Here is a 204,392-nt window from a genome sequence, read left to right on the forward strand (position 1 = left end):
CCACTGTTTTCTGCCAATTCTGAGCTGATGGCACTGCTGGACATCTTCTGATTGTGAAGGGTGTCTTTCATCTGCTGCAGTAAGTTTCCTTGGCCAACCATTGCATCTACGGTCCTCAACATTGCCTGTTTCTTTGTGCTTCTTCAAAAGAGCTTAGACAGCACATCTGGAAACCCCTGTCTGTCTTGAAATGTCTGCCTGGGACAGACCTTGCTGATGCAGTATAACTACCTTGTGTCTTGTTGCTGTGCTCTTGCCATGGTGTATGACTTTTGACAGTAAACTGTCTTAATCAATCGTACCTTGTTAACTGAGTTTGGCTGTTCCTCACCCAGTTGTATTCCTCCTACACAGCTGTTTCTGTTTCAGTTAATGATTATGTTTCAACCTACATATTGAATTGATGATCATTAGCACCTGTTTAGTATAATTGTTTAATCATATACCTGACTATATGCCTACAAAATCCCTGACTTTGTGCAAGTGTACCTGGAAGAATTGATGCTGTTTTGAAGGCAAAGTGTGGTCACACCAAATATGGATTTGATGTAGATTTTCCTTCTGTTCACTCACTTTGCATTTAGTTAATTGATAAATATAATCTAATAACATGTCTGTTTTTGAAAGCATTCTTATATTATAGCATTTTTTCACACCTGCCTAAATTTTTTGCACAGTACTGTATATAAACACACACACTTCATTTTATTTATGTATTTATTATTTAATTTATTTTTTAAACACCACTATGACTTGGATTTCCCTACTAGCAACCAAATCTTGGAGGAAATCTTGGCAGACCACACACAAAAATAGACAAGTAGCACATAACTTTTAATGTTTTTAGATTGATGGGTGACATGTTAAAGAATAGTTGTAGGTTATTTTCATATTTGCCATTTGAGATAATTACTAAGTCACCCTAAACCCTACATCTAACATTAAGATACAATTACAGCAGAGCAGAAATGGCTCAGTAAGCTACTTCACAAATTAATTAATCACCTAATAATTGTATGCTACAATCTATCAATAGCAGTACACAGCCATCAAAACTCCAAGGGAAGATTTTAGGATACCCTCCTGACTTTAAAGCAATGTAATACAGATTTCCACTTCAATTTATATATCTATACTACTGTTTTGCTATCTATAAACGCAGTTGCTCCTCTCTTCCTGTAGTGATGTAACCTTTCAAAGCATGTCAGAATATAAGGACATCATTAGACCATCAGATCTTATTTTTGAGGTTCGAAGAATAACTAATAACTAAAATGATCCATGTCATAATTCCAGTATGCATTTTTTACAAGGTATTTTACAAAACTGTTTAATATTTTTAAATATCTCATGTGGTAGTAATTACTGTATTATTTTTTATTGGTTTAAAGACTCCTTTCATGCTCCCATGTATATATATGTACCCTACATAGAAGGATAGATAGATAGATTGATAGATCGATATTTGTATTCTTTTTGCCAAAGGTATGCAATACAATTCCAGTAAAATGTGCCAAAAAAGACTGACTTTGTCAGCATATATAACAAATTCACTGCAAAACTCATTACAATGCATTTTCATACTGAGAAGTATTGTATTTAATTTGTTATGTTTTCATGGGTCTCTACTATGTCCCTACAAGTTGCACATCACTGTAGTTGTGTAACTGTGTGCAATGTAACTTAAAGAACAAAATAATTGTTTCGTTTTCTTAATTTCAGTATTGCTAGATGTATGAAGCTCTGCTTTTTGACATGGTTGAAAACAAGAAATCACATTTAACTTTCCATTAAGTGCCCAATCCATATAATCCTAATGAAAGACAACCCTGCTAAAAGTCTGGTGCCCTCATGCAGGCAAGTATTTAAATTTTCAAGTATAGAGGAGTGGCATCACAGTAATAGCCTCATTTACACAATGAGCTCTGTACAGCACAGAGTTCATCAATTAATGCGGACAGTTTAATTCATGTGGGTGGTTTATTAATTTGTGCATAGTTTATTCTGGTGTGATAATTTTCTTTAGTAATGTAATATGTTTGTACATACAAATTAACAATGCCAATACATAAACTGATCAATTGAATAAGATATATAATTCTTTTTTTAACCATACTGTGTGTGGAACTCCAGGCCTATATGTCAACTTGCTCTGATAAAATGTTGGCAAATGAGAGGATCTAATCTAGTAACTGTGGGATAATCTTTTGTATGTACTGTCAATGTGTAGTATAGTCTTGCTTTCTTGTTATTTTTATTTCACATAGCTGTTTTTCTTTGAAAGCTTGGAATTTGGAATGTTTCTATGAATGTGTTGGTGAGACAAAAAGGCCAATATGATAAACATTATGTATATTATACACATATTCTAAAAGTTACATCAAATAACTTTATATAAATATATGAACCTGTTGTACACAGGCACAGAGACAGAAGCAAGAAAGCATTTCTTACGACCACATAATTAAGCCTTGATGGGCCTAAATATATAATTTAACATAAAACAAGAAACTAACTTAAACTTGAACTTAACAAATAGCGTTGCTTGGGGAGATGCAGAAAATGTATATAAGGCAACACATTAGATTGTGTACACTTAAAGCAAGGCAATCAAAGTGTAAGGGTTCGCACCCAGAAAGATTGTGAATGGAAACATATGACTGCACTGAAAGCATTAGGCCATCGCTGACTTACCCAGGAGTATGAATGAGTTTTCATATATTAATTTCCTTTTAAAGAAGAATAAATAAATGTTTGCTTTGAAACACTGAGGGTTATTCGGTTTCAGTAAATAAAACAAGGTGCAATTACATTTGAAAAGTATTGTGAGTTTTGATTGGGAAATAGGAGATCAACAGCAAAGAAAAAAGCACACTCCATTACCATTTCAGGTAAGTTTTTTTTTTTTTTTTTAAACTGCATTGGGAATTCTCTCTCTGTATATAGCCCTTTATAAGGCCAGACCCTTTTCCTGTCCATTTCAATGCCATTCTTGGATATTAACGTTTAATAAGGGAGGACTCTACATAATGTAGACTCTATATGTCAGACTTCTTCAATATTTTTCTTTTCTTTTTTTTTAGGGGGATGGGGGGTTATTACAATGCAAAAAGTATCCTCAATAAATACATTTTCTCACTTATTGTAATTAGAACACTGCATCCAAGTCATTTAAAGGTTAACTGTGATTAGTGGGGAAAAGGAATGAGAAGGAATGAACTCCATCATTATTGTCAAATAAATGTAAGACTACTATTTTAAAAATACTTTAATGTGTAATTCAGGACTACATTAAAAATAAGGCAAAAAGCCTTCTATCTTGCTGCTCTGATTTTATTTAATAATTTTATAAAAATGTTATGTCCAAACTATCTTTAAAATGGTACAACACCATTATATCATGTCAGTGCAGTCTTATAATATAAAAAAATACTTGTCTTGATGTCTTCATATAATGTACTGATATAGGCAATGGAACAGAAATGACACTCCCTTAAGCTGTGTACCACACTCATTATACTTTCCATACTGTGACAGTGTGGGGGGGGTTGTCCTCACTGCCGGGGATCTAAAGGTGGGGCTGAGGAAACAATAGACGGGAGTGTGGGAGACGGGTGAGGCACTGTAACACAGATGATCAACAAAAAAATACAAAAACTTCAAATCAAATGAAAACATATACAATGACAAACAAAAACTAGACAAACAGCAGCCAAGTCAGTCCGTAGTCCATAATCCAAGTCAAAATCTGAAAGCAATCTTTGTTACTGTATTTCTTTCTCTCCGTCACTCTATTTCTTTCTCTCCGTAACTCTTTCTCCCCAACTCACTATTCTCTCTTTCCAAAACACCCTCCTCATTTTTCTCATATGGTTCTTTGGAATTAACTCTATAAGAAGAGCGGTCTCCACGGGCAATTGGCCTCAGCTGCTGGTAAGGCTTCAGGCGGACAGTCCTGGGGCTGTACGGATGTCGTGGGAGATGAGTTGTGTTCGGCCAGGGATACTGGAGAAGACATCTGTATTCCGGTCTATTAGCTTGAGGGTTGCCTGTTTCTGTGAAGGAGAGAGAGCTGGTCTGATATACACTTCTTCCCAGGGGTTCTCCAATACGTCTCAGGTTGCTATGTTTCCAAAGAGGTTCTCTTTTTCTATCAATTTCTTTAATAAGTTAATGTGATAGAGTTGCACTGGTTTTCTTCTATCTGGCTGCTGCACTGCTGCTGTAATTAACTTATTTGATAGGGTCCTCTCCAGCTGGCTACAAATGTATTCTTAACCATAGGAATCAATACTATCACTTTATCCCCCAGATGAAATATGCATGGTTGTGCATTCTGTTATACTGTACATGTGTTATGTGCCCTTGTTGGACTTGTATCATGTGTTCTCTTACTGGTCTCTTTTGCCAAGTCCCATAAGCCCCAGTGTCGGCGTCCATGTAACAGCTCAAAGGGGAAAATTCTGTGGATGCTTGGGGAACTTGGAAAACATTAGATACAGCAGTAGCTGATCACAGTCTTTCCCGTCCTTTTTCTACAGCATACTTTTCAGTGTTTTGTTAAAACGGTTTACTAATCCGTCATTTGGGAATGATAGACTGATAACCATAGTTTTTTAATTTGCAACAGTCAACAGAGATCCTTCATCACACCGGACATAAAAGGAGCGACCTTGTACATCATGATTCCTTGGTGATGCCAACATGGGAAAACATAAGGAAGAATTATTTCCTAATTTGATGTGCATAAAGGAATAGCCTCCAGGTAGCAGGTGGCATAATCCATGACATCCAGTATACAGTGAGGGAAAAAAGTATTTGATCCCCTGCTGATTTTGTACGTTTGCCCACTGAAAAATAAATGATCAGTCTATAATTTTAATGGTAGGTGTATTTTAACAGTGAGAGACAGAATAACAACAAAAAAGTATTTCAAAAAAGTTATAAATTGATTTGCATGTTAATGAGGAAAATAAGTATTTGATCCCCTATCAATCAGCAAGATTTCTGGCTCCCAGGTGTCTTTTATACAGGTAACGAGCTGAGATTAGGAGCACTCTCTTAAAGGGAGTGCTCCTAATCTCAGCTCGTTACCTGTATAAAAGACACCTGTCCACAGAAGCAATCAATCAGATTCCAAACTCTCCACCATGGCCAAGACCAAAGAGCTGTCCAAGGATGTCAGGGACAAGATTGTAGACCTACACAAGGCTGGAATGGGCTACAAGACCATCGCCGAGCAGCTTGGTGACAAGGTGACAACAGTTGGTGCGATTATTCGCAAATGGAAGAAACACAAAATAACTGTCAGTCTCCCTAGATCTGGGGGGCTCCATGCAAGATCTCACCTTGTGGAGTTTCAATGATCATGAGAACGGTGAGGAATCAGCCCAGAACTACACGGGAGGATCTTGTTAATGATCTCAAGGCAGCTGGGACCATAGTCACCAAGAAAACAATTGGTAACACACTACGCCGTGAAGGACTGAAATCCTGCAGCGCCCGCAAGGTCCCCCTGCTCAAGAAAACACATGTACAGGCCTGTCTGAAGTTTGCCAATGAACATCTGAATGATTCAGAGGAGAACTGGGTGAAAGTGTTGTGGTCAGATGAGACCAAAATCGAGCTCTTTGGCATCAACTCAACTCGCCGTGTTTGGAGGAGGAGGAATGACCCCAAGAACACCATCCCCACCGTCAAACATGGAGGTGGAAACATTATGCTTTGGGGGTGTTTTTCTGCTAAGGGGACAGGACAACTGCACCGCATCAAAGGGACGATAGACGGGGCCATGTACCATCAAATCTTGGGTGAGAACCTCCTTCCCTCGGCCAGGGCATTGAAAATGGGTCGTGGATGGGTATTCCAGCATGACAATGACCCAAAACACACAGCCAAGGCAACAAAGCAGTGGCTCAGGAAGAAGCACTTTAAGGTCCTGGAGTGGCCTAGCCAGTCTCCAGACCTTAATCCCATAGAAAATTTGTGGAGGGAGCTGAAGGTTCGAGTTGCCTCGAAACCTTAATGACTTGGAGAGGATCTGCAAAGAGGAGTGGGACAAAATCCCTCCTGAGATGTGTGCAAACCTGGTGGCCAACTACAAGAAACATCTGACCTCTGTGATTGCCAACAAGGGTTTTGCCACCAAGTACTAAGTCGAAGGGGTCAAATACTTATTTCCCTTATTAACATGCCAATCAATTGATAACTTTTTTGAAATGCGTTTTTCTGGATTTTTTTGTTGTTATTCTGTCTCTCACTGTTAAAATACACCTACCATTAAAATTATAGACTGATCATTTCCTTGTCAGTGGGCAAACGCACAAAATCAGAAGGGGATCAAATACTTTTTTCTCTCACTGTAGATAGCTGGATAATGCCTGCCTCTGTGAAAGGCTTCTGTCAGAGAGTCTGCCTCACTCTGTCAGACGCGGCGGTGTGTCTGTTCTCTCCCCATTATTGACATATGTCACATTTTGCTTCATTGCTGTTTATTGGAGTGAAATGACTTCAAACGATGCTTCGTTTTCTTCCGGCCATGAAAGCAGAGCAGCACTGGTAACCGTGTTCACTCTCATTTATAAGACTGAGTGACTGCGTGGCTGCGACCCAAATCGCACACTTGCTCCCTACACCCTTCGACAAGTGTACACTTTGCGTGACATTGTGCTTACGTCACAGAGTGTGCACTTGAGTGAAGAGGGTGTAGGGTGAAACTAAAAGCGCTCAATGGGACACACTCAGCATTCAGTGTCTTTGCCTTTGTCTGAAAAAGTACCTATGCAGTCTTTTCTTGTATTTGTATTTATTTAAAATAATAATAATAATAATAATAATAATAATAATAATAATAATAATAATAATAATAATAATAATAATAATTTTGAAATAAACTGTTCGTTAATATCACCGCCTAGTTTTATAGGATACTACTTCAGTAATTAATTAAATGATAGTTTTCAAAAAAAAATTTGGTTTAACTTTCTAATTGTATATTTAAATCATGATTATATAATAATTTTATTTTATCTATCTATGTATTATTTCCTTGATACATAATTTGCTAATTTCTACAACTGTCTAGCTAACATTACATTTATATGCACCCGCCACTGCTATTTTATCCCAGTTGACTTGTCTCCGCCTTTAACGCACAGAGTTCTGGGACTTCAGCGCTAAAACTCTTCCGCATAAGTGCGCGCTTTTGTACACTCCGCTGAAGGGAGCGTTGAGGGACGCAAACTGCTCGATTAGGCTCCTTCACTTGTTCCCTAAGGGTTTGGGACAGCGCTTAAGATGGCCACCGGAGTACTTCCGCCCCGCAAGGGAAGGGAACGAGGGAACAAGTGTGCGATTTGGCCCGTGTGTCTCGGCGGGCCTGTGCACGGGCTATATGAGGAGCGGAGGCAGAGGGCGGAAGGAGAAGTAGTTCCTATCCTAAACAACAAGTTGCTACATTTAATTTTATTTTCAATGTTCAATATCTGACACACATTTCGTTTAATAATAATAATAATAATAATAATAATAATAATAATAATAATAATAATAATAATAATAATAATAAATCACTGGCTAAAGAAAGCACCTGGTATCGATATTTTTATGTGAGGATCAATTTCAAAAATGAAACGTCAGGATCGGAAATATCGATACTTTGGATCGATACACCCATTTCGGAAACTATACCAGCAACATGAGTCTCCTACCAGTTCGCAGGTCCTGATATTTCAGATTTAATTCTGTGATGCGAGATTCTCTCCTGCGACTCTCCCGCAACTTTTCACGTTCACATCATTTTTATTTAATCGGGCCCCAGGCCTAAGTCTTAATGTGTGCTCATGAATATTCATGACACCTGCAACTAGTGACAGCTCTTCAAAGATAAAGCGTTCTTGTTATGCCATGTGAAAACTTTGTTTGTTGAAATAATAACATATATTTTAAGGAGGAGTGTCTCTAATACAATCCAAGTCAATTTTGTTAAAAAAGCAATTGTTTTTAAAACAGAAGACTTGGAATATGAAATGAGGCAGGTTTTCCAATATATACATAGGGAGAAAAGCACCACCGGAATTCCTTGCAATCCGATAATGCATCTCAAAGACAAATTAATCAAGACTACTGTATACATATATATTTATGCATGAACATTTTTACAAGCCTTCCTGTTGTTCACTTTTGGTGAGGAGAAATGTTTGCGGATGGTGCAGAGGATAATAAAATTCAAATGTTCAGTGCTTATGTATGATAAGTGCCAATGCCTAATTCCACACTGGCTAACCCTGATTATATGCTGCCATGGTTGGTGCAGACCTGGGTATCAGGTATCTGATTTAAAAAATGCTAACTGCAGTATAACATAAAAACAAATAATTAGCACAGCACAATCCAAATGTTTAAGCACATAATTATACAAAATAATTAATGCACAGAATAAAAATAAAGTACCGGGTCAACTCAATAGTATTTTATTACTGTAGTATTTACCTACGGCTAACTCGAATCCCCCCTCCAGTCCCCTCCATCATCTCCTCCAAGATCGCTGTGGCTCCCTGGGCTTCGGGAGGACCTCACCCTGTCTGGCGAGTCTCCGCTATCTTCTCATTTGCTACAGAAAAACAACTAGGTTAATTACAAATATTGTCAAATCATAAACTTTACCAAACAATGTATTAAAGTCTGAGATAAAAACAATACTTACATCTTTGTTTCAAGTTTTTAAGTTCGGTCTTCATCTCATTCATTGATACATTGGAAGATCGGTATCGAATTATTCAATTGAATAAATAGGCTACACATGTAAACACTTTCTGTATAATGAACAGACAATAAAATATACAAATGTACATAAAATATTCACAACAATTAAAAGACCAGCTTTTCTACACATTAGATACATTAGATCATAATAGAAATAAACATCCAGGCTACCTATTTACTGAGCTTAATATCTCCTCCCACATGTTGCGTTTTAATTTTGTGGTCAGTACTTGGCTAATTTTGCCCCCAAGAACTGACTCCCTTTCTCTATAAGCAATAGCAAGTGCCGGTGTATGATACAATAGTAACCAGTCCCATTTCCAAAAAGACAATACAGATTGAAGAAAGTAGGACAGACGGCTGCAGGGCAGGGATCGTGGAGAGAGACGGAGACACAGCAGCTGGCAAGGGACGATTTGTCATACTTGAGTGTCTGGGTCAGTCATTGAATTCGGCAGCAGTGGGTGGCATTACAGAGCGGTGGTGCAGAGAGAAGTACCTACTTTTCTAACTCCGTGTTTATTTCAAATTAATGACATCATACACACGACTAATGTCATTACTTTGAGTAGTGTTTTTCTCTAAACCTGTAGTATAATACAGGAGCTGCCTTGTGTACAACCTTAATGTTTGAGATTACAGCAGTTCTTTATATAGCTACATGTTAGCATGGGTTTAATTAATTTAAATTATTAAATAACCTACATTTAAACTCCACTCTTTTCAACACTATTTTGTTGCTTAATTGAATGTATTTATTTGTTAATGCATTTTCTGTCATATTGCACTGTTAAAAATAAAAATGTTGCTAACTTAACCATAAGAAGACGCACCATGCAGAATGACTAGGGCTGCTGTGAGGAGTAACGGTTATGAAAGTTGTGGGCAAAATTGTGTACCCTTGAGCAAGATACTTTACCTAGATTGCTCCAGTAAATACCCAGCTGTATAAATAGGTAATATTATTAAAAATATAATCTTGATATAGTGTGAGAATTGTAAGTTATCCTTGATAAAGGTGTCTGCTTACAAATATAATAACAAATTAGTTTATTTTGTTTTTGTATTTATTTGATCATGTATAATGAATTATATATTGCTACAGGTTAAAAACACAGAACAGATGCACTACATACAGGGTTTCTAGCCAAAGCTAATTTGCAACCCCTGTCCATGGTCAGGCTTTAATAATAAATACAAAGTGAATCCGTACAAAAACACAGAATTTACACAGTAGTTTGATTTTACAATCTAAAATTTTCAAAGAATGTATACAGTGAATCAATTTGCAATATTTTCTAATATATATCTCTTGCATATATATATATATATAAAATCTCCATATGCATCAATAATTACACTTCTGATTCTCTTTAAACCATATTTTTATATTTGTGTTACATGTACAATACAAATATATTTCATGTTGTTTATATTTGTATCTGTTAAATAGACTCCAGCACTGTAAAGAGAAACATCAGGACTGGCCAATTAGAAAGTGAAGCAGTGCTGTGTGTCCAATCTGCAGAGGAAGTGTCTGAGCTGCATCCTGTCCATTTCAAACAGGAGAGAACTGAACTAATTGAAGAGTAGGTGAGGGATCTGATTTTACAGGAAATTACACATCACATTAAGATGAGGAACAGGTTTGCAAAATTCCTTTGAATTTTGACAACACTAGATCTCCACAGGCAGTTCTGGGAATTTCTTTGGATTATTGAGAATTTTCTAAATTAATTGGGAACTCTGCAATTTATTGTATTATTATTATTATTTTTTTATTATTTCTTGGCAGACGCCCTTATCCAGGGCGACTTACAACATAAGATACTAAAACATAATACTGAAACAGATGATGTTTTTGGATAAGGTCATTTTGGATCAGTAGTAGGATGCTTGGAAAAGTATTACATTAATTTACTTTTGAATTTAAGTGAGTACTACTGCAACATATAGGACAAATATCCAATATATTTGAAATAAAATAAGTTTTGTTTACTAGTGCTACAAGTACTGTTCAGAAATATGCACAAGATGAGAACACTTTTATTCAAACATCAAACTCTACTTGATGTCAATCATAAAGAAACAAGGGACTACACCAAGTCAAAGCATTGAGCAACACATGGATGCTATCATAGTTTGATTTATTTTCACAATCTACTCTCTATTGTTGTAAATGCTAATAACTATGTAGAAATGTGGCTTTTTTAAATTTGACTGTGATTACATGCACATTGCAAGTCTTGCCAAATCATGTGCTTGAAGTCCATACCATTCTAGATGGTCTAGGTGGTCTTTGTTTAGGGATTGCATTTCTATTCAAGCTTGCATGTGGTGTGTGAGTTCATCTAAACAGCAATAGATTGTGCTTCAGGCAGTGAAATTACATGAAGAAACATACATTCTTGGATACAAAAGGAAACAGAACACACATTTTCCATGTTTCCAGTTATTGTGGAAGTAGGCGATGTTTAAAACAGGTCAGACTTGAGATTCATGGTACAACTATATAAAACAGTCCCACTGCTCCCATTTTGCACTGAATGTTAGCCATTCCCTGTTTTCACAAGATTACTCTTGAGCTGAAGACATACTGAATGTAAAACTGAAGGTGGTATTTACTGCACTCCAGCTGCAGTCTGAAAGCAGCAGTGTGCTCCTGATGCTGCCGGTCCTAATTGGGTTCCAGTCAGAGTAAACCTCACGTTCCTCTGTTCCAGTCTGCAGCCATGGAAGTACTCTGGCCTGAACCAATTTTTTACTATTGAGGGGAGAACTGAAAAGGACCTGCAGGGAGTGCTGGGGGTCAGAGAGAGAGGTGCGTGTGGACGGTAAACACTTTCCATTGAGTCTCTTCCATATCTTTTATGTTCATGTTGTTAGTTGGAATCCCTAATTATTTTACGATTTCATTTCCCAATTTTGGATTTGCCAGTTGCCACTCAACTTGTGTGTGTCTGTGGGAACTGCTGCTCATCAGTTAACCTGAGCATGTCTTTGATTTAGCGGTCTATAGTTATGAAGCTGTCTTCTGACACAGCTGTCTGCAAGTGTCTTTTCCTTCAAGCATGTAAATACCTGTGAGAGAGGTATGCCCCTGTGTTTTTCACTAATGAATCACTGGAGCTGCTGACAGTAATGTTGCTTTCCCCCAGGAGCTGTGGGAGCCAGTGATCCCTATGATGATGGGGAATTTAATCCCACTGAGCCACCACACTTGTGAATGGGAGCGGGGCTCCAGCCTGAGGCAGGATAGAGAGCCTTTAGCTGCTGAAAGCACTTTAAATCCCGACTTTAAAAGGAGCATTTGAAATGTGGAGGTTCTGTGCCGAAAATACCAACATGTTTACTTTGTCCTGCTTTAACAATGATCGCATCGGGCCATACAGGCCATACTGCTGCTCCCAGTGGGGGAAAAGTTACTTCTGGGCATATGAACATAAAACTCACCAGTGAATTCACACATCAGATTATCGCATTGACAGAACAACTCTCCATCACAGAAGTAATCAGTGGTTCCCAAGGGGATGGTGGAAACATTGGCACACCTGGAAGAGTAATAAATGTAGAAGGCTCAGGAACTCCAGCCTGCCATGCTTCCACCCCACCCTGGTCAGCATTTGCAGTGAAGTACAGCCTACACTGTGTAGCCCTTCCTTGCAAAGCCACATTCTGGACTGAGAGGGAGCAAGTTGTTAACTTTAGACACTAGGGCTGCTGTACAGCTGCATTAATAGGCATGAAATCCCTGTAGAACACAATCCACTTCATACGTTAAGCATCAAGGGCAATATGCACCATTTCAAAATGAAATGCTGAGGCAAGCATTCATATCCCCCACTAATGCATATACAGAAATGAATCACACCATGTGCACTATAGCTAGACAGTGGCCAGAGATGGACTTACCCCCTTCATCAGCACACAGTCCAATGATCTCCACCAGCAGGGCAACACAGACCAATTTCAAAATCATTCTGAAAGAAAGTATAAATTAAAAAAATGTCAAGCACAAACTGCCACCCGAATACCTGCCAGTTAGATGTTTGATACACTACCACTTTCAATCAAGCCTTTCAACACCACAATTTCTTCATAAATCAAGTCTGCCTATGAGAAGGAACAGTGGTGTCATGCCATTGGGGCACGTGCCCCCCTGAAGAAACCCTCTTAAATTGACGAAAATGGCAGCACAGGAGTTGTGTTGCAAATGGAAAAGAAGTCTTTTATTCAGGCTGGCCCGGAAGAACAGAGCGAATTCGTGTTCAAACTGCTTTCTTACAGATCTCTTCCGGGTTTTACATTTTATACAGTAGTAAACAAAAGGTGAATAATGTCCAATCATCAGAGGGCTGTGTCCTGGATGTGCATGTGGATTGGCTCAGCCCTCGCTTCTCTACTTCCTCTTCCTCCTTTGGAGTGTAGGGTTACCACTCACCGGGGATGACGTCACTGTTTCCTCCACAAAGCATTCTGGGATGCGCAAAGGACTGTGGGGGAGAGAGTGGTTCGACGTGTTTTGCACATGGAACCAGACAGAGAAAAGTCGCTGCAGGGGGAGGGTAGAGTTGTTCCATGTGTTTTAGAAAAGTGGGTGTGCAGGGGGAGAGAGACAGAACTATACAACATTTTGCATATTCCATTCAAAGAAATATATATAATTATATATATATATATATATATATATATATATATATATATATATATACACACACTTAAATATTTATGCAGAGCTGATGTCATTTATTGGATTTAAATTTGACAAGACCTCAGGTTTTTCACCCCCCAAATTATTCCCATTGTTCATATTTATGTCAAACCTATTGTAACCATAGGAAACTGACCTGTGTCATGACGCACACAGATTCTCTTCTACCTGGCAATTGTCGACTATGCCACTTTAGGAATTGCACCCAAAGAAGTACTTAAAACTAAAGACCAATTGCCCAATGCAGGCCCCCCCAAAACAAATAAGAGTAAATAGAGACGTGCAAATAAAAGACAATAACAGTTTATTTTGTATATAATAGGACTAGTTAAAAGTATTAAAAACCGATTACAATACATATAGGTACAATCGAACAATCACCACCAGGGGGCGACCAACACTCGCTTCAGCCTAACCAAAAATAATACATGACAAGTCAAATTACATTAATCATAAACCCAGAACCAGTGTATAAATGTATATATATGAAGTATAAGAAAATCACTGCACACATACTTAAAAAAAACAACCAATTATAAAGTGAAAGAAAATAAATAAAATCAGAAAAATATATAAAAACAAACCATAACCAATCACTTGTCCACTGTAACAAATTAAAGCTGATTACCTTCTATCGCCCCTCCCACTTACATACAAACAACCACAAAACAAAGTTACATAAATTAAAAGAAAATACGTAGAAAACAGCAGCTGACTCTCTCCTTCTCACGGTACCGCAACGTCCTGTGTCACAAAAGAACCTCTAAGCAAATCGAAACCAACTCAAGCCCCTGGCATAAGGGAAGGTAGAGACTTGCTACCCACACTAGGAAGCTAATTTATATATCCCATACCCGTGGAACCCATTAACGAAGTTACCTGCACCAGCTGCATTTAATAATGGGGACCAATTAACCTCACCAGTTACAATATGTAGAAACATTTCAGTAAATATGATTTATTTTAGATGATCCCTTGCTACTTCAGCTACAGTATGCAATTTAGCGAAAGCCCCTTAATCAGTGCATGCGCATCATCAAGTGTGTACCTGCGGACGCTGGTGTTTCTGTTGTAAGTTGTGTGCAAGACGGCATGTTACAGTATATCAAAATCACACACTGAACTACACTGATTACTACAACAGGTTCTTCAAAACTACATTTGTTTGGGCATTTTTGTATATCTTGCTTATTCAGTGGCAGTTTTAAGAATATATAGTGCCGTCTTTGTTTTGTTAAAGTTATGTAGCCTATAAAAGTTAGTTTAACCTGAAATATTCATATTTTTGTGGTATTTTATTTTATTTAAGTGTTCAGGTGTTATCCTTTTTTCCTTTCCTAACTTCAGGTACAGTTGCCTCCATAATTATTCACATCCTTCTACAGTGTTTTTTAGCAACATAAATGCAAGTGTACATTCAGTATTTGTTGCATAAATGAATAACAACATTACTATTGTCAGACATTCAGTATTGGACTTAGCAAAAATATATTTGTCCAGCATATCTGCATATTTGTTCAAAAAACGAGTTTCAAAATTATTTAAAAAAAAAATACAAAAAACTGTACTGAATTTTATTTTTTTACGATATCTTACACTGACCATCTTTTTCTGTGTTTTATATTTTATATTTGTGTGAGTGTGTCCACTGCACTTCTCAACATTCCCTATTTCTTGTCATAAATTCATCTTGGCAAAGTTTAACTCCTGTTTTCTTTGCCAACTTCTCTTGGCTTACTTCCAACTCACCCTCCTTAACTGTTTAGGGTTCCTCCACTTTTCTGCCTTCTGTCACAACTTTGCAATACAAATCACCTCACCTTTCTCTAACAGTTTCTTTGTTTTCTGTTCTTTCCACCATCTCTCCTACTCTTCCTTGTTGCTTTCTGGATCCCACTTCCTCTCTCTCACGTTCTCATAAATCCTACTTACATACTCTTTCATGGCTTCTTATTTTTCTCTTGCCATTTTTACTCTGTTGAGAGTGTCCCTCTCTCTCTGCTGAGAGAGTTCCTAGTTAGGTCTACCAGCTCCCCTAGTCCCCGGTCATTGCTTTGATAATGACTGGATAACTCTGCATAACTGTGCTATCACCCTCACGTAAGCATGCTGATCAAAACTGAAGAAGTAAACAGGGTTAGAAGAGATGAGACCCTTATTATCCTGTTTGTGATGCCAGGTTGTAGAGGTGAAAATCAGCAAAGAATCAACAAGAGGCCAGGGGACTTCAGTTGAGCTGGTTTATTCCATCCAGAGCGCCCTGGAGCCAGCAGACTAACTCCAGAGGGTAAAGCTTCATCATATATATTTTACAGACTTCATGTAACATTCTACGTTGATGTTTTTCAACCTATAATATTCCCCAGCCACTGTCCCACCTCAATCCTAAAAAAAAAAGGGTGAAGGTTCCTTTTTCTGTTTGCGAGGCCCACATTCCATGTTGTCAGAAGAGATCAATGTCCAGTATTGATGCTGTGTTCCATTTTTCTGTTTTGTGAGGATCTATCTTCATGCTGCAATATTTGACTTTGACAAATATAAAACATTTTTGTTGTTACCGTTATCAATTCTTTGCTAATTTTCATACCCTTCAGTAAGGACCTCCGAAACATACTTACATGGAATGATAACGCTGCGTTGCTGATTGATAATGTAGAAATCAATGTTAAAAGCACCCCACTGCCCACCCCTCAATAATTTTTTCCAATTAATTTAAAACATAAAAATAATATAAGGCACTTTTTCGAACAGCAGGGGGCTGTGGGGGATTTGACCTTGAGTTGACCTTGAATTTGAGATGGCCCCTTTCTGGTGATCGTGTTCTGGGTACTCCATCACACTGCAAACCAGGTGTGCATTCTGAAGGTGTGTTTCTGGGGCACTAAAGGCGTGTACATTCTGAAGGGGTGTGTTCTGGCGCACTTTAGTTGTTGCTGAATTTGACTGACCTCATGGCAGGACTGGCAGGGAAAATACTGACCTGTGTAAATTCTGTTTTTCAACCCCCCACCCTCTAAAAGAGCTCTATTTAAGCTCTCCTGATTCTTTAGTGAAATAGCTATTTTCTCTTTGTGAGTGAAGCAAGCCTACCTCTTCACAATCTTCAACGGTATCTACAAGAAAACCCCTGAGAGGAAGTTCTGTTCTAGGTTGCTGGATCTGGGAGCTGGCGGATGATACAAGATGGGGCTACTGCTTTAAATTGTACAAGGGGTATGTGGGTGTGGAGCTTTTCAAGCTAAGAAAAGATGAAGATATGTTTTTGCCTTTTGTAACCAGAATTTAGTCAACTTATGAGGACTGGATGCATGTAAATGTATGGAGAAGCATAAGCAATGTAGTAAGCAATGAAGATGGCGTCTTTTCAATTTTGGATGCTGGGGTTAAAAATCAGTGGACTTTCATGTTACAGGATGAATATTATGAAGAATTTGAAAAATTAACACAAAAGATAAACTAAAAGTTCTCTGGAGAGTCACCCTCTGTCAAATTACATTACAGTTCTATTAAAAATAAAGTTTATATGGAGGTTGCACCAACCATATTAAAACCCAGGGTAACCTAGACCAGATTTTAGGTCTTAATGCCAACAAAGAGGAGGACTTTACAGGCAAAATAGCCCCATTCCCGGCAGATATCCGTGCTTAGTTGAGGCTCCCCCTAGCAGACGTGGCCCTGGACAGTCTTTGAAGAACCCAGTCTTGATGCACAGATGATAACATTTATTAATTTAACATGCCAGCAGAGACTATCACTGAATAACAGAAGTGGACAGCTTTTATACATTGCATGACATGTGGGTCTGTGGGCAGGGACATTCACTGGTTTCCCAGAGTGTTATCTTGAGGTCAGATTTCTGACCCTTGTAATGTTCATGGTAGTCTTCTCAGGAGAGGTGTGGGATCCAAAGAACAGATGTCTTCCTTTGATATACTGGGAAAGGTCCGATCCCACAAATCTTGTTTTAACAACTGTCATTAACAAAGACAGTTCCTGCCAGTCTGGGGAAGCAATTTAAGTCCACAAACAGACTTTTAACAAACAGCTGTGGGCCCTCTTGCTCTCTGCAGTTTGATCCTTTTATTATTGACAGGAATGTCTAGAGGGTATGCCCTGAACAGCTTGCAAAGTGGTTGTTGCTAGCTTAATACATTTACTTTGCTTGGTCTGCATATTATTATTAATATAAAACATAATACAGTTTATATTAAACGTTAATAACAGCCCTTCAGTCTTCCTTACCAGTTCACTGCCCTCCTCCCTTGTGACGGATTGGGTATACTGTAACCCCTCCCCTTTTAGGCAACCCCTTGGTTATCTGAGAAAGGAAGCACTGCCCAAGGGTTGCAAGGTCGCTGGGGAGGAAAAGAGGAAGTTCCTGTGTGTGCGTCATGTTATATACAAACAGGAAATAGGAAGGGGACTGTTTGAGTGACACACACAGAGGCCTATAGGCGTCTTTGTTAGAAGAATGTTATCAACAGGTATCCATGGTGACTGGTGTAGCCCCTCCCCCTTTGGGCAGTACTTGCTTTCTCAGATAACTGGTTGCATTTGCAACCTACCGTTCTGTTTATGTAGTTTGCTAAGGCATTTCAATGTAGTTTGACCGTCTACTACCTGTCTTTGGTTATTCCACACTATACGTAGCCACTCAAGCAGGTCCATAACTGAACCTGTACATCGATAGCAGCCTGTAAGGTTGTAGTTACCTCTTCACTCTAACTGGTCAGACTGTCTGAATCTCTGTCTGAAACAGATTCCCTTGAGCCTGAAACACACGAGAACTGATATACTTAGTTTCCCCAGTAAAATCTTATACAGACAAACAAACAAAAAAGATAAAAAGGATCATTCCCACCATGCTAACGCACTAAGATTCTATATTTAAAGTGCCCCTTTAAAATCAGTATAATGTTTTAACATTAGAGTGCATTTCTTTAATTAATAAGAATGTTACAGATGAATAAGATTCATAGTTTATGTATATAATTTAAATGAATCATTATAGTCATTAATAAAATAATCCATTATAAAACAAATAATCGTTAAGAATATTATAGACAACCAAGAGACTAAGTTCAACCAAGAGAGATAATATAATAACTGAGCTTATGTGTATTTACATGATTATTGTAAATAAAATAGACAAAATTAAAATGTATTGATTAAAATTAAATTACTAGAATGACAGATCGCTATAATGAGCTTTTTCAGACTCACACAGCATTAAACACACTGGTAAAACAAGCACAAGCAAGAGAGAGAGGTCCCTCCTGTTCGCTTAGCACAGATTCCCACAATTCTCAGCAGATCTGAAGAATCCCACCGATCCCATTGGTCTAGTGTCGCAAACCTGTGCAGAACTGCGGACATTTGCACTACACAAATGCGACCAAAGATACCGATACCGATACCTTTGCAGGGACAAAGTGTAATTCAGCACATTGCACAAAGCAAAACAAAAGCACGAAACTAAATGAAACAAACACATGCACACAAAAACTGAGCTTCTAAAATTAGGTATTTGTTTAACTCCAACAAAACAAAAAAAATCGGCCAAGCAGCTTCTCCGGAAGAGTCAACAGAATCTGAGAAACGGACGCCAACTGCGCAGAGCGATAAGTGTCATATTAATATTGTTGTGTCTTCTGCTCTCTGTCCACTTTGTGGTGACATATTAAGAGTCATAGGGCTGTCCTAAAATGTATCGAAATTAATGAAAGCTTATGGTATCACTAATTTAACTAAACATTTATATTTTCATGTACAATTACAGTACTCAGCCTATATGTAAACTCTAAGAAGTGAAGGTTGTAATAAGAACCTTTTTGGATTCCCAGGGTTGACTGTGGAGGATCCTTAAGGTTCTTATTAAAACCTTTTACCAAGGTTCCCTGCAAACAAGGATCCTACAGAATGTTGAATGTATGTTAAATCAATCGCGATCATGAGGAAAATGGTTCTTAAATGCTCTCTTGTGTTTACCACGGACCTCACGGTTCTTAAACAAACCCTTTAACTCACGAACAACCCAAAGGTTCGATAGAACCGTTGAAGAATCTTAAATTTTTAGAGTGAGTATGTACTCGGTTGGTGTTTTTTTCTGTTACAGTTATTAATTTACTGTAGAAGCTTTATTTTCTGTTAACTGTATTTGAAAGATTTTACGTTTAAAAAGTAAAGTAGTCCTGATCCAATGTAAATTAAAATGTCTGGTCACGCATAAGTGGGGCAGGCTAATTTGAGAGCAATTCCAAAAGATAGACTAACACTCATTGATAATAATAATAATAATAATAATAATAATAATAATAATAAAATATGTTACTGTTTATATCAATTAAATATACTTTTCTGTGTAAATGGGTTAATGTGTGTGTGTATATATATATATATATATACACTCACCTAAAGGATTATTAGGAACACCATACTAATACTGTGTTTGACCCCCTTTCGCCTTCAGAACTGCCTTAATTCTACGTGGCATTGATTCAACAAGGTGCTGAAAGCATTCTTTAGAAATGTTGGCCCATATTGATAGGATAGCATCTTGCAGTTGATGGAGATTTGTGGGATGCACATCCAGGGCACGAAGCTCCCGTTCCACCACATCCCAAAGATGCTCTATTGGGTTGAGATCTGGTGACTGTGGGGGCCAGTTTAGTACAGTGAACTCATTGTCATGTTCAAGAAACCAATTTGAAATGATTCGACCTTTGTGACATGGTGCATTATCCTGCTGGAAGTAGCCATCAGAGGATGGGTACATGGTGGTCATAAAGGGATGGACATGGTCAGAAACAATGCTCAGGTAGGCCGTGGCATTTAAACGATGCCCAATTGGCACTAAGGGGCCTAAAGTGTGCCAAGAAAACATCCCCCACACCATTACACCACCACCACCAGCCTGCACAGTGGTAACAAGGCATGATGGATCCATGTTCTCATTCTGTTTACGCCAAATTCTGACTCTACCATCTGAATGTCTCAACAGAAATCGAGACTCATCAGACCAGGCAACATTTTTCCAGTTTTCAACTGTCCAATTTTGGTGAGCTTGTGCAAATTGTAGCCTCTTTTTCCTATTTGTAGTGGAGATGAGTGGTACCCGGTGGGGTCTTCTGCTGTTGTAGCCCATCCGCCTCAAGGTTGTACGTGTTGTGGCTTCACAAATGCTTTGCTGCATACCTCGGTTGTAACGAGTAGTTATTTCAGTCAAAGTTGCTCTTCTATCAGCTTGAATCAGTCGGCCCATTCTCCTCTGACCTCTAGCATCAACAAGGCATTTTCGCCCACAGGACTGCCGCATACTGGATGTTTTTCCCTTTTCACACCATTCTTTGTAAACCCTAGAAATGGTTGTGCGTGAAAATCCCAGTAACTGAGCAGATTGTGAAATACTCAGACCGGCCCGTCTGGCACCAACAACCATGCCACGCTCAAAATTGCTTAAATCACCTTTCTTTCCCATTCAGACATTCAGTTTGGAGTTCAGGAGATTGTCTTGACCAGGACCACACCCCTAAATGCATTGAAGCAACTGCCATGTGATTGGTTGATTAGATAATTGCATTAATGAGAAATTGAACAGGTGTTCTTAATAATCCTTTAGGTGAGTGTATATATAGTTTGCTTTATAATATATATTGTGGACAATACAACAAAGGTTAAGGTTCCCAACAGGTTTTGTACAGAACACTACAGACAGTACATGGTTTTAAAGCAGAGAAGTACATTCAGTATAAAACACATGTAGAATTAAGATAAGTTAGAGAGACAATGCAAAAGTCCTTAATAAAATTAAAATCCATCCATTTTCGAAGCCGCTTATCCTGGTCAGGGTCGCGGGGAAGCCGGGGCCGATCCTGGCCGGCATGGGGGATCGGCAGGAATACAGCCAGGACGGGACGCCAACCCATTGCTGGGTAAATTAGCTTTGCCGATCAACCTGGCGGATGGTGGGAAGAAGCGGGAGACCCGGGAAACCGTGCAGACAGGCACCCGAGCCAAGACCCGAACCAGCGCCACCGTGCTGCCCCTAAAATAAAAATACTATTTTATATTAATGTGTTGTTTATTATTGTTTCTTAGTTTTTTGGAGTTATTCATATTTGTTAAAGCCGTCTCTCTAATTTTGCATTTCGCAAATTAGCTCATGCTCTTGTCTATTAAATCAGTAAACGGCTCCTTCTGATGGAATTGTTAACAGATGTTTAAGAATAATAATAAAAATAAAGCACTATCACACTGCCTTAAGTACAGTTGTTAATTTAGTAAATATAGCTACTTTTAACCTCATTCTGTCTCCTACCTAAGCTTTCATTAATTTCAAATACATTTTAGGACAGCCCTATAACTCTTAATATGTCACCACAAAGTGGACAGAGAGCAGAAGATCACAACAATATTAATATGATACATTGACCCATCCCTGTTGAACATTTCCGCATTCATGGAAGTTAGTCAACCCAACCTTGAGATGAAACTGCCAGACATAATAAAGAATTATGAGTGTCCAAGTTAAAAAGCCTGACAACTGAGCTCGAAGATCTCACCCACCAGAAGGCCACTCTCGCTCAAAACCACAAATGAAGCGACATCGAAAACCTCCCAAAACCAGACCAACTTGTCTTTGAAACATGGAATGCTATTCCCGAAAATTATGGCAACATGAAAAAGTATGCATTTGGAGTCCTGTCCATCTTTGGATCAACATACTCGTGCAAGCAGGTTTTCTCAAGCATGAACTATATAAAATCCAATCATCACTCCCGCCTCACAGATGAGAGCCTGAAGTCTTGTGTGAAGATCAAAGTAGCCTCTTACAGCCCTGATATCCAGAAGATCTGCAGTGAAGTTCAGAAACAGAAATCGCATTAAACTGGTGAGAAGGCTATTCTTTAATATTTTTTAGACTACAGTATATTTTATAAGCTATAATGTATTGTAAATTGCAACAAAGGCTGTGTTTTAGCCAATTGTTATTTAGCATATTTACTAGGCAATAAAATGTTTTCGTCATTAATTGAGCTGATATCGTTGTGTTTTATTCTCACTGGTCCCAGACGGTTGATTGCTGTACATGGCTGCGACAAGGGAAAAGGATTATACCACTTAACTTTGTTCAAAATTAATCCAGCGGTACCCCTTCTTCCTGAAACTGAAACAAACCAGTTGATTTCTATAGTTAGCCTATGATTGAAATTATAAGTTATTATCATAACCCCCGGTTCCCTGAAAAAGAAAGACAGCCATGACCTAATGGGAAGAGCCTTCAGACCTGCCAATCATTGAAAGCATGTACCAAAGCTGCCCAATAGGGGCCCTGCTGGCAGGAGGAAGACCCGCCCCTGGTGTCTGTGAAAAGTCTCCTCCTGACTGTAGCTTCCTGACATTTCTTCGTCTGGCTGAGCAACCCCTGAAGAATAATGGTTGTCTTTATTTTTCAGGGAACCGGGATTATGATAATAACCTATTGTTCCCTTTCAAATCAAAAGACAGCCATTACCGAATGGGAAGACTATACCAGAGCTGTCGCAAGTCTGGACACCTTACTAAGCCTAAACCCACAATGACAAGGATAGCAGAGCCTCATAGCACCTGAGGGATAGCAGTTTGAAGTACCTGGGAGCCCAAGCATGGGTGCAGCCGGTCCACCATGTTGAGGTGGTAGAACCTTGTGAAGGTCTGTTGACCGGACCAGGTCGCAGCATTGCACAGTTCTTGCAGTGTGGCACCGTGAAAGAGAGCCCACGACGTGGCTTGTTTCCTCGTAGAGTGCACTGAGATGTGTTCAGGCATGGGAACATTAGCAATCTAGTAGGTGAGCCGGATCGCATCCACCACCCAGTGCGCCAGTCGCTGTTTTGAAACCACCCTCCCTCAGGTGGTGGAACCGTAGCAGACAAACAGCTGGTCAGATTTGCGACTCTGAGCAGTCCTCCGCATATAGCACCTCAAAGCCCGGTCAGGTCAAAGTGTGTGTAGTCTGCGGTCCTCATCCGATTCATCTGGAGGGGGGTGGAAAGACTCCAGGACAACAGGTTGGTTTATATGGAATGCCTACATGACCTTGGGCAGAAAGGTCCAGATCCGATATGTCCGAGTGCGACGCCACCTAGGACAGCACTTCTTCCCAGTGAGGGTGGCAATGGTCGTGACAGCTGAGGGAGACAGTGAACATCATCTTCCGCCAGAAGTCGCGCCACCATAGAGTGCAGCATCTGTTGCTGGGAGTCCAGCCTGTGCGACAGTTCCACCACTGTTTTAATCAGAGACACGATCCCGTCCGCTTCCTGTCTCCTGTGACGTGGAGGAGTTCACGAAGCGGAGCGTCTAGCAGATCTGGAGCGGGAGCGTCTCGCTCTCAGGGGAGTTCCTGGCCCTCTTACGGCGCGTGGCCTCCGTAAATGCTGCAGAGTGAATGCAGCCCCCATCTCCCGTCAGTGCATTCTGGGCATGCTTTTCACCCAGACAGCGCACGCATAAGTTATGTCCATTGTCCTAGGGCAGCTTGCCCTGGTACCCGGAACAATGGTGGAAAGCCCCCTTTGGCTTCATCCCAGTTATCAAATCTGTCTCCAAGTCGTCCACTTCTAGACCCTCCAAGTAAATTGACAGCTCTTGTGGCAGATGGACTTTGTCAAATTCCTCAGCCCTGATTGTGTGCCCCTCAATGTCAAGGTTGTCGACATCGAGGTCCGAGAGGTTGAAAGAAGGTTGTGATGTTGTTGAGAGGTCGATGGAGCACGAAGGTCGACGGATGTGGTCGAGCAGTCGACAAGGTCGGTCGAGGTCGACATTGGGATGGACACAAGGAGGAATTCCACGGTCGATATCGACAGTAAGGTCGAGGGATCGACAGGGATGGTCGATATCGACAGAAGAGTAGAGGGATCGACAGTTGGTTGAGGTTGACAGGTTTTTGTCGAGCGTTACTCCGGACGTATCGAGCGATTTAAAATCTGCCGACAGGTCGAGAGAATCCGGAGGATAGAGCGGGGCGGTCGCCAGCCATGGGGAGGCTGCTCCAGTGGAGTAGTCTCTGTCTCTGTCCTGTCTTACACTACTCGAATCTATAAGAAAGAATAATGGTACAAGAAGGATAAACTGTGCAGTAGATCTCCGTGGAGGGACCGAGACCATCTCCGATCGAGACTCCTACCACACACCTACCTCTGAAGAGAAGCAATAATAATAATAATAATAATAATAATAATAATAATAATAATAATAATAATAATAAGGAAAGACCATAGTCCGAGCTCCAAAGAGACAAGAAAAATTAGAAATATACTCCGAAGAGGACAGCAAAAAATTCAAACCGCACTCGGAAGAGTAGGTGAGCACACTTCTCAAAGCTTTAAGGCAATCGCAAAGCGAATAGCAATAAAGCACATTCACGGCAGGTGAAAGAAGAAATGTCAGGGAGCTGCGGTCAGGAGAAGACTTTTCACAGACGCTGGGGGCGGGTCTTCCTCCTGCCAGCAGGGCCCCTACTGGGCAGCTTTGGTACATGCTTTCAATGATTGGCAGGTCAGAAGGCTCTTCCCATTAGGTAATGGCTGTCTTTCGATTTGAAAGGGAATAGGATGGTTCTTGATACTGCATTCTACAGAAATGTAAAGGTAAACGTATTAAAGTAATTGTTCGTTTACTATAGTTACAAGTTATGTCAACTGAACTATCAAAATAGGTCATAAATGCCACCCAACGAACGAACGTACTGGCGGCTAGGCTTACAAAGCATAGCCTACTAAAAACTTGGTTCACTTATTTGCTTTTTTTATTTTTTAAATCTATGTTTTATTTTGCCTATTATCAAAGTAGGCTTATTTTGATGTCATGGTCTGACACTTATTCAATCCATTTCACATGTAGTGCAGCCACCTTGTGGTAAACATATGAACAACAGCTCATTTAGGCAATCTGTAGCGGTGGTGGGCTAATATTGGCTAAATAAGCTGTGTTACCCACATTAAAGGGTTCAAATATTTTTTGCAGCTCCAGGAAAATTATTTTATTTATTTTTTTGGTCAAAAATGGCTTCCAGTAGTAAAGATTGCCGACGCCTGATCTACCTGTTACTGTTACTGTTCAGTATTTGGATAAAAACAAGATCAATGGTTATTCTGTGCCTTTGGCTAATACGTTTTTGTTTCTTGTCTTTATTATTATTATTTTTTTTGTTGTGGTATCGTTTTGGTATCGAGTATCATTTTGGTATCAAATATTGTGATACTAAACCTAGTATTGATATCAAAGTCAAAATTGTGGTATCATGACAGACAATCAGCATGACAGACAAGCAGCTGGTCAGTCTGCCAGATGGTGCGCATCCTATCAATATAACAGTGCAATGCCCATACTGGGCAAAGCAAATGTAGGTGGCGCTTCTCCTCTGAAGAGAAGGGGGGAGGATGACAATGCATAAACTCCACCAGCCTGTTGACTTGGGATGGGGATAAAACTTTAGGAAGAAAAGTGGGTCTGGAACCATCCCCTGCGAAACATAAACAGGAAGGATGCAACTCCCCCACCTGCTTAGCTGAAACAATAGCCAACAAAATGTCTTGAAAGTCAAAAACCTGCGGCTCAAAGGGGTCTTGGAAAGTGCCTCCAGCACTACATCAAGGCACCACGATGGAAGTGTGTGATACACAGGGGGGCAAATCCGCAACACACCTCAAAAATTGAGAGGCCAGGAAGTGATATCCCACCAAATCACCATCGATGCAATCATGGCAAGCGGAAATCACTGCCAGATATACCTTGAGTGTGTACACCGATTTCCCTTCATCCAGCAACTCTTGTAAAAAATGCAAAAATGACCACTATAGAACAATAAATAGGGTCATGGCCACAGCACACACTCCAAGATTGAAACACCTGCCATACACCTGGTAGGTGTACTGAGACCTAGCGCTCTGCACGGTGGAGACCACAGCATCAGACAGCCCTAGTGCTGAGAGCCTGTCCCTTTCAGGGGCCAGACCCATAACTGGAGCACAGCCAAAGAACAGTTTATTCACACAATAGAATACAATTCATATATAGGTTAGATAAAAGGAGCAGACAATAAAATTAAAAACAGTTTAACACCAGAACCACCATGCTTTTTGTGTGGCTTTTGCAATTCAAAAGTAAATATCTCTGCATATGTGAACCACTCCAGACCACATTCTCTCTCCAAGAACTCAAGCAGGCCTCTGAACAGGATCCAGTGCTCTCCCAGTTAGGCACCTTCATCAGGAATGACTGGCCATGAAAAGTGCCAGAGGAACTGTCCGCATTCACCAGAGTTAAGGATGAGCTCTCCTGTTGGAATGAGTCATGTGTGGCATGTGGCCCCAAGTGTCCTTCGTGCCCATGTTTTGTCAATGGCGCACGAGGGCCACTTGGGCATAGTGAAGCTCAAACAGAGATGCCAAGACCTGGTGTGGTGGCCAGGCATCGATCGGGAAATTGAAGCGCCGGTCAGGGACTGTACAGCTTGCCTCGTGAGTGGCAAGACTGGCCACCAGGCTCTTCCCCCCATGCAACCCCTTGCATGGCCAGCTGAGCCCTGGGAGCACCTCCAATTGGATATCTGTGGGGAGATTCACGGAGTTCCCCACCACCAAAGGTTTCTGGTTGTGGCTTACGACCTACACTCTAAATGGCCAGAGGTCATTGCAGTGGGCTCCGTCACCTCTCGAGTCATTATAGACTTTCTAGAGTCCCTCTTTTCCCGCTGGGGTTAAGCAAAGACCATCACCACAGACAATAGGCCACAACTAATTTCTCATGAACTTACCTCTTACCTGGAGAGTAAAGGGATCCAACACATCCGCACAGCACTCTACCACCCACAAACCAACGGCGGTGTGAAGCGCTTCAATCAGTCATTGAAGAATGGCCTGAGAGCACACCTAGCCCAGGGGTATACGTTAGGAAAGGCTCTACCCCAGATGCAGTTGCACTACAGAGCAACACAACACTCCACCACAGGGGTCTCGCCTGCATGCCTCATGTTGGGCCGCGAGCTCAAGCTGCCTCTTGACAGGATCCGCCCCACCAAGCCTCAGGCCCCAACCCAAACACCTCATGTCATTTGTTTTTTATTTTTACTTTTTAATTGTTTCTTTAATTTGTTTAATGCATTTTCAGTTATTTTCAATGTATTTGACTCTTTTTTTGGTGTGCAGTTTTTGCTTTTATCACGTTTTGTTTATTTGATTTGAGCACGTTTATTTAAAGTTAATTGTTTTAGTTTTGTTAAAAATCACAAAGATTTTAAAATTTTTTAAGTGATTTTAAGGACTGATATTTTAAATGATTTTAATCATAAGCATTAAAAATTGAATTGTTTTTATTTAAGTAAAATGTAAAATACTCAACCCAATAAACAGTATTTTACCTCATGTCAAAGCCTCGGTCACTAGACAGCAGCAGCAGATGAAACAGTGTTTCGACCAATCAAGACGGGCTAGGGCACCCACCATCATTGTCTCAGATTGGGTCAGAGTTCGCAGGCCGCACCGCAACAACAAAATGGCTTCATTCTGGTCCTCGCCCCTTCAAATCCCAAATAGTGCCTTTAGTGCACCAGAACACACCCCTTCAGAATGTACATGCCTTTAGTGCACCAGAACACGCAACTAGAAAGGGGCCCTCTCAAGTTCAACTCAAGGTTAAATTCCCCCGCAGCCCCTCGCCTTTTGAAAAAGTGCCCTATATTGCTACTAATATACAATAATTCTCTAGAAGAGATCCCTTAATACAGCGCTTTTACACATAGAAACAAAGACAAACACACATCTTGTTTGCAAACAAGTCTCTGGCCTCAGTGTACAGAGTAAATTCTAGTTAGGTCAAATTTTCAGCAACACCAGTTGGGAGCAACACCAGTCCAGCAGACAGCGACAGTCCAGCACCAGACCAGCACAGTCATAAGAACTTAAGAACATAAGAATTTCCAAATTTTCAGATTCAACCACATTGCTGGGGAGTTTGTTCCAGATTGTGACAACTCTCTGTGTGAAGAAGTGTCTCTTGTTTTCCGTTTTGAATGCCTTGAGGCCCAATTTCCATTTGTGTCTACGGGTGCGTGTGTCCCTGCTGATCTGGAAAAGCTCCTCTGGTTTGATGTGTTCGATGCCTTTCATGATTTTGAAGACTTTAATGAAGTCCCCACGTAGTCTCCTCCATTCCAGGGTGAAAAGGTTCAGTTCCCTCAGTCTCTCAGTAGGACATTCCTTTCAAACCTGGAATAAGTCTGGTTTCTCTCCTCTGAACTGCCTTTAGAGCAACGATATCTTTCTTGAAGTGTGGTGCCCAGAACTGTACACTGTATCCAGATGAAGTCTAACTAGTGCATTGTACAGTCTTAACATTACTGCCCTTCTTTTAAAATCTACACATTTGACAATATAACCTAACATTCTGTTTGCCTTTTTTATTGCTTCCTCACATTGTTTGGATGGAGAAAGTGAGGAGTCCACATAGACTCCTAGGTCTTTCTCATGCGTTACTTCATCTAGTTCTGTTCCTCCCATAGTGTAATTATAGTGGACATTTTTGTTACCTGCATCCCCACTGTGAAGCATGGTGGTGGCTCACTGAAGTTCTGGGTGTGTGTGAGCTCTAAAGGCACAGGGAATCTTGTGAAAAATGATGGCAAGATGAATGCAGCATGTTATCATAAAATACTGGCAGAAAATTTGCATTCTTCTGCACGAAAGCTGTGCATGGGACGCTCTTGGACTTTCCAGCACAACAATGACCCTAAGCACAAGGCCAATTTGACCCTCCAGTGGTTACAGCAGAAAAAGTCTCCTGACCTTAATATCATTGAGACACTCTGGGGAGATCTCAAACATGCAGTTCATGCAAGACGACCAAAGACCTTGCATGACCTGGAGGCATTTTGCCAAGACAAATGGGCAGCTGTACCACCTGCAAGAATCTGGGGCCTCATAGACAACTATTACAAAAGACTGAACGCTGTCATTGATGCTAATGGGGGCAATACACAGTATTAAGAACTAAGGGTATACAGACTTTTGAACAGGGGTCATTTAATTTTTTTCTTTGTTGCCATATTTTGTTTTATGATTGTGCCATTCCGTTATAACCTACAGTTGAATATGAATCCCATAAGAAATAAAAGAACTGTGTTTTGCCTGCTCACTCATGTTTTCTTTAAAAATGGTACATATATTACCAATTCTCCAAGGGTATGCAAACTTTTGAACACAACTGTACAATATATATATATATATATTTTCCCCAGAAGTTAAACGGTATCAGAGCATGATGAACAATTATAAAGCGATTCATAAGGCTTTTACACAGTTTCTCTTAATTAGAATCGCATTTCAATAACGGTTCAGGGAATGTGAACTAGTAGCAAATGGAAGACAAAGAAAGGCATTGATAATCGAATTCAGCCAAACTAATAGTAAGAAATCAAAAACAAGAAATTGTTATTAATAATAATAAATATAGGACATCTAACTATAAACTGAATTAAATATCAATGCTTAAATTGTCACAATCTGGAACAAATATCTACATTGATAGATATTAAATATCTACACAGAGAGTTGTTACAATCTGGTACAAACTCCGCAGCGATGTGGCTGAAGCTGAAAATTTGGGAACATTTAAAAATAGACTGGATAGTATCCTTGCATCACTTAGTTATTAATGGACACCAAACAAGCACAATGAGTCGAATGGCCTCCTCTCGTTTGTAAACTTTCATATGTTCTTATAATAACCACATCAGAACAGTGGAAAATAAGTGCTTGTAATATTTTAGATAATAGACAAGGGGAACAATAGTTTATTTGTCTTATTTTATTCACAGTGAAAACACAGATATTATGGACTTAACAGTCTGAAGCGCAACTACAGGAATCGTCAATTTTCGCTCTTCTGTTGGCAGCAGGAAGGAGTGCTCTCTAATCTCTCACCAGATTCACAAGCTTCGCCAATAGATGGTGGTGTTTCACAACTCGATGGCAGAATCTGTTTCAGTATCTTGTTAATTTTATTTTCTTTGTATTTGTCTTGGCAGATGCCCTTTTTCTGTAATTTATAAGTATTTATTAACCCGATCTTGACTGTTTGGATTGTACATGATTTATTTTCTTGTTGGCTATTTATTAGATAGTGAAGCATTAAGTTTCTATAATAGTAGTAATAATAATAACAGTTGTTGTGATTATTATGACATTTAGAAGGTGCCTGAAGGTAAAGTCTGTTTTACTTTAACAATTATCCAGTAACTAGTGTTTTACACACTAAATAACATTACAAGAGCAACGTCACTGTAACAATCATAATCACATTACAATACATACCAGTATATGAAGAGAAGATCACAACGGTCTACAGGTGTATTGTAAACAGATGTGTCTAAAGGAGGGCACCACAAAGGTGCACTCTTGATGCTCCTGGGCAGCTCCTTCTAGCAAGGGCTATCTTTCAATTGAGACATTGAACTAAGATCTTGACTGTTTTTTGCTCAGTCAGAAATACCACGGCACTGTTCTATTCACAGCAGCAGAGGCTAACCCTGGGGTCCTGGCTACATCCCAGTCTAGACTCAGACTAGCTATATAAATACCCCCTCTAGTGAATCACCTCAGAACTTATCACTGTATTTGCTGAGACAGTTGATTGACTGCACAGAAGGTCCTGCATGTCAGTGGGTATATGGGATCCTTGATGATGAACAGTACTGTGTAAATGCAAAATATAAAGTAGGATAAATAGTGCAGTGGTAGCAGTAAATAACACACTACAGTCATTTACTATCGAAGCGCGTTAGACAAGTCACAATGACTACAGGATTAAATCTGTCACTTACAATTGTGTTATTAATTATTTGCATTGTTACAATTAAATCAAAATTTAAGGAAAAACAAGGGGGCACCCGGATTTGAACCGGGGACCTCTTGATCTGCAGTCAAATGCTCTACCACTGAGCTATACCCCCATACGTTTCCGGTGCTTGGAAATACAAACTAAACTCTGACACATCCGGGTTTTTTCGCGATAAATCGGATGTTTTTATTTTTTGCAACTTCATAATTTGTTTGAAGAACATGGCAACAATTTGTAAATGCTGTTTCGCATCTTAATATATCATCCATTGTGCTGTAGATCAATACATTATTTCATATATACATATATGTGGAAATGAGTGTTATCTGAACCCAAATCTCAAATAACGCTTAAAAATAAACATGTATTTATACATATAAAATGTGATTTCTATGTATTTGTAATTATCACACGCAACGTACACTGAGAATCAAGCCTGCAGAGCTAAAATGTTATATGTATTACCGCTAGATGTCAATATAACCTAAGTATTGATGCTATGGATAAGGAGGAGATCATGGTTATACAGTGACTTTATATTTGGTACACTAAAAATAAAACTATTCTCAGGTCTAAATTAAAAGATACCAATAAATATATATGATGGGCAGTTTATGCTTGCTATTTGTCATGCGATTTACATTTTAGTGTTAGTTGCAATGGAGCCGATTTCAGTTAATTGCAATTGACCCGTTGGTGTTTGTTTGTTATCTACTGTTGTTGTTTACCCAAGACGTCAGGCGGTCGAATTGATTAAAATATTGTTTATAATCTTGATCCCGCTTAATGAATTGGCCTCTGACCTGTTTATTATGAGGACATTTTGGGCCAATATTGCGGACCAATTATAAATTAAACGCATATTTTGACATACATGTTGACTGGTTGTATGGATGATGTTATTAATATTAAATGAAGATGCTTTTTCATAGTAAAAAGTGTTCTTCAGTTAAAGGGTGAGGAACCAATATAACCGTTTTTTGTTTCAGATCATGGAGTTTGAGGTGAAATACCTAACCCGGATCCCAAAGATGCAAAGTTTTTCAGTTGACAACTTCTTACATAATATTCCTGATCACCTATTGTACAATTAATTGGGTTTCTGTTCACTGTTAACAGATCAAAAGATACTGATTTGTTTTCCCCTTAAAATTGTGCCTTTTATTAATATACAGACAGGCAGACATATAAAAAGAAAAACATGTAGGATGTATATATATACAGTAGGCCTATATATAACATTGATGTATGTGTAACATACAAATATAAGAACTCTCTTTAATATACATTATCCCAGTATTTACAGTTGATTTACAAATTAAATAAAGGTTGATTAGGTGGGTGGGGTCTTTCTTCATGCTGATGGAATTTGACATTTCCAGCTCTCTGCTTCAGGGCGGTAAACAAACTCTTTCCTTTCAAAAGAAGAAAAAAAAGGAATATATATATATATATATATATATATATATATATATATATATATATATATATATATATATATATATATATATATATATATTAGCTTGTGGATTGTAATGTCATTTTCACCACTCAAAATTAAAATTACATATTAGTGTAACAGTATGAAATTAATTATTATCTTGGGGATTACTTATATACAATGATATTACAAAACTATAAACATCCTAATTTTAATTTCTGTGTTTAAAGCTCTAGCCTGTTGCAAAGATTGTGGTGGCTAAGATTTCTGATTTTTTTTTAATTGATCCTAATCCAAGATCAAAGCAAATTTGTCAAGTACAATAAAAACATTATAATCAGCTAGCAGCTGCGTCCACCAATTGCAGTACCAATTAATTCAGAAAAACTGTAAAAGATCCAAAATAGGAAGGTGAGTTGGATATTTATCACGTTCATGTTTTTATCAAATTAAAAATCCAACTGGCAAGCTTTGACATGTATTCTTTTCCATTTATATTAAACATTAAGTTTTATTAGGGTATCAGGAAATGTGTATAGTTCAGAGAGAGACCTTATACTGTATTACTAAGAACATATCTTGACATAGATATCCAGCTGACCAGATACTGGGCATTCACTGCACTATAAATATAATTGGTTTTGTTTACAAACCATTATTTCATAGCTATCCTGAGATTAATCAAATCTCTGTGGGTGGAGGAGGAGGCTGGAGACAACAGATGCATGCACATAATCTTAAATACCACTTCTAAAAGGCAAGCTAATGCGTTTGTTGCTAAGACTGGTGTATTTGTGCACAGTGTAACAGTACTCACTCTCTCCGGGATCTTTCGGCCCCATTGCGGCACAACAGTCCCTCGTCACACGGGCAGATCTGGTTGATGCTGAATGCCAGGCCACCGTCTGGTACAAAGCAGCTATCTCCAAGCATCAGGCGCCGTTTGCAGATCATCTCTCCATGGTGCCGTGCGCAGCACATCGAACCACCGCAGTCCCGGTCTACCTTACACCGAGCACCTATACAAGGGGAACACAGTATCTCAGTAATATTCCTAAATGCCCACTCCATAGCTATCTCCCTTACTAGACAATATGCCAAAAATTAATAGTGATCAGTTAGACAGTAAGAGAGTTCCTCATATAGATCTGTTTTGTTACTCCCTTGTTTATGTTTGAATTCACCAGTTTTATTGATTTGTCATTGCCAATAGCCTTGTCACCTAAGCAAGACAGTATTGTGTCAGTTTTTTTAATTGTGTCAATAGCATTATTAATGAAAAAATAAATACCAAAAACAAAACAACAACACACACAACAGGGTTATAACTGGAATTTTCTCTCCTCAAGCACAGTTCCAAAGAAAATAAGTAAGGAGTAAATTTTTTGGTGTGTCCCTCTGAGTAACTCCAGTTTCTCACTGCCTTTAATAAGAACAGTTTGGACATTTGTTTTTTTTCTATACAACACAGAGAAAGACTTATCAGTACTTTAAAACTACTGCTACATTGTATTTTTGTCTCTCCTACGAAGGTGGCTACTAGCTTGTCTGTGAGATTTCTTTCAGAGTCTCATGTCAAGGTGAAGAGGGCTGCAATGAAGTAAGCTTAAGTGGTTACCTTCATGGCCCTCAGGAATGCTGCGATGGCACTTCCCAAACATACAGCTCAGGCCGCGCACACACTGGGCATCCCTCCTGCAGTACTGGCCTGCGTGCTTCAGTGGGACACACAGGCCAAAGTGGCGATCACAAGAAAACCCCCTCCCACAGGTCCGGTCATGATCACATACCATCTAAAAGAAACACGTTTGCCTGGTCAATTCACAGCACCAAAAATAATAATTTGATATAGGTGGTTGACAATGTAATTGTCAAAACGATTTAGAAACAAAACACCTCCTTAGTGTAGAAAACAAAGAACAGTCGCATACAAAACTGTCAGTGATGCAATGAAGCTTGAAGCATTGCAGCAAATAAACCATTTAACTGAGAGCCATCAAAAAGGCATAATAGGAAAGGATGCTGGCCATCGGGACCATGCTGGCAAATAAACCATTAAGCTCAGAAGCACCAAATCTGTGCTGTTATGCTAATGCATGATGCTTATGGTTGGCAGACTAATTTGGAGCATACTAGTACAGATAACCTTAACTTCCTTTGGCATACAGAGGAGTATTTGTAGCTGCTATGCTTCAATTTGCCTCAAGACAAAACAAATAACATTGTTAATTGGTTACTCCCTGGGTGAGTAGGATATACAAACAGCCTCTTGCACTTCACCAAACATCAACATTTCACTGCCATCAACAGGCTGTTTGTATTTTGTAATGTTTGTAGGAGTGATATATACATTTATATACATTCAGAAGAGCCTCTTTTAAAAATGCTTCTTAAGATGCTTTTTAAACAGGAATATTCAAGAGCTTTGAAAGTAAATCTTTAAAGTAGGTGCATATCAGTGCATGTACTGTTACTGTTGGTCTAAACATGAAGTAAGCTTTGATAGAAAATCAGACTCAATCAGGTATAAGGCAGTTGACACAATACATCTATGATAAGCTGAAAGGCTACATATTTAGGCAAAATAAAATGGCCAATGAAAGGCAGACAGACTCACCATAGAGCTCCTGGCACCCGTGGGGGGAGTTGTGTCCCGTGGGACGAGGGGTCCTTCTCCTGGGGGACTGTATGGGATTGACAGCATCCAGGCCCAGATGTGGCCCGTAACACATGGCAAAGACAGGCAGAGAGCTGCCAGGTAGATGGGCCTCCTTGAAACTCCGCTCATTTCCAAACCTTGGAAGCAAATCTTCAGCAGGATGAGGAGAGAAAAAGAGAGAGCGAGAGAGGGGGTGGCACTGATGGACTACTATCTACTATGAGAAAGTGAAAGGAAGAATGGCAGAGCAAATGTATGTGGCTGTCTAAAAGAAAGAGACAGTCGATCGAGAGAGAGAGAGAGATTGAAAGTAGGGGGAGAGCAAAGGGCAGATTCAGAATGCAGTCCTGTCTTGAGCTGAAGGAAGATGGCCTCCTCTCACACAGCACAGCAGTTTTTGTCTGGCAGACTCTGCAGCCCTATTTTATATAGACAGTGCTGTCCTTGCTCTATCCCATTACAGTGTTTGTCTAAGCCATGGGGTAGGAGGAGACAATTAGTAGTTAATGGATTAGCTTAATTGCCTGCACCACCTCCTGGAATTGATGAGCTAAATTATCAGCAGGGGCCAGGTTGTGTGTGTTTATGGGGGGGTCGGCAACATGCGGACAACTGGGCACACAATGGGCAGACATGGACCACATGGGTTTATCCCAATGGGGCTGCTGGTAAACAAACAGGGTTAAGTAATAGTTTGGACAAAGCAGACAACAGTTGCCTCCTTATGTCTGCCAGACCATGGTCTGTGCTGTTGACCCTGGCCCCTCCAAAAAATAAACAACCTAAGACCTCAAGCTGGGAGCAATTTGCAAAAGTGCCCTTCTTCAGGCTTGCATTTTCATTAAATGCAATTAACAGTGATAGTAATTAGTTTCCTGTGAATGCATGAGAGCAATGCCGTCCTGGGGCTTGTCCGTGTAGTGAAAGCAGACAAATTCAAACCTTGGGATTTGTTCTTTCAGACGAAGAAGTTAGACGAACAATGGATATTTGTGACAGTTCTCCCCCACATACCTTTTTGTCTGAATTGATTCTGTTTAGTTAAAAGAAACAAATGTGTTATTTTTCTTTCTGTTAATTTCTCCCTTTAACATTTATAATTTGGCAGTGGTTTATGTTTTTAATAACAAATCAAATTTCAACTCCTATCTGTATAAAAATTTATATGAAATGAGTTTATTAAAATGCATGAATGAACATGCAAATGTTTAGAAGATTATATGTAGTATATATATATATGTGTGTGTGTGTGTGTGTGTGTGTGTGTGTGTGTGTGTATAGTGTACATGTATATGTAGTGTCCCAAAAATGTATACACTCTTTATTCACTTATATATTGAATCATAATGCATGAATGAGGGCAAATTAATACAGTACACAGTTTAAGGGCTGAAATGTCCACCAGCAGCATCAATGCCCACAATTGGGCACATGTTTTATAAATGTTCAAAGTGCATCACTCTTGTGATATATATTTGTATGAATGATTGTGTGCATACTTCCTTAGCTTTGGAAATATAGGTAATTTCAGTTGCATTCCATTGAAATTGACACAGAAAATATATACATCAGTTGTTTTATTTAGATGTGCACCAGTCTCTAGGGAGTGGGGGTGAAAGATTACAGCAGCAGCATAGAAACGATGTCCTCCATTGAGGAGGCTCCTGGCTTTGTCAGCACTGTTCTTATCTTTTCTCCTATCAGCCTTCTGTCAGCTCTCCTGTGATACTTACTCACCTCACCCTGCTCTTGTTTAATTAAAACAAAATAGTGCTCAAAGGACAAGAGAATCGTGGGCAGTAAAACACCAGGCCTGTGTCAGAGGCAAGGCTTCTTCTATTACTGTTATCTGAAAACATTTTCATCTCACATTACTTTGAACGTTAGTGACAGGCAAGTGCAACATGAGGTAATTTGGAGTCTCTGAATTAGGAGGCTCTGGTTTCCCCGTGTGCAGGAGCTACATTTGATAGAGCAAACACACTAAATAACAGAGTGTCAATATAATAGCACCTTTTTATGAAGTTAGATGAACCCCAGTCATCTGTAAATACTTCAGGGCCTGTTCTCTTGTGAATTATACATGCTAATACACCGCTTACTGCTTACATTCAGTGTCAAATAACTATTATTGTAACATTTCCTGTTTTATGTTTTTGAAATAATCTTCTATTTTTAAATTAACTAACCAGTTTAGCAACAATAACTTCTGAAGAGACCTCAAAAGAGATGTAACCAATTTGGGAGCACAGTGGCAAAAGATGTGAAAAGTAAATAAGTAAAGTGTTTAGTAAGTACAGGCTACACGAAAAGGACCACACCTAAGTATATTTTTACATATCAAGATTCTTACTTTCTGCAAAATAGTTATATATTGATTGAACAACACCCATGAATAAGCACCACACTCACATAGCAGATTAAAATAGACACCAAAATATAAGAAACGCCAACCTCAATAAAGACTTGTTCATTTTTGTTCCCCACCAAAGCTCAGATAAAGGTAACGTGAATTTAACCTACATGTACTTTGTTTAAAATAGTTACAAACTGACATATAATATCAACTCCAAGCTCTCAAGCAACAGGTTTACTATAATAAAGATAGTGCCTGTCATTGCACATACAAACAGTAGTAGATACTGTTTCACTTTTTTACTTTACTTTTACTTCACTTTTTGATCTTGTGACTTTTAAAAACCATTATACTTATAATTTATAACACTAATATATGTTTGATTACTTGTTTACATATATGACAGACACATGAGAACTTAAGATGCAAATCAGCTGTAAATATTTAAATACCTTAAAATAATAAATCGTAATCTGTATGTGTGTCTAGTTTAATAGATTTTTTCCACTTCTTTCTCATCCAGTCCAAATGTGCTGTTATGCACATGCTATACCAGACACATGACATACATTTAATGAACATTTGTTCTTGAAATATACAATTTGTGTTGTATATAGAATTGCTGCTTTTTGTTTTCAGAATTGCAATAAGTGAAAAGCCAGAACAGGATCAACCTGGAATCCAAAATACACAGCCTTGTTAATTTCTAATGAAGAACTGGCCAGTATAGTTAATGTTCTCGTGTATAATACTTTTAATTTGATAAAATGCAGAAACAAAGTTGTTGCTGAACCAGACTGCAGCAGGTGTTCCTCGACACCCTTAATGAAAAAATTTGACTGACTTTTGTTTTGCTGGTAAAGTACATATAGTACGTGCAATTAAAAAGCAGGAACAAATACAAAAAAAACAGGAAGAAATTGGTTGATTCCCACAGCCAGTTTTAGGGTGTTCAAATTTATTTCACCTTTAAATTCCCATAAAACTACACAGGGGGTCCATTTTACTGTTGCCCAATGTTGTTCAGCCAAAAAGAATGCACTCTGAGTTATGAAATACAGGACGCTTCATGGTAATTTCCTCTTCTACAGTGCTGCAAAACAATTAGATTTTATTAGGTATTTATTTACATATTATTTTTTATTTTTATTAGGAACACTTTGAAACCGTGGTAAAATAATAAATTGAAGCTGCTTTGTTTTTCGTAACTGCGGAATGAGGGGGGTGTTAGAAGACTGAAAGAAATTAGATATTGGCATAAAATTTACTCTGTAACCTTTTTTATTTGTTTTAAAGTTTCATTACTTGACATATTTATATTTATTGATATTCCTTGAGGACTTATCAAGCTGTCTACTCATCCTTTATCTCCCCCACATCAGCCTCATCCAAGCCAGGGTTCCAGATATGGACGTCAGAAACAGAAGCAACAGCCAGCAGTCTTAATTCTTGTGAGTAATCTCTTTCTTAGACATGGTAACATTTTTCGCCTATTGGCAGAGACCAATGGATTTCAATTCTAATTAGACTGTAATGTTTAGTGTTTTTTTTTTACTTTTTGCAGGAGGTATTAACATAAGGCTATGGTACTTCAGATTGGCTCATGAAATAGACCTTCTTTACGAGGTGAGCAAAATATTGCTTTATCCAGAAAATAAGGTATAGGCTTAATTTCACAGACTTGTAACCTGGCTTTCGAAAGCTGGATCAGTTAAAGAGTGAGGATGTTCTTTAAATTTATAAGAAAACTGAAGCCCAAACTCATTAAATCAATCAGTACATTCACTAAAATGAACATCTTCATCTGAAAGAACCTGCATGACATAATTATCTGCAATATGAGCACATTTACTCAAACCTGGTCTTGCTCATAAGTAAACATTGTACAAAACTTTGGAAAATTGTACCCCTAATTGCTTGGTTTTTGTTTTGCATGGTACAAATCAAGCCAACACTAACAATAGCCCAATGCTGAGAATTGTCAGCTACAGGATGTCTATTTCTGTCATATTACACCAAATGAGAAGCGTCCGACAATGGAAATGGTAACAAGAAATATTTGAATACCACAGTGTTTCTAAGGGATTTTTATTGCTTACTATGAGTTGTTCTGTAACAATGCCAAACATAAATTCTTCACTTTGGCTACATATGTGCATCCCTTCCATTACTGAATAAAATGAAAACAGCCTCAGTGATAAAAAAGAGACTTAAAAAATAGAGACTAAGTAGAATGCTTAGAGACTTAGTGTTGTGGAACAAAACAACATTCATTTTAGCATGTTATACTAAAGATGTAATGTGAATCGAGGAAGTAAAACCAGCCGCAAAGTTTGCAAGCGTATTTCTGATGATCAGTTGAAATTGAACCTAGTAGTAAACAGTAAATGCAGTATTCAAGTTCATTTGAAAAATAATATTTCTGTAAAAATAAACAAATTCATATATTTTTTTATATACAGTATGAATGTGTTATGTTAAAGGTTTATAAAATGTGGTTGGTTGGTTGGTGGATGGTGTGTATTGTGAGTATCCCTGATATCCTTGTAAATGAGGTGATAGGTCCTCAGGGCTTGTCCTAAGATGAAGGTTATATGAATAAATAAAGAGACATTTGAATAAGCAGATGAATGGGGTGTCAGTGTGAGTAAGGCTGAACAGTGTCTGGAACTGACAGGGTAGCTTACCTTGGCAGCACCCACTACCGCAGAGTGGAGCTGACACCTAGGCACAATGCACATTTGCAACCAGCTCTCGGTGTGCTTAGCCCTGCAGATGCAGTAAGGATGTCTCAATATGTTTGTTGAGGTTTGCATTTATAAGGGAGGACACTGACACAAGCTGAGATCTTCTTCATGCAGTAGCTGGTATGTTATTGATCCTAAAACCTCATTAGGCCCTTTTCTTGAAGTGAATTGATCTCCACACAGCAGAGCAAAGCAGAACAGTTGGAAAAAGTTGTGTTTTATGTGTGTACTACAGATAATCCAAAAACAATTATGTAATATGCTGTGAGCAAAGAAATAACATTTTGCTTAGCTGTTCCCATTAAATTAAAATTAAAAAAAGTAGCTCATTGCTCTCCATTGAGAAGGTGACAATCTTAATGAGGACCCTTTATGCCCATGTTTGTTAATTAGGCTCAATGCAATTAAACTGGAGTGGATAACATCTCTAAATCCCCTCCTCAACCATTCACTGCTGAGTGCGTGTTGTGTGTGCGCTGCTAATGCAAGGCCTGTCGAATATTGTTCTCAGAGTATAAGCAAGCAGCTCTGCCATTGTCTGCTTGGCCTCTACCTGGCTTCATTTGAGATTCAATTAAACCTTTTATCAATTAAGATCACACTGCAGATAACAAGTGACAAAGATAGAGAAAGAAAGAGATTGAAATGTTCTGGTCGGCTGATAGAAGCCCCCCACCCTCCCCAACACACACACCCCACATGATGGCTCCTGTTCTGATTTCCTTATTAAAGCAGTGTCCCAGAAAATAGGTTATTTGGGACTTCAAATTTCAAATTACACGCCCTGAGACCATGTTTTTCACCCTGTCGTTATAGCCAGGCTCTGAGGTGCTCATCATAAAGGTTGTCCTTGTGCATGTTAGTGTTCCACTGCCTTACTGTCCTCTCTGATTGCACCGCCGCTAGGGAACATTAATTTATAATTGGAAAATAACATATGTGGCATTATATCTTCATGAATGAGTCATTAATTTCTTTTTTTTCCCCAGAAACACATCTAAATACACAGCACCACCCATTCTGTCTTGTTAAGTGTTATACAACTTGGCATTAATGCTCATGTTCATTTAATAGAAGTACAGTGCACCAGCATTTTCGTAGAGTTAGGCCTGATCAGATTGCTATACTGATGGCTATACTGAGGCCCACTGTTCTGCTTTTCTACCACAAACTGTAGGGCTGTCTCTATCCATCTGCCTAGCTGCCTGGCATTGTCTTTTCTGTGTCGGCCTATCTGGATCTGTGTATCCCTGTATCTGCTCTTGAGTTCCAGCAGTCCTGGATAGAGGTGGACGAAAGACTAAATGTCCAGGTGAAGAGCTGCACAACATCAAATCATTTGAAATGAAGATGGTACACTGCCTGGTGCTGAAGATGTGTTTGCTTTTGTTGGTCAGTGTTCTGGGGAATTGGAGGAGGCACTGCGAGTGTATTCTGAATGTGTTTGCTATGTTGTTCCCAGTGCCAGTCTCCCCAGTCTCTGGCTGTGGCCTGTAATGAGCTGCAAATGGACGGTTGTTTGCAGAAAGGTTCTCACAGATGTTATCAGGCATTGGGACTGCAGGCACACAAAGGAATTACAACCCGTTTGACAACTGCCTCATGCCTATTACCACAGCTCTCTCCACTCAATCCCATTAGAGAGTCAGGGCCCATGCTGCTTGGGTTAATCAGTGTTAAGAGTGCTTCTTAATGAGTTTGTCTTTAAATGAGTGGTTTTGGTTTTATGAAGGCAGGCACTGGGGAGTTGTAGAAGCAATCAGAACCTAAATTAATAACAGTGAAAAGTAGATCAGTTACCGAATGAGTGCTTGGAATGGTTCGGCTGGTCAAATAAATTGGGTGTTTTTATGTAGTGTGTAAGCTATATATTTCACCAGTATATATGACATCATTCATATTTAAGCATTTGTTGTTCTTTTTTATTCATTACATATTTTGATTGGTATTATATTTAAAATGTAAGTTATACACTACACAGAAATCTGCCATTTCAAATCAAACAGAAACCACTTCTTGGCCCAGCTTTGTGTACATAAAGCTGAGTGTGTCAGTTGCTGTTTAGCTAAAGAATGGAGTCTCAAGCTTTTTCATTTTCATTACTGCTCACACTGAGTTCAGACAATGATGGTCCCCTGTGGCCTCAGTGATGTTACCTCTTTACACTATATAACCTGGGGTGAATTAAAGTAGATTTCCTTTCTTTTATGACAGATCTTGGGTGAGTTTTACCTGCACAGCATCTAGTATTCCTAAACACTTTGATGAAGTTCATTCCACCTGTGAAAATGAAAACAGAAGGTGGGCCACTGCCAGGGATTCTCTATGAACTGCTCAACACCATCTGTTGGCGTTGAATTAAACGTTGGTGATCTGCATCAATGGTAATGAAACAAACAAAGGCAAGAGTCTTCATTGAGAGTGAGTGAGAAGTAGGGAAGTAGTTTGATTTACCTGAATTAATTCAGTTTGCTTGATCTATCTATCAATATCTTATTTAGGTGTATCTGTATGCCCATCATTTTGCCTGTGTGTCTATAATCTTTGTATAAGAATGCACACTAAAAATATGCACGTCTTATTTCAAATTCACTTCCAGTATCATTGACGAAATCCAGTTTTTGAAGAGTTCCCCTTGTTCTCTGCAGTGGTTATTAACTGTGTGCAGATCTAACTGCGTCGTTAATTTATTTTGTTTACAGTTTAAAATAAAATCAAATTCAATTAAACAAAAACTTTTGAGGGGGCACCCGGATTTGAACCAGGGACCTCTTGATCTGCAGTCAAATGCTCTACCCCTGAGCTATACCCCCATTTGTGCAAAGGTTCTCCCTCCCAGCTCTTCTCATTGTATTGTGTTCACAGCTGGTCTATGCTGTTGTCAATGGATGCCCCTCCCAGGCCAGTCCCTATTGACCCATAGGACTGTTTGTCTTCTGCTCAGAGAAGGAAAACACTGGCGGCTCTGACAGTTTGATGAAGTATAATTAGAAAAGCTTATGAGGAAGAGCCTGGCTCGGTGAAGGGAAACCAGTCCCAGAAAGTGCAGTCTTTTTCCCCTCAAGCTGAATTGCAGGCCCAGCCCAGACCGGGGTAGCTGAATTCCTGCCAGAGCTACGCTTCCTTTACAAACATTGTCTCCTTGGTTGGATCTTCTTCCTGCCTGACTGACATTCGCTGCACTTCTATATGAGGGTTTTAAATGTGAATTAAATCAGTCATTTGCAGTTGTGTCAAATTCTTGTGTTAAAATAAAATGTGCTGCTATTTTGTGTTTGCATTTTCGTGAGGTAGCTTCTCTGTCACAGAACCTAAGGAAGAGTTTGGGCAACTATAGAGGGGATGAGAGAGAAGTTTAATTTGTCAGAGAGAGAGAGAGAGAGAGACAGAGAGACAGAGAGAGAGAGAGAGAGAGAGAGAGAGAGAGAGAATCAAGGCTCTTGTGGAGAGTTGCAGGTTTAAGGGAGGGTAAAAGAGGTGCGATGTACTAATGAGGAATGCACTGATACAGAGAGGAAATAAAATGTGGTGCTGTAACAGAGGGGAGACTGGTCTCTGAGACTGAGGACAAGTGTGGGTTTGATGAAAATTTGTTGCAAATTTGAAGAGAATGAGTTGAAGGCCAGTTTGGGCTTATACCCTTCCTTTGCAGGATGATAATATTGATTTAATTTAGTCCCAACCGGATTGGAAAATCAGGGTCAAAGCTAATAGAATCTAATAGTATCTCACAACCCGCTGAGCAGTTACAGATGGGATTTTCCTATTAAGACGTATTGTAATGATAATAGTAGCAATAAAAGGAATAATAATAGTGGAGCGAGAGGTTAGTTACACTGGATCTGAGTCAATATTTATCCAGCTGTGCTCTTGGTTAAGTGTTTGGAAAGCAGCATTGTCTTTTTCTGCAGCAGGGAGTTGCTTTATTATGTCAGAGAGAGGGGTCTGTTTAGGGAGTGTGGGTGGATCAGTGTGTCCACTCTCTTCATGCTCTGATGCTTTACTTCCACAGATAGCAATACAAAAACCTGACTTGTAAAACTTTTCCAGCAATGGGTCTCTGCTTTTCCTGACAGAAACGTGCAGTTGTTTCTGTTTGTCACTGCACCCAGTTGAATACATTTTCCAATAAACCCAATTGGATAGACTTTCAGCAAACTTTGGAAATATATAGTTGATCAATCACGTAAGTATAGTTTAATAGACAATCTCTATAAAACTAAACGAATCACTGTGTGTCTGTACCTAATGTGTTTATACCTAATGCCATATGTAAAAAAATATTTTTAACTAATTTACTGTTGTTGACTAAGCAGTCTGATTGTTTTATGTGACACTTCCCCATTTAAGAAAAACAGGTGGTAACTTAGCTTAAGCTTAACTCAGTACACTTTTCAATTTTAATGTGGCTCTTACATGTGTGTCATAATAGTTTAATTTTGGGAAAGTCAAGTAACAATTACATCAAAAACAACAGATGAGAATTATGAATACCATGCATAATAACTATGAAACAAATAAGGAATGCAAGATGAAAGAACAGATGAGGCCCGCACCAGTGATGCATAGCTCCTGTAACTCAATACAGGTTTTAAAGGTTGAGGGGATGGCAAATTGATTTTAATGTTTAATGTTGCTGCACAAAACAACGCTATATATTGGTTAATCAATAATTAGTAGATTATTTAAATTATCACTGATAATTGTTCATTTGGGCCTGGTGGGTCTCCCAAAATAGCTGAAAAAAAAAGTTATGCAGTTATGCCCAGCTGGTAATTTATAATATTAGGCCTAGGCCAAAACTAAAGTTTGTTATTGCAATTTATAAATTTGAACCCTACTGCATTTTCATTTACAGGTAGTAGAAAGTGGATTCTAACAACAAATTAAATTATGATATGGTACAGGCTTGTACTATACAATTTGCAGTTAGGCCAAAGTTTTGATTTGGTCTAGGCCTTGGTCTGTTTAAATTGCTAGGACCAAAAGTAAGAATGTTCCTCTGGACTCCTATAGTGCATCTGTAACTCCACTAGGGGGCAGGAGGGGAATCTGGCAGAGTTGTGACACAGATGCAGAGAGGAGAGCTCTGAAATTGAGGTCACCTGATATTTCGAGTTTCAAAATAGTTCAGTACATCCCTGGGGAAAGATAGGTTAGTTTTGCTTGTTATCTGTGTTAAATCTGTAACAGGGAGTTTGAGAGGGACAGTAAAGAGCTTAGTGTGCATAAGTGTTGCCACTGCTATAACTTACAAAAATTGTCACATTTTACAAGAATGGGCACCAATTCTTAATGGATTGATATATGATTACCACAGGAATAACACATTAATTCCATATGCACATCCAAATTCTGCCGTTAATCACATACATAACAGGGTTAGAGACAGGGTTAAGGCTTATACATGTGATCAACATCAGAACTCAGTGGAAGAGCATGAGGCATTCATAAGTAATTCCTGAGGGATTTGTACATGCTCGACATGCCTGACAATGGATAAAAAAGCTTTCTGGGAAAAATAAACTCTGCTAAATTAACGTTAGCTAAGGTAACGTGCCTTGACAGTGAGATGATGAGGCCTTGGAGTTAATTGTGGGTTTCAGCTGTGTAGCTATAACCAATGAAAACCAAGAACTGACTTTTGTTTGGTAAATAAGTAGTTTTTGCTCATTTATGGGCATGCAAGCTATTCTCTGGGTTGCATAATAGTTAATACATGTATATGTATAAATGTAATGTTAAGAGGGATGCTGAACTTAGAATTAGGGAGCCAACAATAAACAGGACATATATTTCCCGGGACAGTAGCCTTAAAAAAAGAGAGAACAATCCTGGCCAACTCAGTATGGGTGGCAAAGCTATGTGCAGATGAAGGACAACTTATTCTTCATTATAAATTGTTCTGTAGGTTATATCTGGGTGTCTTCCAGGTCTCTTGTTTTCTTCAAAACTTTCCTGTGGCAGATCTGACTGAGTTTGTCACAATTAATGTACCAGGGGAATTGCAATCAGTGTGTGGAAGTTAGGTCTCCTTTACAACAGACGTTTTAATACATGTGCTGATAATTTTTTTATTTGCCTGTCAACATACTTAAACTTTTCCATTTGGACTATGCATGCTGTTTATTTCTGGTCGCTATTTTTATTCCGTGAAATACTCCAAAATGCAGTGAACAGCTGTGCTTTCCCCCCATGTAATTGTGTGCATCCTGGTTTGGCATTTGCATTTACTCTCCAGAGCACCCTAAATTGTTGGAGTAAATGGGGCGAGGAGCCTTTCCTTCATTGGTCTTTGTCAATCATATTTGGCCAGGCAATGCAGTTTGTGAAAAGTGTACAGAAACACCAATCCCCTGTGCTTTCCTTTGCCCACTTAGTAACTTATATTGACTCTACTATGGCTCTTCCTCGTCTAAGACAAGGAAAAGGGGTTGTGTTGTTGTTGTCCCCTTTACTGCTTTCATGTGTGAGATGCATAATTTGGGACAGAAATCTATATAGATAGCAAAAAACAGGGGACGGGGATTACTTACCCTAATTGTGAGGGCCACACATCCCTCTTTCCCAGTTCGACTCCAGAGGCCACTATCTACCGAATTCTGAACAGCATCCCAGACATTCCATTCCTCACCACCATGTGCAAATGTTCCAGCATCCCCTGTCTCTCATTGGCCCAGCCATTCCAGCCATTTACAACTGCCTTCCTCTGATCCTTATATATATCCCTTTGCTCTGCTACCCATTGTGAAGTCTTATTTTGCCTGTATTGACCTCATTGAGCATTTGGCCTTGTACTGATGCACTGTGTTCCTGACCATTGCTAGTCCCTTTCATTACTGACCTTTGGATTTCCTTTGTAAGCCTTGATTGCACTTTACCCTTTTAGTCTGGTTCCTGGACAAGGATTATTGGACTGCCCCTCTATATTTATTTGCTTTCTCACCCTGCACTTGGATTCATCACTCCTGACTGCAGAGCCACCTTACACTAAATGGGTGTAGGATTAACTATAATTTATATTGTATATTCATAGAGTTCATGAAACCAGAGAAAGGTAAAACAATTACAGTAATCTGAGCCTGACTGGGGTGTTAAACAATATGCTTTGGGCCTACTGTCTGAGAATACACTTAGTCATCTTTACCTAATACACCTAATTTGCCAGTTCACAGCCACATTTGACTAGACAGCCAGAGTGGACGTGAAACTGCAATCTCTAGCTTGCAGCACTCCTCCTACAGTCACTGTGGGACAGATAAGCGCTTGGGTTTTATAGTTGTAATTGTTTCCTTAAAGGTGAACTCAGGTGGCGGTCCAGAGAAACGGATTCCCCATTCCTTCTTTAGCCACAAACTGGGTAACATTGTCCACTCGGGGCAAAGGTGAAGAACCCACAATGTCCGAGGATACCTGCTGATCCTCAGCCTTCTCTAGGTTCATAGCACTGAAGAAGGTAAGGACACCTTTTCTAATGGGGGTTAAAGAATGATCAGTGTGCTGCTTTCTGATGCTTAGATCACTTTCACCCCAGTTATTGAATGATGTTACATGATTTTGTCAAAGGCTGAAACCAGATGTAGAATCTCGATTATCCAGCCCAACATTTATTTAAAGGAATAAAAAGAAAATTAAAAAGAAGCAGCAGCACAGATGTTTTCTGGCCCGAGATGGGGGGTGGGGGGTGGGTGTTGTGTACTGCTACACTGTCAGGTTCCATCTTAAGACAGCTCTTCAAATTTTTTTATTTTTTTATTTTCCTTTTTTTCTGTTTTGGCTTGGCTCCTACCATTCCACATGGCTTGAATAAACTTTGTCTCCTAAACAAATCTGCCTGTCAGAGGTCTTGCCGTCATGTTTCATCAGAAAACATGGCATAGTGTTCCTGATGTTAACAAAAAATACTAATACAAAAAATATCTACAATTTCTTTAAGGACTTTGGAACAAAACGTGCAGTTTATTTAGATGAAGAAGTATTCTAGGTGAATCAATACCCAGGTATTCAGAGGAAACATGCCTAGAATTAGGTCGCTGCTTCAGCTCTCTCAGTCAACCATGTCTCAATCTAGTGCAACATCGTGATGCCAGGCAGTGTGTTTGGGTTGACAGGTAATTCCAGGGGGAGACTGGGATGAAAAAACGGCCCTGGCCTCAGTCTGGGTACCAACAAAGTGTGGTCCGGGGGACGGAGTGTTGGCGATGTGTGGTCCGGGAATCCACACGAGGCAACCGGCCCACATGGGAATCGACTGGCCCACCGAACTAAAAAATGGAATGGACCTATTTGCCTATGGGTAATTCTCTTGTCAGCCTGCTTGAACTGCCTGAAGCGATCTGTCCCACTATTTGTTACAATCCGCTGACACCCTATTAGCTGCTTTATTTTCTTTGTCATGAGACAGTTGAGAAAGCTGTACTGTTTTAATAATCTCTCGTCTCCCCCTGTCACTTCCCAGGGATCAAGTTCACTGAACCATCACTGCACTTGGGAGTTGGTAGGAAGGTGCCTAAACTGCCTCACAGCATTTCTTGCTCTCTCTTTTGTACTTTAATGTTTGCATCCTTAATCCTACTCAGATCCTTTTCACACACTTGTCATGAAGTTTCTATGTCACTGTCACAATCCCTTGGCCATGCTGCAGAAGGGGCAGCAGCAGCTGAGATTTTTTTGGACAGATGTGACCAAACAATAATGTGTTGTACAACAGAAGAGAAGATGACACACCATTGGGTCTATCAAGCTCCTTTCAGCTTTTCTGAGCAGTCTTGTGATATCAGCACAGTTCGGTGATTTTCTCCATTCACCCTTTACTCTGTGTGAAGACATGTATCCTATTCTATCCATCATTTGCTTATGTTTCAGGTGCTTTAGTTGAAATGCAGAAAGGAATTTTGATTGGCAAGCAGTTTTCTCCACGTGGGGAATTTCCCTACATTCAGCTTATCACACATTACTTACTCATACATCCTAGGAATGCTCCTCAGGAACAGATCCCTTGCAATCAAGCACACATTTTACACAAGAACATTAATCAAAGCACAGGTACCAAAAAAGGCCTCTCCGTTACAGGGCATTGGAAGAAGTCCACACATTTTCAGAGTTACTCTTAAATCTGACAGCCTGCTATAGAACAGACCTCTTTCACTGGTATTGTGTTTGGGCTTGAAGTAAGAGAGCAATAAACACCATGCTGAAGTCAGTTTCCTTCAAACTTGAGTAGAGGTCTAACATAAAGCTGATGTAATTGAGTCCTTCCCAGCTGACCCCATTTTTGAAAAACATGCAGTTAAAGGGAGATAGTTAAGAACAAGACATGCACTTAGTGACTTACCCACGCGTTTAACACGCAAACACACACGCACATGTTCCATAATCTTCTTCCCGGATACCACAGCTCAGTTGCCAATACAAACGTCACCTTCGCCCTTTCTTCTTATTTTTATGTCTTTGTTTCTTTCCTTGTTTTTTTAATTGGAAGTGCTCAGATGTTTAGTTTTTCTGTTAAAGATTTAGCCGCACTGTGCCTAAACATGTTTTCAATCGGAGCGAGTGAGTCAAGCAAGATCTCAGAGACTGTGGTGAAAGCTGTAATGGGAAGCAGCCCCATTGTTTCTTTGCCAGGTTAATGTGAGGCTTGAGTGTGGGAAGTAATGCAGGGCCAGGATAGCACACCTGTTACCTTGCTCTTTTCATTACAAAAATAAATTAAAAAACAAAAAAACTGCAACCCCTGACACATTCTTATACTGTCTACCAAAACTATATCATATATTATATGCTTTAAAGACTGAATAGGGACAGTCAGGCTGAAATTATTGAAAGCAGCAAGCTACAAAACCAAGACAAGGAAAACAGTGATAGCTCGTTAAAATCACTGATCAGCTTTTAACACTTCAGTTTGGTTTTCTTTTGAGTCATCAAAAAAAAGAACTGACAAAAACTGGGCGTGCAAAGCTTTGTCTCAGTTTTAATGTGTGTAAATATTGAATGGATCTTAGTTTTTCAATCTCGTTTTCATGCCAAGTAATAATATTTTGAGCAGTTTCAAAAATCAAATCAAAAGATGTACCTATTTATTTACAGTGTCTAATCAAATATTTTTTTCTGCATACATTTCTGCATTATTATATCTATGCATGGATATTTTGTACAATTCAGAAACTTATTTTTCAAAATCCATTCTCTTTCACTTACATTAATTGGAGGCAAAAAGCAGTGGATTCCTGTGACTTTTGATGTGGAAGATACAGCTGTACCAGCTGTTTTGCAAAGAACCCCGAGAGATCCATGGCTGGCTTGTTTGTTCCTTCACATCTCCTTCTGTAACAGAAGGCCCTCTTATCTTTATTCCTGTGCTTAATTTAGTCTTGTGTTCTCTGATCCTGGTTTCATTGTTTAATTTTAAGCAGTTTGTGTAGAAGCATATTTATAAGCTTTTTATTCTTATATTAGTTGTATCAACTGGATTGTGTAGAATCAGTAGTTCCCAAACACCACTGCATTACCATATTTCATCCTGCAAGCTCTCAAATCCGCGTACAAGAAAATCCATTAAAATATAGAAAATAATTGAAAATACCTCAAGTGTTTTTTATTGGAATGGATTTTTTATTGGTAATTACATTTTTCTTCCTTTGTATGAATGTATGTGTGTGTGTTTTATATGCAGACAAGTACTGTATTGTTCATATTATGGCGGACCACAATACTAATACCACAAAGAGTCAATCTACAGTGTGACAAAATGTGTGAACCACCGGTCTATACCAGGACAAATCAATATAAATACCTAAATCCTTTTCAGAACTTGATTCTCTGCATGCAGTTCATATTTATAAGGACATTAATTTAGTACTTTAAAGTCTGATTGTTTTTGTAAATCCCGAGTTACATTTTGCACACCAACTTGTATAAGGCCTGGTATGGTGATTTAAGAAAATACTGTCATCTCTGTCTTCCTTAACAGTTAACAATGAAAAACAAAAGTAAGAGAGTTTCATAATTATTATTAAAAAAACAACTTAATTTAATGGAGTTTTAAAACAGACTAGAATGATTTTCAGGGGTGACGGGTGTTAAGCTAGTAGCATTATTAGAAGTTATGCAAATTAAACCATCTGTTACTCCAAACTGCATTTCTACTGAGATGACCCAGTGTCCAAGTAAGAATTGAAACAGTTTCATAGTTTAAAGAGACACACGACTGATCCATTGCATAGGGTGCTCCTCTGCTACAAGGCCATTTTCATTTTGTGCTCACTTTCCTTTTCTTTAGGTAAAGTGCCAAAAGATAAAAGTGAAACTGACTAAATACACCAATGAGTAAAATTAGTTTACTTTAGTCTTCAGTCCAGCTGGGTTGCCTACTGGCACAGGAGGAGTTGGGAGATGTACTGAAAAAATTGAGTCGGATTTGTAAATTGAAGTCCAAACTTTGGTTTCTAGTGGAAAAAAAAAACACTCAATGTAAAGTGAAAGGCATTAGTAACACTTGAAGACATCTAGGAAGGAGATTGCATCTGATCTATTGTTCTGCTGATGGGGGGGCTGTTTGTGGAAAAATCTAAGCTTCTGGGGATTTTAAAAGGTCACAAATAACTGCATCAGATTTCATCAAGTACGTCTTTGGTTTTACAAACAGCCACAATGGCATTGCCTTTGTGCTGTGCATGCTTGTATGCGTGTGTGTGTGTGTGTGAGAGAGAGAGAGAGAGAGAGAGAGAGAGTGTTTGTGTGTGTGAGAGAGAGAGTGCATGTGTTTATGTGTGTGTTATGGAATCGTTGTACTGCCTATGTTAAAATGTTTCATGATTTTAATACAGGTATGGGTATACTTTGAGAAAGGCATTTTTGTATTTTCCAAATTTTCTAAGACTATTTAAGATCCTGGATTCATACAGAAATAATTCTGCATGTTAATAATAATTCTGCAGATTATGATCATAAACAATAGCACAGCCCTATCTTCCACACCCTCCCAGCTGCCAGAATCTTCGGCTTCAGTTCCTCTGCTATCTTTAATTGGACAGATTTGATTGCTTTTTTTTTCTCCCATATTCTCTGTTGTCAGAAATCCTCTGCAGAGGCTTTTTTGAGCATCGTGCATTACTTGTCAAATCGACCATCTGCCCAAAGCTTCCTTTGGTTCTTTCCTTATAGTTTTTAGTTTATTTTGTATTTTTTGTGTAGTATGCATTTGTTTTTGTGTGTGTGAATGTGCATGTGTCCGCGTGGGTGTGTTGCTTGATCATAAACAACAGCTGTTCAGGGTTTTCTTTCAAAACCTGTCCCATTTTTACAATGTGCCAGCAGGGCTGAGTCAGGCAGTCTCGAACCTGTCACTCTGGTCTTTGACACGGATATGTGTGCGTGTGTGCGGTGTGTTGGTGCACTCTTACTCTGTATGGTGGTACATCCGTGTGCATCATCAGGATGTGGGTGTGTCTGTGTGTTTGTGTAGAAATCCAGTGGCTTTGGCCTGAAAGCTACAAATTGCTTAGAATGTTTCCCACAGGGTCATGATATCCTGTCCAAAGAACAAACTCAGCCATTGTGGAACAATGAACCCAAACAGAAGGGTAAAAGCTCAACAGCCAGAAAGTGGGGCTTTAATATTGACTCCAGATACATAATACAGTTTTAGATACATCTTATTTCTGATATTTTTAATTTGATGCTCAGTGCTTTATCGGTCGTCCGCCCCCCTCCCATCCTGATCATTCAGCTATAATTAGATGTGTAGTTATTTAATTCTATGTTGTGTGTATATAATATATATATATATATACATACACACAGTGGGGGAAAAAAGTATTTGATCCCCTGCTGATTTTGTATGTTTGCCCACTGACAAAGAAATGATCAGTCTATAATTTTAATGGTAGGTGTATTTTAACAGTGAGAGACAGAATAACAACAAAAAAATCCAGAAAAACGTTAATGAGGGAAATAAGTATTTGACCCCTTTGACTTAGTACTCGGTGGTAAAACCCTTGTTGGCAATCACAGAGGTCAGACGTTTCTTGTAGTTGGCCACCAGGTTTGCACACATCTCAGGAGGGATTTTGTCCCACTCCTCTTTGCAGATCCTCTCCAAGTCACTAAGGTTGGCCCTGTTCATTGTCCCTTTGATGCGGTGCAGTTGTCCTGTCCCCTTAGCAGAAAGACAACCCCAAAGCATAATGTTTCCACCTCCATGTTTGACGGTGGGGATGGTGTTCTTGGGGTCATTCCTCCTCCTCCAAACACGGCGAGTTGAGTTGATGCCAAAGAGCTCGATTTTGGTCTTATCTGACCACAACACTTTCACCCAGTTCTCCTCTAAATCATTCAGATGTTCATTGGAAAACTTCAGATGGGCCTGTACATGTGCTTTCTTGAGCAGGGGGACCTTGCGGACACTGCAGGATTTCAGTCCTTCACGGTGTAGTGTGTTACCAATTGTTTTCTTGGTTACTATGGTCCAAGCTGCCTTGAGATCATTAACAAGATCCTCCCGTGTAGTTCTGGGCTGATTCCTCACCATTCTCATGATCGTTGAAACTCCACGAGGTGAGATCTTGCATGGAGCCCCAGACCGAGGGAGACTGACAGTTATTTTGTGTTTCTTCCATTTGCGAATAATCGCACCAACTGTTGTCAGCTTCTCACCAAGCTGCTTGGCGATGGTCTTGTAGCCCATTCCAGTCTTGTGTAGGTCTACAATCTTGTCCCTGACATCCTTGGACAGCTCTTTGGTCTTGGCCATGGTGGAGAGTTTGGAATCTGATTGATTGATTGCTTCTGTGGACAGGTGTCTTTTATACAGGTAACGAGCTGAGATTAGGAGCACTCCCTTTAAGAGAGTGCTCCTAATCTCAGCTCGTTACCTGTATAAAAGACACCTGGGAGCCAGAAATCTTGCTGATTGATAGGGGATCAAATACTTATTTCCTTCATTAACATGCAAATCAATTTATAACTTTTTTGAAATGCGTTTTTCTGGATTGTTTTGTTGTTATTCTGTGTCTCACTGTTAAAATACACCTACCATTAAAATGATAGACTAATCATTTCTTTGTCAGTGGGCAAACTTACAAAATTAGCAGGGGATCAAATACTTTTTTCCCTCACTGTATATATATATATATATATATATAGGGTATGTGTGTGTGCAAACAGTCCTGGGACAGTCAAACACACATTTTGAATCCAATTATATTTTCTGTACTTGGCCACAAGGAGGCATCAGATGCCTGTCCTTGTTCTGGACTCTTGTCATCCTTTTTATTTATTTATGTATTTATAATAGAACCCAAAATATATAAATATATCTATATGGGGTTGTCTCTGCCCTGCTTTGATTACAGAATAGTTTACAGGCACCAGAGTGGAGAGAGGGAAGGCAGAGGAGGGAGGTACAAAAATAGAAAAAAGAAAAATGAAAGAGGGAGGGAGACACTTTCGTCTCCTAACTGCAACGCCTCATCAGTTGCTCTTTGAGTCCTACATTGCCATGGCAACAACCGAACAGCATTGAGAGAGAGAGGGAGGGAGAGAGAGAAAGATCCTGACAGGAGCCCCTTTAAAGTCAGAAGGAAAGAGAGAAGAGGATAGAGAGATAGGAGGAGAGAGAGAGTGAGGGATTTTGAAATGGGTTTGTGTGCTGTGCTTCTGATCTGTCTCTCCCAGGCTGAGTTGATGAGAGTTTGGGCACAGGAGCAAACAGGTAAGGGACCTTTAATAGCCTGGATGAACACTGAAACACTGTGCAAACGTTTTCCAATTTGCCACCTTGCTGACATGTTGATTAACAGGACTGATTTTGCTTCTGATTTAGGTGCTTTTCAGAGTGTATTCCTCATGAATCATGCTTGACCTTTACCTTATCTACACAAACTATTTGAAGAATGGGACTGTCATTTAATGCATTTTTCCTTACAATGACCTGTTATGTTTCTCAATTCTGTATGTTTATGATTTTGTTTGGAAGGGAATCTTGTTTCAACCATTAGTTGATTTTTTAAAGTAAATTGCTGATTTAATTACAGGACATCAACAAGGTGACTTTTCCAATGTACTCTGGGTCATATGAAGGCTGTGGTAGTTTGAGGCAAATAAAGTTTCCCCAGAAGATCAGTGAATTTATGCACCTCGGCATCATGATTTTGAGGCGATAGCCTCTGGTGTTGCAGTTGACAGCTTGTGTTTCTTTCCTTTGTTGCATCTGCTGCTTTTATTGTGCTGGTTTTCAGTCTTGACCTCTGACTGGGACATCGGACAAAGGTGGTAATACTGCAATGTATACCTGAGATATACCAGGCTTGTAGGTGCAAGGTGTTTTATATTTTTATATTTTATATTTCTATAAGTTCACTGCAGATTTAAAAAGACTTACTGTATCAGTGTGCCTATGTATCTATTTTTGTTCCAATGTGTAATTGTCTGGTTTATTATTACTTTTAAGGCTGTCTTGCAGTGTTAAATTGTTTTGTGCAACAGCATCTGACATTTATTCAGACATTGATACTTAAGCTTCTGCCTCTCTTTAGAACTCTCAGAAATGGTCATTATTATATGAATTATTGCATTATTTTAAGTATTTAATAATGAAATTAATACTAATAATAATTCCACCGATACTGAGATTTGTGTAGTAGAAAGCAGTAGCCAAAATCAGCAGGGTTACAAACATGTTCTGCACTTGTACAATAAAACTGCGGTGTTCTCTCCAGATGAAAAGGTGCGATAGTTTACTTTTTTGTGTAATTCCATTTGTGTATTATTCATTTTTTAGAATTGAGAATTACTTCCCCCTTTTTAATCAAAACTTGCAAAACAATTTATTTCCAAAGCACTTTACTACTGCTGCAACCCCAGATAGATCTAGGACATTGGTTTTCAGCCAACAATTTGTTTCAATTATATAAATGAGCTTGTCTGTAATGAAAACCCTCTGGCTCTCCAGAATCCATCTTGGAATCCCCTGGCCTCGCAGAAGTCATGTCAGGTATTTTATAGTATGATCTTGAATTTACAAATGTGGTGCTTGTCTTATTGTAAGTAGTTCTTACAAAGCAAGCTGATGACCCTCAGCATTCTTCTGTTGCTAACCTGACCAGGGTACATTTGGTGAGTAGCACAACTTTGATTTTGAACCCACCAGTGCTTTCAGACTACATCCTGACTGGAGGGCACTGGATGAGCCATCAAAGAGTACAGGCTAAATGTCTATTGAAGTGATTTCAACAGTCCTGCTTCTCGGTCCTGCTATGTTAAAAAGTTGTGATTTTGATAATAGCTGTCAAACTCCTCTGCTCAGATTGCCAATTGATCCCATACTCCAGACAGGGACAGCAAGGAAAAACTGGGCTGTATCAGTACTGTGACTTGCAGTTGGGTGAATTAGGTTGGGGACTGCAAATAGGGTATGCAGATTTGATTTGCTATACGGCTCCACTGCTCTATATTTTGATCGTAGAAAAGAATGTTGGATTATGTCATTTGTAATTCAGATCTCGCCAAATTGCATCACTGTAGCACTCTAGCAGGACATTTGTTACAGTATTTTTTTCAGCCCTCTTTTCCTGTAGTCTCCTTTTAAATTACACAGGATGGCTTGATCATGACGCTGCTATGGTTCAGTTTACGTATATATTATGTATGATAAAATCTAATAAGAGGTCATAAAATAAGAGTCTAGAGAGCAATTGTTAAGTCTACTAATATTGTGTTGCTGATAACCTAGATTATCTTGTCACACATTGTTGTTTTTTGTTTTTTCTAGTGACCTAATTACCTTATGCATAATACTTTTATGACTCAGAGAGATGGCCCTGCAGGATTTAATCTAATGCTGTTTTGTTCTGAAGATTGCCCAGGCACTGCCAATCTTAAGCACAGGAAGAAGCTGCTGCACTAACTTACTGTCCCCTGTGCTCTGTCTGTTTTGTAAAGAGCTGTTTGTTTTCCTCAGGAGTGAGCACCAGCCTAACATAATTGTTTAGTGATTTAGCTGAGTAAACAGAACGCAGTGAGTGTGTTGATTGTTGTTGTTATTGACACTTATTTTGCATTTCTAATGGGCATGGAGGTTCTTAGTCATTCTATTAAATTGATTATAGTAATAATACTATTATTATAATAATAATCATAATATCCTGCAGTTATATAGTGCCTTTCATTCCACTGGATCCCAAAGAGCTTTACTGAAGTGCAGAACCCACGTTTGGTGGCACTAGTAGCTCCATTGCACTGCAGATGAAACAGAAACAGAAGTGAGACACTGCTTATACAACCAGCATGTATTTCTCTCATTCTGCCTCTTTCGTTTAGACTGTTTAGACTCTGCACTGTTTCTTAAATGAGTATTCTCATATAACCAGCCAAGTTTCTGTCTTAGAAAACTACAGTATGTGACTTCATGTTTAAATGAAGTCATATATTTTATGAAGTATATTTTGCTATGGATGTTGTGACTCCTAATGTTCTGTATATGTAGTAAATTGTGTGCCACCTTAATAATACTTTGAAATCACATTAGATAAAAGTGTCTGCTAAATTATGTAATAATAATAATAATAATAATAATAATAATAATAATAATAATAATAATAATAATAATAATAATGGAGAAGTAGCAAGGGCAGTGCTTTCACGTGTAATGTGAGAGAACCTGTACAGTGTATGGGGTTGATTTGGATTTTATGGTCTGCAAAGTTATATTATTGTCTGTCAGACTCAACTCTTACCTCAGCTCAACTCTGACCAACCTAAATTAAAATGTTTAATGTGCAGTAATTGGGGATAAAGAACCTAATGACTGATAATTAATTTGCACCTGTATAAAATGTGTGATCAACAGAGCAAATGATTGGACTGATTCTTTAACTGCAGCGCTGTGATCAGTGAGCTTTCGTCCACCAGGGCTGAGGTCTTCATGGAAATTACAGGAAAAGAGGAGCCGAGAAATATTTTTTTCTAGGTCATTAAAAAAACCGAAAAAACATCAAAATAGATCTTGGTTTGACCTTCCTGAAAGGTTTCAGTAACAATTGTGTGAAATGCCAACCCACACAGCCGTTAGGTCTGTCACACCAGTCCTCTGCTTCTCATGTACCCTGCAAAGCCAATTACTGTATTCATCTGTCATTAACTCAAACTAATGCATGTTCAGAAAACACCTGCAATCTAAAAAGGATTATAATGGATTTCCAACAGTGACCTAAAATCTAAAAGCTTCTTGATACAGGCTCATAGCATAAATCATTTGGGAGCATGGTTAAGAGTTTAAGTAAATCAAAGAAGCTTCTTCTAAAGGCTAGTTCTCCTGTTACTTAGCCTACTTTTAGCGTCTGTGCTTTATTCATAACAGGTACTTAGCAAAGGAGCCCTTCTTGCATTTCGTCTCACAAGCCATCTGCGGTGCCGAGTCATATCATGAATTTCAAACTTAGTTGAACTATTTTTATAATTAGAAACATACATATACACTACCCATTTTCTCAGTTTTTTATTGAAATGTAAACAGTTCAAGTCCAGTGAATAACCTGAAATGGTACAAAAGTAAGCAGTAAACTGCCATAGGTTAAAAAAAAAGTTTAGGTTACCAAAAACTGAAAAATAATGTACATTTCAGAGTTATATAGTGTTACTACACCCTGTTAAGCATTATTTGGCAGTGTTACACACAGCTCCTGTGCATAGAAGTTACACTGTATTCCTACAATGCGCACATCATTTGAAAGCTTATTCTCTTGGCTACCAGCGCGTTTCATTGTCAAACACATCCGATTTACAGTTTCCTTGTTGCCCGCTGTCATTCAGAGCCCGGGGGGTAAACGTGCAGTCTGCTCGGGGGGGGTCTCATTTAGACCATCACAGATCACTCAGTTACGTTGCGAATTGGCTTGTTTTGTTCAGAGCAATCTATCAATGAATCCAGTATATATTAATTAATGTTCATTCAAACACAGAGAAGTTCAGATCCAATTATGTAAAATCGTTGTGTATTACCCCCATCCCCCCCAGAGCTATACTCTGGTGCAGATCTGTTCAAGAAGGAGAGAGTGGTGTTATAATGAGGGGTTTAAAAATAGTTATATATATATATATATATATATATATATATATATATATATATATATATATATATATATATATATATATATATATACATACACTCACCTAAAGGATTATTAGGAACACCATACTAATACTGTGTTTGACCACCTTTCGCCTTCAGAACTGCCTTAATTCTACGTGGCATTGATTCAACAAGGTGCTGAAAGCATTCTTTAGAAATGTTGGCCCATATTGATAGGATAGCATCTTGCAGTTGATGGAGATTTGTGGGATGCACATCCAGGGCACGAAGCTGCCGTTCCACCACATCCCAAAGATGCTCTATTGGGTTGAGATCTGGTGACTGTGGGGGCCAGTTTAGTACAGTGAACTCATTGTCATGTTCAAGAAACCAATTTGAAATGATTCGACCTTTGTGACATGGTGCATTATCCTGTTGGAAGTAGCCATCAGAGGATGGGTACATGGTGGTCATAAAGGGATGGACATGGTCAGAAACAATGCTCAGGTAGGCCGTGGCATTTAAACGATGCCCAATTGGCACTAAGGGGCCTAAAGTGTGCCAAGAAAACATCCCCCACACCATTACACCACCACCACCAGCCTGCACAGTGGTAACAAGGCATGATGGATCCATGTTCTCATTCTGTTTACGCCAAATTCTGACTCTACCATCTGAATGTCTCAACAGAAATCGAGACTCATCAGACCAGGCAACATTTTTCCAGTCTTCAACTGTCCAATTTTGGTGAGCTTGTGCAAATTGTAGCCTCTTTTTCCTATTTGTAGTGGAGATGAGTGGTACCCGGTGGGGTCTTCTGCTGTTGTAGCCCATCCGCCTCAAGGTTGTACGTGTTGTGGCTTCACAAATGCTTTGCTGCATACCTCGGTTGTAACGAGTGATTATTTCAGTCAAAGTTGCTCTTCTATCAGCTTGAATCAGTCGGTCCATTCTCCTCTGACCTCTAGAATCAACAAGGCATTTTCGCCCACAGGACTGCCGCATACTGGATGTTTTTCCCTTTTCACACCATTCTTTGTAAACCCTAGAAATGGTTGTGCGTGAAAATCCCAGTAACTGAGCAGATTGTGAAATACTCAGACCGGCCCGTCTGGCACCAACAACCATGCCACGCTCAAAATTGCTTAAATCACCTTTCTTTCCCATTCAGACATTCAGTTTGGAGTTCAGGAGATTGTCTTGACCAGGACCACACCCCTAAATGCATTGAAGCAACTGCCATGTGATTGGTTGGTTAGATAATTGCATTAATGAGAAATTGAACAGGTGTTCCTAATAATCCTTTAGGCGAGTGTATACTGCCTGTACGAGAAAAAAAAAAGAACAGTTTGGACCCTGTGTTTATCTGTCTGTGGAAATAAATATCACTTGTCACCTTTCTTTTGTTTGAAGGACTTAAAAAATATCTGTAATACTATGACAGATCCAAACCAGAACCTGCTGCAGGCAATCCTTTTAATGATGTAATTAAACAAATTAACAATTTTCTAGAACATATGTTCATGTGATTTGTACTCTGTGAGGGGAAGTGAGAGAGTCCCTGAGATGTGCTGTAGCTCTAGGGGTTAATATCCTTATCTCTCTGGGTGCGTGGCTATTAAAGTGAAAACGTGCAGCTGCTGGGTTTCCTGTGTGTCCCAAAAAACAGATCTAATTTTGGCAGAAAGTCCTTGGCTTTTTTTGGAGCTGGCATGCAACATCTTGACATTCTCCTATCTCCTGAGAAAAGCATGGCTGGTTCAATATAGAGCCATTTAAAGACCTTCTCAGACTGAGGAATAACTTGTGGTTAACCATTTCCACATCAGAAATCTGTGCAGAGAAGTGTTCTCTAGTTTACCAGGTAAGCTTAGTTTAAAAAAAATGTTTAGACCCCATCGTAAGAATTGTTTCTTGTTGCTCACTGCTGCAACCCAGCACCATCACAGGATGAATTACATCCAGGAATCACCCCCATCAGATATTTGCTTTAAGGCTGATTGATCCCTTTCCCACTGAAAACTCTAATCCTAACTTTTCAGGTTGAAGATGGATACAGATTGAACAATTTCCACTTGTCGTGTGCTCAGATGTCACTATTTATTGTACAGCGCTCTGTGCACATAAAATGATACAAAAAACCCAGCTCCTCTCAAGCCTAATTAAACTTTATCTACTGCATCTACACATGCAACAATAAACAGGCACACATAAGAGATTTCCTTCAGGAAGAAATAAAGAATCAAATTTTGCTCCTTGTGGGTGCTTTGCCATTATTTAGTTTTTTATTGGTAGAGATGGAGCAGGAAGCGCAAGCCGAAGCAGCTGCTCTTCACTTTCTTAGTGTCAATTCAGCATCTTTAACTTCAAATGAGAAAATCATAACACAGATCTTTAAATTGTTGCTGTAGTCCTCTGCCTGTGATCATTATGTGTTATTGAAAAGAAAATGATATGAAGGCAGTGATGGGACCTGCTCATTGTTTTCAGGCTACAAGCAGTGCTGAATTACACTTTCAAGGTCGATCTCGGGGGCTCTAGGACACAGAGACAGTTCCATCTTTTATTTTTACTGATGATTTGTTGTACTGTGCTGTTTCACATTTGGATCGATCCAATATGTCAGGAGCATTCTTTATATTGTAAGTGAGAGTACCATAATACCTGCAGAATTGCAATTAACAAAATACTGCAGTGTCAGCAAAGCACCTGAACTGATCCACACTAGTTTTTTTTGGTTTATTTGTTGTTGAACTAGAGGCCAGCAGTTGCTTTACAGTAGTTCCCAGTCTCTTGCATCACAAATTGCATCCCGTCATTTTAAATAAACTTAAATAGACTTTTCTGCTTTCTCTCAATATTATACTTAAAAATAAAAAAAACTCAATAATTTTCTCATTCAAATTTTATTTCATTATAATTATTTTATTTTTATTTTTTGTCAGAAATTGCACATATGAATAGTTTTTTAGTACTGTTAAGGAGTGTACTTATACACTCTTATACAATAGTGTTCCCAGGCAAACACCGAAGCTAAATTGAAACACTAGCAAATCCAGGTATGTGCTCAACATATTTTCCTTTTTAAATTTCTGTTTTTATTTTGAGAGCATATGCAATTTGGATTTTCGTCTGGTGCTTCATCTTATCCCTTGTCTATTTGCCAAAATCCGCAACATGTTTGTTTGAAAACTGCATGGATATGTGTGATCCTATCATAAGGCTAAAGAAGGTAATCCTGCATTATATTTATAAACTCAGCAGGGCTTTGTAATACACTGGCATGGCATTTTAAAGTACACATTTACAGCAGTGTCGATTTCTGAAATGACTATGCACACTGTATCGATGGAGCCAAGTAACCATTGTATGTATCCTGGTCTGGAGTTGTCCATAGTTTAAATAAATAAATAAATAAATACATCAGATATTATTTTTATAGTTTTGTCCCAATTGCAGCATGGCACTATTTCATTTTGCTGGATGCATTTACAAGCACCATAATTACAAAACCCCTCTGGCATTGAATTTACTCCTGAGTGAATACAAAGGGAGATGAAATAGAGACATGCAGATCAGTGTTTTTTGTCTTTGACAGTTACAATACGTTCTTGGTCTCTAGTCTGATGTTTTGCCCTTTCTCTGTGTGACATCTGACCCAGACATTCTTCCTGCTATGATGTAGACAGGTAGTTATTAAAATGTAAAGGCTCCTATGATTTTGCTGTAGCACACCATGTTCTAGATGCAACCGCAAGTGATAAATGAGATGCTTTCTGGGGTATATTGGTGTTTCCCTTACTCTGTGTCGCTATAGATCACACACCTCATATCTCAGACTTGATCTCCTTCACAAATCTGTAGTGAAAGGGTGGTGGGGCTCCCTATATTCACAGCTTCTTCCAAATACTCTGACAGTTCTGTCCGTGCCTCCCTGCTGTTGCGCTCGATCCACCCATAGCCAGTGTCATGCCCTGATGCTGAGCCGCTGCTGAGCTGACAGTATTGACTGCTTTATAATCCACTCGTCTCAATCTCTTTCGCACGGATCAGCACCTCTGGAATGGGTGGCCAAGGCTGAGGAGTAACAGTGCTCTGTCCTCTGCTGTCTCCCAGTGATTTTTAGTGAACCACTCAGATTTACACCTCCTGTCAGACCTGTCACTAAGACAGCAGTCCTGCTATTGTATCAGCAGGGCAGACCAGCACACCACCTTTTGCGTCATTGTGCGCTAGAATAAGGAGACGGCACTGGCAATTGTACCGCAGATTACCCCCGGTGTGGAAGTTAAGCAGTGCTGGCTTTTGTATGTTTATTTGTGTGATCAGTCCTGGCACCCAGAACAGAAAAAAGGACTGTATCTTGTCTGTAGTATTGTTTCACACTCTCTTTTAAATATATTGGACACAGAAATTGCAATTGAGACTAATCGAAAGAGAGCATCTTGAGTGAACAGTGCATATCCCCCTGCTCCCCCTGCATATGTATGTGTCATTAAGAGTTTCTGAGCTGCCTTTTTTTCCCCTTCATTGGTTTTCCAGACATGCTGCCTCTAACTACCCCAAGATGAAACGTCTGTGCACAAATAGCTCTTGATTTTGAATATGAGTGAGTGTAAGTTCAGAACCCTATCATATTAAAATGAGCAGCACTGAAAAGGAAATTATACAGTGGTGACTAAATCCTAAATACAATATGGGGCAGCCAAAAAGACATCTGTGTTTGATAGATTGGCATAAACTGCTCCAAGGAGTGTTTTCGGGGTCAGTTTTTTCAATCATAAAATAAATGTAGGATAAATAGCAACCTATAGAGAATCAACTGCAGAATTTAACTGAGACCAAGCATCTGAAATGTGTCTTATTTTATTACCTGCTAATTTAAGCACAGGTTGGGGATGCAATGTTTTGAGTTAAAATCTTCTCTCGTGATCTTGTCATGATTTTTATCTTTTATGACTTTTAAGTAGCCTATTAGCAGTGACAATAATGCAAGCAAACCCAAAAGAAATACAGAAAGGGGTCAAGTCCCTGGGAAACAACCTATGTTAGAGAAACTGAAAGTAATTGAGATGGATCTTAAAGCATGCAGAATCATTTACAACTGAATTAGTCCTTCAGAACTTTTGTTATTGTTTTTAAACTCTTTTTAGCTCATGTTCATTGGTAGTACTGTTAGTAGTTAGTAATCCCTCAGTGAAAGAACCCCACCTGGCACCAGTACAAGTTTGTGTTCAAGAGAAGGTTTATATCTGGGGGAGGAGGGTTGGGGTGAGGTACAAAACTGTCTGTACATCTGACAGAAAGGAAGAAAGGGCAACAAGAGATGTATTTCGTAGCTGAAGACATCTACAGAACTAATAGGATGCTACACCCGGGCAAGCAAACACTGTTGGACCTAAAATTGTAAGACACAACTCTGTGTTAAAGACACAGCACAGATTCTGAAGGTGCCAGTGAAGGACTGGCAAAGTTTTTTGTTGTAACTTCACAGAAAAGCAAGCAATGAAGATTTCAGAAAGCTTGCAGCGGTCCGCAATGGTTTCAAAATGTGTTAGTCCCCATGCCAACAATATGATGAACATTCAAAAACACCTCGATTTCTGGCGAGGGTGCCATTATTGCATTCCTGACAAAGGCAGCTGGGGCTGGGATGCATCAGGGTTTTAGAATTTAAGAGCTATTTTGTCTCATTTGGAGAGTTGCTTTTTATTTGGTTTGTTTTTTTCACTTTCAAAACAGGGGAGTTGTAGCTATTGCTCTCTCTGTGTGTCTGTGGGGCACGCCTAAGCAGCTGTTTATAAAAAGGCAATTTGATTTAAAAAGGCGTTTTACACCCTGGTGTTCCACAACCTCCATTCCAGCCCTCTAATCTACGCCCTCGCCCCTCCTTTGATTTGGATGCAAACAAACACATAAACACCACCTAGAGCCAGGCTAAAGCCCCTACATCAGACCCTGAATCACTCCTACTGATGGGTGGGCCTGGGACAAAAGCCAAAACCAGATTGTCCTACCTGAAATAGAGCATTACTTTTTTCTCTTGGCTTATTCCCTTTGCTCTGCTCGGATTTCCCCCCATGTTATGTTTTAATTTCCTTTTTTCTTCAATTTTGAATGGACAACTGCTAATTAACTCAGTGGCATGACTCGAGTCCTTAAACACAAGAGGGAGGTAGGCCATTTTGCATTCTCAGAATTCTCACACAGTGAGCCTCACAGCAAAAACAGGGAGCATCATAACTGACCAGCTCCGATTGTGAGCACCCAGAGAGCCGACTGAGCTCAATTTAAATCACTTAACGCTCTGCTAGGCGAGAGCTCTGAACTGACTGTTAAAATGGGGACTAATAATTCTAAGCTTTTTGCTATTTCAGAGGTTATAGTTGATGAAATGTTTCAATATGAGGGTCTCATTCGTATTCAAGAATGTAAACCTAGATGACGACCTTGACAATACTTTTGCAGCAGGCTTGTCTCAGTGTTTTGTAGCAGCGACAAGCGGTGATGTTGTAAAAAGTTTTGTCCTTCTTAGTCTGTTCACACTGTTCACAGATGAAAAATGCTGAGGGACTCACAAAGTACAGAACTGCACACGTCCTTCTGATCTGAGCTACCCAGTTACATAACTCACTGATAACACTGCAGAGCTCACAGGCACTGTTGGGCGAAATGACCTGACCTGGCTGCCAACTGCACCCCACCTGGCTAACATTCAACTATCACATAGTCCAGACGGGAAGCAGTCACTCTGTAAGGGCAGTCCCAGTTAACATAGCAAAAAAGTGAACACAGAAAAATTTGTTGACTGCAGTGGGTGTTGTCAAAACATAAAAAAAAATGTTATAAAGTGATAATATTAATATTATTATTATTGTTTATTTCTTAGCAGATGCCCTTATCCAGGGCGACTTACAACATAAGTGCAATACAAAGTGTAAGAATACAGTTAAGTACAAGGCATCAAACATCACAAATTCAAATTAACATTAAACAGAGCAATTCAAAATATAATACATTTTACAACTTCCAATTTACACAGATAAGTACAGTAAGTGAGGTCATACATCCTAGAAAGTAAAGCTAAGGGCTGTCAAGATGTAAGGTCACAGTCAAGGGCTACTGGAAAGGGAGCAAGGAGGAAATCAATCAATAATACAAGTATTAGTAACGGAAGAAGCATGATAAAATGCTGTGAAATGCTATCTAACGGGGATTAAAAGGACTAATATTACAAGTACTGTCTGAAAAGATGTGTCTTGAGTAAGTGCTGGAATGAGGTCAAGGACTCTGCTGTTTTGACTTCAGTGGGAAGGTCGTTCCACTATTTAGGGGCCAGGGATGAGAAGGAGCGGCTCTGGAGGAAGGAGAGTGGAGAGGAGGTAGAGTTAGTCTTCTGGCACCGGAAGAGTGCAGTGGTCTGGAGGGGATGTATGGGGAGACGAGTGTCTGAAGGTAGCTTGGTGCAGTGTGGTCGAGACAGCGGTAGGCGAGGGTCAATGTCTTGAACTGAATGCGTGCCGGTATTGGGAGCCAGTGGAGGGAGCGGAGCAGTGGAGTAGCGTGTGTGAATCAGGGCAGAGAGAATGCCAGACGAGCCGCAGAGTTCTGGATGAGATGGAACGGGCAGGTAGTAGTTGCAGGCAGGCCGGCCAGGAGAGAGTTGCAATAGTCCAGGCGGGAGAGGACCAGTGACTGGACGAGCAGCTGAGTCGAGTAGTTGGTGAGGAAGGGACGGATTTGTGTATGTTGCTCAGGAAGAATCTACAGGTGTGTGTCAGCGTGGTGATGTGCTGGGTGTAGGAGAGTGCAGGATCGAGGGTGACTCCTAGATTTTTAGTGGAAGACGAAGGAGAGAGTGTGGTGGATTCCAAGGGGATCGAGTTGGAGAGATCAGCAGAGAAGGTTTGGAAGAGTGGGGGAAAAACAGGAGATCCGATTTGGAGAGGTTGAGCTTGAGGTGGTGCGAGTGCATCCAGGTGGAGATAGCAGACAAACAGGAAGAGATGCGAGAGGGGATGAGGAGTCAGAAGAGGGAAAAGACAAGAACATCTGGGCATCATCAGCATAGAAGTGGTAGGAGAAACCATGGGATGCGATGAGGGGGCCCAGGGAGCGAGTGTAGAAAGAGAACAGGAGGGGGCCCAGGGCAGAGCCTTGGGGTACGCCTGTGAGGAGTGGTTGGGGGGTGGATGAGGAACCTCGCCATGTCACTTTGTAGGACCGGTCACTGAGGTAGGAGAACCAGGTGAGAGCAGTCCCAGAGATTCCAAGGTCAACAAGGCAGGAGAGGAGGATGTGATCGACAGTGTCAAATGCTGCGGAGAGATCAAGGAGGATGAGGATGGAGGAGAGGGAGTCAGTGACTGCCAGGAGAGCAGTCTCAGTGGAGTGAGCTGTGCAGAAGCCAGATTGCAGAGGATCAAGGAGTGAGTGATGGGACAGAAATGTAGAGAGCTGGCGGAGGACATCACGCTCGAGAGTCTTTGAGAGGAAGGGGAGTACAGAGACAGGGCGGTAGTTCTGAGGAGAGGTGTGGTCAAGGGTTGGTTTCTTGAGGAGTGGGATGATAGCAGCTTGTTTAAATGCAGAGGGGAAACAGCCAGAGAGGAGTGAGGAGTTGAGGAGGGAGGAGATGAAGGGGAGAAGATCAGGAGTGGTTGCTTGGAGGAGGCGAAAAGGGAGAGGGTCCAGGGCCCAGTTGTAGGTTTGTGACATAGGAGGAGAGCGGAAACCTCAGAGTCCGAGAGAGGTGAGAATGAAGAAAAGGAAGCTTGGTCGGTGGGAGGTTTGGGTGTGATGGGAGAGGAGGGGGGACTGTTGAAGAGCTTGAGGATGTCTGCAATCTTGGAGGAGAAGGAGGAGGCGAAATCATCAGCAGTGAGAGATGAGGGAGGAGGAGGGGGAGGGGGGCAAAGAGGGAGGAGAAGGTGGAGTAGAGTTTGCAGGGGTTGTTGACAGTGGATTCAAAGAGTGATTGGAAGTAAGATTTCTTGGCTGAGGTGAGTGAGGAGGAGAATGTAGACAGTAGAGAGCAGTAGAGTTCCAGGGCAGCTGGGAGTTTGGACCTTCTCCACTTCTGTTTGGCGGCATGCAGACTAGTTTGTGTTGAGCGGAGAACAGCAGAGATCCAAGGCTGAGGAGGGGAGGGACAGGCAGGACGAGATGTGAGAGGACAGAGAGAGTCAAGGGAGGAGGTGAGGGAGGAGAACAAAGAGGAGGTAGCACAGCTGACAGATAGATGGGAAAAACAGTCAATGGAAGGTAAGAGGGTGAGAGCAGTGGAAGCAAGGGTGGAGGGGGAGACGGAGCGGAGATTACGGCGGAAGGTGTACAGAACTATGCAGAACTATATACAGAACATATACAGAACACAGAAGATATACAGAACTATATTGAAGAGAAAAAATATTCCCAAAATGGCCATCAAAATACATAGAATAAACAACATAAAATGAAAAAGTAATCTAACAAAACATACTGTATAAGTTGTATGAGAAATGATACAGTTGTGCTTGCTACATATGGTTCCAGAGAGGGACCAATAATATCTGCAGACAATGCTATTGTGCAACAAACAGAACATTCAAGATCAGGATAACATTGCCAGAGCGAAATGTATTAGCTGGGCTGAGCCCTGTAGTCCACACGTCACTGGTTCACTGTGTCTTAGCTGAGAGTAGCCACAGTTCCCCAGTGGAAGCATGGTCTTGGGTGGATGGGATTGAGACGGCCTATTTATTCTCTGCTTGCCGCCGCACAGCAGTGCCTCCTGTGGCTTCCTGGGCTTCACTGTGCTAAACACAGTGGTTGGGCTCGCTCTGATTTACACATCGGCAAGCTTTTGTTTACACACTGCAGTAAGTTACAATGACAGAAAACAGCCATCATGCCAGGGCCACTTTGCTCCTGCTCTGAGCCGAGATGTTTTACCGATCTTAATTACAGTGATATACTGACACTATACTCTCTCATCGCTGTACTTTTTAGTACAGCGCTGCACCTTCATGTCCCAGGCTTTAACAATAAATAACACATTAGTCTGCAGATAGTGCTTTACAGCTTTGGCAGTGCATAGAGTGACTGTTGTGGTTTATATCTTCTGACAATGTTTCATCTCAAAATACCTATTTTATGTTTTTGTTTTTTTATTATTATTATTTTACTGTGACCTGTACTGCTGTGTAATGTGTGTGTGTGCATGTGTGTTGTATCCCCACATGCACTGCAGTATGTGGGTATGAACTGGACTGTGAAGCCAGACAGACTGCTGCGCCAGCACTCTCATCATCTCTTCAGGAAGGGCTGGGTTTTTACACTTTTATTGACTGCTGTTAAAAATAAAACATACATGGAAATACACTCTTATGGGCTTTAGGGCAATTTATGCTGACCACATGGTTAGGGTTTTTCTGAGGTGCCAACTCTTAAAAAACATTAATATTTTAAAATTATTTTTTTAGACTCTCCTTTTATTTAATTCTTTAGTATTTTATATTCATTCTTTCTTTCATTTTTTTGACACGCATGTTTTATGCATTATACATCTCGGTAACACTTTAGATTGCATGTCCTTCTATTTAACTTTAATTATCAAGTAGTTGAATGTAAATAGATTATTATTGAATATCTATTAAATATTACATTGGGCCACACAATCTAAAGCGCTTCAAAAATATCTTGCCTTCCACAATCATAACTCCCCTTCTCTCTCCTCCCACTCACCTTCACGTATTTATCTTCGCTCTGTAGTCAGCCTGTCTGTTATTCCTTTCATCATCTGGTACCTACCAGGGCTATATATGTGCAGTAGATTCTGGAGTTGGGGCAAAGGGGATGGGGTGAGGGAAGAGAGTAAATATTTTAGGCAAGGTTAAAGGCCTTTTCTTAATAAAAAAGGGAGGGAAGAGATAGAGAAAGACATTTAATACATTGCACACATTCATGATTGGAAAAAGGAGAAAGGTAATTAGTTTTATTTTTAGACTCAGTTCATTGCTCACTTCAATTTGAAATGCCCCTGTGTTGCCACCATCACTTCCTGCAAATGCAGTACGAGAACGCAGCTGAGAGTTTCAATCCAGTTCTCAGGACCAGCTGAGTGGCAGGCAGCTCTGCCCTGCCATATGAGGGTGGCTATTAAAAGAGTACAGCATGGGGGTTTCTCTAATGCAAAAAAGCATGGTATACCTGTTCCCATATTATTATTACATTGGCTTCACAGCATCCTTTCAATAAGTAACTTATATAATGGCTCTCTGAACTTCAACAGAAAATATGACTTGTGAATCTTTACCCCTCCTTTTGACTAACTACAGAACATCTTTTGGCAGTTCTGTGTATGAGTTCTTAGGCAGGGTTACTAATGGTTTATAAAGTTTGAAGCATCATATACCAAGACCCATAATACAGACCTTTAACCTAAGCATCTCTGAATTGTCTGTTTTGATACGAATTGGAGAGCATGTTATTGTAACCAACCCCAAACAGTAAAGCTATGTGATTCAATAAATACATACTGTCCAGACTTGACAGCAATATATATTTTTAAAACCTTTCTTGAACTAAACATTACTGTCCAATGTCAGTAACCAACAGGCTGAGCTAAGTTTGCTGCACAGTGCAGCTGTCTTTCTGAAAGTAATCATTGGGACAGTGTAGAAGTGTATGTGGCTCCTGGGTCTGACTGATCACTACTGGTGTGGATTACAGAGATATAAACATTATTGATCCAAGATGCTTTCCATCAGGAGAATATAGGACCCTAAGCAGCAAGGATGTAATGGAGACACTGACTTCAGGAGATCTTCCTGTTTTTGGTAAATCTGCGTTTTTATGGTTCTTCCATAAATCTCCCCACCTCCTCATCCATCTCTCCTTTCTGCACATCCCTCTTTCTCATCAGGGATGGAGCTGAATTAATCCAATTAACTGCCTGTAATTATGTCGCTGCAGAATTAGCCCTGCTTGGTGCAACAGAGATAAAAGAGGAACACAATTAGAGCTGAAAGCAGCTCAGTTCTCTCTGTGACACCTCTGCTCCCACCTTTTTCCACAGCATCTCTATATGAACCTGAAATACTTTATTTGAACCAATCCTGTTCCTCCCTAAAAAAGATGTATGTTATTCCTTTTTTGCACATCTTTGCATGTCTTTGTTTGACACTTCTTTGATGCTAAAAAAGGCTTTTAACCTTGCCTTCTTCTACTGCACGTCCCTCTTCTCTTACTTTCTGACACCATCTGTGTCTCTCTCTGCAGTTCATTCAATAGGTGCCCTCATTCAGGCTGAATTGGAGGAATAACTGCATTCTTAATCAATTAATTTGTTGTCAAAGACAGGGCCGGCCCTGAACAATTTGGTGCCCTAGGCAAGATTTTAGCTGGTGCCCCTTGCATCGCAGCCAATTCCACCACCGATCATTGTGTTCATACACTGACACAGAAACTGCATAGCTGTATGTCTTTGAGATTTTCTTTATTTTAGAAACAATAAACCCCACAAAATAAACAGTATTAAAGAAACAAGTGACATAAAACAAATTATAAATACAATATAAATAAGAGTATTGCATGAAAAAACTATATTATAGAATTAGTGCAATATGCATAATGTAGCATTGTTCTACAGCCTTACTCACCTTGCCTTTCTTGCAGCAAACAAGTGACATAAAACTAATTATAAATAAGTGGATGGTCCGTGCAGCACACTTGAAAGAAAAAGTGTATTTCTCAAAACTATGCCATAGGTTAAGTTATTCCCCAAACAGCTGAATAGTCTTTCCAACATTCCCTAATGAATTTAAGGTAAAAGTAACTGACATTGACTCTAGCTAGCTCTTTAAATGAGCGAACGTAACTAGTATCATCCAAAGAAAGCGGGCTAGTAGTAACACTGCTCCAACGGTAACTATGCAATTAGATCAACTATTCATTCATCACATCACATTACCTCTGTCCTTATCCCGTTTTTCCTCCTCTTTTCTTCTTCTTTTTCTTCCCTGGGCACCAGAGGGCCTTTGGTCTTTTTGACTTGGTTTGAAGTGGCTACTGATGGTAATTAATCATGTTTCGTGTTCAGCGTCACTCACTGCTTCAGATAACTGCACTCGCCCCCCCCAACAATCAGGTCAGTCAAACTATGAGGGGGGAGGGGGATTGATGCGCTAGGCCGGGATGACGCTGCGGGCAACACAGAAAATATGGCCTAATAAGCTCTGTAGTTATGTTGTTGTGGGGGCTTTCCCTTTTTGGTAATATTTCCAATTAATATAATTAAAACAGTATTAGTAAAAAATAGTAAAAGTAAAAAAAAAAAAAAAAATCTTCACTCATTTGGGCGCCCCTATGGATGGACAGCACCCCTAGCATTTGCCTATTCCACCTAAGCCACGGGCCGTCCCCTGGTCAAAGACTTGGGTGATTTACTTGCCTTGACTGTTTAAATTAGACTCTTGAAAAGAGCTGTTGCTCTTCTGTTTACAGTTTTTTCTTAATTTCAGATTGGTCTTTATTTGATGTAGCACCCTTCAAAAATGTTTAACCACAGAGCACCTTTCATAAGCAAGGAATACATGAAGTACAGATGTGTGATTGATTGGTTAAAGTAATATTATTAACCTTGCAATAATGCATGTTATACGTGGAAGGACAACACTTGGAGAACCATGTAAAGGTTACTTTAATATCCATTAATCAGTCACTTAATCAGTTCACTCAAGGGAACTTTGATCCTTGAGGGTAGAAGGATGTTCAGTGGTTTATTTATGGAATCATCTTAATGATGGAATTTATTCCTGCTTAACTTATCCAGATTAAATGTTTCCAAGTAAATAAATTGGTGATATATGGGTGACTTCAAAACATGCTTAGATTGGGGCTCTGAGCGATTTCCTATTTGTAATAGGCTAAGATGAGAAAAAGAAACATGAAAATTACTTCTCTTATCTGTCTGTAGCTGATTGCACTTCAACTGTCGGCGTTTGTTATAGCAGGCTAGTCAAGCAGCCAGGTGTATAATTGTTTTAGGGGAATCATCACCTGAACATTGTGTATAATCCCCATTGATCCCACCAGTATCGAAGGTCTTCTCTGAAAAAGATCCAATGTATTTTCATAGGTGTTCGCTGCAGGGACTACACTAAGGTATTCAGATTTTGTTTTCCAAGAGGTGTACAGTTTGACATTGACTGTGTTCTCCCATACTTCCCATGGAATAAGTGTGTAATGACCGTCCACACTCTGGGAAGAAATTACAGGTACTGACACCTGGTGAGAAAGGTGAAGAATTCATCCCATGAATTTCAGGACTCATCTGGTTCTCTCACCTGTTCAACCCTTTTCAGTATTGTTCTCACACAATACTCATTAAATAATACATTCTCTTGTAGCTGTTTTTTTATTTTATTTTAAGAGTCCATTACCTCAGTTAGTATCATTCATACAGTATGCCTCGCTCAGAAAACATTATGTGAACAGTCAAGTAACCGCAATACTACCAAAGCTATACCTCATAGAGCACACAAGCTCTGCACTTGATCCACAGTAACACAGAATGTTACTATGTTATTATATATATAATAGAAATGAAAATCAATAAATTAATTTGAGATTGGAAAGAAAATTTGCCCTATGATGGACTGGTGTCCTGTCCTGGATGTATTCCTGCCTTGCGCCCTATGCCTGCTGGGATCGGTCCAGCTTCCCCGCAGCTCTCGCCAGGATAAGCGGTTCCAAAAATGTATGGATGGATGGATTGGAAAGAAAATAATATTAGAGGAGCTGTGAGTGAGCCACGAGACACATTGGCCTTCCACTCTGCTGTCCATCTCTTCTGTTGTATGCTGTAAAACTTTATAAGCTGGTTTTATGATTGTGTGAGTCAGAATAAGGAGAATGTACCGAATCTGATGAATCACAGAGAACTGGAAATTCAGCAAACCCTAAACCCTTTCCCGCCAAGGCAGCTGAACAATACCAGATCCTTGCATAACAAGCCTTTGCAAAGTCCTCATCTTCAGCATGAAAAAGCTATCTCCCAAGCACCACTTCTGGTAAAGGCCTCTGTTTTTAAGAATGCATCAGCCTGCCTACAACCTGCCCATGCCAGGTTGTTGCACAGAGCCAGATGAACAAGCAATTGTAGATTCCAGATTGGTAGAATTGAAAATTGGTGATTAAGATTTTATTTTTAATTTAAAAAAATAATCCCAAAACCCAAACCAATAAGAAACCTGCCAATCACATAGCAGAATTATCAAACATTCCTATATCTCTCATCTTGTGTGTAAATGTCATCCCATGATCAGTTTTATGTTCAGTTACCAACAATGTTTTTGGACAGGGGGGCCAGTTTCACTGGATGTACATTTGTTTTTAATAAATAGTTTTGTTGCATTTAACAAGAATGAAAACACAACACAGATTGGCTACTGTAGATCAGTTACAGATCCTGGATCAAAACATTTTTCACTTTAAAGATATTTGTGTGTCTAATCCTTACATGTGTGATTCATAATAAGTTAATACATCTTGGGGGAGGTGTCTCAAGTATTTTTTGGTTTGGGCTCGGAGAACTGCACGAGACAACTCTTCTACAATAAGAGACACCCTTCACACATTGTATTAAGTAATGAAATCATTAATCCAATTAAACATGTTAATCCTCCAGGTCCAAAGTTGGGAACCACTGCTGTAGAGTCACCAGTGCCACTCAGAGTTTAAAGACCAATGTCTCCAATTGGGTGTGCCACAAGAAACCCACATATTGCCGCTGACACGCATGCTTGTTATTCCATTATCTACATGCACTGTAGTGGTACGAATCCCTCCTAACTTGCCTGTATAGTATTATTAACAGAGTCAGTATGTTTTACATGAAGTCAGGTTTTCCAAAAAATGAATTGGAACATTTTGTTTTCTACAAACAAGACATTTCTGTACTGAAATGACTTTGATGAGATAATCTCATTACATTTTGATATAATTCACTGTACACATGGATTTTACGGTTCTAAAAATAAATAACAATAACATTTACCACTTGCATAATTCACAATGATGAGACAGAAACAGAGAGACTTCAATGGGTACTCTTCAGGTAATTGCTTGGTGCCAGTTACTATAGTATTAGAAGACACATTTGCATTTCATTGTGCTAAAATGAAGCAAAGCAATCACTTCATTAGTGCAAATCACATCCACTGTTTGGGTTTCAGTATCAAGTACATTGTTGCAGTTGTCATTGACAAAACCCGTTCTGCCAGAATTTAAAGGTAGTGACAATCGTTCACATATGTAGGAGATTTGGAGCCGTTTAAGATCAAATGGAAATAGGATAGCCTAGTTTAGTACATGTTGTCAGTGTAATAACAAGTGCCGAAGTAAACAGAGATTTCAAGTTAAATTAACACAGGGGCTAAAGAGTAGTTGCAACTTGAATACTTTGTCAGTTTCATTAAAGTTACAAGATAAAAAAACATATATTTGACACTGTGTATTGTATCTTAGAAAACCATTGATAACGAAATGTATTAATCACTGTAACCGTTTCCCCAGTAACTAGTTCCCAGTCCATTCCTGGCAACATCATCTGAAAGTGAATAAAGCTTTATCTAACTAGTCAGGGTCTGTCTGAAGTGATCAGTGACTGAAATCTGATATTCATATTCTTTTTTGCTATGAATCCTAACAGAAGATCAAGCTTTTGATTAAGTGACACACTTTGGTAAAGGAATGAAAGCCAAGCTTTGTACATGTGGAGTGCACTCCCAAGACATGTGGTTGGAAAAAATGTTCTTCACATGGCATAAAATACACTGTATCAACAAAAGTGATAGGACAAGCTTCACTGGTTATAGAGTGCACCGAAGGTCGTTTGCTATGTAGGCGTTGTTATTTTTTTCCTCTGAAGGGAACCATGACAGTACTATGATTCTTGGACAATAGTGTACTGCCAGCATTGATTGAATCCTTACTTTGTGAGGCCCCTTGTATCTTTCAACATGATAATGTGTCACAGAGCCGAGAGGTGCAAGGGAAAAAACATTGTGGCTTACTCAGAATTCTCATTTCAGTGTCTGGATGGAAAATGGTAGCATTACCATTTGACTCCATTATGCCAGGGACATTTTTGAAATATACCATTCAAACAGGATAAAATGGAAGTGTAAATTAAGCATTTACATTAGCGCTTCTCAATACCTTTATCTCCAGTTAATGAATAATAAATTGTCTTACTTTGCATCGACTCTCCCAATCAAATCAGTAACACATCAATGTTACTCTGGGCATCATTAAAATTAAAAAATATAAAATATTTTAACTTAGAGTTACATGTCTGCTGGGCATAGTAATTTGGCAACAATAGGTATTTTAGCAGAGGTGTCATGGTTACTTTACTCACTCATTTTGTTTCGAAATGTGTAGTTAAATTTAAAATCCCATCTCACAGGGATTGTGGACTCGAATGGTCTAGAAACTAAAAATTGCAATGTGGGAGGAAAGGGTACAGTACCTTCCAGCCATTTATCTAAAGCAATACAGTAGGCTAGGCCACAGGTGGGCCTACACCCTATAATATACATTGTGAAAATCTGCCTTTTATATTATTTCTGTTTTGCCACTGTTATTTAGGAAGGAACCAGTATGTTAGTTTTGGGAGTGCTAGCATACATTTGTAGGTGGTGTTATCCAAAGACATATTTTGGGAAATCTCTTGTTTACTTAGAAATAGTTTTTGGACATCTCTTGCTCATGTACTGTCTCCTTCCTGTTGAGCAGCTGACACCCACACTTTTTGAATTATGGCTTTAGAACACATGTAGTTTGTTTCCAGTAAATTGAGTCTGGTTCACTTGGATATGTGATTGTTTGTTGGTTTGTTTTATAAAAGGGAAAATAACTCCTTCTCTTTTGTATTTACATGCACAACACAGTGCAAAATATTTAAATCGAAAGGGGTCTCAGTTCTTTGCTGTTGCACTTTTGCGAACCCAGTTCCTGTTGTATTCCCATTGCTCTTTTGGACAGGGGCCTATGAACTCACATGACAACATGCAATGTATCTTGGGATGTCTGAACATTATTTATTTTCCCTTTTCAATGCTTAATCCTCTAGTTTCTTCTTGGATCCAAACAACCACAACTTGTTTTCATTTTGCTTTTAATGCAAAAGCAATATTTCATCTTTTCATTTCCCCACCTGTTCTTCATGGTGAAAGGTCATAAAACTGCTAAGTTATCGTGTCTTAATACTTTCACGCTGCATACAATATATATTTAGAAGGAAATCAATTTGTCTGATTGTAAAAGTAGTATGATTTTTCTCATCTAACTAGAAGCCTGGGTATAGAATAGCATTTTTACATTAACTTACTTAGATGTATTACCTTTCTTAAAGGATTGAGTATTTATTTCTGTTTGTATTTTACCAGGAAAACAAACTCTGCTATTGGAAATATTGTTTTGAGAGGGTGGCAAAATTTTAAAGGGAGATCATTTTGTTTATTATTTTTATTATTTTTAACCATTGGCAATATCTCCCCTGAAATAACACAGCACTGTACTAAGTTTATGTACATTTCTTTCAGTTTTTAAGACCCTGATTTTTTGCAGCATGTTAATCCCCCACACCATGGCTGCACTGTATTCACTTGATGATGTTTGATGTTGGCCAGAGGACGGGTTTGGAACACTCCTGCTCTTTCTACTACATTGTTTTTACAGGGAAACAGATACACCTCCCCTTTCCTAGCAATGTGATCTGTATCAGGTCTGATGAACTGCAGGCTCTTATATAAACCAACATCATGTGCAATACATTTCAAGTTTGATACATTACTTGGAGTACCAAAGCGTATCAAGATTGTAATTCTTTGTACATTCTTATTAAGCAAACCAAGAATAGCTTTTAAAAGAACCTTACAAAGCTGGTTGCTGTGAAGAGCAAGTAGTAGGTATACAATAACTGTATTGTAGCGGGCTGAAAATAAATAAATGAAATAAAGTAACATACAGATGATAGTGCCATTAATCCTCATCATCAAATTATTTTATGTCTATTGGCCTCATTATTCAGTTTCTTATAGTGCAGTAGATTTCAGATTTTGGAAATGAGAAAAACTAATAAAGGGAAACAAATATCTGAAGGGGTGTATTTTTATAGTGGGTTTTGTTTGATGGAAAACAAAATATTCATGATTTCAGCAGCAGGATTTCTGAAAATGCATTTTGGAAAAGCTTATGGAGTTGGTTGTGCACTGAAACACTAAAATGTTCTTATTTTTTCTCTTTTTTTGTACTTCCATTTGGTTCTGGTGAAATTATCCAATTTGTGAAACTAAAGCTGAGGTCACTGTGTTTAGAGAACTGTGCATTTATATTTGTACAAACATTTTCTTTAGATTTTGTAGTTTTTGGATCTGCCTGAAAATATCCCTGATTCTGCCAGATTACTGACTCAGCCTGCATGTGCCCTTTACCCTTAGCAATGCTAATTAGAATTGATGGAGGGCAATTTCCCCTGGCTTGTACAAAGAGTTGTTTTTGGACCCCCCACAACACCCAATAAAGTCAAGGTTGGCCAAGCTGTAGGAAGGGCAGAGATCATCCCTGACTCCACTGCAGCTATTTGATTTTTAAAATGCTAATTTTGGAGACATTTTGAGGGTCCACGATGGCTGTGGCCAAGCTAATTATAGAGCTGGGGATATTTAGACAAGCCAACGCGTGCATTCCAAAGGAGACAGTAAATGGAAGCAGTCTTTAAACATTAAGGGAAAAAAATGCTTTCCCATATTTCAGAAGCCTTTCATTGACCTCAATAACAGGTTTGAACATCCATCATTTTCAGTGGCTGTTTTCTAATATAGGCAGATGTGGACTAAATCCATTTGATGTCCAACTGATGTTTGAGTTTGTGGAAGCATTAACCGTTCTAAATGGAGTTTGTTTTTAGGCAATATAGTAACATACCTTGTTCAATAAATATAAGTTTAATCGCACAGGCTTCAGGAAATGACAGCCTTTTACATATTTTCATCAGTTTGCTTGAGCTTGTTCTGACAGAGACAGCGAAGTTAAGGCCCAGTAGTTTAAAATTCCATTGAAGATAAAACTCTATATTAGTTCTGCTGTCTTTCCTCCAGAAGACTCTTTGAGTATATGACAGGCATCCACATGCATTGTTTCTTCTTGACAGAGTTAACAGGCCTTGAATTGAATGCAGTATCACTGTAGATCTGAGGCGTCTGTGAAGCTTGAATTACACTCGAAACTTTCCCATCAAAACTGAGAGCAAAACAAAGAGTAAGCACAATGTTTCAGTGAGGGAAATTTGTGATTTAATAATATGTTTTATTTATGTGAAAGCCAGGCACACTGCCCTGGAACTTCTCCCACACTCCACACCCTCTCGTTTTTCTCTGTCTCTGTCTTTCTCTCTTGTCCTGTTCCTCTCCCTTCTTCCTCACTCTCTGCCCATTTTCTTTTTTCTGTCCCGTGACCCCACCATTGAGGATAAATTGTATCTGATACAACATCAAATCTAAAAACAGCTTCTCATGTGTGACTTTGAACACATATGTGTGTCTTCATCTCTTCTCCCCTTTGGGATGTTTTCTGTTCCCTCTATTCTGCCTTATACAACTTTCTCTCTGTCCCCCTGTGACATCTGCTGATCCCATGAAAACATTTTCCAATAAAAATACAAAGAAATCAAACCTAACACAGCACAGTCGATTTGGTGTTGAGTCTTCCCTGGCATTCAGCGCAACCCTTTCCTGAGCCCCCAGTGTTTGAAGTGTTTATCACCATGTTTTGAAAGCTGTCCCCTAGGGGGCAGTGTTCTCACCAGCCAAGTGACTGACGGCTGCTGCGGCCAGCTTCTTGGGACTTGTCCATGTCTGTGGTCTTTATCTTTCCTTCCTAATCCCAAGGTATTGTAAAAGGAAACGTCTCTCCCAGGCTCTCACTGTGCCATACCACATTTAAAGGAGTAGCTTAGTTCCACTGAGCTGATTCTTCCACTTGTTTGTTTCCCTGCATGTTGTGTATACTGTTATTACTAAAAGGATATACAAAAACTCCAAAACAAAACCTAGCTCATCTTGAGCCTAAACTACAAATATCACACAGGTCCCTCTCTAAACAGATAACTAATAATAAACACAAACACACATAGCAAACCCTCCAGACCATCACTCAGTGCTTTTACTCTTCTTCACTCTGTTCTCTTGCTCACACAATCCCAGGCTCTCCTCTTGCCTTCCCACATGAGGAAGCCTGGCACGTCCCTGTGTTATAAAAGCGGAAAGCCAGTCATGGTAGGAACAGCAGATCAGCTGTTCTGCCGGTAATTTTCTGCCTGCGGGGTCCAGAGAGGTGCAGGGCATTTCAGGGCAGATCCCCAACATGCCCTCCAGCACGGCATCACTATATATATACAGACAAGTGATACATTAAAGGAAAAACCAACATATATGTCTCGGTAAGTTGTTGAGCACCACGAGCCACCAGAACAGCTTCAATGCTCTTGGCACAGATTCTACGAGTCTCTGGACTCTACTGGAGGGATGAACACCATTCTTCCAAAAGATAATCCCTCATTTGGTGTTTTGATGATGGTGGTGGATAGCGCTGTCTAATATATAATATATATAGCGCTGTCCAAAATCTCCCAGATCTGGTGACTGTGAAAGCCATAACATATGATTCACATCATTTTCATACTCATCAAACCATCAGTGAGCCCTCATGCCCTGTGGATGGGGCATTGTCATCCTGGAAGAGACCACGCCCATCAGGATAGAAATGTTTCACCATAGGATAAAGGTGATCACTCAGAATAACTTTGTAATGATTTGCAGTGACACTTACCTCTAAGGGGACAAGTGGACCCAAACAATGCCAGGAAAATGCCCTCCACAGCATAAGAGCGTCTGGACACCCTCACTGTAGGGGTCAAGCAGTCAGGCCTGTGCCATTCTCTTGTTGTCGCCACACATGCATTTGTTGAGAATATGGTGAAGGATGACTCATCTGACCATATCACTTTTTCCCACATCTCTGTAGACCAGTGCCTATGGTTTTTGCACCACTGAAGTCTCAAATGTGCATTTGTCTTTGTAATGAGGGGTTTATGCACTGCCATCGTGATCCAAAATTGAGGTCAACTGGGCCTGCTCAGCATTTTTAATCATGCCACAGAGCATGATATGATGTTAATTGCTTAATTGTACCATGCAGTACACCTGTTTGGAGGCATCTGCATTCATTATGTTCCTCCACTGATTTATTCAGGTTTTTCCTTTAATTTGTCACCCGTCTGTATGTATATATATATACATACATCTTTGAATTGTATATATACATACATACATATATACACTCACCTAAAGGATTATTAGGAACACCATACTAATACTGTGTTTGACCCCCTTTCGCCTTCAGAACTGCCTTAATTCTACGTGGCATTGATTCAACAAGGTGCTGAAAGCATTCTTTAGAAATGTTGGCCCATATTGATAGGATAGCATCCTGCAGTTGATGGAGATTTGTGGGATGCACATCCAGGGCACGAAGCTCCCGTTCCACCACATCCCAAAGATGCTCTGTTGGGTTGAGATCTGGTGACTGTGGGGGCCAGTTTAGTACAGTGATCTCATTGTCATGTTCAAGAAACCAATTTGAAATGATTCGACCTTTGTGACATGGTGCATTATCCTGCTGGAAGTAGCCATCAGAGGATGGGTACATGGTGGTCATAAAGGGATGGACATGGTCAGAAACAATGCTCAGGTAGGCCGTGGCATTTAAACGATGCCCAATTGGCACTAAGGGGCCTAAAGTGTGCCAAGAAAACATCCCCCACACCATTACACCACCACCACCAGCCTGCACAGTGGTAACAAGGCATGATGGATCCATGTTCTCATTCTGTTTACGCCAAATTCTGACTCTACCATCTGAATGTCTCAACAGAAATCGAGACTCATCAGACCAGGCAACATTTTTCCAGTCTTCAACTGTCCAATTTTGGTGAGCTTGTGCAAATTGTAGCCTCTTTTTCCTATTTGTAGTGGAGATGAGTGGTACCCAGTGGGGTCTTCTGCTGTTGTAGCCCATCCGCCTCAAGGTTGTACGTGTTGTGGCTTCAAAAATGCTTTGCTGCATACCTCGGTTGTAACGAGTGGTTATTTCAGTCAAAGTTGCTCTTCTATCAGCTTGAATCAGTCGGCCCATTCTCCTCTGACCTCTAGCATCAACAAGGCATTTTCGCCCACAGGACTGCCGCATACTGGATGTTTTTCCCTTTTCACACCATTCTTTGTAAACCCTAGAAATGGTTGTGCGTGAAAATCCCAGTAACTGAGCAGATTGTGAAATACTCAGACCGGCCCGTCTGGCACCAACAACCATGCCACGCTCAAAATTGCTTAAATCACCTTTCTTTCCCATTCAGACATTCAGTTTGGAGTTCAGGAGATTGTCTTGACCAGGACCACACCCCTAAATGCATTGAAGCAACTGCCATGTGATTGGTTGATTAGATAATTGCATTAATGAGAAATTGAACAGGTGTTCCTAATAATCCTTTAGGTGAGTGTATATATATATATTCATAATTGAATTGAAACAAAATCTGGAAGAAGACCATATAAATTATGTGAAGATTAAATAATATACTAATAATAATATGCTGCTGATACGGTTACATTAACCACAACACAGTGATTAATATTTTTTTATAGTTTAATAGATATACAGTCACCAGGAAGTGTGCTGTGGGGGAAATTGAGCACAGATATCCAAAATTAGGTGTTCTGTTTTCTCACGGTTTTGTTTATGTTGTTTTTTCTACTCTGGTCCTCCATCCAGCTATTTGTGTGACTCAGTGTTTCCTGTGAAACAATTATTGCATAATTTATACCCCCTGGTTTTCTTACAGTTGTGGGAATCAAAATTAGGCAGATTTGTTGCTTTTGTTTTTATAATTTTTGTCCCATTCTGTGGTGTATTCCATTGTTTTTCTGAACAAAATGCTACGGGCACAGGACTTGTGAAAGACAAAACCAGCTGCCCCACAGGAAACACTCTGGTTGATGCCTCACTTTATCCAGCTCCTTTTGCAGGCTTAAATTAAGCAAAGAAAAGAAAACAAAATATAATAACAAAATATAATAATAAAAAAAAGAGAATTCAACTGAGCTAGTCCCTGAAGTATTTCACATTAGCAAGCTATAGGTAATTCTGAGTGGGTTGAAGGTTGTGCAATAAAACAAAACAACACAGAAAAACAGCACTCACTTCTGGTAAAGCTTATTTGCTTAAGTTGTTAAATTGTACAAATTAAAAGAGGCTGGGTGGTCCATCCAGGCTTGTGCATCACATTTTCTCTGGGGAGGAATAGGGTAATTGCCAAAAAGATAACTTGTGAAGGTAGGGTGGGGCGTGGCTCCTAAGTATCTATTTAGTAAAGACTTCTGCTCAGAATACAGTGTGTCCTATAGCCTTCATCCAGCTGATATTCTCCAATCCCAGCTATGCTATTGCCAGCTTGTGTGCTTATGTGCTTTATATGGTTGGGTGTTTGTCGGGGGCCAGATGGACAGAAACCGTCTCAGGGTCTCCTAAAGAGGACAAGTGGCAATTATTAATTTTGTGGCTTCTTATACAATATAGTTTGCATAGAGTGGATTTAATGGTTGTGTGTAAACCAGATGCATAAAGACAGGCTTCCCTTTCCTGACCTGCATCTGAACTTTTCTGTGGTCTTGTTTTATCTTCTGTTCAAACAATGAGGCTTCCCCTTTATGTGTTTTTATCTGCTTTCAAAATAAATGTTGTAGCCAAGCCATTTTTGTTGTCAGCGTTTGGTTGGGGTGCTTTCTTGGTAGACTGAGATCCCATTACCTGAACTGTACCCAACACAGTGTTGTATCGGGTCCATACATCGATTTGCCTGTACTGTGGTAGACCCTGTGGTAAACTCTCTGTGAATGCCTAGACTTCTATTCCAAAATCAGTAATATCCTGTGTATATTCTTTATAAGTCAGGGAAAGAAAAGAGCCTGATGCGGAATATTTTGACAGCATTAATGATTCCCAAGCCAGCACCACCTCCAGTTTTCCTCTCTGCTCATTTTTGTTTCCAGTTTGTATTCTTCACAGCACAGAAGAGAAACAAACACTTCTTCCATTCCCTGACAGTAATCTGTTTCTTTCCATGTCACACAGGGACCCCTCTCTGAAAGTTGGCAGCCTCTGAAGCAAACCCTCCTCCTCTCCCCTAATCCCCTTCCCAACCTGACCACAAACTGCATCTCAGAAACAATTAGTGTAATAATTCACTGGGCTGTTCGTGTTGTCTGGCACTGCCTGTGTTGACAGCTCAAGGGCTCCAAGCAGGAGGGGTGTGCACGAGATTGCATACGTTCCTCTTCAGAAGAGGTCTGGATGTTATGATTTCCGCATCTCCCCTTTAATTGCAGTTGATACAACAATTGGGAAACAGCTTGTCCACTTTTCTTTGGGGGGCGCTTGTGTCTTTTGGGGCCATTCACGATCAATGCCAATTGACCTTGGAAGAAAGCATTTCTCCATTCTGAGAAATTAGTTTGAAGACGGATCACATTCCAGCAATTCTATCTCAGTAGTCCAACATAAATATAAACGACTTTATCTGTGTGATGCCGGAAAAGCTCTTTCATATGGTCAGTTGAAGGTTTTGCGTGACTAGTGCATACCCTTTGGAAATGTAAAGGGGATTTGGTTTAATTGATGAAGAATGTGACTATCGGATGAAACCTCCATAATTCTGAGCCCCTCAAGTAAAAGCCCCTGCTTTGATTTTTTGAGTCTTATAGTCCTGGCATTGCTGCATTGAATTTGGATGATGCTGTAGCCGATGGTGACCAGGATTCCCTATCCCCTATCCCCTATTCCCGATTGACGAATAACTGGTGGAGTTGGGTGGGAATGAGTCAGCTTTATCACTTGTCTACTGCCATTAGGGTGACAGGACTTTGTCAATAACCTTGACTTTACATATTTATAGGGGTAATTCAAAATACCACAACCATAGTCCAAGAAAGATTAGATGAGTATTTTTTTATTGTAGAAGCTTCTTGAGAGAGAAGTAAAAATGTTCACAAGGGAAACATGCTTTCAAACTCATCTCTGAAGCACAAGTGAGACTCTAAATACTCTAAATATATGTATGTCAAGTGATTGAACTATCTATTGCCAATTGTAAAATACCCTCCATAACAGGATTTATCCAGAGAACAAGACATTTTCCAGGTCAAATAGGTAAATCTACAGATTTTGCACGTAAGTGTAGCAAAGTATTTTTCTGACCTATGCCTTTGTTATATGCAGAATTTCCTATACATACTCCATAGTCGTTGACATTTGAGTTCAAATGTTCTGAAGTTTGACCTTGCTAGACAGTCAACATTATAGTACTGATCCACCCTAATTGATCCAACCAGACTCTTTTTTCCCTTCGCTTTTATGATCGGCGCTGCTGTTGTATTCTTTATGCATTAAGAACATGTATCCAATGTTTGTACTCATACTTGACTTTGCAAATAGGTATTTTCTGAAGACGAACACTAGCACATTCTCAATGTAGTCTCTCTAGATTACTCTCAAGGTTAAATTAATCAAGTTTCCAAGTAGAAAACAGCACTCTTGACAGGAATAAAATATAGTATCATGTTTAATTCATTTTACAGTATTTTCACATCAGTCTCGCGCAGCCAGACTTAAGTAGACTAATTGGTTTTTAAATGTAAATTAATTTCCCTCTTGTAATTCCCATTTGATGAATGAATTTGGAATGAATCTATTTTATGTGCTGTATAGGTTTCATGTTATGGGTGATGCTATTGACAGGGGCCTTTTTCCCCCCGCAGAAACCATGTACTTATGTTACAGAACATGACAGAAGACAAAGCTGGAAATGCACTTATTCAAGCATAAATGGAGTTGCAGCAGATCTACCAATTGGGACTCCACATCTCTGGTAATTACTTAGATTGTGATGTTTTTCTAAGCTAATTGCAAACACATGCATATGTACATAGTTTGTGCAGTCAACATTTCTTAGCATGTGTCTAAACTAAGGTGACTCTTCACTGATTCTTTAAAGTAATAATAATGAAAACACTATATTTTATAAAGCACCTATAAAACAAGATTCTCAAAGCAGATGAAGCAAAACATCCTAAATAAATGACAGAACCCAAGACGAAGGAAGCTCATGTAATAGCTGTTATAATATGTTTCTAAACAAGATTTTAAAGTGCTCGATGTAACAGCGTTCCTTAATTTAGGTTTGTAGTACCATAACCAACCAGCTTAACTTGGCAATAGGGAAACAAAGGATACCAGAGTCCATAGTAAAATAAAGAAATGCAAAGTTAACTTAGAGACTAATAGAAGGTCTCGGTAAGTTGATAACAGTTAGTTAAGAATAATTAAAGTAAGAGTCAGTCACGGTGTGTCTTTTTCAACAGCATCAACAGCTGTTTTTCTTTTACAACCTTCAAATCGCCATTTGTTAATCAGTAAGAATCCAGTTTTATGCCACAGCTCTAATAATACAGGAGAAATGTAGACAGACACATCATAAAAAGGCTGCCTCTGTTTCTTTCTCTTTTAATGTTTTAATTTTGAAAAAATGGTAATTAAAAAAAATCAGAGCAACATTTATAGCGGAGTGTGATGCTTTTCTTTCAGGAAACATGGGAGGCCTGCAGAATGGTGATGCATAGTTATTGAATGTATTGACTCGGCACACAGCCTGCATATTAAGTTACATATTCTAGATTGGCAAACTGTTAGCAATCCCACATATTGTTGCATAACTGAGCGTATATGACTTAGTTAATTCGTTAAGGGGTTCTGTCATGTATCAAAGTTATATGATTGACACCCTTTTGTACCCTTGAGCAATGTACTGTACATAGACTGCTCCAGTATAAACCCAGCTGTATAAATGGGTCACTGTATGTAAAAATAATGTGTGATGTATTGTAACTGTAATTGTAAGTCTCCCTGGATAAGGGCGCCTGCTAAGAAATGTAATAATAATAACAAATAATATGGATTGCATCTAGCCCTGATTCCAGTAATGAAAACAAAAAAAAAGTTGAAAATAAAGTATGAAAGCTTTGGTTGTCTGGGCCAGTGTAGTCAGCTTTGGTATTCAGAAAGAAAAAGATGGGATGAGATTGTTGTGCTGCTTGCAGTGACTTATTTTATACTCGGGTGATACAATATTGAACCTTAGTGCTCAGGTACCTAACTGGCTTCTTAAAGCTGCTGTAGCTATTTGATCTCAGCAAGGTTATAAAACAGATTCTGTCTAATAAGCTAGTCATGAAAAATGACAGGGCTGTCAAAGAGTTGCCTAGCCCCGAATGTAAATTTCGATGGAAGAGAACAGAAATATAACCTCTCCTACAATTGATGAGCAAGTCTGCTCCGTCCTTGGCAGGCACAAATAAATATCTCATCCCCTGGCCCAGCCCGCTCCTACCTTTTCCTGCCTGCATTGATTGTGGTGTGTCGGCAGTGTTCAAACACATGTTCAGAAATCGTGGAGAATGAATCTGTCCACCTCCTGCTTCCTCTTAGCTCTCTGGGTCTTGTGGAATTCACAGTTGTCCATTTCTAATACATATTTGAAATAGATCCTAAGATAAAATAGACTTTGCAGTCATTATCAGCTACGTGCTGTGATCATTCTCTAACCAACACGTGAAGTATGACAATCAGAAGCTTGCATGAGTTCACTCATACCTGAATAAGGTCAAACAAGGTTAAAGTCTTTTCCTTCAGTAATTTGAATTATTGAAAGAGGATTCGTAGAAATCAGAGCACATAAAACATTGCATTACTGCCATACCTGCTCTACTGAAACCTGCCTTCTTTCACACTGCAGTCCAGCACCTTGCTACTCAGATCCACAGGACTGCTACGTGTTCCCCTGGCCTGGCTTTCACAAGGCTCGTATTAAGACTTTGCCAAATTCTTAATTCTTTAAGGAATGTTCTCTTCAAATACTTTTTTCCTGTTTGTTTTTAATACTGTTTTGATGATCTAAATAAAGCTGGGTAATCCTAAAACTATCCAAGACCATAGATAATTACCTCATTACCAGTGTACAGACAGTAATTGGGACTGATTTGTATTAAAGTATTCCCCAAAACTTTGCAGAGATCATATATGTCAGGGTCATTGTCTGTTGGATGTCTCTCGTCATCAGGTCTCACTGTTTCAAGTGTACCTCAGCCTCACTCCACACATCTGCGGGATCTCCTTTTGCACATTACATAATTTCCTGTGGGGGCTTGTGGGGCGCCACACTAAAGCTGTTTCCTTTTAATTTCTGCATTTTACCATTTTAGACATACTTTTATTATTATTATTTTAACATTGAAATCCACACATCACTCTGAATTTGGGGTGGGTTAATTAATTTCATTGGCCTTGTTTTAATGTTCTTGTTTATGGAGGAACCAGTTGGATAGTATTTTTTTCTGGCTGCAACTGTGAAAGGGAAGGCCGGCTTTGAACAGGATGAGCACAGCTGTTGTGAAGGATTGCAGTGCTGTGGCAGGGTGGCTGTTTTCTAACGCAATGTAAACAAAAGCTTGTCGATGTGTGAAGCGGAGCATTGTTTAGTTCTGGAGTGTTCACAAGCTCAGCGCTAGTGGATTGTGTAGACAAAGCCAGAGCTGAAGAGTCAGTGTTGACCTGTGACCTTGTGCCCCAGTTCAAGCCACTCAGAAGCTAAGCTGGATCAAGTTTGGAATTTAAGAGGTAGACTTCTCAAGGAAAGTCCACTGGCAGGAAATGTTATAGATATTTGGTATAGCAGTCAGCAGTCACTCTTCCCTCTGGAGCACAGTAACCTAGCCAGCATCCCATGGCAGTAACTTTTTCTAGGAGATGATTTTTGTACAATAAAATTAAAACAAGGTCCTAGGACAAATATGGCCTTTCTAAACTCTTCCATTTATAATCTGGATCCAATATTGTTGCTCTACTTTGCAGCAGGTGGAGTGGTCTATCTGTAGTAAAAATAGGCTAGCTCACTATTTTCTCTGCTCTTGTTTCTTCAGATAGATGCCTTCATTGTAAAGCACTTTGAGATCCTCGGCTGTGATGAAAAGTGCTCTATAAATGTAAATCTCTGGCATTGTTGGTAAATCCCCAGTCTTCAGTTACGTCCAGAATCTTCCTATTGTGTGTGTTAGATTTATGTCCAAGTAGAGCAGAGATATGAGGTTTTATTTTTACTGCTATTGAGGTAGTAACTGGTAGTGGGTAGATTTATGACAATGTTATTGTGAACGGAAAAAAAAAACAACACAAGAAATATAGTCCTTTTCTCAGTCAAACTCGGGCGCATCCATAACTTCAACCACTTGCACATAAAATCGTTTTTTCACTTTTTGTCTTCTTTTCCTTGCAGTTTGGTTTCTCTAAATGAACAGGATCAGCATATGTGTGAGAAGCTTTATGTCAATGTTTTGCCACAGTTTCATTTGCTACTATTTTGTAGTTCTGATAATGGTAATTATCTGTTTGTGGTGTGGTGTTCTTAGATTGTTATTGGCTAAACTAATTAACTGATGTAAAAAAAAAAAGCTACTATTTAAATCCTGTTGCCAGTTAGTCATTTGGCACAGATAAATAATGCTGCTCTGTTTTGCCCTTTGTGAGAATGTTTGTGGTGCAGTGATTATTTACTTCCCCACATAATTTCCTTCTGTCACAGAAAATAATTAGAGAATTATGAATGCTGGAATAATTGGTTTGGATACCAAACAACTAGGACTATATACAATTCCTTGGGAAAACCAAGTGATCAACTTGCTTGGTTTCTGATTAAAAACATTTATTTTAGAGCTGCATCAAGCAATGCATAAAGCAAAGGGAAAGATGGACTGAATGGTCTGGTATTGCCCTTCAAGGCTCTCAGAAGCTGACAGTCCTCCAGAGGGCTGGGGAGGTCCTGCACAGCTCCCCCTCTCTATAATGGCACCCATGTTGTTGAAACTGTGTGACTGGATTCTGACTGCTCTACTGTTGTTGTGCAGGTTTCGGCTATGCTGTGTCCACCGATCTGGGAGGGGCATCGGAGCTGCGGAGGACAAGGAGGGAGCAGCATCTCTTAGCCGAGATGGACAGGACCAGAGCGGTCAGGGAGTCCCTTGGGGGCGGCCTGGCCATAGACACCCTGCCTGATAACATGACGCAAGTTGTGGTAAGGAGACAGTGGCTGTGAAACAAACTATGTGGGTGTAGGTGTGGGTGTGTGGGTGGGTTTGTATGTGTGTCATGGACTCTTGTCTGCACAGAGAGTCTAAGACTGGAGGACCTTTGTCACTCTGTCTGCCTATCCTGATTACGCACTCCTCTGTCAGTGCTGTAGAGGTCTGTCTGTCTGATGTGTGTCTGTCTCAGCTGTTGAAAAGGACAGTCTGACTGTCTGTCTGTCTGATTGTTTTTAAGATCTCTCTGTGTGAACAGGAAATTAGGAGTGTCTGAGTCAGTGAGGGAAGAGGGCTGTCACTGTGTCAGTGTGTTGGGACTGGAGTCTTTTGCTGCTTGTTCAGAACGGGCAAGTTGTCTGTCTGATTGGATCTGTTTCAATATGATTATGATTTTTTTTTGTCCAGTAACAATCCAAATGTGCCGAGTCCACCTGTAATAGTTCAGTTAAATGACAGACAAAGCACAGCAAACGCGAGGGAAGTGTCAGAGTTGTAAAGATACTCTGCACTCTGATGTGAAAGGAATTAAGAATATGTATCTCAGCGGGGGGTATGATACAATAAAAACAAAAAACACACCCAGATAACAGTTAGGAAAACAGCTTAATTATGACAGCATGCATGTATTTACCAGCTTTAATTATAGACAAGACTAAATGCAAAACAGGTGGCTTCAGAGACCAAAACAATGTGCAGTGTGCCAGCTCCTCACCCTTGCTTGAACACTGCAGATTCACCTTGCCATGCTCCAAGCATGCACTTGCTAATTAGGCTCACATCACTCTCTGCAAATTACCAGGATTTTATTATTTAATTAGATGCTTTAATCAGGTGCATCATGTGCTTCTTGCCCAGTGCAGTGAGCATGGAGATTTGGCTGTAAATTCTTAGAGAGACAGGTGGCTTCCAGAGATTCAGGCTCCTGGTCTGGGTGCTCATATAAAGCTTTTCTCATGTTAAGTGGTATCAATCTGAACGGTGTCTTTCTCCATGGTTCCATGTTGTTTCAGATGACCATAGACCCACATGCTTGTGAGTGAAACACAAGTAATTAGCAGGACCATAGCAGGTGAGCGAGAGGCTCAGAAACTTTAAATGCTTCAAATGTCTAAGCTGTGGGTAACTAATTGCCCAGTTGTAGGAGTACAATCTTAGTTGGATGAACTTTCCCTGCTTGCCACACAACAACCTCCTGTGTCTCACTGGGCTTCTCACAGCTCAATTGTTGTCAGTGAGAGCTGAATGTATCCTCCCTATGGTGCTAAAGCTCTGCCCTTCACATTGTAGAAAAGCAGTGGATGACTTGACAGCACACATTCTGGAGGATTGGCCAATTCCAAATAAGGAGGATATAATAAAAATTAGCTTATGCTTCCATAGCCTTCAGTATTTTGGAAAAGATTTTGCTTCAGCGCTAAGTTACAATTAGGTAATACTGTATAGTTTAATATATGTTGTGTGTGGTTCTTTACACGCATAGAGCAAAGTGAAGTTCAATTAGTTTAAAAAGATAAGGATCTGAACATTTTTGTGGAAGGTATGTAAGACACAGTAAATGGCCTTCTTTGGTCAAGCTTCAGGATTCCAACTAATTCCTGGCAGCTTACATAACAGAAACAGGTCCTCAGTGGGCAATTCCAGTCAAAATGAGCTAAGTGTACTCTAACCACCATCCTGCTTTTGACTTGGTTAGGATTCCCTGGATATTTCCTATTGCAGTGTCAAAAGAAAACCAACATTGTTGTTTGCAGCTCTCTGTTGGCCTAGACAACAATGGTGAAAGCATTGTATGTGACCATAGTAATCCATTGCAAATGAGTACCTTGGCCATCTTGCTTGTGTTGAAATCCTCTGATTGATGAGTGAGTGGAGTAAAGAAATGTTTCCACACATCAGCTCCCAGTATGTGTGACTGGCAGGTCCGGTGCCTCAGCCAAGGCCCAGCAGGGCTCTGATTTAATCCCTCCCTCTGATATCAATTACCGAGGAGAGGAAAACAAAACTGGGCCCGTGGACTGGAGTCAATCTGTAGCTTTGATAACCGACACTGCACTCAGCTCTCTGACTCACCCTGCCTGGCTCCCTGCCTATATTAATCACCACACTGAGGCACGCTTGGACTAAATCGCACATGCACACCAACACACACACACACAACATTAATATAGGAACATAAGATAAGGTCCCAAATGAAGGGAGGTCACTTGGCCCATCTTGCTTACTTGGTTGGTAGTAGCTAATCGATCCCAGCATCTCATCCAGACTTAAAGGAAACCAGAGAGTCAATTTGGCTGGGTAGCTTCTTTCAGATTCCCATAACTCTTTGTATATATTGTGGTGAAGTGCAAGGAGGGTCACAAAATTGCCTTGTGGGAGAAATCCATTTAGGGGACTCCTTCATAAAAGCAGGCAGCCATGTGTGTGAGTGTGTGTGAGTGTATACTGTAGGAGCTATTGAGCGATAGAGAAACAAAAAGAGGAAACTGGTAATCGACCCTTGATTACGACTGTGGTTTAGGATTTAGATTTGAACTATTTGCTAAATGTGTGTGTTTCTATTTTTTAGTGGTGTATGTTGACAGAGAGAGCAGGAAGAAATGGAGGCACCATATCGCTGCCTGTGTGTGACTGTATCCCTATACCCTGCCTAGTCATGGAGCCTAGCACCATTGATATATATAGTGCCTATAGAAATTCTAAATCCCTTTTCAAAATGTTCACATTTTGTATGCCTTATAGGCTGTAATACTGTAAAATGTATATTTTTTTCATTTATCTACACATCCTATTCCAAAACTTATTCTAGAAAAGTGCAGAACCGAAATAGCTTGATTGGATAAGTGTCCACACCCTTTTTAATAGCAATCTTAAATTAGCTCAGGTATAACCAATCACTTTCCGAAATCACACACCAAGTTAGGTTTCCCTCACTTGTGTTAAATTGTAGTTATTCACATGATTTCAGGATATAGTCAGCAGTTCCTGTAGGTTCCCTCCACTGGGTAGTGCATTTCAAAGCAATGACTCAACCATGAGTACCAAGGTTCAAAAGAACTCCAAGATAAAGTTGTTCAAAGGCACAGATCAGGGGATTGGTATAAAAAATACAGGCAGGCATTGAGTTTCTCGTGGAGCATGGTCAAGACAGTTATTTAGAAGTGGAAGGTGTATGTCACCACCAAGGCCAGCCTGTCCAAACTGAATGACAGAGTGAGAAGGAGACTGACCAGAGAGTCTACCAAGAGGCCAATGGCAACTTTGCAAGAGCTTGGCTTTTATGGCCAAGACTGGTCAAATAGTGCATGTGACAACAATATCCCATGCACTCCACAAATATGGCCTGTATGTTACACAAGAAAGGTTTTTGGTCTGACACAACTAAAATTGAATTGGTCAAACCCAACACAGCGCATCACCCAAAGACCACCATCACTACTGTGCAGCATGGTGGTGGCAGCGTCATGTTATGGGGATGTTTCTCAGCAGCAGGGACTGGGACTCTTTTCAGGATAGAAGGGAAAATTAGTGGAGCAAAGTACAAAAAAGTCTGCTGCTCTCTGCAAGAAAGCTAAAACAAAACTTCACCATTCAGCATAACATCAACCCAAAGCACACAACCAAAACTACTCTGGAGTGGCTAAGGAACAAAAGGTAAATGTACTTGAGTGGCCCAGTCAGAGCCCCAACCTAGGTCTAATTGAAAATATATTGCATTATTTGAAAATTGCTGTCCAGCTTGAAAACAGTTTTGTAAATAAGAATGGTAAAATTATGCCAAAATTGTGTTCAAAGTTGGTAGAGACCTATCCTAACAGACTGACAGCTGTAATTGCTGAAAAAGATGCTTCCATCAAGTATTGACTTATCAAATTGTCATATTTAAATTTTTGACAAAGATGTTAAAAAATACTTTTGTTTTAGTCTGGTTCATTTTTAGTCCAGTTTTTGTGCTTGTACCTGAGAGCTCTTGAAATTGAAGCTGCAGGTTTTCAGATGTTTTTGCAAAGATGATGATGTCACGGACAAATCGTAAGTCTTTCAAATAAACTCTGTTTAATTACCTTTTTATTCCCAGTCCAAAGTCTTGAACACTTCTTCAAGAGTTGACATGAAGAGTTGTGGAGAGTTTGTGTCTCCTTGACATACTCCTTTACAAATCTTGATCTGATCAGTGTCTTGGAGGATGTAGCATTGTTGTATATATTTAATAAGAGGTATATAGGTTTCCTCAATGTTTTGATTTCTTAGATCTCTGATGACTGAGTTTGTATTGAATCAGATGTTTTCTCGTAGTCAACATCCAGGCACAGAGGAAGCTCATGTTCTATGCATCTTTCCATTACTTCTCATAGAACTTGTATGATCCATCACGTTATATTCACTTCTGAATCTTGCTTGTTTTCATCATGTTGTTGTTCAATTTATGCATTGAAGTCTCTCATGGTGATTTTAACATGTGCTCTCCCTTTTTCATATAGTTGTCCTATTTCTTCATTAAAATTTTCTATTTTCTCTTCAGAGTGGCTTGACGTAGGTGCATAGTCTTGGACAATCTGGAGTTGATTTCTCTGTGTTAGCTGGACAACTATTCTTGCTGCTCTGTCAGAAATGCTGTCAAATTCGATTATGTTATTCTTCAGTCTCCTGTATGTAATGAATCCAACACAACTTGAGCGACCATTTTATGTGCCATGATAAAATAAAATAAGTCAACTCTTCAGTTCAATTAATTATTTTTCCTTTTCTTCTAATGTCACTAAGTTTTGCTACATATCAACCTATTGAAATAATATGAAATACCTAAGCTTACTTGTCAGGACCCCTAAATTATTAAATACAAGTTTTCCCCATTGAGGGCAGTTTTAAATGATTTACAGAAGTAAATGTACACCAGTAATTTCACTATCGAAACCTGCTGTGTCCTGTGAGCATCTGGGAAGCACTTTGTGGCAACAGAAATTTGATTGGTTGATAGATTGTGGGTAGTGACCTAGTGACCAACCATTAAGCCCCTAATGGAAATATACATTCTCAGTTATTATATTAATATTTAAGTGCAGCTGCTCGTATTGTTGTATTCTGCTTGTTGTCATGTTGGCTAATCCTATCATTACCTGACTTCAATCAAACTATTGAAGAATAAATTATTTAAGTTTCTGGAGTATAATGACATTTCCATGGGAACAGAACTGATTCTGGACAATCTTCTTCAAACCCTTTAAGAGCTGCAATGTCAGTGTTATAATGTGTTCCTAACAATACATTGTATAATTTGTAAACCTTGCTTCCTTTGATTTAAATTGCATGCTTTTACATGGATATGCACACATCTTTTTAGCTGATTGTATTGCTTGTCTACATCAGGTCTTCAGCTCAGGCCTTGGAAAGCTACATTGTGTTCAGTTCTCTTTTCTATCTGGGCTGTAAATTGCATGGCTGAAGTAATTACTGGCTATAGTCAAGATTATCGTGATCTTTAGCCACTGATTGAAGACACTTCTATATCCTGAAGAATTGGGACTCTCCAGGACCAGGACTGTAAACAACTAAATCCTTTTTATAAGTCGCTGAAAGCTCCTTGGAATAACCAGTTTGTTCCTTTTTAAAGCTACAGTAGATGCTCTTGTGCTGCAAGGCCGTGTAAAGAATTTGGAAAACGTTTGCCCTGGGAACATTACCCTTGCAGCGAACTGTCCTATTCCTAAAAGCAACACAGCCAGAGAAGAACAGCAACAGTTGTAAAGTTGTGACATCACATACTCCCCTTTGATATGATCATTATTTTGGCAAAAGCAGACAAAATACCAAGATGTCAACATCTAAACAGAAATAACAGATTATCCAACAGTGTCAAGTTCTGGGGTCTAATCAAAACCAAGATGCAATCAAATGGGAGTTGTACAGGGTTATTATAAAATAAATATACAATTTCAAAAATAATAATGTCAATGGAAACTGTTGTTGTTGTTCAATTCAAGCTCCATGTGTAAGCCTGGCAACTATGCAGGTATCAGAAATAGGTAATTTGATCTTTTTATGAGATTGTATACTCCTTTTATAATAACCTAATTTGCAGAATCTGACTTGATGAAACTATGATTTTTAATTAGGTTGATGTGGGTGATATAGGTCAGTGTGTAATTGTATTTTTAATCAAGTTTATTCAGTTAGTTTTTTTCCTATTTGTAATGGTTTTCCATACTGTGTTGTTTTGCATTTATTTTTGTTAAGTGTAGGATGTATTTTAGCTGTAGGAATATACATTTCTTGACTGAGTGTGGCCTTTGTGCAATGACAATTCCCTTTTGAAAGCACCAGTAATTGAGAATAACAAAGAAAGAAAATGAAAAAGCAAAGAAAAAGCAGGATTGCATTTGGTAAGGGAGGGATACCTCTTACATCCCCTCAGGAGATATATACTAATCTACTAATCGATGTAATGTGACTAATCTATGTAATGTATTGAAGATGTTAAAATGGCAATGGGCTGGACACATTGTGAGAAGAACAAATCAGAGACAGACAAAATAAGCTAAAATGTGCATCCCAAGAGATGAAAGAGAGACCAAGCATAGATGATGGGAAGATGAAATTAGAATCTTTAGCATAGCGGGGAAAAGAGATGCTGTGCATCGAAATGAGTGGGAATATCCTGAGGCCTTCATCCTGCAGTGAGCGGTGCATTGACAAAGTCTGGTGATGATGCTGTAATATGAGAGACATTAATTATTATAACAAACTCGCCAAACCATGGGAAGTTTCTGTAGATGGGTGGAAGGAATGTACTGCCATTGATCGTAAATGAATTCCATCCATTTTATAGCAAATGTACAACATAAAAAGCAGCAGCAGCATTTAAATTAGGCAGGGAAATGTCTTGCCCCCACCCCCTCAATTCTATTGTGTAATGCCATTCGATTCAAATCTCTCTTAAAAAAATACGGTGGCCCTGAAGTGCAAAACACAAGCAAAATATTTTGAGGACACAAAAAATTAATTCCACAACACACAACAATTCTCACAACGGAAATGACATCACTCATGAGACGGCAGTCTGGAGCAGGAGGAGCGGAAGAGAAACGGCTGGAGTTGGTTTTTAATGTGAAATGCGCTTATTAGTGTAACATGTCACTCGACACACGCTGTCCAGCAGGACCGGCAGCCTTTAGACACGGAGGGACAGCGCGTCTCATCACGGTGCTTCCCGGTGTGTATTTGATATGAATGGAGGCGGCTCCTCTCGCCGGGCTGCGGCCGTGATCACCCCACGCGTACAGGGTGCCGAGCCCCGCTGTGCGGCTGCGCAGTGAGAGAAATGCGCTGATACAGCTCTGGCTTTAGGGGTCGCTTTCCAACAGCAGTGTGACGACACTGGAGTAGTAGGACACGTGTATTAATTAAGTTACATTACATTATGTGCATAACTGTATCAAAGGAACAATAACAACATGAACGTAAATGGTCAACCGAAAATAAACATAAAAAGGATTTGAAATATACAGTTCAGGTATGCTTTTACTTTAAAACTCTGTCCTAAACGAAGTAATCGATGGCATTTCTGTTTGGAAGTCAATATATATATATATATATATATATATATATATATATATATATATATATATATTAATCTGTTTGCGAGGTGCATGTTTGTTAAACCTTTTATTTAAATAAATAATGGAAAGAATGGGGATTCATGCTTATCAGTAAGGTGTTTGTTTCTAAACGTCTCCATGGATTATTCACATTAAGGAATCAGTGAAGGCAATACATTTGTTCCGCTTGCATTACAAATATTGGAATTCTAAATAGGAAAGTTTATGTAGTATTTACCGTGTTAGTTGTTTAATCCAAAACAGTAGACTGTAGACACTTACTGTAAGGAGCAGTATGAAATCAGTACATTTACCTGATTATTCAAATATCTACAAAGTTTTCAATATAGCTTAGTATATTTCTCTAAACATGCTATAATTTTTTAATGACTTGTTTTTACTGTTCATGGCTGTATTGTAAAACATTTGTAGAGAATGTGAATTGGATTTAAATATATTTGTTGTCAGTGTTTAATTTTGTAAAACCCATGGTTTTGATGATAAGTTGTTGGTATATATATTTTTTGCCAGTATTTAAGATTTATTTTGTATGTTTTCAGGTTAATGTTGGGATCATGACCGAGTGTGATGGCATTTTGAAAAAGGAGAGATGAAAAACCCTGCTTCTTTGTATTTCTCCTGAAGCTTCTGAAGGAAAAGAAAAGATTCTCAAGGGATCACATACATACACAAGTTTTATTTGTTATATTGCAATGCAAAAAACATGAGTAATTACAGTACAAAGTACAACAAAGGCATCCTTATTATTGAAAGTAAACTAAAAGCAAGCATTAACATTTTTCACTGGTCAATGGAATAGACATGTTCACATTAAAGACCAAATGGCAATACCATATAAAAGGATTTATGCATCTAAGTTTTCCATCTTTGTTATAATACTGGGTTTTGGCAGTGAGGTGGAAAAGGTAATTGATTCAAGGGAATCAGATAGAAAAGTATACAAAACAGAAGAACAATACATATACAGGATGTAGTTGGACAGGTAAATTAAGCAGATGCAAATTATGTTCATGTCATACTTTACATTTAGTTACATTTCATTAATATTTGTGTACTGCAAAGTTGTCACATTTACAGGTGAGTTTGGCAATTGTTAGAAGTTTGATTAAGTCTCACCTTGATTAAGTTACAGACTTGGGCTGGGACCTAATGAAATCTCACGTCACCTGTCCATCACACTTTAATAATTGTTTTAAACATATTGTGTGAACGGTATTTGAATTTTAATAAATTATATGCAAAGTTTATTTTAAAAGTACAAAAACAAGGAAAGGGTAATCTACAGTACCAAAGTTCATATAAATGCATTTATGCATTTTAATAATCGTTTGCACGACTACTGCACAATGTAATCATATTTATCTCTTAAATATACAACAAAATGGATACATGTGTTGGCTATAACTTTACCGCTGTATTCTAAAATTTGACAACCAGGATTATATATTTAAACGTGACTTGAAAAGTGGTCAGTGTGCTTTGGATTGTATGGGACAACAGTTTAATCATAAAATCTTTATCGAAAATCCGTCCAAGCATCCACTTACCCATAAGGTTTTAATTTAATTGCATCTACGTGACAAACATAATGTGGCCCAATGATATCTGATCTACAGAACCGTCTCCTCTGCTGACAGATGTGCAGGACGTACTCATGTCAGATACAGCTTCATTACATCACGTCTCCTCACACGCAACTGGTGTTTGTGCTGTAACACCTGAAACTCCGTCCTGTATTATATTTGGACGTCCTTTGTTATAATATAATAAAGATTATATTTGCTTTACTTCTCAGTGACTTCTCCACTTCATTAAAGAAAGGTTCTTCATCCTCCATGATGTGCTTTTAGAAAATCAACATTACATCATAGCATCATAGCTGTGTCTTTTCTGGAATACTCCCTTATCATATCCAATTGAGCCAGCCCATCTCCGGTCATACCTAAAATCGTACAAATGAATAATTAACACATACGGTAATGATCACAATTGGTAGACATGCTATTATCTAAGTTATATCCAAAAAGTATTGGTCACATCCTGAATATGAGCTAGACAGTGAAGCCTGGCCTGCGCTGCCCGCTCACTGCACTGCGGGACTCAGAGCCCAGAGATCCGCCCCAGCGGCACCATGTCTCAGGTCATGCTAGTGGAGGACCAGCCGACCTGGACAGAACATGACCTGCGTTGAGAAACGTAACTTAATTTATTCTATGTCCTTGTTTCCAAATAAAAACAATAATGGCGCATTAATAAAACACTATTATACACATAGTGTAAATTAATACACCGGGAAGCACCGTGATGAGACGCGCTGTCCCTCCGTGTCTAAAGGCTGTCGAGTGACATGTTACACTAATAAGCGCATTTCACATTAAAAACCAACTCCAGCCGTTTCTCTTCCGCTCCTCCTGCTCCAGACTGCCGTCTCATGAGTGATGTCATTTCCGTTGTGAGAATTGTTGTGTGTTGTGGGATTAATTTTTTGTGTCCTCAAAATATTTTTCTTGTGTTTTGCACTTCAGGGCCACCGTAAAAAATGCATGAGCAACACTCCTGTGAAAAATCAGTAACATTTTATATTACAGTGTCATTAATTAATGATTGGTAAATAGTTTATAAAACAATTAGAAACCACTCAGTTAAGTAAACCCTGGGACCTATGAAAATATTTGTGTGTGTTTACTTTTTCTCTCTAATTTTGAGTTTCGGAATCTGAAGTGGCCTCCAACCCTGAGGGCTTGTTGGGGGGTGGGGTGGGGTGGGGTGGGGGGTGTAGCAATCTTCTCAGCTGTTCCTTGGCTATTTTGTGAGTGTTTAATGGTGAGCTTTTCTTGTTGATTTGTTAATAGGAAGGCCTAATATTTTTTGTTTGAGAGTCTTCGGATTCAATCACCCGTACCTCGCCCTCTTTCTCTCCCCCTTAATAGTACCTCAGTGTTATTCTGAAATACAGCAACAGATCTTTCTACTAGTCCAGGTTGCCACCAAATCTCTGTTTCAGTGTAAAACCCCAGGCACCACCCATTAATTTACCAGCACTTCAACTGTATTTTTTTTTTCCCTCACACTGTGCCCACCCAGTCTCTGAAATGCATTAAGACTTCTCCCTATATTCTGCTAGGCTCTGTAATCATCACATACAGCCTCTCTGTGCTTATTGCAATGCTGGGAAGAAAAGAGAAAAGTGCATTTTAAATTAAAGCCTACAGTTGGTCTAAAATTGAATTAGCCCAACTACCGTGTCATTCCAAGAGGTTATAGAAATTGATTCTGTCTCAATTCAAGTATGTGTATTTAAGCATATCCCCTTTCTGGTACGCAGGTCATTATTAAAAATGGATTACGTTACATTCATCTTGTTCTTGAACCTTAGGAATTGGAAACAGATTTGCAGGGCCTTTGTCCTCTAAAAGTGGGGATTGGGGGGAATTGTTTCTTAAGTGGCCTGCTTATGTGCAGGTAAAGTGTTTTGGGAGCAGTCATCCAAACATACTTTCCTTTAAACCATCTTGGTTGGTTGTGGGTAATATAGACACCCATGGTATCGCCTCCTATCACTCAGTGTGATTGCTCATGTAGAGCACAAATAAGAAGCTAAAATTGTCTTTGCTCTACAGGCGTTTCCCAGCCAAGCCAGTAATGTGGTACATTGAAGTGATGTGACCCAATTACATACGAGCACACTACACAGCAGCTTGTAAAACAGGAAAATGGCTTTGAAAGGGGAAAGGAGACAGGGTGCGCTCTTATAACAGTATTATATAGCCTATAACTCTCTGAAATTCCCATAACCATGTGGTTAGCCTATTCCCATTGCCGATAATAATAAACTGTGCTGGTAGACACTCAGATGAATCTCTCTGCCTTGCAACAAAAAAATTACTATGTATTTCTTAGCAGATACTCCTTACTCAGGGTGACTTACAGTTTTCACAAGAAACATTTCCGAAGCATTACACAAGTTCAATCAATACAAGAGTGCAAAAAATTCAGTACAAATAAAGTGCAAACTACAACTACATACATCCTGCAAACGTAATATAGTTCTGTGCCTGGTGTTTACCAAGGGGTGGGTATGCAGGAGTAGTTACAGTAAAATGATAAGTGTTAAAAAAAAGTAATCAATACTGTCAGAAACACCTCTGTGCTGCTAAATTACAACACAGGTTGCTCAGATTACAGTCCAAACAACTTTGTTTGATTATTTTTTTCTGCATGCCCTCTATAGTATATTGTATTCATACTATATTCTTATATACTGTATTCCTCTCACTTTGTTTGCTTTATTAGCTCCATTTTGTACTGCATGTTGCTCTATGTATGTTTTTCATAAATTAAAGTAATCTTATTTATTTTTCCTTTCATTCCTATTTATTTTTCCTTTCATTCCACTAGACCATATGTAACCCGTCAACTGTAAACCTATTTACAGTTACTTGCTGAATTCAAATCACCTTTTACAAAGCTGGCAGGCACAATCCTAAGTCATAATCATTGACTTCAAATTAAAATTGTTGGAATCTCTTTAAAACCACAGCTTTCAAATGTATTCAGTGAGCTTCACTTAGAATCTGTGTCACATATAGAAAATAAGTGCACTTAAACTCTCCTAACTATAATAAACTGCTCCACTTAATAGAGCAGCCGCCTTAAAAACATTCTTCACTGTCACCTTGATCTAAAGAAGACATTAATAATGCATTTTGTTTCTCTGGCACCTTTTAGGTTAGCAATCTGATGTGCCATACATTCAGGAACAAGCCTAAAATAACACCAGATCATATGTGTGTGTGTGTGTGTGTGTGTGTGTGTGTGTTTCTCTCTCAGCAGCAGTGGGATTTTAGTCTGCATTTAATTGGTTTTTGTCATGTCACCACAGAACATGACACTGTTGTTGAGTTGTAGACGTGCCTCTGTGTGTGAGCCATTCCTATTGTCCAGTCTTCTGAAACACCCCAGTGCTGTAGACAGGCATGCTAGTTCAAAGATATTGTTTATATTCCCATGATTCCTCAGTTCACAGTTTTCTAACACTGGAATTTTGTCTTGCATCCTTTTGTATTCTTTGTTGATGTAGTGGGATGTTCTGCTTTACAAGGTTTTGTTCACTATATAAAGAAAGTGGACTTGAGAGATACTGCAGGGTAAACTAACACCGCTCTGCCTGTTAATAATAACATTGGAAAGGTCATAAATGAGAGCAGATTTCATTTGTTGCTTAATGATCCACAAATCTCCTGCAGATGTTGCTTAAAGGATCCCTAAGAGTTCCCTTCGCCTTCATCAAACTGGTTAGGAGAGTTTATTCTAGTACTGCTACCAATGTAGGTTGTGTGGGTTTGTGTGTCATAGTCTGCCTGTTGTAGGGAGATGGGTGTGTTTTGTCATTTGTGGTGATTAACAGAAGATTCATGCTGCTGTACCTTGGTAGGATCAGTAAGTGTTCATTCTTTGCATTTGATTTTGTCTCAGTCTTGCACTTCTGAACCTTAATAAGAAGTGATTATTTGTGGGTGCTCTTTTTCTTACTCTGGCTGCCTATCTGTCTCTCTGTGCTAGGAGGATTCCCAGCGCTACTACTCCTGGCGCAGTTTTGACCTAGGTGACCCCCGCACTGCAGACCGGTGGATTGACCTCACCTCCCTGGAGCACGGCCAAGTCCGAATTCATGGCATCCTGTCCAACACACACCGACAGGCAGCGGTGAGAGCCAACAGCACATGACACACAGCATATACACCGGCCATGCAGCATGCAACCACATACTGATCACCAAAACACACGCACATATACCACACATGCAACATACACACATCATTAAACATGGCAAGCATAACATACAGGAAAATAATACTATTATATTTATTTATTTTTTACAGAAACTACATTTTTCAATATAAGTATTATCACAGATTGCAGTGTGTATTCGCATAGTAAATATGAATATGCATAGAACAGCCTTCAATGTAGTTTTGAATACAATAACACCTCGATTAAGGAAGTAGATGTGTTCCGTGATGTAATTTATTTATCAGAAACTTTGTTACCAGAGGTAGAAATAACAGGAGGTGTAGGTATGCGTTCCAGGACTTCAGAGCAGAGATGAGGGGTAGGGGTGCAGTAGAAACATATTAAAAACAAACCAAAAATAGTCAAATGAGTCTGGAAACATTAAATATGTCATAGCCGTAAGGTAGCTTGCTGCATCAAAGCCTGCACTTGTCTGTTTGGAATGAGAAACTTTTATTGATCTGCATTTTCGATTCTAAAGAGATAGATTTACACTGCACTTTTTGCCCAGTAAGGCCACCAGCATTAGATGGTCATTTTGATGAAATAACGGTGGTAGTTAAATTATTTTATCACTGCTCAAGAAACAATAAATGTTCCATTACAAGGATATTGAGCAATGACAAATGGAAAGAAAAGGCAGACTGGTGACGTGCTCATTGGGCCAGGTGAGGGACACTCATGAACCTCTTCACAGATTGAAATTAAATAATGTCAAGCAATATCTCTCAGTTGCAATTGAACAAACAAAAAACTCTCCAAATCTGACTTTGTCATAAAAGAGTTTCATTCACAGAGGATATATTAGCCGAGGTATTACTGTATTATCAACACAGGTGACAAATTCACTGCAGTTTTAACAGAAACACTAATATTAGGCCTACTATTTTTGCTGTAACTGTGACCTTGTACTGGATGAAGCAGTTATTGATAAAGGATGGGTGAATGGATATTTTTGCTGTAGTCATTGGAAGATTAATTATAGACAAAATTTGTGTTTTAGTGGGATTTTTACCGTTTGGTAACCAAGTTAATTTCAACTTTTCATTGTAGGGAAAAGCCACAAAAATACTAGAGACTATAGTTTTTGGACTATACTAACATACAATAGTGTTATTTCAGTAATTAGGGTTATAGTTCAATCTCACTGTACACACAAGGCAATAGTAGGAAAATCAACTATTACAGCATATTTAAAGTATATGAAAATAAGGTAATGTAAGTCCAAAAGCGAAGTATACACATTTTGCATTTTAATCCAACACTTTGGGTTGTAAATAATATAGTACTGACAAGACTACAGGAAAACATGTGCCCGTAGTTTATATCACAGCAAACTCCAATACAAAAGTAGTACAAATTCCCATAAACACAGATGGAGTTACCCTAACCTATTAACCTATTACTAAAAACATTAAAAGTGCAACTATTATTGGCCCTGTTGTATGTACATTGTTTTACAGGGTGTTACTTATAAACAGTTTTTATATACAGCTTATTTTTTTAGTATTTAGAACACATCTCCTGAACACATCCTCATTGCTCCTCTAATCTGTCTATCTCTTTATCTCTCTCTTTCTCTGAAATGTTTTTGCAGCGGGTGGCCCTGTCCTTTGATTTCCCCTTCTATGGACATGATCTGAGGCAGATCACTATAGCAACTGGAGGTGAGACACTGGGCAGAGATGTGCAGACAAGTACAATTACAGTCACACTGTGGCATTCGCTGGCAGTGTGAGGTAAAGCATTTTGCCTTAGACTCCTACTGGTTTGTGATTAAGAATGGGGACTCAGACTATACCCAAGATATTTCTATCAGCATCTTCAGTTTTGTTTCATTTGAAAAGACAATACTTGTTTTCTTGGTTCCTCTTCTGGTAAATCCTTTGTGGGTTTAGTGTAGTTTTTGCCAGGCTAATTCGTGCCACATTTATCTCACATCATCTTTGTCAAAACCAAAACACAACCAAACCTACAAAGTTGCCAGAGCGAATTCTGTTAGCTGGGTTGTTCATTCATCTATTTGGTAATCATGCATAGCAAACACCTGCTTTTCTTCAGCCCTTTAGGACCTTAACTGTACAATCACTTTAATCAATACCTAACATGTATTCCCAGGCTTAGGAAATTGTTACCCTATAACATGAACATGGTGTGGGTGGATCTCCATGAGCAGGTCTGGAGAGTTACCAGCCTAGTCTATCCTATGACACTGCAGAGAAAAAAAGAAAAATACTTGTTTCCACTTCTGTTGCTGATGGAAACTACACAACGATTAATCATCCCAAACTTTTCTCTGTGGCGTGCGTGCCTGAGTAGGCCTGTGCTTTCAGAATACTAGCTGAGGTTATTTTAGTTTTGTTTTCCTTTTTCATGGCTAATTGTGTTCCATAATTGTTTGCATCTATCTGTGGAGTAATGGAATCCAGAGTCATTCTCCTATTGGATTAATTGATTTTGATTATTAGTATTTATTTTTCAGTCCCATCCCCCGTCCCCCGCCCCCAACCTGTCCAGCTGTCCCAGCCACCCTCACATTATCAGCTGATTATGTCTAATGGTAATGAACACCCAATAGAATTAATTACAAGAGCCAGAGTTTGGCTTCAGCTTTGTTTCCCCTTTATATTTATATTTGCGCCATCAAGGCTATATAAACACAAGAGCTGATTATCTGCTTTTATCTGAAGCTGAGTCCGTAATGAGACTGGAAGGCTCCCGCACGGATGAAACACCCTCCTCACAGCTGCTGCCAAGTTAATTGCACAGCTTCCCCCAGTTACTGACAGGATGCTGGCGGACACACAGCACCAATATTTTTCCCATGACACTGTAGTACGTCCACCAGGTGTGGGACTCCTTTTGTTGAAAGATCAAAATGCTGGGTATAGTGACACGATTCTGGGCCGATTCAGAATCCAGAATCCAGAATCTCTTCCAATGATGATCACGTTCTTCTTTGTTCTCCTGTAAAGACCTTCCATATTACCCCCCCATCCCATGAAATTATACCTGGATAGATTTTGGGGCATCGGTCCATATAGAAGGTTTTGATTTCTGCTAGAAGAAGAAAAGAAGAAAACAAAATGCATCTTAAATGTACTTTATTGTAATTTATTTATTAATTTGTTTATGTGTTTATTCTCTGCTTTTCCCTTAATTAAATTATGAATTGACTGATTTGATATTGTATAGTTCACTAACCACATTATAACTGCTCTTTATGCCACATATATAGATACGTGCATGTATGTTTGTATTTGTGTATTTCAGGTATCTGCCCACTGTAATCTAATTTTTATGATATATTGTCAACATAATTAACCTTTTTGTTATATGAATTAATTTTCCCTGGTAATATTAAATATGATATACAGTATATTTATAATATCCTATACTTTTGTTGTGGGTTTGGGTTAGGGTAGATATTTGAGTTCATTTATTCCTTTGTGTTCATCTTCAGGACATAATACTGGTGAGGTACAGTTTATGAGGAGGGTGCAGATATTCACAGATATTAGATTCAAAAGGCTACAAGGTGGAAGTGCCTTTCATAGCTATTTCTCCAGAAGCTGTGAGAGACGATTTGGTACATGCCTTATTTTTAATTTCTTGTTATCTCAATAACATACAGGCAATACTTAGCCCACAGATATATTTATTTTTGCTCCTTGTTGATTACTTGACTGATTAATAAAAAGTAAAAAAACTTAATCCATGGCAACATCTCAATTGCATTACAGGTATATTGGCTAAATCTGTTATACTGGATAATATAATTAGTGTAGAACATATAATGTTAATATTTAAATATGTACTGTTTTTGTAAATCTAAAACAAATGTGTGTAAGAGACATTTAAAACAGTGAATAAATTAAATATGCAAATGTCTTGTAAAGAGAGACAGAAGCTCAATATTCACCTGACCTGTATAGCAGAATAACAGATACTTGTAGTATTTACATAAAAAAAATTACATTCCCAAAAGCAAAATTAGAAAACCTCTTCAATGATGTGTGTTTACACTGTATACGTTTTCAATAGCAAAAGCCATCACGTCTTGTCACAATGCAAGGGTTCTTCCCATTGATTCATTCATGTAGTGCAACCATCTTCCTTAGCAGACAGTGTAATGTGCTTAATTCAGAAAGAGTGGCATGTGCATAAAAAACATAGTGATCATTCACAGCATTTGAATGGGCGTACTCCCTTTTGAAGTCCATCAATTGCAAAAAGTAGTTCTGCCTTATGACAACTATCATGAGGTATGAATTCCTTTGTGGTTAAGTGTGGTTTTGTGAGGCACCGCTTCACAGGGAGTACATGTGGGTGTTACAGAGGGAGGCTAGTGTTGGCTGACTGGTCCTCAGAGAGAGAAGCACAAATGCTGGTCTGGGAGGCCCACGGTCCAACAGGTTTCATAGTTAGGGACTGTTCTATAGATGTGAGTTGTTAGATCAGTTCAGTCAAGCCAGCAATGAGTTCAATAAGGTCAGGCGGGATGAAAATCTGAAGACATCGTGGAACCCCCAGGTTTAGCATTGTGTACCCCCTGGAGTACTGGTTGAGTCTGACCTCTTACTGTTTTTAATCTAATTTCTTACCCTTAGGGTTTATCTTCACCGGGGAGATCACGCACCGCATGCTGACAGCCACCCAGTACATCGCCCCCCTCATGGCCAACTTTGACCCCAGCTACTCGAAAAACTCCACTGTGCAGTACTGCGACAATGGTGAGGGTCCCAGTCAAGGTTGCAAGTGGTTCTCTTGGGTCTCCAAGTATTAGAGGTGTCGCAGGTGCCTTCAAATAACTTGCTGTTTTAAATCCAACATATCTCTGAGTGTGACTTGTCATGTCACTTCCTACTAGTGGTGTACGCTGATGTATGTGTTCTTTCTCATTTTCCATTCTTTGTTGGCTTAGATGGCTATTTACCGGTCATATCTGGGGCAAGCAAAGATTCCTAATAACAGAATGTGATAGAAATGAGAGGCTTCAGGCACAGTGTGATTTCTGCAGTCTTCTCTTCACCACCTACTTTTTGGAGCAATCCACGTAGCTCTAGGCTGCAAAGTCCTTTGTGAGTCTCTTTTGATTGGTTTTCTGCAAAGACAAAGGGCTCTCTAATCACTTATCAGGTAAATGTATTAACAGGCCCCTATGTTTGAATTTATATATGAAAGATGGTCTCCCAAGCTTCGGACTTTTTGTAGTTTTTTCGAATGGCCACAATGTTTGTTTTGAATTCGATTATTTGGAGTACCGAGGTGTTGATAATGTAACCCCTCCAATGGTCCAGGTTCATGACATACAATCCTAGATGCTTCTATGTCACTTTGTGTAATAAGTAGGTGACGTACTCACATGGAGATCTACAACAGATCCTTTATATCAGAGAGCAGACTAGTAGAACCAAAATAATGTCAAAGAGCTTTATGTCTATGAACCTATCAAAGGCACAAATAAGCTTTTTCTGAAAAGCTTTTTCCCCATGCCGTACTGGAAACACTCAAGAGGATCTACAATGCCTTCTTAAACCCTGTGGTTTCAAACTGCTTTGTATTAATTTGCTTGAACAACCAGTGTCCCTGAAGCTTGTGTACCAGTTGGAAGGGTGACACTGTCTTGTCCTGTAAGAGTTATTGGTGCCTGGCAAATGGATGCCCAGCCTGTACTCTCTGCAGTCTGGGGACATTAAAGTGACTGTGTTGTGTACCCTCTCGCAGGGGAGGTGTTTGTGGTGCAATGGGACCATGTGCGTCTCCAGGGCCGAGAGGCGGAGGGAGCCTTCACCTTTCAGGCAGCTCTGCACAGATCAGGCGCAATCACCTTCAGCTACAGAGATGTGAGTCAATTTCTATCCTTCACTGAGATACCCGCACAGATGCATGCTTAACTGAGAGGCGTGTGGGGCAGCGTTTCCTGGCTCCATTATCTCAGCCTGACTGCCAGAGTGTGACTGACAGCCTCCTGCTTTCTCACTTTATCTGTCTCCCTCATCGCTCTCATTACATCTCTTTCACTCTCTCTCTCTCTCCCTCACCCTCGCACTCTGTTCATTTCTTCTCTATCTCTCTCTCATCCAATAGCTCTATTCTCTCCCACTCCCTCCTTTTCTCTCTCTCTCTCTCCCACTCTGCTCTTTTCTTCTCCCTCTTTTCCTCTTTCTTTCTCATCCTATTCCTCTGTTCGCTCCTACAGTGACGAGTTACTGTAGAGTGTCAGGAACACAATGTCTTTTTTAGCCAGGGAAATATATCATGGATGCACATGCTCTGCAGTGTCTTGAGGTTTGCCTTGCACCTGAGACCTCTGTTATCTTATTATTGGCTTGACTGGACTCATTGTACGAGTTCCCCCATTGTGGAGGTGCTGATGATTCAGTGAAACCTAGAAAAGCCACTGAACAGCAGCCCTCCGGGAGCAGTGTTTTCCACCACTGTACTAAATTCCTCCTTTCCCCAACTGACACCTCTCCCCCTCCCCAGGTGCCGATGGCTGTGGCGGAGATCAGTTCAACCAAGCACCCAGTCAAGGTTGGACTATCTGATGCCTACATGACCTATCACAACTCACCCCATGTTCCAGGTAAATCCCTCGGGTGTGCTGTTTCACTGCTCGAACACAGTTCAGAGAGGCCCAAAGCAATCTCAAACAGCTGGGTAGGCAATTAGGATCTCCTGAAGATACAAACATTGGTGGCTTTTTTTCTCATCCACAAGCTCCTAAAAAACATATGCTCCCAGTTGCTGCTGTCACACAGTTCTGGCTGGGTGTAATAGCTGGGCTGTGGGTCATTCTGGGTAGTAAGTAAGTAAGTAGTAGTCTAAAGTGACTCACTAGGGATTCCTAAGTGTGGGGAAGCAGGGGGGAACTGATTGTAGACTCCAAAGTAATATAGAGATAAGTAGTTAAAAATGTCTGTGCCATGGGTATGAGCCTGCCTGCCATGACCTGTTGTGCTTTCATTAGAGGCCCGCCGCCAGACCATATATGAGTATCACCGTGTGGAAGTGGACACCTCCAAAATCACCAACCACTCCATCATCGAGTTCACACCCCTGCCCAGTAAGTACACTATGGTTCCATAGCCTTTCCACCAGTCGCCATAGTTAAACATGTACTCCACCATTATTATTTATTTATTTATTTATTTATTTATTGGCAGACGCCCTTATCCAGGGCAACTTACAAAACATAAGCGCAATACAAAGTGCAAAAATACAGTTCAGTACAAGGCATCAGACATTACAAATTCATAATACATTTTACAAATTCCTATTTACACAAGTGAATACAATAAATGAGGTCTTACATCCTGTATAGTAACAGTCTCGCCCCCCGCAAAACGTCCTGCTGGTTGCACACCTCAATGGCATATCGGTTAATTCACCATACCACCAGTCCAGTTCAGATAATGACACTCACTGCCACTTCTGAACAAATCAGGTATGAACGCTGCTCGTGTGGTTCACTGTGTTTTAACGACTCTATTCTTGGCCTCTGTCCCTAGCCTGCCTGCAGCATGATAGTTGCGAGTCCTGCCTCTCGTCCGACCTCACATCGGGCTGCAGCTGGTGTAACACCATTCAGAGGTAAGGCCATAGAGGGGAGCACGTCTGTGTCAGTCGAAGGCTTTCTGGTGGATGTTTGATGTGACTTGACACAGAGCATTCACAGCTTAAAGGGTTCATATAAACCCATAGTATTAATATTAAATCCATACTTGGCAGGATCCCCAAAATGATTGAATATGTTTTAGTAATTTTCCAAAAAGTTGCAGTCTGGAGGGCAACTTTGAAATGATTTGTGAATGTAAACTTTTATGACTGGAAACATTTATGAATGTAAATATCCACCTGTCATTTCAGAGGCCTGTTCTTGTGACCTTTAAATGCAATGGTTTAGAGTAGAATATCCAATATCCAATTTCTTTCAGTTTCAGTAATAATAATAATAATAATAATAATAATAATAATAATAATAATAACAATGATAATAATAATACACATTTTTATAGATTCGTATTTTAAAATTGATTTGGTTTCATATTATGCTTTTGTGGTTTATGCCTCAGGGTGTTTTATGTGATGACTGTTTTATATATGTTTGTCTTAACTAATGTTGTTATCTTTATGTGGATTTTATTCATCCCTTTTTATAATTTAATTCAATTTTTTAATGTGAAACGTAAATTCTCTGTTAAAGAGCTTTGAGTTGCCTTTGGCAGTATAACAATACATTCATAAAATAAGTGAGGATGTATGCTTTCTTAAGGGGCTGTATAATTAGAATGCTTGCATCTGCACTCGAGGTCAAAAGGTCATGCTCTGTGGAAAGAGCATAGCCAAATGAGGGGTGGATATTTACATTCATAAAACATTTCAAATTGTCCTCCACGATGCACCTTTTTGGAAACCGATCCAGTCATATTCAGTCATTTGGGGATCCTGACTTTTAGAACCAGCTTCACTCAATATTATTGTATATTTACTTGTGTCACTATATATTTATTTGTGAATGTGCACATCTGGGTGTAGGAGTCTTCCTGTGCTTTGCTATGTTTGTTATTTATGTACATTTGCTTGTCTGTCGTAATGTGAATGTGTTTGTATTGGTGTGTACACCTGTGACCTTGTTTGATATATACATAACAAATGGGATTAAATATCATCTAGTACTTTATTATCAAAAGGTTTGGGTTCTGGAGCTGAGCTTGGCACTGGGACAGTGTCAGGGAATGGCAGGAGAGAGATTAAGAGAGGGATTTAATAAATGAGAAACAACTTGGGGTGAGTAAGGCTGCAGATTTCAAGGCCATAGCTTTAAACAGAGGTGTTGTTGTTGTTCAACTGCAAAAATAATTACCTCAGGGTTGATTCTGCCTTCTCTGCACAGCAGTGTGTACTGAGATGCACACACCATTCAACAAACAGTTCAGCAGGATGTCCCACGGCCACTGTTCATCCGCAGAGAAAACTTGGATGGGAATGAAAAGTATATTCCCACCATTTCTTTTTACTGTTGAATTCTTCCAAAAAAGACCATGGCCAGCAATTCCTAATGAGTTCCAAGAGACTGTCAGGACAATATCAAGTTATCATCTCTTACACGTTTAGTTTTTGTTGTCTCAAGTGAGTTAAGTTGTGAAGACGCAAGACACAAGTAGCCCCTGACTCACCCAGAGTGCTGTAACCTCTATTCTGCACTGATCAGTGCTCTTGTTACATATGGTATATCTTTGTATGTAAGTCTTGCCTTTTTTATCTTTCTCTACAGTCCCAAGCCAAACTAAATGATTAATTCTGTTTGCAGACCCCGACAGTGATGTAACCCTATATGTATGTGCAAGGCTGACTTTTTTTATGCAGCAAAAAAATATATATTTTGACTGAAAAATTAGGATGAATCATCATCTTCTCATTTAACTTCTGATTGTTTTATTTGGGGAAGGAAACAGAGCTCTCTAACATTGGAATGCATTTTGATTTAGATACAAAGTTTCATAATGTATTAAATTGAAGCATTATGTGATTTAACCTATATCTGCTATTCCAGTTCTTACATGCTGCTGTTATAAACGGTGCTCAGAAAGCCTTGCAGTTGCCTCTGAGATATCTCTGTAACCATGTGTCCAATTGGCATGAAGTCCGCAGGGTACACAGATGGGATCGTGGGCATGCGGTGGCCCATGGGGGAACATTTCAGCCATGGTGGTGCCACACTACTTAACATAACCGTTCAATATGAGTTGCATCTTGCTTATAAAGTGGTATAGAACAACACTGACTAAGGTCATTGACAACTGAAAAAGAGCTGTAAGAGGTGGTGTTGATGCGTCAGCTCTGTGGGAAGAAATGGGGGAATTGAATCCAGCAGGCGATCGAGGAGAGGAGTTCTTCACACAGCCACCTCTTCAGGGGTATATCTGGCTCTTGCCAGGCAAGTCTGAACATTGTGTATGCAAAACCAGACGGCACCCAAAAGAGAATCATATAGAACTAGTAATAATGAGACTTGTCAATGAGAAATAAATCAAGTGCAGGGTGCAGATGTCACAAGCTAGTTTTAAATCATGTGGTATGGATGATCCAGCCAGTTAGCATGGCCACTAATGTAAAAGGCAAATTTTCATGTACTGTGGGAATTTGGGACAGGTTATAGAAGTAAGACGCCAATGTACAAACTCCTGCCAAAGGCCCTAGATTTAAAAGTGATTTTGTGGTGACAGAGATTTGTAGACTCCATTATAAATGTACATATATAATTACATTGAAGAGACAAAAATATCCACAACTGACAAAATAGAAATACAATGTTTAAATACACAGTTTAAGTTAAAAATATGTATATACTGTACCTATGCATGCAAAATGTGGTCCCAGGGAGGGACCCATGACAGGTGTAGATAACATTATTAAGCACAAATCAGAGAACATGATTGACTCAGTGTGGTCAGGGTAACATTTCTGGAGCATCAGTTACCAAATAAACCTCATACAAAGTTGCCAGACTGAAATGTGTTATCTGGGCAGTGACTGTTCCTTTCTCTCCTTGCACCCTCTCCCCTTTGTCCTTCTATCCCCTTTCTGCCTCTCTGACCCTTCCTTCAATCTTTGTCTCCCTCTCCTTCTTATTTTATTTCTCCAACCATGCCTTGGTTATAAATGTTTTGCCAAGGCACCGACAGTTAGGAGCTAGGTTAGCCAGTTAGGGCTAGGCCATGAACACTTTAACATGCTTGAAGAATGAGGGCTTCCTTTGATATTTGTCTTGTGTGCGTTGGGATGGAAATGGAGGTTAGCAGTGTCAAGAAGAAAGCTTGACCCAATATACACTCTGGTTCAGTCCCTGGTTATAATTAGGTATAACTGAACTCAACAACTCCCGATACACTGCGGTATGTTGTGTGTTTTTAATCTAACACAGTAAACGGCAAACGGATAGCCACACACATCTGTCACATCAACAAACCATCACATCAGAACCATGGGAACATCTGGAAGGGCTGGCGCATTTTTACTCAGACCACTGCAGGCTTTCCTCGACCTGATTGTTTGTACATAGGAAGAACTGCAAACAAAGCAATCTGCATCTGTAATGTTTTTTTGACGTCACGGCTTAGTTTTCCATCCCTTTTGGTGGTGGCATTGTTGTTTTGGTTTGTTTTTTTCTGTTGTCTTTCATCACCGAGACATTAACCCACAAATCTTGAAAGAGAGAGCCCTGGAGTGTACCAAGCAGCCGTCATTGGCCCATTCAGAAATGTTTGTGCTTGTCGCGGTACATTAGCAAACTTTCTCCCTGAAGGAAAGCAACAGCAAGGGTTGCAAAGACTGTAACTGTTTAATCGTGTGAACCCTGTGTTATTTGTTCCATATGCAGCAGAGGTTTATCTTAGTAAATGTTCCAAGGGAGTTTGACTTTACCCTAAAGCTAGGCCGTGTATGTCTTTGGTTTTCTGTATTTCTAGTGTTTTTTGTTTTCTACTAAGGTTTTACAATATGTTGATTTGTTTTGTATGTTTTGGTTTGGAACTGTTTGTTTTGAATGCCTAGTCTTCACATGACTGAAAAGTGTTTCTTCAGGGTAGTTTCACATGCTTTCCAATGTGTGCTTGGCTGTTTCACACTGGTGGACAACCTCTACCAGTGTGACCTCCAAACTGAAGACTTTGTCACTACACTGCTCACATTATACTGTCTGCTTTGACCTACAGTTTAGCTATGGCAGAATGCACTCTAAACTAGACAAATAATCCAATAATATAAAGTAGGGCCATAGGCACATTACCAGCGGTGGGGAGAGTTTGAGGAGTTTGAGGGGAGGACTAGGAGAGCAAAAAGTGAAGTTTCTGGATATATAAAGTATAAGTTAATACATCTTGTGAAAGGTGTATCTTATTTTAAAAGAATAGGCACAAAATATATATTTAAAGTGGCTAAAAAGTAATTTTCATTAAATATGACAATTCTCCCTGCCTAAAAATGTTTTGGTTCAGATATAAGAGGTATAGGAATGTTTGGAAATGCTGCTCTGTGATTGGATGGTTTCTCATTTGTGATTTATAATAATCAGAATATCTCATAGTCGTAGCAAACTGTGAGCAGGACTCTGACAAGTCAGGTACAGCTTCCATCCAGGGCTTATGGTGTTCAGTGAGCACTGCAATGGTCCTCCCTAAAATTATTGCTTTTCTATGCACTTTTCAGAAGTACACTTCAACAGTGTTAGTTAAGCGAATTACATATCTTTTTAACTTTTATTTGTTTACTTTGGAAATGGCCATACATTTTTCTTTCTATATTCTGTCACCTTGGAATTGGCAAATGTTCATTTCTTTGGCTCACTGCCTCCACTCACAAGGTGCAATTGTACGTAATGAGTACAATGAAGGCATACCTTGTGTATCTGTTACATAGTTTGTTGATTCTCTGCTAGCTAATATAATCTGTTGGATTTGCCTATTAATTTATTACCAAATCAGAATCTTATTGATTGATCATTATGCCCGATGGATTCCTTATATAAGGGTCATGATGAGGACACATGCAGCTCTCACCGATAACACTGAGGGTTCAGTGGAGCCATTTATACTACAGGGGCAGTGTTGTCTGACAAGCCAAAGAAATCAAAGCCTGTGCTGAACTCTTGTGCTCAACCTCCAAACTGAGGACTTCATAGCAGTGGTGGGGAACCCTGGCCACAATGACTTGTACTGTTTCAAATCAGCTCTCAGTGACATAGCTGGACCATTTATTTCATACTGAAACAATTAAGCATTGTTTCCAGGTTTTGAACAGGCAAGAATTCAAAGAGACCCATAAAACCTGCAGGACTGCTGAGCTCCTAGACCACTGTCCCTTTGCTTCAGTCAGCCTATTAGATTTACACTTGGAGATTCCTAAGTGCCGAGGTATTCATGAAAAAATAAACACTTTAAAAACATGAGCATTTGTCTCCACCGTTGTATCCGCTCCATGATCTAAGGAAAGGGCTTTTAGTGTTAGCAGCCAAATAATAGGAGTGAGCTTCAGAACTCTCTTTTTGTTTAGCTGATTGTAGTAACAAAAAAAGCAAACTTTTGAAAAAAAAAAATCTTCCTGTTCTCTCACTGAGATTTTTTTTTCTTCACTCTCTGGGAATCATCTTTGAAGCAAACTGTTTACACTGCTTTTTATGACATAACTCTCATGTGTGGCAGTTGAAAAGAGAATTGCAGTGTTCTTGTTCGCTTGGTGTTTTAAATCCAATTAATTTTTCTTTGTTGTGCATGCTTGAGAAAAATGTATGTTCGTTATTATAAATTGTTCATTATTATTATTATTTTGTAGCATCTTAGAAAATATATTTCCATTTAGCCTTAAAGTCTTTTTTTAAAACCTTTCTCTGCAGCAGGATTATGCAGTTTTTATGATGTTTGCGAATACACAATACAAATCGAAGAAAAATGTAGTGGGAGTAGAGGAGGGAGGAGCAGGGGGGTAGTGAGAGTAGTAAACAGTCCTATGAGCTTTATGCTAAAGGTACTTTCACTGTATTGCAATTCAAAAGTAATTTTCCACAAATGTCTTGTGGACAGTGGCATGGTTTCCCAACACGCAAACCACGCAATTGCGTGCGGACCCAAGGGACTAGTGGGCCCCCCTGATGCCTAGTACCAGTGTTATATCACAAGCTGAATTGTAACTTGCAACAAATAACTTATTTTTTCATATTTTTAATATCGCCTTTTATTTTTAATGTAGCAGTGCTGAAGCCTCTCTGTTTGGTGCTGCAGTGAGGTCTCTGCACTGTGGTGTGGGAGAGCCGGGTTCAAATCCCACTGTGCAGTGCTGTGAGAATAAAGTTTAATTTTAATTTAGAATCCTCATAGCCTATTTATACCAGAAAATACATTAGGGCATTTTTTCATTTATTTTTTATCATCATGGGCAATTTTTGTTTCAGTATTTAATATTGTTATGCTAAGAAGTGTGTTTGTGTTCATAGCTCTGAAGTCACACTAATCAGACGAAAGTCTGATCATTGACTAAATGGTCTGATTCCTTTTGCAGAATGACAAAAGTCTGCACAACGTTAATGCAGCCCATGGGAACAAGCCAACAGATTGATGCATGTAGTTCTATAATTTCTATAGGAAGCCTGATTAGGTACAACTATGTAGCCGGAGTTATCGATGAAAAGGGGTGAGATTGAACAGTTGAAAAGACTACAACTGCCGTGGCTATAACTGTAGGATTTAATTAAAGGCTGTTTTGGAATCGTAGGACATTTAGAAGTATTCGATCTAAATAAATCAAGACAGTAAGTGATTGGGTTTTATTTATGCAGCTACTTAATTGAATATGTACTTTATCTGTTATTTATGATTTATTATAGCGCTATTTGTTTTTAGCACAGCTTAAGTATTTCCAGTATGATTTCCAAAAGATAACTTGTTGATGACAATGTTTTGTCGGTGACCTTATTGTTTGTGATTAAAAGCTTGTGTCATGACAGGTAGAGGTGGAGGGGGCCCTAAACTGAGCTTTGATTGGGGCCCCAAAATTTACAAACACGCCCCTGCTTGTGGAAGACAATGATCTGTGTGTGTGTGTGTGTGTGTATTTGCATTGGTGAGTATGCATGTCTCTATATGTTTTAGTGAATGTGTGTGTTTCTGTGGGTTTTAGAGTTTGTGTATCTCTGAATTAAGATGACAGATTGGATGAGTGTGTCTCTTCTTTCTGATTCTGACACAGAAAAGAATTCAGATTTTGGTTCCTTGATTTCAGATGCTCAGATGGGATCGACAGGCACAGGCAGGAATGGCTGGATTATGGCTGTTCAGAGGAGGTAGGGGAGTCTTAGTCCCATAGTCAATTAATTAATCTATCAGTTTGCAAGGTTGCCACAGAGTGGTTCATTGATTAAAATAACAATATAGGAAAGTGATTAATAGTAATACAAAATGTAATATTAATCTATTAGACATGGAGGAGAGAAGAAGAAAAACTCCTATAGGATGACATGCTGATATAGGAGAAAATCTCTGGGGGTAGAAAATCTCTGGGCTTAAGGCCCAGACCTATTGGTTGCTTCCCCTTCAGGCAGTGTAACATAAACAAGCAGCATATTAACACAGAACATTTCAATCATAGTCCTTGAAGTGCTTTCCCTTCTGATCTCCCTTTATTCATTTTAATTAGTAGTTTAAAATACAATAGTGTAATAGACTATCACAGTAGTGTTGCTGCTATTTAATTTCTTGGTTGTTGAATAAGCTGTGCTGCAAATATTTGCTGTTTGTGATTCAGATTATGTGTGATCCCAGTGTGCCACATGACCATTTCAAGACTTAACATTTTTTAAATGTATTTATCATGACAATTTCGATCAATGTCTTACAGTTCATTTATTTGACTGACAACTTAATCCAACCTGTTGAATTCAGCATGAGTTATAATAGGAAAATACAGTGTGTTACAGGGGTGATAACAAAAGCGGGTAACGTTTTACATTGTGTCCTTAATTACCATGTATTTACACTTTAATTACTTGGTAACTACCACTGTAATTATGTCAATTTACACTGTATTCACTCTGTAACAAGTAATTATAGTGTAAATACACAGTGTTACCCAAAAGTGTAATAGGTTAAAATGTTCTAATTACATAATGTATTACAAGAGTTAATATATATTGGTGAGGAATGTACACAGCTATGTACAATTTACAGTGGGGCTCAGTTAAGAGAAAAATATACAAAATAACCAAATTGTAGTTTCAAATCTTACATCTAGCTCTGAGCTCTGCAAAATCACCAGGGGTCACTAAAATAATGGAAAACACAAGATGTTCAATACTACTTCTGTCCTCTTTTTGTAAGCTCAAATGAACAATACCACATGAGAGACAGTAGTCATTGCTGGTCATTTCTCTGTGAGTGTTTAGATTTTATATCTCCGTGTTTTCCCATGAAATGCTGAGTTGATTTGGAAATGGTTTTGATTACTGCATCCCTGAGACAAGCCCTTTTTCAGGCCTCTGGGCGGCACCACACTGCATATTCCACCTCTGTGTTGTGTCTCTCTCTCAGCCCAAGGACATGACGTGTGAGGATTACTTTCATCAGGATTCAGCTGTTTCCATAGGGACAGTTTACCCTTCAGGCTCTGAGCCCACCCCCTCCCCAGGGTCCCTATTGGACAGTCCCGTCACTGAAGGTAAGCTTGGCAGCACCACTCAAACACCAACTCACTGTTCCCACCTGCCACCTTAGAGGTACATCTGAGTCCTCATAAAGCCCAGGAAGGACCCTTCAGAAACACTGTTTGTGGTCGTTGATGTATTCTGCTCTGGCAGGTCCAAGCAATGTACACTTTAGGACCTGACTACAGTGATGATTGTCAGCAGCTTTCAATGTGTTTGGTCAGTTCTGGAATTCTTAAAGTTCTAAAAGTTTAAAAGAAAATAGATTAATAGAGAACCATAGTAATGTTGCTGCTACTATTTTTCTTGGTTGTTGACTATGTTGCGTCTACAATCCCAATTTGTAGATGACAGTCCTACACCATCTTAGCAAGTTTGAATGGAAAGACTGTGTAGGGCCCAGTTAACATTGGGTTACTCTGTAAGCAGGCCCTGCAGAATTGACAAGGGAAAGTGAACAGCCAACTTGCTTGCCTTTCAAGCAGAAACTTAAAGCTACAGGAATACAATTATTGCTATTATTATTTACTTCTTAGCAGATACCCTTATCCAGGGTGACTAACAGTTTACACAAGAAGCATTTTAAATCAATTAAATTGACATTTTTAAGCATTACAGAAGTGCAGTAATACAATCAATTCAATTTACAATTTAAAACATTACAAAGGTGCAGTAGTATAACCAATACATAATTCAATACGCATACATCCTACTACAGTGAAGTAACAAGTGCAGACTTAAAACAGTTCAGTTCATGTGCTAAAGGGGGGGGGCATAGGAGAAGTTTCAGTAAAACAATAGAAGTACTAAAAGTTCACAGGAGCATAAGGAAGCATAGTTAAATAAAGTGCATATTAGCAAGCATTCTGAGAAGCTCAGGAGAATAAGCTCCTGTATTACAGGTACAGTCTGAACATATGTGTCTTGAGTAATGGCCAGAAGGTGGAAAGGGACTCTGCTGTCCTGACCTCAGTGGGAAGGTCATTCCACCACTTAGAGGCCAGGGTGTAAAAGTAACGGGTTATAGAGGAAGGGTAGTAAAGGGGGGTAAAATGTATCTGTCATCAACATTTCAGCTGATAGCTGATTGTAATATCACCCAATGATCTGCTTGAAAAGGTGGCATTTATATCTTAATTTAAAGAATATTTTTTGGTTAACTTAAACCAATACACTCACCTAAAGGATTATTAGGAACACCTGTTCAATTTCTCATTAATGCAATTATCTAACCAACCAATCACATGGCAGTTGCTTCAATGCATTTAGGGGTGTGGTCCTGGTCAAGACAATCTCCTGAACTCCAAACTGAATGTCTGAATGGGAAAGAAAGGTGATTTAAGCAATTTTGAGCGTGGCATGGGTGTTGGTGCCAGACAGGCCGGTCTGAGTATTTCACAATCTGCTCAGTTACTGGGATTTTCACGCACAACCATTTCTAGGGTTTACAAAGAATGGTGTGAAAAGGGAAAAACATCCAGTATGCGGCAGTCCTGTGGGCGAAAATGCCTTGTTGATGCTAGAGGTCAGAGGAGAATGGGCCGACTGATTCAAGCTGATAGAAGAGCAACTTTGACTGAAATAACCACTCGTTACAACCGAGGTATGCAGCAAAGCATTTGTGAAGCCACAACACGTACAACCTTGAGGCGGATGGGCTACAACAGCAGAAGACCCCACCGGGTACCACTCATCTCCACTACAAATAGGAAAAAGAGGCTACAATTTGCACAAGCTCACCAAAATTGGACAGTTGAAGACTGGAAAAATGTTGCCTGGTCTGATGAGTCTCGATTTCTGTTGAGACATTCAGATGGTAGAGTCAGAATTTGGCGTAAACAGAATGAGAACATGGATCCATCATGCCTTGTTACCACTGTGCAGGCTGGTGGTGGTGGTGTAATGGTGTGGGGGATGTTTTCTTGGCACACTTTAGGCTCCTTAGTGCCAATTGGGCATCGTTTAAATGCCACGGCCTACCTGAGCATTGTTTCTGACCATGTCCATCCCTTTATGACCACCATGTACCCATCCTCTGATGGCTACTTCCAGCAGGATAATGCACCATGTCACAAAGGTGGAATCATTTCAAATTGGTTTCTTGAACATGACAATGAGTTCACTGTACTAAACTGGCCCCCACAGTCACCAGATCTCAACCCAATAGAGCATCTTTGGGATGTGGTGGAACGGGAGCTTCGTGCCCTGGATGTGCATCCCACAAATCTCCATCAACTGCAAGATGCTATCCTATCAATATGGGCCAACATTTCTAAAGAATGCTTTCAGCACCTTGTTGAATCAATGCCACGTAGAATTAAGGCAGTTCTGAAGGCGAAAGGGGGTCAAACAGAGTATTAGTATGGTGTTCCTAATAATCCTTTAGGTGAGTGTAAAGCATATGGTAAAAACCCAAAGTGAAAATTGTGTTAATGTTTCAAATAAATACATAAATTAATTAACTTTTTAACACTTTTATTAATTCGTCAAATGGGAGTACCGAAACAGAAAACAGACAGAATTAGTTAAACTGACAGAAGACTGCTTTACAAATAACCCCCTAAAATAAATAAAATAGAATTAATAAATAAAGCATATTAATTATGTATAGGGCACAGGGTAGAGGATAGCTGAGTTACAGCCTAGATTTGAAAGATTTGAAACACAGATCAAAACTCATAGGTGATAAATATTGTTACTTCTGTTGTCTTTACAGTACAAAAGGAAGACTACCAATGTGAAATCCAAAATCTTTGTCTGTGTTTTTTTACAATCAGTTTGTTAATATCCTGCACATTTTACTGAGTGTTACAATTTGTGGTTGATTGCAAAGCTCTGATTTTATGTTCTCCTCTATGCTTTTGGAAAACGGAAATCTTTAAAGTTTTATGATCTCCCTTTCATGAATGAAATAGATTGTGGCTGGCGATGTTCTCCTGGCTTACAGTGTAGTGTGAGTTTACATAGAGCTTGGCTGCTTCGCTGTATCTGTCTGTTCTGATTCAAAGCCTGTTTCTTCACAGATGACACCAAAATGTTCAATCACTACAATGGCAATGGTGAGTTCACTGAGGTTAATATGAACAGTTATCGTTTGTTTATTATGAGTGGTCGTTCAGTAGATGCCCGTTAGCAGCAACATTTTATCATGTGTTGTGGGCTGCTCCTCAGCAGCTGTTGCTGTTAATGGGCGTCTGCTCTGACAAACAGCAGCCTGTGTTTTCTGATATCCAAGTCAGCTCCAGTACTATTTTCAAATACAAAACAGCATTGGCTGTCTTTCCATGCACGTTCCAGACTCAGCAAATGTCGTGCTTTAAGTGGACAAATGTATTGGTAAGGCTGAAATCCAGTAGCAGTGTTACCTAGACATTTATTTTTTGTCCATATGGACTTGCCATAGTGCTCTGAGGCAGGCAGAGGGGAAACTGAAGTCTAACATGCTTTCAACAGTGCCTTCTGCCACAATAATTATAACTGTAAATACAGTATATTCGTAAATCTTGAAAAACTACTCACTTCTAAATATTTTTTTTTCTTTGTTTTTTCCTGACTTTATGTGAACGAAAAGACACACATTTGTCCGTTTTCTAGTTGGAAATAGTTAAATATCACTGTCCTGGTCACAAAAGCAAAGTTTGTGGTGAATTATAGCCATTTTCTATACTTTCGAGGCATAATCAATTAGGAAATAACACTTACTACCCAGGAACAAAAAAACAAAAAACAAAATGTTACACGTACACGGTGTTATAATTGTGAACAAGATAATGATACTTTCTTTCCTTGTTTTTCATTTGTGTCCATGTGCAAGAGTTTAATACCTTTTTGTCTGATATGGTTTTGTGAGTGTGTGACATTTGTTGCTGCATTGCTATTGCTGTTATTATAGGAACCAGCATGAGAATGGCAGAGCTTTGATAGCTTTGATAGTGTTTTGATAGAGCTTTTGAAAAATACTACTATTGTTACTCAGCCTCACCAATTCTTACTTAAAGCATGATGCTTGGCAAGACAGAAAGTTGCATGTAAAAAACAGCCCTTGACTGAGACAATCTGTAATTGTAACATTGCCATGCACGTCTGTAATTGCTTTTAGACTAGTGCACTGACGTATTTTTTCTACGAAAAGTATGTACCCTGGATGTAACTGCAATGTATTATTTTTACTTTTGTGTCTTAAGATTGATCCAAATCTAAAATGGCAGGCATATCAAGGGCAGATTCTGCATGTAGGACAAACTCCCACTTGACTGCAGCACAGATTTGCTCACACATACACCCCCGCCCGCAAGAGCTTGACAGCATCTGATAATCTTGCATGTTTCTTTAAGTCGAAAAGGTCACTCTCTGACCAGAAGCCAGAAGCAGAGACTGGGGCTGCACCATTGACAAATGTTGCTCTTCTGCAGTGGCTGCGTTGCTGTTAGAGAGAGAATAACTCAGTGTAGGGGAGGAGTTCCCAGTGGAGGTGTTGCTCAAGGAAGCTGTTGCTTTTATAGGGTGGTGCTGGAAAGGACTGTCTACTAGGGTGTCTACTGGGTGTCTACTTTTATATTAAAGTTACTATTAGTATTAGTAGTAGTAGTAGTAGTAGTAGTAGTAGTAGTAGTAGTAGTAGTAGTAGTAGTAGTAGTAGTAGTAATGCTAGTAGCAGTAAAAGTGATACAGAATTTACCAAGCTCCAGATTCTTGTATCCAGAGCTATCAATACATGACGTAACATTGCAAGGCCTTCAAAATATGATACAAAAAAATATATGTTTCCACTCCCTTGGCAAATCATGAGAAAGTTCCACAGCTGTAATCAGACAAAATGTGTAATTTGTAACTAACAAACTTGCATATTCTTCAGAATCTTTAAAGGTTTTTTTCAAAACAACTGTTTTGAAAAATTCAAATATTAAAACCTGTTGTTGTTGTTGTTGTTGTTGTTGTTGTTGTTGTTGTTGTGGTGGTGATGGTGGTGGTGCTGGTGGCGGTAGTTGTGGTGGTTGTGGTGTTGATAGTGGTGAACAGTTTCTCCTCTGGCTGTTGTTTCTTCCAACATGCCCCTGGCGCCCTGGCACCAATTACAGAATTAAAGACACTGCTAATTAACCAGAGGACAGAGGTCGTGGAAATGAATTGCTTGTACAGGTTAATGGAAAAACATTTCAGGATTGTAAAAGCTTTCCTCTGACATGTGAAGCATGCAAAAAGTGCTTCAGGTTAAGGATGTCTGATCCCTTTCTCTGTTTTTCTCCTGATTCTCTCCCTCCCTCTTTCCTCTTTGGTGTAGACTTACAGACAGGTCCACCACGGCAGCAGGGGGCGCCAGTGCACACAGGGATCATTGCGGGTGTGATCTCAGCCATTGTAATGCTCCTTGCCTTGACTCTGCTGGCTCTCTACATCAACACACACCCCACTGCTGCCCCTGCATTCTACCTCATACAGGTGAGCCCGTCCTCTGTCCCAGCCTGTTTTTATTATTACTTGTACTATATATTTCTACCCTTTAGTATCATTAAAACCAAATGTGCCCTTTAAAACTAAGATGTTCTAAAAAATAAAATATTTTTACCATGTTGTTTTTTTCAGTTGCAAAATTCCTGCAGCAGAAAGGTGTTAAAACGTATGGTAATGTAATTTATTGACAAATAATTGAACAAACTGGTAATATAACATGTCTTGTTACCATAAAATTGAAATGAAAAGTGACCTGGTCACACACACACATACACCGATCAGCCATAACATTATGACCACTGACAGGTGAAGTGAATAATACTGATAATCTCGTTATCATGTCACCTGTCAGTGGGTGGGATATATTAGGCAGCAAGTGAACATTTTGTCCTCAAAGTTGATGTGTTAGAAGCAGGAAAAATAGGCAAGCGTAAGGATCTGAGCGACTTTGACAGGGACCAAATTGTGATGGCTAGACGACTGGGTCAGAGCATCTCCAAAACTGCAGCTCTTGTGGGGTGTTCCCGGTCTGCAGTGGTCAGTACCTATCAAAAGTGGTCCAAGGAAGGAAAAGCGGTGAACCGGCAACAGGGTCATCGGTGGCCAAGGCTCATTGATGCACGTGGGGAGCGAAGGCTGGCCCGTGTTGTCCGATGCAACAGACGAGCTACTTTAGTTCAAATTGCTGAAAAAGTTAATGCTGGTTCTGATAGAAAGGTGTCACACAGTGCATCGCAGTTTGTTGCGTATGGGGCTGCATAGCCGTAGACCAGTCAGGGTGCCCGTGCTGAACCCTGTCCACTGCCGAAAGTGCCTACAATGGGCACGTGAGCATCAGAACTGGACCACGGAGCAATGGACAAAGGTGGCCTGGTCTGATGAATCACGAGTTCAAGGTGTTGACTTGGCCTCCAAATTCCCCAGATCTCAATCCAATCGAGCATCTGTGGGATGTGCTGGACAAACAAGTCCGATCCATGGAAGCCCCACCTCGCAACTTACAGGACTTAAAGGATCTGCTGCTAACGTCTTGGTGCCAGATACCACAGCACACCTTCAGAGGTCTAGTGGAGTCCATGCCTCGACGGTTCAGGGCTGTTTTGACAGCAAAAGGGGGACCTACACAATATTAGGCAGGTGGTCATAATGTTATGGCTGATCGCTGTATACATTATTTTACAGGGCCCCGTTCCTTGTAGTCCGTCTTTTTCCATTCCTCAAAGCAAGCTTAAAATCCAAAATTACCATTGGAGATGTACCCTGATTTAAATGATCGGATTAACTGAATCCAGCTGATTAGCTTGAATTAGTTAAACCAGGTACAAGGAACAGGGCCCTGGTGTTGTAACCATAACATTTAAAAAAAAAAAGAGCTGAAAACAGGGCTGTGGATCTGTAGATGAGTGGCTAAGATCTACCAGATTTGTGTTCTTGCCCCCCTCTCAGCAAGAATTAATTTTGTCAAGGGGAATAAGATTATTGTTTTTAAAAATCTATCTAGCCACTTGGAATATAAGAAAGTATTGCCTGATATTAGAAAAAACATTTCTTAATATTCTTGTTTGGAAATATGATCTTATTTTAAAGGATTTGGTGAGTGAACCACATTTCCATTTTGTCTATCAGAAACACAAACCTGCTTACAGAATTCTAGTTTGGAGAGCAGTGAGGTTGTTCAAGTGAGATTATTTTCTTCCCCTGCTGTCAGTCTGTCTGTCCCTCTGTGTGGCTGTCCGCCTCACTTCTTCCCTCCAGGGCCAGTGGAGGTGGGGAACTAAACTCGTTCTGTGTTTCACCTCAGCAATCAAATGAAGGAGGCCTGTGTCTACGCCAGCGTATTCCAGGAACATCTGTCATTTGTAATTGTAATGAAGAAATTACCTCCTTCTCGTGCAAGGCTGACAGCCCGCAGATTGGAAGTGACTGATTCCTTTTTTTTCCCTATTTTTCTGTTACCTCCTTTCAAGTGGATGTCCATCATATTAAAAAATATGAGGCAAACAAATAAAATATGATAAAAAGGATTGGTAATTTCACGCATTGCAGTAACAGGGCAAGAAATGTGTGTTGTGACACTGCCCCCGGAGCAGTATGAGGAAGTAAATCACAGTATCCTTGCGGAGATGGAGATGGAGATAGGTCACTGTGCCCCAAGTGGTTTCAGGACGTGAATTCCAGTATCGCACACCTGCAACCAATAGATCACACTCTCACTTCTTAAGCCCTGACTTCAAAACCACTCCGCCTCTGCCTCTGTCTCTCAGCTTTGACTGCCAATGTCAAAATAAAATGTAGCTACCATCCATACCACCCACAATTACATATTTACTGAGATTAATATTGCAGTTTATTTTCACTGTGAAGAAAATGGGTAACACTGATCAATTGTTCACATTTCCTGCCTCTGATCCGATGGTTCAAGTGAGTTACTGCTTCTGACTAATAATGCTATGTAAATCTGTATTGATCTTTTTGTATTTTATTGTAATTTCTTGTATATAGTGTATATAATTTACAATGAGGCCAGCTGATCACCCCAGTTGTGTGTCTCTTTATTCCACAGAGACGCTCCAATCACTGGCCTGCCATGAAGTTCCGAAATCAGGGCTGTCACTCCAGCTACACTGAGGTGGAGGTCGGAGGTCAGGAGAAGGAGGGCTTCATTGAGGCCGAGCAGTGCTGAAGAAAGGGACTTTCTTCAGCACTGAACCCATGGGGGGGAAAGGGGGTGTGCCATGAGGAATGTGCTGCAGAAATGGACAAGATGGTGGACCAATGCAGTTAAAGGGGCTGTGACTAGTCTAGTGACAGGTTTCCCTCTAGCAGCAAGGGGTGGTGTGGCACCAGCCGTGGGGCTCTGCTGCATCCAACTTGCCTTTGTGCATGAAATAAAAAAGAGACAAGATGCCAGAATAATACATAACTTACAGGGAAGATGCTACATGTTGGAAAGACTCTATAAGTCAGCCCTGCTCCCCTCCAGAGGATCAAGCCAAGGCCTAAACTGGGACGCACATTATTCATCATTACTGCAATTAATGTACAGTTATTCTTTATATCATTTTAGGAATTTTAAAAAAATCTGTGTTTTAATAGTGTCTTGTTGATCAATGACTACACCAGAGTTTCAGATCTTAACATCCCTGTTGCTACTCAGAATCCCCTGTTATCACCTGATGGACGCAATCCTTTATGGTCATGACGATCACCATAGTACTGATAACAGTACAAGTGCATTGGATTTTGTACGACTTTGAAAATTATTCAGAAGAAATAGCTGTCTGTTCCACATTAAACGAAATCTTGTAGAAAAATTCAGAGCTGCTTTGCCACATCCTGTAATAAAGTAATAAACTGTGGTGAATCAGATCATAACCACTTCAAATCAGAATCAGAGTGCTGAAGCAGATTGTTGGTTGTTTCAGCCAACAAGACAGATATGAAGACAAGAGTATACATATACCATATAGGCAAAAGTATTAGCTCTCTTAATTTGAATCAGAGTAATTTGCTTTGTCTAGTTCAGTAGTTGGTATTAATTGATGTATACTTATTTATCAGTGATATTAAACATCAACTTTGATTCATTTTCACAGTTAAGTGAAGATAACAAGGAAATTAATCTTGAGAATTCCATTGATATCACCTATACGACCATTCAGTTCGGTCATCTGGAAGCTTCACTAGGACTCACCGTGTTCAGTAAATAAGTATAGTGTATAATAAAGCTAACTCAACTGATGCGTAACACAGACTCAAATGAAGGGTTGCCTATACGTGTGTCTGTGTGTATGCAACTATATATCTGTGCTTGAAATCAGGGGATCTCCAGTGAACCCAATGGAGAGAGACAGTTCTAGTACTGGCTGGGTTCATAGGGTTGACTCTAATCTTGCTGTGTAAGGAACCCGTTTCTCTCTCTGTGCCATACCTAGATATTAAACCACACTTCTTGCACATGTGCTAGATGCCTCCCTCTGGTACTGCAGAATGTGGTTCACAGCCTGGTGATGGCAGGTTCCAGTCCAGACTGTGCCACCCTCTGCCTGGAAAGAGAGGAGGCCCCAGCCACAGCAATACAATACTGACCTGAGCTAGACACTGGGAGAGGACGTATTACTTCCCTGGACAAACTCCTCATAAAAGTTTCACACTGCAATAAAAAGTATCCATTGTTCTCCAGTTTCAAAACTGTATTTTATTTCATTCAATTTTTTAAGGTATTAGCTTCAAACTTATTTTGAAAAAAAGGCGCTGGGTGGGTTACAGCAAAATGCAGAGCTTATCGCTTATTCTCTATAGATCCGAGTGTGGGAGTCAGATACAGAGGAGAAAGGGCCAGGGCAGATGGTGTTCTCTGGTCTGTATGGGAGCATGGAAGTGACAAAGGAAGGTGGATTAAGATACTCCAGCTTAATTAGCAAAGGTGAAAAGTGAATGTCCCTAATGGTAAAAGGTTTTGAAAAATAAATGTGTCTGAAGGAGTATTACAGGCACCTCTGCTGCAGATTTCAGCTGACAGTCACTCATGGGAATCCAACGTGCAAATGATGCCTCTGTTTCCCCTCCAAACAGAAACAAGGCACCCAGAAAACCCCTTAGGCCACATCCCTGCACTCTTACAGAGATACAGTGTTGAGGGGCTTATCTGAGATAGAGGATAATATTCATGCCCTTTATTAAAACAACAGTAAATACGTTTGAACTACATAAAGCAATTTGCTTCTGGGAATACATTCAAGACCTCTGGAGCACAATGTGAAATACAGAGAATAATTAGGACTTCAGAAAATATGTAGCCAAATTCTGAGGTTTCTATTAATCCTTCTGGGATCAGTTTGGGAATAGGCAGGCAGCAGGGTCCTAGGCAATTGCCCTTTCATTTGGGGTCTCTGACTCAGACAGATAGGGCCCTATAGTTACTATTACTGGTATAGAAAAGCAAGTTTATGGAAACTCTGAACCACAGAAACAAAGTATACATCTTGCACATACATGTTATTGCCTATTGCCATTATACAGTATACTTTTGACTGTGTTTATGTAGAGGTCATTTTACATTTCTCTGTAATGGTGACAAGGAAAGCTGATTGTTTTCTGTGATCATTTAAAGTGGAAGACATTTGAACTGAAAAGGCAGATGTCTGTTAAATCAGTAGACCTGCAATCCTTTGTATATAATGCCACACTTGGTTAGCTTCAGGGGAAAAAAAACTAAGAATACACTTTGGGCAAAAAGCTGAGCCATTGAGAAGTGAAAAAATACAAGAAAATATGTGGTAATGAAACGTTGTAACAAAAACAAGCTTAGTTGATATCACAGAAAGTCCAGTCAGATCTGTAGTAAACTCTGCTGTAAACACAATTGGAGAAATACTAACATTATGTTAACTCTAGTTATAAAAAGTTAACTATAGTTGTGTGAACATTACCGTCTTTGACAGTGCTCCTTATAAACAGCGTATTTTGTCTGGTAAAGCTCTATACTACAGCGCATGGGGGACAGTGGTAGTGGGCGCCTGCATAGACACAGGTATTGCATTTTGTTTTTCATGTTCATTGGATGTTTGTGCTTCAGAGTGTGCCCAGTCTAAAGGATGCAGTCTCTCAGTCTCTGGTCTCACAGGAGTGGTGGTTGGCAGTTGGAGGATTCGAAACAACACAACTGGTCTGTAGCAAATGCAGTGAATGAGTGTATCTGGTAAATCATTGAGATAGAGGTGCTGTTTGAATTCTAGTTGAGGGTGCCTTGTTTTGTTTTGTTTTGTTGTTTTTGACACTACTTATCTCTGTTTTCTTCTTATTTCCTCTGGCTGATCCCCAGTGTGAGCCAGTGGGTTGGCTGGTGCCAGTGCTGACAAATACCCTGCTGCCTCAGTGGAATTCCTGCACGTTCTGACTTTGATTCTTTGTACTTATGTGTATGATATGAATAAAACATGATAACCCTACACTATTTCACATAACAATGATCACTTGTCTTGTTTATTAAGCTTCACAGTCATTGCTATAAGGAAAAACAAAAGCAACACAGGTAAAACACCTCGGTGGTTTGACAATGGCAAAGAGTTGTCTAATCAGAAACTCAGTTGCAAACAAACAGTTGGGGAGTTTGACCAACATTGTACCAACCACTCCAAATTTCTGTGTTATGTATTTCTCTCTACAAATGTATCTTTCAATGATTGCTTTAGTAATGATTAAGAAGAAGAAGAAAAAGAAGAAGAAGACTCATTTTTGCATTTGTATTAGCATTATTTTATTTGTCTGGTGGCTTTATCCTGGGCAACACACATTCAGCAAGGAACCTCACAGTGCAAGGGCCATATGTTGAAGAGTGGGGTGACAACAATGTGGAATACAGGACACAATTAGCGGTATAGGATCAGTAGTAAAGATGTAAGGTAGGCTGTTCTGAGTCCCAGATGTTTCACCACCTTTGAGTAATGAACCAGGTAGAGAGTCTCAGCAGGGGACAATTCCAACATAACTCACATTTCATAGACAACCCTGCTCATACCTACAAACTGTTCAACATAAAATAAAATAAATCATTCTGTGGAAAATGTTTCCTGAACTACTTAGAAATCTGAGGTTATACTTTAGCAAGAAATGTGCTTTCCCTGTACACCGATCAGCCATAACATTATGACCACCTGCCTAATATTGTGTAGGTCCCCCTTTTGCCACCAAAACAGCCCTGACCCGTTGAGGTATGGACTCCACTAGACCTCTGAAGGTGTGCTGTGGTATCTGGCACCAAGATGTTAGCAGCAGATCCTTGAACTCGTTGTTGTGTTCCTCAAACCATTCCTGAACCATTTTTGCTTTGTGGCAGGGCGCATTAAAAGAGGCCAATGCCATCAGGGAATACCGTTTCCATGAAAGGGTGTACATGGTCTGCAACAATGCTTAGGTAGGTGGTACGTGTCAAAGTAACATCCACATGAATGGCAGGACCCAAGATTTCCCAGCAGAACATTGCCCAAAGCATCACACTGCCTCCGCCGGCTTGCCACCTTCCCATAGTGCATCCTGGTGCCATGTGTTCTCCAGGTAAGCAACACACACGCACCCGGCCATCCACATGATGTAAAAGAAAACGTAATTCATCAAACCAGGCCACCTTCTTCCATTGCTCCGTGGTCCAGTTCTGATGCTCATGTGCCCATTGTAGGCACTTTCAGCAGTGGACAGGGGTCAGCATGGGCACCCTGACTGATCTGTGGCTACGCAGCCCCATACGCAACAAACTGCGATGCACTGTGTGTTCTGACACCTGACACATCAGAACCAGCATTCACTTTTTCAGCAATTTGAGCTACAGTAGCTTGTCTGTTGGATCGGACCACACGGGCCAGCCTTCGCACCCCACGTGCATCAATGAGCCTTGGCCACCCATGACCCTGTCGCCGGTTCACCGCTTTTCCTTCCTTGGACCACTTTTGATAGGTACTGACCACTGCAGACTGGGAACACCCCACAAGAGCTGCAGTTTTGGAGATGCTCTGATCCAGTCGTCTAGCCATCACAATTTGGCCCTTGTAAAAGTCGCTCAGATCCTTACGCTTGCCCATTTTTCCTGCTTCTAACACATCAACTTTGAGAACAAAATGTTCACTTGCTGCCTAATATATCCCACATACTGACAGGTGCCATGATAACGAGATTATCAGTGTTATTCACTTCACCTGTCAGTGGTCATAATGTTATGGCTGATCGGTGTATTGTGCCATAAACCAAACATGCAAAATAACTGGGAACTGGGAAAGCACTGTATGTTGAAATTACACTTGTAAAAACATCAAGAAATGAAATAATCATAATTTCTATATTTGTTTTTTTCTGATATCTAAAGCAACAGCAACTCCCTGTTATGCGTTATGAACACAACATAGTTTGTCCACTGAGAGGGTTAGACAAAAGATACTTGTGATCTGACTTCATCTTCTGAACTGTGTAGTATCCAGTAGTGCTGTACTTGTAAAAACTGGTGGGGTTTGTTTAGATTACAAACAAAGATTCCATTGTAACAGTGTATTCCAATGCCATATGGTACGTTATGTGTCCCTGAACTGCAGAATTAATTCCCTTTTGTGTTTTTGATTATCCCATTGGCCACATCAACCAAAACTATCCATTATGGACAGCACTGTGTGAATAGCTGCCTGTTTGATATCAATTCACCCATATGAATATCATTTTCTCCACCTTCGTGTGTATGTCACCAGCACAGTGATGGCTATACACACATATGGTTTGCGTAGGGACACAGTGCAGTGTGATGCGAGTTCATCCACAGCACTTTGTTCATCCACGTGTCAAAGAGGTTATCTTGCAGTTTAATTTGTATAGATCTGTTTGAGTGTTCCATCCATGCATCAAAAATGTGAAGGGCCTTGACTGCAGAGTTTCAGATTGTTCTCTTGGGTCACAAACACAAGGATGCCGTGATGTCCATACGGATTTTAGAAATTAACTGAACTCATAATTTCATCCAGCCTTATCTTTGAAGAAGTGATGTACCAGAACCCTGTAACTCTTTGTGGACAGAAAAACCTACTGTTCTCAAATATACAATATTCGAAATGAACCCTTACTAGTGCATTTGTATAAGGAGGAGGTAAGGAAACAGCATTTGGCAGCCTTACTATTTGAAATCCTGATGTTTTCCATGTGGGTATAGTGGTGGGTACTGCACAACTCAGCATCATATTGTTCTGAAATAATGACTGGGCTTGCTGACTGGCATTTAAATTGTTTTAGCAACATTAGTGCATATTTGCCTCAGTCACATTTGAAAACATTGAATCCAGATCGATCATTGAAAGCTTGTTGGCCGAGTGTAGTCGAATAATTACAGTCAAAACAAGTTTTACTGTAAAATGTTAAGTATGACTTTACAGACTTTACTCCTGTGTTGTTGCAATAATAACTACCTTGTAGCAGAAAATTATTATTATTATTATTATTATTATTATTATTATTATTATTATTATTACCACCTTAAAAGTTATGGTTCTGATTTGTGATTGTTTGTTTATTGTTGTTTTGGGAAATTGATTTCCAAACATTTTCATAAAATTGTGTAATAACTGGCATTGCATTTTTCATTTATTTGTAATACGTAGCAGAAACATAACATTTGACCACAATGACTTGTAATAATTTTAAAAACAGCTTCACAAGCCAGGTCTACATGGTTTGAAAACCGTTCTTATTGTAAACTTTCATGTCCGGGTGGAGTCCTCCCATGGAGCACTGTGCATGTGTTCCCGGGCTTCACCCCGGCAGCTGAGGATTCAAGGCCCCTCTTTGCCAAGTGTGTGTCTTCATAACTGCATTTGTTTTTAAGTGCATGTGAAAAGCTCTGGTAATTGTGCAGTGACACTGCTAATGTCATATGTTTGCTGTGGGATGCAGGGAATTGTTATATCACCGATATGCTCTGATTGAAACCTTGCTATATTTGTGAATACACATTGATTTTAGTACTGATATTAATTTGTACATGTATGAGTTGATTTTCCAAATATTTGTGTTTGTTTTTTGTTTTAATGTGGGTTTGCTTGTGTGTGTCCGGTGTTTGTATTTTGGGGAACCATATGTGACCTTTGCTGTGACCTTTGCTTACTGTTCTGCAGATTCAGGAAGATTCTCTCGCCCGTGAGCCTAGTGCGCCATCTGCAGGACATGTACAATCACAACAGCTGAAGTATAGTCTACAATCATGCTTTTTCCAAGACCATTTGTAGGTCTTATAAGTAATCTCGCGATACGACAGAGCTCGATAGGAAGAATAGAAACTTAATAAACTAGCATTACTGTGTGAAACATCCTAACTCGACTCCTTCAGGATCCAGTGTGTAAAGACGCTGATGATGGCTTGAGTTAAAGCCCTGTTGAATGCATTTAAGGTGCATCATATTATACCCATGTAGCTTCCCGTGTTTACCTATTTCTGCCATCGCAAACAATGCTACTTCAAGTAAATGTGACGTGGATTTGCGATGGTACACGTGTTTGTCTTTTTGAATCCTTCCTAACGTTCTCATACTGAGCACAGTTCCGTTTACGTGGCTCACACATTGTTATATTTCTCTATGACTAAGATCAATATTAAAGTAAATGGACAATGTCTGACACGTTCCTGTTTAGCCAGTGTAACGGGGCTCATAGGATATATAAACACGCTACAAGCGACGTAACCTTAACACAAAATGTGTACCGTTAGGCTTGCACTATGCGGGACGCTGTATTTTGGCGCAGTGCAGTTACACACCCGCTGCAGTGCCTGAGGTGCGCGACTCGAATCCCGGGTGTGGATCTATGAATGGGATTTTGTTTCTACTTTGTATATTTTGCTTTATGAAAACACATCACAATGGAATATATTTTGAAAAGACGCGTCTTTAGAGCGATTCGCAGGAGCAATCTGTGTAAGAATCATCCTTCCTATCCCGTTCTCTCGTATCGCGAGATTACCATAATAACTACAAGTGGTCTTTGACTACATTTGTTTTCGTGGCAACCAGAAAAAAGTCTATTTAACACTATTCTTAATTTTGAATATAGTTGTGTGCGTTAATATGTAAAACGTAATAGGAGAAAAAGAAAAAGAGAGGGGGCACCCGGATTTGAACCGGGGACCTCTTGATCTGCAGTCAAATGCTCTACCACTGAGCTATACCCCCATTCCTGTAGATGGTGGTAATTTTTTTCCATATTTAAAGGTATGATGGGTGGTATTGTGATATTAATATATTTGAAGTATTTATTATTAAAATAAGAATTCACAAAATTGGAATATCATAAAAATTAAATGTTATTGAGGGTAAGATATAATTTATTTCCTATGGAGACAGCATTCATAGGACATCGTTTTTATTTCAGGGGACGCATAGTTATTTACTGGAGTGTAACATCTCTCTCTTTTAGGTTCCCCTGCAAAATCAGTCATTTTTTTACGGGTGAATTGACAGTCGGCCAAATAATCATCGTTTCCCTGTCACCGGGGTGCGACGTCAGCCTTTCCTCCACTGCCGGCGCCCAGCCACCAGCGGGCGCGCCGAACACAGAAGAGCCTCCGCCCGGGCCGCCGGTGTCGGCGAGGCGGGGGTTCAGCGGAGTCTCTTCGTTTTTCAACCGATACACACGTTTTCAGAGGCGCTGTTTCCACGGCTGGTCCGATGCGATGAGCCCAGCGCGGCGCTGGGAGCGGAAACACCGCCGACCGCCGACCCGCCTCCCAGCGGCCAGGCAGCTGGGCGCGCTCCCGCTGCGTGCCCGCGCGAAGCCCGTTACCGACCCTCTGGTCTGCACTCGCTGGCTTTAGAGCCTGTAAAGCAGCCCGGCGGCGGCGTCGCTGCCCACACGGTGTACCGTGAGCTACGGGAAGCCGGCCCAGCTGGCGATCACAGTCCTACACAGCCCGGCCTGGCGCCGTGTGCTCCAGCAGGCGCGTCTCCGCGGCCCCGCCCCCTTCTGCGCGCTGACAGCCAGCGGGGCGAGCACGCGGCGCGCCCCCGACACACCGCTCCCTCCTCCGCGACGCGACGCGGCGACCCGGGACACAGCGAGCAGCACACGCGTGTCTCCCAGCGGCCTCATCCCGGCTGTTTTTCACTTTTGATTTCTGAGCACAAGCGAAAATCCGGCCAACATGAATCCGGCGTGCAGCAGATGTAATAAAATCGTTTACCCGACGGAGAAAGTGAATTGTCTGGACAAGGTAAAAAAGCCCTTTTCTTCGGTCTGTTTGATGTACAGGAGGAAAAAAGAAACGCGACCATTTTCTGGAGGGGCTGTGAGGAGCGGCCCGAGACGGGTGAGGGTGGGTTTTAGGGGAAAACTTGCTCATGTCGGGAGGGGAGCCGTGCTGGCGGCGGGGTGTGTTTTGTGCTGCTGTTTCCCAATCTCGGAGGTGGCGTTGCAGGGACTGAGCCGCCTCGCCGCGGCTGCCCGACGTGTTGCGCTGTCCTGGTCTCGGAAAAGGCGAAAGTCGGGAGCTTTTGAGTCTAAAACTGGGTGTCATATTGGGGCACGACGTCGAGTTAACCAGGAACTGTTTTAATGACAACAGACCAGGGCGAGAAATAACCGTTTGTTGGTCCGCTTCCTGTTGCGAAAGCAGCTAGATAGCATGACAAGGGCCTGGTCAGCGGTGCCCCGCTAGCTAGGACGTGTGTGGATTCAAAATGCATGCCAATGTAGGGCTTTACACATGTGTTGGATGCGCATCGGTGGGTGATAACTTGTGAAATGCTTTGATGCTGCAAGTATTTCTGCTGTCATGATATTGTCCCTGTGTGTGGGGACTGATTTCCTCCCCTAGCCCGGCCCTCTCTACAGGCTGGCTACAAAGGTGTTGGCACTGCTGGGCACGGTGTTGCTTGGCGCTTGTGTGAGGGCGAGCTGTGCGTCACCGAAAGACGTGCGAGGTGCCACGAATCCGTCCGAAGAGGCCTTTCTGTCTGTTTGACTTTCATTTTGTGTGCGGAACGGCTGCGGGGTTTTCTTTTCCTAACGCCGGCCCGGGTGTAAAGTTGCATTGTGAGCGGACCCTGAATGAGCCGTTTCCCCGCCGGCGTAGGCCCGCGTTGCGCTGGTTTCTGAGCACCTGGATCCGTCGGCGCTGCGAGATCAGTAGATCGGTGCGAGTTGGGGGTTTGTCGCCGTGGCTGCTCGGCTCCTTCCACGGAGTGACAGTGCAAGCGTTCACACCGTTGTCTTAATGTCATGAGAGTCGTATGGAAAAAGTGCCCACGGCCCATGCATGATTGCTCCAAGGTACCACTGTTTTTAACTTATTTGTAAGTCTCTGGACGCCTGCAGTGAATTGAAACGTGTCATTAGTGTCGGGTCAGTGTTTGGACTCTTGATTGACGGGCTCTGCGGGGGGTGCTGGTCGTGTTTATTTCACGGGTGGGTGCTAATTAGAGTAAGAGGACAAAAGAGCCCAATTAGCCTTTAACGGAGAATCAATGGTGGTCGAGTCGAAAGTGCTTGAGCTCGCTCCCCGGGGACGCGCTTCCGTGTGCAGGAAAGCCAGGTGACGCGAGCCTGTGTGCGCGCACTCAGGTATGCGCGGCGTGCCTTAGACTGGACGGGACAGGAAGGAGTTAATGGTACAGTAGTTAACCTGGTGTTCTCTGTGTTAGTGCTTATTGTGTCCGAACAACAATGTGTTGGCAAAGAGCAGTGTCCTCTAAAACAACAGTAAACACGCACAAACATGTGTGTGCAGTTGTGGCGGAGGCATGTATTCGCACAAGCAACACACAAGCGGCCACGCGTGAAGAATGTGAGAACACGCGTGCGCACAATAAGGTGCGGGTCTTGCTGTTGTGTGTGCGGTGTCCGAAGTCAACATACAACACTTGTAGAAACACGTTTGCATCCAGTATGTGGTCCAACTTAACATATTCAATAGGTTAAGTTTCTTGATTTAAGTTGTGGTGAATTAACCAATTTAGCAATCGGTATCAGAGAGATCAGTTTAAATTAATCACAAATAAACACATGTATATATATATAAAAAAACATGAAACCATAAATGCTTCAAGATAAAGCTAAGTATGTCTGAACTGATAAAGTAGTGGGCATACCTTTGCTTGACACTTATGATTTACCCTTCAAACAGGAACTGTAGCAAAATAGACTGGCCTGGTAAAATCTTAGTTTCTAATTTGATTTTAATAGTACCAAGATGCTTACATTGTGTCTCACACTCAAATATCAGTTTTCTGTTCTGCATCAGTGTTGTAGAGGAACAGATGCTTCCAAAACCACAAATAACAAACTAAAAATGTAAAAGTCCCCAACCCCCCCCATCAGTGTTATTTATATGTGTGTTCATTTATTCCATTGTTTCCTTGTGGATGCCAATTGAAATAATGTTTTCTTCCGAAATAATCAAGTAAATACATTTCCAGACTGCAGGGTGTAATGGAACTGTTTTATCTTCTGCATATCCACACAAAACAGGCTTTTACCCTTTGCACCAAAAAATGAAAAATGAAAAACACAACCTGCATATCTTGACATTTCAAGTGAGTGTTGTATATTATTAAAATTTCATATCCTTGCTAGCTAGATTGCACAGGTGCTGCAGTATTTGTGATTGTACCAATTATTTCTTGGAGATGTTGAATGTGCTGCCCATTTGAATATGGCAACACTCTGTATTACATATTGATATCAGACTAGCATTCTCTCTATATACATACACTCAATGTGTGCAGATGGAAAATCCAATTCAGTGTTTTCCTTTAAAATATTGTATAGCTCCAAAACATCTGGTAAACTATAGTGATGTATGTAGTCACGATCAAGTTGGGAATATTGTCTTAGGTGATTTTGCAAAGGGAAAAAAAAACAGATGGGTAGGTATATACAGAGATCAAGGGAGAGAGGAAGTTAAAATGGCAAATAAAATTGCAAGCAACGGACAATTTCAAGAGTGCAAGTGAGGAGATGTACACACTTGGAAATGAAACCTGTAGGAATTTAAATGAAGCCAGCCATCAGGCCTGGCAGTGCCTCTCCGTGCTTTGTCACTGCTGCACTGGAGTTGGGGGTGTGTGTGTGGTGGGGGAAGGGGCAATATTGAGACATGCCTCCTCTGAGTGTGTGTCACCTAGTATGCACTTGAGTCATGGAGTGTGTGCTGTCTGTGTGTATCATGGCTGACTGTCTTGTCTGTGCTTCAGGCCTACTGTGTGTAAGTAGGCGAGAGCTCCTTCTGCCTGTTTCGTGGCGTCAGCTGGCCTGCCTTTAGTCTCTCTGTGTGTTCACTTTTTCCGATGGCTATGATTGCAGTCTTTTTTGATTTTCATTACAGGCATGTACTGTAGAAGTGTTTGTGTATCTGTAGTTGTGCACAGCCGTGTGTGTGCATCTATTGAATGCCTGTGTGTGCGTGTGTGTGTGTCTACGTGCACAGTGATTATCCCTCAGCATGCAGCACTTGATAACTTGTGCACTCAAAAGCAGGACACCACTCGAGAGAGACAGAGAAAATCCCCAGCACGCTAAGAAGTTTGTCTTACAAAATGTGTTTTGGTCTGGAACCAGCGTGTAATGAGAAGACGGCTGCTGCCAGTGGTGGTGCAGTTCCTGTGACTGGAGGTGACTGAGTCAGTGGGAGACTCAATGTAATGTCTTCAATTAGAGAGTGCACGTGTCCGCACATGCCAGCAACAGAGCTGCGTGTGTGCGTCTGATGTGTTGTGGTGTGTGCACACTGGTATCGTCGGACAGCCCATTTGTCTCTCAGTGGGTGTGGGTGTGCGTGCTTGCCTGTGGATTTCATATGTGTCTGACTGTGTGCACGCTGGGTAGTGCTGGTGTTAGGGCTAGGTTTTGCTTTGAGGATCTGTATCAATATTTGAATAGCATAGCACAGACAACCCATCACTTGCTGCCTGTATTAGGTACAAGAAAAAAAGAAAAAAACAAACACATATGTAGAGGTGTATATAAAATAACACCGATTCAGATATTGTCATGGTCATTGATTGGCAATCCAGATGCAATCCTATCTCTCTCTCTCACGTGCTATCTCTCGGTCGTATTCTGGCAGACTGCAGCCCCAGTGACAGTCTGCAGCCTGTCTGCAGTACTGCCATGAATGAGTGTGTATTGACTGAGTGTACTTTGCTGTTGTCTGTCAGGCAGATGAGTGCTTGGCTGAGCTGTGTGTTCAGTGCCTCTCCACAGCACTCCGCTTGTTACCACAGGGCCATATAGTGGACGAGAGCTGTGGACAGCACTCTCATAATAATTATATAAATGTCATTCTACAATGGTCTTTGTCTGAGACATTAGTTTTTTTTTATTTTACTTATTTTCTTTCCTCCTCCACTGTCAAAGGATACAGCCCAAAAACATAGTACCAACCAACCAGCACATCACTACACGATTTGCTGTGCACTCCACAATGGTATGCAATGGGGTGTGGCTTTTTAAAGGAAATTACCGGGTGTCCAACCAGCAAAGGAAGTGGCCGGTTGCATCAGTCAGTGAGAGTGCAACACTATGCAGGTTTTTTTGTTTTGTTTTAAACACTAGTAACCATCTGTTGGCCCTCTACAGACCATTATGGTGCTCTAGTGTGCAACTGAAGAGCAGCCAGGCATCCACTGTGTAAAGTACATAGGACATGCTTTGTTTTGACCTTTTCATAAACTAAGTGATAAAAAAAAAAAAAAAAAGACCTCTTTTAAGCAAATGCATGTTTTCTTGTTTTTTAATGTCAATCTGAATTAATTTCTTGCCACACTGGTCCCATTTTTGTAGTTTTTGCTTTTTTTGTAGTTTGGCAAAGGCAGTGCTGATGCTGCGTCTGAACTGCCTCACACCACCACTGACCTCTGTGGAATTCCCCTAGATTATCTGCAGAATGCTGTGCCTCTCTGTGACCATCCAGAAAAATAATAATATATAGGCTATATAACTTTAAGTGTTCAATACAGTAGACCTCACATCCAATATTTATACAAATTGTGAACATACTGTTGCATGATGTGCACTGTAACCTGTGGCATGTGGGATTTCAGCAGCCAAAAGATTTGTTTCGCCCTGGCTCCATCTGCATGATATAGCTATATGCTCCAGTGTGTTTGGCTGGAGATGTACAGTTAAATCCCTTGGTTGTTGGTGTTTACTGATTGAGGTAATAGGGCTGGGCGATATACCGAGTGTTTGCAATAGCCGCACATTATTTTGAGGTCCTTAATCAGGAGATGCAACTTCTTATAAAGTTGCATTTTATTACAATCATATCATGTATATATGATTGTATAAAATTAAAGAATATTGAAGTTTGCATTTTTATTAATTGAAAAGCAATATTTAAAAAATGCTGAAATATATAAATATATATATATTTATTATTATTATTAAGATTGTGAAGTGGTGCAACACAGCTTTTATATATTAATAATAAAATAATACTGTTATCAAATTAAAATGCTGTACTGGTAAGCAAAATTTGAAATCGAAACGCAACAATCATAGTGACGAAATGTACGTGTCTAGCAATGACACATGTTAAATGCACCACTATAAACCCGGATGTGGTAAATGTACCTCAAATGTAACACGTTTTGCATGATTATTATTACCTGTGTTATGTGACGTTAAATAATAAATATTATTGTATATATACACAGTATTGTATATTGTACTATGTTTATATATACACACAGTACTTACTATTTTCTGCAGGCTTCATGAAGTCTATTCTGCAAGCTTGAATGTGTAGTCTGCGCTTTATCATCAAAATGTAGTTTGACAGCAAGTATCTATTTTGCTTGTTGTTTTTACAGGAATACTAGAGGCATTTTTGTATGTATTTTTTTTATTTAATGTACTCATTTAAAGTCAGTTTACACCTTCAGTCTGTCTCCTCGTTTGTATTATGCCTCCATATTAACCCTGTGAAATCAGTTACTCGACCAGTATCTTTCACATACTTACTGAAGTGCAACTCAGGCAACAGATATTTCCTGAATTCTTAGGCATAGGTTTAGTGGGGGACAGGGGCGAAGTGTCCCCCCCAATAATGTATGCCTTTCTCCAATTCTGAAACCAAACCTATGCCACTGCCTGAGTTACATTACTTATCTGTTTGTTTGTGTTTTTTGTCTTTGTTTGCAAGAGTTTAATGGGCACAGATGAGTAAGCTAAATTAATTCCAGATTATAAATTAGTTTTGAATTAGACATTGTGTGTTTACAGAATGGAAAATGGGAAAGGAAAGATGCTTTGGTTATTCAATTTGGCAGGAATTTATCCATATGAGCATTGATTGCACCACTACGGGAACATTTTCAACATTTTGAAGAAAATGTTGTTCTTGGAAATCCTACAGTGCTGCATCTGTAAGTTGTGGTCTGTGCCTGGATCTTCTTTTTGATTTTCATTTTTTTTCCAGTTTAAATTTAGAATCTCCAATTCTTATTTTTTATACCTCAATCAGTGAAGGCTCTGACTGACACATTTTCTGGGAGCCCTATCTTTGTTCTTTGTTTGTGATCTCTGCTTGTTTTGCAAAAAGTTAATTTGACATTTACTGTACTTTGATTTTGATATGTTTTAAGTGAAGTGCTTGTGTCCATTGACAGTTCAACTGATATCTGGGAGGTCTCTACTGCTACAATACTAAGTACATGAATCACCAGGATAAATACCCAGCATCAAGTACCTTCTTAGTCCTTAGCTCCCTTGTCTAATCTGCAGATTAAATAATGGGATTGTCGTTGATTGTTGTGATCGCATTCTCCTCTTCCATAAGTAGGAGGTTACTGTCCCTTAAGTGCAGCTCCTGTCATACTGTGATCGAAAAATAGTGAGACTCCCAAATGAATGGCAGTCTGAGCCATTTGAAGTTGTGATCTCAAAAGTCTTTGTGTACATATTTCTTACTTGATGTTTTGAGCCCATTTGTTGTGGATGTAGGTGGAGTGAAACTTTGACTTTTGAAATGGAAATTAGAATTCTGAAAAATAGTCATCTTCACACTCATGTGGGGGTGGGCGATACACGGTACAAAATATATTCTCGTCATCACAGGCAATATATGTTATATATGATATAGTGAAATTTAACGTTGCATCCTTTTGCTGTCACGTCTTTCAAACAGTTTAGAAATTATGGTACTTTGTTTTGAATCTGAGAAAGAAAGCAAATCTTTATAAAATATACAATGTAAGTATAGTACAAATGACTAAACTACCAATATCTAATTTTAAAACTTCCCTATGCACTTTAGCTGTGTCGGCTATGAGACTTGAAATAACTATGGGGATGAAAAGAAACCTATGTTATAACATAATATTCATTTGATAATACAGCATTTGTTAGTTCAAATGATTCTTACTTGGACATGTGTACATCTGTGCCACTGGAAATCCTGCAAAAATCACCCAACCCTACACAGAGATGGTGTGCAGCACCGGCTATCCAGGCTGCAGTTGGGCTTGGGTCAGAGCTGAGTGCCTTTGGGGACAGTGTGATGCATTGTTAATGCATCAGTGAGCCCTGACACATGCTTCACAAAAATGAAGAACCATTGTGGTGTGCAATGGGACAAGCAGAGTAGCCAAATACCTATACAGATCACAAAATAGCAGTAACTGGTGAAGGATTGAAAAAAAAAAAAAAAAGTCAGTAATGTTAAATGTGTGTTTGTTTCGGTTGTACATCCATCAACATATTTTGGTTGATTGATCTTTCATACAAAGAGAATATAAATCTGCTACAAAAGTCAGGAAAGTATTTGAAAGGAAGTAAGAGTCATCTGTGAATTGACAATGTGCACATTGTGGTTTGATTTGATGCTCTTAAAGGAAGACTGGGAGCTGGACAGCACATGTTTAGATTGGCCTGAGTTAATCCACATCCACTGTCAGATCTGCACAGTTTATTTTGTTATTTATTATTTGTTTCCTGCTTCTAGTTGAGGTATCTGAATATCGTGGATACCATACTGAGCAGACCATTACTGTCTTATTAAAAATTGTATTCCCCTAAAAAAAGAAAACCATTGGAAAGGAGTAGATGGATAATGTGCATTTAATTGCTGCAGCTGAATTGCATTACACAGTGGTATGCATTTTATTTTCTCTGAAGGATAAAAATGTGCTTCACTCCATGTATATGCTGAGAGCATGCAAAATGTCTCTACACATCATTTATGTATAGTTCTGATTGTATTTGTTTTTATTTAAGTATGCTTTGTAATGTAATTTGTCTATTGCTAGGTTCGTACCTTCATGCATTCAACACTAGTTTGAGAAATTCAAATTTTGAGCTGTATAAAATAACTGCAAACTTGCACAATATTAGACTTGTTCAGCAGTAGGTCTTAATAAAGGAAACTGCACAGGAGAGTGTGCAGGTGTGCAGTTGCTGCCTGACACCTAGGAGCAATTGGGAGAGTCTGTGCCACTGAGCTCACTGTTCAGGATAAGCTGCTCCTGTGGGCGTCCTTGGGGCTGCTGGGAACCTACTGTATGGACAGACTCTGTCACTTCCAGTCCAATGACTGAGAGAGTGGGAGAGAGCTGAGGAGTGAGAAGGGAGGGAAAGAAAGTCAGTGCCCAGGGCTGTTGCATTTAGCAATTTGTGTGGCATGTCTGTAAAGCTTCACCTGTGCACAATGCCTCAGAATGATGAGAATGTGGAGAAGCCCTCAGGTAATGGGTGGTACACTGACAGGCCATTGGACCCATCAAGCTCATTTGGTATATCAGTAACTTAATTATCCAAGAATCATGCTCATCTGGTCATGTCCTGGCTCATTAAACACTGCCCCTCTGTGCCATTGATCAGAAGGTAAATGCATTCATCTAAAACCACAGTCAAAAGTAAAACCCAAAACAGTCAACTAAATGGGTGTTCAGCAAGCCATACTTGCACTCTAACACACTACCCACTACAAACCCTGAGCTCGGTTAGGAATTCTTCCCTCACGCCATCCACTGTGACTCTCATAGTAGGAGAGTCCATGGATTGAAGTTCTTTCTATGGGCCTCTACCTCTCCAATTGCCATCTTAAAATGACCAACTCACAGTGAAAGTGCTCTTCTGGATATATTATCATCTCCATTTCGGATATCACTTTCTTCCCCTATTGGTGCTTATTAAGTGCTGTGAAAAAGACCACTCCATCAGATGAACAATATCATAAATGTCATATATATATATATATATTGTATAATATACTACGTCAAATTGTCAGTGTCTCTGCTCCTTTCCTGGCTGCAGTTCGATGTCTGTCCCATGCAATCCAAGGTCTGCTGCTCCAGTATTTATTCTCAGAGTCCACTGGAAAAACTTGCAATTTTCTGTTTGGACTCTGTATATCCTTATAGACAGTGGAGCTTGTGTACTTCCTTCCATTTCTTTTTGAACTTTATCTTCTATCCAAATTTGTAAACAGTGCTTTAATTCCTGCATTTTCTAGTTTTAAAATACATTGTTTTTATGGAAACATTCTTCGGTTAAATGAAAATCGTTTTAATGCATAATTCGGATTAGTGAATAACGTGACATGGTCCCATTCACAATTTCACAATGTATTTTACAACTGATAATTGCATAGTAGTGTAGTGTGGTCCACTACTGTAAATTTCAGATTTCAGTCATACCAAGTAGAAAAAAAATAAAGTTTACCATACACACTTTATTTTCATCGGTTAGAGAAGTTTGAACTGTTTTCATTATAACTCATTACTAGCCTATACTTTTTTTCTATGAAGATGTGAGCTAGTGAACTTTATCAGTACATTTAAGGTTAGATAGTTATTCACAAGACAAACAGTATTTTCTATAAATTTTTTAAAATCGTCTACACTAAGTTTTTTTTTTTTTTGCAGGAGTTGTTCCATTTTGTAGTCTTATATATTCAGGGCTCAGTAAAGACATTAATTCCTTATCAGTACTTGTCAGTTTTTGAAACACGGCCCTACAATTCACTGTAACTGTAAACAAGCAGTGCCAGATAACAGCAATCTCGACTCCCGAGATGTCACGCCCTCGTCAGCCAATGCCACTGGTTGTGTTTCGTGATTTAGAGACCTATTAAAAAGGAATGCAGAGCCACTGTGCTTTTAATATCCTTCAGGTTTAGGAGTTGTCTCTTTGAAGTGTTTGAAATTAATTGGAATTAGTTCGGTCAAGAATAGTTGTTTTTAAGAAGTTACTACTTCATGTGTACAGAAGAGTGATACTTCCTGCAGTGATTGTGACGCACCAGCTGCTGAATACAGCTCATTCCCCCTCAGTGGAAACACTGACACACGATCAGATTGTCAGCTTGCAAATCTACATTTGTAAAAGGTGGATGTATTGAGGAATGTATGATGAGCGCTTAGTTAATGAGTGAGCTGGTACACACACTGACTCATCTTTCTCCCTCAGAGACTGGGGCAGCAGGAATTGTTTTTGGTCAGTGCAGGCATAGCGATTAAACCGCATTGCATGACACTTTGAGCAGATTAAAGCTGTACAAGCTCCAGGCTTATGTTTACAAGCCAAAGCCAGGTGCTGGATAATTTGAATTTGAACTTGAATTAGGCTTTATTTAGATATTTAAATCACAGGAGAATACTGGCTTTTCTGCTTCATCAGTCAGTGTGATTTGTACAAGCCTCAGATGGATTGAACTGCTCTTCAATGGCAGACTCATCTCAATCCTTGTGTTCCCTCCTTCCCATTCTTTAAATAAAGGAGCATCATCCTAATTATTACTTGACTGTTTTGTGTTATTGCATCATTGTCTGTGCGAAAACCTGTAGACTCAGTGTTGCCTATGATACTTTAGACTGTCCAAATATCAGACATTAGTGACCAGGACACAGTACAGGTTGCCTCCTAGGCCTTAGCTAAAGATTTGTGCTCACCGCACTTGTCTTTAACTAACTGGCCCAGTCTTCTCTACGACTGATCCAGTAACTGGAACAGACTGACCTTGAATTAGCTCCTTGTCCTAAATTTAGTCTTAAGTTTAGGCAGTTTTCCTTATTCATTTTCTGACAAGATTCCGACTGCATTGAGGGTAGCTCTGGGAATAATATTGGGAATGTACACCACTTCAGTACACAGTATGGCTTTAAAACATGGTCTAGTGTTATTTTGCGACCCTGTAATCTTTTCACAAGCTGTTTTTTGGCACTTTTTTGCTTGTCATGGCAAATAACAACCTAGCCAGAACTTTGCATGACACACACACAGTAGTACAGGAACAAAGTGAAAAACAGAAACTTGTTATTTGGAAGTGCGGCATGAGGGCCATAGACAGACCTGGAACCTGGCACTCGCCCAGGGTCAATATTTGCACAGGAAATTACAGATCAAAGTTCAACCCTGAGAAAGTCTCTTGCTGCAGTAGATCAGTGCTACTCCATGGGTTTGAGGCAGGCTTATGAGGTGACTGGGCATGGTCAGACTTGAGTAGAGGTGCAGAGTAGGCCAATGTACACCTCTCCATAGGTGAGCTCCACCAGCTGCCAAGCTGTCACTCCTTAAAACACACTCCTTGTCATAAACTCCCCATTGATCTTCACTCCTGTGTAGTCTCTGGTTTCCCTATGCTGGTCTGATAAACTGTTGCAGAAACTCCCTCAGATCTTTGCTTCCCACAAGGTGCAAAAGGGGAAGTGGATGTTGCGTGGGCCACTGACGGAAGGGACACTGAGTCTTGTTTCAGGCAGTTATTTTCCGCCGCTGGTTTTGCTGTTTTGCATTTCAAATACAAATCTAAGCAAATGGCCACCGTATTCCTAGACACTCACAGCTTTGTCTTAGTTTATAAAAAATATATATATATATGTAAAAATAGTCTCCCTTAAAAGCTGTGTTGATTTAAATATGTCCTTGTTCCGTCTGCTCCGTTTTGGGTTTGGTGTTGTGCTGAGGCTACATGGTTTCAATATGGCAGAGCATGGCGATGAATCTGCGAATCTGCAATGCCAATTAAATGAGTAAGTAACTGGGAGAGAGGTGGCAGATGTAAATGAATCCTTTATGCTCCCAGTACAGTGAGAGCCTGATCTGTCAACCTGTGGTTTAATAGCTAACCACCAATAGAGCCACTGTCTGGCAGTTCTAATGTGGCCAACAGGGTGTTCTTCCACTCTCTCCCTCCTCGCTTTCTTGCAGCACAGAGTCTGGCTCTTTAAAAGGGTGGGTCCACTGTTCCCTCTTTTACTAAGTGTCTGTGAAAGTTTCTGCCAGTGCTGTTCAGCCTAGCAGGAAATTCTCTGGGAGGTTGAGAGAGAGAGAGATGGCAGCATGCCCTGTGGCCACGTTACTGGGGCCTCTCTCTCTTACTCTCAGTTCAGTTAAATTCAGTGTGCTTTATTGGCATGCCATAATGTATTGCCAAAGCATTTACAAAAGGAGGTACAAATTATATCTAGACACAGGAATAATCATGTTCTCTTTTTATTTTCCAATTGAAATCAAAATAGCTTGATTTATTGCCTCACTCTCTGGCATGGCTCACAGCACCCCCCTCCCCCCTTTTCTCCAGTCTCCCTTAAAGGAGACCCATTCTTTAGGGTGGCCAGGACCCAGCCCCAGCCCCCAGAGCCCCTCAATGAGAGAGATAATTAGTTTGTGGTTTTGCCTCTTGTGTGTGAGTATTGGCATTCATTTGTCATAGCTAATAGAATTACATAGCTGTTTTTCCAATTGTGCTGAAGTCATTGCAAGTATGTGTGTTTCTAACTGAGTGGGAGGAATCCTATGTGTTAAATAATACATGTATGCTACTTATACTGGCTTGAGCCAAGTAGAAGTATGGCACTGTAGCTTTCAGATCACTGCTTCTTGCTCTTTAAGTGTGAAGTTGTGGATGGAAAGATAATGGGGCGGGGACAATGTAGAAACCCAACTTGAATTACCTCTGGAAAAATACACAAGACTCTGGCAGCTCCAGTGGAGTCTGTCGTCTTCTCTTCACAAGTGTTAAAAAATGGTTCTGGTTATGAAAGCCTCAATATATCGCTGTGGAGTACTATAGAAAAGGAACACACATCTAATGCAGGCAATGGTGTGACTATAGGAGGTGTGTCATGAATCAGTAGCGTAGTATCTTGCTTTTTGTGCATAGGCACTCTGATAGCTATTTTTAAACCATGACCTGCAGAAAAGTCTAAAGAGGAAGCCAGCTACCCCCTCCTCCTCCCTCGGATAAGTAATATATTAACCCTTTTGTCTCCTCTCTCAGGTCTGGCACAAGGCATGTTTCAGCTGCGAGGTCTGCAAAATGACTCTAAACATGAAGAATTACAAAGGCTTCGAAAAGAGGCCATATTGCAATGCGTGAGTATCTCCCTTCTGACCTATCAGGTGTGGATGTACAGGTGTGTGCTTGTGCATGTGTGTTGTGTGAGCTGGGGTGTGGATGTATGTTATGAGTATTCACATATCAGTCATGTGTGGAGCCTTGGGTCTGTCCCTTTATGAAGGCCTCCTTCCTCTGTCTTGTCCTATTATTGGTCCCTGACTGGTGCAGTGATGCCATCCAATTGAATAAAAATCCAGCCAACCTTGCATTACCAAAGGCAAATGTGTTCCCACAACAAATATAAAAAATATATCTCTATGCTTCGTATTTTATTTTAAATCTTTTATTCTATTTATTTTATCTTGGACTCCTGCGTCAGTATTGTTTTCTGCCTCTGCCAGCCTCTTGTGTTCTGTTGCCCCCATCTGAATTACTATAATCTTCTACCCTGTCTTGCTCTCCGGTTATGTTGGGTGCAGAGGACCAAGATACACCGATCAGCCATAACATTATGACCACCTGCCTAATATTGTGTAGGTCCCCCTTTTGCTGCCAAAACAGCCCTGACCCGTCGAGGCATGGACTCCACTAGACCTCTGAAGGTGTGCTGTGGTATCTGGCACCAAGACGTTAGCAGCAGATCCTTTAAGTCCTGTAAGTTGCGAGGTGGGGCCTCCATGGATTGGACTTATGTGCTGGAGAAACCCCACAGATGCTCAATTGGATTGAGATCTGGGGAATTTGGAGGCCAAGTCAACACCTTGAATTCATGATTTTTCCTGCTTCTAACACATCAACTTTGAGGACAAAATGTTCACTTGCTGCCTAATATATCCCACCCACTGACAGGTGCCATGATAACGAGATTATCAGTGTTATTCACTTCACCTGTCAGTGGTCATAATGTTATGGCTGATCGTTGTATACATGCATGAAAAAGACAATGGGCAGAACATGCACAAGAAATGTCTTTATTATTACTTATTAATAAGTACGTAGTTATCTACATACAGTGAGGGGAAAAAAGTATTTGATCCCCTGCTGATTTTGTACGCTTGCTCACTGAGAAAGAAAGAAATGATCAGTATATAATTTTAATGGTAGGTGTATTTTAACAGTGAGAGACAGAATAACAACAAAAAAATCCAGAAAAACACATTTCAAAAAAGTTATAAATTTGATTTGCATGTTAATGAGTGAAATAAGTATTTGATCCAATATCAATCAGCAAGATTTCTGTCTCCCAGGTGTCTATTATACAGGTAACGAGCTGATATTAGGAGCACTCTCTTAAAGGGAGTGCTCCTAATCTCAGCTCGTTACCTGTATAAAAGACACCTGTCCACAGAAGCAATCAATCAATCAGATTCCAAACTCTCCACCATGGCCAAGACCAAAGAGCTGTCCAAGGATGTCAGGGACAAGATTGTAGACCTACACAAGGCTGGAATGGGCTACAAGACCATCGCCAAGCAGCTTGGTGAGAAGGTGACAACAGTTGGTGCGATTATTCGCAAATGGAAGAAACACAAAATAACTGTCAGTCTCCCTCGGTCTGGGGCTCCATGCAAGATCTCACCTCGTGGAGTTTCAATGATCATGAGAACGGTGAGGAATCAGCCCAGAACTACATGGGAGGATCTTGTTAATGATCTCAAGGCAGCTGGGACCATAGTCACCAAGAAAACAATTGGTAATACGCTATGCTGTGAAGGACTGAAATCCTGCAGCGCCCACAAGGTCCCCCTGCTCCAGAAAGCACATGTACAGGCCCGTCTGAAGTTTGCCAATGAACATCTGAATGATTCAGAGGAGAACTGGGTGAAAGTGTTGTGGTCAGATAAGACCAAAATCGAGCTCTTTGGCATCAACTCAACTCGCCATGTTTGGAGGAGGAGGAATGACCCCAAGAACACCATCCCCACCGTCAAACATGGAGCTGGAAACATTATGCTTTGGGGGTGTTTTTCTGCTAAGAGGACAGGACAACTGCACCGCATCAAAGGGACGATGGACGGGGCCATGTACTGTCAAATCTTGGGTGAGAACCTCCTTTCCTCAGCCAGGGCATTGAAAATGGGTCGTGGATGGGTATTCCAGCATGACAATGACCCAAGACACACAGCCAAGGCAACAAAGCAGTGGCTCAAGAAGAAGCACATTAAGGTCCTGGAGTGGCCTAGCCAGTCTCCAGACCTTAATCCCATAGAAAATCTGTGGAGGGAGCTGAAGGTTCGAGTTGCCAAACGTCAGCCTCGAAACCTTAATGACTTGGAGAGGATCTGCAAAGAGTAATGGGACAAAATCCCTCCTGAGATGTGTGCAAACCTGGTGGCCAACTACAAGAAACGTCTGACCTCTGTGATTGCCAACAAGGGTTTTGCCAACAAGTACTAAGTCGAAGGGGTCAAATACTTATTTCCCTCATTAACATGCAAATCAATTTATAACTTTTTTTGAAATGTGTTTTTCTGGATTTTGTTGTTGTTATTCTGTCTCTCACTGTTAAAATACACCTACCATTAAAATTATAGACTGATCATTTCTTTGTCAGTGGGCAAACGTACAATATCAGCAGGGGATCAAATACTTTTTTCCCTCACTGTATGTATGAACTCACTTTCTGCTATAGCCAGAAAGAATGAAAAATAAGAGATCTATTATTTACTCATTATTTGCAAATGCTAGTTGTCTTGTTAATTCAAGAGCCTTTTCGATCTGCTGTCATCCTATGTCAGCGCATCCTTGCGATAGATCCCCATGTGCCCAAAGGGAATACCTTAGACTCGGTGTTGCCTATTTTTATCTTATTGTCCCTATTAGAATAACCAGCTGCCTGCAATGTTTTTCAGCTGCACAATGCAAATGTGGTCCTGAAGAGCCTCAGTTCAGCAGCATTCATAGCCTCCTAAAGACTTTAGTAGCATTTATTTCTAGTCAGTTAAGCAGGAAGTATTTGTAATATTCAAACATCACGTCAGTAGAACCATCTGAATACTCTGCAGTGCCCATATACCAGGTTTCCTCTTCTCAGACGTTACTTGCTTAATTAACCATTAATGAAAACAAGTTCAGAGCTTTTAGAATATTAATGAGGTTTGATTACAAAAAATAACTGGGTTGGGTCTCTCTAGGATCAGGCCCATTGTTTTAATTGTCCATTCCTCATGACTGGACTTCACCAAGTCTGCCTTGGTGCACGTTTTAGGCAGTCATTAACCTCAAAACAACTCCAGAAAATGTCTAGGAATATTGAAAGCTAGAATAAGCCCATGTTCCAAACATTGCAAGCAATTTCTTCTGTAGCCTCCACTGCCCAGTCCTCTGCTCTCACTCTCTGCCGCTCAGTTTAAGAATCCTATTACCCTGTCTCGGGCCTATTCGTCAGACTAAATTGGAGGACCCAACACCTGCAACCTGTTCTTCGTTTTCCACAGTTCTTCAGAATGTCCAATGAGTGGGAAGAATACCATGTGGCCAGTTCAATCCACCAACAGCACATTTGTTTTTCTAGATGCCCATTGTTTACCATTTCCAACTTGGCTCAATTTTTCTGTTCTGGTCAGTGGTGACATCATCACTTGACCCCTCAGTCTGTCAACTTGAATTCAACTGAGCGCTGGACTAGGCAGTAATTTCAGAAGGCTGCATAGGTCACATAGACAAGTAAAGGTATCCCACGTGGTCCATTAGCGCAGCTACCCCCAAAAGATTTTTCATGCTGGGAGTGATTTATGCTTTAAAATAACCTGGAGCTATTAATCAAATCTACATGTACTTGGTATGTACAAGTTACCAGAAAAATTACCAGTCTTACTTTTGTATAAGATTCAAAAATCTTTTATTTTCAGGTAGTATTGAAATGTATACATTTATTATTATTTGCTGTTTTCCTTACCCATCTTAGATGGGAGTCTGTACACTGTTAATTTCCGATTTAGTTTATTGGCCCACTGAGTTTATTGTAATTGTGTGCTGTATGCAGACACACCAGGATGTTGATAAGAGGAAGGGTGAGAGATAGCAAGACAGTGATGAGTAATGCTGCTTGGCTGTATTTAGGTTTTGTGTGGACAGCCCCCTTCCTCTCTTTAAATAAGACTTATCTGAAATTCAAAATCATAAAATAAAACATATTTGCTTTGCTGTACTTTCTTCCATTTAACAGTGGACATTAAATAATGGCAAGGCCTCACCCCTGAGTTCAGCCCTGCATGTGTTCACATTTGCCTTGTGCTACAATACACGACTTAAGATTCAGATGAACGGTTTCCAACCCGAGGTGAGCACATCGTCCCGGGCTGGAAATCTCAATCCTAGTCTCTAGCAGGGGTGAGTTCACCACAGCTTCAAAGTATCGTCAAGGGTCGAAAATTAGAATGTGAAATCGCTTGATTTTCAGGGTTCGCCCTGGGGTCGCCCTGGGTTCAACTGTCTAGTGTGAAAGCAGCTTAAGACTGGGACTTAGGTTAAACTGAGAACGAGGTTAATCAGAAACCTTTATGCAACAAATCCAGCCGTTTAGTTCCAAAGTAGCATATCTTAAGTCATTCCTTAATCAACACAACAGCTCCTACTGTGTTATAAAATATTCTCAAATGATGCAAAGTTAAAGATTTTCTCCAACTTGTGTTTTTACTTATGTCTACCTATAGATGTTAAAATAAGGGCTCCTATTAATAGTCATAAATATAAAAAAGAGTAGGGCAGTATTTTACAGTGCAATACCTAAATGGAAAGATTAAATGCAGATCTGTGTCCCTTTGAAAGTGGAATGTCACGCCCTCCCTGTTATCTCGTGTTTTGATTATTGTGTTTGCTGCGTGTGTTTGTTTCTGCTGAGGTTATTTGGCATGCAAATCCTGTTGGCAACTTGTTGGCACTCTCCTCTGCTAGTGCTCATGCCACCAGCAGCATGCATGGAGATCAGACACTGCAGCGTGGACCTTACCACGTGCTATCAGCCTGTATGCTACTAAATTCATTGTTTTGTCAAGACGCCTTTACTGCATTCTGAGTTTGGCTGGGGAAACGGAGTTTTTCTTTTTCCAAATAAATGTGAAAACCTCTAACTAATTAAGTTTTCTTCTGAATTTAATTGCATCATTCCTTTCACTCTCATATACTCGCATGGTTTTATGCAGTGGAATCACAGGAGAGAGACGTGTCTTTTGAGCCTTGACATGCTGTTATACAGAGCCAAAACATGCTAAATCTCACCTCCCATTTCCTAAAACCCTGTATGTAATCTGCAGGAGCTTAAATCCATCAATGAAGTTCTGTCAGCTTTCAGAGTGCAAAACATATTGTCAGTCTGTGACACTTTTGTAAAATCAATCAATCAATTTTAATTTAGTATAGTGCCCTTCACAGGGCAGCCACAGAGCACATTACAAATTGTAAAATAAACAGACAAGGAAACTAAACAAATAATAAAACGCCAGTGCAATAGGGCAAATTATTCTTAGATTTCTTAGCAGACACCCTCATCCAGGGCGAATTGTTACATCGCATTATTGTTACATACAATTGCCCATTTATAAAGCTGGGTTTTAATTGGAGCAATCTAGATACAGTACCTTGCTCAAGGGTAGAACAATTTCCCCCACCTGGGATTGAACCCACGACCCCCGACTACAGAGCTCTAACCGTTACTCCACACTGTAAATCAGGATATGGCAAATCTCAAAAATAAATGTTCAAAAGGAGTGAGCTCTTATACAAGATAAACACTGAAAGCTTAAGTTACGCTGTTTTCCATTTAAGGTGCATAGGCAGAGATGTTAAAAGCTTCATGTTTACTTTATTGATCTTGTGCATTTTGTGCAGGTTCCAAAACCAGAGATTGATCAATAGTCTGTGGTACAGGAGTAATTTTACATGCAACTAATTGTTCCAGTTAGTACATCCTCATTTACCAAGCCCACTATTAAGATTGTGTTTATGATAAAATGTAATAGTCACTTCACCAGAGTAGTCAGCGCCCTGTTTCAGTGGCGCTGTTAGCTGTGCTGTGCTGTACTGACCACTGAGGCCTTCCCCAGTCAACTGGCATTGTCCCATTGTTCTGTCACTTCCCTCTGCTGATCCGTTCTGTGGGAAAGGGCACCCACCCCCTCCGCCCCCTGCACCCCTGCCCCTGCTCCCACTGCGGAAGACAGGGAGGGAAATTCCAGAAATTCCAGAGCGCTGACCGAATTCCCAGGGTCTCTCCTAGAGGCACTGTTCCCAGGACTGGGTGGAATCCTTGGAATCCCCCCAGTCCGCCACACGCTTGCCTCTGCTCTCGTGGGCGGGGTGTCCGCTGTGAATCTGTAGTCTGAGAACTGACAATAGACCCAGGTTAAAGCACGATCTCATTCAGCACACAGTGCACTGATGGCAACAGATGTCAGCAAAAGTCTTCATCAGGACATTAAACTTGCAGATTTCTGTTGTGTTGCCAAATTCCAATCCCCTTTATTTTTTTTTATTTTTTTTATTGGACTTAATACAGTGACCATACAATGAAAAGAAGAGATCGACATACCTGCACAATCTTCTTGAGTTTCTTCTGACTGTAAGAAAAATATTTACAATGGTTACAAAGCAGAAGTTATTCACCTCATCAGCCCCATAATTTCCTTCACTTGATTCTTGATAGGTCTTTGGGGTTTTTGAATACCTGAATCTAATCACCCTCATAACCGCCAAGACTGAAACAGTAGCTGAGATACACAGGAGGCCTGCCATCCCACGTACTGTCACAGCCTTGTTCTGCCTGGCCTGTCAGGTCAGACTAGATCAGGCATATTAAGGGTAGTGTGGCCGCAAACCACATTTGAGATGGCCTGTTTTGGACTTGGTGCTCCTTTATTTTTGAATATTTCTTTCATCTTCCATTTTTCTTAGATACAATCAGGTACAATGGTACAATCAGCCAAAAAAAAAAAAATGAGAACGCAGCAGCAGAGTCATCCAGGATGCAGAATGAGACACTAGAAATAACAAAAGAGGAGAAAAAGCAAAGTAGGTTTAATGGTTCCCCCTAGGTCAGCTCTGTGAGGACTGTGTTGGAAAGAACCAGATTGCACACCAAAATAAACCTCACTGTGTCAGACAGCTGCAGTTTTTAGATGCAGACATTCTGCATTTGACCACAGCACGCCACAGCCCAGAGCCTAAGTTTGAAATCTTAAGACCTCAGGTCTCCTCCCTGGGTGGGATGAAGGCTCCAGGCTCCTGACCACCCTGTGTCTGGGAGCTGCGCCCACAAAGAATAGTCTGGGAGCCAGCCTGTGCAGATTAGGTTACCCTTAGGAAGTTACGCCCCAATCAGTGTTACCCAGCAGCATCAGTGGATGGTGGAATATAGTCAGCACAAAGCATCAGAAAGACTGCTGCCTGTGAACCTTTGTGTTTCTGAAGTTTCAAGATGTGTGTTGTTTCTACCTATAAACTGTAGAAGTAAGTCTTGTTGTTTATTACAAGCCTTCTTTGATGCTTATTTCCATATCTAGAGGTCTGTCGATTGGTTACACAACATGACAGCGAAACAACGACAGCGATATCACCACATGTTCCATTACAGCACACACAAAAACCATGCGTGCCACATACAGCACATTGCCTTCACTACATCAAATTTTACTTTGCCTGCCATATACAGCACAGTGCCAACAAGAGACGCAAGTCTTTGCGTCTTAACCGTTAATGTGCCGTGACAGGGATGTTGGCATGGTGTTGGCAGTGCTTTGTATATTGCAGGTGCTGTTATTGTCCACTCTGCAATAGGTTGCACGGTGATGTTGTTGCAGTCTTTGTTTCGTTGTAACGACATGAAACTGTCAACTCCAGCGTGGCCCCACCATTGATCATTTGGTGCCCTCTGTCAGACTTTGATCAAGCAGGGCTGAGAAAAGATGCAACTCACTCATGCAGAACTTTTGAAATGGCAGAAACCCAACATTTGGGCTGAAATATTAATCAGTGACAATAGTGAAGCAGAATACAAGTTGGCAAACACAGAAAGGAGACAACAAAGACCTTTGAATCCAAATAAATACGTGCAAAGACACTTAATAAAATGCAACTTGGTTCAGTGCCTAACGCACAATATTATCTATATTACAAGATTTAATGACATTACTATTTCAGGAGCTGTTGCTGTATTTTGCTGGGGAGGCAGAAGTCCGGCACAAAATTGTGGCAGTCTTCCTCCCGAACTTCAGTTTAAAACATATTTCTACATGTTACAGTGAATACAATTAAGGTTATGAGAAGTTAGAAGATTGTAGAAATGGTCTTCAGGTACAATTTAAACGGATGTGTTAGTGAGGCATCCAGTGGTGTTAAAATGCAACAGTTCTAATGCTGTATAAGAGAGGATGAGAGACAAGGTAGGAAGGAGCAGCTTGTTGAAGAGAGAAGTGTATTCGTCATAGAAACTGGAAGTTAATAAGGCTGTGATAGGAAGCCAGTCCAGAGTATGAAACAAAGGAGATGTGTGAGGGGAAGTGAAACCAAGAGAATAGGAGGCACACAGACCATTTTTGAATATAGTAAAGTTAACTGCAAGCTGAAGTAAGGGAACAAGCCAAGGGGTTTTGGCGTGCACTAGATCCTTCTTGAAGAGGGTTCTTCTGCAGGAGATAGGGATTTGCTGGGTGATCATTGTGTATTTTTAGTGAAACAGTCTGAGAAGAGGGATGTGGGACATTCACAATTGCAGCCCGGTTTCCTCCGTATCCTCAGCCTCCACATGGGAGACATTGAAGCAGGCAATCCCCCAGCCAGGCACCAGCAGCGTGTTACCTTAAATTGACTTGCATTGCTCTTAAGCCAGCTGAATGTTTGGAGTAATTTGAAGTGCTATTTCTGGTGTGAGTGTGTGAGACCTCAGGTTAAAGATCTGTTTATTTTTCCTTTTGAAAGTATTCTATTGACATGAATAAATATTTTTGGAGATTACACTGTGCCCTTACTGCATTGGTCAGTGACTGAATTCTGCTGTGTGGTTTGTCAGACAGGTTTTTTTTTTTTTTTTTTTTTTTAACCCTCAATGCTATATTCCCCATAAGGTCATAGATTTTATGTATTTTCTGATGTTTCATTGTACTGGGGCGAAACATGGTGAATTTCTTGCTTCCTCGTTTCGTGGGGCTGGTCCTCTCGTGCATTAATTTTCACCTTAATATCTGCATCTCTCCTATTGGTAGTTTAGCCTGCTTTTAGCTTACTGCACAGAGCACTGATGTAACTGCATTTCTGATCTTCTCATATGCTTTCATTTTCACCTGAATGTATCTGCATCTTTCCTGTTGGTAGTCTTGTTACCGTGTTTCTGCTCTTCCTTGAACCACTACTTCATAGAATCCCATATTTTGTAGTTCCTATGGTTAACAAACTTAAGTTAGGGCTAATGTGTTTTGTTGTATTTTCTTGCTATCACTACATTAGGCTAAGTTTAGCAATTTATTCAATATTTTTTGTACCAACTGTACCAAAGGCGTCTAATAATGAATGATAATGCATTAGTAATAGAAGCTGTGCATGATGAATGTATTCCAAGAACTGTATGGAGGAGTTGCATTATATTGGGGAAACAATGACTAGTGTTTAAATCCTTAATAGTCCTCCTTGTGTTTTGAAAGACGTAGTGTGAATCAGCTAGCTACATATACACAACTTGGAGATTTTTTGTATTTATTTTTCTCCCTTGCAGTGTACATTACAAATGGGGAGTCATAGCTCTGACCAAACAAGGCTCTGTGAAAAGGTGCAGATCACACAGGCAGGGCTGTTGCAATTCTCCTAAAATATGCCAAAATAAAGTCTGTTTCAGACAGGCACACAGCATTTGGACTCATACTACACAGACTGGGGGGTTCCTGTTTAATATTGGGAGGGGTGGAGTTTTTGCCAAATTTGGGTTGAGACATTGATCAAGCAGTAGGGAACATTTTTATTTTTTAAAGCCTTTTTGGTTTTCACATTTAAGTTGGCAAATGAGAGAGAAATAAAGCAAATGGCACAACATCCCATTCTGCTTCACTCACATCAAAAATGTTCCAAGTGTAAGGATACAAATATCTTATTAAAATGGGCAACTGCCAAGTCAGGTTATGCAGCAAAAGAAACTAGCAATCAGTTAATGAATAAAATGGACTAGTCATGCTTTTACCCAGCAGCACTTAATTCCCATGATCCAGCTGTCGGACAAATGAAACTACGCAAGCTTGAACAGGGCAGGTCTCCCCTGAGCTGTAAGGATTGTAGTTTTGGGGCTCTAATCATAATACTCTACAGGTTGTAAATGTTCACAAGTTACTATAATTAACTGAGCCATGTAGTGTGTGGAAACAAAGCAGCATAAGCCGTTGAGTCTTCCTCAAAATGCAAACGATTGTGCAGCAGGTGTTTGTGAATCGAAGCTACAGAAAAGGGGGATTGTTCCCTTTTTTTGTATTTTATTTCCTTTGCAAAAGAAAAGCAGTCTGCCATAAAATTACATTTTCTGTGAATTTTGGAGGTGGTTGGTGTCTCTTCATAGCCTAATAATGAAACCTTCTCCTCCTCCTCCCCCTTAGTATTGATTTATGAAGCAGTAAAACATATATAGTTAACGCCATAATATTGTCAAAGTGCAACATATTATAGAGTGCTTTATCAAAGTAAATATAGAATACAGTACAACATAATTAATCAAGTGAAAGTGTGAGGCAGCAATGCTAACAATAAATGCATGCATTCTTGCAACAGGGTGAACGTTGTAGATTTTATGCACCCCTACAGAGTATAGGTCTCTGATTCCTGTCCTGTGAATCCAAATAAGAGATGCACAACAGTTGCCACAAAAAAATTAGTTATTACAGGTATTAGTAATGGAAAACATGTTGCGATGGCTGATCTTTTCAGAATAGAATAGACCCCCCACTCCCTCCAAGAAAGCTTCCTTCCTTTATTTTCATAGATCTGCTGCATTTATTTTCCTTTTTTTTTTTTAAAATTTAAAATCTAAGCACGGTATAAGCAGAATAGAGGGCGGGATTTATACAGTGTCTGCTGTGCACTGCCCTCTGCCACGGTGACACAAGCCTACAGTTGCAAGAAAGATCTGTGTTTGAATGTCAACTGAAACCCTGGTTTTGAAAAAAAACCACAATGTTGCTTAGGTGATGACCACAATGTGATGGTTATCGCTGCTCCTCTGCCTGCATCAGGTATGCACACAGTGACAGGCTGTGCCAAGTCCCCCCGGTGTTGACTAAATTTAAATGTGGTCTTTATTCAGTTAGGTGGCTAAATTAAGATGCACCCAGCAACACCTATCTCAGGACTTTGCTGTTGTAACTGCTTTAAAAGTGACTTTTGAAATCCTTTCTGAAGTTTGTGCTGTTTTATTGCTTACTTTCCAGAGTTATTCTCTGCATGTTTTCCCGTTTGTTTGTTTGTTTGTTTTGTCTTCTACAAAACTTGGAAAACTGTCTCTCTCCCTGATAGAGGGGAATCCAATTAGTGTTGCACAAGGCTATGAATGAACTGTGCTGCACTGATGTAATTCCCCATGATGATTTCTCTGCTCTAGCTTTAAGTAGTCCGTTCAGGACCTGTTTTGGTATTGTTCTTTCTTAAGTAACAACATTACCGGATTGTGCACAATGTATATAGTGTTTTCCTATAGGTAACAGGTTCAGGGCTCTCCCCACACATTTTCTGTAGCCGAGAAGGAACATGTTGTAGCCCTAAGTACAGATCACACCCTTGCACTGTTCTTTCTATTGTCTTTTTGTTTGCAATAGCTGATTGCATAAACTTATCATGCTCTACACTCACTTGCAGCTGCTTCACCATTTCTAGTCAAAGTGTTTTCATAATTGTTTACACCACTCCACCTACCCCTCCTCACAGAAAATAATCGGTTATCTTTTTGCTTGCTTCATTTCAAGGTCAGTTTCTTAGAAGGACAGAAACTACAGTTTCAAAAATTAATTAATTTGGTATATTTATAATGGGTGTGCAGCTGATGTGAATAAATCTTTTAGATTACCAGTAGTCCCCCATTGGGCCATACTATAGCATTCCACTGATGCACAAGCAGTACACCCAGATGCATAGACACAGGTAGAGCAGGTAGATGCACAGATGTAGACATGCAGATGCAGAACATTGCAGCCAAATTGCACTCTGAATTTTATTCTTAATTTAATGTTTCCCTCTTTTTAATCAAAGCTTTTTAAAGATTTAGTTGTTTTTAAATCACATTGTTCAGGGTTTTTTTTGGTATAGTTTTGTTATATTTTGTTGTCAAATACATTGACCGTTTTGGGTTTAATTTAAAATGCATTAGACCTTTTTTGTTTGTTTTTTATTTTTTCCTTTTTAATTGTTTCTTTATTTTGTTTAATGCATTTTCAGTTATTTTCAATGTATTTGACCCTTTTGTTGGTGTGCAGTTTTTGCTTTTATCACGTTTTGTTTTGTTGATTTGAGCACGTTTATTTTAAAGTTAATTGTTTTAGTTTTTCTTTTAAAATCACAAAGATTTTAAAAATTTTAAGTGATTTTAAGAACTGATATTTTAAATGATTTTAATCATAAGTATTAAAAATGGAATTGTTTTTATTTACGAAATGTAAAATACTTAAACCCAATAAACAGTATTTTTAATCAAAGCTGTAATTTACAGACAGTTTTCTCAGGCCAAGCAGGCAGCTTCCTTTCCTGTGGACGGTCTCCATTCCTGTCTGTCTCAGTCTGTTTCACTTTAGTCATGTGTGCGCGCGCGTTTTTGTGTCTGGCTGGTAATGACTGATCAGGCTGGCTGGCTTGCGACCTGGCGGCGGTGCGTTCTACTGTGTGTAATTGTCCTGGAGTGAAAGTGCGCACAAGCAGTCTTCTCGCTTTCTCCAGGGAATGCCGTGAATATGCGGGGCTGTGAATAAAGACCCATTGCAGGGCTCTCTTGTCCACTTCAGATTGGACTAATTTGTATGCTCTTGTACAAACCCCCTACAAGAGAGACAGCTCTCTCTTTCAACTCTTTTCTGTCAATTTGGATGCACTTAACCGTGTTTGTCTGTGTCAGCTCGGCCTGCAACACAGTAGGGGAACTTTTCTATTCCATTGCCATGTATTCATGTCCATTTGCCTGTGCTCACTCTTTCTCCTCTCTCACCCCTCAGTGGTAGAGTCAACTGCTCGTCAGCATTAGAGCTACACAGTGTCTGACCACCTTCCATACCATGCATGTATTTGCATTACAACTTTTAGACTGCATTAACTGCAAGTTGACCTGGGTAAAAGCATCTGCTAAGAATTTGAAAGTAATAGACAATTGTCATCTTCTCGTATATCTTCCTTTCATTCACAGAAAATGTGTTGGACTTTGTACACTTGCACTTACTTCTTACTTTTGTAATGTTTGGTATATGTAGAACATTGTAGGCTACATTAGAGGTCATTATGCCATTTAAATCACCTTGTATGAAAAGTCTGCTGAATTAGTACATCATAATCACAATGATAAAAATGTTGACAGCGGTGGGGAATAGGTTTCACCCAGCATCCCATCAGAGAGCACACCAGGTGGAGCCATGCATCATCTGTCAGCCTCTGTAGCAGAGTGTGTGCAGATTAGGACGGTAATCCAGTGTGTGTTTTCAGAGGCTCAGTGCTGTGTGCTGGACTAAGGGAGACTGAGAAGAGATTAGCCCAGCAGTGATTAAAGAAGTAATTAAATGGAGATTGGTGATGGGTTGGTTGGGGGGATTGGATGTCTGGCACCCTTCCTGCTGGCTCAGATACCACGTTTGTTTATGTGGCTCTGCCTGGAAGTGGCACAGAAGGACATGGAGCACACAATGTTTTTTTTAATGTTTTTGTATTTGTGTTTGTGTTCAATGGCAAAGTATTTTATAGACGAGTGGTCTTGGAGAGTCCTGATTCACCCGTATAACTCGGTCTGATTTGCCAGTTCCTTAACAACTCCAAATTAATTAATTTACCCTAACTACCTGCTTGTTTGGTCAGAGAGAAATTTTTCCAGTTATTTAATACATTGATGATTTTAAGATTTGGGGCAATCTTTAACGCACTGAATTGGAGGCTCTACGGGACCAGTGTTTGGAGACCAGTGCTGAGATATAGTTTACTTGCTTATCTTTTCTATACCTCTAATCAAGACAGAACTAGTTTGAGGCTCAGCAGTGGTTTGAGGCATTTCTTAACTTTGAACAAATCAAAGCACGTCTCTGGGTGCAATCTGGGTGATGTCTTAGCTGACTGACTGTGACTTCCCCACGGGGCAGCAAGGAGTTGGTTGTCAGAGGTGGGTGTGCTCAAGTCAACCTGGGTTTCTTTAGCTTGTCTCACAATAGAGCCCACTGTTTCTTACCAGGCGCCCTTGAGCTCTGCAGTGTTCTCGGTTAGATCTGTATGGATCCTCCCCACAATGCCCTAGCTGTGGTGGCACTTGCAGAAAAAGAAGAAGCAAGTGGTTTGGCAGTACATTTTTCAGTGGAGGTCTGTGTGCATGCCTACCCCTCTTCTATGTCAAGCACAGAGGTTGTATTGGTCTCGATGCTGCTTCAAGATTGGGAGGGTATAGACAAATAACTGATGATTCCAAAGGGTGGGGGGGGTGAGGGAAGAATCTCAATAAATGAGAAAAGCAGCCTTGCTCAGTGTGAGTACAGGTGGGAAATGTATAAAGCTGCAGAAAATACCATCTTTGTTCATTCTCTGTAAGGGGAGTAGATGACATCATGTTGAACTTCTCTCTCTCTTGTTGCACATCCTGTCAGAAGTGCCATGACTTGTCATCCTGGGGGCATTGGGGCTGTGTCATGGCATTTCTAGGAAATTAGAGAAAAATGAATAGAGCCCCCTATTCCTGTACTCATTGAGTTGCTGCTGGACTTGACAATCTTGAGCGTCATTAGTTTCCTTTCTCCCCTGTTGTCTTTCTCGCAACTTTGTTTTGGATTTTGTTTCTTTTTATTAGAGCTGTTTATAAGTATTAAAAAACTACAGAGAAGCATACAGACTGTGTACCAAGATTTGGAACAAGAAGTAATATTGTGAGTGAATGCAAATTGAAGAGCGCAAGAACTGGAGTGGTGCCAATTAAAGTGGCTGCGTTCTCTTTGGCCCTCTCACACACTCTTACACAGAAACACTCATACACTCTCACTTTCTAATTTACACAATCGATCATTCTCTCCTGTCTTTCTGCTTACATCGTTTTTCCCTCTTTCATTCTCTTTTTTTACTTCTCCCTCTGTCTGATTGCTTTATCTGTGCACACACACTTGTTCAGATTTAATTTCCTCCATGTTTCCCCTCTGTTTTGTAACTTTTTCTGGAGGTGAGCAGCAAAATTGTAAAGCATGGGAAGCTGCTGAAAAAAACCCACACCAAAAGCCCTCGAGAGAAAAGTGCAGTTTGATGAAAAAGGTTTCTCCTACTACCATTATTATTTATTTATTGCCAGACACCCTTTCCAATGCAACTTACAAACTATCAGAGCAATACAAAGTGCAATAATACAGTGCAGTTCAGGCATAATACAGTAAGCAATATATAAGGTCTTGCATCCTAGATTGATACCATCTACCTTTTTATTCTATATATTGTCTGTCTGAGGGCATACCTATTGGCATGTGCCTGTGTGTGGACTCATTTGTGTTCATGCTATGTGATTCTGCATAGTGTGTTTGCTGTGTGGTGGGTGACCTGTTGCTCTCTTCTGTTTCAGACACTACCCCAAGTCCACCTTCACCAGCGTGGCAGATACCCCTGAGAACCTGCGACTCAAACAGCAGAGCAAGATGCAGAGCCAGGTAGTCAATATACCTCTGTCTTCCGAACTCTGTCCGTCTCCCCGTGATGGACTTTACCAGCCACTGCTTGTACTCTCCTTCAGTTTTAATGTGATGCACTATACCAAATAAAAATGCATCGCTTTTGATTTTAATCCAGTGCTTTATTGGCATGACTATGTGACAAGTTTTCATCAACCAGACGCAGCTCAAGGCACAATGAAAGCATAATCTAAATCTTTAAAATGAAAACAATGATCTGGACTCACACACACCCTCACTCCCGCACTGGTAATATAGTGTCACACTGATCGTATTGTTCCATCATAAACCTTGTTAGTTGACCTTGGATAAAGAAGTCTATCAAATGAATAAATCGCCTCCCAAATCTATCTCTCCATTTTTGTCTTGTCTCGGTCTCCCTACCACTCCTTCATAAATTCCTTCTTCCTCCCTTTATCTCTCTCTCTCTCTCTCTCTCTCTCTCTCTCTCTCCCTTCCCCTCCCTCTCCACTCTCTCTCTCCCTTCCACCCACCCCCTCTTTCTGTGCTGTAGTGTCTGTCAGGGGCTTGTTGTGAAGTCTGGTAATGAGGTGTGACAGAGCACTCTCCCTGCTGCTATGACGATGGGGTTCCCCTGGCAACGATGAGGGGGAGTGACTGTGTGCTGAGACACAGTGACCCACACAGACGGGCTACTGCACTCAGCGGTGTCACTTTGAATATACCTAACCTGCCACAGCCAGACTGTTATTTTCAGTACCACAGTCAGTGCTCATTAAGGCGAGGTTATTGATAGAGGATGAGATGCCTTTTATACACATGCATATGTAGATGTATACTTAGACAGGTGTTAATGTCATTTTCAACCAAAGGTTCTCACACATGTACCTGCAGACAATTGTTAAATAAATACAATTCTATACTGCTAAAGCAAATAACAATCTTTTCGTGCCTGCTTTTTGCTCTCTTTCAAGTGGTCTGTAATCCTTATGGCACACGAGCCTTCAGAACTGCACAAAAATTAAAATTCAGTTCAACTCGGTTGAGTATTCCACAGAGTAACCCTTAAGAACCCAGTGTCATGTACAGTACTGTGCAAAAGTTTTAGGCAAGTGTGGAAAAAATGCTGTAAAGTAAGAATGCTTTCAAAAATAGACATGTTAATAGATTATGTTTATCAATTAACTAAATGCAAAGTGAGTGAACAGAAAAAAATCTACACCAAATCAATATTTGGTGTGACCACCCTTTGCCTTCAACACAGCAGCAATTCTTCTAGGTACACTTGCACACAGTTTTTAAAGGAATGTGGCAGGTAGGTTGACCCAAACATCTTGGGAGAACTAACCACAGTTCTTCTGTGGATTTTGGCAGTCACCGTTGCTTCTCTCTCTCTCCATGTAATCCCAGACAGACTCGATGATGTTGAGATCAGGGCTCTGTGGAGGCCATACCATCACTTCCAGGACTCCTTGTTCTTCTTTATGCTGAAGATAGTTCTTAATGACTGTCGCTGTATGTTTGGGGTCGTTGTCATGCTGCAGAATAAATGTGGGGCCAATCAGATGCCTCCCTGATAGTATTGCATGATGGATAAGTATCTGCCTGTACTTCTCAGACTTGAGGAGACCATTCATTCTGACCAAATCCCCAACTGCATTTGCAGAAATGCAGCCCCAAACTTGCAAGGAACCTCCACCATGCTTCACTGTTGCCTGCAGACACTCATTCGTGTACCGCTCTCCAGCCCTTTGGCGAACAAACTGCCTTCTGCTACAGCCAAATATTACACATTTTGACTCATTAGTCCAGAGCACCTGCTGCCATTTTTCTGCACCCCAGTTCCTGTGTTTTTGTGCATAGTTGAGTCGCTTGGCCTTGTTGCCATGTCAGAGGTATGGCTTTTTGGCCACAAGTCTTCCATGAAGGCCACTTCTGACCAGACTTACCCATCTACTGTCCGGATGTACCAGGGTTCCACTGTTTTCTGCCAATTCTGAGCTGATGGCACTGCTGGACATCTTCTGATTGCGAAGGGAAGTAAGCATGTGTCTTTCATCTGCTGCAGTACGTTTCCTTGGCCGACCACTGCATCTACGGTCCTCAATGTTGCCCGTTTCTTTGTGCTTCTTCAAAAGAGCTTCGGCAGCATGTCTGGAAACCCGTCTGCCTTGAAATTTCTGCCTGGGAGAGACCTTGCGGATGCAGTATAACTACCTTGTGTCTTGTTGCTGTGCTCAGTCTTGCCATGGTGTATGACTTGACAGTAAACTGTCTTCAGCAACCTCACCTTGTTAGCTGAGCTTGGCTGTTCCTCACCCAGTTTTATTCCTCCTACACAGTTGTTTCTGTTTCAGTTAATGATTGAGTTTCAACCGACATATTGAATTGATCATTAGCACCTGTTTGGTATAATTGTTTAATCACCTGACTATATTCACTCACTTTGTATTTAGTTAATTGATAAATATAATCTATTATGTCTATTTTTGAAAACATTCTTACTTTTACAGAATTTTTTTCACACAGTCCTAAAACTTACCGACAGTACTGTATATGTCACAAGCATTTAACAGGCTTGAAAGGAATACATTGCCCCAATTTCCCAGGCATCTGTATGTGATATATATGTCACTGGTGGTGGGGAGGAGTATTCCCTTCTGTTAACAAGCCATTTCAATTGTCTCGAGTATTCGCTCTTTGCAAGTGACTGTATCCAACTACGAGCTCCACACTCAGCAGCGCATCTTCACAACCCCTGTGTATAATATAGCATCATTGTTGCAATCCTGAAAACCTTGCATAGGTGAGAATCGCGCTACTCTGGGAGTATTATCACATGGCAAACGATGGAAATGTGATGGCATGCATTTCTCAAGAGACCATATTTTATACACCTCTATTACACTTAATGTACTGAAATTAAAGTTCCTTTAATTAAACAGTTAAAACATAACATTCAGTGAATAGTTATTCAGTGGACACCCATTTAAAGCACTTTAAAATAAAAAGACCTTTAAAATGCTCAATTGATATCAAGGATAATCTTAGTCATTAACCCGGACACCTGGATCATTTTGTCAAGGCTTTTTAATGCAAATTCAAGCACAAACCGGAGGCAAAGATGTTGCTTCATGAAGGCGAAGCTCCACCAGCACCCCAGCTTCCTCCCCAGAAACCAAAGCTGTGCAGCCTGGGTAAAGACTGGGCATGTGGTGATGCTTCAGAACTTTGATTGCTCTGGGATGGTTTATAACTATCTTAATTTTTTGGAGGTGCTCATGCACCTTGTTTGGGTTTTGAATTTGTGACTCCTTGCTGCCTGTATATATCACACACTGGACATATTATAATAGGTAGGCAGCTAGGCAGCATGGGTCTTGATTACTAATGTGCTTAATATATCTAGGAGTATTAGTTTGAACTGTATTAGTCGTATTGTTGTTGGATTGGCCACTCAAGCAGGCTTAGAAGTCCTCTGTCATTGTCATTGTTGTTATCCTTTACAGTAGATAGTCTCAGTTGTGGTATTAGTCATCATGAGTGATGCCCAATTGTAGTCTGCTTCAGGTCTTCAGCACATTCAGAGTGGAGGAATGGGCCAGTATCACTATGCCTCAGACGAACAGGCAACTGCTGGGTTCAAATTCACATTTTTGTACTGCTAGTCCAGTCTCTGCTTGGCAGCAATAATAGTAGTTGTGGTCTTATAGCTGCAGCAGTTCAGTTCATAGCATTATCAGTAGCAATGGTGGTGCAGCGGAGCAGTGGTTAGACAGAGAGGAAGCAGTATGAGGGTAAAGAATTGAATAGGAAGATGGACTTACTTTTGTTTAAATATATTTATTTTAAATATTTAATTAGAATGTGATGAATAAATAATGTATTTGACTTGCTTAAGGTTTCCCCTTTGATTTGGAGGAGACATGATTTTTACATCTACCACCCAACTAATACATTTGTAATTTTAAGAATTATACCCATAATATTAGAACTGTTGAGTACTATAATTATTTTGAAGGGCTAACAAACGCATTAAGAAGAGACTACCATTTAGCAGACTAGACACAAGTGCACCTTGTGAATTACACCATCTACTGCAGACTTAAGCTGAATTTTCCTATAAACCAGGCAAAAACAAGACCAAAGGCTGAATTCGCTCTCACACACGTACTAATCAAAATCCCTTTATCTGTAAGTATACCTATGCAAACCTTTAGTGCTGAAGGCAGGCTTTTGAATGGGCAGTGATGGCAGTGCTGCAACGCTGCATTACAGTGTGTGCAGATGCTATTTGAGGTTTCCTGTGTTAAGGCTGCAAGGATCTTTTCTCACTTTTGCAATGATAACCGTTTACATTTACTGGACTTTTGTGATATTGCTTAGACTTAATGTTGTTGCTAGGCTGACAATTTTGTCTAAGGTAACTCCTGTCCAGTAAGGATCTGTACAAAGTTACTCCCACAATGTATCGTGACACTTGACCCAGGTCTTTTCTACAGTTCTTTGTGGTGTGCTTTAATGTAGCACAGCCAAAGCGGGAAGAATGTGAAATGTATTTTCTACAAACCACAGTGACGCTGTAAAGAGGCCACATCTCCGTGTGAGAGAGCAGAGCAGTGGACAGCACCGGGTTGGGCTCAGATGTGCACACACAAACCACCGTAGCACAGCTTCCCTGGTCTGTCTGTTCTCAGAATGGGCGCAGAAGCCACGGGGCCTAATCTGCTTTCAGCATAAAGCTGCAGGGCCAGCTGCAGCCGGCTGCTGTGCAGCCTCCGTATTTCCTCACTGCCGATCGGCCTTTATCGGTGCAGTGTTAAACAGCCTGTAGGACGCAGTAGTCCCCAGCATACAAAACTGCACAGGTTCTGACTGACTTCCGGGTCTGCTTTTATGCTTTCAAATTAAGCCTTATATATGATATATTTTTTATCAAATGGGTATTAACATAACTGTAACACAACCGCAACAGTGATGTCATCAATTAGTGCTAAATAGGTGACATAGGAAGTTCTGCCCGTGACGAACAAGACAGATGGATAACAAGACATTTAGCATAATTGAAACCCTTTTAAAAGATCGAAATTAAGAGAAGAGATTTTTAGGCAGCCAACATACAATAGCAATGGGACCGCAAATCAACCTAGGAAGTTTTGTATACAGAGAACTAATGTGTCCTACACAGCAAGCCCTGTCTCGGCAGTATAAGACAAGGTGTGCTGCCTATTGACTTCCAGTCTTGGTTTTCAATGCCTATGGTTTGCTCAAGCAAGTGTGCACGCACGCATGCATCCGAGTGTACATTTGCCCTGTTTGAGCAGAAATTCGAAAAGTTTTTCTATTTGCCCACGTGCATTAAATGCATTGAATTACAGATTGTAAAACCCCTCTCCTTCTGCTCTCACCCCCTTTTTCTATTTTTATGTCTCCCTGTCCGTATTTAGCTCTCGCTCATTCACATTAGCACTCATCTGTCTGTGTGTCTTTGTCTCTCCCTCTCTGTCTCTGACAATCAGTGGAACAGTAAAATGCAGTGCAGTGTGAGGGAGGGGTCTGTTATCTGGCTAATTATAAAGATTAACATCGACCCTGTTATTCCGGACTGGTCTCAGCCTCTTCCTGTTGTGGCACAGTGACAGAACGCAGTTCTGGGGTGGGGGTGGTGGTGGGGTTGTGGGGGTTGAAAAAGTGTTTTGCCAATGCAGCTAAAATTTGTCACTCTAGCATGGGAATGCAGACCCAGATAACAGTAATTATGTATCCGAGAGCAATGCATAGATAAATAAATACGTAGAGAGATGTATTTTGGGAGAATTAGTCTAGCTAGTATTGATGTGTCTAGACAAAAGTGCTCTAAACTGAAGAAGAAGAATAAAAAAAAAAAGTAACCTGATGAGCAGAAATGTTTGGGATGAGAGTGAGTAGTAGGTATCAGTGCAACCTTAAGTTCAGATAGATGGGGGGACCTGGACTTACATCAGTTCAAACTGTGTGTGTGTCTGTGTCTGTCAGTGTATCTGTCAGCTTGTGATGCTGCTGCCACAGCTTGAGGCAGCCCTTATAAGGAGATAGCAATAGACTTTGTTCTGAGTGCACGCTCTCAGCCTGCGGTTGAGCAGCTGACAGGAAGCTGCACCGGGCGGCAGGCAGAGCACAGGCCCTCACCTTGACTCTGGTAGCCCAGCCTGGTTCATTCCCAGCACAGCCCAGCATCAGGGCTTTTGATTTAGAAACATAGTAATCTTTACACCTTTTTTTGCATGCTGGCCACTTTGTTGTATGATTGCTATATACAGCATAGGTGTATATGTGCATAGAATAGGTGGAAATGTGCTGGCAACATAACAAAGCCAGGCCAGATTAAAATACACATCTAACCTTATTGTGATTGTGGTCCCCTCCCTTTGCCTCTTTGTATCCATTCTCTCTCCTCTGTGTGCTCCCTGGAAGTGTTTGATTCGAACATGGTGTGATTTATGAAGTCTAAGGATGCTGGGCTTTTCCCTGACGTTTGTCTCTGTCACAGGTGCTGTACAAGGAGGAGTTTGAGAAGAACAAAGGAAAGGGCTTCAGCGTGGTGGCCGACACACCAGAGCTGCAGAGAATCAAGAAAACGCAGGACCAGATCAGCAACGTACGTTTCGCACCTCCTCCTCCACTGTCCTCATTTCTCTACCTCCCCTTTTTCCTCTCATGCCCTCCCTCACTCTCTACCCCTCTTTACCATCTTTCCTTCTGGGCCTCTTTCTTTTATCTAACTCTATCATTCCCTCTGTTTTCTTCCTCTCTCCCTTCTCTCTTACCCCACCGTTCTCCTTTTCTCCCTGTTTCCATCACTCTTCCACTCTCATTTTACCTACATAACTGTCCCTCACTCCCTCTCTGCTTGTACAGAGCTGTTAAAGGTTATTTTTTACGCTGGAAAGCTTAACACGTTGTTTTGATTCAAATTGCGCTATATATAACCTGGCAGCATTGACAAGTATTAAGTTAATCAGACCAGTTGAGTAACAGAGCCGAGTCGTTTGTTTCCATGTGTTCCTCTGACAGCTAGAGATACAGAGTTGTCCACAAACAATCAGAAAGTGATCTGAGTTTTTATCAAGCAGGAACGGATTGCCAACTCATAGGCAAGAATTGTCTGACTTAGTTTCATTAATGTGAAATGCTGGCCTTAACAGGATGGCAATAATGTTCCCTGTGTGCAGGCCACTGACCATTTGAGTTGAGGTAATTAAATACTGTGGCTTCTCACAGCAGACTAATGGATGACTGACAGATCAACATATAGACAAGCAGACAGATGGACAGAAATAGAGCCACGCTTGCAGACAGGCACGGTTCCTCCTGGCACGGTGGTAAATCGGATAATTGTTGTGTGGGTGCGGGAGTAATTACAGGCTGACTGGCTGATTAGGGACCTGATGCGATGAGAGAAAAACACTAATCACACCATGCACTGCAGCACTGCAATCATAGAGGTGTGACATGCAAAACAGGCACAAATATATACACACATGGGTGTGCATGCACACACAATATCGTCTCTCATCTCTCCAATACTGTTGGGTTCAGGGTCATTCGCTGTGGGTCTCTCTCTTCACCTACTTCTTTCTCTCCCCATCTCTTGCTCTGTCAGATCTCAAGACCAAGTTAATCTCCATGGTGAGATTAAGCACTCTCTCTCTCTCTCTCTCTCTCTCTCTCTCTCTCTAGTGTTCGCAGCCCAGCAATGAGAGAGAGAGGGGAAGCTGTCAATTTCATTTTTGCAGGATCAGTTCACATCCTCTGAAAATTCCTCTTTGTTACTTCGGGTTTTTTAATTGTTTGTAAAAGCACAGTCTATGTTAAACTTGCTCTGCGTGACTCATTAGCATTTTGTGCCTGGGGGAATTCCTCTACCTGCTTTAACCTTTCCAGTGAATTTTGCTTCTGAAAAGACCCCTAGCAGTGGAGTTCCAACATGCCTTTCATTTTATGCCCAACATGAGAAAAGTACTGTGGTGCAATGCACAAATACTCTCCCCCTTTCGCTTATGCTTTGAGAGGCTGCCTTTTTGTACTTCATTTGGGTAGCACATCCCAAAGCAGCAAAGGAGAACCACAAATCAAATTTCCATTCCTGTCCATTACCTCTTTTAAAAATAAATACATTAATAAAATAAGAAGTTGTGCAGTGCAGACAAGCTGACCCAGTGCGACATCAGTTACACTGTGTTTTCATGCTTGCTTGGTCACTGGTGTAAGATGTAGGCAGTGTGAGATGGTGAGTAGGACAAAGAGGAAAGGCAGGGAGTTGAATGGAGAGGTAATAGTGCAGAGGGATTGATGGATGGAGAACTCGAATCACATCCTGAATGTTTTTCTTTGATATCCCTCCCAGTTCTGAGCTGCTAGTTGTTAGCCAATTAGTCTCTGTGATGTGTTTTGTGTTATATGCTAGCGGACAAAAGTACAGGTTCACCTTGAACACTTAATGACATTTGACCACAAGAGGAAGATTGTACACGCACCACTGACATATGTATAAGTTTATGATCCAGTTCCAGACGTGTGTGTCCCCTGAAATCTGCACTGTCAGACAGTCTGCTTAATTCCACCTTGCTAATTTACTGCAACACACGGCAGAGGTACAGTATCGTAGTGAGGGTGGACAGGTCTCTTGCTGGTAATGCCACTGAGCTCACAGTTGCACAAACCTAGGAAACCATGTCCGACTCCAGCCCATCCAACCTTGGCAGTGCTCTGACCATTACCATGTCCAACCCTGTGGGGTAATCCTGGTCACTGTTAATGACGCAGCCCAGACTGGAACCAGCAATGCATAAACTTTCATCAACGGTTGCAAAGAACGTTTTTCCTCAAACCACCACCGGCGGTACCGTGGTGGATTGAGTTTGTGTTTATGAGCTTTTTGTGTCACGGACAATTTGTTAGGGGAAGGAGTTTTCTGAGTTTGAGGCGGGTGAAGGATTGCAGTCAGACCAATCTGCATACTGTCAGTGCTGTGGAATAGGGCATGGCGAGCCGGGCTCTGCATTCGTGCGTGAGGCTCGAAGCACTCTTTCCCGTCTATTCAGGTTAAGGCACTGGGGAGCTGATGCAGGAGTGCAAATGACACCACTGCAAAGTCACCGGGATTTAGTGCAGCACCTTCCACCGCTACACTGCGCTCCCAGCTTCATGAGCTTTATTTAATGGCAGTGGAGGGAAGATTAACTTTTCTTCTTGTTCTAATTCTAAGCCCCATCCTGAATCATGTACACACACACACACACACACACAATCACTTGTTCACGCACTCATTCGCGCACACAAACATACTGGAGTGAGAGACAAATGCAAGTGAGTTTGAAAGAGAGGGAGACTTGGAGAGACTCTCTTTCACACTTACTTGTTTGTCTCTCACTCCAGCATGAGCCCACTGCAACAGCCAGAGCCTTTTCCTCACACAGATGGGAGCTCCTAAGTGGCATAGCGGTTAAACTGCATGTGTGTGTGAGCCTGAGTGTGTGTGTGTGTGTGAGAGGGCTGGGGTGTGTCTGTGCAAGGCTGTGAGCCAAAGGTAAGCTGTGCTGTTCTGGTTGTCCATCCAGGACAGGGCCTCAGGGCTGTACTTTCCTGTTCACACCACCTGACTGACTAACTGAACACCACACACACACACACTCACTGACTCTCTCACTGATATCTATATCTCAAATGATAATGTTCAGGGCCCTGCTCGTGTCTACACAGAGGTCGCTTTCTGAAATCGGACTCTGGAATCTTTGTGGAAACGCTTCTTAATGCACTGAAGGACGGAGTGCAGAGTGGCTTGAGTCACAGCAGAAACACTTCTTTCCAGGTGGATCGATGGCTTAAAAGCGTAAAGTGAACATAATAGCACTGAAGTTAAGGGAAGTTATACTGAAAGTCAATTACCGAGCTGGGATTTTCCATGCTGAAAAGTATACTCAAGCTAAAAGCTGTCAAAGTGCCTCTTGTATATTATATATGACCCAATCTCCCAGATAAAGATTTATTCTTGGTAATAAATCATTAATCCACAGTCTGTGAAAGGAACTATAGCCAACATATTACTGTATTAACTTTGCAGATAAGGTCTGATGTATAAAGTAGAGATATTTGCAGGAGCTAATGTCACCCAAAGTATAGATCTATATGGAGTTGGTTACTGTGTGTGTGATCAGTATATAAAAGTCCCCCCTTTCTGTACCTGTTCCTCATTCTGTCAGGTTGCTTTGAGTAAGCTCTGTCATCCTAGCAGTGCTGCAGTCACATGTCTGTTAGTGATCTCATTTCCTCTTAGCTAGACTACTTCCAAAAACGGCAGCTTGTTCACAGCCACACCAAATAAGGAGCACAGTAATCTAGAGCCCCCTGCTGGCCACTGGTAAAACATGCCTGATAGGTTTTTATGTATCAAACTCCTTCACAAAATTGAAATCCTAATTCACAGCCCAAGGGAGTCTGTCCATACAGCACTTCCTAATGGAAATATTTTATTGTAACTAATGTTAACTTACATTGTACTATGTATTTAGAAATGTCCCCTTGATCCCTTTTAAAACATTTAAAACTATTAAGATTTCCTGTATGATGAAGGTCATCTAATTAATTTGTGTTAAGATTGTTTACATTTTATATACCCAGTGTTGGAAACAATGGGGTCAATATAATGATTTCCAGCTATAAATGTAAAGCTGTACACACATATATGGCTTATGTAGATTAGTTATGCAGTTTGGAAGAAAATATCAGACTCAATCTGAAGACGACAAATGTGTTGAAATTCATGCACTGGCCTCCCCAAGTCTCCTAAAACTTGCAGTGCTACGGTGTAATATTTGAATGAGAGAAATTTGCAGTACAGTGCCACTAAAACACGCCCACTCCATTTTCTTGTGTGGGAAAGGTAACCTCTTTCAATCATTTATTCTGATTCTGAGGCTACTTGTATTTACCATTTTTGGCAAATACCTCTTTGGTGTGAAGCCTGTGAAGTCTAATTGTAGCTTTATGTTCAGCTTTACCCTACAGTTCACCCATTTAGGGCAATGGAAACACAGTAAAAGTTCAATAGTCAGAGATGGTCTAGTACAGTGCAAGACACAGCCAGGGTTGAACTGGTCTCAGGTTGAAAGTTTTCCAGGTGCTGCCAGCAAACCTTCAGATTTAATCTTCCCATATTTTATGTGGTGTTCTTCTAGGTCATTTTCATCTCTTGGGATCCATTCTATAGCTTATTTTATCCATGTTTGATCTGTTCTTCCTGTAATGTGTTTGACCCATTGCCATTTAAACATTTTCACACATTCAATTATGTCACATACTCTTGTTTGTTCTGTCTTGTTGGAGCCATACACCATCCTCTTCTTAATAATCATCTTGACCATGGTGAAAGAGACCATGCTCAAGGCCTTTGGTCTTTTGTATTTTATTTTATACTCATCCCCCAGTCTCTACCTTTAGTGTTAAACCTTAGTGTTATCTATGGGATTTAATACTTTAGCACTGTACAGCATTTTTAACTTTATTACACAACTCACATACAACACATTATATTTTTCTTAGCAGACCCCTTATCCAGGGTGACTTACAATTGTTATAATGTTATTTGTAAATACAGTACACAGCTGTTTTTTTTTTTTGTTTTTTTTTTACTGGAGCAATGTAGGTAGAGGACCTTGCTCAAGGGTACTACAGCAGTGACCCTTACCTGGAATTGAACCCATGATCATCTATCTACTCAAGAGTCCAAGGCCGTAACCACTACTCCCCACTGCTGTCTATTGTAAAACACTATTTTAATAAAAACCTAAACCTCTTTGCTGTGTATAATGCATAATGTAGCCTATATGTTTGAACTGTTCAACAGTTTTGAAACACCAGAACTATAGAGGTGATTTGAGCAATTGAAACCATATCTATTACACTAAGTGTTGCACTTCATTAGTTATTTTTTATAGTCAGGGTCAGTGACCTATTGATTTAATAAATGACTTAGGCTGAAAATAAGCATACAAATAAACCCCACGAATTCCACCATTGTGCAGCATTATTAGATATGTATTGACCTTTTATGCACTTTGTGCAAAAAAAAAAAAAAAAGTCAGCCTTCTAAAATGGACATATGATACAAAAGTATGGTGATGATATCATATATATCATGATATTGTTCTGTGTATTGTATGGTGATACCCTAAATGAGGAGTCGCAGAACTATGCAGCACAATTTCACAGCTGAGGTGAGAACCGCTCTCTAACATGGAGAGAGAAAAAAGTAGATAGTTCTTTATTTAGACACCATATTTCTCATGTCAGCTCACCTGTGCGAGAACCAGGGAGCCACTTCCTGTATGTGGGGCTCGCTGTTGGTCTGACTGTGTGGTTTCTGTATGCTGTATTTAAAGATTATGACAAAGTAGTTGCTATTTAAAGTCACTTATTTTGCTGCTTCAGAGCACAAAATACTCCCCATACTGAGAGACTGTGTTTACGCTGCATAAGAGGAAATGTATGAATAAAGCCACTACGTTTTTTTGCATAAATTAAAGCAGGTGGAGTTAAACACATATATAAGGGGATTTTTTGCATGTGGAGCAAACAATCATATTAGAAGGATAGTTACTGTGATGTAGTTAATCACTCCAAGCACAATTAATACAGTGGAAGACTGATCGAACACAGATGCAAACTCCCAGGCACTCCGCTGTGGCCTGCTGGAATAAACTGATTCATCCCACGGTATATTGCCTATTATGCTATATATCTGTGGGAAATGATAATGGGTTTCCTTTGTATTAGAACTACACTTTGTGGTCAAAGAAACTGGATCGAATGACAGGATTGTAGGTGCTTAAGGGAGTACAGGCCTTTCTCCTCCTGTCATTCTCGTTTGTTAGTTGGCAATTGCAACATAGAAAGGGTACAATTTTTTTTGTAAATATTTCTTAAGGATTATAAGTGCCCTAAACAAATTTTAAGTAGTAGTTTATACAGTGGGGGAAAAAAGTATTTGATCCCCTGCTGATTTTGTATGTTTTCCCACTGACAAAGAAATGATCAGTCTGTAATTTTAATGGTAGGTGTATTTTAACAGTGAGAGACAGAATAACAACAAAAAAAACCAGAAAAATGCATTTCAAAAAATGTATACATTGATTTGCATGTTAATGAGGGAAATAAGTATTTGACCCCTTCGACTTAGTACTTGGTGGCAAAACCCTTGTTGGCAATCACAGAGGTCAGATGTTTCTTGTAGTTGGCCACCAGGTTTGCACACATCTCAGGAGGGATTTTGTCCCACTCCTCTTTGCAGATCCTCTCCAAGTCATTAAGGTTTCGAGGCTGACATTTGGCAACTCGAACCTTCAGCTTCCTCCACAGATTTTCTATGGGATTAAGGTCTGGAGGATGGCTATTCCACTCCAGGACCTTAATGTGCTTCTTCTTGAGCCACTCCTTTGTTGCCTTGGCTGTGTGTCTTGGGTCATTGTCATGCTGGAATACCCATCCACGACCCATTTTCAGTGCCCTGGCTGAGGGAAGGAGGTTCTCACCCAAGATTTGACGGTACATGGCCCCGTCCATCGTCCCTTTGATGCGGTGCAGTTGTCCTGTCACCTTAGCAGAAAAACACCCCCAAAGCATAATGTTTCCACCTCCATGTTTGATGGTGGGGATGGTGTTCTTGGGGTCATTCCTCCTCCTCCAAACACGGTGAGTTGATTTGATGCCAAAGAGCTTGATTTTGGTCTCATCTGACCACAACACTTTCACCCAGTTCTCCTCTGAATCATTCAGATGTTGGCAAACTTCAGACGGGCCTGTACATGTGCTTTCTTGAGCAGGGGGACCTTGCGGGCGCTGCAGGATTTCAGTCCTTCACGGCGTAGTGTGTTACCAATTGTTTTCTTGGTGACTATGGTCCCAGCTGCCTTGAGATCATTAACAAGATCCTCCCATGTAGTTCTGGGCTGATTCCTCACCGTTCTCATGATCATTGAAACTCCACGAGGTGAGATCTTGCATGGAGCCCCAGACCGAGGGAGACTGACAGTTATTTTGTGTTTCTTCCATTTGCGACTAATCTCACCAAGCTGCTTGGCGATGGTCTTGTAGCCCATTCCAGCCTTGTGTAGGTCTACAATCTTGTCCCTGACATCCTTGGACAGCTCTTTGGTCTTGGCCATGGTGGAGAGTTTGGAATCTGATTGTTTGATTCCTTCTGTGGACAGGTGTCTTTTATACAGGTAACAAGCTGAGATTAGGAGCACTCCCTTTAAGAGAGTGCTCCTAATCTCAGCTCGTTACCTGTATAAAAGACACTTGGGAGCCAGAAATCTAGCTGATTGATAGGGGATCAAATACTTATTTCCCTCATTAACATGCAAATCAATGTAAAACTTTTTTGAAATGCGTTTTTCTGGATTGTTTTGTTGTTATTCTGTCTCTCACTGTTAAAATACACCTACCATTAAAATGATAGACTGATCATTTCTTTGTCAGTGGGCAAACGTACAAAATCAGCAGGGGATCAAATACTTTTTTCCCTCACTGTATAGTTAAATAGAGATTTACATAAGATTGGATACATTGAACATCATAGGTAATTAAAAAAGTGAGAGTGAGGGCTGTGGCTGGATCTGATTTGCCGTCTTTGTCTACAGATTAAGTACCATGAGGACTTTGAGAAGAGCCGGATGGGAGGGGAAGCACCGAGCCCCTCCCCTCAGCCTCACAGCACTCCAGGTAAACAACACACTGGCATACAGTGCTATGCTGATGCACACACTGATGCACTGGTACTCCAACACACGCATACACCGGCACACACAAACCAGCACACTGATACACCATTGCACTGACGCACAAAATCTGATGCATTGACATGGATAGATGCATCTACACACTGAAACGCACACAATCTGATGCACTGATGCACATACATACACACCAACACACTGATGCATCAACATATACTCAGACACACGAACGCTGTAATCCTCACAAGCACATGCACTTTGTCCACACACAGTCAGTTGTAATATGGATATGGGTCATGTCCCTTCTGACTATCCTGCGTCCCTTTTCCACAGCATTCAACCAGCAGCCTGCTGCCCCACAGAACTTCAACTACGATCCAACCCCCGAGCCCCCCCGCCAAGCCGCCGCTGCGCCACCCCCCAGTGCTGGGGTGAGTAACGGCGCCATCGTGGTGTGTGACCACCGCCATTCACCTCTCTCGGTCTCACTTACTGCTCACTCTCTTGCTCTGTCCCCATGTCTATGAATATTCCTCTTGCTAAATCTTGTTGCTCTCTCCTTGTCATTCTCTGTGTCCCCCTCTATTGTACGGTGTCTGTAGTGACACTCCCTCTCTGTGTAACTCTCCTTCGTTCTGTAACTCCCACTCTTTCAGTAACTGTTCCTGCATCTCTCTCCTTAATTACCTCTCTGCCCCATCTCTCTGTAACTCAGCCCACTTGTGCTCTCTTTGTCTCACTCTCTCCATCTCTCTCTCCTCTTTCCCTAATTCCAACATCACGTTTTCTCGCTGTAACTCCCATCTTTCCACACTTCTTTCTCTCTAACCCCACCCCCCATTTCTCTTGGTCTCAGAAGCGGTACCGGGCGGTGTATGACTATGTGGCTGCGGATGAGGATGAAGTGTCGTTCCAGGACGGTGATATGATCCTGGACGTGCAGCAGATCGACGAGGGCTGGATGTACGGCCGCGTGGAGCGCACTGGCCAGCAGGGCATGCTGCCAGCCAACTATGTGGAGACCATCTGACCTGGCACTGTCCAGGGGGGTGTGGGGATGGGGGGCTAGGGGGTGGGGGTGGGTGGGGAGAAAGGACAACAACTTAAAAATCCCATCTCATTTAATTTTGCTTTCTTTGCTCATTATTATTTTAATGTTTAACCCTCCCTCCTGCCCCCCATTTCGATTTCCTGTACTAAACCACACCGCAGCATGGGCAGTCTGTGTGCTGCAGGAGAGGCTTGTGTGGCACTGCTGCCCCCACTCTCCCCTGCCTCTGCCACTGCAAGCTCTCCTCACTCCATCACCTCTTCTCTTCAGGCTCTGTGCCACAGACTTCCTAACTGTGCAGCTGTGCATTAACTCTCACTCCTATTTCTAACAAGACTTTTCGATTAAGGTTACGAGTGCCACGCAGAGCCTCTATATATGTGTGCTCTCAGTCCTCACCCCTGTCACACCCCCTGGTTGATCAGACACATTAACCCCAGCCAGGCTGTGGGATTCTCTTACTGTGAGTGAGAGTTAAACCCAACGGTTTCCAAATGGGGAATCCTGGCAGCATGATGGGGCACTCCATCCACACAATCACATGACATCTTACAGGACTCGCACCAACCTGTCCCGCACCGGGACTGTCCAGGCTTCCCAGCACTCTCCAACACAGAAAAAGAAAAAAAAAACTCAATCTCATATGTGTTTCGACTAATACAGGGATTTGGGGATGCAAGGGAAGGCATGATATACAAGCAGCTATATTGCAGTGTTTAGTACAGAAGCCTCTATCTCCTGCATCTCACAAATACATGTACACAGTCACAGTTATGGAAAACCGCAGAAATATGTACTTGGCTTATGTGTTTATGGTGAGAGCTTTTGCACAAGTTAATATAGTCATTTCTAAGATTCTGTGCTTTGGGGGTAAAAAAAAAACAGCTTCTGCAGCTACACTTGCCTACTCTTCATTGTGGAAAACAAATGTGATTGCCCCGTTCTTAAGCTCCCAGCGACAAATAATGCCTGGTGCCTGCCCTAGTACACCTGTTGCAATTAACAAGAAGGATCTGCAGATTTTATCCTTTTTTTTTGTTTTTTTCTTTTCTTTTTTTTTGAATTGGGAATCTATTTTGGAAAGTGGTACTGCAGAACTAGGCTCTATTCTGTAGTAAAAAAATATATATATGATAAAAAAACAGTGGAGTTTATTTTTGTAATTAAGGGGCCAAGCACAAGTTTTCTGAAAAGAAAAGAAAAAAAAATCACTTTAATCATTCCATTATTTAAGCATTTCAAACATCTACATGTGCAACAAATTTAAGCCTATGTTGATAAAGGTGGTGGTTAATGTCATTATTATTATTATTATATTGTTAATATTGTTATTATTGCTTGCTTTTTTTTCCATCTCATTACTGATTTTCCAGGAAATACTTCTCAATATTTTTAATCAAAACAAATCTATATGTTCAAGAATGCCCAGCCATGCCAGCATTTAGCCCTGGAGTGACAGAATACAATTTTAATAAATGGATCAGAGCACATTTCCCTTGTCTAGCAAAGCGGTAGTGACCGGTAGTGAACAAGTTAACCTGGGTCTTATTTTCATTGAGCCATGAGTTGATTTCCAGAACTTTTTTTTTGCTCCAAGAACAAAATCTGATTGCAGATTTTCTGAACGGTGACTGGTGGAATAACACAGTTGTAGCCAAGATTCATGTTTAGTTGTGGGGAAAATGTATAAAACAGTTGAATAGGTAGCTTCCAGAACCTCAGGTTTTGGTCCTTAAGTCAGAGCAGATGGTCTTTCTTCTGCAGGGTTTATTGGACACTCTAGTAGGAACTGTTGATTACAGTGAGCCGACTTAAACAAGCCACCTGGCTGATGTGATTCTGCACTGTATTGGCAGAGCTTTTTCTCTGTTTTGCTCAAAGAGGGGCTGACTGAATAGAAATCTTTTATGCAAAATACAGAGAAAAACATGCAGCAAATAAGTGCTTTACAGTGACTAGACCCTTGGAAAAATGCAGAGGAGATTGTGGACTGGAGCAAAAGGTTTTGAAAGTCGACTGAGTGTAAAGGACCATCAATCACACCCAGTGTGGGAGAGGGGGGCTGGGCAGGGCTGAGGGACTGGCTGGCTGGCAGGGGTTTGGCTTGGATAGTCTGTACTCTGATTGGTCTTACATCCATATAGAACCATGAGAATGGCTTGTGGGCAAGATTCCTCTCTCTCACCTCTCTCTCTCTCACTCCCACTCTGCCTGAAATGAGCAGCCATGGTGCAGAGCTAATGTGCATTGGACAGAACACCAAGCACGGAGCAGAGCAGACACAAACTCAGCAGCAGTATGTGGTGACTTGGCCTCAGACTCTATACAGGGCCTGACATTGCTGTTTCATGCAGAGTGATATTTACACTGCAGGCATCTTGCAGTAAGGAAAAACTGGACAATTCCAATGATTCTTGGGGGTGCTCTATTTAATTGTTTAGGGGTTTATATTTATAATATATAACATTCCATGAATTAATGTCTGTAACATTCCATAAAAATCAATCCAATCTCTCACTTAAAATGAGCAACCTTAAAATCATTCCATTAAAACTTCTCTCTTTCTCTCAATCTAACAATCAACTCATCTCTATCCATATATTTAAATTAGAAGTATGTATACATATATATATGTTTGTGTATATATATATATATGTATGTATGTGGCATATTCCATTAACCCTTGCCTGTGATTTAATACTGCACTGTGACTAAAATGGCAAGGAGACAAAAGGTAAAAGGAAATTGTTCTTCATTTCCTGCTATGAAAGCAGAAAACGGTCATACTTTTCTTAAATTATTAAATGTCTAAATGGGATATGAAAAAGGAATAAGGTTTTGAGAAATGCGTGCTATAATTAGAAGTACTTCAATCCAAAACAGACGCAGGTGTGGTCATGCTGTGGTGTGTTGAGGGGCTTCATTTGTGAGTTCTATTTGGTCTGGCTTGGAAGTGCAGGTCTATGTAAATCCGCTCTATTCCAGAGAGCTGTCTTGACAGCCAGATCCCACAGCTGCAGTCTGAATTAATCAGCACAGCTTTTATTCCTAATGACAATACAACATATTCACAGGTCTTCAAATTATTATGATCAGCATCTCCTCCCCCAAATAATCACTTATACCTAAATGAAATGAGACCTGATTGCTGTTAAATAATATTCTTTGGATGCTACTGCTTCTGAAGGTGGTGGTTTTGTAACTAAGCTCTGTAGGCCAAGGCCAAGGGGGACATGCTAGGTCGCAGCCCTGATCAGAGATCGTGGCTGCAAGCTGGAGTTTGTCCTCTGTACCTGACGAGTGTATCGTCCCTTTGTAAATGATGTGTCCAAATGGTTTCCAACACCGTCTGTGTCCATGTACCCAGTGTATTGTGTTCCAGTGTTATCGGAAAACTGCCTGGTGTATCAAACCCTTTGACACCTTTCTCCTTCCCTGAATGAGAATCACACAGTGCATTATTGGAGGGTTTTCGCCAACCCGCCAACCTCAGGATCACCTCACAGTAACACCCCTGCTGGTACCCACATCCAGGAAAGACTGCATTGAAAGTGCTGTTGTTTTGTAGGTTACGGTCTTTGAGCCACTGATGTCACAGTGGTTGGGAGAGAGGGTTGGGTTACATGATGGGGCGACTTGTTAATGTATTTCATGAAAACAGTGTAGGTGTCATTATTATTATAACTCGACTTCATTAGTGGTTGGACTCTGCATCATAGTGCATTTTCGAAGCGCCTGTTTTTTAGGTGCAAACTGGACATGTGTGAGAGGTGATTGAGAATAGAGGTTCCAGGGTGTGGAGCCATGTGGAGTGTAATAGATTTCCAGACAGTTGGTAGCTCTACAGCATAGAGCAGTGTGCAATTTGGTCTGGCCTTTACAAGGCAGCAGTTTAGTGCTGAATTCTGCCTCTCTGGGCCAGGGAGATTGTGATGGAGCTGGGATTAAATTGTTATCAGTGGAAATAAACTTTGAGAATGGACTGGATGTTTGTGTTTGAGTTCTAGAAAAAAGGGTATCTTAAGTCCTGGCAAGAGCTGAGAGCAGAGTGGCATTGAGGGAGAGACGCCAATGCCTTTCAGCCCACACTGGAGAGTCCTGGTGTAGCGGCTGGGATAGTACTTGAGACATTGGCACCTTCATTGTCTGTAAAGCACCCAGTTCTGCATTTTCTCTTGTTCTTTTCCTAGTCTCAGTATGGGCAGGGCCTTGCTTTCATGATGCCTTTGTCTTGTTTTCCAGTGGTGTGGGGGGGCACTCTGGAACCCCCTCCCACTCTGCCTTACCCCCTCCACGCCCCACCTTCTGATGTTCTGTCATCCCCTGACACACAGCCCATATGCCTTTGACCTGTTCCATCAGCTTCTTCACTCAGTTCCCAACCATGAAAAACTGATTGATCAGTTTGCTTCATTTGTGCTAATGTCTTAATTTTTTTTACATTTTTCCTTCTGTTATAAATATATATAAAAAATAAAAAATGCATTCCATCTTTAAGTCATGTTATTGTTTGTTTTTATTTTTTGGTACACATGATTCCTACAACTTAAAAAGGTTAACGTGTCACAGCACTTAGACCTGTACTGTCTGATTCTCCAAATTCAATAAAATTACATTTTTACCCAGTAGCCCTCTTGTTCTTCCTTTGGTCCCCCTGCACATGGGCACAGCTATAGTGGCGAGTGCTGCTCAGAATATTACTAGCTGTCATTTGCATGGCTAGTTTATTTGATTAGTAAAATAGTATTATAGTGACTTGCTTCATTTATGTTGAAAAAGGCAAACCATGTGATCGAATTTGCAAGGTGTCCTGAGTACAGTCTTTCCTCATGAACGCTATGGCAAGCCGTTGTGACATTTAATCCATAAATGCTGATATCAGCAGTTCAGTGTACGTTGTGACATTTAATCCTTAACCGGATGTTAATTTGTATGCATTTTTGATCAAGAATACAATTTCTGATATCAAAAATACCTGATCATTCTTGATATCCGTAATTATGGATTAAATGTCACAACGGCTTGCCACAGAAAGCAGTAGGACATCGCAACTTCAGGTTAAACACAATAGAAATACAGCTACTCATTGTAACAGTCTGAGGATTTACGTTTCCTCGAATCAGTTGAAATGAAATTGCATTCTCACATCCACATCCTATACTCTATAACCCGTGCGCTGTGGCATGGGTTATCAGCACGTCTATGTATATTTCATTTAGGCTGACTAATGCCGCACAATCAACCTTGTAGGCTACAGTGTAAGCATGTGTTCCCTCTTCAACCTCTATGTTTAGCATGATGTATGCATTATTTTTTCAGTGTTTTGTGAACCATTTGCGTGATGAGGCACAGCATACACGAATGTCATTTTTTGTAGTGTAGGATTTTCAATGTACATTCAAATGGAGGGTATTTAGAGAGACCTGTGAAAACAAATGTATTTACACTTTGTTTATTAAAATCTCCTCAATAGGACCATAGGTATCGCGGTATTTGTCACAGCGGGTACACGCCTCCTATTTGTCTAACCGTGCCGACACACGTAAATGTTTGTGTTAGGTGTCATTCACATGTCGGCATGCGACGCCTGGCTCTGAACACACACAGCTGCAGCACATCTGGACTCCATGATGGCGAGCAGGGATGGGGAGGGGGCACAGAGGAGCCCCTCCGCTCGGCGGTGCAGACGGCACTGCTATCCATAGGCCCGCCTCAACCCTCTTCAGCTGCGACCTCCTCTCCTCCTCTGCTCCTCTCTCCCTCTCTCCGCTCACTCCCTGCTCTCCGCATCTCTGGTCCACCGCAGCCCGTCACCGCCTGTCACCATGTTGGACATCTTGGTCTTGATGTTCTTTGCCATTATCGGGCTCGTCATCTTGTCCTATATTATTTACATGCTGTAAGCAGCGCCCGCGGATTGCGTCACTGCCAGGGGGACGCAATGGGTTTCTGCGGGCTTCGGAACCGCTGCGCATCAAAGTAAGTTTGATCAGGAATGTGTGTGTTACGTGGATGATGATTGTTTTCAAACGAGAGCTGCAAACAATGATTTATATGCACATTTGCAGATAAGGAATACATCTGCAAATCGGAATGTCGCATCAGTATCCGCTTCTACCAGAAAATAAGGAATAACGCCGCAAACAGCTTATTTTACATATTGGCATCTACTTTATGCTTTTCTAGATCATTTTTACGTTATGATTTTGTAACATAAAAACGGACTATTTCAGGTTGGGTATATGCCTTGAATTAAGGGATCATTGTAGAGCCAATGTGCGGAAGGTTAAGTATAGTATCCACAGTATAGGATATATGTCACAGGCGGACTGGCCATCTGGTCGTCCCGTGTGGATTTGGGGAGCGCATGTCGCCGGCACTGCCCCAGCGCCGCTCCCCCCGCTCCCCCAGTGTGCTTACAAGAACAGGCCTTTTTTGTCCCAGTCCGCCTCTGATATATATATTCTTTGTTATATTCTTCCCCAAAACAGGCTAAGTATTCCGTACCAGTAGGACTGTCGTGTGTTCTATAGTTGACGTCTTCAATAAAACGTTATCATTTGAAGCTATAGGCATATAATTGTGTATACAGTATATTTAACACAATATGGTGTGTATATTAACTGTTACTATCATGTTTTAATTATACTCCATTCTCTTCCGAATAAAAGCCCCTAGTGTGGGGTCTTCTTGGAATTATTTTATCTCTTATCTGAGTATCTCTAGATATACTGCCTTGTCCTAGTATTTTGCACTCAGGGGTTTTACACAGTAATCAGACATTAGTATTTGTGTGGCTGCACAGCACAGTTCACTGTCATCATCTAGTTTCCTGTTACTTCACATGTTCCAAACTTTGTATATTTGCTGTTTGGTCTGCATGAATCTAGGCTGTTTAGCCAATAAGATGTGCAAATTAAGCTAACAAACACACTAGACAGATTTCATGAAGTAGATTCCCAGGAAGTGTGGACAGGGGAAGGACATTAGCGTTGCACAATCTGCTCAATTTAATTGATCCAGCATTGCCTTGAAGCGGATGATATAGGTTTGCATACAACACTGCTGCTCAGACATCCTGTTTCCAAGTCTGCTTTGTCTGTGTGTCTTTATTTCAGAGCACAAATGCCCCAGGACTGGCGGGGCTGGAGTCATGGACCGAACCCCGCATCGTAGATGAGTTTTCCGGTCCGGGGATGGAGGGGTGTGGGGGGTGGAGAGGGACGTGTCCACTTCCTCCCTCTGTCCCTCTCTCTGTGTGTCTCATTTTGGACAGGACACCATCACCTTGGGACCTTTGGCTCATTTCACCTCCACTTGGTGGAAAAGACGAGCACCTGAACTGCAAATGCCTCTTACTCTCTCTCCCCGACTAAGAGACTGCCCTGCCGGCTCCCCCAGCTCCTTCGACCTCCACAATATTAGCTGCCTCTCTTTCTTAATCCCTTGACTTTCCACACTGCACTTCACTGCATTCCTCACTCCCAGTCCCCCTCACTCTACTCTATAGTATTCCACCTGCTTCCACCTTTGTCCCTGGGTTTTCCCACACATGTTTTGCTCTCAAATTTTTCCCTTTTCTGCTTCCTGGAACACACTGTCCCACTAGCCAACAACCCCTAAAGAGGCTATATATTGCTCTTATATTTTGTAAGTCACCCTGGACAAGGGCGTCTGCCAATACATAAAAAATAATAAAAATAATAATAATAAAAATATAGGACAGATCTCTGCTAATTATCTTCTTTAGGTGGTACTGCAGAACATCAGTGTATGCTAGCGTCACTTAGGTCAACAGCAGGACAGTTAGGCATGTTCGGTGAAATGCATTATCTGTACATTATCTGTTGATGTCCTCATTAGAGAACAGAAAGTTTAATTGTCTGTCACGGGATGGCCATGAAAAACGTCAGCTCGCCAGGTCAGTAGAAAACTGTGCAGAGAGACTGGACCGTTCCAAGTTGGGGGTGTTCATAAAAGTCATTTAAGTTGGACAAAAAGACACATTTTCACTAAAGACATCATCCCTTGCCCAGATTACAATCAGAGAACTGGCGAGTGTGCACTGTGTGTGGGGACAGAGCTGATTAAGGAAAAGTTTAAAGTGATCATGTATCCAAAATGAAATAGAAATACTGGGACTTAAACAGGTTATGTCTCTGTGCTGGAAACGTCATATAGCACTGCAATTGGATTGTTAGCCCTGTTTCTGTGTTGATGTTTTATGTTATAGTAAGCTATTGTCAGTGTTTTTGCTGCTGATTAGACAAGTGTAAAGGTGCCATTTGTGTCTGCTTTTCATTATAAGTCATCTGCTGGTGAAAAGGGACCATTTTTGAAGAATTTATCTGTACCACTCATCAGGAAGTACTACATTGGTTCATGTGCTGTAGCAGCTACTCAGAACTGGTAGATAAACACCAGTGAGCATGCACTCCAAGGAGGAGCAGACTTGTGTTGCTCAGAATAGTATTACTGTTGCGATTCCTGTGTTATTCCTTGCTCTTCCATTCTGGTCTGTAAGTCTTTAGCCTGTTTTTTCTGCACCTTTTCTGGGTTTGAGCTCAATCATTTCTGTAGCCGTGAAGCAGTTTAATAAAGATCTGGTTATAAGAGGGCCACGGTGTCACTTTACTGAGCGCTGCATGGCGAGACAAAGATGGAGGGGCAGCAGACTTGCTGCAGAGTACTCACTGTACTTCTAGATGTTCCTCAGATTCAGAGAGCAAATAATGTTGCATAACTCTCATGTCACATTGTGGGCACACACTGACTCAAGGTCAAAGAAAAGCATGAAGGTTCAAATTGTACTCGTGGACATCTTCAAATTATCGCTACAGAAACACGGCTGAAGAATGACCTCATGCGTGCTCCAACTGAGCTATCGAATCGTAGAGGGCTATGCTGCTTTTCTATTTAGACTGGATATCACAGAGTATTCACATCTAGCAGCAGAACTTGACTGTTTAAGTGATGGGTAATGTCCTGTGATTATAACCAGGGTGTCTGTCTGATCTTATACCTGGAAATCCAGTTTGGTTTAGAGGTCACCCTAAATCACTACTTTCTACAGACTGGGAGCATGTGAATGAATTACACAAGTCACTTAATCGATAAAGGGAAATCAGTTCGTAGAGCTGGGGGATTTTCAGGTGTGTGTTTCCAATGATCTCAATGTATTTATTTGAAAATATTTATATTAACTGATTTGGAGTCTATGGTGATATCGTCTCCAATTTTTGTTTATACAAGTCAAGAGTCAAGCATTTTGAATCCTCACACGTTAGTGAACATGGAGACATATTGCACAGTTAAAGACAGGGACCACAGATGTTGCCCTTTGACCTCTGAATTAACAAACCTGATGTAGCCCGTGTTGTGTCTGGTTGGGGAGTAAATGGACAAGGACACCAACCGTAGGCACGTCTTTACACTTGCGCCTTCTGTGAGGTGTATAAAAGTATTATGTAAGTATCTGAATATATTAATATAACGTTAGCTTAGGGAAAGAAATAGCTTTCCAATGCGTCGCCTTAGGAATAAAACAGTTTCAATTTGCTTATTAACCAGGGACTAAAAGGAAATGATACAACAGCCAAGCGGAAAATGAAATTGAATTTCATTGATGTCGACTTTGGCGAAGGCCTTTTCCTTCAAGGACACTCGCCATGCCATGAAGTTCAATTTGTGAGTGGGGCTGTGCGCTGCATTTCCATTGCCAAGACAATCTGATTGATATGGTTATGCTGAAATGTGTATTTTCCAGACTATTTTTTGTTATTCAGCATGTTTTTGTGGGAAACTGCTGTTATATATATATATATATATATATATATATATATATATATATATATATATATATATATATCATTAATCATTGCGAACATTTTCACTGTAACCTCAGTGAAGGTGGTCTCAAAACCAATACTAAAATTATAAGAAATGCATGTATATGATGTATTATAATAGGTTGTTTAGCTATAGCTATTCGATAAAAGGAATTGCTCCTCACTGATATGTGAAATAAGGGAATAAAAGGGATGACAACATTTCATCATATTGAAATCAGCATTTCGGATTTTGAATCGAGCGTATGCCTGCTGGAGAGACATTACACATACTGTAATGACAAGCCTGATGAAAGGCTATTCCTAGAGGATGCGCAGGGATTGTGGCTGCTTCAGGTGCAGCTCTATGAATAACTCCCCAGCAGAGCAGCGCAGGCGCAGTGCTAGATCAAGACGCGGGCCGCGCGCCGCTGCTCATCGCACAGATCACAGTCGCGCGCGCAGAGCTGCCACGTCGCCCGCGTGGCCCGCGTGGGAAACAAAGCGCCATTGTGGCGTCACAGCGCGTCTGTGCTTTAATACGAGCGTCCAGACACAGCGGTTTTCTGTACGCTTTTTATCAATGGCACTCAAATGGAACAGTGCTTGTCCTGGGGTTTAATTGCACTTTCAAATATCCGGCACAGGTGGGCGGAGTGCAATACTGTCTATGAAGGCATCGCTGTGGGAAAACCGCACCCAGTGAACGGGAAGGAAAAACACATCCTTTGTGTTTGTGCGCAGGGAAGGGAAAAAAACACGAGCCAATTCCGATTAGAAATGTATTGAACATGTTCAAACATGTTGGATATGCGATGTTCACGCAGAAAGTGAATATTGGCTTTAACTAACGAACCAACTAAATACATGAATGAAGTGCATTCTGAATACTGCAGCGATACAATGCACAGTGCAGTGAAGAGGCGAGCCCAGCGCCCCTCGACTAGCCATAGATTTAAACAGGGGGAGGGTCCTGGTGTGCAGGTGACCCAGACTGACGTACGAGAAACTGCAGCAACAAAAGCAGCACCTTCTGAGCGCCGGGGGTATAGCTCAGTGGTAGAGCATTTGACTGCAGATCAAGAGGTCCCCGGTTCAAATCCGGGTGCCCCCTCATAATTTTTGACCTGCTTTTTTGTTGCATTTCAGTTTCCGCTGTTCCTAAGTGAGTGTGGTGTGCAATGAGCGTTGCGTGTTCTTTGTCGTCGTGTTTTACATGTAGATGGTGTAGAGCTGTGCGGGAGGGTTTAACTGTCGTCAGTTCACTGAGGCTGTTTTGTTACGAAAATATGGACCTAACGTTCTTTGCCAGAGTAACGAAAATAACAGAGGCATGCATGGGCTAGTTATTTCAGGGTCAAAGACGTGTCGAATAATACGAAACAATAAAGAAGTGACCTTAAGACCCCAGGGCTGCACATTGTAAAGATGTTTGTACAAAAGCAAGCTGGTAGCATGGAAATAACGGGAGATCTTCATCCAGCCAGGGAACCCCATCGTGTAAGAGTTTCAGCGCATCACTAACATGCATCTCTCGATAATTCACCGAAATTCACGTCTTTTGAGAAGCATGTATTTATGGATTAATTGAGCATTTAGGTTGCAGCAGATGGCGCTCTCTCTCTTTCACAGGTTGTGCAGGCGCTCATAGCGGCGGTTGGATGAGCCTGGGGGCAAAGTGAGAGAATAATAATTCATATATATCACGATTTTATTATTATTATTATTATTATTATTATTATTATTATTATTATTACATTTTCTTTAAAACACCTTAAGTGTACAATTCCAGTAATTAACCATTCAGGGTGTAAAAAAATACGGTAAGATACCAAAGTAAATTGCTTAGTTTGTGTTTGCACCCATTGCATGAATTAAAATTATAACCTGTACATTTTGTGTTTATTTAACATTATAACATGTAATTTAATCATTTCTGTGTTTTGATCAAGTGAATGAGATAGGGTAATGATTCAGTACCGACCTAAAAACAACTTTACAAACATTTGACCGAATCAAATCCAGGTCAACTTGCCCTGACAGGAGGTCTTTCCTTTGGTTTGAACTGGTTTCGTGGGCCGTCAGAGTGGCTGGGCTCTGGGCTCTGGGCTCTGGGCTCTGGGCTCTGGGCTCTGGGCTCTGGGCTCTGGGCTCTGGGCTCTGGGCTCTGGGCTCTGGGCTCTGGGCTCTGGGCTCTGGGCTCTGGGCTCTGGGCTCTGGGCTCTGGGCTCTGGGCTCTGGGCTCTGGGCTGCTGTCATGCGAATCAAAGCCAGTGACAGAGGCGTGTTCATGATAGAGGCCCAGTAGTGAGGGGACATCTCGTTAACTGACTTCATTGTCCAGTGACAATTAGTGGCAGGACTGGATTGTACAGTTACCCTGAAACTCTAATCAATTATGTAAATTAGGCATTGCGGGTATGTGGTGATGAATATTGGTGCCTAATATTGCAGTGCACAGTACTTTATCAACCTGAGTTTGTTATTTTTCTTGCAGTGCTACCTAATCAATTTAGCAAAGGTGTATGCCTGACTTCAAACCAATTTTAATATCATGTCCTGCTTCAGTGGAACCATATAGTAACCCAACATCGAGGGGAACTGCTGAGCCAACAATGCTGATGAAAATGAAAATAAGATAAGTTTACTGCAGTATCCCAGGTCCTGGGTCTGCAGGGAGCACCGGTTGGTGTTAAGCTGGACTTCTTCTCTTCAGAGGTGTAGTGCTCTGCTCAGCCAGATAGAGTGGTGTAATGTTGGCCCATTTAATTGCATTGTTTTAAGTATCCACTTAGTAATGTTTACTGCAGTATGCCATGGTAGGACCACAGTAAAGTGTGGAAAAGCAAAATGCAATCAGGGTAAAGCACGGACAAGTAGAGTACATCAGGAAACACCCCATGGCAAATCAAAGTATTTGCACGCTTTAAAATGTGGCAGCACTGTGGCAAAAATGTCCGAATCGCTCTGGAAATTTTGCTGGTCTGCATTCACACTGTTCTGCACATTATGTCACAGATTCACCCATCAGTCTGTGCATTACCTCTGCTGTTATTCCATCTGCAACCTTTACCCTATAATAGGCTCCTGCCAGATCGTTCAAGCCTTCCCTCCACCTCATTGTACTGGACTCTCCAAAGGACTTTCTTCCGCACGGCTAATTTTATCTGCTCGTTATGTTGTTGTGGGTTTTTTTTTGTATGTGTCTATAATAGATTCTCCCCCTCCCCAGCTCCCGTCCTGTCCCCCCTCACCGCCCATTTCCTGCCCCATGTGAAAGCCTTGCCTGTCCCCTGTGTGAAATGTTCGGAATTCCAGTGGCGATCATGTAATGTAGCGCAACATTAACCCCGCTGTTCGCTCTCGGCCAATGGGCTCAGAGCTCTCCCTGCGTGCTCTGGCGGTGACCTCTTGAACTCAGAAGTAGCTCATCTCCCAAACCCTCCTGTCCATCTCTCGATCCCTATGAACTTGTGTTATGTCACTCTCTCTCTCCCCCTTCTCTGTTCCCCTTGCACCCTCCTCCGTCACCCTCTTCCTCTTTGACTCTACATCCCCATCATAATCCTTCCACCCCTTTATTCCATTTGTATCCCTGCTCTAGAGGTTCCGTCTCTCTCTCTGGTTCTCCTTGCACTCGCCTCAGTCTCACTCCTCTCTTACATTCTCTCTGTAACCCACCATAATGCCTCTCTCTCTTTGCTCTTTCTCTTTCTCCTATAGTGTGGCCCACCTTTCTCTCTCCTTATCTTGAATCCTTCCCATCTCTCTCTCTCTTTCCCTCTCTCTCTGTATCCCCCCCTGTACTCCTCTCCTCCCCAGTCTTGTGTGTGTCTGGTGATCAGTGTGTCTGAACCCATCTTTCTCAATCAAATTCTCTCTCTCTCTCTCTCTCTCCAGACTCCTCACACATTTCCCTTTATCTCCCATCTTCCCTTGGCTCCTCACTCTGCCCTGGCCTGTCTCAGTTGCTCTCTGCTGCAGGACAGTCACAGAGGGACAATAAAAGGCAGACACAGAAATTGAATCAGATGGTCCACATGAGTGCTTCTGTGTCTGTGTATATTAAGAAATATACATACACTTATGTCAATATAGCAAATCTGTGGATCATCTGAAATACAGCTATGAAAGAAAGATTAAAATGACAGTAGCCACAATTTGCTGTCATTTTGCTGCCTTTATTTTTCAATACTTTAACTACAGTCATTTCCCAGTGTACCCCAGCATTGTACCATCTCATAATGGCAGGGTCTCAAACTCAATTTATACTGTTCTCTGGCTTGTGTTTCAGCCCAGCCCCCAATGAATGAGTTGGTGTATAATAAAAAAAAACAACTGGAACTGGAACTGAAACTGGAACTGAGTCTGAGAGCACCGATTTACGGCCAGTCACAGTCATTCTTTTCTGGACATTGATGTCATCTTGTTTTTGCACTTCTTGCACAGCTTAACCTGGTGCGCTCCATTCTGGTTAAGGTTAGGGCAACTAGCTGTTAGAAATAAAACTTATTTTTATTGACCAAGTGGATCCATTTGAGGATAAGTTTTTTAAAATGATCTTTAAGTTTGAAATTAAGCATTACACCTTTGCATACAACAATGGTAGATATTGATCAATGTAAATGTGTAATGTAGAGTGGGGACTGAAGCAAACTTCTAAAGGGTTTCCAGACAAACCAGCAGAAGTGACATTTCTGGAAGTTATTAAAGGCACAAGAGTGGGAAATAGCAGAAATACTAAATTAAAAAAGTGCACAGGTGTTAATTAAGGAAGAAATAAAAACATGACTCATAACGGGGCGGATGTGTTGAAGGGCCTAGTGCTCAGAACAAACAAGTCGCCGGTGTCTGGTGGTATTTTTCCGTTTATACTCAAGGAAATGAGGGATTGTATTCATGGACCATTAGCTGGGATTTTGCAGCAGCTGATTGAGACAGGGTTTGTGCCCACAGATTGGACACTTGCTGATAATCCTTCCAAAAAGGGAGACAAAACTCTTGTAGAAACAATATTGTTACATTAGTCTAGGGCAGTGGTTCTCAAAGTACAGTCCCCAGACCTCCAGGTGGTCCGTGGGCTGATGCAACTGCAGGTTGATCTGGAAATAACTTTTTCTAGTTAATGATTTTCATTAACAATATCTCATTTCCTACCGACTAGAGTAATCTGTTCCCACTGAGCTGCTGTAGACACAGCCTGTTCGCAATGCAGCACCATTCGTCCCATTAGGAAGTAGAGTGGCAGTTTTAGGGTTATATATAATGGTGGGATAAGATCTAAATGCTCCTGATAAAAAAGTATAGCTGTGTTTTAAGACAAAGGTGTTTTCATGTGCCGGTAATTTTAATAATTTTGTATTACTGGTATTTAGAGATAAGCAAATGCCTTTTGTGAACAGGGGTGGGGGGCTGGGTGGTCAGCGGAAATACTTGCATTGGCTGAGTGGTCTGCAGTGGTTTTCATTACAAAATTCAGAATGCTATACTGCTATACTGCTTATACTGATGTTTCAAAGAAAAGTCACACATGGGTTATTAAAGGTCATTGACAAAGTCAGTGTAGAGCACAGGACTATATACTTCAACATTAACAAAAAATTGTAGAACCAAAGGTCACAATTGGAAATTAAGCAAAGGTTTGTTAAGCTGTACAAATATGAGGCACTTCTGTATACACAGGTGAGGATTCTCGCTGGGGTCCTTGAAGATTTTCAGATTGATGTCCTCCTCCCATAAACCTAATCATATTGTCTTTATTTATAGTGATTCATGTGTGTTTAGGGTCATGGTCATATTGATGTGTAAACCTTTACCCTACAAGTTGGAGTTACTGCGTGACCTTGATGTGTGGAGTGATATTCAGCCATTAATACAGCCCCTGTGTGTGCACCATCCCCAAACCTTCATTTCAGCTCCACATTCTTCACTGTTGGCTCTTCCCTGTGTTTCTCTTCACTTTGTTGCATAGATTTTAAAACAAGCCACTGTTGAGTCCATAACACTCTTCTCCATTGCTCTTTCTAGACAATACGGATTGTTTCCTGTCCATTAGAGGCGTTTTTCTTGTTTTCCACTTAGTGAAAAAATACATTTGCAAACTACTGTCTTTGTGGTTTCCTTTCAGAGAGATATGATCTGCAGATATATCTTCAAAATCTATTGATTGTGGTCTGATCACCATTATTTGAAACATTGAGTTTTCTAGGTATTTTCCTTCACATAATCCCCTTTCTTTTGGTGGGGGCAATTATGTATCTCTTGCCTGGGTAACTCGCTAACGTTGTATCCTAATGTCTTCCAACGCAATATCAAAGACATCTACAGTAATCTAGAAGACAGTTTCTATAGTAACATTTAAGGCAGCCAGTAAATTGAAGAAAATTTCTGCAGCAACATTTAAGGCAATTTCCATAGTAGCACTTAAAGCAATTTATATACCGAACACCATTTCTACAGTGAAACACACAACACAGGCTACACTGGAGTGGTTTAAAAACAAGAAGCTGAGTGTCCTAGAATTGCCCAGTCAAAGCCCAGACCTCAATCCAATTGAGAATATGTTGCAAGACTTGAAAGTTGCTGTTAACCAACAACCATACAGCTTGAGAGAGCTTGAGCAATTTAGCCAAGGCAAATGGGTAAACATTACAGGAACCAGATGGGCAAAGCTGGTAGAGACTTACCCAAAAAGATTTAAATTGCTGCCAAAGGTGGTTCTAACAGGTATTGACCTGTAACAGGTATTGAGGGTGAATAATTATGCAAGTAACACATTTACATTTTTTATGTTTAATTAACTTTTGTTTAACTATAAAACAATATTTTGCATATTCAAGGTGTTGTGTGTGTGTGGTGTTAATCAAAGGGAGACAATCCCAATTAAATGTATTTTAACTTCAAATTGTAACATAACAAAATGTGATGAAGACCTTGGGGGGTGAATACTTATACAAACCACTGTATATGGTAAAACACTGCTCAAATATTGTGACAGAAAGACTGGAGTACTACACTGATGTGGCAGTTAATATGTACTTTCGGAGAGGTGTTTATTTGTATGTGTGTGTGTGTGTGTGTATATATATATGTCTTACAGTTTTTACAAAAATATTAAATATTACAATAAGTGCTAATTAATACATTTATGTTAATGTCTGCTCTTTGAGATGTTTCAATAAAACTGTCCTTGTGGCCCCATATTGTCATTCTGACCATTAGCTTGTGTATGAGTATGAATATACATAAATACAGTACTGTGCAAAAGTTTTAGGCAGGTGTGAAAAAATGCTGTAAAGTAAGAATGCTTTCAAAAATAGACATGTTAATAGATTATACTTATCAATTAAGTAAATGCAAAGTGAGTGAACAGAAGAAAAATCTACATCAAATCCATATTTGGTGTGACCACCCTTTGCCTTCAAAACAGCAGCAATTCTTCTAGGTACACTTGCACACAGTTTTTGAAGGAACTCGGCAGGTAGGTTGTCCCAAACATCTTGGAGAACTAACCACAGTTCTTCTGTGGATTTAGGCAGCCTCAGTTGCTTCTCTCTCCATGTAATCCCAGACAGACTCGATGATGTTGAGATCAGGGCTCTGTGGGGGCCAAACCATCACTTCCAGGACTCCTTGTTCTTCTTTACGCTGAAGATAGTTCATAATGGCTGTCGCTGTATATTTGGGGTCATTGTCATGCTGCAGAATAAATTTGGGGCCAATCGGATGCCTCCCTGAAGGTATTGCATGATGGATAAGTATCTGCCTATACTTCTCAGCATTGAGGAGACCATTAATTCTGACCAAACCCCAACTCCACTTGCAGAAATGCAGCCCCAAACTTGCAAGGAACCTCCACCATGCTTCACTGTTGCCTACAGACACTCATTCATGTACCGCTCTCCAGCCCTTTGGTGAACAAACTGCCTTCTGCTACAGCCAAATATTTCAAATTTTGACCCATCAGTCCAGAGCACCTGCTGCCATTTTTCTGCACCCCAGTTCCTGTGTTTTTGTGAATAGTTGAGTCGCTTGGCCTTGTTGCCATGTCGGAGGTATGACTCTTTGACCGCAAGTCTTCCATGAAGGTCACTTCTGACCAGACTTCTCCGGACAGTAGATGGGTATACCAGGGTCCCACTGTTTTCTGCCAATTCTGAGCTGATGGCACTGCTGGACATCTTCCGATTGCGAAGGGAAGTAAGCATGATGTGACTTTAATCTGCTGCAGTACGTTTCCTTGGCCAACCACTGTGTCTACGGTCCTCAATGTTGCCCATTTATTTGTGCTTCTCAAAAGAGCTTGGACAGCACATCTGGAAACCCCTGACTGCCTTGAAATGTCTGCCTGGGAGAGACCTTGCTGATGCAGTGTAACTACCTTGTGTCTTGTTGCTGTGCTCAGTCTTGCCATGGTGTATGACTTTTGACAGTAAACTGTCTTCAGCAGCCTCACCTTAACTGAGGGTAGCTGATTTTGTTTGTTCCTCACCCAGTTTTATTCCTCCTACGCAGGTGTTTCTGTTTCAGTTAATGATTGTGTTTCAACCTACATATTGAATTGATCATTAGCACCTGTTTGGTATAATTGTTTAATCACCTGACTATATTCACTCACTTTGCATTTAGTTAATTGATAAATATAATCTATTAATGTCTATTTTTGAAAGCATTCTTACATCACACCTGCCTAAAACTTTTGCACAGTACTGTACAGTATATATATATATATATATATATATATATATATATATATATATATATATATATATATATATGAGAGAGAGAGATTAACATTAATGTTGACAGATTTATAACCTACTAGTACAGTGTCAGTGACCTTACCAAAAAAACAAACAGAAATTTTGATCCAAGCTTGTGGAACCAAACATTTTGAATATCCTTCATGGCCTCCATTTACAATACAGTTAAATACTTTGACCCCTGCAGGAACACTACAGGTAGTCCACACTTAGAGGACACATTATATTCTGTGGGTGCTATGTGTGGGGTTTGCACCTGGCACGAAAAAACATGCTTTATAAATCCCATAAAATACTAAAAGGACTTTATTTTCTGCTTTTACTTTTTATTTGGCTGTGGTCAAAGCTCAGCTGACCGCTCTGACTGTTGACCCTGCTTCAAATAGAGTACATTGAAATTCACGTGTAAATTCAGCAGCCAAGACCCACCAGATACTAAGACTATCAAGCCACCCTGGTGAAACTGACAGGAAGTGTAATAATATAATTAGTATGTGAATCGCTTGTAAAAACCCTGTAATAATGAAGGTCAAGGTTAGCAAAAACGAAGCCCTATAATGGAGTCGGTTATATGAGTTCTTTATGAGTGCTGTTCCGTTATTTCCTTGAAGACAAGTAAATAACCATCCAAGGCTATGTGAGATCCTCAGAAATAGTTTTTCTGCTGTCAAACCCTTACCATGCATTGCAATTCAAATGAGGAGCATTTTAACTGTACATCTCTCATTAAACCGCAAATGATAATCTGAGGGCATACCCTGAACTATTACCATTATGAATCATTCCTTAATTTTACTGTACTCTGCTCTGTTGATTTTCTGAAGGTGTATACACCGATCAGCTATAACATTATGACCACTAGTGACAGGTGAAGTGAATAACACTGATAATCTCATTATCATGGCACCTGTCAGTGGGTGGGATATATTAGGCAGCAAGTGAACATTTTGTCCTCAAAGTTGATGTGTTAGAAGCAGGAAAAATGGCAAGCGTAAGGATCTGAGCGACTTTGACAAGGGCCAAATTGTGATGGCTAGATGACTGGATCACAGCATCTCCAAAACTGCAGCTCTTGTGGGGTGTTCCCGGTCTGCAGTGGTCAGTACCTATCAAAAGTGGTCCAAGGAAGGAAAAGCGGTGAACCAGCGACAGGGTCATGGGCGGCCAAGGCTCATTGATGCACGTGGGGAGCGAAGGCTGGCCCGTGTGGTCCGATACAACAGACGAGCTACTGTAGCTCAAATTGCTGAAAAAGTGAATGCTGGTTCTGATAGAAAGGTGTCAGAACACACAGTGCATCACAGTTTGTTGCGTATGGGACTGCGTAGCCGCAGACCAGTCAGGGTGCCCATGCTGACCCCTGTCCACTGCTGAAAGCGCCTACAATGGGCACGTGAGCATCAGAACTGGACCACGGAGCGATGGAAGAAGGTGGCCTGGTCTGATGAATCACGAGTTCAAGGTGTTGACTATTCCTTCTGACTGGGATGTGCTGCCCAAACAAGTCCGATCCATGGAGGCCCCACCTCACAACTTACAGGACTTAAAGGATCTGCTGCCAACGTCTTGGTGCCAGATACCACAGCACACCTTCAGAGGTCTAGTGGAGTCCATGCCTCGACGGGTCAGGGCTGTTTTGGTGGCAAAAGGGGGACCTACACAATATTAGGCAGGTGGTCATAATGTTATGGCTGATCGGTGTATATTTTTGTATTATTATTATTCTCCCTAATTCCTTCCATTATTGCTTTTGCTTACTTTCCTCCATAATGTCAATTCATGAACTCAAGGGAAAACATAAAGAAAAAGCAATGTCGTTGTTTCGCTGAATGTAAAGTAAAGATGGAAAAATCAAATGACATGTCTTGAATTGTAAAATCTTAAAAGAACATTTCTGATCTGACACAGCTGATCAGTAAAACACTTGCTCTGTTTGACGCTCTTAGTATCAGTGTCAGTCAAGCAGAGTGAGAAATTCAATGTATTGATTAGTGGAATTAAACAATCAAAAATAAGGAAGTAAGTAGGTAAATAAGTAAATTAAACAGGGAAGGGAATGGACAAAACCTCTTGAGGGACAGTGAGAAACATTTTTAAGTGTTTACATTATCATCAGACATTATCATTATCATTAAAGCAGTGGAACAAATGGACTCCCAGTGTTCAGCCCAGCCAAATTACAGAAAGGACCTCACAAACCAAACAGTGTGCTTGTGTGCCCAGCACTTCTGCAAAAAAATCAGCTTTCTGCATGAGGGTGTATGTCAGGCTCAGCGTGCCACCCAGGGTTAAGGTTCCAGATGTCGTGTCTGTGCCCACTCCTGTGTTTTGCTCGCGGTTGTGTTGCCTACATATTGTCTATGCATCAAGGCTGTTAGTTTTAAAATGTCGGAGCTGTGTGAGAGCAGATCAGGGCCGAATGCTGTGCAGAAGGAGGTAAACAGGGTCAGACACAGCGCTGGGCCCCTCCTGTCGCTGGGCTGTTTACCCCGCTGGCCTGGCCCTGAGCTCAGCTCTCCTGTCAGCCTGGCCTTCAGTTCCTGTTGTTGTGGGGTGGGAGTTTCCCGAGATAGAGCTGGGGGGGAAACGCTGGAGGATGTCATCTTCCTGAGTGACTGAGGAGCTCCTTTTGTGTGTGTGTGTGTGTGTGTGTGTGTGGATTTTAACATTAGTGTGTGTTTGCATTGCCAGTGTGTAGTGTCACATGTTTTCTCAGAAGCTATTCTTGACAAATCAGTTACAGGACATAACAATGTAAGCACAAACGAGAGTCGCCAACATGCACAAGGACTCTACACTGGACATGCTTGGCCCGAGCAAAAATCAATGCTGATCCCAGAGTCCTTCATTATGAAACGGCTTAAATATAGAGATCATGGGAACTAATACAGTACTGTTACTTCTCTGATGCCCCCCCCATCCCCTCTCCCTTTAGCACATACCTAAGACTTAAGCATATTATATCTGCACTTCATTGTACTAGGATGTATGATTATTCTATTTTGTATTGATTGTATTGCTGCACTGTTGTAATGCTTCTTGTATAAACTGTAAGTCTCCCTGGATAAGTGTTAAGAAAACAAATAATAAAAATAATATTAATAAAAAGAAAAATAATACTGATGGCGGTAGAATATCAAACACAAAACAGAGCAGACACAATCAAGCAGTGTGTGCTAGCTTTTCTCACAGAGCAGGGCCTGTTGCAGACACCCATGCAGCTGAAATTGTATTTACTCCATGGGCGGAAGAGGATAAGACAAATACCACTTTGTGTTAGGTTGGGTGTGCTCAGTTAAATTCAGACAGGTTTTAAAAAGTATCTTTTAATGCATGGCAGTCTGATACCTTTTCTTGTCTGTTTCTAAGCAGGACTCCAAGTCCCAGAATGCATTGTGAGGGGAGTGGA

General features: G+C 40.5%; 2 protein-coding genes, 3 long non-coding RNA genes and 4 other non-coding genes across 11 annotated transcripts; 4 read left to right on the forward strand and 5 right to left on the reverse strand.

Annotated features, from left to right (window-relative positions):
- Positions 1–2,549: 2,549 nt before the first annotated feature.
- LOC136739740 (uncharacterized) lies at positions 2,550–15,578 on the reverse strand. Its single transcript, XR_010812991.1, has 5 exons — positions 15,295–15,578; positions 12,676–12,743; positions 12,217–12,314; positions 8,491–8,611; positions 2,550–4,055 (listed from the first exon to the last, which is right to left on the reverse strand). It is a non-coding gene; the product is annotated as an uncharacterized LOC136739740 (long non-coding RNA).
- A 15,816-nt stretch (positions 15,579–31,394) lies between these two features.
- Positions 31,395–31,466, reverse strand: trnac-gca (transfer RNA cysteine (anticodon GCA)). The gene has a single exon. It is a non-coding gene; the product is annotated as a tRNA-Cys (tRNA).
- Positions 31,467–32,588: 1,122 nt separating this feature from the next.
- Positions 32,589–34,579, reverse strand: LOC136747274 (uncharacterized). The gene is made up of 3 exons (XR_010816466.1): positions 34,414–34,579; positions 33,613–33,814; positions 32,589–32,769 (listed from the first exon to the last, which is right to left on the reverse strand). It is a non-coding gene; the product is annotated as an uncharacterized LOC136747274 (long non-coding RNA).
- An 8,719-nt stretch (positions 34,580–43,298) lies between these two features.
- Positions 43,299–43,370, reverse strand: trnac-gca (transfer RNA cysteine (anticodon GCA)). The gene has a single exon. It is a non-coding gene; the product is annotated as a tRNA-Cys (tRNA).
- An 11,666-nt stretch (positions 43,371–55,036) lies between these two features.
- plxdc1 (plexin domain containing 1) lies at positions 55,037–131,936 on the forward strand. Of its 2 annotated transcripts, XM_066698384.1 has the most exons (14): positions 55,037–55,267; positions 90,739–90,905; positions 104,091–104,234; positions 105,919–105,988; positions 108,932–109,054; positions 110,049–110,167; positions 110,811–110,910; positions 111,295–111,390; positions 111,836–111,917; positions 119,100–119,160; positions 120,404–120,530; positions 123,540–123,575; positions 125,798–125,955; positions 128,531–131,936. In XM_066698384.1, exons 1-14 carry the CDS (start codon positions 55,192–55,194, stop codon positions 128,648–128,650), a joined length of 1,479 nt encoding a protein of 492 aa, XP_066554481.1. In that variant the 5' UTR covers positions 55,037–55,191; the 3' UTR covers positions 128,651–131,936. The 2 variants fall into 2 exon arrangements, with proteins under 2 accessions (XP_066554481.1, XP_066554482.1); XM_066698385.1 differs by lacking the exon at positions 123,540–123,575.
- A 4,653-nt stretch (positions 131,937–136,589) lies between these two features.
- trnac-gca (transfer RNA cysteine (anticodon GCA)) lies at positions 136,590–136,661 on the reverse strand. The gene has a single exon. It is a non-coding gene; the product is annotated as a tRNA-Cys (tRNA).
- An 833-nt stretch (positions 136,662–137,494) lies between these two features.
- Positions 137,495–186,891, forward strand: lasp1 (LIM and SH3 protein 1). 2 transcript variants are annotated; one of them, XM_066698386.1, is made up of 7 exons: positions 137,495–137,698; positions 150,707–150,801; positions 166,503–166,587; positions 173,099–173,206; positions 181,248–181,329; positions 181,677–181,795; positions 182,200–186,891. In XM_066698386.1, exons 1-7 carry the CDS (start codon positions 137,630–137,632, stop codon positions 182,371–182,373), a joined length of 732 nt encoding a protein of 243 aa, XP_066554483.1. In that variant the 5' UTR covers positions 137,495–137,629; the 3' UTR covers positions 182,374–186,891. The 2 variants fall into 2 exon arrangements, with proteins under 2 accessions (XP_066554483.1, XP_066554484.1); XM_066698387.1 differs by having other exon boundaries at positions 137,496–137,698; positions 181,677–181,774.
- A 994-nt stretch (positions 186,892–187,885) lies between these two features.
- LOC136739803 (uncharacterized) lies at positions 187,886–191,011 on the forward strand. Its single transcript, XR_010812998.1, has 2 exons — positions 187,886–188,373; positions 189,513–191,011. It is a non-coding gene; the product is annotated as an uncharacterized LOC136739803 (long non-coding RNA).
- A 2,252-nt stretch (positions 191,012–193,263) lies between these two features.
- trnac-gca (transfer RNA cysteine (anticodon GCA)) lies at positions 193,264–193,335 on the forward strand. The gene has a single exon. It is a non-coding gene; the product is annotated as a tRNA-Cys (tRNA).
- The last annotated feature ends 11,057 nt before the right edge of the window (positions 193,336–204,392 follow it).

The sequence above is a fragment of the Amia ocellicauda genome, chromosome 3 (assembly GCF_036373705.1).
Source record: "Amia ocellicauda isolate fAmiCal2 chromosome 3, fAmiCal2.hap1, whole genome shotgun sequence".
Classification (NCBI taxonomy): domain Eukaryota; kingdom Metazoa; phylum Chordata; class Actinopteri; order Amiiformes; family Amiidae; genus Amia; species Amia ocellicauda.

What these genes read in the sequence shown, in the direction of transcription:
- plxdc1 (XM_066698384.1), top strand. Translation starts at nt 55,192, where the DNA reads ATGGGTTTGTGTGCTGTGCTTCTGATCTGTCTCTCCCAGGCTGAGTTG. An exon ending in ATAACATGACGCAAGTTGTG is followed by an intron (nt 90,906 to 104,090) that starts GTAAGGAGACAG and finishes TCTCTGTGCTAG; the next exon opens with GAGGATTCCCAGCGCTACTA. An exon ending in GATCACTATAGCAACTGGAG is followed by an intron (nt 105,989 to 108,931) that starts GTGAGACACTGG and finishes TCTTACCCTTAG; the next exon opens with GGTTTATCTTCACCGGGGAG.
- lasp1 (XM_066698386.1), top strand. Translation starts at nt 137,630, where the DNA reads ATGAATCCGGCGTGCAGCAGATGTAATAAAATCGTTTACCCGACGGAG. An exon ending in AAGTGAATTGTCTGGACAAG is followed by an intron (nt 137,699 to 150,706) that starts GTAAAAAAGCCC and finishes CTCCTCTCTCAG; the next exon opens with GTCTGGCACAAGGCATGTTT. An exon ending in AAGAGGCCATATTGCAATGC is followed by an intron (nt 150,802 to 166,502) that starts GTGAGTATCTCC and finishes CTTCTGTTTCAG; the next exon opens with ACACTACCCCAAGTCCACCT.